The following is a 243,793-nucleotide window of genomic DNA, read 5'->3' as shown; positions in this document are numbered from 1 at the left end:
AGCTTTTGCCAAAAGATAAGGTGTTGCAACCTCACCAGAACTTACAGTGTATACATTTTTCCCTGCTTATCTTTCATGAAAGAGTCAGTGTGGCATTGTCATTAAAATAACCAGCACCACCTAAAATAACCCTACTGCCACAAAAATCTGTCATTTATTAATTATTAATCAGCAAACTAAAAACAAATGCATAAAATAATTTATTTTTCTCCTCTGCTAATTTTAAATCAAATATTCTTATTCCTGTTGAAAACAGGCAGTGATAGTAATTATAGTAACCTTTTTTACTGCTTATGTAAAGGAGTGCCTCTGCTAGTGCCTCTGGGATTTGTTAAGGTACTGTTATGCTGCTTCAGATTTGGATGAGAGGATAACAACTTCCTCTGAAATCTGAGATTTTTTGCTGTTTTTTTACATGTATTTCAAGATGAGAACTATTAAAAATACCCAATATATCTTTGATAATATGTGTAATTACACTGTCCTCAAAGATTGGTATGAAGAGTTGAAGTAAAATGTCCTTTGTCCCAGGCTTGCAAACAAAAGTACACATTTTCTAGTTACTGGGGACGTACTACAATAGGAAGTGGTTTATTTTCTGTAACTTATCTGATAATAAAACCATTATTGAGTAATGACAGAACTGCAAGTTGCTATTAACCCAATATTTTAAATACCCAAATTATAAATACATAATTTATCATAGTTGTATAATAGTTTGTCTCCATTTACTTCTGCTAAACATCTAACCACAAAAGATAATCGTTTTGCTGAACACCTGACCTGAAATTATACTTGTTTTTCTTATTCTTTTCAGTTGAAGTTGTCTTAGCTGTGGACAGATTTCTTTTAGTGGAATATTTTTACGGAAAAAGCATCCATCCTCTTTGTTCCAGTCCCACCCTTGTTTTACAAAGTCTTTGGGAGAGGCACATTCCCAGTGTAGACAGTGATGCCTTTTTCAGAATCAGGCTCTGCTCCAGGCCTGGTATTGCATCACAGCAGTAACTGAAACTGGCATGAGGGCCCCTGTGAGGTTGTGCCTGTCCTCAAGCAGTTTGCAAATCGTGCTGCAGGGGTGTGAAGTGATACTGGGTGACACACGGCCCTGTGTATGTGGGCTGGAGCCATGTGTATGTGATAATTCGTGTTTTTGTTTTGACTCAGGAAATAAATGCCAGGTGTGCCTAATGACCAACTGTTTGTGTACGCCACTGGGTAGGAGCCTCGGGAAAGCTCCACACACCTCAGTCCCTTCCAGACCCATTCCACATAGGGAGGGAAGGTAATTTACTGGCTGCACTGAGCTGCAGCTCTGTCCGGTCGTCTCTGGGGAGCTCCTTCCCCCAGCGGATGCTTGTGGCTCATTTTCTGGAATGATGAGATCATGCTAAGATGTAGATGAGTGCAGGTGTCTAATACTTCATAGGCTGCTTTGTCCTTGTGATATGGGCTTCAGTGACACAGCAGGCTGTTCCTCGGTTGTAAAAAGGGGAGTTTAATCTGAAAATGTTGTAGTGGCATTAAAGAGTCACAGTCACTATCTCACTACTTCCTTTTTCAGAAGAAGCCTTTGGAATAACAATAAACCCTCAATATTTGATGTAAAGCTTTCCCTCTGTTAGAATGCTCCCAGAGAAAACACGTATTTAACAGTACAGCGAGGCGGCAAATACTGGTTTATCCCCTTCAAACCTTAGGAGGCGCAGGCCCAGAGTCCGCTGTAGCTCCCTAAAACGCCGGTGAGAGAGCTGAGGTGAGCGCGCCGCAGCCCAGCACGGGCGAGACCCGGACCGCCCCCGAGCGCCTTTTGAAAGTAACGAAACTTTCCAAACCTTCCAGCAGGCTAGTTCTAGCGGCGCTGATTGGCGGAGCACCCCGCAGCACGTGACCGGCAGCCAATGGGGTGGCTGCGTCGGTCAGTCTGTGGAGAGCGGCGGCTGCTGGTGCGGGGTGCTTTACTGTGGTGAGTTTGGGGGGAGAGCGGAGGTTCTGCTCGCTGCCCGGTACGGTGATGGGGAGGTGGGAGGCAGCTTCCTGGCGGAGCTCTTGTGCCGCGGGTAGAGGAGGGAAGGGCGGTTTTGGTGCGGCGCAGCCCCTCCTAGTATTCTTCGTTCTGCTGTGGTGGTCGGGGAGGCAAGGGGTAATGGAGCCGGGACCTGCCTCTCTGCGGCCCCTGCTCCTTCCTGCACCCTTCCCTGCGAGCGTGAATCTCCTTTTGGAGTTGTGCTTTCGGCTGCTGGCGGGGAGGGGAGGGGAGGAGAGGAGGAGAAGGGAGCGTGGGAGCCGTGGCCGATGGCTCAGATCCTTCTCCGCCTTCGTGCTTCGAATGGGAATGGGCTGACCTCGGCTGGCTGCTGGAAGCATCAAGGTTAGGCGATTCAGGAGAAAAAACGTTACAGAGGTTCCTGGGGAATCACTGGAAACTCGAAGTACTGGATCTGGCTTGATATCTGAAAAGATGAGGGCTTTGCCGAATTATGCCTTTCCGTAGAGAAGACCCTGAGAAGTTGGTAACTCTTTTCAGTGCTAGCTGTGGGATTCTGCAGTAATCCTGGCACTCCGGTGACCTCTTCCTTTTTTTTTTTCCTCACTTGCTGTGATTTTCTTTTGTATTGCTTAAACAAAAGAAAATAGGTCCTTATTGTTACAGGAAGACCTTTGCAACGGGACTATTGTAAGAAAATATTGTTTTTATAGGATGGGAAGGCTACTTTTCAGGAGCAAAAAGGGGGTGTGTTTTGGTTTACAGGTAGGAAAAAATGGGTAATAGGATCTTCATCATCTCTGTCATGGATAATTCAGTAGCATGTACAGAACTGTTTTTTTTTTTTCCTGTTATAATATGTATTTTTTTGATTCAGACCATGTGGCATTGCTACAGAAACAGGCAAACATTGTTCACCAAGCTAAAGTGTTCGTTTGTTAAAAAAACCGTTTAGGATGTAGGGTTGTCTTGAGTCCTTGAACCTGCTATGACTGAAACAGACTTTTAAGTTGCGATCCTCATAAATTTGGTGAACTCAAGGTCTAATTCCCCAAATTGAATTAGGAGTAATTTTGTGTATGGTTTTCTTGATGTTTTGGGTTTTTTTTTTTTTTTTCTTCTTAAGAATTTTGCAGTTCTATTCTCACTTGTATGGAATTGCTTCCTGCAGCATTTATGATGAGGTGTTTTTCTCCTTGTAAAAATTCATTCCCCACCCATAAACACTTCCACTTCCTGTATGATGTAGAGGTTTTGTAATCTCTGTGACCGGCACTTGTGCTGTTTGCATTCAGGAAGCCTGACCAGTTGTCTCTTCTGGCTTTGTGTGCTTGAAAACAAGTAAGGTGCAACCAGTGTATGCCTCTTTACAAGCTGTGACTTTCCTTGGTTTTCCTAAATTTGCCAGTGTTTAACAAAACAACGCTACAACCTCTTTCATCCCCCTTGCCCTCCCTCCTTTTATAGTGAACCTCCACAGTAGTTGCTAAGTGGTTTAATTACTCTCCAGGTATTTTGCATGCTGTCCCCAAGCTGTTAAAAATTAAGGGGAGAAGGCAGCAGGGGGAAAAACAAAGTCAAAAAAGCTCTACCCTTTCTATAGGCAGTTTAGAAAGATTTGAGTGGTGGTTTGGGATTTTTGAAACAAATTCAGGAATAGAAAAAAAAAGTTTTAATACTGTGCCTAAAATGTGTCATTTTTCTTTTCAATTTAAGTTTGTATCCTGTACCTTTGGTTAGTTTGAAAATCCCTGTGTTCTAAGATGTAGTGCAGGTGTACAGGGAACCTACCAATCTTCCTTATGCGTTACAGATAAAAAATGTGTGCCTGTGGCATTGTACAGTAGTGAAATCATCTCTGCCATGTTGTGTCTTCTATGTACAATAAGTATAGGTCCACAAATACTTCCATGTCTGCAGTTTAACTATTTTAAATCGTAAGTGCTATTTAGTAATGGTAACCATTAAACAGATTAGTCTTAATGGCAAACATTCTCAGTAGGTCCATAATCTCATGTTTACAAAGACAGAAATGGAAGGGCACAGCATCTTTGTGCTTCTGTGAAAGTTATCAAGGCTCTGTAGAACTCTTACAAATCTTGCAGCTCGTTTGGGGAAAGTTGTTTTTCATGTGACTGTGTTTAAAAAAATGTAAATTAATACATTCTTTTAGTCATTCCAAAGTGCAGTGTAAAAACACAAGTGAGAGCCAGACAGAAACATGTTCAAGATCTTGAGGCCAGCAGGAGCTGTGCCTTTTCACTCTAAAGGGTTGTTGGAAAGCTTGCAAGAGCAAGATGTCTTGCAGTGTTTTGTCTGACTTTTTTTGTGACTGTCAGAACATGGATCTGGGATTTATTCTAATACTTGTGTCGGAATAATTCCTCATTGGACACTGCTGAAATATATTGTAAATTATGTTACAAAGCTAGGCATCCTCTGTGTGGAATTTCTGTTCTTGAAGAAATATAGAAACTTCCCATTGTGTGAGTGGTGAGAAAAGGAAGCTCTGCCTTGCTGTTCTCTGGAATTGTTTACTACAGGAATGGATGCTGATCCTTGGTTTCTCATTGCATCACTGCATCACTTTGTGTCTGACCCTTTGTCCCTATCCCTAATCTGTAAAAGAGAATTATTTTTTTTAATTCATGAGTGTGCTACAAGGATTTTATGTGTGTACACAGTGTCCTGAGCATAAGGACATGCTCATTAACATCAAAGACACTTTCAGTTCTCTTAAAAATAATAGAATAGAAGTGTTGTAAACTGTCTTAGGTCAAGAATGTTAATTATGCTTGGTCATGATTTTTTTGTTAATGGGCAAGGATATTATTTGGAAAAATTACTTCTCCTTACTTGCACTCCTTTTCCTCTTTTTTTTTTTTTTTTGCCAGTGGATACTGTAGTATGTAAACACATACAAAGAGCAGCAGCCTTGGGACTTCTTGCTGGAAGTGTATGAATACGTAACATGTGGGGGGTATTTGTTAAGAGGGAGACATGTGGCTTTGTCTAATTAACAATTTGTGTCAAGAAGTTGAACTATAAAAACTAAAGTTTAGTAACTGTTTCCCTCACCAGTTCCCCTACTAAATAATAGTGTAATTTCTGTGAGAGTGTAGTTGATACTGAGCATTGAGCTGTGTGGACACAGCCCACTTAGCTGTAACAGCTGCTTACTCTTGGCTCAGTAGACTTACGAAAATCACCTAGGCTATGAAAAGGACTCATGCTTTGCAGCATTGCTTGGTGTGTAAGAGCTGGGCTTTAGATTGCCAGACCACTTTGAGTACTTGATCCTGTTGTCAGTTGTAGAGGTAGGAAGTACTTACGTTTATCTCGATAGAGTTGTTAGGTAGATGGTTGTTAATTGTGCTTAAACCAGGTGATTCCCTGGAGAGAAAACCCTCAAGGCAGGTTGTGATTAATTTTTTCAATCAAGTTCAGAGTGCAGTAGATGCACATTCTCTTTACCTTTGACATGCTGCTCAGAAGGTCTACTCCAGCATCTCCCGAGTATCATGAGCAGAAGGTGGGACTGTCATCTATATGGTCTTCAAAGACTTTGGCTATTTTTCTGCCCTCTTTATTCCATGAGGGTTACCTCTAGGAAATGTTTTGCTCGGTAGTTCTGGAGATGAAACTTGGTAGAACAGCTCTGTTTCCTCAGTCACTAGATTTCAGCTATACAATTTTCTGACAGCTGCTCTGGTCACAAATTGCTTGATTCCACCTTTATTTACTCTTGATCTAGCTGAGTTTCTATTAAATTGGTAATATTTATATGGAATCTTTGCCTCAGCCTGGGTTGGACATGGGCAGGTTATCCAGAGCATTATGTTTGATGTTTCTCCATTGTAAAAACAAACTCATAAAATGATGCTTGCTAATGACCTGTTTATTCAAGTGCATCCTGTACATCAGAGAGAATTTGCTTCATTCCGGTGTCTAGATACTTGAGACTTCAAGCACAAGTGACCAACTTAAGGTTCTTGACTCCCCTGTCGCTCTTTAATTTTTTGTTCGCATTTGGGACTATGTCCCATGACTGGGTTTATGCTGGCACAGGGACAGCTGGATGGTCTGGATTGCTTGCTAGGTTGCTGATATCTATCTGCATACCTACTCCATCCAGGTGGTATCCTGCTAAAACCTCTGTAGAGCTTCTACTCTCATTTCCCTGTGAATTTCCAAAGCTACCTTCTCCCATGGCTCTCTGAGGTATCACAGTATATGGTGTCTCTCTGACATATATACATTGTGATATTTCAGGCTTTTAAGTTGGGTAGGTTTCCTGTGTTGACCTAGGGTGAAGTTTTCCATGTGTCCAGCAGTTATGTCCATAAAAAGTTTAGATGTTCCTAGAAACGCTAACACAGGAAATTAGTATCTTGAGCACCTTATCTGTGTCTGAAGTTTCTTTTTGATTTCGTAAGTGTCTTTAGGGTTGCTGAAATCGACCTTAGTTGCACCGTCTTTGGAGCTGAAGTTTTGCCTGAGGTGTCTTCTGTTTCACTTGCGTTCTGTGTGTGTGGGTGCGACTGTGCCGAAGTTTGACGTTTGGTGCTCAATACTATGTAGTCAGAGGGTGGGGAAGGTGCTCATTGCTGGGGATGTGATGTAAGCATGCAGCAGCCTTGTGAGAACCAGGGAAAATGACCTGATTACTCAGAAATAAAATATTCTTTAACATTTATGGTGTATCTGACAGAGCCCTGTAAAGGCTGGTCTTTAGCTTGGTCTCCCCAGGTGTGCAGTGACCTCCTGGGAGGAGGGGTGCGCTGCTCTGCAGCAGAAAATACTGAGGTAACTCAGTGCATTAGTTCTTACACTTGTTCCTTTAATTTTCCAGGGGCTGAAAAATGAAACAGGAGTTTTAAACTTTGAGGACTCATAATGGAAGTCTCAGAAGGACATAACTTCAACTCAGTGGAAGAGGAAACCAGATACTGGAAAGAGTTGGCTATGAAATACAAGCAGTGGTAAGGCAGTGGCTTCATTCCTCTAAGGTGTCTGATAGGGTGCTTAACTCAGCATGCAAAGACAGAGATAGCACCTCATAGGGGAATATATTCAAGGTGGATCAGCTGTCTTGACTGGTAGCAGTAGCAATGCTTCTGCATAAACATCAACAGCCCAGAGTCCTTTATGCTTATTTGAGCAGTGACTCTGTGCTGTATGGCACTACTGGTTTTGATCCCTGCTCTGGTTTAAGTTAGGACTGTGTACTGAAATTGTGCCTCTGACTGCAGTCTCTGGGCAGCTGGGGTGAATGTAACTCACTGCAGAGGCTCATTGGGAGTGGGTGATCTGGGCCATTGCAGAAGGAGAGATGCTTGATTGACCTCTGTGTGGATCAAGAATGGTTTGACAGCATGTAAATGGAGGAGGATCCCTGGCTGAGACTGGGCATATTTTGCTGTTCCCTTTAGCTCATATTGCTCTAAATGCAGTAAAGGGTGAAAAAGATACAAACTTTTTAGGTACTGATCTTGGGTCCTTTCTTAGACCAGGTGTTCAGACCTTTCAGTGCTGCTGGTTTGGCTTGCTGGAGGATTATTTCAATAGAACATAAGAACATCTTTCCATCCTTCTCTTTTCTCACTTTTTATTGCTAATAAAAAATGGCTTTGTTCATATTCTCAAATAAATAATTGAATAACATATTAAATACACAGACAACAGTGGATAATGTACATGCTAAAGAGACTTCAAATGTCTTCAGCACCTACAGTGTTTAAACAGACTTTGGGATTTTTCAATTTTTGGGGTTTTTTTGTTTGTTGTGGTTTTGTTTTGTGGTTTTTTTTTTTATTTACCAGTTCACTGTGGGGTGGCTTTCCATGCTTGATGGGAAAACATTTGCCTATGCTCTTCTCTTCCTTTGAATATGTGTTCGAGAAGGGCATAGAGCCTTCTATGTTAAAGGCCATTTTTTTTTTTTTTTTCACCTTGAGTGTACAAGAGACTTTTTCCTGCTCATTATGATGAGTTCTCTTGCTGGAATTGCTCTCTAGTGCTGAGAATACACAGGAGGAATTGCGTGAATTCCAAGAAGGGAGTCGAGAGTATGAAGCTGAACTGGAGACCCAGCTGCAGCAAACAGAATCCAGAAATAGAGACCTTCTGTCAGAAAACAATCGTCTGCGAATGGAACTGGAGTCAGTTAAGGTAAGAGTGGATGATTCATACACTATCTGTACACCCAAAGTGCAAAGGTGAATTAGACAGGCATGTGCAGATTCAGCTTGCCTTATCTGTTGTCTGCTTTAAGGATCCTGGATATCTCTGTAATGTTCCTGAATTGTTGTTGTCAGGTTGTGGTTATTTGTCAGGATATATTTTAGACGGGAGAAAGTTGTTTGAAGTAGAGTGGAGAGCAAGCATGAGCATATCTGAGCTGCTGTTCTATTCCTTCTTCCATTTACTTAGTGATTTTTGTTCATAGCTTTCTTGCTGTTTGCATTGTGCAGACACAGGTAATATTGCAGAACAATCAAGATACAAACATTGCAGCTGTGTTCTTGCATTACGTAAGACAAGTGATTTGTTTTAAACCCTTTTGACATAGATGTGTATTTATTAATTGGCATTCCAGATAAGCTGGGAAGCAGCAGCTGGTGTGTAATGCATAGGACTGAGAGGTATAAAATAGTTTCAGTTCTGGTTTTATTACTGTGTCTGTTTATACTTGGGGAAGAATAATGTATCCTTTTTACACTTGGTTAGCCTTCTGGAGAACTAAGAACCAGCTGAAAAGCATTAACTTCCATAATTATAAAAGCATAAGGGATATGAACTTACTGAGATGAAGCTTCTTAACTGAGTGACTTAGGCGATCATGAAGCTATCTAGAGTATGAAGAGTGATGAGTCTGCCTCACTTTGGTCTCATTAAAGATGCTGCTAGTCCCTTGTGCTGGTTGGCAGTTTTAGGAAATACTGGTAATTTCAAGAAAACTTGAAAATGAGTTGGCACTGAAATTGGTGTGTGCCCTTTTTAAAGTTTGATCTTGTTGGTCTTTTACTTAAGGGTGTGGTATAGTCTCCCAGGAAACACTATGCTGTATTTTGTAGGGCTAGGTCAATATATGTGGAAGCAGAGATTAATGTAATTGTAGTTCTACTCAACTGGATGCAATAATGAGCTAATGGGAGTGAAGGTATTTGTAGAAGTGATTAATCACTTCAATGATTCATCACTGGATTAATCCAGGTTTGCAATGCCTTCTGTCTAAATTGCTGTCCAAATTACTGTCTTAAGAAAATAACATTCGTTCCCAGCAGATGTCTTGTCCCTCTGGCACCAGTGTAGTGATTCCTGCCCTCTGCTCTTTGATAGCAAAAGCTCCAAGGCTTGTTTCATCGTGTATGTGTTGCACTGATCTTTATTGGTCTTGAATTAGCTTGTTAGTGGTATTAAATGCTCTGCATGTTGTATGGAGTATTGGAGTATTGTATGGAGTACTTACTGTTCCATGTAGCCACATAAATCCATGTAAGATGGTGGGTTTGGGGTTGAAGGCATAGGTTTGATAAAAAATAAAATCCACAGTGCATTTGAGGAGGGTGTGGACTGTTTTCTTGCTCCAGAGGAGTTAGGATGAGGGGAAGGGATAATGAAGCAGCTGAAGCAGTTAAGAATGAAAATAGTAGGAAACATCATTAACCTTCAAAAAGTGCAGGGTAAATATATATTAGAAATTCTTAAAATATCCTTCAGAGTAGATTACTTTAAAACATTCTGCTTGAAAGGAACTTCTTTAACAATTGGCCATTCATGCAGCCTGAAAACTGCAGTAACAGCCTGCAGTGAAGGAACAGAGACACCATTGATGGCCAGATCAGCTGATAATTTACAATTGGCTAAAAACAAAGACTCAAAACTTGCAGTTCTGGTCTTTTATCTGAATCAATTTGAGAGCAAAGAATTAAACTCGTAAAGCTATTGAGCAGCTGTGTTAACTGAGCCCATCAAGGGTTGGTGTCTGCATCTAGGTCAATGTTAGTGAACTTTGCCAGGCCCACACAGCTTGTGGCTTTGAGCTTCCAGCCTAGTGTGTGTACCTGCTTCCTCCTTGGAAACCGGAGTTCACACCTAAAAATAAATGGAAATAATGCTTTGGAGGGTTTGTTTAGAGAGTCCTGAAAACCTACTGAAAGTTATCTGCCTCTTAGAGCTTGGAGGTTCTTCTGCATGTAACTATGCTTCAGAGGTCTGGAATTATAGTGATGTCACCATGCTGTAATCAAATTAGAGTGTCTTAATTTGAAATTAAGAATTCCTGCCTCTTCTCTGTTGATGTATTTTAGTGTGCTAAAATACATAGTGTTTTCAAATTGTCAGTCATGCTGGACTACATGCCATGGTTTTCAAATTCCAGTGCATGGATTTGTTTTAAATGTCTTCAGCTGTTTTGTACTTAAATTCTGGATGGTGAAACTGCCTCTGTAATGCTTGGAGTTTAAAAAAATGTCTGGCTTGTTGAAGGGTTCTTACAGCAAGGTGGTGGAATGTAAAATGTTGCAGTAGACTGCGTGCTGTGAAGCTTTCCTTCTCATGTGATGTGGAGCTAATTCCATATACAGCAGCAGTATCAGGAGAGAGATATTTAATGGAGAAGCTTAAGCATTCCTCCCTGCCTTTGTCTGTTGTAAATGTGCTCTTGTGTAGATGCTGTAAAGGAAGACAGTTTGATTTTAGGGTTACATCCAAAGCATGTTGCATAACTGTACTTGAAATGTTTTGTGCCCTAGAACACCATAGGCTAATAAAACCAGAGGGGCAGTGGAGAGTCCTGCTGGTTCAGAGCAGTATGTAACAGTGTTACACTTGGTTTTGTTTGTTTTTTTTTTTTTCTTAGGCTCTGAAGTACAGCTTGATTTTACTAGAATTGAAAAGGAGGGGCTTCTCTTGCATCCTGCTTTGTGTGTTGCTAAAGCTTGTGGGGCTCAGAAATTATGCTGAGTCTTGTTGTCTGGGAGTGCAAAGAACAGTCCTGTATTGTGGAGGTCAGGAACTGCTCCCCAGTACCGTTGTTAAGAGGCGACGGGAAGAGCACTTGTCTACTGACAGCCCAGAACTATGTAAACAATTGGTTTTGTTGGCATTTTGCCATATATAAGATGATGCTTCACAAAAAAAAGCAGCATCAGCTTCTGCCTTTAAAGGGGCTCAGGCAGTGCTACAGAACGAGCACGTGCATTGCTAATCCTCTTTGATTTGCCTTTGATTAGGAAAAGATTGAAATTCAGCATTCAGAAGGATACAGGCAAATCTCTGCACTGCAAGATGACTTGGCACAGACAAAAGCTATTAAAGATCAACTTCAGAAATACATTCGAGAACTTGAGCAAGCAAATGATGACTTGGAAAGAGCAAAAAGGTGACTTGACTTCTGTGTTTTCTTTTCCCACGTTTGTTCTGTCCTGTGATAATGGTGACACTGAGCTGTTTGTAATGCCGTGCTCTGCCATTCTGAGCTCATCACTTAAGTGATGATTGTGGTAAAGAGGATTGTGTCAGATGGCACTCCCTTCACTGCACACTTTTATATCTTACAAGCTAAAATAAAAATAATATTAAAAGCAAAAAAACTAAAATGCCATGTTATCCCCTTTGTTGAGAGAGGAAGTTCTTCTGTGTGTTAGAAGGATCTGGTAGTGACATCTTACACATTCTTTTTTCAGAGCCACTATAATGTCTCTAGAGGATTTTGAACAGCGTTTAAACCAGGCTATTGAAAGAAACGCTTTTCTGGAGAGTGAGCTGGATGAGAAGGAAAACCTCCTAGAGTCCGTCCAGCGCCTGAAAGATGAAGCTAGAGGTCAGACAGAAATTGCTTGTGTGCCTTTCTCCCCTCCTGGCTTGTATACCAGTCCTTAAGTTCTCTTTCTGTGTCTTAGAGCTTGGCTTTTAAGGTTGCATCTTGTAAAGCTACTTCAAACGTAGAAACAAATGAGAGCTTCAAGACTGCCCCCCCCCCTTCCCTCCTTCAGCTTCTGTGACCTTGTTTCAGAGCAGCTCACAGAAGCAAAAGTCTGTTCCAGCCTTCTCCTAATCTGTGGTGATGCTTCAGGGCTGTGGGGGGGTTAAGAAGAGCCAGTACATCTGGGGCATGTGCTAGTCTGGCTTCCTGTAACCTATGAAGGTCAGCTTTAATAACCATTAACCTCATTGTTTCCTGGCCTGTGAAAAGTGGAATTAATGAAACACTAATGGGGCAGTAAAACAGGAGGGCTGTGACTGACTTCTAGTTACCTCTGAATAACCCCATATCCTAGCTGCCTGATGCTGATGACTAAGGCTGGCTGAGAAGAGAGACCATGGAGCTGGAAAACCATTTTCTGGTTTCAGATCTTTTCGGATTCTGTGCCCTTGAGTGGCTTCTGTAAACTATGGCCAGGCTTAGGGACAGAAGCAATAATGGTGTGGTTTCCATCTGCCTTCAGCTCAGATTTCCTTCATGCGGAAACCAGGGTAGAAGAGAAAAGGACACAATAGGTAGGATCTCAACCTGGCAGGGAGCTGGAATGTAGCCAAGGTGTGCCAGGTTGTCTAGCCTTGGTCTTGGTGTGCCTTTGCTTACCACCCTGTAATGTTTGGAAAGGAGTTAATTCCCTGCCTCAGAGGGATACTACAAAAACATCTTGAGTCACAATCTGAGAAAATCCTTTAGTGATCATCTGGGTTTTGAACATATGCCTAGAGTAATCTTTACAGGGAAAAGTGATTTCACTTCCACAAGGGGGATAATCTTTTGAGCAAAACATTCTTACCTATTTTTATCTTGGTTGATACATACTCCAAAAGCTTGCTTTGTATTGCTTCCTTGTTAGATCTACGTCAAGAGCTTGCAGTGCAGCAGAAACAGGAGAAACCCAAAACACCGATGCAAACTACCCTGGAAACAGAAAGAACAGACACTGCAGTTCAAGCGTCCTTATCTGTGCCTTCAACTCCTTCAGTGCACCGGGCACCCAGCATCAACATACCCACCCCTATGACATATAGGAGAGGTGACTGACAGGGAATCAGCACACAATTACTATTTGCTTCTCTTGTTTTTACTATAGTTTCTGGCTAAAGGAGGAATGAGAAGAAGGAGGAATGAGCAGAGTTGAGTGTTTCAGTAAAATACACCTCAGTGCTGTCACCACAGTCTTATTTTCATAGACTGTGATTTTTTGGGGGTTATTCATAAGCTGTTCGTTTCCACTTGACTTCAACTGTCTAGTAGTAATAATTGTGAAGGACAGCAGGACCTGTTGGGAGTTAACTATTAGTTCCCAACTGTTCCAGAGATGCTGGGCCAAAGATTTAAAAGATTTAAAAAACTTGAGTGTGATCTTCAGCATCATGTTCATGTTACTTGAACTGGCTTCTCTGTGAGAGCAGATGCTGTCTTGGGAAAGGGTTTTTGGTTTTTTTTACTCTGGACCAGCAGGACACTGACAAGTCATCCTAGTTGTCTGTACTCTGGTTTCATGTCACTATCAGTTGCTTATTTTTTTGTAAGCACTGATTGTTTCAGTGTTTCAAAGCTGTAACACTAACTCTCCCATCTTTTTACATAAGCAGCTGGAAATTTGTGTAACACTGTTCATGTCTATAGGGGGTTGCACTGTTGCATTCTGATGGTCTGATGATACAGCTTTGAGCACTAACAAAGGTTAATTGTGGGCTTCAGTATGCTTGACCTAAAATTGTGGTTTGTGTGGAGGAGTTAATGCTTCTGTAAAAGTGAGAGGATTTGGATATTTGTAGTAACATGAGAGATGATGTTCCTCTCTGAGGACACATTTCTCTGGTCCCACTGCAGCAGCAGAGGTGCAGAGTAGGCTGGTAGAACAGATCTCTAGAAACCTAAGCCACAGCATGTCTAGAGACTTTAGCTTAGGACAGTGTAACTTGAGCTGTCTCAGAGGGACAGTGCTTCATATTCTTAATGGATATGAAATATCTAGAGGTGAGATACAAAAGGAGAAGATAATTGTTTTCTCTGCTGTGTATGACAGGTGTCTTCTGACTTCCAGTGTCAAAGGTTTGGGGTTTTTGTTTTGTTTTGGGTTGGGTTTTTTTTTTTTCATTTTTTTATTCTTGTTTTTCTTTTGTTTTTGTGTGTGTGTGTTTGTTTGTTTTAATCCTCCTCTAACCTACCCTGCAGGTCTTGAGGACAGTTTTGGTGCAACCCCTCTCACACCTGCTGCAAGAATATCTGCACTTAACATTGTGGGGGACTTGCTACGAAAAGTGGGGGTGAGTGTTTGCCTGCTAACCAGTGCTCTTGGAAAGGAAGAGCTGTCTGAAACTGTAGCCAGTACTATCTGTGCTGCTGCTCAGGGGAGACTGGAAAGAGTATCTTGTCCCAAGGTTAGCTAAGCCTGGCCTTGAAATTTGGCTTGGACTTGGTATGCTTCTGAACAATCCCCAAACAAAGGTGGACCCTGCTCTGTTTTTCTGAAGTCTTATCCCCATGTGGGTAAGATCTTCCTGTACAGATTTCTGAAAGCTCATGTGCTGAAAGAATAAAATGGCATGAACAAGTAAGTAGAAGGGATTCCTTCCCATAAAAAGTAGAAAAGAAAGTAGGAGGGTGCCTGCTGTCCAGAGGGCTTCTGATGTTTTCCTTAAAAGTCTAGTAGCCTTTTGAGCAAGGCCTAATGTCTTGTTAAGCTGTTGTTTGACATTTAAGCTAGTGCTGATGCTGGAGAAAATATCCTTTGCCTTCCTTGTGTTTGATCCCTTATGCCCCAGTGCTATCTTGGCACAAGCATTTGTATGACTTTTTGATGGGCTAAGATGCACAACTGGTACATCTGAAGAGTAACTCAGCAACAAGGCTGGAGTTTTCTAGGGTGGGAGCATGTCATGCAGAATAGCTTATCTGTGGCTCAGTTCCCTCTGGTGTACCACCTATTATGTACAGCCTAATGTATCTAGGAAAGGAGATAGCTCAAACATTTAGTAATTTCAAAGTGATGCCTCTAAGAAAGATGTCAAAATCTCCCTGAGGAAGCTGAATACTTTGTGTTCCTGCTGGTGAGTAGCATCAACTCCTTAACCTCCCCTACAGAAAGATTCAGATTTAGAGAGATGACTGGTTTCATCTCTTCAAAAATTCAGCCCTCATGTAGCACTGGAGTCTAGTAAGTTCCTCTACTAGACGACTCATTCTAAAAGAAACAAATGAAACCAAACCCACAGAAACCCCAAACACTCTTAATGTGATTTTTTTCTGTGCCACGATGTCATGGGAAAGAGAACGTGATATCCGACGCTTGACTCAGCTGTGTTTACACTAGGCTTTGGAGTCCAAACTTGCATCTTGCCGAAACTTTGTGTATGACCAGTCTCCAAACAGAACCACAGTGTCCATGTACATGAACAGAGATGTCCTTGAAACACGCTTGAGTCCTCATCAGCCTCAGTGTGATACAGGGTGAGTGCTGTTTTCTGCTGTTGTGTCTTACTGAGAAGTGTTGCTGTTAAAACTTAGTGACTGGTACTATTTTAATTTGCATTGAATCTTTGTTATGGTAGGGACAGATTTGTTTTCAACATACATGAAACTTAGTTATTCAGGATTATGATCTGAGTGTTTCAGATCAGCATTGAATTTGGAATCACTAGCTGCTGAAATTTGAAGACTAGTTGGAATCAAGTTTTGGAAACAAAATTCCAAAACCAAAAAATTTGGCAACCAAAAATGTATCAGAGCAAATGTGATACATGTATTTTATTATAAACCCATTAATAAGTGGAATGAATTACAATGGAGGAGCTCTTGCTTATTGGCTTAATTTGTTTTATGCTTTATATTCTTGTACAAGTGATAGTGTAGGAACATCATGGCATGTAGGGACTTCCCTTATCACAGTTAGGATTCTCATTTATGGGAGAACTGGTAAACAAGGCAAATAATGGATTCATTCAGTCAGAATACTTTACTGTTGCTAAGATGCGTTTCAAGGAGCACCTGACAGGAACTTATCTGACTCAACTTTCATATTTGTGTGAACACTTGAACTGGTTGGGTTGTTATGTGCTTGTGGTTGGGGTTTTTTTTTTGCCCCCCCCCCCCTTTTTTTTAAAACCCATTGAAGAAGCATCAGCAAAGGTATTGCAAGTTGCAGTTCAGTGCCTGCTTAAACCCTGCTAGTCCTGTAGCTCACATTCCTTACATTCTCTGTAAATTAAGTGTTTATACTACAGGTTGTTCCAGACTTAACTATTCAGCTAAGACCCTTGCACTGGGAATACTGGTTTGTCCTGTCACCAGTACCCAAAGTTGCTGTATGGAAGGGGTGTTTCACATTGTGCTTGCTATCCCAGCCTGGGGACAAACCTCATGAAATCTCTTATAAGAAAGCCTCAAGTGTTGTACTTTACGTGTTCTTGCAGCTGATTATACACCTACCACTGTAATGCTAGAACTGAAGTTCCAACACCTGTAAAAGATAACTTCTCACTACTTGGAGGGAACTGGAGCCTTCTGTTAGAGAGGAAACTCAGCGTAGTTAAGTAATGAGCCCAGTCCTCAGAGTGGTATTAGTTCATCTGTTCATTTCTCAAGCTGAGTAGGTTACTCTGGAAGTGACCAGAGTACCTTCAGATGGTGACACTGAGCAAGAAATGCACTGGCTTCTCTTTTCTATTTGCAGGTTAGTGAAACGCCTGGAGTTTGGAACACGGCCTCTGAATATGCCAGGAACAATGAGCCATCCTTCACCAAGTGTTGTCAAGATGCTTCTGTGAAAAGGCTGTCTGACTGTGGAAAAGGATTAAAAATAATACATATTTTAAACTTTACTTTTAAAAGAGAATATCAATGAGCAACTGTGCAGCAGTTTTGGTGTAGAGGAGAACTGAAGAAGAAGCTGCAATTGGCAGTGGCTTCCTGTGGCCTTGCCCAGTCTGACCTTGGCTGAGCTCTGTGGGTGTTGTGATAAAGCAATGATACTTAGCAGTGCAGGACTTAGAATTGCTTCCTACATAAGTCGCTGTAAATAGCTCCATGAAAACTTCTTCTTTTGACGCTACCAGTCAAAGCCATTGTCACTCTACCTAAAACAGGGACAGTATTCCCTGTGCAGCTCTTCAGGCTTTGGATTTTGGTGTTAATACAGCACCATGGGGTTCTGGTTTGAATTCTGATTATGCTGGCTTTCTATCATGCTTGTTGTGTGCTGCAGTCACCCTAATTAGAAGAGTGTGTTTCTGTGGAGGAAGGTGTATTTCTGTGGGGAAACTGCTCAGTTTTTTGTGGGATGTTTGCTGGTCAGAATCTTGTTACACAAAAACCTACCTCTATAGTGGTTAAGATGGCTTTGTAAGCAATGATTTGCCATTGAGAACAGACCATGGTTAAAGGTGAAGGATGCCTAGTGCTTAGTAGTACTTGGGAGATACCAGAGCTAACAGCAAGGTAGGAGACTTTGAACTGGCCTAGCATATAGACACTTTTTTGCCATATTGTGGCCCATAAAGCCTGACTCTGTAGGAAGCAAGAGGCCTGATTATGTTGCTAGATCTAACATTTTAATAGGTGGGTTTTACTGCTTTCTAAAACTCTCTTTATTAGTGTGCCTTGGGTATTAGTGATTTTTTTTCTTGTTTTATTTTTTCTATGAGAATGTATGCTTTCAGCTGTTATAATTAGAAATGTTGTTTGGTTTTTCTTTTAACCTGAGGAGTCCTTCATGTTAGACAAATGTATATGAGTAGAAAACTATTTTAATTCCCGCCCCCCCCCCCGAATATTATTGAATTTCCATTTGTTTTTTAAATGGAGTAGGTTCACTCACAGTATTAATGTACCTTAGGGCCTTTTGCCTGTACTTGCAAAGCTAATTACGATTAAACAGTTCTTACAGGTTTTTGCTGGGGGGGTTTGGGTGGAAAGAGCTTATTTGACAAAAGAATGCATAAATGGGTTGGGGTTGGTTTAATTTGTTTTGTAGTTTTGTTTGGTTTTTTTTTTTTTGTGGGTTTTCTTTGGTTTGCATTTTTGGTTGGGTTTTTTTTTTGTGGTGTGGGTTTGTTTTTTTGGAGGGGGTGGTTTTCTGGTGGGTTTTTTGTTTTTGGTTTTTTTTTTTATAATTTTTTTATAAAATGCTGTGAAAACTGTCACTGATGCATCTGTTTCTCTGGAAGAGGAAATAAACACAGATGATTCCCATTATTCAGACCATATACAGAGTTGGCTTAACTTGGGTGCTGTTGCGGATGGAGGAGTGATGTACTTAGAAGTAGCAGAATGTTTACTGATATAAACCATTAACTTAAAGGTTTTTAGTAAATGCAACAAGGATTTAACAAGATTTGAGGTGATGTGCACTTGATTATTTGCTGCATAGAGGACAGGGTCAAGCAAAACTGTCAGACAGACCCTTCTGTTGAGTCGTGAGGTTCAGAAAGGACCCCCTTGTTTTCTGAACTCCTTCCAGAGTTTAGAAAGGTTAGATTCAGACTTAGTCTCAGACTTGTTCAGCAGTTTATACCTAAAGGATTATATATGTGCAATCAGTCTTTTATATCATGTAGCTGGGACTGCAGAGGTTAGCATACTATTAATCACTTACTGAGGATGTGTTGCAGCAAGGAATCTCTCAGCCTTGAGGAGTATTGTTGAGAGGTGGCCCTACACGGGGGATATCCTGGTTTGCAGGCTGCTGCTGTGCAGGAGAGTTCAATGGGCTCTGGGCAGTCCAGTATTTATGGAGTAACACAATTGAGTCATGGTTGTGTTTGCATATCTGCTACAGAAACTTGAGTTGGACCTTGACCAGGATATATTTGGGGGTGGGAGGGGTTCACATTGTTCAGATTAGGCCTTTGGCTATTGTATTGCTACCCATCTCCCAAGAATTAAGTCAGATGCCTTTATCATTACCCAGACTCATCCATTACCACCACCACTGGTGATTATCACTTGAGCAGAGTTGGGAAATAAAGGTCAGATTGGGGAAGGGGGGAGAAGCACAGCACCACGCTCCACTCTGTGACTATAGTCAATTTATCTTGCCCTCACGGAATGGTGATACAGTTGCCTCTTGCCTCTGCCATAAATAGTGTATTGATAATTTGGGCACTTACAGATTCATGGTAAGTATACAGTGAAGCACTACTATTTGTTATGTGTTAATTTGTATGTTTGGGGTGCTTAAAGTTGGATTATTTGTTTAATCTTATGCCAAACCTTTATATGCAATATAAATAATAGACACATTAGAGTTAATAAAATAACAACTGGGTGAAGTATGAAATTAAAAATTTCTGATGCTGTCAGTGGCCATCCATGGGGAGTTTCTCACCACTGCTGTTCTCTATCCTTCACTCTTTCCGAAATACAGATACCTATTCTGTATCACAATGAATGGTGATTAGAGTTTTGTGTCCCTTGTTTCAGATGCACTCAGGCAGCTGACACAAGTCATTGTGTTGTAATAGTTTCTTCACCAATATAAGATTCATTCCCATGGAGGTAGGCAATAAATAATGACTCATTGTATAATTAGATTGTAACAATTGATAAGGCATAACAGGAACTAAATAATTAAAAGTAGCATCCATAATTTTAATAAAGTTCTGACCCCCCCCACCGTTGCCACAGGCAGCAACACTTTCCACCAGACCAGGTTGCTCAAACCCCCATCTAATGTGGCCTTGAAGGCTTCTAGGAATGGGGCAATCACAGCTGCTCTGGGCAATGTGTTCCAGTGTCTCTCCACCATCAATTTCTTTCTAAGAGGGAGGAAGGGAGACAGAAGTTGAAATGCTCTCCTTTTCCCTGTTACCTTGTTCCTCAGAATGCTTCAGTTAGACTCAAGATAGTGCTAGTAGACTGAATCACAACTCCAGGAATGTCTAAGGCTAACACACTCCTGCATATTTCATTCCTTCACACGAGATTCTGTTCATGGGTTTTTAAACTTGTTTAGTTTTAATGTAGTTTACGTCCCCTGTTTCATGGATCTTACTTTGTGATCGTCTCCCTGGGGCCTCAGGTTTTGTTTTTCAGCTGGTGTATCATCCCAGCCTGTTTCATGACTGCAGTTATCGATGCTATGCATTAATTCTCTTCATGTAGAGAGTGCCTTAGGAATGCTATTGACCTGGTCTTTATTATATTCAGTGTCTCTTAATTTCACCTCATTTTGCAGTTGGAGTTTAAGAATTGCTGGAACTCCTCTAATCGATAGTTTTAACATTGCAAAATCTACTGTAGCAGTTAGTGGGACGTTATGGGGTCCTTGCCTTGTGCATGGCTCATATGCAAATGGCTTTTGTGACAGAGAGCTTGCTTAGAGAGTTAATGGGGATTAGAGAGAGTTCACCTCGCTCCATAACATCTATTCCTCCATCCCAAGAAGCTACTGGGCTGGTGATAGGATGGGGTGTATTTTTTTGGGTTGGATCCTAACTTCAAGAAAACTGGACCCCAAATAGTGTTTGTTTCATCCTCGCTCAACAATGTGTGGTTGCTGACACTTAGCCATACTTGCCACAAGACTTCAGTTCGTTTTAGCTGAATTTCTGCTATATTTCTCTTGTAAATTTGGCAGTTGCAAGGGATCCTGGGGTTGGTTCATGTAGTATATTGCAGATGACCACTCCAAGATCCCATAGTTCTTTTTAATTTAACAATTGGCATGGCTTCATATTCAGGAGGGCTTGTGGGGGGGTACACCAAAGGGTAGTCCTCCTCTGGTTCACTTATCATTGAGATCACCCTAGATATCACCATCTCCATCTTCAGGGGATACTATTAATTTCCTAATATGTACCATATTGGTGGGGGTGTGGGGCCCGTAGGAGCATTTTCAACTCTTTCTCCCAAATTCTGTTTTTTATTATTCTTGTTACTGTTCTTGCAGCTGCTCCATTTTTTAAGATGGCATTAATTCAGCCACCAACTCTACAGTTTCCTTCTCTAGGTCTTCTACTGTCTATTTGCCCTTTCTTGGCATAGTTTCTAAACAAGTACCCAGCATCCTGCGGGCAACACCTTTTCATTCTCCATTTTCTGTGTGGCTCCTAATGACCTCTTCCTGCTTTTCAGTAACTTCTTAATTATGCCAGTTGTCATGAGCCCATTCCTCTGAGAATTTGGATTCACTCAGTTTCACTCCATGCCTCAACAAATAATGGGTGACACTACCTGCCATCCTTTTGGCTATGCCGGGAGCAGAATAAAGCTTGTTTTGAATACTAGCTGTTGATGTGTGTTGAGGGGTTTTTTTGCAAGTTTTGCAAGTTCTTGCTGTGGTTTATGTCCAGGTTTTTGCTACCAGTTTCTCATCTGTTTCTGATCAGTGAAGCTGAAAGAGACATTGTTTTGTTGAACCATATGCAAAGATTCTTCTACGTTTCTCTTCTTGAAGTTTCCTACCCTAAAGAATGTAAATATTGAAATAGCTGAAGATGCCTCTGGGATTTGCAGTGCTTAGTGTTGGCATTGTGCTCTCTTAAAATCTTGAACCCTGGCTATTTTAATGTGATTTTTGCCCTATCCTCACACAGGGAGTTGACACTTTTCTTACACATGAGGACAGTTGTGCTGACGTACAGACTACAGCTCAGTGAACTGTGTAGCCTGGAGGGATCAGTCAAGACAAGTTTCATTTTTCTTGCCAACATTTGCCTGCTCAGTGAGTAAGTTGGCTTGCACTCAGATTGAGACACAACATTGAGGTAAGGTAGAAAGTTGGAAAAGTGTGGCTGTGTATTACGCAGTATAGTATTACATATTTTACAGGTATATTATTAATGTGACTACAGATATAATCAGACTAGGGGTGGATACACTTTTGAGAATTGTTAAGATAATTTAGTCCAGAAAAATCACCTCTCTGATGTTACAGAGAGGACTTTTTTTGGGGGAGAAGGGAAGAACTTTTGTTTGGCCACTTGCAGAAGGGTGCTTTCTGTGGTGTTACTGAAGAAACCAACTACCTTTGTCCCAAGCTTTGCAGAGAATAAGGATCAGTTCGTTGGTTCTGATCCTAGCACTGGTGCTTAAATAAATACATGAAGTCTGTCTTTCTTGTTTTCCTTGTTCCCACACATGCAGGCTCATAAGCTGTGTGTTTAAAAGCCAGCTCTTGAGCATGTTTGCAGAGCTGGGCTGCATGGCTGATCAAGCAATGGGAAGGTCTTATCTGCTAGCTCCTATCCCCCTTCCTCTGCAGCTTGTCATCTAATCGATTTAAAGGGATTCTTATTTATGCTCTTCCTTTACTTTTTCATGAGCAGAGAGAATTCTTTAGGTTCTTGCTCTGCTGGATAAATGGTACCTAGTCTGAATCTCCAGTTCATGATCTCTGTGCCTTCTGGAACAATGCTTAGTTTAGAAGACGATTGCATTATTTGTCAAGGTGGATTTTTTTTTTTTGCATGACTTGCTCTCCCTGTAGTCCCAGTGCTTAAGGTTTACTCGCTGTACAATCCACGGCACTGAGTACGCGCTCTGCGCTCGATTTAGAGCAATTCTAGCCCAGGCTTTGCCGGTTTGCTGTGCGTGGCTCTCTACTGCCCCAGTGTGATCACAGAGTTCACTGCTACCTGGAAGTACTGGAACTGCCTTATTTGTGGTAGGTCTGAGGAGTGGGCTGCGGTCCTGTTGGAGTGCTCCAAAAATGAAATGTAACTGCCTGCCGATCCTTAACGCAGAATAACTTGGCTTGGATCACTGCTTTCAGTGTGGGTTGCTGTTTCTAACTATTTTCTGCCTGCTGTAGAGGTTTCGTTTGGAAATAACACTACATGTAGACTTCAAGGATGGGTTCTGTTGCCTAAAGATGCACACTTAGTGTCCTGCCTGCTTCCCCATTGCTGCACCACAACGTTGCAAGTCTCCTCCGTGTCCTCAGATGTGTTACATCTGTCAGCTCTTGGCAACATCCTAGGGTAGCTCAGTAAGCATCATGTGTCCATGAGGTAATCAAACCTGTCCGAGATACTTCATGTCAGTTTACGTTCAGCTCAGTGTATATGAGTGTATAGGTGCTTGGTTTCTGTTTGAGTTTTTTTTTAATCCTCCCCGTTTTTTTGTTTGTTTGTTTTTGTTTCTGTTTGTTTGTTTTGTTTGTTTGTTTTTTTTATTTTTTCAAAAGCAGTAGTTTAAGAGAAAATCAGTTTTCTGTTCTAATATTACAGATGACCTCTTCTTAAAAGCATTTGAGTTGTAAATAAATTCTTCTGCATCCCCCATTCTCTTTGGACATGGTGTATTGAACCCAAGTGACAGCTGTACACAAGAATATCAGTAGTTTTTATAGCTTTTTATTAGTGTGTAAGCACATCCATGGTGCATATAAAACTGTAACAGTTGACTTAGTTTGAACAAATGATATTTTATTTTTCTGTAAGTGATTAAAAAGGCACTTCCACCTTGTGAATGGTGCATCAGGGGTGTAGTAACCAGGAAGAAAACCCTATATTAATTAAATACTTGAGACAAAATGAAAGTTTAAGAAAAGATTAACTGACTGATGCCCTTCTTTTTTTTTTTCCTTGCAACAGTTTCACAAATCCTGTGTAAACTAGTTCACTGGGACTTAAGTCATCTGAGCTACTCAAACTTACTTTCTGGAAGATTCTCAAAGTTAATTACTCTGTTAAGAAAACCCAACCTCAAATACAGTTAATGGTAAAATAAGTTTTGGAGTACTTTTAACATCAATCTATACATTGGAGACAAGGCAGTTGTGCTTTTTATCATTGTCAGAGGAGTGGGTGTATGTGATCTTGACACTAAGAACAGACTTACACAGTGCTAAATATTGTCCTCCCTCCCCTTGCTGCAGTGCAATTTTAAAGCGTGTTTATTCACTGGATTTTGTTCCATTGAAATCTCCATCTCTTGCATCCATTTCGTCATCAGCTCCATCTGTTGCATTCTCAATTACTCTCCTGCCTCCGGATCTACGTGGCGGGGCAAAAGATGCTGGCTCATTTCCCCTCCTGCAGTAAAAGGGAAAAAATATCAAGTGTTAAGTCATTTGCAGTCCTCACAAATAAGCAAAGTATAATGGTACTTGTGGGGCTCATGTTTTTAAATGCGGAGCAGCCAAGAGCTGTGGGCCTCTGATTCAATTTCCTGTTCTGTACCATGGAAGAGTAATTTGTGGACAGTTTGAGATGCCCAGTTCTTTGGAACTGGGATGGGATTCCCAGTCTTGTGCTTAAAGTTCTCTAGATAGTGTCATCTGCCCCAACTCCCTCATACTCTTCATTTCACTTTTTGCCTACAGTAGCAGTAGCTCCCTCCCCTCGCACTTTTTACCTACAGTAGCAGTGGAAAAGCAAGGAGAGAGAGTTTGTTCTGAATTTCTGACATGCAGTGTGGCTAAGGCCACAGTTACTGAAAGCCCACATGATCTGGGACCGGAGCAGTGCTGCTGATGTCAGGAGGCATTTTTGAGCCTGTAGGCCCTCTCTTCAAAGGCTACATTGATCAGAGCACCCCAGGTGCTTTGTCACATATGGTAACTCCAGTCTCTCCCAGTTGAGAGAGGAAACCAGTGCTTCTTTGGAACTGAGTTGTAACTAAAAGCTGACACTTAACAGACAAGTATCTTGCAGAAGAGCTTACAGAAAATGCTTTCCCCCCACCCCTTTTCCTCTCCCATCTCCCTCCCCTCGCATACATTTCACAGCCACATCCCAAGGCATGGACACTTTGGTCCTCAAGGTTAATTTTTTGGGGAGGTGTGAGCAAGTGAGACAGAAGATGGGATTGTCTCTTCTTGGCCTCCATTGCTACTGTGCTACAAAACACTCAAGTTTTGTAACATGGCCTCTCACTTGCCCCTTGTTAAGCAAACCTTTGTAAAGGCTTGAGACCACAGACATAAGCAATAAAATAATTTCACAATTACTGAACGTTGTGCCAGAATTACTGATTTGGTGTTAAATAGAAGTGACTCTGTACTTTTAGGCACAGCAGTTATGCATAAATATTTAAAGGCTTGTCTTGTCCTTGCAAAAGACTAAGCCATTGTCCTTTCTGAAGCAGCTATTTAAGTTCAACCTTCCATACAAGGAAGCAGGTAGAAACATTGGCTGGACTAACTTATTTTAAAGGCACAAATCTTTATTTCCGAGGTGGAAAAATGAGATGTAGTCTGTTTTCCACAATTCTGCCCTTCAGCTTAAGTGTGAGTAAGCAATTAGTTGGATAATAAAGTTTCTTTTAAGATCTGTGGTTAGGTAACCACAGTTGTTCGGGTGCTGACAGCATATATTGAACACAAGGGTATGTTATTTCTACCCTGACATGTGCTTGACAGAGTCTAGACACTATTAGTAGACCCTATTAAGCAGTGTCTGCTATTTTATGATAGGAAATATTTATTATTACTGTTTACCAAGAAAGTTCTAGTTGGTCAGTAAATCTATTGATTCTTGTTAATAAAGGAAGAGCATTTTATCTGGATTCAATTACTCATGAGTCATTTGTAAGATAACTCTCTTTATGTTGCAGTAAATCACTGAAATGCTATAAGAGAACATGGGAATGATGGAGAGTAACAGCAAGAATCTAACCAAATTGTACAGTACGGTTTTGGCTACAAAGAATTGGACTCCCTCTCACACACTAACCACTTATTAACATAAGCTGTTGCAGTATGCACAAACTTAATACTTCTTTAAAGTGGTATGGGCCTTGTGAATAAATATTTTGGTTTATATCTGTTCTTAAATAGGTTTATAGATTTGATGTATTCATGTGGTCACTCTCATTAGTACCTTTACAATAATGGGTATAGTTGAGGCAAGCCTTAAGCATTAGTGTTTACTTAGCATCTCTGTGTTTAATCTACCTTTGAACAGGTGCTACTGGAGTAGTGCTTGAATACCAGTCTGACTGGAAATATTAGGCTGCCTAAAAGGCACATGCAAGGACAAGACATCATCTTTAAATATTTGTGTATTCACAGCAAAATCCAGCATATGTAAAATAGAAGATATACAAATATTACAAGGCAGTAGCTCTTTAGTTTTTGCAAACAGCAGGTATTATTTCAATCTCCAGAGAACATGTTAATGTATAATATAATGCTGTGCTAGGTTACAGTGTCAGTGTTAATTTCTGTGTCTGTGCTTTGTTTTAATAACAATAGACAAACAATGCCTGCAAAATAGCTATAAAAGCTTAAGTAATAGCTGTAAGCAATACAGCCACAGTATTAACAGTACTGTGTAATGAAAGGCAAGACTTTTGTCTTTTGTCTGTGATTGTGTGATGTAAATGTGATAAATCACATGCAAGCAAGATCTTCCCAAATTTCAGGTGAGTTAGATGGAATCTTACCTTAATCCGCATTGCAATGTGTGAGAAATACCGTGAAATTCTAATGACATGCTGTGAAACTTCATGTTCATTAGTCCTTTTAATCAATTTTGCTAATCTATGGTGTATTTTATAGGAAAAGCTTTAATCTTTGTGGCTCTGCACAAAGATGTGGTGCAAAAAAGAAAACTTTCATGCAGAAAAACACTTCATTAGGTACTCTGTTGGTAGAGCCTGTGAGAATGCAACATGGTAAGTGTGTATCAGTACACAACCTATTTGTAAGAAGGAGGTATCACTTAGTTGATGGTAGCTAGATTATTGTAATATTTGTCTCTTTTGAAAAAACAGATTAATGCCAAGATATCCAAGCCTTCACAGTTTGCAGGAACCTCACATCATTTTTACTTGGGCCAAAGAAAATGGAAATTTGTGCAACACAAGCTAGCTGCAAAGTTGAAGGCATGGTACCTGCTTTAGTCATGCGAAGGTTCCTGTGTCCCTCTGAAACAGAGATAAAGAGTCCTGGGCAGTTATACTAAGCACACGGTCATGATCAGAGGTAGGTAGATTAATTTTAAATAATTAAACAAAGTACATTGCAGCCAATTACATTACATTTAGATAAAACAAAAAATGAGCCTTATGCTATTCAATGTAAAATGGACTGGACACAGCTGCTCCTTTATAAAGCAGCGAGAAGCATGCACCACCTAAGATGGTGCTAATGGAAAAGGCTACCACAGCCCTTAACTCTTTACTTTGAAGTAAACCCAAATCTGAAGGTTCATGCATGTTACTGGTAAACTGCTTCAAGAACACAAGTAGGCAGGTGCTTTATTTTAATCTGAAATATTGCTGATTTTAGGTAAAAAGCGAAGTTTTCTGTTGTGATGATTCAGATAGAGCAATTCTAATTCAAGTCGATCTATTTCACTGGGTTAGTGTTTTCAAACCCAGTGAGTGCAGAACTCCAGTATGTAGTTGACTGATCACAGCTCTATCTTTTTCCCAGTCGGTTTTAACTACAAAAAGCAAAGGGACATACTGAACTTTTCCTCAGTCTGATGACACTGAATCCCTTTGTGGTGAAGTCCAAAGAGGCTTTTGGATAAGAATTGTATAATGTTCTCCGCTTTTTGCCACCTGTGATGTTGTCTAAGCCTATTTACTGTCACTGTGTGAGAGTTGTACATGTGTGAAAAGCACAAGCATTTCTACCCTTCTGTGAAAGCTTCTGCCCAAATAGATGCAGCACATAAGGAGTGTTTTCAAAAGCAACCAAGGCTTATTCTGTTCCTATTTAAGGCAACAGGACTTTTGATTAGAAAAAGAGTAAGGCCTGTGCCATTTTATCATGGCTGTTCACCACAGCTGAAATGCTGAGACTGCTGCACCCTATGAAATGCACTTCACCTTCTGACTTTGGCCTGTTGTATCTGCCAAGCTAATAAAAGGAGTAACTTTGCAGCATTAGCAGTGTCTGTTCTTGAACAGATTTTTTTCCTACTTCTCCAGTTCTGCATTTCAAGGCTGTCAGAGGCTGGGAATGGCTATCCCAAACAAGGGCACTTTACCTGAGCTTGCTCTTCAGTGCTGCAACCTCACGTCCCAGGGCGTCATTACTCTCGGTAGCTTCATCCAGCTCTCTCTGCAGCTTCCTGCGGTTTGCGTTGATACGCTGAGACTCTTCCTCGGCCTCCTCCAGCTGCCTTTTCAGTTGCTTGAGCCGTGTGTTGCCCTTCTCAGCCTAAAGGGGAATTTTAGAGTAATGCTTTACTTCAATACAGATCTAACAGCTTTACATTCCCCATTTTAATTTTATATTTCTCTTGAGGGTTTTACTGAAACATGGCCTGAATCAAAGGTAAAAGCTTAAGATCTAAAAACTGTGTAGTCAGACTGTTGCAGTTGGCTGATTGACAAGGACTAGTGCTTTGGCACATGCTTCTGCATGGGAGGAGAGCTATATTGTCCCATCTTTTCACAAAGGGCTCTATAGCTCCCCCACGATCGAATCCAAGCAGACAGTCTGCTTTCTAGAGGGATAATTTTGATGCAAAACATGGAATTTTCCTTTCTTAGGGTAAAACCTGAAAATCTCTGTGCCCCAGACTGAGACCTTCATGACACATTTTGATACCTGATCTTTGTATTGCTCTGCTTGCTTTCTCTCATCCTCCACCTGCAGCAATGCATCCTTCAGTTTCTTGTCCTTCTGGCGTAATGTCTTGGCTGCAGCCTGCTTCTCTCTGCAAATGACAGTGCAACATTTGGTGATGTGAAAGGTCTGTAGTCTTCACCTGCCTCAGGCACGTTGCTCTTGAAACTGGCAGCAAGGACCCATATGTTAAGGGACTGACTGAATTTAACAGATGAATTCTAAGGAAAATGTATAGGTCACGTTCTTCTGATCGAAGCAAGTATATGTCTTTGCTATATGCTAGAGCTGCTCCAGGAGATATGTTCCAAAACACAAGGTGATTTCCTCAGGAAATAATCCTACAAATGGCACAACGTGTTATGCCCATTAACTTGGCAGGGTCATAGAGTAGTTACCATGAAGTGTAGGGGAGCAGGTCCATGCCTTGATAACAGTGGAACTTTTCAGCAATAAAATGCTTCTTAATCAGAACCTGTAACAACTCCAGTTACTGGTCATATGTCTAAGAAATGTTATATGAAGGAGAGACTTAACCAAGCCTTAATGGCACTGAGACCCTGATGATACAAGTCCTATACACCTTTGTTTAGTTTCTCTCATTAACCGGAATAGTAAAGGGACAGCTGTGCCCTCTGGGAGACCAGTACCTGGCTTCCTGTTCCAATTGTTCTTCAAGAGAAGCAATTTTGGCCTCCAGAGCAGCAATTGTAGCTTTGAATTTGGACTTCACAGCTCCCTCCATCTCCTGCAGCTTACTCTTTAGCTCTTTGTTCTGCCTCTCCAGTTGCTGCCGAGCATTTTCATTCTTCTGTGCAGCTGCACGCTCTGTTGCTAGCTCATTGTTCAGCTGTTCTGCCTGCAAGGGTGAGAACAGATGCTGTCGGAAGTGTTGTGTGCTTTCAGAGAAATGACACATGGCAAATTCGGGTGGCAACTCTCAAAATATATGCTCAGAATCACAAATGTTTTTTGCTGGAATATGAACAGAAAGTGATATGTACTGAAATGAGCCTACCTGCTGTACTGCTTTCCTCATACGATCACCCATTGCCTCTATGTTGCTTTGTTCCTCTTCTAGCTCTTCCTCCAGTTGGGCGATTCTTGCCTCCAGGCGCCGTTTCTCATCCTGAAGGCTTGTCCTGTAAGTTTATATTTAACATGTGTAGTTACGGCTCTACCAGTAGTATTTGTCTGAAGCTATTATGAGCTACCAATAATTAATAAAGAAAAGAGAACAAAACATTTCAATGAAACTAGTCATATGTGTGCATGTTGTGTTGCCAAGACCACCTGGCTGTTGGGAGAAGGAACATAACCTGAAGAGTTCTGCTTTTCATAAGTGGATGCATTCTCACCATATTTTTTTTAGTCTTAGACTATTTCAAACTTGGGATATTGTTGGTAGGAATATAATGGAAGGGAATTCAAGGTTTTCATGACTGGTGTTACTTACATGCAGGTTTTTAGAATCAGATTTAGAATGAATTGCAACTGTGATGTACTGTGTTTGATAACAGTAATATAATCAATCTTCATTGTTACTTTATAACATCTGAGACATGATAGGGGTTATCTGTTCATATGGAACTCATTTAACTAAAGTGCATAGTGCAATCATGTTTGTGTGAACTCTTGTAGTAGTATGTGAGAACCACACATATTTTATAGATTTTTGACAATGAGGGTGATAAAATACTGGAACAGGATTCCCAGAGGTGGTGGATGCACCATCCCTGGAGACATTCAAGGCCAGGCTGGATGTGGTTCTGGGCAACCTGCTCCAGTTTAAGATGTCCCTGCTCATATGCAGGGGGGCTGGACTAGATGACCTTTGAAGGTTCCTTCCAAGCCAAACCATTCCATGAATCTGTGATTCTCTTGGCAGCCATGGACTCTTCAGTAGCATGTTTACAGCCTTGTGAGTAATCCAGTTCAGTCTTACCTTGCGGATGCAGCACTTGCAAGTTCCTCTGCCATCTCTTCTTTCTCCAGATCTGCTTGTTTGCGAGCTCTCTCTGCAGCAGCCAGTTCCTAGGAGAAAAGGAAAAGGCACCATAGTAAAGGAATGAGCAAGTAAATGTTCAGACAAACAGTTATATCATGATACACAGGACTGTAAACTTTCTAAAACTGGAAAAAGACGGGTTGTCTTGTTATGGGGATAAATTCTTGTCATATCATAAATCCAGGGGAAATACAATGAAATACTCTTTATCCAGCCTGTCAGCTGGTTTCTATTTTCTTGGTTTCAGTCACAAGATTGCCATTTAATACATGCAGGAATAATAGCACTAACAAGACTTCAGGAATTTATGGCTATTCAAAACAGTTTGTGTTGGATCATACCATTCATTTCCCTTTAGGACTGGTGAACTGTGCCTTTTGTGATTTTTGATTTTTTTTTTTTTCAGCTTAATCTGTCTATGCTCAGAAGTAGTTCCAGCAACTTTAGTGGAGTGTATGGAGCATGTGGAACTTGTCACAAGTGCAGCTTATAACCTTCTATCCTCGAAAGCTATTATGTTATTCAATTTCTGGTTTGGTCCTGAAGGTCATGTGTGTAGTCTGCTTCATACTGTTCTACGTTTCCCATCTTACCTCTTGAAGCTGGATGAGTTCTGCTTCCAGACCCTTTGCTTTTTTCTCATTTTCTCTGGCTGTAGCAAATATTTCTTCTCTGGCAGCCCGTGCATCATCCAGCTCTCGTTGGTAATCCTTCATCTGGGCCTTATTGAAAAGAATATCAGAGATTTCTTTTTGTGTGTCTTCATTACAATTTCAATAGAAGGAAGTTTGGACAGAATAGAACACATACGCATTTACATAGGCATAATGCCTGCTTAAATTGTATATTCTGGAGAGATCAGCTAGCACATGTTGGGGAGCTCTGAAACGCACTCTGTGGCTTTTGTAATGCCTATTGTCCATATTTTGTCTGAATATTTGAGTACATTTGCAGTCTTAATCTTTGATGTATCCCTTTTTGTTGTTTAGCTGTCAGGGTATGATGTAACAGTTGATATGGAGACTTACAGTATAAACAGGAAAATGCTAATTTGGAGAAAACATGGTTTCTGAACAGTCTTTAATGATTTTGAGCCAAGTGTTAGAACCAGGATTGAAGCTCTGTAATAGGTTTTTATCCTGTAGCACTTTCTCTACATGTGAATCTGTTTTCCTTCATGTGATTAACTCAATAGCAGATGAGTGTTGGCCAGAGAATTCTGGAAGCAATCTGCAATGATGAAATTTAAGATTTTCATAATTTGCCATGTGAAGTTTTCCATTGTCATTCAAACTAAGCATTTCAGTAGAGATGCTTGAATCTGGGAGTCCAGTTAAAACTCCCCATTCAGCAACCATCTGTAATAGGCCAGGTTCACAGATGTCACCTATCATATTATGACTGTACAAAAGTCAGCAGTGAGAAAAACTATATTTGTGGGACTACATACCTGTAATTTGCGGAGTTGTTTGATGGCTTCTTCCCGGCCTTTATTAGCAGAATCAGCTTGGCTTTCTAGATCTTTAACATCAATCTCCAGCTTCTTTTTGGCTGCAGCTGCCAGGGCACGTTGCTTCCGTTCATCTTCCAGTTCTGTTTCATATTCATGGAGCTGATCATTAAAGAAAACAAGTTTAGGGAAGTCCTGGAGCACTCTTAAACACTGTTTATGTCTGAATAATGTGTACAGCCTCTTACATCTCTATTAATTGTGATTTGCCTGGCAGTTAAAATAAATTTCCATTTTGTCCAAAAATCAAAGATCCTTGCAAGGAGTCAGCAATTCATGGAAATATGTGTATTGCAAGAAGATAACTACAGCAGTTGTTCTTGCAGTCACAATACTTCTATACAGATAGGCTGTGCTCCCAATGTTTTAATTTCCAGTGCCTTTGTATCCATGCAACGTACATTGGGAAGATATATTAGAAGCTGTGGGTTGTTTTTTTTTTTCACTTGCACTGAGAATATAGGTAAGGAAGGTTCTTTTGACTATGTCAGAAATAACAATTCATACTATTTATGCTATATTGGTTGTAATATTAAATTGCTACTTCTGTTGGCAATTGTGTATCTGCTACTGAAACAGGAATAAAATCCTCATGCAGTTTTGTGCCTTTTTCAGTACAATAACCTGCTTTTTTATTATTTGCCAAGGGCAAGGCAATATAATGTTTTCTTCTGATAATAGTGAGGTACATTTAATAATGGCATGAGCTTAGGCACCTTCAACTGGCTTGATTAAATATTTACAAAGGCAATAATAGGGAATGAAATGGTACCTGTTTAAGGAGTTGTCTTCTCTTTTCCTCATTCTGTTCATCTCTGGCTTGTAAATCTCTTTCAAACTGGGCTTTCAGGGCCTGCATATTAACCTCCAACCTGAGTTTGGCATCTTCAGCAGCCTGTAGCTCATCCTCTAGCTCTTCTAATTGTGTCTTCATCTCTTCTACTTGCTGTTCAAGGGTCCGTTTAGACTTCTCCAATTCATGGACCTTTCAAGCAATGAGAATTTAATAGACTTGTTATAAGAAATAAAAAAAAATCTAGTTTAATGCAATGTACCTGCAGTATAGGCCACATTTGAAATGATCAGCTGTGGACAATGAATGAACTAATTACCATTATTTTGTACACTTTCAAATCTGTCTTACAGTAACCTGAGACTCTCTTTATTCCAAACTGTCATTTTGTAATCTAGACAAGTATCATAATTGGACTTGTTTAGTACTAGAAATAATATTGTCATATCACTGTAATAAAAGAAGTGGCAGCACATCAGTGGAAATCTGTTGCAGCTATACAAGTTAGGCTGATGGCAAGTCCAATATAACTAATAAATTAACTCAGATTTCTGGAGTTTATGACTTCAAGGATGCTTAATAAACTAATAAATTATTTAGAAGCTTTTTTTCCTTTTTTCAGTCTTAGAAATCGGTGATGTTGAAGTCATGTTAAAAATGAAGATGGCTTACAGTTACTTTGCCAGTCTCCTCGAAGTTTGGACACAAATAGAATAACCTTTGAATTTTGGATGAAATATCATTTCCTGCTGAATGGATTTGTGTGCTACAGAGTTTCCCACACAGAAAACAGTGATCTGTTTGTAGCTGCTATTTTAAGCTATTGTAGTGGAAATTGTTCTAAGCCCAAAACTTACATTCTTGCCAACATCATCTTTGGAGCTAACAAGATCTTCCATTTCAGCTTTCAACAGTTTGTTCGTTCTCTCCAGTTCTTCTTTGGCTTCCAAAGCCTCTTCAAGTGCTCGGGCCAATGACAAAGCCTTTGTTTCTTTTTCTCTAGCTTCGGCTTCGGCTCTGTCCCTTTCATCTGCATATTTTGAAGAGATGTTTTTCTCTTCAGCCAGCATCTGTAAAAAGGTAGTGTTAATGCACGGAGTCGTTAGTAACAGGGTTTTTCTAGTCCAATTGTCTTGCCAGTTATTAATGACAGAGAAGAGTCTCTGCTTTTTTGATAAAATTATATAAATACAAAATTAGCCAGTGTATGTATAATTACATTTTCATTTATTTTTTGTCCCTTCTTTTATCTTTCACTAAACTAGTGGAGTCTCTGTGTATTCCACAGAAGTTAGGTGATAACACAGCAAGGGAGAGTCTTAAATCCATACCTGATCAAACTTCTTCTGTTTCTTCTCCAGGTTGGAGACCAGCTGACGCTGGTTGTCTAAGTCCACCACCAGGTCATCCAGCTCTTGCTGGAGTCTGTTCTTAGTTTTTTCCAGTTTGTCATAAGAAGCAGCCTTTTCCTCAAACTGTTGAGTGAGACTTTCAATTTCCTTCTGAAGTTTCTTTTTGCCTTCTTCCATGGTTTCTACTGTGCTGGCATATTCCTGAAGCTTCTTCTTAGAGTCAGAGAGCTGAAATTTGAATTCAGAGGACAAATCTTTGTAGCAATGACAACAAAGCTTGACAAAGATGGCCAGGAGATAACCAAGACCCAGAAATCTTGCCTGATTTGACTCATATGAAGCTAGTGACCACTTACCCATCACCCAGGCTTCATGAAATGAGGAAGATTACAGAGCTGGTATATACAGGCCTAGTGTGCAAGACTAACTTGGGAGCTACTTTGTGTTTGTATCTGCCCTAAGATCATACTTCAATGAAGAGGGAGACAGCTTACTCCATTACAGAGCTTCACTGATGCTACCTGGGCTAACAGCACTAGTTCTCTGAAAGTCTGTGTGCTGTGCCAGGATAGTTTTACAGATCTGAAACCTCTGGAATTACTGATAGAACTTTGAGTGATGGAGCTAAATTTGAGTAGATTTAGCTATGGCACTGATACCTGTATTGTCAGTGTTGAAATATGTCTCTCCAGATTTTGTTTTGCTTCTACTTCTTCATCCAACTGCTCTTGCAAGCTGTTCTTCTCATCCTCCAACTGACGAAGCTTGGTAGACACATTTAGCTTCTGCCGCGTTTCTTCCTGAAGCAGCTCCTGCAGTCACCACATGCATCAGCAATACAGTCATTAGTTTGGGTCTTTTTATAGTGCATTTTATAAGTACTGTAGGTGAGCTGTTACTCATCTACATTAATGGATGCAAGTTTACCTGTGCGTCTTGTAGCTGAGATCCTAAGGTTGCAACATCTTTGGTCAATTTGATTGTCTTGCTTTCTGCTTCATTGAGCAAACCAGTAACATTTTCAACCTCAACCTGTGAGATATCACAGTGAATAAACTCAGTTATTTTGAACAAGTTAAATCTTCCTCTAAAGTTTAGTCTGCTCTAGATTGAAATCTTAACTTTGAACATGATCCGAATCTGATCTTATGCCTCTGGGTCCCCTCTAGCATCAACAGTGTTTCTAGCTTAACTGGAACTCACAATTCTGCCATCATTTTTCTGGAAAACATATTGGATTTAAGTTCTGTGGAACCAAATCCTACATGCAAACTCTGTATTGTCTGCACATGTCATCTTTGTAACCTGTGTATTAAGACTCCCAAGATCTAATGCCATTTTTGACTAGTTTATCTTAGTATTCTGTTACTATATATCAAAACTTAGTCCTATTCATAAGCATGTTCCTCTCAATGAATTGCAAAGAGGAATGGGAATTTTTGTGGATTTTTCTCTCTCTTCACAAGTTTGACAGAAATTGATGCATTTTGATATATTTCAATATTTATCTACTAACTTAAAATAATAAAGCTTACTGCTGCTATGAACAAAGTTGTCACAATAAACTTGATTAGTACTGCTGGATATTGAAGACCTACTGAAGAACCATTTTAAATTATCTTTAGTTATTTCTTTTTAGACACTAAATTATAGGTAAGTGAGCATTCTCCTTTCATTGTAATTTTTTATTAAACACATCTTCTGTGTTTAATCGCTGTCTAATCCATTTATAGAAGCCACATTCCTATCAATGTTCCCCTCTTCCCAAAAATGTATAAAGAGAAACTCTGTAAAACAGGCAGCACAGCCACTGAACTACTGGTGGTATTACAGACTGCAATGTGTACAGAGGCATAGTGAGACTAAAAGCTCTTATTTCCATGAGATAGAGTGGCTGTAGTTGTTTAATTATGGGATAATGTAAGGTAGGATTTCAAGGTAGGAACCCTACAGATGACAAAAAAATGATTATTTCAGCTCAAGATGACAGGGCTAGGATTCCTCTAGATATACCCTCACAGAACAATATAAACCAGTCTTCTCAAGCCCAGTGTGTCACAGCAGAAAGTCAAACTCCTTCCTACCTGTAATTTATGAACTTTTTCATTGAGTTCTGTCCGAACACGCTCTCCGTCAGTGTATTTGGACTGTAACTCCTGCAGCTGTACTTCCAGCTTCTTCTTTTTGTGCTCCACATCTTGTTTGGCCTGATTCAGGCTCCTGACTTCATTAGCCAGATCTGCATTGTCTTTCTCCAGTGTCTGTTTGGTCTTATCCAAGTTTGCTTTAGCCTAAAGGATGAAGTGAAGAAAGATGATCTATAAAAGGAAGCCATGTTATCTAGTGGATAGTTTTCAATAAAATGGATTTCTATTTACCCGTTTAAATTGTTCCAGCTGCTCTGTTAGCTCCTCCACAGCTTGAGTGTGCTTTTGTCTCATCTCCTGAACCTGAGCTTCATGAGTGCGAGTTTCCTCTTCTAGAGCTCTCTTCAGAACTGTGACCTCCTGTTCACGCTTTGCTCTGGAAGGTAACACACGTACATGGAGTAGCAGCAGATAAGAGTGTTCCAGTCACTGGGAAAATGGCACCACTGCACAGTTACTAAACAGTACTGAGCTTGGTGACATTTATTTTCAGCCCATGTGCTACATCTCTGTACCTGAGCTCTTGCTGGGTGGCTGTGGTATCCAAAGTATCCTCAAGCTCTGTCTTAAGAGCCTCCAGCTCTTCACCTAGGTCTCTCTTCTGTTTTTCTGCTTTGTTTCTTGCAGCTCTCTCAGACTCTAGGTCTTCCTGGAGATCAGAGATGTGAGATTCCAATTCACGGATCTTCTTGAGGGCATTGTTCTTCTGACTAGTTTCATCTTCAAGCCTGAAAAGAGAGTATTTAATTTTACGTATGTATGTAAAGAATCATTTCACTTTGAGAAATCAGTATGCAGAGAGTAAAGGTTTATAGATTCTGTGCAAGAAAGTATGAAAGAGAGGGGGGACTGATGCAAAAAAGATCTGGCAGTTGTACTTTATCATGATACAATGCTTGGAGATGCTGATCAGCTGATTCAGCAAAAGTTTTGGTTAAGTGTTGTCGCTCTTAAATTTAAACAGAAAATCCACTGAGACTTGGGAATGGTCCGACTGTTAAGTAATTTCTGCCTTTTTCCCTTTTGTAAAGTGTATTGTTACATTTAATTTTCTACTCAACAGCACTGCCAATGCTATTGGGAAGAGGGGTTTTCATTCATATCTGGAGGTAATCCTGTGAGTCTGTGGGCAAACAATAGTATAATTTGCAAGAGGAAATTTGGAAAATAAGGAAAGCACAGAGGAAGGGTGTAACTGAGAGATGAGATTCATGAGTGCAGCATCTCAGTGGCTGGGAAGGGGAGAGACATATGTTCCAGCCTGGGTTTTATAACCTGTATACAGATTCGGAAGTGAATACCTGGCTAAAGCAGCCTGCAGCTCTTCCTCCTTCTTGGCTAGTTGTGCCTTCAGCTCAGCAATTTGTGCCTGGAGCTCTGCGATTTGCTCATGTAGATCACCTGATTCCCCTTCTAACTTTCTCTTAGCTTTCTCCAGTTCTTGTCTGCTCTTCTCTTCTTTCTTCAGTCGCACTGAAAAAGTAAGGAAAAAGGTAATGGGACTCCATTAGTACAAGGAGTTCTTAATCCTATCTTGACCTTAGGCAAAAAATATTCTGGCCTCCAGTGAGGCCATATATTTAACTACAAGTCACTGCATTTCTGAAGCAACAGTCAATACCTTCCTGTCATAACCTATTTCTGGCCACCCCAAAGAATCATTTATTTATTTTTATCTAGAAGCAGCATTGCTTTTTTTCTCAATTTACTCTTTTGTATATTAAGAAAAAAAAAGGTATCTATAGCCTATGCACACTGGTGATTTGGTGATTCTCATGCACAAAATAGCTTTAGCATAAGAAATCTGGAAAACACCCTACAAATTTTTTAGCTCTCTCCAGATTCTGTTTGGGTTTTTTTAATGTGTGCCAAGGCAAAAAAAACCCACCCCGATATAAAATAATTTTGGTTATGTTACCTTCGAGTTCTGAAATCATGGATTCATGTTTGGTTTTGAGCTTTGTGAGATTTTTGGCTTTTTCTTCTTCTTCTGCAAGATTTGTTGTTAGATCACTTATTCTTTCTTCAAGGAGTTTTCTTTCCTGAAGAAAAATAAAATACTTGTGTTAAAAAAAGCATCTGTTTGGTTGTGAAGTAACTCTATGCCAAGTAAAAATTTCCAGGATGCTTTCTTTTTATGCTGTGTTTCTTGAGATTGTAGCGATACATTTAGATTTGTCAATTACAGAGGAACTGAAGAGTGGTGTCTATGAGTTCCATGTTCTCTAATCTGCTGCTATTAGAATCTTGTACCCTAATGGCTGTAAATACAGGGCCCAATTCAGAGGAGCATCCCTTTTCAAGAAGTGCTGGGATACATGCTGACTTCCAATTTTCATAATGAAGTTTTATTGAAATTAGTTGAAAACCAAGAGGATTATTTACTCTGCTCGGGGCCAAGGAGGCTTGACTTCCATTGATTGTGCTTGACTGCTGTGAGTATTTTGCTTAAAGATATTGTTACTGCAACAGGCCTCAAAACCAGTAGGTTTAAACAATTATGAATTGTTTAAATGAGCATGGAGAAACTGAGGAACTTGTTTGATAGATGCTGGACTGATAGTCTGGTGAATCTATACACCCATGAGGTTATGTAGTCAAGAGTATTCCTGTTCCAGCAGAAGGGAAAATTTTCTGTCATCTTGCACTATTTTCACAAGGTAAGAAAGTGGATCCACAATGCTTACCTTCGTTAGCTTGTTATTCTGGTCTTCCATTATGAGAATATCGTCTTCCATTTTCTTTATCTTGCCATCTGCTGTTACTTTTTCAAGTTGCAGTTTCTGCCTTGCAGCTTCTTCTTCTTCCAGCTGTTCCTCAAGGTCCTTTGAGGGGAAACAAGAGTCCACAAGACATGAATTTTAGAAACAAAATACCACTCAGATTATTGGAAATGCTTAATGTTTGTCACTGCATGTGGGGTATGTTGGTTTTATGAAGAACTAGACAATCTGTAATGCTTGGTGATTCAGAAGGAAAGATTTGGCAAAATAATTATTTTTAGGGAAAAGATTATTTAAAATAGAGATGGGGAAGAAGAGAACTATGGAGGAGAGAACATCAATTGATTGCTCTTACTTCAGTGTCACAAAAACATATTCTACAGAGGGCAGTAAAGCAAGCACTTTCATAGGATCTAAGGTTTACCAGTCTCTGTTTTTCTCTGTGAGATACAAGTTATTGTCTGTGTTTGTCACTTAAGCCTCCTTACCAGCATTTGTTGTTGCATCTTTTTCTTTTCTGCTTGCAGCTGCTGGCTGCGCTCCTCCTCTTCCTCAATTCTGGCTTCCATTTCATGCAGAATCTCTTCCAGCTCTTGTTTCTTAGCAGCTAAACGTACTCTCATCTCTTCAGCTTCAGCATACAGTTCAGTTTCTGCCTGAAGCTGTTCTTGAAGGAGGTTCTTCTCTTCACAAAGCTACACAAATAAAATGAGAAGGAAGCAATAGGATAGGAAGTTAAGCCTTTGATTGAGAATTGCCCCACAGTGTCTTTTTACTAGATAGTTGTAGTGTATAGGCAGGCAGCTCTACCACAGGTTCTTGTGTGGTTGTAAGGAAGGCCTATACTGATGTTTGCACCGAACTTTTGTTCTGATCCATCGCTGTGAATGCAAACGTGAGTACAAAATAAAAATACACCTTTATTTTAGTATCTTCTAGAAATGGTGAAAGACTGGCTAGAGTTTCCAAAGGCTCAGAGCTGTAAATCACCTGTGTGTGTTTCAGTTCCAGCTCCTTCAATTCACTCTCTGCTTTTTGTTGTCTTTCCTTAGTTTTTTGTAGCTCTTCATCCTTGGCCTGCATCTCTTCCTCTTGGCGGGTGACTTGCAGCAGTGGTTTCACCTGAAAATAAAGAGTTTAAGAATGTTTCCTGACAGTATTTATGTGCTGAGCATGGTCCTTAAAGGTGGCAGGCTGACTGGCACTAATGGTAGCACTGTCTGTTGATATTCGAATGGCAGACAAATGGTGTCCGCGCAAACTTGATGTAGGCATCTTTGAATCAACAAGCCTCAGAAGTATTGCTTTTGGCCATCTCTGTGTTAATTCTTGGAACCTTGTGAGCACCTCTGCCTTCAGTGTTGTCACTTTTGAATGGCTTCAAGCCTGTTTTCACCCATTGATGATGTACAAAAAGCTGCATCTTCTGCATGGAAAGGCAATGTGCACGTGCAGGTTTGTTACTACCCATTTCTGGTTGCACAGGAGGTTGCTATCAGCGCAAGCAGGAAGAATTTTCTGAATCCAAACTGAAGCCTGTTCTTTTAGAAAAAACAAACCAAAAACCCCAAACAGGCCTCTTCAGTAGGAAAACAGACCTAATTTGCTTGAGTGCCTAGCGGGAAGATGTTTAGTGTCCCAGTTAGGGAACTCTTGAGCTATGGATTTCCCCATAGGTATATAACTCTGCATGTTCACAAAATTAAGTTTTACTCCGTCTTCTCATTACCCACACCTATGAAATTATTTCATTTTGGGCAATTAAAAGAAGTCCCCAAACAGGCAAAATCTTTCATGAATCTCTGTTTAAGTAGTTAGTTCTAGCTTGACAAGAAAATAAACTTCATGATAGTTAGTTCTAGCTTGACAAGAAAATAAACTTCATGATAATAGCATTGTATAACTATCCAGAGTATCTCTAACCTAAAATTTTGTGAAGCTAATGTGTTTCTTGCCATCAACTCCAGTGGACTTTGGGACAAGGAGTGTGCCTGACATGATATATCTCAGTTATCTTGTGCATTTCATTTCCTTTGGAAAGCTGAGGGAGGTTCACTGATTGCAGTCACTCACTTTAGTGAACAGTCTCCACCACTGCCAGTTCCTCAGCTTCAGGTAAGCAGCACAATTTCTTTGGATAACCTTCATTGCAGTCAGCTGTTGTTGTCTCTTGGCAAAGGCTCTGTGATTAAAAGCATGAAGCAAATAGATTCAGTCTGAAAATATGAGGTATCTGCAAGATATGCACATTAAGTAAAACTGTTGCCTGAGAGTCTGCTGATGAGCCACATGGTTTGAGAAGTCTGGCACAAATTCTTTTGTTGCTTAAACAGTGCCTGTGCTTTCTTGAGGAAAGGTGATAATTCTGATTAGCTTCCTGGTATTTTACTTAGTCTTCTGGGTTTTGGCTGGGTTTTATATTTGTTTGTTTAGTTTTTGTCTGTTTGTACTCCATAGGTAGGCACAGACCACAAAGTATATATCTAGTTCTGGGTGTAAACACCTTTCCATAGTACATGGGCACTCAGAACTTGCATTCTTCATTATTCTTCAAACCTATTATATTTGAATTTGTTTGCTCACCAATTTGAAAGCCTTGGTAGTGTGGAGGAAACGGGCATTATTGTTAATAGGTTTGTGATGTACATTAACTGAAATCATGCTAGATGTTTCATGCCCAAGCTGTGGAAGAAATTATTTCATGTTTTGCAAATGCCAGTGGTGCTGCTACTTGTAATAGTGTATACGATTCTAGTCATACATTAGGATGCTCCTTCTCCTTGTACAAACATGTTTAAATGATGAGTCATTGCATCTGAGCTTTTACTATACAGAGAGTGTAAGTAGCCTCACAATGTAATCACTTCCCTGCAATTATACTAATAAGCCTCTTCTGGGCAGGAAGCAAGACCTTCATTGGACCCAAGGTGAGTTCTAATGCAATACAAATAATAAATAGTAATAAAGTGTCTTAACATCTTCAGTTTGCTATACAGAGAACTAAAGGCTGCTGTAGATACTCTGCTGCAGAAGACATTATTTTTGTTAGTACATATTCTTACTTTCTTGCTAGGTAGCCTCGGCACTGAGCCTGGAAAGTGATGATAACATCTGTGATCTTCAGGTCTCTCTCTTCTTCCAGGTGAGCCAGAACGCCAGTTCTGAAGAAGATTTTACTTTGTCCAATTCTGTACAAGTTGGGATCAAGTTCTAATGCTTTGATCTAGAGTGAAAAGAGGAATATTTGTTAACTCCAGTGCTGATAGGCTGAGAAAGTTGGGGCTGTTCAGCCTGGAGAACAGAAGGCTGCATGGAGACCTCATAGCAGTCTTCCAGTATCTGAAGGGGGCCTATAGGGATGCTGGGGAGGGACTCTTCATTAGGGACTGTAGTGGTAGGACAAGGGGTAATGGGTTAAAACTTAAACATGGGAAGTTTAGATTGGATAGAAGGAGGAAATTCTTTCCTGTTAGGGTGGTGAGGCACTGGAATAGGTTGCCCAGGGAAGCTGTGAATGCTCCATCCCTGGCAGTGTTCAAGGCCAGGTTGCACGATGCCTTGGGTGATATGGTTTAGAGCAAGGTGTCCCTGCCCATGGCAGGGGGGTTGGAACTTGATGATCTTAAGGTCCTTTCCAACCCTTACTATTCTATGATTCTATGATGTTTAAGATATTAAAATATCACTTCTCATTCCTTATTAGCAGCTTTTATATAAGAAGTGTAGACCTGATAATTAATGTAAAAAATAGTTCCCTCACCATCAGTATGCAAGCCTGCTTTCCATCCATGAATCCTTTAGGAATAGCATTTGCAGCAAGAATTTCGTATCTGCCAAAAGACATTGATGTTAGGGAGGTTGAAACACATCAGATTATTTTGCACAGCTAAACACATATAACACCACTATTAAACCCAGAGCTAGCCCTGAGTGAGGGATTCCTACCGCTGACGGAACTCCTGGAATACAATCCTGTTGGGAAATCCCTGTCGGCAGATCCGAATACCTTCCAAGACACCATTGCAGCGCAACTGCTCCAGCACTAAATGGGCATCAAGTTTGCCAGCCTGAAAAGGGAACAGAAAGTATATTTAGCACTGTAAAAAATTACATAAATGTTATCAGCTGCATCTATGTTTGAAGACATCATTCAGCTCTGAGATGTGCTGGTACAGTGAGCAGCTCAACATGAGTAATGTGCCAGGAGTCTGAAAACAGCATTTGAAATTTACCCTTTTTTCATGATTTGGAATGATACAGCGGACAAAGTTGGGATTGGTATTCCTCAAGGTGGTCATCAGTTTAGTCAGCTGCTCCTTATAGAGTTGTCCAACAGTACGGAACATGCCTTTCTTGGTTTTTGAAGCACTAGGGAGTGAGCTTTCAGTCATCTTGGCCATCTGGTCCAGCCCAACTATACGATCCACTAAAATATAAAAGAAAGTATGAATGGAACTGCTTAGACTGTCCTCATCTCACATTACACCTGTCACTGGCATTGTTAAACTGCAGCTTCCCAAAGAGGACCAGTGTATTTTAATGCAGTAGAAGGCTACTAATGAAAGTATTAGAAGAGCCTTTTGTGTAAATAGTTTATTTCTGTCAAACATGAAAATGAGGATCTTTGTTAACTAGTGACAGAATGGGGCAACTGAATACACATAACATATTTCATGCTTGCTCTGAAAAGGACATTTCTTCTGCAAAATACCCACTTAGTAGGTTGGTGTCAGAACCAGGAACAAGATCTCTTGACTTTCATCTCTTACCCAATGATTCTCAAAGTCTAGCTAATCATCTCCCTCAGTTATTTGATAATACAGAGCCACTTGCTGGTGCTTACATGCACATTTATGTCCATGTATTAAATATTTATCCTGCAGTATATGTGTTAAAGATCCATATACAGTTTTTAAAAGCGAAGTGTTTTAGATGCATACAAACATTCCTCTGCTCTCACGAGACCTCACTTGAAGTATTGTGTGCAGTTCTGGTGTCCTCAACATAAAAAGGACATGGGACTCTTGGAACAAGTCCAGAGGAGGACCATGAAGATGATCAGGGGACTGGAGCGCACCTCCTGTATGAAAATAGGCTGAGAAAGTTGGGGCTGTTCAGCCTGGAGAAGAGGAGGCTGTGTGGAGACCTCATAGCAGCCTTCCAGTATCTGAAGGGGGCCTATAGGGATGCTGGGGATGGACTCTTCATTAGGGACTGTAGTGATAGGACAAGGGGTAATGGGTTAAAACTTAAACAGGGGAAGTTTAGATTGGATATAAGGAGGAAATTCTTTCCTGTTAGGGTGGTGAGGCACTGGAATGGGTTGCCCAGGGAAGTTGTGAATGCTCCATCCCTGGCAGTGTTCAATGCCAGGCTGGACAGAGCCTTGGGTGATATGGTTTAGAGCGAGGTGTCCCTGCCCCATGGCAGGGGGGTTGGAACTTGATGATCTTAAGGTCCTTTCCAACCTTAACTATTCTATGATTCTATGATAGAATTTAGTTGAGATTATATATTGCTGGGGAAAACTGTGCAGGACTTCTGAGAGAGCAGTGTGTAAGGTAAGTCATTCATAAAATCCAACCATAACTTGTACTAGTGAAGTACACAATATCACATATTCAGCAACATTATAACAATGTAATGAATAATTTTTAGTCTGTTGCTGTATAATATTAAGTAAGAAATTCTTTGATAGCATCATTAGACAGTTTTAAGCACTTTCCATAAGTATGTCTTTAGAACACATTATTATTTTTTCTTAGTTCAGTCTCTTCTATGCTTATAATTTTCACATATATCTTCTGCCAGCAAGGGATGGCTGTCCAAAAGTTCTGATATAATTTTCTCCCTTTAAACCACATTATGAGTTAGAGTTGTGATTCATACCATCTTTCCAAAGGTCTGCTACAAATTTGTCTGAAGACTGGTTCAGCAGAGAAGTCACATTGTCATTTAGCGGATCCATGTTCTTTGTTAGCCAGGCAGTTGCGTTGTAGGTAACCTGCAGGAAATAATGCTACATCAAAAAGCAGTTCTTTATAAAGAAAACTGGAGTATGCAAGAACACAGGGCACTGTTTTAACACAAAATCATACAAATAATAATAGTGTGAAAAGCTTTATAGGGTTGAGAGCCAAGTTGAGTAGTTCTTTTTACTTGTATTAGCATTTGAAAAGCTTTATGCATTTGCCCTGTCTTTAAAAATCTGCTTGCTAGAAAGTTATCTGAAATACTCAGATTTTCAATAACCCCAGTCCTGGCTATTTTTGCTTTCATGTGAGCTTCAAAACCATGAACATTTTTCGAATCTTATTTCATATTATTAAACAGTATATACATTACATAACTAAAGCCATCCCTTATCAATGCAGGTACCAGACTGTTTCTTTTTCATCATTTGGGCATCAAAGAATCAAAGATTCCTAAGTCAAAATAGCTCAATCTGTCCAGTACCTTTCCTGCGTAGTGCATTATACAGAACTCTGTTTTATCCTTGAGTTGCTTGGGCTTTTGGAATTTGGGATGGTTGCCTTGTTCTTGACATAATTTCTCCACAAAGGATGTGTCAGTAGCTTTGGGGAACCAGCACTCTTCATCCAGCAGAGCCAGGACACCTGGAGGGTTGGTCTGCAATGTGAGCAATATAAGATCAGTATCATCATAGGCAGAGAGAAAGAAAGAGCACCACCTTCTTTATTCCTTATGGTAGGAATCCTGCTAGCAAAGGATCCTTAAATGGCTCTCTGGTTGTACTGGTATACAACTGACCCTGATGCAGCCTACACACCATCCCATCTATGGAGACATATGCTTACTGGTCTTTCAATCAGCTCAATGCAAGGTTGCAGGTCAAGGCCAAAGTCAATGAAATTCCATTCAATGCCCTCTCGTTGGTATTCCTCTTGCTCCAATATAAACATTGTGTGGTTGAAAAGCTGCTGAAGTTTCTCATTAGTGTAATTGATGCACAGCTGCTCAAAGGAATTGATCTGAGGAAAAAAAGGGAGGAAAAATGTGAATTTCAAATGCTAGAAAGATGCATTCAAGAGGGAACTTAACGGACAAGATGAAATTTGTGATCTTCTTTTTACATATCACAATAATTCAAATATAAGGATCTATATTTTCCTAATATAAGGTCTTAAAAAATTACAGAAATTTCTAAAGAGGTAAATCTTTGTCCTGGGGCCTGATCAATAAATGATAAAGCCCAGCCCCCAGCTTTAAACCCTGAACCCTGCAGAAGCCCAGCTGGAGCATGCTGCCAGCCCCAAGGGAAGGGCAAGGAGCCAGGTGTAGTAGACCTCTGGGTCGTGTTGGGCCCAGCCTTAGCCAGCTTGGAAGAACCTAATTTTTTTGTGGCTCTGATCTTGGATTTTTGTCATCTTATATCCAAACCACTACATGATAATAGGGAGTTTACCCAGCTTGTGCCCCACAGTAGATACCTCAAAAATCTCAAATCCAGCAATGTCAAGGATCCCCAAGAAGGAAGCCCCTTGTCTTTTTGTTTTATCAAGAGCTTTGTTTACACGAGCTAGAATCCAACGGAAAAGACGTTCAAATTTTGCCTTAGCCAAAGCCTCTATGGCAAAGTCCGCCTGAAATAGAGAAGAAAGAATTGTAAGTGAAGGAAGAAACCCAATTAGCTGTTAATTTCTGTAGGGATAATGAGACAAAAATCTGATGTTTCCCTTTAGATAAGATGTAAGAAAAGAAAAGAAGAGAATAGTTTCAGGAGAGCTGAGCAGACTGCAAGTAGATACCTGCTCTTTGGTCTGAGCTTTCTGAACGACATCTCGTCCTACTTTGATCCTTGGGGTTAGAATAGATCTTGTGAAATCTGTCACGTTAATACCCATCAGGTGACACACTTTTTGTGCAGCTAGAATAAAAGAGTGAGATTTTATTGCAGAATGAATTTTCTCTTAGCAGGTCAGTAAGTGTGAATATGAGCAGCTCAGCAAGTATGGGAAGTTATCTGTCTTCCTTAAAAGCTCCTCTATTGTACGTACAAGAGATGCCAGTTGCCATAAAAGTACTAGTTATTATCCAAGCAGCAAATTCACTGTTCATCTATTTATGGATTCAAAATTACTAGAAAAGGTAATAATAATAATTGAGCTGATTTTAAGTATGGTATATCTTTTAAAGCCCATTAAGTATATACATAATAACAATTAAATAAAAATGTACTGATAAAGAATGCTTATTCAGCTGCTATTTTATTGATTTCTTAATGTTAACAGTATTTTTAAAGTGGCAAATCATACCAGTATTGTCTGGCATAGATGCTTGATCAGTGTTTCTCTCCTTCTTGAAGACGATATTACCCAGCTGTAGGACAGATGAAACAACCCTCAGTATAGCTGGAAGAGAAACAGGTAATATAAATGAGGAACAGATGCAAACATTTGGAAAGCTGTATTCTCTGCAATAACAAAGATTCATTCTCTTGCCTGTGGTAGTCTGTACTTCTGTGGAAAGAACTAGGTTTGCTTTAAAAGACTGTGCTATAAACTGCAAGAGTTTGAAAGCTGATTGAACAACAGTCTGCACAGTGGAGTAAGCATCCAGCCTAGGAGCACCAGCACCTCCAAGCTAAGGTGTGCTGGCTCCCCAGGGCAGACTTCAAGTCTCAGGAATTCATCTCCCACTCACAGTGGCCTGTAGCATCTTCTCAGTCATTAGATAATGTGCATCTCTGTCTTTAAGATAAAATGGGAAAAAAAATCCCAAACAAAAAAACCCACCCCCAGCTTATCAGCAGCTTCAAAAATGTGTGGCAGTTCTGAGTCTTTGGTCATGCAGGAACATGTGGATATTTAGTTGTGCAACTAAAATAATGCATACGTATCTTTGAAGGATCAAAGTATAGGAAGGTAATTTAATTTTTAATTAGTATAATATATATAAAAGTGCTGTTGCCTGACTTCAGGTAGTAAAATCTACTGGTATGTTACATATGAGATTGTGTGAATCTAGGGAGTTCTATTTGTTTACTTGGTAAACTTACACAGGAGAAGAATACTATGCTCAAGGGGTTATGCTTTAGAGCAGGAAATCAAAGGGGTTCAGATAGAAATATAATGACTCCTATAGTTGTAATGGAGAATACTGCTGTTGACACCAATACACATGCCTCAGCAGGGGAATGCACCAGTCTTCATCAGTATCGTTATCTGAATTTGCCAAGGCTGGGATTTGTACTGCTGTCCTGCAAGGTAAGACCTTTTTTGTTAGCATCCCTCAGTCACTGATGGAAGGATGGGATGCGGCCGAGTTCTGCTCCCGATTCCTACAGCTGATCTAAGGTTCGAGTGATGGGGTGATGCTCTTTTTGCCACCAGGTGTCACTTGGGGCATGGCAATTTGCATCCATGGGCAGCGCACTCTGCTATGCACCGGCTGAAGCCCTGCGCACTTCCAGGAACAGTGAGAAGTAAAAGCAACGCAGACGTGTCCCTGGCAGGCCCCCATTTTCATGGTAGTTTAGTCGTCTCGTGCTCTTTTGCTTTTATTCTCTTTTCTCTGAATCAGTGAATGCAAATATTTGAGCCTGTTCCACTTCTTTCAAAATTAAATCAGAACGTTTTGCAACTTCTTCATGCTATTTATTGTAAAGTTCTGAAAAAAAACCCGGTTTTAAATAGTCAGTGTTGCTAGAGTTTGCTTGAATTCAGTAGTTTGTTCTGGATATGTATGGAGTTCTTCCACACATCCTTCCATCTTCCCTTCATAAACAAAAATTACCTTTCAAAACAGCATGTATTATAGTACTTTTGGATGCTAAAACCTACACTGATGTGTGGAATTCAAATGGATCGGGAGGACTTCATGTTCCTTCCACAAGCAGGAATCCACAAGTTATAAGACTTACAAGACTTGCAATTCTTCATCCAGATGGACAGCAAAATATTGTGGCAATTATTTTATTTGATCTGTGTTTCAGTTACTGTATTGAGCTGCCCTGTGCATCACTGGTTGTTCTGTTCTTCACAGAGATAATTTATCTTTGATGATATATACTCTATTTTCAATATAGGTGGTGAGTCTTCAATATTTCTTTCACTGTGTTTCCACCAAGTGCTGCCAGTTTAACCCTTTGAAGGAGGTGGTTTGCAAAGTTTTCATTATTGGCTTCAGCTGCTCCCACTGGTACCCACTGCAGCAACGGGAAAAGGCCACTGTAGTAATTTTTTAAGTAGAATTTTTCTAGCAACTACCTACAAGCAGTAGATCATAATTAGTTCTCCTTGCAAGGCAAGAACAGTGGCTCTAATACCCACAACACTTCCTGAAGTGTCACCCTGTTTAATACAAAAGTGTCAGTGATTCCAAAAAGGCTGGTAGTATTTCCTGTCATGGATCTCTGACAGCAGTTTCTCAGGTCCTGCTGTCCTTCTCCCAGATTCCTGCTGCTGGTTTCTGTTGTTTACAGGCACTTTACTCCACCAGTTCAATCGCTTGTTGTCACTGGCTCTGACCATGCTGCTGGTGTTACGTGATCTTGATCCTGTGTTTAGATCCCTTGATTGTGGTTGCAGAGAACTGAGATCCCATATTGTTCTTAACATAAGGTAGAAATAAATCTGCTTGAAAAGTTTCACCTTATGAGAGAAACTTTGTTCTCTTTTCATGAACATCCATAGCTTAGTTAATCTAGTGCCTATTGAGAGGGAGGGAAATCTGTGGGCACTCATTCATAGTGCACTTAGAAACAATAGCTAGGTAACGGTGGGTAATAATTTTACACAGAGGAAATAAGACGCAAAGAGGTTAAATACCATTGGTACATTTAGAATCCTCCAGTTGGTGGTTCATGCAAGACCACGTATGATTTTCCAGAGAAACACGGACATAAAATCCAAATAATCTTAATTTTCTTATATAAATGTAGAATCTTACTTCATATGCTTATTTTGCAAAGTGGTTATTCTGGACAGAATAAAGCTCTGTGCATTTGTATCTCTGTCTTTCTACTTGTATACCTTCTACACAATCTTGCTAACAATTCTCACCTATCTGTTCTTCCTCAGTAAAGCCCATAATTTTCATGGCTTCCAAGGTCTCCTGGAACATCTCATCATCTTGTTGAGAAGGAATAGGCACGTGACCATTAGATAGGAAAGTGTAATTGCCAAAGCCTTCCAGCAACAGATCATCTAAAAAGCAAAGAAGAAAAGCTTTACTGAAGTGCATCGAATTAATCCTCTTAGGTCTTGAGTTCTCCCAATGAACAATAGGAAAAAACCCAGTGTTATCACCAAAGGAAGACTCTACTTGCATAAGGAGTTTAGGATTTTACTGTGCACAAGGATTTTCAGAATAACTCTTCATTTAGCAAGCTTGATTGTGTTCATTTCCAGTTTTCATTAGTAACTGGGGAACGTTTCTGCCCCTTGGTGGAATTTTGCACTCTATGTGTTCAAATATGATCCATTCTTCCTAAAAATCTTTCATTTAATGCCCTGTATATCCTACTCAGAATTACATTTCTCCCAATGGGGGTTCATATTAGGTTATAATAAGAATGGAACCAGGTATCAATCATAGTGGGCTGGACCAAAAGCCTCTTTGGCCCTATACTGGGGACACCAGCAGATTCTTAGGTAAGGAGCATAAAACCCAGGGAAAATATAGATTTAACCATTACTTTATATGTTCTTTGACAACCAGAAATTTTGGGAAAGATGTCGTATTTGAACCATGATGTTCCCATACATATTATGTCTGATCCATTTTTTTTTAATCCACTTACCCTTTTCACCTTCTCAATATCCTGAAGCTATGGTTTCCCCAGTGTAATAATGTGCTGTAGGAGAGACATTCTCCTAATTTATTTTAAAAGCACAAGCCAATATTTTTATTGTGAACCCCAGATTCTTTTGTGTAAAAAATTTATGAATAACTCTTCCCTATTCATCACCTCAATGTCATTCAAGATGGGATCTGAATGGGTTTACATCTTTAAATTGAAACATCCCGTAAAATGCAAACAACCTGGCTCAAACAGGTGGACCTCAATTCAAGTTTTCTTATAATTCACTTAAAAGAATTATTTTTTATAGCTAAAGAGAAAAGGATGAAATTACAGATAATTAAAGAAGTTAAGAAAAATGACTTGAGTAAGCCATTGCTCAGGCTGTTCAATGAGATCTAAGAATCATTAGCAAGTAACTTACTTCTCATTTGTTCAGAAGCTCCAGCAATCAAATAGTAGAAGATGTGAAATGTTCTCTCATCTTTCGCCTGGCGAATAGCTCGGGATTTTTCAAGCAAATCTGTTGTCAAGTATGTTAAAAAAAATATCAGTAACACATTCCAGTGCTTCCTTAATTGTGTCATCAGCCCCAGAACCATCAGTAGCACTGCAGAAATATTTGCCACAGGTTTGCCTAACACGGACAGGTGTCTGATCTGTGGCAGGTCTGGTATCAGTATCGTTCTCAGCACAATATATAGATCAATTTTCTACCTCCTATTGAATAGTGAATGCTGGTAATCATGGTAATAAGCATGACAATAGACATAAATGCTTCTCAAATCAGACATATAAAAATAGGATTCACAATATAATTCACACCACTTTAAAAATGAAGTGCCAATATGATTCTTTCAGCATAAGGTTGGGCTGCTGGAATGAATGCTCTTGAGGCCAGCACTGTAGGCATAAAAGCAATAAAAGCAAGTTTTATTTATGGTCCATTTTTGTGAATATAAACTAGTAAAAATGAAGTTGGCAGTAGTGTATTTCAACATGTCAGTTACTCACTCTCTGAAAGCTATAGTGCTGTAGGTAAAATATCAGTTAATACCAAAACAATTAAACACTTTTTTCTTTTTTTCTAAAGATCACTTGTCAAAATAAGAGCAGAAAGATAAACTGCTGTTTGATGCTATATCCAAGAACTGAACTCCTTCTTCATAGCTACACCTTTCTTTCTCATTTATTGGAATAAGCATCTCCTCTTCTATGCAAAGCTCAGGACCCTTCCCTGACAGAAGCTGGGGTGTATAGGGCTGAGGGTGATATCGTACTGAGCACCTGGACTTCATCCTAACCTCAGGACCAGGACAAAGTAGCAAATCTGGACTTGGAACTGGGAAGCACTCTCCAAATTCCTGGGTAAATTGTAGTAATGATACCAGTAATTCAGCATTATTTTCAAAGTGCCTGTCACAGCACCACTAAGAAACAGTAAAGTTTCAAGACATCTTATGGATCTGGGAATGTAGACCACAGGGAATCAGCATGCCCAGTGCAGGATCACACTGATATGAGAGAAAACGACGGTATATTTCACAAGATCACATGCAGTCTGAACCACAAAACAATCTTTTCCCACTATTGTATTACTGGGACTCTGCTTTTAAAGTCCCTGCCGTTGCTTTAGGTATGGTGCTTCCATTTCTGAAGCTATATATGGTGAATAGCATGCTTTCCTATAGTTGAGAAAACAGACCTGAAAATGTAAACATGAGTATAAGGCAAACTGAGAAGCTGGTATCAGCATAAATGGAGCCACTTCCCTCCATCTTTGTTTATACCAGTCCCAGCAATATTTGCCTTTCTTAGACATGCAGTGGAGCTTGTTTATCTTACTTCCTTCTGCTGACCCTAGTTAGCTTCCCATGCAGCTCACTGAAAAGGATACAAGTCTCTATGTTTGCTCCGACAATGTAGCCTGTCACATCAAAGTTGATGCGGATGAATTTGCCCTGTGAATGAAAAGAAGATTTAGATTGGGCTGTTCTTTCAGGTTATGCCAGGTCTTCCAATATTAGTATTTAGCCTGTTTAATAAGACATGTACATCATCCTCTTAAGAATAACATGCTTGATTCCCTCCTGCAGAGACAACCCATGGAAAAGCCTGAAAGGAAGTTAATTTCTCTGATATTCCTGCTAGGGACTTGCCCCCACATTCCATTCAGGTACTTAGAGGGATAACAGTCCTCCCTGCTGTGCCAGGCTTTGGAGGCTGGGGATGTGACCACATCCATTTTCTACTTTGATTTCCACAAGGGAATACCATTGGATCTGCATAACTCCCTCTGCTAAGATTTGTCTGCATGGATCCCTCAGCTTTGCAGGGAGAGAACAGAGGTAGGAGAGGAGGGTCTGCAGAGAAAACAAGACCTGCCAGCACTCCCAGAAAAAAGCGTCATCCACTAGTGACAGCCCTCAGCTCACATCAGACTTGTACCTGTATGGCTGTTTTTTCTTTCTCCTGTAATTTTTAATTTAATATATTAACCACTCTTGCTAAGTTACAGTCACACTCATAAAATACATGCTCAACTGTGGCGCAAAGAGAAAGAAAGCACAGATTTTGTTTGCAAATATTCTGAACGTGGCTATGTCCTGGAGGCTGAATGTGGCTCTGGAAGGCCACACACAGACTGCTAACTTGTGAGAGGACAGCGGTCCTGTCATGTTTGAGCTTGATCTTTAATCTTCCATAAGGCCAAATTTGTGTTTCAGAGAGGAATCCTGATTTTTTTTTAAGGTATTAAAGGCGCTCTTTAAAAGAGAAGCAGTGATGGAGGACCACTGTCTTCACACGGTGTTTTAAGAGATGTTACCCCCCTCTCCCCCCATACACCCAACTGGATTTCTCCTACTTACAAATCTGGAGGAGTTGTCATTCTTCACTGTTTTGGCATTTCCAAAAGCTTCAAGAATAGGGTTTGCCTGTAGAAGCTGTTTTTCCAGCTCACCCTAAAATTCATTCAGAAGCAGTTAACCCTTAACTTCATATTTGCTCGATTAAAACCAACACATGTACACTGGAGAAAATGTGAAAAATAATTTAAACCTCTTGTTTTTTGTTTTTTGTTTTTTTTCTGGTTGAGCACTGCACTTCATGTGGCTTTGTTTTCATTCTCCGTTATTCTTTGTGTTTATGTATTTGTGCAGTTGACTGCTGTCCTGTATATGTGACCCTTTTCCAGCCCTGCTGCCCATGACAGATCAAAGTCTATTAATCTGTTTAGCATCATGACTGGCCTTTCTTAAAAAGAAAAGGGTCACTCAATGTGAAATATATTTTTTCCAGTTTAATATCATTTTTAGAAGGGATATTCTTAAAGGAACCTCTAGCATGTCTTTTTTGAGTTAGTTTATTGAGATCCTTTGCTAGCAAATGACAATGTAATTAGAATAACTTGCCGAGAATCATTTTAATGTAATGCAGCACAAAGCTACAAAGCAGATTTCATCAAGTCTATTAATAATGATCCATGCAAGGCTATTTAGGTTAAATATGGAAATGCATTGATTTATTTCAAACCAAGGTAATGAATTCTCATGCAAACACACAAATTTCTTATTATATTGTTAATTGTGATTGGTAATTGCTAATGACACAAATCATGCAATGAAACAAGCATGCATTTAATACTTCTATTTCTAAACAAATCAATGAAGTTGAAAAAATCCTTTGCTTTGAATACAGCTTTTCTGAACCTTTAATTCGGTTCTGTCCTATGAGGTCACTCACTTTCACATTTGCTTCTCATCACCTTATTATTTGAGTACTAATCTGCAGTAACATGATTGTTTTAAATAACTCACTCCGAAAAGGAAAAAATCCTTGATAGATAATATGATATCATTAAAAAAAAATTAATTAGAAAATAAGTCAATATTTAAGTTGAATCTAGGGGAAACAATTTAGGAGATGAAAGTGCTTCACAATTAGTGTGCAAAACTGGTAACCTGTTTCTAAATGCCATTCTGAATGTCTTGTAACCTATATGATGACAGCTGCCTCAAAAATATCATTCAAAAGCAACAGTTAACAAATGGCTAAACTTATCTGCATGATCATGAGACAGGAGAAGGAGCACCTTCCTGAGAACATAGATCTAATACCTAAGAGCTGGAGGAAGAGGGCAGGAAGATTTCCAAACAAGCTAATACACGAGTCCAAGAATAAGTAACGAATTCCTAAAAGTCCCTGAAATTTCTCTGGACTGAGCAACTATCTCCAGTTATACGCTATAGACTTCAAAAGTCCACTATAAGCATGGGGTGTTGCTACAATCAGATGGTGACAGCAAGAACAGAGCCTTGTCTGCTAAACTGAGACAGATACCACCTTATTCTAGTGAGAACTAAACTATGCCATAAACCTGGAGTATAAAACTGTGACTCCAAATTGACAGCATTGTATGCAGCTGGAAGTCCACTGAACTCCCGAGTTGCTTGTGCCAGCAATAAATTAGGTTTTTTGCTGAGCACTTGTTAAATGAAGTGCTAAATTAACTAAGGGGAAACACACTGCCTTTTGTCATAGCCGAAGTCTGAAAGGCAGCAGTCAGAATGGAGAAAAAAAAGACCCTATTAAAAAAAAAAATAAAGATCCCATTTGCCTGGAACAGAAATATAAAGAATGTGGTAGCAAACTGGCAAATTGGTATGCTGATATGGCACACCACAATGCAGGAGGGCCCACAGGGCCTCTGAGAAACTGCTGTAATACACCTGCAGACACACGCTGCAGTGGGAATTGCTCTGTTACACATCATAGCAGCCAGAACATGCTAACTTTTGTGGATGCAAACAGTTCTCAACAGTTACATGAAAATGTAAAATTGACAGCAATATCAAATGGCAAGCATGCAGCCAAACAAACCCATCAAACACTGTGAGGTTTAGGAATTATTTCACAACAGTCCTAAAAAGTTCAACCTGAAGCACAGAAAGCATTTGGATATTTTCATTGAGAAATCACATTGCTCATGTCAGGCTGAGTGGCTCTTTCAGGATCGTGGGAAATTTCAGTCAAACTATGGCAATTTGAACACACAGATATAGAAGAGAGTGATACTTGAGAGATGGCCCTGCCTGTGTCAGACCTCATTCTTTACCATGGAGCCTGACACAGTTAGGGTTGATTTGTGAGAGAGAGCATTTGGAGCTATTGTTGCTTTTTATCATATCATACAACATATTTCAACATAATCTCTCTGAAATTTTCAAGGTGCAACAATAGCATGCAGATCTACACTCAGTGCCTTAAACACACATCAAACAGTCTAAGTTACTCACGTAAGAAAAAGATGGACCTTGCTGTATTGAATAACATGGTATAAAACGTGTCAGTATCATTTCCATTACACAGATATATTTATTGTTTTTCCTGTATTAAAATAACCAATACACAGTTTCCATGCAAATAAACCAGGAATACAAATACAAACAATTGATTGCAGACATAGCAAGAGTACAAATACAATTAACATATATAAAGCATTTTAACTGAAGAAAAAAAAAGAGCAACCCTGAAGCAAAGGGATGGGATTTGGATCCAGTCCCGGGTTACTCTCCCAGGACCAGAAAAGGACAGATATTTTAACAGTAAATCTCCAGTTCTTCTCTAGTGCGACTGAGGCATTGTGCTATCTATTATTTTTTAATGTCTGGAATTGCAGTATCAGTAGTCACAGTCCCTGAATTATTGTTTGTCAGCATGTTATAGAACAGCTTAGACTTTCCCTCAGCTCCTATCTGGTGGGTATTTCCCTGAAGGTCCATCTCAGGGCCAACATGATCCTGAGACTTGCATAATTCCTGAGAGGAGCCAGCAGCAACTGTAGTTACATGCCTGCTAGGGATGGCCTTGAAACCACAAGTTTATTTCGCCCAGCCACTGAGCAGGGAGCCATTAGAAAGAAATCATTTTTTTACATAAACATTCAACAAAGGAAAATGATGCCTTTGGCCTTGGACTGTTTCCACTAAATTTAATCACTAATTTCTAGAAAATAGTACCCAGAGGGACATCTGCTCCCTCCTCTGCCCCCAGGCAGAATATGCTGTATATAAACAATGATTATTTATGGTGAAAGAGGCCAGGCTGCACACCATGTGCTCTGGAGTCTTCTGCTGCTGTACAGGGTATGCAAGAGCAGCTGCAAGGACCAGCAGAGGTGTGCTCAGGAGATTTTTACTTCACCCCCCACTACCCTGCTATTGGCTTAGTTTGGACCCAGTCTTTCATCTGGAGCACACTGAAATGTGTTCCTTAATTAAGCCTGTTTTGTCATAAAAGTGAATTGCTGCATGTTTTTTGCAGAAGTTTGAGTAACATTAAAAAGGCTGGAAATGACATAGGACCTGGAGTTGTGTCATTGAGAACAGCAAAGACAGTTGAAGCCTCAGCCAAACTGAGTTCTCCGGGAGCTGGGCAGGTATAAACTCATATTATGTGTTTGAGCGTGAAAATCAGCTTTAGTCACTAAGGCAAAACTGTTACAAATATTGAAGGCAGAAAATACTTTTTTTAAAAGTGTGTATTTCAAAATTATTCTTTCTGACAGAGGAGTAAAATGTCAAGTTTTATAGGAAGACTCTTTGGTAGGAAGAAAACTCACTAATAAAGCCAGTCAAAACTGGAAGTTTAAATGCTGGTAGACATTTTTGTGATGCCGTTGGATAATGTGTTAGTTAAAGGCTTTCCCAAACTTCTTAGTTGCTAGGGGCTAAGGGTAAAATAAGGACCTGAGCCCTTGCAGACTTCAAGGCCTTCATACTAGGCTATAAATAGGTGCTATACATATGGAAAGCTATGAATATTTCTCTTCTAGCGAAGTACATTTCGATTTGATGCCTAAGGGGTGTCAAACAAAAGTTTTTCCATAAACATAGAGCTGTGACGTAACTATGGACTCTTAATATGTTGACTGTTTGGCAAGCCACAGTGGTTGGCTTGCTGTTAGTACAGTCAGCTAGCTCGGTACAGTCCTAACAGGCATCAAGAGCAGTTGAATATGGAAGAGCTCACTTACAGTGATGGTGGTGTCCTTTTTGCCCTTATGTGATGAAGCAACAACAGCCAGGTACTGAATAACCTTTTTGGTATTTTCTGTCTTGCCAGCACCAGATTCACCTCTGAGGGGAAAGAAAATAACACAAAAGAAGGTAGGTAACTAGTGGATTCCTTCTGCCATGTGGTGTACTTAGTGTATAAAAACAGGACTGGAAACTGCCCAGCTCAGTATTTACCCCAGAACACCATCTCCCCAAATCCACCCGACTTCATCATGCAAAGAACGCATTATCAGAGCTATATCTCTGCCCCATCAGTATTTTGACTGGACATTGGGCCATTTAAGGCAATTCTAAAACGTGATGCATTTTTGAAGGACAGTTCATCTTGCTTTGGCAGGATCCAAACATTTATGAGAAGTGGAGCTGGCAGGGAGTCTGCTTGTATTTTAAGACCAAAAAATACAACATTGACTATGATGTGGTACAGCAGTAAGAAAAAGCATCAGCAGTAATACAACAGTTTTCTCGTTGGAAACTTCAGCATTAAAGTAGACTAACAGCTTGTATTGGTGGTAGAGAATAAGTGAACGAAGCCACCCCATCTGAACTACTTGTTCAAATGCTCCTTGAATTAAGTGTGACCAGAGCTGGGACTGCCTGAGGTGTCCCTGCTAACCAGGTAGTAAGGGACATCTCGTGTGGGGAGATGTCTGACCAGCAAAAAAACAACCCGGCTGTTTTCTGCAGTGTCCCTTGGGAAGCAGGAAGGCAGTGGTAACTTTTCACCTCCCAGTGGACTTCCAGGGTTTATTTACAACTCTTAAGCCCTCTCTTAAAGTAAAATAGTGGTTTTCAAGCTACAAGGGCCAGATTTACAGAGTCTTTTCTCAGAAGAACATTTCCAGTCTACTTTTCCCTCTCACATTTCATCATTGCTGTGAAGAGGGCAACAGTCTAAATATAAGTTGGACCTCTTTTTCTTTGGATTTAAAATGGGTTTGAAAAAAAAAGGAACAATACATTCAAAGATCCCATAGATACTTGTCAACTTTTTTGAAGCTGAAACTATTTAGCTGGACCCATTGCAGTTCTGCTTCTTTTCCTAATTAGGAAATACAGGAGTTAATTTTCCCTACCAAGGGACCTGTGATAAATAGACACAAAAAATATGGGTAAGTGCTGGGCAGAACTTCCAAGGTGGAATGACATTGATGTAAACCTTAGGAAACCAGAAACAATTCCTTCCTAAGGTACGACACAATGAGAAGTGTTTCTTCTGGCTTTTAGAGTTTTAACCAGAAATAATTGAGATGAATATGTTCCTTTTCACAAGACCTTGGTCAATTTGCACCGTTTAGAGATTGGATTCATTTTTGCCTGGCCTTCAGTGCTAAAACATTTCCATGTTTTACTGATAAAAATTAAGTGTCCTGGGAACAATTCCAAGCCAAGCACACCAATTTGGAAACATATGCATAAAAAGTTTTCAAATAAATCTACCTTACAACTTTGTTTCTTTGGAAAAAAAAAAAAAGAAAAAAAAATCCCAACAACTTTCTTCAAACAAACCCCAGGCTTTGAACTATTCCATTTTATTAAAGGTTATTTGTAGTTCATCACTACATGAATTGCATTTCCTTTCTCCTAGGGCAACAGTGCCCATCATTTGGCTTTCCCCTGAATCCCTGCGAGTATTACCATATATGGCATCATTTTACTTGTAATTATGCTACCACACTGTAATGCTCAAGTTACTTAACATTTTGTTCTGTCCTTTCATCCTTAACTCTTTGCTCCTGCACAGGCTGAAGGTTTTCCTATTTTCAGCAGATAGACTTTGAGGCTTTTATTTCCTTTTGAAGTGGACAACAGAAAGTTCTTCAGTGTGAAATGGAAATGCTTCCACACAAAACAGAGAACAGACAGGATCAGACTGTGAGCTGGTATGAGGAGTCCCATGTTTTTAAAAATCTACATGCTCTCTCAAGCTCAGTGACTGAATTTTTGAAGATAGGTGTTTTCCTTGCAAGTATCTATCAGTGGTTTTGGCACGGATCATACACAATGTGTTTAGTCTAAGGAGAAATCTGCTCCTCACTTCTGAGTGCCCATTTTCATTTGTATTTGCCCCTAAATTATGTTCCAAAGTGGGTATTCACCATATAAATGCTGTTACCACTGTACTAATCACAGTCTTCTGGGAGTAGATAGATCATTTGTTTTATTGAATCAGCTCAAATCATTCTTGTGGCCTGCCATACATAGAGACAGCACATTTAATACCAGTGCTGTTCTTTGCACCCAGCTCAGATGGGCAACACAAAAAAACCCAGATCAAAAGCAGGTCCCATTGCACAGTTCTCATCGCCCAACAACAATACTTTACATACATGTTTTTGTCCTAAGAAACTCCTTGGCTTTCCCAGAGCAAAAGCATCCATTAGGCATATAGGCTTGCTCTGTCAAAAACACCACTCTCACACTGTGTGGCATAGTTTAAATTTATTGTTCACCCATTTCTTGCCAGGCATTGTTTTAGGAACTCAGTACAGGATTTAAAGCACATAAGCTCACATACATAGCGCTCAGTTATAACAGAGTTTTTGTTCCACATAAACTACTAAATCCTCCATGACTTGGCAGTCCTGGGGTAAAGGTTGGACTTGATCATCTTAAAGGTCTTTTCTAACCTAGCTGATTCTATGATTCTATGGTTACCTTCGCCTTAAATGAAAATTATCCCAGTAAGAAGAGGTTTCCAAATCATGACAAGGTGAGTCTAGCAAGTTTGGCCCCACTGTTGTAGGATGAGCCTGTGGTGTAGCTATAACTCTTGTACATTTGGGTATAACTGGGAAAAATAAATTTTTAAAATATTCATTTTTTGTTTTTGTTTTTGTTTGTTTCCAAAATATGAGAGCTTTCTATATTATTAGTATAAGACTTAGCTTAATTCCACTTTTGGAAGCATCTAAAAAGTAGCAGAAGAATTTATTTTCACCATTTGTTTCATTAAGCAATGAACCACAAAAATTGCCCATTCATACGTCTCCTAATCTGGGTATCCTGGCTATGCGAGAAGCCTCTGTGCACAGGACACTCAATGAGGTGCTCTAAATCACATCAGGGCTTGGCAGGCTTCATCCTGCAGTATGAGATGTGCAAAGATAATGAACGTCTTCATCCTAGGCCAGCTGTACCCTACTAGAGACCTGTCTCAGAAGCCAGTCTACTGATCAGTCTACTGATCCTACTAGTTCACTTATAAAAAAACTCCAAAAAGAGACCAAGCTGGTTCAACACCAAGCTCCACCCTGGGTCTAAAGCTACACAAGATATCTGTATGGGAGAAGGGCCAGGCAGAAAGGCTTGACAGCTCCAGCCTTTGAGATTTAGTGAGCTGGAAAAGAAAAGAGTTTAGCTCTTGTGTGGAGGAGTCTTTTGACTAATGGGGCTCTGCAGATTGGAGGATGATCTGGATGTCTCTGCTTCCTGACACGTGTCAGGGGAGACAGTGGGCTGAAGTCTCATGGCTGGGTGAGGCTCTGGAGAGTTTGCTGAGAAAGAGAGAAAGGAGGAAGGGGAAAAGGGCAGCATGGTCACTGCCTCACCCAACATTTTGTCTGCTACCATATGCTTTTATAGAAGCTATTCAAACTACATGCATGTATTAAAAAAGTAAAAGGTAATGAAAAAGTATTTGATTATCAGTACAAATCAGGTGTTTAACAAGCACTTGTTTCTACAGGCTTCACATTATGCCAAACACTCAGAATTATGATCAGGTTTTTTTCTCATTAGAGGTGGTTTTTTTGCATAACTGAAACTCATGCACAGTCCTTTAGCCACGTCTGCTTTCTCAAAAATATTATACCCACTGTTTTCAGGAAGTGGCTAAAATCTGATAACCTCGAGATCAGACAGGTTTAAGGAGGAGATCATTAAAACACTGACATGCTTAGCTATGCAAATTGGCACTTGTGGTCTTTCTAGTAAAAAACCTTTTGGAAACTCCAGGAGAATCCGCTTGCATCTTTAGAACTCACAGCTCAAAGGCCAGAAGTCTCTTTTAAGGACTGGTGCCTCTACTTATATTGGTAGAAACTTGAAAAGTCACAAGCTTGTTCACTGGCCATCGCTTAGTCCAATTCATGCTTAACGGCTGATGCACTGAGGTTGCTCATTTCTCTGAGCAACTGGATGGATTTCTTGGGATTTTTCCCTCAGCAACATTTAATGTGCTGGTCAACACAGACCAGCATGGTCTGCAACAGTGAATACAGAATATTTCACAGCCAACTCAAATGTCAAACAAGAGAGACTGCACTGGGGGAGGCCTAAGCACAGGCAGGAGTTTCAGGGAATCCCAATAGCCAGGCAGAGCAGTGAAAGCTGCCCAGAGCAGTACAAGGAGCAAAACATGACGATGGAAGAGTCTTAGCTGCCTTAGTTTTCAGACATGTAAAATAATGTCTCATGCCCTCAGTGCAGTGTTACATATTGTGTATTATATATGTCATGTCATGTTATGCTGTAATAATGCAACTGCAGATACATCGGTTATTAAGCACAGCCATGACATAAGGTTTCTCATGTTCCGGAGAGGCAGCTTGTAAATGTGCATGACAGGATGTGGTTTTAATGCTGACTGTGAAGTGTCAGAGAGCAATTGGCAGGGAATGAGATGAGAGGATGTTCAGTGATGCTGCCCATGAAAATGAGCTAACAGCAGAAAGGATGTGTGCACAGAGGACAGCAGATCAAAGGCAGTATGTGTGTAGTTATTATTAAAATGTAGATGAAGTAATGGGATCTAGGAAAGACAAGGAATTCTGAGGAAGCATTAGAACCCATGAGCATTAAAGACAGATGGAGCATTTTAAACATACCACAGTTAATCACACAGAGGGTAAGGATTGAAAAAGAATGCAAACAATATTTAACCACATGAGGGTAGGTTCAATGAGCTCAGGGCGAAGACCTGAGAATGCGTATATTTATACTGAGAAATATGGAACCATGCCTGTTTCTCAGATCTATGCCCCTGCCTGTGCCCCAGCAGCATTTCAGGTAAGTCCCAGGCACTCAGCATCACACCAGGCCTTTGGTTCCCAGGTGAGCTCCTTTAACAATGGAATAACCTTGCAGAAGTAGTACAAAGCACACAGCGCAAAGTACTTAAAAATGAAGTGCACAATCCCTGCTTGCATTTTCATACCAGTATTATTTCATAGCCCTGCTGAATTCCCATAAGGTTAAAACGTTATTTGTGGGAGATGGGTAGCAATATGTGAAAGAATGCAAGAGTCTACACTGCAGCATCACTAAACATTAAGTGAGGTATTGGCAGCATCCACAACTACTTATATATGAATCCTTACAGCTACATTTGTTACAGTTTAGGTACTGGGCTTGGAAACTTTCAGTCTGTAGCTATTTAAAGAGAATATCCCAGCTGATCAATGCCATGAAGTCCCCAGTTATTGTTACATATTTTAGGCAAAAAGACAATTGATTGGACTTTTTAACAATTATACAAAATAACGCAAATTGCTTCCACTTGACAGCTGCCCAGCTGAAAGCCAAGTAAACTTTCTGCTTTCTGTACAGCCAAATAAGGCCAACAAGGATGATAAACCAGTAGTGGTGTAAGTTATGTACATTGGTTTTAGCTTGGCTAATCTTTTTCATTTAAAAGATGTGTGAGAACTGTTTTAAGCTATGGCTTATGATGTCCATCCAACATACAGCAGTTATTCTAAATATCTCAATGAATCACTTACTGCAGCTGTTTTCAAAATGGGAAAGACATTTCATTCTGTTTCATGTATTACTGGTGTGGAACAACTTAGGTTTCCAGCTTAGCTGGCCAGGTAAAAAAAGGTATTTTCAGTATAAGGTAGCTGTCAGAAGTGGATCTTTTAGTGGATTTTCATGAACAAAAGGCATAGATTCGCAAAAGAAAATCCCCCTCTTAAAAATCACAATATTTAAAGAAAAGTTGAAAAAAGAAGAAAGTTAAAAAAAGATCTGAATGTTTACTAGTGGAAAAATAAACTAAAGTACAAAAATAGAAGGAGGAAATGCATATTGTAAATTAGTCTACATTACCATGACATGTTTTATCCTGGGAAGAACATGATGGTCAATTTTTATTTCATCATTGCAGCAATTTTATATTTTGTTTTAGTATTAACGCATTTTTGGACAGATGTGTGATCGCTATAGTTACATATTACACAGAGGTTAGAGCTATGCTTGCCCTTGTGGTACCAGATACAGTATGGAATTTTTTACTTTTCCTTAGGTGATAATTTTTTCCAGTCAGCATTGGCACTCCCAAGTAACTGTATGGCTGGTGATCAGTAGCATTGCTTTTTAAAAACTGTAGTGTAAATATATATATAGTCAGTCAGTAGTCACATTTTCACCTGAAATCAGTTCAGTCTGTGACAATGTATGATTACAATATTTGACAGACTACAATGCCTTGTTCTGCAAACAATAATTAATATTTATACAGATTCAAATCCTACCTCTGATCAGGAAAACTGAAAGATGCCTAATACAACAAACACAAAATAGTGTCAAAGGCATCCTTGATGTCATTCAAATAAATAAAACCAACTAAATAGCAACAGAGCAATGGTCAAAAGTGAAGGTCAAATAGGAGATACCTAACCAGTTCAAGAGTCTGAGTCTTTTGCAAAATAGGTAGGGATGTTAAACCAATGGGATTTTGAGGAGCAGTAAGTTGTACAAAGTAAAGCTTATTGCAATAAAATCACTGCCTAACACATGATACTGAACCCCATGCTGGCTCTTTCTAAGCACTGGCAGGTCAAAACTCAAAGAGTAGGCCTTCAGCAAGCCCAGACATGATAAAATCAGAGTTCAAAACAGGGCTGGCTTAGCTGGTATTTCACTGTTGCCCAAACCAACAACATACAGACTGCAGAGATGTCCAGCCTGTGCCATGCTGCTGAGCCCTCCTAGCCAGCACAGCCCTGCCTTGTGCACAGCTCAGGGGTGGCCCCTGCCAGCAGGGAGGTACCAAGCCTTTCCCCTTCTAGCTATAGTACATGCAAACAGCACAAAACAACAGCATGAACTAGAATGATCACACTTTTTTGGCAATGACACCTGAATTAAGAACTTGTGGTGAGCCACCAACAGCTAAAAATGAAAAACAATATGGTAACTATCTGGGATGCTCTGTGTTCCTCAGTTTTCTCAGTTCCTCAGCTTCCTCTAGGAACCTTTTAAAACCCCTTGTTCTCTCTACACACAGTTTTACAACCACACTTTCCAGCTGTTGATTCTAAACTCTTAAATCTCTAAATTCAGGAAGTCAATTTAAATAAATAACTTTATGTCTTAAAGACTTGCTACGACACCAATATCTGCATTTTATTGTATCAACAGTTATATCTGCTGGAGCAGGTTTAGGATTGGAGCTCAAGCTTACTGAAGGTGAGGAGACTACATCTGTTCCATCAGAATTTGAATCAATTTTGAATAAAGACAGACACTGTAATGTTGAGATATACTTAAAATAGTTTACTTACGTGCACAGGATAGACTGGTCTTCTCGATCTGTGAATAAAAATAATTAAATCCATTAATTAGGGAAAATGGTTGTCCTGACAGAAGCACTTACATTTAAAGGATTTACACTGAATAGCCTACAGCTTCCAAAATCTGGCCACACATGATTAGTTAAAAGTACTGGGTTCATACCTTATATAATTTGCCCTCGCATTTAAATAACCATTTCCAATGGAAATATTTTGTGCCAAAAATGAATAAAAGGTTAGGAGTTCAAAACTAGTTTTTGTAAATTCCATTGGAGATGAACTGTAATAAGGATAGCAGAAAGATCAGGCTCTCTATAAGAAGATTATAACTGAAAATTTCCAACCTGAAACTCTTAGGTTTTTATTATGCTTCTGAAGTATGGCCAGCAGCCCACTTGAGACAAAGTCTGGACAGATAAAGCATCAAAACCTAAATTGTTTGAAGCTGATCATGCAAAGCTTTCAATTCTGAAAGCAGAGCAGTTCAAACACCTGAATAATGTACTCTGTTTCATTTCAGACTGAGACAACTTTTAGCAAGAGGACATTAATTTCTTTGAGATGTTCTTCAAAGAACAAGATAAAACAAGATAGTTCACATATTTTTCAACAACATGTCAGCAAGTACCTAAGTAATCTTCATGCTTTTAACTGTGAACAGGACCATCAAACACATTCTGGGTCAATATTTATAAAAAGGTGGGCCAAAATCTCCATTTCTACTGTGTGAGGCATGTGAGCGGTTTCTGAACAGCAGAGTCCAGTGAGCTTCAGTGCTGCAGGAAGGTTTAGTTTTACATCCATAACCTGCTCCTGCAGTGTTCCTCCCTGCTTATGCTTTTGGAGTCAGAGTTTCTCTTTACCTTCAGAACCCTTACACAGAATTTTCTATCAAAAAGCTGATCTCAGGCTCAGATCTCTAGGCTGTGATGGACAATAAACACCCACTCAGGCTTCATAATGAGCTCAACAATGTTAAACTATTTTGTAAAGCTACATTGAAGCAAGACTTACAGAAAAGCCTGTGGTAATGAGGCTCTACAATTTGCCATCTATGTAAAGATGCATGACCAGTGTGTTTGCTGTGACAGTTCTGAAGTAGAACAAGATGATCCTTAAGGTCCCTTCCAACCCAAACAATTCTATGATTCTTTTGATATTTTTTTCACCATGGGAATGATCAAACACTGGGACAGGTAGCCCAGAGAGATGTGGTATCCACCCTTGGAGCTCTTTGGAGGTAGACTTGAACAACTCTTGAGCAACCTGCCCTGGCACTGAAGTTGGCATTCTTTGAGTGAGACTGTCACAGACTACCTTGTACAGACTGTAGAAAAATTTTCTGACTTCGGAACAGAAATTCCCAGGTAGCTCAAATACATCTTTGAAGAGTGTGCATAGTTTACAAATGTGAGACCAGAGGCAGACCATTAAGGCAGAAGCAAGTGCTTCTATATGGTTCATTTATCAAATAGAGCACCAGCATTGGCCCATGGAGCCTCTGCTCAGAGGTCAAGACTTGAGCTCCTTCTTTTATTCAGTGTGTAGGGTGACTTGCATGGCTACCTATCAGACTGCTTGCCTCTATTGCTGGCCCTGTGTGTAATGAATATTATGAGGTAAAGAAGCTTTCTGTACCGTGTAAAGACAATGGAGATAAATTCGACCTATTAAGCTTGCCAGTTGTAATTGCTGTGTGGGCCACAGCCAGTCTAAGAAAAGCAGTGGAGGATTCTGCTATGGCTGTGATTGGTATTGAACAATTGTTTTGCTCCCAGTTCTGTGACAGCTATAGCATTAACTGCTTTATTGACCACTTACACGCAAACGATGCTACTGAACTGCTTTATTCAGTAAATTGGTGCAAAATGACTCATTATGTTTCTATTGGAGATATTTGTCTGCAATCAGCACAGCAGGACTCTTCCACATAAAAATCTGGGAGTAGAGGAGCTGTAGCCATGTTTATTTTTCACTGCAGGATACGAGCTTGGCTTTCTTTTAAATTAAAAAACATGATAACACAGTAAAACTCCTGCTAAAAATACCCATAAATACCATAAGGAAAATAAAAGTGACTCGTTGATATGGAGTTGCCAGTGGAACTTCTGAGCTCAGGGAACATCAGAAAAAGTTGGTCTTTTCCAAGCCAAGTGTTTTCTCACTACTCTTGGCTGCCCATTACTGCCCTTCTTTTGCTCCCCAGAAAGCAAAAAGCCCCTCCTGAAGGTATATCATAAACTGGCCCACCACAGGGGTTCGCATGAGTGCATGTGTATGGGCAGCTTTGCTGAAATGTAAGAGAAGAAGAAGGATTAGGAAGGTCAGAAGGTGTACCCACTGCCCCTGGATAGGGAACAGACTGTGCAAGCCAAGCCAGAGTTACTGAGTTTCTCTGGACTCGATCGGCCCAGATCCTCATGCCAGTACAGGGAACAAATCCTGCAGAAACAGGAATAAGAAGGGAATGGAAGGCATGATGAATCTGGTCCTAGAAGGAACTGAAAGCAGGGACTGTTAGGTGGTTGCTGGCTCTCAAAGGATGCCTTCTGGTGAAAGCTCTTTGAGACTGACTGACAGGAACTTGCTTGAGGGCTGTTGGGTGTTCTTGGAGGGAGAATAAAAGTTACTTATTTGCTTTCAGCTTTCTCTTGCATTGTGAAAGGCTGCTGGGACTGAACCAGTGCAACCTGCCTGTTCTCTGCAGGTGAACATCCTCATGGTATTCTCTCAAGCTTCTCTTTTGGTTGCTGGACTTCCTCTCTTCTAACTTCCCTTGTGCTTGGCGACCATATGAAGTCTCAAAGCTTTCAGCCCTGCAACCTAAACTGTGCAGCCTGTACTGTGAAACCTGCTGACAAATTGTCCTGTGCACTCTCATGAAGTGAGAATTCCAGATGTGACTATTTCCTTCATCAGTTTTAACAAATTGCAGTGCTAAGGATGAAATGTACCAAGAGATATAATCCTACTCTGTTATGACTTTGAGCTGCAGATACTGACCTCATTTATTTTCAAGGGGTGTCCCATTCAATTACTCTTATTTCTGTTCTGGAATGTTTTATTCTACATAGAAAATACTGTGCACTATTTTGGGAATATGCAGCTTTATGTGGGTTGGTCTATCAGAAGAGAATGACTTGCATGAATAAAACTCTTTTAACGTAATTCCTAGGGCTTAAAAAGTAACAAAATTTATCTTCTAGATTCCAGTATCTTTTTGATTAATGTCTTTTCAAAAATTTGACACTACTTAGAAGACTGTTATAGCCACCCCTGTGTTACCATATTAGATGTTTTGGACATTTTTATGCTTCTCCTCACTTTTCAATAGCATAGAGATCTACATTTACGTTCTAAACTCCAGCAGCTTTCCTTAACATGCAGTTGACCTTTTCTTTTCCCCCTTGTATCCTTTTAGCTTTTTCACCAAACACCTCCAGACTGCTCGTAAGGATCAGATGCCCTTCTGTTCTTGATAGACCAGCTAGCTCTGCTTAATCACAAACAAAATCAGATTGTTTATCACAATGAAGCAGCAAGTTGGCAGCTTTACCATAAAAGGAAAAAACCAGACTGAAACCATGTTCCAACACTCGCTTACTGCTTCTTTACATTTGTTAATAACTGTGCTGCCTGAAGGGGACATTTCCATACAGTCCTGCTAGGGACACTTAAATAAATAGACGGCTTTTCACAGCAGCCTCCTTTTCTAAGATCTTGGGAACTCTGTTTTCCTCCCATACCTTCCCATAACTACCAGGTTGTTTGTTTTTCCATCTTTAACCCAAGCTTGTATAAAAATGGCTTTGCAGAAAATAGATAACCTTCCTGATTCTGCAGAAAGCTATAACTTCTCCATACGGATTTATTGCCAGAAAGCATTGAAAAAAAACCCTAATCGTCCATATAAAAACTTTATAGCTATTATTACTAATATATAACTGGACTATTATTACTGATATATAACTGGACTTTCCACACTTATTTGCTGTTTGCTGCACGCATGGAAGATGGCAGAAGGCACCAGAATTACTCATCTTTACTGGATGGCAGCTTTGCCACCAGGAAGCTACTTCATCCAATACACAGGAGAGAGATGTGGGTGCAGAAGCATAGGGAGATTTTTTTATGATCACGGTCTCTAAGTGAAGCAGTAGTCAACTAGCTAGTGTGTACAGACAGTCAGTGAGACCCAAGTCAGTGTGGTAGCTCCTGGGGACAGACACACACACAAAATGCTCTAATGGAATGTTATATTCCCTTAATCTTTTAGGTTAAAGTGGAGAAAGTTTATTCTTGCTTTAGCTGTAAATGTACATCAGTGACTGTGCCTGGGCAATGATCATACTGCATTAGTGATGTGGTAATCAGTAGATTCAACAAGACATGGAGCACCCCAGTTTGAGCATGAGACAGCATGACTGTGATTTGTAAAAGGGTTTTAGGCCCTCAGAACCACTTGATACAAGTGGAAATTTTATCTCTGCCCAGCCAACATCTTTGTTAATTCCTGTGCCCTGTGAGCTGTCAGCTTTTCTGCATGTTTGGAAGAAAAGTCCAATTACCTGATTTCTGTTAACCATGGCTAAGTGATATTAATAGAAAAACTTTGATAGGACTTAAACATCATCCCTAATTAATAAAGTAACCAAGTAAATCTCTAAAGCAGAGGAGGAGCACAGTGTGCACAGCTCATGGTTTTTTTTCTGGATGTTTGTGCCAACAGGGGAGGTGAGAATGTGAAGGGCTGTGATTCCCAGACAAGCCTGCAATAAGACCAGCGATCTGCAGACACTGAGGCTTGATTTACTAAAAGACAAAGGTTCCCTGCAACATCTGAACAAGCTGATTGCTCTTGGCCAAGTGGCTCTGGTCATGAAGTACTAGAATATAATTCTTCAGTCTCATGAATCTAAGATACATTTTACTTTGGCAAGAAGAAACTATGCAAGTTTCCAAGATAAGGAGCAACACTGAAATTTCACAGAGAAAACATTGAGTGCCCTGATCCATGTTTATGAACAAGAATTTCTGTTTATATTCCATTTGTAAATACACTTACAAAAAACTATGAAGCTCTCTATGTCTGTATGTGTTGCGTGCGCACACACACAATCATACTGACACCCACTTTCACCACTCCAATATGAATACAATTTGGCTGAATAATGAGAGTTATTCTGCGGTTTGGTTTAGTTTTATACACAAAACATGAGTACATTTTTACAAACAAAAGCACAGCTTCAAAAGCAGCAGGGGCCCTCTTCGGAGATGGAGAGACTCCAACATGGCATGTGCAAGTAAAAAATAGGCAAGTAAAGTGTGGGTGTCCTGGGCCTGTGATTCAAGATCTTGTGGGACTGCTCTCTGGCTGCCTTGCCAGCTGTGCGTGGTTAGGATGGGAGGTGGTGGAACAAGCTCTTAAATCTTCCACTGATGATCTATTCCCTCCTCTTTTCTTTCTACTTGCTCTCCCCTGCCTCTCTGCTGTCAAGAAGAATTCCTTGCAAAGAGAGCCATGAATAATGGGGTGTAAAGGTCCCCCAGTAGTTGTTGGGGACAGAAAATTATTATGACCATTAAACAAGTGAATAGGGAGAAGCATGCACTCTTGGCTGCCTCCTCTCCCAGCCTGAAAGACACAGCTGAGCCCAGGCTGTCCTGGGTGCAGTTAATGACCACAGCAAAGGGCAAGCCAACTCCAGTGGCTTCATCACTGCTTGGGAGAGCATATTAGGAAGGAGAGGAAACAATGACAGAGGAAGAGAGAAAGATGTTCTTATGCTGCAGACATCAGGCTGGTCTATGCTGTTATTAGTTTCTTGTTCACTAGAAAACTCAAGTACTGTAAGGCCAAAAGAATTCTCTTGTTTCAGCACAGGCTGTAGTATTATGTTTTTTTCTCTTTCCTGCAGATATTTTTTTTTTATCCCATCCCATTTTTAGGGACAAGCAGCAGCATTCTGCACAGCTGAAAGAGAACACTGCTAATGACCTGCAGCAGCCAGGAGCTTCTTGCAGAGCTTCCCTTAGCTTCCCCCAGAGCTTAAATAAAGGATCTGAAGGAAGAAGACTGCTTTGACCTGAAGGCCTATTTGGGGCCTTGGACAGTGCTGGATGCAGAGCATAATGTTCAAGAGATGATCTGAAAGATGGATATGTGACTGTGGCCTAGTAGGATGATCTTATGCCAAGTAAGTTTCTTGTAACTGCTTGCAGCAAATGATTATGTTTACTGAATCATGTTATTTTAAAAGCATCTGCCCTATCAGTCCCTAATATATTTCATATATTAATGAATAATTCTGCTGTTATAGTATGGAGAAAGGTCTGTTTTCCAGATGTCTTTTGGTTTTGCTTTATTGATCCTCCTTCTCTGCTGCAGTGTGGCTCCGCCTTCTAAGATGCATTCAAATAAAGGAAGTAAATTAGCTTCAGAAAATAAATATTATATAAGCCATAGGAAGAAAAAAATTCATATTGTTAAGCAGATACCTAGCTCTCTGGGTTTGGAGTTGAATTACAAAAATAACAGAACTTAATTTTGGTGTTTTCAGCCAGTAGAAATCTCCCTGGGATAGGGCAATTGTAATTCTGTGGATTCGAGGGCCTGGTCCATACATATAAGATGATCTTTTTTTCATTGTGGGGAAGGACTTTATCTAGTCTAAATTGTGGTTTAGAAAATAACAGTTAGCTATGATATGCCAAACTGACCACTTGTAACTTGCAGTGAATTCATTAGGTTCATATTTCAAGTAGGACAAGTACAGGAGTACTGCAGTCCTTGTGAATACGGTGTGTTGTGCACCTGGAGAAATACAGTGTAATTTCATTTGCATAGTCAGATGAAGTGCACAGTGGTTTTGAATGGACAAGTTTCTCTAAAACAATGTTCTGGGTATGTTTGTAAATATTATGAAGAAATCAATGCCAGGTACTAAACCAGCTGTTAAGCTGAAATTTCAAGATGCTGTTAATTGTTTTCACAAGTCAGATCTAAACTCTATGAGCCTTAAATCCTTAAATTCCAAACTGGAAGGCCCTAAACTTTAGGGCCAAGGTGTGACCCTGCTGAGCCATAGTTACCAGCCAGAATTTCTGCAGGATCAGGCTCCTAATGAGGGCATTTAAATTTCAAAGTGTTTTGTAGAGTTCTAGTTTCTTGGGGCACCTGTGGTTGCTGTGAGATGGCAACCAGTTGTGTCCCTGTAGTCTATAGGCATTGCAGCCTCATACATTCATCAGTAGTAGCTTTTTTTGGCCCTAAATTATGATTATTTTCTCTCACACTGTCAGTAGTACCTGCAGAAGGGGGAGAGCACTGTGAATTTCAAAGGTGTTGTTTGCACTATTTGGGGCCTGATGGCTTTCCCATTGCTGCTTGTTGGCATTATTAGAAAACGGAGCACATCTCAACTCAGGGCTCCAAAGCATGAGACTGTAATGAAACTAGCTCCAAAATATTGTTTGAATTCAGTTTGCTAGGAAAGAGAGAGAGAGTGGAGCAATCTGACAGATACAGCAGTGCTAGCAGCTAACTTTGGAATAGTCTCCACTGGTGGAGAGTGAACATTTTCCATGCCCGTATTTGCCAAAACTATTTGCTCGACTTTGAAACCTTCCCACATGCCTCAACACAGATGGGTAAAAGGATTGTTTTTCCTTTTTGAGTCACAGTGTTTGTGGACTGCTGTTCCTGCCAAAGAATTCCTCTTCTAGAAAGCTTGTGTTGTCCTCCGCAACAGATCTGTTCTGGCTGTGCTTCTTACAGGAGCACATGTGGAGCTATAAGGTGTTTTCTCCCACGTTAGTAGGCAGTGATGTCTAATAACTGCAGAATTGAACTCTCCTACCTTGCAGCATGCTCCTGTAGGCTGTGTCTGCAATAGCATAGATGTGGGGTGGCATCTCGTGCCTCTTCTTTCCCTTATACATGTCGATAATCTTCTCTGAGTAAATGGGCAGCTGTTTGTATGGATTTATCACGACACAGAAGAGCCCTGAATAAGTCTGCAAGGAAATGCAAATAAAAACTGAATTAATATCACATGCATGTCTAGTCTGGGAAACAGGCATCGGCTGCATTGAGCCGACATGATTTTAGCTGACAACTTTCTTCTGTACTCCGGCTAGTGCAACAAATGAATGTACATGAATGGGTGGTTTCCAAATAGTTATTTCTAAAAAACTGACTGCCAGAAAGTGTGTGAGTTTTGCAATCTATAGAAGTACTATGATCTGATGCTGGGGCTTCTTGACTTCAGTTATTTTCAGTACATAGTGAATTGCCCTTATCTGTGATCATGTAGCAGCTGTTGTAATTTGTATTTATTGTGTATTTTCATACCAGAGCATGTCCTCTGCTCAGGTGTCAAATTCTTTAAACTGAAATCCAAGGTAAGAAGCTTGGATTGATGTTAGAAAAGGGTTTTTTCGAAGAAGATGATGTGAATATCATATAACAATAATGATTGATGAGAATCCTTGGAAAAAAATTCAACAAGCTTCAAATAGATGTCTTACCAATAGTGATGCCTTCACTATATGACTATATCTGTAAGAAACTTAAGGAAAAGTATGATTTGTTCACAGTTTAATGAAGGTATTAATATAAAACTATATATGCAAACAAAAACACTGGGTGCCAGCTGTACACCAGGTCTTGTTAGTTGGTTTTGGGGCTTTTTTTTGTGTTTATCTTGCAATGCTCCAGCTATTAAAATGGAGCAGATATAATAGTATATAATAATAGGCAGTGGGTGCCATTTTGTAAGTATATGATAATAGAAGGTGAGCCATATTTAACAAGCAGTTACTGAAAGTAAGCAATTTGCAAGGGTTTTTCATTCAAAAAATAAATACCCCCCACCAAATAAAAGAATATGAAGCTATAAGATTATAATTGCTGGGGTATTGTGGTATTTAAACTGGCCTATGGCTGCTGGTGCCAAAACCAAGCCAGTTTAGAAAAACCCTGAAATAATGTAATGATGCTTTTTCTGATTTAGGCATAAGTGGTTTGTGATTTTTAATTCCATTTTTCTATGGCCATGCTCTGTGAGCAAGTGCTTTGTGAAGGGCAGCCGCTGCCATGCCTTAATCTCAGGGCTGTGTCTAGAGATGGCTCAAGCTGCCTTGGTGTCCCAAGCATTGCAGCGCAACACTGTAAAATGGCATCGGGGAGCTTGGCTCTGGGCACAGGGATTTCCCTTTCCTGACCATAATAGGAAATGGCACAAATCTGTCTCTGTGCAGCCTGAGCACTTTATATGGTATTCAGCAAACACGGTGAGAGCACCCATTAGCCTCCAGCAGCAAGGAGCAGGTTGGGTGCTCCATGGGGGACAGGAGAATGTCTGGGGTGCTCTGGGTGGTGATGAGGACCTCTCCTACTCTTTCAGGTTGTGACTGCATTGCCATAGTCTAAAGCCAGATAACAAGAAAATCAAGCTCCAGATCTTCACCAGTTCTCAATATCCCCAAGTGAAATCCCTTGATGTGGAAGGTAGACAATTACTGTGCTGGATTTTCATTGATGCTGGAGTTTGGAATGAAACTCTGTGCTAATTGAGTCAAAATAAGCTTTAATGTTGCCAGAACAACACACTTGAAAAGATCACCAAGGCCCTTAAGGAAAAGGTAGCAAGGCCTTTCCTTCAGTAGAAATGGATTTACTGTATAAACTAATCATTCCCAACCAGGTGAAATAATAGGAGAGTAAATTTTGGATTCAGGAAATTGTTTAGGCCTCCCTTCCCTAAGAGTTCTAAGCATTTGCCTGACTAGCCACATGCAGGGCTGTTTGCACAGCCAGGCATACAGTAGCATACCTTTGAAGAGCTAACTTTGAAGAGGCACAAGAAGCAAGTTATTAAAGCAGGGCAAAAGTCATTGAAAGTGTATGTGGGGTAAGTTTCTGTGCCTTATATCACCTCCTTAGGGCACAGTCTATCCAGACAGGGGGATCCCCAGCTGCATCTCTTCCTAGAGGGTTTGCAAGTCCTCTGGAGAACATGATTTGAGGATTACTTCATGGATTATTTCTCTCTCTGTGTGTGTGTGTGTGTGTGTGTGTGTGTGTGTGTGTGTGTGTAATTTTCACTTTCTACAGGAAAAGAAAACTAATTTCCAAAAGTAGATAATGCAATTAGAAATCAAATTGCTCTACTAAGGAGAGTGTCCATAGGAGTGCCGAGCTTGTACATCCCTTGGACAGCCACCACTGATGGGTATTTAAGAGAGGCTGGCACAAATGCACACATCTACGTGGCAAATGCCTAGGTTTGGGCAGAAGAATCCCACCTCTGGTTCCAACATGAACATATAGCTTTCTATATTTAAGAAAGCATTTTGCACTGTTAGGTGAAAACTGATTTAGTGGCCTGTGAGTACAGGCACAAGAAACTTGATTCTACTCTCAGATCCACTGAAGTTGTGTTGCTATTTTATTGATGTTTATGTAGTCATTTTTGGTCTGATTTGTGTGTGGACAAGGAAGACTCTGTTCTGAGTAATGTGAAACATGAGTTAGAAGAACAAGAAGCATATTGCCATTTAACTATGCGGTGATGGAAAAGGCAAGTGTGTTTCTCTAGGGTACAGTCATTCTGAATTTCTGTGCTGACTCTTTTTATGTGATAATATTTAATATAAATGCAAGGGGAAGATGATTTGATTTTTCTTTTTTTCTCTAATCTGGCTGGCTTTTTCTTTACCAGAATTTGGAATCCCCATTTGTGTCAGTGCTGCCCTAAAGGGAAAAATGTAAAGGTCACTTTTTCTTTGTATGTGTGGGGCTCTGAAGGAGGCAATGAAGGCATTGCATGGCAAAGTCAGGAGATGGTTGCTTTTACGGCTAGTTTTGCAAGGGGATGAGACTCAAATTCTGTTTAGATGCCACCTATTTTTTTTCCTCAAAAGGTCTAAGAGTCTCTGAGCAGCGCAGCACTGTGTAGGGCTGGAGAGTTTTAATGGGTTGTAGTTCCTGAAAATGCTAATATTTTGTTTCAATACAAGTAAAACTAATTTCATTGTAACTGTTAATTTACCACCATCTTAAAATCTAGTCTCAAGAGACAAAAAACTTAATTTCAGTTACCCTCTCATTTTTTGTCTCCATGAAGAGCAATTTGATTTCTAGTTGTGTTATCCACTTTGGGAAATGAATTTCCTCTTCCCGTAGAAAGTGAAAATTCCACCAAAAAAATCTACGAAGTAAACACATTGGAAATCCCAGAACTTCTGTGCATACCGTTGCGGAGAACAGCAACAAAGAAGTGAGTCCTATACTTTTTATCCCACTATTTTTCCTCTTCCAGATTTGCAACAATGCAGAACATTTTTGAAAAAATCTATTTTAATAATTAATGCTGCATGTTCTAACGGCACATAGATCTGTATGCTCACCTGCAATAAACTCAAATACTGAAAAGATAGACAGAAAATCTATCTTCTTTCAGGAATCTTGATGATGTGTGTGTTAGTACATTCCTGAAGGAAAAATCTTGAGCTTAGCTCTTTGAAGTTATGCATAACAATGAAATAGTTCCTTTGTTGTACTATATATAACTCTTATTTTCTGCTTTGTTTCCTACTTTCCAGTTGAGCATTCCTCATGTTAATAATGAGAGCTCTACTGCTTCTAAAACCTTATTATTTAAACTCTGTAGTCTTATTCATTCATCAGTGGGTCTGCCACACAAGTAAAATTTTTGTAGATTGAAGCTGTAAGTTACTTTTCTACAGCAGAGCATAGGGGTCCTCCTGGTACAAAGATAACAGCTAAGTTCTATGGAAACTTTCTGGGCTTTTTTACTCTGCAGTTTGCTAACTGTTGGTGCAGATAGATTACAGGGTTATTAATGTCAAAATATGCTTGTATTAATATACTTGTGAGGACTAGAAGATGGAATAATCTTGTCCCTAGTTTACATGAATGTAGAGATTATACTTTGTCCAGGCCTGCCTAATCTGTAAATTGTTCAACAGTAGTTGGGTGAAAAATGTTAGTGGATGCATGACTTCGATTCAGTAACACACTGGTGCTTATGACTGCTCTCACTTGAATTCCAGTGGCTTGATTAATTTCTTCAAACATAAGGTTTTACTAGAGCACCCAGCTGCCTTTGAGTGGGAGTTTTGCCCGAGACTTCACCATTTGGCTTTTCCATACGTTCTTGTTTGCAGGTTACTGGAAACTTGTTCAGGTTTATGTTGAAGTCATTCAAATGTCCCTACTGCTTGGGGTTTTGTATTTTTTTCATTTCAAACAGCAGGACTGAGGTGTTATTCAACTATCAAAGAGTACTTTCCAAACCAATAATATCCTTTCAGAAATAGCAAGTTTGGCAGAAGAAGCCTTCATGTGTTTTAATTTAGTAAAGAAATGGGAGAGTCATGGGGAATAAAGTGGATTAAATACATTTTTAGTTGAGGATACCATTACTGAAGGGTTAGTACATGCATAGCAGTGTTATACCCAAGGACTTTATGACTGACAGTGGTGGGATCCACCTTGCTTGTGATGGGGCATGGTAACATGCAATAGGAAATGCCATGTGTGTGTTTGATTCTACTTACATAAATTAAACCTGAGAAGTATCTCTCCCTTAGATTGTGCAGCACTGAAGCTTCATTGAGGCAAGTCAGCTCTGCCATGTCCTCCACTTTGGAGAACTTTGGAGGGTTCATCTTCTGGATGTCATCCTTGCTCAGTGTCACTTTCTTTCCATTTTCTGCCAGTTCAACTGTCACCTCATCCCCTTTCTCTTCCTTGATACTTGCTGCTTCAAATCCATGTTTCTCTGATGGAATCCAAACCAGTTTCTTTGCTGACCAGTCAGCCTGGGCAAGTGGGTTGTTAGTGAAGTTTTTGTCCACAAAGAGGAATTTCTCATCGTCGCTGAGAGCTTTTTGAGCCATTTTGATTCAGTAGACACCTGTTGAGGAAACAAAATATTCTGCTGTAAAAAGAGGCAAATGTGGAGATGTCCCAGACAAAACACATATGTCAAATCTCTCATGAGCTAGATCCAAAGCACCACAGGTACAGATGCTTTTGTATGCCAGCTTAGATACCTTAGAGTATTTGTGTTCCTATTCCCATTCCTTTGTTATTGTGTCTGAAATTGCAAACTTCATGATGCTAAATCAAATGAGGACACCTGGGCTTATATGTTGTATTGAAGATCAGAGAGAAAAGTAAGGCCTAGCTAATGTCCGGGGAATGAGACTCAGAACTGCACCAAGACTATCAGCTGAACAGCTTTGTCCATCCTCCTGTCTTGCCAATCACAAAGTTAAATGAATTCAGATGCACGCTAAATTTCTGATCACCCAAATACTATTCAATGTCTAGTGAAATACTAATGTAATAATGAAATACTTGGTGGAAGAGCAGTGGCCAGGCTATGTTCCAGAAAAGACAGAAATAAGCTGTTCTTGCAAAGGACTATTTCCAATCACTTTAATAGCATTTAATTTGGAGAAAAATAAGATTAAGAAAAGGTCGAAAGAAAAAACAGGGGAAAAGTTATTGGTACTGCTGGTGAAGGAGGATTAATTTAGTTATCCTCTTTCCATGGTTCAGATAGTGGAAGCTGATCATTTCTGAAGAGTGAACATCTACCACATGAGAGAGAGAAGACATGACTGGAAATTGCATCAGCTGTTAGATACTCTGAACCATGTTGCTCGATTTGGAAGGGTGATGCATCTGCATCATGCAGTTGCACATGCATAAAACAGCATCTTGCAGTCACACTTGGATAAAGTAGCCTGACATATCTGCTCTGGGAAAGTTCTGTTTGTTTTGCACCATGTTTGAGAGGGAAGAAGCAGCTTCTCTCCTGCTCTGGCCACTGGCAGTTAGGATGTAGCTGCAAGATGTGTGCTGGTAATGCTAGGACTTTTGTAAGTGTTCTGCTCTGCCCTATGGGGGTGACAGCTGCAAGGGAGCAAAGGAATAAAAAGAGGACTACTTGTGGTTTGCTACAGGGCAGAAGAGTGGTGCTGATCAGAAAACCTGCCATGCAGTGGGGTAACGAAGGGAGCTGGGCAGGAGCTGCAGTGGGGAGCAAGGAAGTGTGCATGCCCAAGAAAAACATCCCTAGGAGACAGAGCCTGTTTCATTTCCTTATTGAGAATGAAATTAGTATTTGCAGCATTCGAACATGAATCTTGAGGGAGCTCAGAGAGCTGACTGCTAAAGATGTCAGCAATCAACCCATAAGCAGAAGGGTATTTGTGAAGACCAAGCTATGTGGTATGCAGCCAAATGGACACCCTGTTCTTGGGGAGTATCAGAGATTGGTTTCCAAATGTTTGTCCCTGAAGCCTTCCCACAGATTAATGTTTTTTAGCAAGGTCAGACTGTGTGAGGTGTCTGGTAGAGAAGCACGGATTGTGCAGAAGGTGACGTAAAGCTTAAAAACAAAACTAGGATTTTAGAGGTACCTAAGAGTTAGACAATATCCCACCAGAACTCAGTGGAAATTAGATGCCCCAGCTCCTCGAACTCCCTTGGCAATTCTCCCAGATGAAGAAATAATGTCTCTCCTCTAAATGTGCTTGTTCTAGAGCCACCAGCCTTGCCTGGAAACCCCCAGCAGGAGGATTTACCCAAATCATCTGTGCATATGCAGTGTGTTTGGTGGTATGGGTGAACAAACATAAGGAAGACCCTGACAGCTTGGATCTGTGATTGCTGCTGGCCTGTGCACAGTGTTCCCCACCATAGGGTCCCTGTGAGGGAGCTCTGTAGGTTGTGGCCCTTCACTTGCTCCCAGAGGATTCTTGAAAGAGAGCTGCAAGAGGAAACTATTTGACCTCTGTGTGGATTAAGGCAGAAAATGTTCCCTCGTTGCCAAGAGGGCTGGTAGAGCTGCACAGTTCCAATAATGGAGATGGTATTCTCTCCAGCTGAGCTTTCCAGCTGGCGGCTGCAGGGTGAAGCCGGCCGGACAGGGGAATGAAGGGAGCACTGCCCCACCACTAGGCCTGTGGCTCCAGGAGCGTGGTGCTCAGAGAACAGCAAGTGGGAGTCTGCTGTATCCTCTCTCCTCCCACTGTGGTGGCAATGGGCAAGGCATGTTGTCCACCCTGCTGCACCAGCAGTGTGGGAGGAACAGCTGCAGCAATGGAGCAGGAGGATTTCAGTCCATCCTAGGCCCAGAAGAGAGCTATCTGGTCATCCTGAAGCATCAGGAAGGTTGGCTCATGCTGCTCATGGCTAAATGCCAAGTGACAGCACATTCAAATCAGTAGGAGTTTGGTACTGCTTTCAGAAACACCAAAAATTAGATTGAATGGCAGAGTTCAGTTTCACATTCAAATCCTCCTACTTTGAGGCTGCCCACAAACAATGATGGTGGAAATTGAACTGCTGAGTCATCCTCACCATCTACCTCAAAAACTCAGCTGAAGGTAAAACTGTTGTTCTGCTACAAAGCACATCACCAGTGGGACAGTTCAGAAGTTCTTATCTGTTTTGCTGCCCAAAGAGCAAGGGAAAGTTCCTTTCCTTGTTACATGTTAAGTCAAAAACATCTTCCAGAGATTACAGTGTGAAATGAAGAGCTGGTCTGTTTGTATTCTGCTATGCTCTCCTACTTCCTGCATGAAAAACTTTCTGCACCTTATTGTTTAAATTCAGTCTTTCAGAGAGTGAGATGAGGCTGGAAGGTACAACAGGTGGCATGAACTGCAGAGCTTGGAAATACAGGCTTTTATCTCCTAGATCTAAGCACTATGTTTGACTAGTTTAAACATGGTAAGAATAGAACCCCTTCAAGGAGTAGGGAATAGACAGTCTGAGCTGGATCTCGTAACTCCTCTGAAACACAGTGAGGAGAAAGCATGGATTTGTGTAAAAGGAACTTGTCATGACTGATTTTCTGGAATCGGAGGATAAAGTTTGAGCAGCAGCTGAGTACCACTGTAGCAAAAAAGGAAATGCACTGTAGCAAAAAATGAAGTGTGGATTAATGAATATTATTAGTTTAACAGATTAATGAAAAATAATGCTTGTTAATAATAAAGGAAGGTTTCTGAACTCAGTAAGGTTTGTCTTAGTGGGATGCTGTGCACTGAACTAGTGAGCTGCTGAAGCTTTCTAACTAAAATTTGGAAATAAACCTTTAGATCCATCTGTGATCAAGACTGAACTGCACTGGTTCAGCATATGACTGATATTGAGGAGACGGGCAAAGGGGAAAGATTCATTATTGCTTATTGAGAACATTCCCTGAGATGGCAAAATTTACCCCTTAGCCAGTTCCTGGGTTTTACCTATAGAGCTGGTGAAGAGAAACAGAGATCAATATTATCTGTGCAAGAGGTGGTAAGAGGTTCTCATCCATTCAGCTCTGGGGCCTCCAACACAAGAGGGATGTGGAGCTTCTCAAGTGAGTCCAGAGGAGGCCATGAAGGTGTTCAGGGGGATGGAGCACCTCTCCTATGCAGACAGGCTGAGAGAGCTGGGCTTGTTCAGCCTGGAGAAGAGAAGGCTCAGGGGAGAACTTACAGCAGTCTTCAAATACCTAAATGGGGCCTGCAAGAAATCTGGAGAGGGACTTCTTGTGAGGGCCTGTAGTGACAGAACAAAGGGGAATGGCTTTAAACTCACAGAGGGAAGATTATCTCGTTAGGAAAAAATTCTTCCCTGTGAGGGTGCTGAGGCACCAGCACAGGTTGCTCAGAGGAGCTGTGGCTGCCCCATCCCTGGGAACATTTAAGGCGAGGTTGGATGGGGCTTGCAGCAACCTGGTCTAGTGGAAGGTGTCCCTGCTTGTGGCAGGGAGGCTGGAACTGGATGAACTTTAAGGTCCCTTCCAACCCAAAACATTCTGTGATTCTTCTAGATAGATGATAGCCCAAATCATGTACCAGGGTAAATACTTTTATACTCAGAGGTGAGCTATCCTGAGGAGGGGAGGAGGAAAAAGGAAAAAAAGTGATCACAAAAATACTACTGATACGAAGTTTCTTGCCTTAGAAACTTGCCAAATTACACCAAACTGGATCCATCTGTCACACTCCAAATGTGCACATATACATGGGCATACATACTTCCACAGCTTATTTTCTATTCCTACTTCTGCTACTTCTGCTGTCCCACTGCAGATACATCGGGCTGACCATCATTTTCTTTTCTGTTATGTTGGTAACAGAAGTTGAATGCTGTCTTTACAATCAGTTTATCCTGAGTATATTATTTCAAGGGCAAAGTATAAATATCTCCAGGAAGTGCACTTTAATTAAAAGGTTATTGGCCAAGCAGAATTGCCTCCTAGGTTAGAGCTTAGAGGGACTGCTTATCTTCAAAGCAGACGATAAAGGATACTTCTGCCTTCCTGTGCAGGATGGAGAGGATGTGCAATATCAAAGTTTATCACAGCCCTACAGGGAATAATTCTCAGAACAGAGGACCATATAATCAAGTATGTGAATTAAGTTCAGAAACCAAGTCCTGCTCCTCTAAGTGGCTTCTGATGGAAGCATGTAGCAGCAACCTGCTGCTTGACTCAAACTGCACTTCTTGACTATGTCCTTTCTAGGCTGCTCATCTTTTACTTTCCCAGTACTTAACCAAATTACCAAACTGAGCATTGCTTGAAAAGGAAGAAAATCTAGAGGTGAACCCTAAGCTTGTGATCTTTTGGAAACTGGTTCCGAGCACAGTTAGCTTTGTTATGAGCACTGTTATCAGTCCCTTCTGGCTTTTCACCTCTCCCTCTGGTCACCAGGACCACCCCTCAAATGCTTACTTTCATCATGGACATGTTTGTCTGACTGTGGAGGTATCAACAGGACTAGTTTATGGTTGTTCAACCATGGAAGAGGGCAAGCCTGTATTTTAAGAAAGAACATTTTCAGTAATTTCACAGGGCTGGGTTTTTTTTTCTGTTTGGTTGCTTTTTCTTGATGCATTTTCCACGTACTTAAATTGTCTGCAAGTGCCTCAGTCTCCTATGAGGTCTCTGTTAATGCAGGTTACTACATAACTCTGATTGAACTCTTGATAGCTCTTTTAATACTCCAAAGAGATTGGCCAGGGTTATTACCTGTGTTATTAACTGCAAAAATTAGAAAAGAAGGAAAAAAAGACTTGAATTGCATCACATGGAGATAAAAGGGATCTATCTGGAAAATGACAGCTATTTCAAATACCCCCAAATGTTACTCTGTTAACTAAATCAGATTCTGCATGTTCATTAGACTTCATAAATATTCCATATTTTGAGTGGACTTTGCACAAGTTTGAAAGTTATCTCTGGCTCTTGGCTTCTTCTAAAATTAACTTACTTAAAAGAAAAGCCCACTGATTTGCAATTAATAAGTCCCAGTGAATTATAAAGAGCCGGGATCCTCAGCATACATCCATGCATGCTACCATATATGGTGATGTTCTTCTCAATACTTGCTGTTCCGCAAAAATGTAATGATAACACATTCAAAACAAATACCTTTTAGGGACTGGTGTGTCAATGGCAAATGAGATAATAAAAATCATTGTTTACATCTGAGCAAATACAGCTGGAGCAGTACCATGGGCTGCAGTGACAATCAAGTGCTTTGCTCTCTGGGGTTCATCGTTTCAGCCTCTGAGTGGGTGACTTGAGGGACCCATGAACTTTAGGAGTTCAGTGCATTGGTCCATCCAGACAGTCTTGTTGCAAGCTGCCTGGCAGGGCAAAGCTTTGAGTGAAAGAGAAGGTAGGCTTGTTTTTAAGTTAGTGTACTTTAGAAAAGGTTTTACTGAGAGGTATGTGTTAGATAATAATGACAACCCTTCTGATTTCCCTTGTATTTAAAATTTCTCGGGTTGCTTCTTACTTTTGCATACACATGCCTCTCCCATACGTATCAGCATTTACATAGGTGTGCATGCACACATACACACACAGACACGTATTCATGTGTGCGAAAGAAGCAACTGAAGTTCTGGGATGATACTGAAGCTGCTTTCTATACTGCCATCTACTGTCCTCTTAACTTACGGTATTTTGTTAAAGTGAAAAGTTTGTTGCCTTATTTTCCCTTTAAAAACAACAGGCATGTCACATTTGAAATAACTCGAACTAGTCTAGTTCCATGAATTAACAGATCAGCTTTGCTTAAGCTTTATTCCCAGAATATTAAAAACATACATATGTAATCCTAAGGCATTTTTGTAAAAATGTCTCCATTTTTTCTCTTCATTTTTAAGCATTTTTCCCTCTTTAAAGAACAAGTAATGGACCAACAAATTATTTCATTATATTTTCTTTAAACAGCAAGAGAAGTACACTAAGTTCCCTCCTAAGGACAAATGTAGAAATACTAAAGATCAGCAGCTCAGGCTACCAGGTTTATTCATGCACGTGTGATGATTAATTGCAGAGGATACGTGCTCCATCCAGCAGTGCACAGCACCTTGCAGGCTGTGCTGCTACTGCCTTGGAGCACAGTTTGTGCTCTTGCAGCCAGTGTCTTTAAGGCTCGATTCAGCAATAGCAGTGTTAGAAGTAACAGGCTAGGGCATCTCTATGCTTTCAAACATGCATGATCCCCAATGCATTTTAAACAGAACCCAACAGAAATACATGTCAGGATAAACCATTTGAGCATGCCTAATAGGTCTGTTCCCATCTTAAATTTCTATGCTATTTGCACATGAATTCACTGAATCTGTTTTCAAAGTAGTATAATAATCAGCTTGCTAAAGTGTGCATTAAGCCCCCAGCCCCATCCGCAGCAGGGATTTCTGGCCCCTGCAGTACTTACAGGCTTCCAATTAGGGGAGCAGAGAGTGAATTGGAGAGTCGGGAACCTGTACAGCCACCAGCCGGGACAGTCCAAGTCCTCACTGCCTTTGCAGCCTCCCTATATAGAGGAGGAGAATCTTGTCAATGGGGAGGGGCCCTGGAAACCACGTCCTGCTGGAAAATCCTCTTGGTACCTGGGTTAAAAAAGGCAGCCTGAGCCAAGTACCTCATTCCCAGCAGGGCCTAACCCTGGGCTGCTGCCCCTGCCCCAAGCTACTCTTTAGGGAAGCAGGCTGGTTCTGGCTTTCAGGAAGGCATGAAAGGGGTGCCCCTAACTCACACGTTTAGAGGTTTTGCTTTTTCTTAGGGTGAAGCTGTCCAGCTGAGCCAATGGGCCTTTAACTCCTTCCTGCCTTGGCAGCATCCTCACCCTGGTGGCCCCCTGCCTAAGAAGGACAAAGGGTGGGTCATGATCCTGCATACTGCAGGTTTCCCACCCATGACAATGCACTTTCTTGGAGCTAAGAGTAATCCCTGAGTTCAGGGGATGCTTGGGAGAGGAGGGTTATTCCCAATGTAGCAGGGATGTGTGGGTGGAAGTTGCCCTGGGTCTCTGTGTGTTTATGTGACATCTGGAGCCAAGGGCTGGTTTAAGCCTCCTTTGCCTCTGGGGAACAAGAGGGTTGTTTCCCACCTCCCCAGGAGGATTTTCCATTTTATTTCACAATCCAGCGCAGAGCTCAGCTCTTGAGAAAGGACTGTAAATACTTTATCATATATAAGAAATACCTCCCTCTGTCCATAAAAGGAAGAAGAGAAGTGATAAATAGCTGAGGGGAATAGTCCCCAGGGTACAGTGGAAAGAACAGGCAGCAGGCACCGTGAGCTGAGGGGGAGAGGAGGACAGGGTGCTGGGAGCCAGCCCTGCAAGGGTTAGGGAGTGATCTGGTCCTTGTCAAACCTTCCTCACACCCCCAAACCTTCAGTCCCTAGCTGTCCCCCCTCCTTCCCGTGCTAGTAGCCAACAGCCTTGTGCAGTAGGACCTGTGGATGGAGACATCCCAAAAAGGGAAAGCTAGGATCCTCTAGGAACTCCCATCAACGTGCCAAATACAAAATACCGAAACAACCCTCTCTCTGCAACAGACTAAATATGGTGTATACCCAAAGGATCAGAGCACAGTCCTGGGTGAAATAATTTCTCTTGACATCAATAGCCATGTCTTCCCTGGAAAATAAACCCTCCTGAGGAAGATGGATAAGGATCATAGAATAGATAGGATTGGAAAGGACCTTAAGATAATGTATTTCCATCCCCTGTAGACCATGTCACCCAAGGCTCTGTCCAGCCTGGCCTTGAACACTCATATTGGTCTCTGTCCTTAAAAAAAAACTCTGAGGGGAGGCTGGGCTGAAAACCTCTGCTGTGACTTTGTCAAAGTACCAGCACTTTTGGGTGTGATGGACCTGCAGCCCCTTCCTCCAGCTTTGGCCAGTGGTAAACAAATTTGGGCAAAGAGGAGAGAGGGGAAGAGCATCAGGGTTTTTCCCTACATCATTTCAGAAATGTCAGGCACAGAGTCATGTTCAGGTCTTAGCTGGAGAAGACCAGATTTGCCAACACAGGCACACGGTCCCAGCAGTTGCAGTCTGTCCTTCCAAATGGAGGGTCAGTGTGCGCTGAGGTGTGGACACTGCAAAGCCCTCCCAGGGTCTGAAAGGCAGCAGTGTCATATCAGACTTGTGCACGTGTGACTGTGCTGGAGCAAAGCCAAGGGAAATGATCACCAGGATGTAAACCCAAGAAACTCGCCCTTGTTAGCAGGAAACTCCTCACAGGGTTGTCCACCCTACTTTTATTTTTATTTCAGTTTCTCAGTTGCAAACTTAGCTTTTAAATAAGAATGTAAGTAATATGAAATAATGAAACGCAATGGGATCCTCTGTAAATTACAATCATTTTAACATTCATCAAAGTTATCCTAAGAAGTTCCTTTTAAACCCATGCAATGGTTTTGCAAAACCAGACACATTTTAATAGCAGCTTAAAAAGGAGTGGAAATTATCCCAGCTGGTCTGCAGGGCGCTGCATGTGCACGTGCAGGCTTGCTGCCTGAGGAGTGTGTTTAACAGAGGCAGCAGTGGAGGGTGATATATGATGTGACATTAAACGGAGCTGGAGAGCCTAAGAAATGTTACTGCTGGGACTGAAATGGTTGCACTCTGGAGCCATGTGGGGCAGGAACTGATCAAGTGTAAGAGTGGTCTCCAAACTTCACTTAGAAGTTGATGTAAGAATCTACTAATATAGTAGCCCAGCTGGAGTTCCCTAATTGTGGTTTGGGTTTTCTTTAAAATAAAGTTTTTTCAGAGTGAAAGCTGTGGATTCCCAGTCGAGAATGCCTTTGTGGCAGAAAATTCACTTTATTTAAACCCCCTGCTTTTTCTTTATTTATTATAATCCCTTTTCTAGAAAAAATACTGAGCAGCTGGTACATATCTCCTTGCTGAATTTGCACCACAAATACTGTACTTGGGGAAAAACCCAGAGGAATCGATCAGGAAAGAAATGAACTTTCAGCTGCACTACTACAGTGTAACCTGAATACAATGGAAGGAAAAAAGCAAAGCACGGATGGAGATGTTAATTTGTTAAACGATGTGTGTCAGGTAAGAATTTTTTTAATGTTTTTACCTAAGTTTACCAACCACGTTTCTCTAAGCTGACAAATGTAACTGGAACTGACAAGCACACCAGTGGGTTACCTCCTGTGTTAAGCTGCTCTCTTGCAACAGGAGGGGTAGTCTGTGTCCAAACTAGAATAATTCATCATGAGAGTACTCTAATGAGGTAAAATACCATCATTTAATGTTCAGCTTTGTGGTTAATGCTGGCTGCAGATTAAGTGAAGTATGTGAAGCACAGAGGTCAGTTCTGAATCAACTGGACACCAGCTGCTACTGAAAGGGTATTTTTGCAAGTGTGAGCTAATATTTTTTTTTTCCCCTAATCACCCAATGATAATCACTCCTCCGGAAAACTGATCAACTGACGCCAAGATTCAGCTTGATACAAAGGGTGCTCAGGAAGGAAAACGTAACTGAGTCCCTGGAGCGTGTTGATAAAGTTTAGACAAAAATTTCCCTTGTGCATGACAGAAACTAATACCTCTGGAGTCCGTAGACAGTTTCCTCTGGTTCTAGGGGAGAGCAGAAATTTGGTTTTAAAGAATTTGTTTTTAATCTTGTAAATTCTTCCAAAGTGCTTTCCAGCTCTGATACCCACACCAAACTTCACTGGCTCCTTGTCACCTTCGCTTGTGACACCATGCTTGGACAATGAACAGCCTTTAACATAGTTCCCTCTGTAACAGTCTGAGCTAGTGTTCTATCTCAAAAAGTTTATCTCAGTCTATCTCAGAAATGCATTTTGCTCATCAAAGTCCCCAAACTTCTACATGCTTATATACATTTTCTTTTCTCCTTTCACTTTCTGATGTTAGTAGGACCAAGGGCAGTTAATGCAAGACATCACAGTCTGTAATGAAGCTAGATGGAGTTTTTTTAATTACTGGAGAAAACAATTTTTGTGCATGCTCACCTACGTGGCAATTTTGTCTAAAACTTGAACCTGTGACTCTAGGATTGTGAATTATTTTCATCTAAATGCTGATCTCACTTACCTTAAACTTTTAAGAAATTATTTTTTGGGAAGTGCAGATGTCGCAAAGGCCCTGGAATTCATCTGTTAGCAAGTAAGGCAGGCTGACATTAATAGGATGTGCTACATGTCTGCATCTTGAAAGATGCTCTCACACTTCATGTACTGTGAGGATAAATGCTAGACCATTAATAATGTGATTAGACCAATATATTTTCATAGACGTATTTCAAAGCTTTGTTGTACAAATAAGTATTAGGGAAATACACTTAGTTTAATTTCCTTGTACAATGGCTGTACTTTAAAACAAGAGATTGCCCCAAATGCTCAAATCTGGGCTCTGAGGGTATTAGAGGACTAGATGAAGCAAGTTGCACCAAGAGCAAACAGGCCAGCTTCCACCTACCATCCCAATGCAGGATCCTCACAAGGAGCTGAAGCAACCATCCCCTAAGAAAACAGTCCTGAAATTCCCTTAAACAGAATTCTCCTCTGATTACAGCTATTCCTTCCCCTCAAAGCTCAGTAAGGACACTCTTATAACAGCCTCTGCTGTCATGGCTGTGGAGACCACGAGCCTGTAAGTCTGCTGAGCTCTGTGCTTGGGAAAGGGCACTTTGCCTTCTTCAGCCAGAACAAAAATTGTATTTAACTTCCACCATGAAAAATGCATTTCCCAGGGAGCTCCACGACACCTGGTCAGCTCCTGTATGATCTTCGGTGGGAAGACAGAAAGCAGATGCAATAGCTTCGGTTACACTGGAAGATTTGCATCCTTCTAGTGGATAAATGCAGCGTTTCCTTTCGACATATAGCTCTTGTCTGCAAGTTTCACATCAGAGCAGAGGCTAGGCTGCTTAACAAATAAAAAAAACACCTGTAACACCAACTGGGTCTGATCAAGATAAAAGCAAAACTCTGTGGTGTGTACAACCTGGGGTCCTTTCACTTACAGTCACAAACTGCACGTCCTCTTACTCTATTTCCCACTTACTGTACCATTTGTCTAACAGTTAAGATTTTTAAGAATGCAACCCTAAAATATATTTATACAAAACTCCTCTCAGTATCATCTGACACATTAAAATCTATACATTTTGTTAAAATAAGTAGCTAACCTGTTATTTCTGACACACCCCTATAAGTCTGGCTTTTAAAATAAATTCCCATTTCAAAACATGTAAATACCTCAGCTAAAAAGAGTTCTGGGAATCAGTAATCTGTTATCAACTTTATTTTTAGCTTTGCCTGAGTTTCATGTCTTTTGGGGAAAAACCAAATTTCTCCCCTTCCTTGTGTAAGTGTTACACAGCTTATAGCAACTCCAGATGGAAAAGACTTACCCTCATGTTGGCATGAAGATAAATATAGTGTGCATTTCTGGAGAACTAAAACCACCTATTCCTCTAAAGCACTTTAATTTTCTGTTCAACTTTTTCTTCCCATACTTACCTGAAAGTAGCAGTTTCCACTTTTAAAAGAGTGATTCAGATATTTAGGTTGAACACTTTAAAAGTTCCACACTGAATAGAACAGAAAAAATTTATTCAGAAACACAAACACACAAGCAAAGTGCAGAAGTGGCAAGTTGTCTCATACATTTTTATAAGGCAAACCTATTTTTATAAAGTATATTGTAAGACCAAATTCTAGAGACAGGCATCACTAATCTAACTCCTTATACAGTTTTGCTTCTATCAGCACTGGAGAAAGAGACTTTGCTAGCCTTTTTTTTAATGGACAGTATGTATGACAAAGTCATCCTGTCTCATTGGTAGATCTAACAAGCTGAAGTGGTCCCACTGGACAGACTGGTGAAATGTATGCGAAGAGGAATTTCCTAAATTAACTCTTACAGGACGTTACATGAGAAATTAGCATACAAAAGATATCACTTGCTCATACTTTGTGTAACAAGGGGCTCTTCGATGCTTGTGCCAGCTGTCCTTCCTGGCTCTGGAATTCTGTCTGAAAATGAAACACACATACACTCATGCAGCTGGACACCTAAAGGTGTGTTATTTTCTATTATTATCAACTTTGATACAGAATATCATAATGGGAAACTGGTGACTTTACAAAAAAAATGTTTCCATGCAACTATATGAGGTAAGAGCTTTGCATCACTAAAGGTCAGATTCCAGACAACTGCCAACCTGGCTACAGTGAATGAAGTAACAGAAACACCAGAGTCCACATGTTTTATCAGGATTCCTGGTCTGTTGGAATATTCATTCGACTACATAGGCAAAACAACTTCTAGTATATAAAGCAAGTTGGTGTTATATATGAGACTTGGTGGGTTAAGTTTATGAATGGACACATTACCTGAATATGCAGCCTAATTAAAATATATAGATATTTAGTATTTTAAACCCACTGCCTTTAGGTCTCTGCTGATGTATTCCACAAACACAAGCAGAAAGGAGTTTTCAGACTATAGTTACTTAAAGGTTAAAAGCCTTAAAGCTGCTGTTTAGTTCAAAAAGCAATATGCTGTCATATCTTACGATTAATCCTGAGTTTTGTAACTAACTCTGAACTAAATCCCCACATGAAATTATATTGGAGTCAACAGGGGAAGGTGACCCTGCACAGAGTCAATTTCAGAACTGAGGTACAAAGGTATACTTTAGAAACAGTTCTTCTATACACTGAGTTTAAAAACCAAAATAATTTAGAAATTTCTGATACAAATAATTATTTCTAACAAAGAGACAATTTGTAACAGCTCTGGTATTGAAATTTCCTTTCTTCAGCCCCCCTTCTGGCAGGAGGGAAACAACATTGTTTCAATTAAGTGTTAAGAAAAGGTGTTTAGCTTTTTAGATGTCAGCAATACCTCAGGCCTCGTACTTTTCAAATTTTTGCATACAAAATAAATAGTTGATAGTACTAAGACAACAGCACTAAATTCTCACATTAAAAAGTGACAGGCCAAGTCAACTCTTTGAAGGAAAAATCTGGACCAATGATCCCTTTCATTCTGTAGCTTAGACATTACTAACTGTAACCAACCAAAATGCAGACCAGAAAAGGAAAATTAAGATTTAGCAGTGCTCTGCCATACAGCAATGAACTTGGAGCTTAAGCTTCTGCCATCAAAGGGATGTGAATTATGTCCTCAGCAAAGGTTTATGCTCATATACAGAACTGACAGCTGAAGTTTAAGAACTTCCTACAGAAATCAGTTAATTTAGAGCAGATAAAAAACAAAGAGATACACCCACTGTTTAATGTATTTTGCTGAGAATTAAGATTAAATGCTAGTATTAAATCCCCAGTGTAGTAAGTCTCTAGCTGACCCACTCCAGATATGTAATACTGTAAGGGAGTACAATTTGGCCAGTTTAACTTTTAGGGAAATGACAAAGCAATCTGGTGGATGACCTTTCTGATCCTGAGAACTGGAATATTTTCTGGTCTTTACCAGCAATGGCAGAGCAGTAAACCTTGTTTGTAACAGCATACAGGTTATGACAGATATTTTACCATCTAAAAATCAAAACAGCACTGCTGTTTGGTTTAAATGAGCTCTCTAACAGTCCAAAAGTCTTAACAGAATAAAGCTAAACAATTCGGGGTTTTTTTAACCCTTCCCATTAGTATCTAACAAGTAGGTAGCTCAAGTACCACAAGGTAACAAGAGTGTCACAAGCAAAAAATTATATAAACTTGGCTGTCTGCAGTATTTTAAAATGTCTGTTTTATAAATAAAATACATTCCCATGTATGAGAAAGTTCTACCACTGATACATTTGAAGGCCAGTCAAGCACTTCCAAGGCCAGCCAGCATACCATTAGCATACCAGCAGAGAGCTGGTGTAAGCTGGTCACTTATTTGAACAAAGGCACATATAAAGGGTCTTTCTTGAGCTGGATATAGTAGGGTTTTTCTTAAATGAATACATGAGCAACAGCTATGGTCAGGTCACACAGCTTAATGCTATTTTTGAAGTATAAACATCATTCTGCTGAAGAATTTTTAACAGATGTCACTGCAAACCATTCCTTGCACAGAAGAGGAGGTACAGTGTGTTCATCTGCATGTTTATGCTGTTATAAGCACAGGTACCGTACAGAAAATCTGGTCACAAATAAAACTAGCAAAAATGACAGAACACCTACCTTTTTAATTTCTCTCAGAAGGTGGTTTGCTGAAGTTCTGCTTTGGATAGTTCAGCAAAGTCATTCTTGCAGGGTTATTCTGGTTACTTTCTTCTTTACCATCACGTAAGAGTTGAGAGAGAATTCCATACAAGAGAGGTCTGCTTAAAAGAGAAAAGACAAAATGAGTCTATGAAATAATGAGCATTAAAAATACACCCTTTCCTCAGACTTCTTAAGACCTTAAAATGTTTACTTCTAGAATATGTATGGATGTCTTTACATATGTATATATATGTGTACCTATATATGTAATTATGCTAAGTGTCATTATATAAATCAGCACAGACCTAAGCCCCTCCCCCCCCCGAAAATCAGGACGCTCTTAGAAAGCTTGCCTTGAGAGACACTCTCAGCTGAACTCCAGATCTCCTGTAGGTGAAAAACCAGAGCCTGCCTAGCACAAAAACACAGATCCACATTCTCACTTGGGTAGTATGAAGGATCAGACTTTGTCAGGCACAGTCCACCGCTGCACAAAAAGAACTTGATTCTTCCTTAGCACCTGACAGATTCTGACAGCACAAGCTAGAGAGAACACTGAGTGTGTTTAAAGCTGCTTCAGTACCCTAGTTCATTAATGAAGTTGTACTGACGCACTATAAATTTGTATCTAATCTAAGACTACAATAATCTTTTTATTGCTCTACAAAGCAATCCACTGATTTGCAAAGAGTGTATCTGTTTTCTACTTCTGACTGTAGGGAAAACTGTACTGATAAGAGACTTGTGTTTAGGCATGCAAGTACACTATCTGGAGAAGGCTATAGAGTTAGCAGAATTAAATGTTAGTCTGGAGCATGTTTGAAAATGGCCCTGTGTTTGACATTGTGAATTTTAACCCAGCATGTTAAAGCAGGCATACGATCTAGTAACATCTGAATTGGTGAGATCAGTTATATGTGATTTATAATAACCATAAAGAGAAAAATATATGCAAACCAGAATATACTCTGCATTCCAAAATCACTCCTTACACTGATTTTCCACTTGTGCCTTCAACTATATTCAGCTCTTTGACAAGAAACTGTCTATCCAAGGACACTTCAGGCTGGCCAGACTCTGGAAAAATTATTAAGACTGGTAAGAAAAACATCATCAATTAACAGATTCCAAAAGAGAATGAGAACACACACCTCCCTTTTAGACTATTAATATCTAATTGTATACCATAATTCCAGGGAACTCACTTAAACATTAGTGCTTCATACATAATTCACATGACATATTAAGATTTTTATCTTCACTCTAAAGAAATCTAAGAAAATTATTAAAGAAGGCTTACACTATAATCAAACAACTTTCTAACACGGCTTCTGATACATTCTTTATGCATGAATTGCCAGAATTGCTAAAATTCAGACTCTCACCTACTTTATGTATATTTTACTTTTTTTCCTCAAATAAATTTTGTTCATTTGTAGGCTGTTGTTTTGGCTTGGTTTTTTTTTTTACCAAAATGCCCACGAGATAAGAATGTGATATATGATTCAAAAATAGTTAGCAATTTTCCAAGACAAATGCAGACATTTCAAGAAAGGCATTTTGATTTCAGAGGCTGCTAGGAGGTTTTCTTGTTCTTGCATCAACTGCTCTCCCATCAACTACTTTTGTCAAAGTATTTACCCCAAGGAAAAGGGGCAAAGAGTGTTCTTGAAAACAAATGGTATAACTTTGCTTAATGCTGTGAGTAAAACTGGGGAGAGAGTATTTTTATCTTATTTTGAAGAGAAGACGAGACTCGGCAGCTTGGTCCTGCCTATGAATTTCATAGCGCCAGTGGACTTACTCAGCCAAACAGCAAATGTCTGTTAATACAGTGATTACAGCAAAAATTCAGACACAATACCTGCAGTTAAAACATGTGCTGCATTATTATACTTGTTATATTTCAGGTATTCACGAATTAGTTCGTTGATTAAAAAGTTTTCACGAGTCAGCGGTGGACGTGGCTCATTTTGGTCATCCAGTGCCTTAAAAACTTCAGTTCTGATCTTTGCTTTTATTTGTCCAAGCGCACCTTTTCTTTCCAGTGTTTCCTTTAAAGCTATTACCATAAAAAGATCGTTAATATAAAACCAAACGTATTCAAGCAGCATTCTTATCACCTACAGTAATCATAATTTCGGCATATACACAGTGAAAGATATCTGCATCTGTTCATATGCCAGTAGGTAACAACAGTAGGAACGTTATAGATAACTACTGAGCCTTAAAAGAAGCCACAATTATATCTTTTTTTAGCCGTAACCACACGTTTGATAAATTTCAAAAGTGGGATGTAACTAGATCAAGATATTTGCAACGAGTGAAAACCAAACTAAGATCAACGCTAAGAGCAGAGTATTTGAGTGAAGGCTCAGGGGCGCTTCTTCTGCGGCTCCACAGCGGGCGCTGTGAGGAGACGACGGCATCCATTAGCGCCGGGGGCGCCTACGCTACGCACCCGGGTGTACAATGCCGACCCGCCGCCCACCCCTTCGTTGTCCCGAGGTGCTTCTGTCACAGCCAAGTCTCCCCACGTCTCCAACACCCCAACCTCACTACCTGCTTTGAGCTGCGCTACCGACGCCATTGCTCAACGGCCGCACCCGGGACCCAGACGAAACAGCTCGCAGTCGACACGCTGCCACTGCGCAGGCGCGGTGCTGGGAGATGGGGGTGGGCGCGCTTAGCCTGAAGGGCCGGTGGCCCGGAAGGGTTCCCCTCTGTCTGGGGCTGCCCGTGTGAGGGAGCGCCCCTCTGCTGCCGGGATGTCCGCTGGGCAGGGTCAACCCGGGATAGAATAATGAGTGCTTGTGCGCTGTGGATGGAGTTACCGTTCGGTATCCTGCCTCTGCCTGCCTGCGGTTCAGTCCTGTCAGCCGCGGAGGGGGGAGACGGGAGCGGGCAGTGTTTTGAGGGTTGTAGTACTTTTTCCTCTCTATAATTACAAACGTCAATGTGCTTCATTTGGAGGAGAAAAAAAACACCACCAACAACCCCCCCCCCAAAAAAAAAAAAACCCAACAAAAAAACCCCACCCTAAAATGGAGTAAGAAAGGACAAAAGTGAAATCTGGAGAATGAGTGAGAGTTTCTCCCTGATGTATAGCAGAAGAGTTTTGCATCGGGTCCCTGAAAGATGAACTTTTAATTAAAAGGAATCACCAAAGAGGAGCTTTTAATTAAAAAGACCTGCCAAAATGTAACCGAATATCGGTGTTTCGCAAGTGTGTGAGAATCCCTGGTGTGACTGGAGACATGCATGTGTGCTTCACGTTGCTGGGGTGAGACGACAGTGTTTATTTTGTGAAAGTATGAAGAGTTTCCCAAAGGAAATGCAGCCAATGTGGATGAACAAATGGGATTTGTCATGGTCTTGTTGGAGCAGCCTCCTTGGGCTTGAAGGAAAAAGTGAGTCTTAAGCAGTAAACCACTTACAGCCTTGAACTGTGGGGTGGGGTTTGTTTGTTGGGATTTATTTTTATTTGGTTGGGGTTTTTTACATTTCCTCTCAAAGCAAATATTTATGTTATGAGCTTCCAATGGGGGGCAATAAATAAAATTAATGAAAAAAGCCTTTAGAAGGAATGGTGAAGTTAATCTGTTCTTTAACACAGCACGAACCTGCAGTGAGTCAGCAGCAGTACGTGCCTCTGCCTTTCCCAAGTCTGCTGCCCAGCTCCCCAGTGCAACTGGTGATGAAGGACTGCTTACCTGACATGCAACAAGTTTTCAGAGTCAAAGCATTCTTCTCTGTATCCTTCCGAAGTTCTCCATGTTGTATGTCACCGTTCTAGTACACCTAACTTCTAGTTGTTGTTGCTGTTTTCCACCCTGTATTGATTTTTCTGCTGTATCATTTCAGCAGTAAGTTTATATTCTGTTGTTGCACACAGAGTATGTGTAAAAGTGTAAAGCTCTTAGAGGCTGCATTTTTTTTCTGGCTTACTGTGTATTCATAATGTTATTAAAAAGGAAAAGCTCTTCATACAGGGCTACTAAATAATACAAGTAACTGTGGAGTAGCTTGTATTATTTGTCATTTACTATTATTCATATGTGATGCAGAGTAGCCAGGATAAAAAAGTATTCCTTACAGCTGAGGGGCAGTAGGGTAACATGTGTGGGAGGCTGCGATGTAACTTTTACAACAGGTGTGATAGCACTGAGACATCAAAAAGCAACCCACCAAGCTATTTACTATGATTTAAAGATCATAGTACAAACCAGGACCAATATTCTTAATAAAGGTAAGGGGAATCAGATGTCAACATTTAGCTGTTCTCTTACAGTACTATAAAGATTTTAATGCTGTATGAACTAAGGTATGGGTTAAACTGATACGAACTTTTGCACTTCTGACACCAAATTTGGTTTGATCTTTCTGTAATAATTCTGCTCAGCTCATCAAGGCATACAGGGCCTTGGTGGAGGCTGAAGATTGCTGCTGCTCCTCGACCTGACACCCTGGAAATGAGAGATCCAGGAGCACAGATCAGTAATACTGCAGTTGAATGAACAGCATGGCCACAGCCAGCCACCAGCACAGCTCCAAAACTACAGTGAAGACATGCAGGCCAGTAAAGCAGCAACTTGTGATACTATCTTTGTATATGATTCTTGCATTTTACTTACACATACAAACAAGACCTGTCTCTGTTCTGACAGCTTTGTCTCTTCTCACAGGTTTGTCCGTTACCATAATTGCTCTGGATGCAAAAGAACATTTTAAATTGAGATTCTTTATGTAGCTCATATAATTAAAGGTTTCAGATGTTTTTCTGTAAGGTAGCATGTAATCACCCTCCTCTTTCTGCAGGGTATGACGCCATTCTGGCGTATGTGCCATACATGCTCCAGCTGGTATTTTCTGGTGTGTCAGATAGCCGAGCATGGATGCCGTCTGTGGGCTTAACCGATGCATTTTAAATTGGATGTGAAGAGTGCACCGTGAGACAGAGCCAAACACAGCCTTAGGGGCTGTGCAGTTATTTGAACCAGTATATAGTTTGGTGCAAAGTTGGTTGTGGATGAAGCCGTTTAGGTTCAGTTCATGCTAGTCAACTCGAAGTAGTTCAGGGCTTTGAAACCAGTTTAAATGCTTCACGTTGAGACATAAAGTATTTGAAGGTGAGTGAGCGCTTTCACTGTCCTTCCCCAAGGAAGGCTCTGGCTTCATGTGTGGGGTCCCTGTATCTGGTGCCCGGAGAAGGGCGCGCAGTGGTGCCTGCGGGCAGCCGGTGCGGATGGGAGGTGCACGATCCGGAAGGCTGCAGGAGGGAGGCGAGGCAGGAGTGCAACGAGGGGGGCAATGCTTCCGCCCCGGCGAGGCTGGCTGCGGCGCGGGGTGTCTTGAGCCGAGCACGTGTTACGGTCCGGCTGAGCTCCCAGCCTCGGGACTCGTCCTCGCCTCGGGCTGGGGCACGGGCCACCGCGTGTGCGAAAGAGGTGCGCGCCCCGCGGAACGCCGCCGCCGGGCTGGGCTGGGGTGCACAGCTCCGAGCCGCCTGCCCCCGCCGAGGCGGGGCTGCGCAGCGCGGGCGGTGGCGGCGCCGGGGCTCTGCATCCCCGTGACCGCGGAGCCAATCAGGGCGCCGTGCTGGCGGTGCCGGTCGTCTCCGCCCGGGCGCGGAGAGGTGCGGAGGGGGAAGCGCAGCGCTGCCGCGGGAGTCCGCTGTCGCTTCTCCGCGCCCCATGGGGATCGAGAGCTTCTGCAGTGTGGACCCCTACGAGCCCTTCTGGGTGAGCGGCGGAATGGGGTTGAGGGGTCTCGGCTCGGCGGCGGCAGCTGCTGCCAGTGCCGGCACTGAGGGATGGTGGGGAGCCGGGTGGGACAAGGATGGTCGCTGGCCCCGGGTAGAGCCCGAAGAGGCTGCCTCCGGCGGGGGGAGAGCCGGAACCTCCCTTGCCGGCGCTCACCGTAGGCAGAGCGCGGGGGTCTGCTGCGCGCCCCGGCCGTGCGCCAGCCCCTTTAGCCCCGGCAGTGCGTGCGTGATACGCCGGCGTGAAGCGGCCTCGGGCTTACGTGGAGGAGGAGGGCCGTGTCTGGGGGCTCCCGGGTCTCCGGCTGTGTTCGGTGTTCCCGCTCCCGAGTCGCAGAGTGAGACCCGGTGTGCTTCGTGTGCGCGGTTTCCGGCAGGGAAATAAAATGCTTGTAGGGAGGGACGGATTAGCGAGCGCTTGCCTGGGAGACACGGAACGAGTTCCTGAGTGATCCGCGTTTGGCTGTTCGTCTGCATTATTCAGGGCTGTGCGAGTAATAACGGTGACTGACTGCTGCCATCATACTGAAGTGGCTGTCCTGGGAAGGAGGCCAAAGATACGCTTTCTGCGGGTTAGCAGCTATATCGCGTGTTTGCATAGTGATATTTTTGCTCTTCCTTAATGTTGAGTGGTGAGTGCAGCCTGTTGTGGGTGAACTGAAAACCAGCTGTGGAAAGGAGGGTGATGTGGAAACGTTGCAGAGTGGGTCTTGCTCGGCTGAGACAAGGTGTTCTTTGCAGAAGCACACAGGTGCTAGCAGCAGTGAGGCCTCTGGGAGGGCAGGAAGGCAGTGACAATCCTTGTGAGGAGAAAACGGGTTGTATGGAAAAAGAAGTTTTGTGGAGGAAAGGAGGACGGAGAGCTGGAAACTGGGGGGGGGGAAATGGGGTGCGAGCTACTGAGGACAATGTAGGCCTAAGAGGGAGATGTAGACTTTTGTAGACTGTTCAAGAAACTCATGTATTCATCGGCTGTTTGCCAAAACCAGCATTGAGCTAATGAACAGCCTTATGAGTAAAATAAAATTGTATGTCTCAGCACATGTTGTTGTACTGTTTGTCTCAAGAGCTGTTATTACTCAGTAAATATTTTAAAAATCATTAAGACTTCAAGATACTTATCTTTTCCAGCTGTTCCAAAGTGACTCTCACCTCCTATTACGTTGCTTGTGTTCATGAATCCTTTAAGCTAATTTTCATGTTTCTCAGAGTGAGTTAAATTACAGATTGTCATCAAATGTTTCCCTTTCCTAGAATGAGACATTTTATTTTTGAAGAGCTTTAGGGAATACGTGTGTTAGAACTCAGTTTATGGGAAAGCTTCTGGAAAAGAGATGCCAGTTCTTTGACTTGTGGGATTGAAACATCAAGTAGGAACAAGATCCACACTTAAGATGTTGGAAGCAGCTAGTTTATATAGGATTTCTGATGCCAGATTCTTTTATTGTGAAAACACTATTCTTGTATAGCCATTTCTGTCGGGTCATAACTACACCACACATTTTTTTCACTAGATGCATTGGTTCCCAAGAGCATAGATGACTTTGTGATTTGTCATCCTTCTCCAAGTCACGTGGAGTCTGCCTTTGTTTCCTCCAGCTAAAGATCCTCTGGGTGTGGTTATTTGAGTTTTGGGTTCTTCTAATCCTGAAAAAGAATAATTGTGTATTCCAGTTGGCGTAAGGTGTCTGGAAAACTCTTCTTCCTTGGCGAACTTGTCCTCATGAGCAGCACTCTGTATCCGCTTTGTTGCATTGTTCCTAATAGTGGGAGAGTACTAATGCTAGTCTTGGTCCTTATGGATGCTCTGGCTACTTTGTTTTCTGGTGTTTCCATCGTGGCTGCTACTTGAAGCTGAAGTTGTAATGGAGTTTCAGGAAATGCCTATGTACATGCAGTGTTTCACTGGACTTCTAGATACCACCTGTGTGGTACTTACTGTGTGCTAGTGCCTTCCTGTCTTGCGGACTGCACTCTTCCGCTTCTCAGAGCTGGGTGATGGCTAGATATGTGGTGGCATATGTTGTTGCGTTCTTCTGGTGAGCTTTATGGCTGCATCAGCTGTTTTGGTTGGTGCTTGCTAGTGGAGCAGTGGGATTTCCTAGCACTGGCAAACTACTTCAGGGAAGAGATGTGTTTTCTGTTAAGGGTGGTGCTGAGTTTGAGGCAGCTCAGTTTTAAATTGTGGGGGGAGACTGCATGTTGAAAGGACCTAATGGACCCTTAAAGGCTGTATGCTAATCTTCTTAAGCCTTGCTGCCCAGGATTTTGATCTTTTGCACACCCAAGGAATGTTAATGTTGAAAGTTCTTGTCTGAGAATTAAACAGATTGGTTTTATTTAATACCTAATCGGAAAGGTCAACAGCACAAGCAAGCTTGCTGTCACCTGCACACCTTCCTCCCCCCATTTAATCTATCTCTGTGCCCCCTCTCAGCATATTAACTTCACTGCAGTCAGATTTGCTTACAGAATTAAACTGTTTCTTACTTCCTTTGAACCAGACCCCCTTTTTGGAAGGGTACTGTTTCTTCCTTGCTCTCTTGAGCATCACTGAGTATCTTAGAATGAGTATCCCATCCATAACACAAAGGTACAGCTGCATAAGATAAAGTTACTATTTACTAATAGCTGTTGATGACAGTAAAAGTTCTAAAAAATCCTAGTGGGTTACGGGTAACATTTGCACTGCTCTCCTTTCAGTGCAGTGACTTTTAAGGGCCTGTTTAAACTTGAAAACTCTTGTGACCTGACATGCTGAGGTACATTTGCCTGGGATGTCGCTAGTGCATGAGTGCAGACTCCCTGGCTTCAGTACCAGCAGGCAAAAAAAGTGAAGTGGCGTTAGGAGCTCAGTCATTCTAGGTGAGCAGGATAAGCACCAAGGCAGATGTAGAGCATGCTGTACACTTTGGCCTGCTGACCTAGCTGTCCGGATATATGCATGTTCACACAATGATTTCCAGTAGAGTTTAATTTTGAAATAGCATGTTGATGTTCCTTTCTTTTGAGTAAAATGTTGGGTAGTTACAGTTTTTCAGAGCTTGTAAACTATGTAGTGTCATGTTTATAGAAGTCTTATGTTTGAACTTGCTAAAGGAAGAGGATAAGAGTTTTTGTGATATTTAGAGTTTTCAAGGCTATCCTCCAATATGACTTTTATGAGAAAGAAGTAGTAGATATGAATGAAAAAGTGAGTTTACACTCACACGAGCAGCTCCTGACAGTCCCTCCCCCAGTGCTCTGCCAGGAGTTACAGGAAGCCTTAGTTGTGTGTCCATTAGAAGATGCTGGTAAGTCAAATAGAATCAGAAATTCTGAGGTTTTTGCTTATACTTACAGGAATATGAGAGAAATAGCTGATATGTGTGTAAGCTCCTATCGTGTCCTTCACAGGCAAAGATGTGCTTTTTAAAATTAATTTTGATAGATGTTAATTCTTCTTTATCTCAGTGGGAAGTTAGTGACGATTCCCCCTCCCTCCCCCCACCCCCTCCTTTTTTTAGTTGCACTTTTGGTTGTTGAGGAAGGATTGAAAGCAAGTAATTCCATTTACTTCTAGGAGAAAATTAAGTTTTAATCTCCTTTGTTTTTTTTGAAAGCTACAGAGTCTTTTAATGATCCAGGCTGTGTCTGCCTGCGTAAACCCAGGACTCTTTCGTTCCTGTTGGTACAGAAAGCATTTGTGGAGCCTCTTCTCTGTTAGTAAAGAAATTGTATCCATGTACTGTTCTAAGTATAGTGCTTCTTCATATGGAACCAAACTACAGGACATAAACGGAATGGATGAGAAAAGCCGAGGCAAAGCCTCACACACAAAATCCAGGGATCAACTTGGTGGGATTGGGCTCTGCTTCTCTTGCTGTTGTGTGGAGTTGTAAGGCTTTCAGAAATGTTTTGCCTGCTTCAGTAAATGTATTTTCTTGAGTGTTTGTCCCAGTATATTATGATTCGTATTCAGTTTGACATTGTATATAGGGGAGATCTACCAGTGTCTCTCAGCTGTTTGCAGACATGTTAGGATCTTCTAAGGGTATAATGTGGCTTGATAGGATGTTATTAAGGAGAAAATCCATTAATATTCTTTAATAAATGAATGAAGTGTAGTTAATTATAATAATGATTAGCTGACAGTTGTGAAGTGCTATTGTCTGTTATAAACACCTGCTGTGGATATACTGCTTATGAGAGCACTGGGACACTGACAGTTTTCCTGAAATTGACTTCTGAAGGAAAAACAGACTTTTTATGTAAGAAGTAATTTCGTGTTCTGAAGGTTCATGGCTTATGCTTTCATGCATCAGACAAGCAGTAAATTAGCATGTATCTTGGAATCCTGCAGCCTTTTGCACTGTAAAATAGTGCTTTTTCAGTGTGTTTGTGGCAGAGCTAGGAAGGGACTGAGGTGCTGAGAGTGGTGCTGAGTGAGCTTGATAAAAATGATGAATTTAGACTCTTCCTTCAGTTGTAAAAGTACTAAGTTCATGAATGCATTTGTGATCAGAATTTAAGAGTGTGCAGATCAGAAAACCACCTATACACCTGCTGCCACAGGAAGGTAATATGTGGACAGCATTTGGAATAGAGAAGGAGCAGCAGCAGAAAACAGTTAAACAGAAAAACCTTTACACAAGATTGTAATAAACATTGTAATAAACAGCTGATTGCATGATTCTCCTGGCTTGGTGATTGTTGGCATTTTTAGTAATGAAAGCCAGAAGCTTATCTGTCAGCTTTCTCTTCTTTAAACCTGTAAAGCATTTCTGTTGGTCTGAATTTGCATAAAAATTAAACTTCTGTTAGAAATAAAGCTTATCTCTCTTGGTCCAGAATAGATGAATTTAGGGGAAATACAGGAAAATTAAGCCTGACATTCTATTGCAGATGAGGATTTTCTTAACAGATGAGCTGGCATTCTACAGCTGTCAGTTCAAGGTTGCTCAGAAAAGTTAAATGAGGAAAAATCCTCATCAGAACACCTGGATAACTTGTGCTGTTCCATGCAGTTATGTTGCAGTTTGCATTGAGACACTGTGCTATACTGGGACTTAAGTGAAGGTTAACCTGGGTTGCACTGAAGTCATTCTGGGTCACATCTCTAAAAAGCCTGCTGCCTGGTACTGACCTTTTGCTTACTTTTAATAGAGTCAGAATTCCATGCATTACTGTTTTCTCACTCTTTGCGTCTGTGGTAGCTTTGGATACGGTTTATGCCAATGTAAGCTGTTGTCTTAGGCCCTTTGTAAGGTTATTACCCAGGTGTATTCAAAATTCTCACAGTGATTTGAACTAGATATACAGGCTGCTGCATTAAGCAAAAGTTCTGGGTTTGGTGCAAAAAGGAGATGAGAGCAGGAATCTTTTTCATGTATTTTTGTAAGTAAGAGTATTTCAATGAAAAATTTTACAGATGGGTAAAACCTATCCTTTTGATTCTGAAACTGAATGGTAAATATTTTATTGTCATGTGGCCAAATGTGTCATGGTACTTGCAGGGTCTGGAAATACCATGTCTGTAGAAAAAGGCCAACCGTTTTACTTTTGTGAATGCTGATGTAATCTGTCATATGTTTCCCTGACATAAATAGCCATAATTCAGTGGCTTTTGGGTTCTTGGATTACAAAGATCAGCTCTTGTAAATTCCACAGCTGCAGGTGGAGTTTACCCTTCTCTGATAACTTGTCAGCACCAGCTTCTTATTTTAAGCTAAAGGAAAACAAAAGCAAAAGGTTTTTTGTGTTGTTTTTTTGTGTTGTTTTGTTTTGTTTGTGTTTTTTTTTCTCCTTTTTGTCATTTTATACACAGTTCCAGCTGATGCCGTGCTGTCTATAACCAGGGATTTCATCTCTCTGTGAATATTAGGAAATAATGATGTTTGGGTTTTGGGCAAGGAGGTGCAGAGGCCTGATTTAAGTTCAGGAACAGGTATTGAAAGGTAGAACATTTTTCTTGGCTGCCTTAACTAGTCAAATCTGCATTTTGTAAGTCATTACTGTTGAGAACTTCATCTTGCTAAAACTGTTTCTCATAGAAGGCATTATGAGAAATAAATGGTGTTTACCTGTCACAGGAAACACTGAGATTTCCCACACAGTCTTTATAGAAATGATTTTAAAATTTTAGGACTCCTGTTTATTATGTGATTTTTTTTTTTTTTAATTATTTTGTTTAATGCTCCCTCTCTTGCTCTAACAATGTTGTCTTGTGACAGTGTTGTTTTTTGTGTGGGTGAATGCGATCTCCATTGGAGTCAGAGATGTGAATCTAATTCTTGCATCCTAGTGTGGCAATTAATTACCATTAGTATTTCTCATTTGGCCTCCATGGCCGTAGAAGAGCAAAACTTCACAAACTTACTTATCTAATTGGGCTCTTACTTGCCTTAATGTCTGATAACTTTGTGGAGATATGAGCACCCATCCTCAGATGTGAACATGAAGGAAAGTCCTGAAGTCTCTTCCCAAATCAGCAGTCTGGCATGCTTCATTTCTTCCACTGCTTGTGGTAAGTGGTAGCATTCTGTGCAGGAGCATGATTTTGTCAGTTCTCCTTGCAGAAGTAGTTTTTAGAGCATGTGGCAGCCTGGGAATAAGATCAAAAATTTGGTTGTGTGGCTTTTACTTTTCAGTAGAGTCTTGGTTTTGTGAGTTCTAAAAATAAAAAATGCCTTCTAGCTGCTTTTCATTAGCGTAGAAAGTAGCTGTTGGAAAGATATTATTGTAAAATCTGTTCAAGTGTTTTAGATTTTTTCTGCTGCTTCCTATTTGCACAGTACAATAAACCGGTAAACCGTTAATTTAATGTAGTTAGTACAGGTCTTCAAAGGAATTGGTAGTGTATTGAAAGCTTTATTTAAATGCAGCATGAGCTCACATTGTGTACATCACAGCAAAGGTACCGTTTTACTTGCACACTGCGCTAAATTCAGTTGCAAGAACAGCAACTACACTGTGTCACAGGAGAGATCTGTGCATTTTGGGAAACTCACTGTTTATTAAGAAAAAAAGCTAGAGGAAATAAATGTCAGCTAAGGTATGTTTGCATGTGTATATTATGCTGCTTCATCTGAATTGATACTGGAACTGTTGGATCCTTTAATGCAAGTAGTACTTTTTCCAAAATAATTTCAATATAAGCTGCATAGTATTTTTAAGTGAATGATAAACATGTCAGTAGGAAGGTTTTTTTTTTGTAATGTCATATACATCAGCACCTTGTTTGACCCTGTCAGGGACGTTATTGTCTGTTCTTGTTCCTGTGAGTATTGCTGAGCAGACAGGAGAGCTGCAGGTGTGGGTGTTTCTGATGGAGTTTTGGGGAGTTCTGGAGGATTTTTCTTGTGTGAATATCTGTTGTTTGTTTTACCAACCTGTCACCTCCTGTGATTTAGTGTGAACAGCAGGTGCAGCAGGGCAAATACTACACTGGTGAAGATGGTATATGGTTGTGCTTGTCATAAGCTCTATTCTGAATATGCTCTTAGAGAAATGGTGAGATCCAGTACATATTTCATGACCTGCAATGTGAATGATAGAATCAAGACACTATATTTACAGTGTTTTGAGAACATTATTTCAGCCTGTCTTCAAAATTTCTAAAGCTAAATTGAATAAAACTCACTTGACAAACTGAATAACTTGGAGAGCTTTTTAAAATTCATTACTTGAAAACAGACCTTCTTCTATCCTACTGCAAAATTTGGATCACTTTGTTATCCATTGCTTTCCTTAATTCTCAGTGTGGTCAACAGTGTCACTGTTTTTACTATTAGTTTTGGCGAAGAATGGTGGTATAGGGGACCTTTTAAATAATGTCAGGGTTCCTTTAAAGCAGCCCTAAAGAGATAAGTCCTTTTCTGCACCCTCATCCCCTGTTGTCCACTCATGCTACTAGCTTTTCTGGGGCTGTAGGCTCAGCCACATCAGGCTAATCTCTGATCTGGGGATAGGCAGGCAGGAAATTTGCTGTTCTAGATAGTGTAGGCTAAAGGCTGATGGCCTTGTGGCATCTGAGGGAGAATCATTGAAACAGTTCCTGGGTTTATAGGTGCTGTGCTGGGGATTTTTCTAATATACCTAGAGGTGCCAGATTGCGAGACTTCCTATGGCTATGAGAAAGTAACAGTACTCTTATAATGAAAGTCGTGAGCTTCAGTTTCAGTGTTAGTGCTTGAGAGAGCTAATTACTTGTGTTCTGCTAAGTGTAACCATTTCATTAAACACAAAATGGTTTTTACTATTAGGAAAATAAGATTGAGAAACCATATGAGGCCAGGTTGGATGAGGCTTTGAGGAAAATGGCCTGGTGGAAGGCGTCACTGTCCATGGCAGCGGGGCTGGACCTGGGTGATTGTTAGGGTCCCTTTTGACCCAAACCATTCTATGGTATCTTGGTACTACAGAGGAGGTGCTTCTTCTGTGGGAGATACTGAAGTAGTACACCAGTGTCAATGTAAAACTCCATTTGAAGGAGTGTCAACCATGGTATTAAGATTCCAATGTAGTTTCGTGATTTCATTTTTCACGTAGGTGTGTGGTAAATATTTAAATCACTTTTTAGTCACAGCTGGTTTATGCAGGTGGTTTTAACAATGGGGTTGGCAGCCTGTATCTGTAGCACACTTGTGCACAGCAGGCAGGAAACTGAGTGGCTTTGGTGTTTCCTATTCTGGCAGTGAGAATTTTAAAATGTGCTGTGGGTCAGATAGGATTATTGATGCGAGACCAGGAGGCTGCTGGCTGCTCACTTAACAGCCTTTCCTGGCTGCCAGAGGAGGGGCAGCTAGCCACCAGGTCCTGTCCAGGGTCAAATACTGTTGTTACTCCTCAGATGGGGCACACTGGAGGCATAGTTTCTCTGTAGTCTTCCTTCTCCGAGCAGAGGCAGAATAAGTGATCTTCTGTGTTGTGACTTTTGTCTTGTACCCCTGCCAATATTTTTATCTTGCCTGTTCCTGAAATTTTAGACAGAAATTTAATATAGTTCTTTATTTTCCTTGGGTTTATGCACTGTTAAGTAAGTGGTTTACATGTGAATTGATCCCCATGATTCTGGGGAACGCCAAGCATTTTTTGCACTCTTGGAGATAGAAGGTTTCACTTCAAGTATGATAGAAAGGGTTTATTGCCATAAAAGAAAACGTGCTGTTGGGCACAAAAACTGTGGACTGGTATATTTCTCAGTTGCAGTGCTGGTGATGGAAATGAAAACTGAGAAATAGGTCAGATAAATTTAAAAATATCCATTTGCTATTCTGGGAAACTTTAAAATTTTCCATAGATCTTAAAAGGAAAAAAAAACCCAACCTGAAACTGTGTAACATCTGTTGAGATGTGGTTCTTTTGAACAAGTATAAAATGAAGCCAGCAGCAGATCTTCTCCCAGCATCTACCAAGAAAGGAAAAAGGGGTCACACAAGGATTCTTCTCCTGCGGGTTCCTGCAGTCATTGTTTAAATTAAAGGCTGCTTCTAGATTATACAGCCTTAATAGCTATAAACCTAACCCTTTTTTTCCTCCTCCCTCATGGCAGGAGACTGTTAGTTTGTGTAGGCTTTCAGTGGACACATGGATTTCTTGTCAGTTGATGTGCTCTTGCAAAGTAGAAGGGTTAGCCGATCAGTCAGAGTGAAAATTGCTATTTAAGATGTGAAAATGGGGCAACTTAGTGCTTTCATAAAACTTCTGAAACAGTGTTTCTAAAACTCAAGTTAGAAAAAAGTCATTAAATTGCTAATGAATGTCTGTTAAATACAAGGGTCTGCTTTAGTGACTGATTCTGTGTTGGTCCGTAAAGAATACTGGTTTGTGCTGGGAAAAAAAAAAATAAACTCTGATATTGGATTTTTATAAAGCAAAGGAGAAGCATGTACTTTAAACTAGAAGAATTAGCCTATACTTGTTCGACTCAACATTGTGATTTGAATAGAAGTACATGTTAGTTTCATGCTGAGTGACATGCTTTCCAGCCATGATTGAACCTCATAAAGCTATGATATCCTCCATATAGGACTTAGAGCTATGATATCCTCCATATAGGACTTAGGATGTGCCCTTCTTTTGTAATGGATTGATGTCCTCTTGACTTTGTGCACTGAGGGCATTAACATCTCAGACTGGTAGCCTGCTTCTTATGTGACCTCCTGACAGTCCCCTGCCCTGCTTGTTGGTTCACTCAAGAGTGGCCTGAGTGCCTTTTGGACAGGCATTAACTGGGAAGCGTGCTCCCAGAGGCTGATGGACAGGCTGGTCAGCCTGCAGGAGAGGCTGCAACTCCTATTGTCTGAACCTGGGTGAAAGGCATCCTGTAAGGGCATCAGGTGCCCAGCAGGAAGTATTTGGTCTACAGCTCTGTTCCTGCCTGTGCTGCCTTGTATGGACATAGCCTAAGAGAACTGCACCTAGGGAATTGGCAGGAAAAAATGCCACCATGTCTGTCTTCTTATGCATGTTTTGCTCATCTTTTGTCATCGGAAATGAATATGAAATGGAAGGGGCTTCTGCACCTCGCCTGTGTGTAGCCATTTCTGGTGTACAGAGAATAATAGTGTATTTAAGCCTAAGCAAGTTCCTATTTGATATCAGCAGCTTCTGGATCAAATCCTGGAAAAATGTGAAAGAAGATACACTCATCTTGCTGTAGCTGTTAAATTCTAGCAGTAATCTTACCTCAAACCACCCTGTTGTCCCAACTTTTTGTCCTTAACCCTAAAATACCATTGCATTGTACCCTCTTGCGTTTCATGCAGAAACATGCAAATATAAAAGTGAAATGAAAGACTGCACATGTTTTTAGAATATCCTCCAGCCAATATGCATAGCGGTCATGCATATAGCACTTCTTTCTTTTATTTAGCCACGTGGCAGTGACATGTGCATTACCCGCTTTGTCCTTCCTGGTAATTGCCTGATTCATTTTACAGCAAGCATTTAAAAACACTGAAAAAGGAGATAGAAACTTTCCCAAGCAGTGTTTAGATCTTAAAAAAAAAACAAAACCCCAAAATCAACCAGCCAAACAACAACAACAAAAAAACAACCCCAAAAAGCCCTCAGTGAAATGTCAGCGTTCTTCTTTGTTTGGTGTAAAGCTGATTACGGCCTCTCAATTTCCTTGTATAATCATATGAACTATCTTAATTTGTGAATTGTAAACTGTTCTGCAGAGTCATGAGACTTTTTCTTGACTGTTGTGCTGGAGCGGAGCAGCTGGGACTTAGAAAGCCAAAAACATTCGTGCAGTAGCTAAATGTAAGGATGACTCAGCTGAAATTTCTGATGATGTTCTGCAGTCAGGGAACTCGGTAAGCATGTGGATTGCCCACAGTACCTCGCAGCTTCTGCCTCGTTGCAAACAATTTACTTGACCCGTATGCAGACACAGTAAAACGTGATCAGGCATTCTTATGCTCTACCAGTGTTAATTTCCTTGAATTGGCTGTGTTCAGAGATTTAAAAAAAAAATATTTCTTTTTTAACTGGCAAATTAAAAATGGCATCAAGTGAAGAATTTTTAGAATGCTGTGGAAATAGAGGAGAAAAGTAATAGCTGTGTGTCCTGTGCATATTGTGTGTTGTTTCTAACAGAAAATGTCCTAGATTCTGACAGAAATTGAGAGGGCAGCAGGGAAAGATGATACATTTGTTAATATGTTTTCAAAAGAAGGTGTTGTTTTTTTTTTTTTCTTCTTTCTTTTTCTTCTTTTCCTTTTCAAACAAGACGTCTTCATATGGAACAGTGAAATTCAAGGGGAAACCTGCTCTGTGCTAAAATAATGACTGGTTACCCTCAAATTGACATTTTTACAAGTTGTATTTTCTGCTCTCTTTAGATCTGTTTTATTGTGACTGTTTAATTGAAACTGTTTAATCAGTGGAAGATGGGGACAAATAAGGATCAAAGTATGGCAGTGGGATCTATTTGCAGCTTTGATAGAATAAAGGGGGCAGACACTAGAGCTCCTTTTGCTTCTATTTCTTCATCTATAAAATGTGGATAATGGCACTTATTTCTATGACTAGCTCAGGCATTTATAGAGGAAAAGGATTACTGACTACCATTATGTGCCAGTAGCGGTACTGGTATTCTGTGTGGTTGTAGGCTGTGCAACTGGCTGAAAAAATGCTTTGCAACTGAAAATGACACTGAGCCTTTGGGCATGACACTGCTACTCTTGGCTGTGTAGCTTTTAAACAGAAGCCTGTCAGCTCTGCTTTGGCTGTCGGTTATTGCAGTCTGTCTGCAGCAGTGATAACTCTCTGTTGCATCATTTTTTTTGAGAACTAGAAATCTACAGCAGTTGAGAGGAAGTGCCCCAACAGCAAAGTCAGTAATTATAATGTAGAATTTCCTGCAGGAGATTTCCCTAGCTCAAACCAATCATAAATATGGTATGAAAGTTCATTTACTCAACAGTCTGTCATTGTAAATAGTCCTTGTACCAGTAATGGAAATTGTGATTGTGTTTTTATTACTGTAAATTTTGGGTTGATGTGTGGTGATTTGTTTTTGAAAATTGTGTTAAGAGAAATAGGAAAACATTGAATTACATTGATTTACATTTTCCTTTTGAGTAAGAAACATGCTGCAAGGGCAAACTTTCTACTTCCTTTTATGCCCTGTAGTTCTGAATTACCAGGAAGTCTCCACTGGGTTTGCTGCAGACAGCCTAGGAGCTATGAGACAATGTTAAAATAGTGAACTGATGTTGCCTTGTGCTGTTCACTTTTACTGTGCGCCAGATAATGTTTCCACACTGAAGTTTGGCAATGTGGTTTATCTGAGTATTTATACATACTTGCACCATGGTTATAATGGGAGGTAACTAGCATTGTCATGTTATTTTTCTGCAATGTTAATATGAAAGTCCTTGATTAATACTGTTAAAGATCCTGATCAGTACTGTTAAAGATCCCAGTATTACATTTATGTGTTATGGTAGCTGTGTATAGACAATGTCATCTTGTAAAGGTTTAAAGCTTCTAAACTATAAAAAGTGCAATAAAATTAGAAACACCACAGAATTAAGCCAGTTTAATACAAGTATAAACAAATATAGAGGAGGGATACAGAATAAGACAGGTAATAGCTATTTTTTATTATTATTTTTTTTTAATACTGAAGTTCTGTGTTTGCTTTTTCTTTAACTTGATTGATTTTTCTCTCCCCAGGATTGGAATCTGACATGGCACACAGAAAATCCAGACTTCACCCAGTGCTTTCAGAACACAGTCCTGATCTGGATTCCTTGTATTTATCTGTGGGTCTGCTTCCCAGTGTACTTCCTATACCTTCGTTATCATGACAGGGGATACATACAAATGTCAAACCTCAACAAAGCCAAAACGGTATGTGACTTCTTAAAAGCAGAATTTATTATGCTTATCTGGAAGTTTAAATCTATTCTCAGCTGTGTTTTAGCACACTATTTTTGTTGCACATTAATCTTGGCCTGTGTGCACGCTTAAGCTGTGACTTACTTGTTCTACTTGTGTTTGATTTTCAAGCCTTATGTGTTTGTTGCCCTTTTATCAATAGGCTTTCTAAAATGTATTGTGGCAGAGCAAAAAAGTGTGCAAATGCTTTGTAAGACCAGATAGAAAAAAAAACAACCCAAACTATTTTAAAGCAACTCAATCTCAAGGCCTTTATTTCAGTAATGAAAAGATTTTGTTATCCTGTCAGCTTCTTAAATCGCACAACATAGATTACTAGAGCTGCTGCAGGTATTCTGTTCCACTTCTGTTGTGAAATAGGTACTTAATCATTTCTTACTCTTTTTTTTGCCTCCTGTAGAATAAGAGAAAAGTTTTAAGGACTGTAATACATGGGGTACTGGAGAGGTTTTGCCTCTGCAATCTGTTATTTAGGAATGAGAGTCACCAGCTTTCTGCTTCATGATACACTGAATTACACGGTACTAAAGATTAGTAAACACTTTTCTTCTAGTGGGGACTCAGTAGGTAAAGCCAGATTACTCTTCTTTTGAGCATGTTGTAGAATTGCCCAAAAGAGATGATCTAATTTTTGACTCTTCTACTAGCACATAACATCTAGTGTTCATGTATATATTGTGCTGCCTAATCTGTGTGAACTGATGTATGAAATACACTTTTTGTATTGCAGGCTTTGGGCTTAATACTGTGGATAGTCTGCTGGGCAGACCTTTTCTACTCTTTCTGGGAAAGAAGTCAAAGTACTTTTCGAGCTCCATTTTTTCTTGTTGGGCCAACACTATTGGGTATAACAATGGTAAGTTCTTCTATTATGGCTTTTGTTCATGCAAAGCCTGAAACAATAACATACATCTTAGTGTTATTCAGTGTTGTAATTCTTTCAACTACAGTCTTTACATAAAGACTTACTCTGCAGCTGAACTGGGAAATACTTACTCTGAGATGTCCACTTTCTTTTAATAAAAAATCTTAGGACACCCTCTTCCCCTTTCCCCAAGCCAGCTGTGCTCAGTGTGTTGCGTGTTAGCACACAAGCCAGTGCTAGTTGTCTTGCCGTATTTTGGCAGGCTTGAGCTACTGTTCATTTAATACCTTGACTCAAGCACGGGCTTGAGAAATCAAGGTGGGAGAACTGATTAAACCTAGATAATACAAATCACACTGAACTTAGTAAAAGACTGTCAAAGGCATTGCATTGTTAAGTATCTTACTACAAACTCTTGCATATAACATTCGTAAGTGCATGTTTTCATTTGATGGCATGGTGGAAAGCCTTAAATGCCAGGGGGCACATAGGTATCCTTATCTAACTCTTTTCTACCTAGATGCACAAGTATTGTCTATTTTCCCACCGGTAGTCTCCATTTCAAGGAAAATGCAAAAATGCCTTGCTGTTGATTTCTTGTCAGTTGCCTTATATTTATCACAGTCTTGAAAGGGTAGTGATTAAACATGATACTGAAGGGGGGGACAGGACAGGACAGAACACAACCCCAACAGCAGCAGCAACAATAACAATAAAAGCCAAAGAAAAAAAAACAGTTGCCCTTAAGCATGCTGACAGATGCAAGAACTGTGAAATGATTTGTGGTCATTTAATAGTGCAATTGCCAAGCCGTTGTTGGGGTGATTGAAAATGCATGTTGCAGCAGCCAAGTGAGATTACTAAATTGTACCAGCTTCCTAAATGACTCTGAAAACACACAAAATACAGAAATAGAGTAATATTTGATCAGTGTTGTTTGGTGTTGTGACTTGTATGGAAAGAAACATTTTTATTTTAAAAAGAACTAGTCTTGGAAAGGATATAGTGTTGCTATAATTGCATGTTGACTTGTGATGTAGAACCGGAAATTAAAGTAGTAAAGCCTGGCAGCTTTTGACAGTGCAAAACACATTTTGTGTGTAATACATATTTCTTTTCACTTTTTTGTCCACTTTTTATTTTTACTGCTCTAGAGCATTTAATGCTTAAAGGTATTTTTGAATTACACTTAAAATCTCTGGGTGTTCCTGGGAGCTACTGGATTTGGGATATTAAATAAGCACACTTTGACACAGTACCTTGTATATGTGTATAATGTTGTAAAACTTAGTGTGTAAATATATTTTTATCTTACTTGTCCACAGTTGCTTGCCACATTTTTGATACAGTATGAGAGACTAAAAGGAGTCCAGTCTTCAGGTGTCATGATGATTTTCTGGCTCATCTCATTGACATGTGCCGCAGTGGTTTTTAGATCCAAAATAAAACATGCCTTAAATATGGTAAGTGATTGCTAGCCTCATTCCTTGAAAATAATCCTAAGTACTGCAGTGATAGAGTAATTGCTTTTCTAATTGTGCCAGTCAAGTCAGTGAACGATTCATTCAGTGTACCTTTGTTCCTTAAAGAATAAAAGCAAAATAAGAAAGTCATAATGGCTCTTGCTTAGAGGTGCTAGTGAAATCCATAGTGACCTTAAGTGCAGCAACAGTTGCCAAGAAAATTCTCCTAGCTGTTCCAGAAAGGGGATGTGCCTGCTTGAGTACAATGAAAATGTATTATCTTTGATATGAAAACTGTTTGGGGAGTTTACTTGGTCTTCCTGTTGATTGTACGGTGGATTTAGAAAAACACGTGGTTTGATGGTTCTGTGGTCTCATCTGCTGAGGCAAAATGAAAGTGTACAAGTGAAACATTTTTATGTCAGTCTGTTTTATAGTAAGGCCACCTCAAATATCAGGTTAATTGTGGAGCTGCCTGAAAATGGCATCACTTTGATTTCTTTAAGCTGTAGTGTGAATTTTGAGAACTTTCAGCCAACTTTTGTCTTTAGCTGTTGGGAGTGGGATTTTACTGGTGAGTGTGGGAGTGTGTGTCCGTCTGTCCTGTGCTTTGACTTTGGAGGTTTATGCTTTATGTATCAGTCCTGATCTAAGAAATGGAAGCAGCTCTGGAATTTGAATGGAGCACAACAAATTGTAATCTAAATTCTGCTCCTTTAATTTTTATGTGCATAGTAATTAATAAATTTGCCTTAAAAACTTCTTGCCACCCAGTGCATAACTGCCTTACTCCTGTAAAGAATACATTGACTTCAAATTGGGGCATGCTGTGTTAGTACAAACAGTGTCTTAAAGAGAATTTCTCTACAGAAGAAGTTCATATTTTGTGTGTTTATTTCAGTGGTTGTTTAAAAATAAATGATATTTTTCATCTCCTCCACCCGTTCTTTACCTTCCCTTAACCAAAATAGGCACCAACTGTAATTTCCATGGGGTTGGATAGTGTAATATTTGTAGACTTTACAACTGGTTTATGTTAAATAGTAATATATTGTTTTAAAAAAATTCCTCAATCCTGCTAATTGGAATATCGCTTTCCTTTGTAGGGTGCTGAAGTGGATTCATTTCGTTATGCCACCTTCTGCATCTACTTTATCTTGTTACTTGTACAGCTCATCCTGTGTTGTTTTCCGGAACGACCGCCTTTGTTTTCTGAAACAGTAAATGATCCTGTAAGTGTTCAGTCTATACTATCCTATGTGCAATATTCTGTACAATGAGTTACAGAGCCATAATTTCCCAGATGCCAAGTAATTAAAATCTGATTGACTTGTTTGCAGTAGAGTGTTATTTCTGCTCTTTCATTGGTGATGCAGAAGATGAATCCCATAACATGCAAAACAAGGTGGACTGTATTTAAGAGAAAGAGGAAAATATACCGTTTCAGTCATTTCTGAATAGCATTCCTGGAGATTAAGACATATGTATTTTATTCAGTAGTGCTTTTGGAAATCAGTGGGAAATACTGATTTTAAATGCTGTCCTTCTAGTCAGCCAATACTATTCAGTAGGCAATAACTCATAAGGATGTGCATTCCCTTTCTATTGAAGGTGGGGAAGAATCTACACCTGGAAAACTTAAGAACCTCGGTAGATGCATTAGATTTCCATATTTACCTTTCTTGTGTCAAGCAGAAATGTTACCAGCTCGATTGCAAAAGCAGCTAGCATTAGAGGGTGGTCTGCAGGTAGGAATTTAATTTTGTCTAGGTGTATACGTTCTTAATTGTGTTAGCTATATGGCATGGATCTAAAGGGGCCCAAGAGATGCAGGGTCCTTACAGTGCTTGCTTATCCCCAGGCTAGACCTCCTGAGTCACAGTGGGGTGACACCTGTTGGTTCCAGGAGTTTGGATGTGTCAGTATCAAGTTTAGAAACCTCAGTTCTTGTGTTTGGTGGCTTTATTTAGTTAGTTATTAAAAATAAGGTGTAATTCTGGTTTGATGGCTGTTAGGCATCTGTTAAGCACTGACTTATAAAGAGAGGTGTGAAATGTGTGAATGTGTGAAGGGGGAAGTAAGTGTTGCCTTTAACTGTGGAAAAGGTCCGTAACCAGTTGCACTTACCGAATTAGTTACCTCTCTGTTGGTATCCAGTGTTCCAGTGGTGCTCTGCATTACCACTGGCAGTTCATCTATGTGTATATACCTGTAGGAAAGAGTATACTGCTCAGTCTCTGGATCCTCTTCATCTTTGGGTTCATTTCATCTCGTGCAGATATGAAATGTATATGGCAGGATGCTGTGGATATATGGAAATGTATTTATGGATATATGAATATACATGGATATAGTTCTGCTTTGATCATAGTTAAAATAATTACAGGGTGCTTTGATACAACAGTGGTTTAGTTTTGTGTTCTGAGTATTTCTAGGACTGTCTGTAGGAAATAGGGCACACTTAAATTTTCAACCTTCTTTTCATGAGTGGTGTATTTGTTGAACCTTACCATGGGGAAAAGAACAAAGCAGGTCATATTAGTTAGTCTAAAATTCTGCTTTATTCCCTTCTGCCAAGCACTTCCCAACCAGAAATTTTGAGTAAAATCTTATTATATGTTTACTTAAGCAAAAAAACTACAGTGAAATTTCTAAGACGTAGGTGCTGATGTATAAAGTCAGTGTGTTTTGTCTCGTTTTCTCTTTGTTTGCATTGCTGAAGGGCAGACTTGTTACAACTTGTCTTCATTCTATCTGCATGAATGTCAGTAGGATTAACAGGGCTTTGTGTAACAACTCATTTTATCAAAACCAGTACTGTTTTAACAGTAATCCAGTATGTTTTAGTGTTTTAAACTTTTGCTTTATGCAGATGCAGTCCAGTTTTTGGTGGTATAAGATCTAGTGGATCTTTGAATTTAAGAGTTTCCACCTGCAATTAGATTGAAAAAAAAGAAAGTATAAAGGAAAAAGCATTTTATATAAAATTCAGAATATTTTGTAATATTGTTGAAGTTAAAAGTATTCCCTGTATTTGCTGAAATAGTAGTATGTCTGTCAGGAATGCTGGCAGGGCTGAAGGCTGAAATTGCCGAGCTCACTTCCCCCCTTTTTTTTAATGTCTCTGTCCCTTATTTATTAAGGGATCGTGTATGATTTGCTTGCAATCATTTTGTTGCAAGTGTTTAAATACTTTGGAAATGTGGAACTCTTATCCCCGATCACAAAAAGCGTCCATCTCATACATATTCTCATTGTTCCTTGCGAAGTTGCACAGAACCTTGTGTGCAGAAAAGGAAATGCAGGAGCCTGTTTCTTGTAGCTTGTTTACAACACACTTTAATTATAGCTTAGTGGAGAAGGCAGGTTACACAAACATGAGCTGAAAAATGCAAATCTTGGCACTCTTAGCTCTGTCTTTTTTAATTGCAGTACTTTAATGATGTTTGGTGACTTCTGTAGATGGAAATAAATACCTGAGCTGCTCCAATTATAGTTGATAAAAACCTAGTGGTTTGTGCGCTGAAGGAGTGGCTAGTTTTAGCATTCTTTATGTGCTGTTGAGAGCAGTGAAAGAGGGAAGAGAGAAATCTGCACTGGAATTCTGCAAATGAATCACCTTCAGTGCCTTTGAAATTCCTCCAGCCTTCCTCTCTGCTGTTTTAATCCAGTCAGGTTAGGGGAGGATGTTGACCTGAAGAACAGTTAAAACAGCAATTGGGCTAGATGTAGAACATGAGCTAGCTGTGTACCTTTATGGCTACTGAAGTTTCTTGTGCTTATTGATGAATGAAATGCAAGGGTTTAGGGGCTGTTTTGGGTTGCTGTTACTGAGTTTATGATTTTTTTTCTTTCATTTGTACATCTGTCCTGATGTAGTCACAGCACTTAACTGCGAGAACAGTACAACTGAACTATTAGTTTGTGACTCACTGCCCAATTAACATTTACGCTGTTGTATGGTAGTGCACCTTGCATTGTTACTGGTAGGCACTGGTCATGACGTCTTGAGAGGTTGTCTGGCCTGTACATGACGTCTTGAGAGGTTGTCTGGCCTGTACTTTCTTAAAAAATTCCCTCAACTACTTGTTGCGTTGTTGATACGGGATGCTGCTCTTCCTGTGCCCCAGTGGCCAACTCTGCTTACAGCCTTGAAGCTGTGCTTGTGTTTCCTGAGCAAGCTGTCACTGGCATAAATGACAAGATTAGTGATGTGAAAGTAAATACTATAAACAAAAGGAATTTCAAAACCATATTTTCTGTTAGGTTTGTTTCTTTTGGCACTGGATCACTCACTTTGTGTGTGGATTGATTTCTTTTTTTCTCCTTCAGAATCCATGTCCAGAGTTCAGTGCTTCTTTCCTCTCCAGAATCACTTTCTGGTGGATCACTGGGTAAGATCAAGATGATGCATAAAGCACCAGTTAAAGTTAGATGCCTTTGTAGGATCATGCTTTCAGAATCAAATTAGGAGTAATCATGCAATAATAATTTTGGTTGTTTTGTAGATATATTTTTTTTTAATTTTATTATTTTTTTTACTTCCTTTGTGGAGTCTTTGTAATTTAAGTTTTGCCAGTATATACTTAGAATGTTTGCTGAAAAAATATAATGAAAATTCTTTGGGAACTGTAGGAAGATAGAAGTTATCTGCTCTATTTAGAAACTAGGGCATTCAAAACTGTTAGCTCCAATAGGTGTGGGTTCTGTTTATTTTTCATTAGCTTAGTTTAGGTTATGCTGTATAATTTGATCACAACACATGCTCTTGTGAGTTAAAACACAGAAACATGTAAAATAATAGTGGTGTATATTTGTGGTTGGTACTTGGCCAGAGTTCTAACAGAAAGCTAGATGAAAGGCATTGCTTTGTAAAATTAAAGGCTAATAAAGATTTTGAAACTTTGTAGGCATGGGAATATTAATTGCCTGGCTGATTTTCAAATGAGATCACTGCATGCTTTCTTTTATTTTCCCTGAAATTTGAATCCAGTGGCATATCCTGGATCCTTAGATGTTTTAGTATCTTGATTCTCACAGTAAAGATGGTAGGTTGTATGTTTTAGCATCTGGACCTGTATTGCTACAGGTGCTCTTGCATACATTTTTGTAAGTACTGTTTCTGTTTTGGGGCTAGATGTAAGGGCCACTGTCTTATGGCATATATATATGCCATAAGACATATACACACACACAAACACATAGACACATGTATCTAGTGTTCTTAAATATATAATGCTGATTCTTTCTAACACAGGTTGATGGTTCAGGGTTATCGGAGACCTTTGGAAGCCAAGGATTTGTGGTCATTAAACAAAGAGGACAAGTCAGAGGAGATTGTGCCAGGTTTGGCTAGAAACTGGGCAAAAGAGTGGGCAAAGACCAAGAGGTAAGTTCAGTTATCCTGGCTGGTGTATCTTTCAAGATGTGGAGGTTCAAAAGCTTAAGTTACTCAGCCTCTGCTTAGAGCTGTTTTGTCATCCATTATCAAGCCTGTTTTTGTAAGGCCCAAGTGGCAGCTCTGTATTTGTCCTTAAGTGCATACTGAACAGGAATTAAGTAGGGTGTTGTGTGTCTTCTTTATGAAAAGCTGCATCGAGTTTCCCTTAGTCTTCTGTGATCTAAAGCTGATTATTGTTTCTCCTGATGTGTGGGTGGTTTTTTTTTTTCCCTAGGGAGGGAATGTTTTTGCACAAACTTCAGTCATAATTTAGGAGCTTGGGCTCCCTCTATAGTTAGTGAAGCCACAGGAGGGCAATTCAGCATATAAAAGTGAGCTGCTTATTTCTTTCCTTTGACTATATAGGGAGCCTGGGCATCTAAGCCAGATGACTAAAATTAGAAAGACTGCATGCCTGCAGTTTCCATTCTACTTTCATCACCCTTTACTGTAGGAAATAGAAGTACCTTTTCATTGAAGGAAATTTGCGTGCTTGCTTACACAGTGTCATTTTTACATACCGCTTGTCCTCAGAAGTTTGTAAGTATGTAGTCTGGCATAAGCCAGATGTGTGTAATTAATGTGTTCAGTCCATTGGGGATGACTTGGAATAAATCTGACTGCAATTTTTTAACTCTGGTGTACAGCGAGGCCTTGATTTTGAAGAAAGTTTAGCATACTGGGTTCTGGAATAGATAATGGCCTATGCTCTTTAACATGTTACAGCTGTTATTCCCTCTGGCAGACCTATAGAAAAGATTCAGCAGGAATCTTATTTATCCGTACAAAGACGACTTATTTGTGAATAGCCAGTTCATTTAGCTATGGTTGTATGATTAAAAAGGTGTTTGATTGGTAGTAAACCCCAGTTAAACTGTTAAGAAGAGGAGTAAACAGTTTATAAAAAGCTCATTTGTATACTGTGCGTTTTCCCAGTTGGCTTTATGCTTGAATAAAGGCTACATTATATACCTCCTCTTATTTCAGGCAACCATTAAACATGGTATACTCACCCAAAAAGCAACAAAAACCAAGCGACTCAAATGGTGACGTGACAGAAGAGGCCGAGGCTTTGATCATAAAACCATCTCAGAAGAGCTCTGAAGCATCTTTATTCAAGGTGTTATATAAGACCTTTGGACCATATTTTCTCATGAGCTTCCTGTTTAAAGCTGCACATGATCTCTTGATGTTTGCAGGCCCAGAAATTCTGAAGTAAGACATATATACTTTATTATTGTATTAAAAGTATGTGAACAGAATTTCAAATACACTGGTATTTGACTCACCAAGCTGCTTTGCCTCCAGCTGGTTCAGTGGGGAAGAGTTTCATGCAAGTTAGAGACCAGGCATGTGAGCCATTTTGGTCCACTGATTTTCAGTTTATAACATGATGTATGAAACATTTGACTTTTTATGTTCCTTTCCAGCACTAGGAAGGCCAGGCAGGAACTTAGTCAACAACAGCAAGAGAGTTTATTTAATTCTAACCTGTAATGATTGTGGGATTACAAGTTGCAATGCGTGAAGCAACAGGGAGCTAAGGGGGTAGGAGGAGTTGTACTGCTTGAAGGTGAGAGATGTAGAACAACTGTAAGCAGTTGTAAGTAAGCTGTAAGTATTTTTAATGGAGGGAATTTGTGACTTTTTAGTGTAGCTCCAAGAGAATGCGGCACATGTAAGGTATGTGATACTTTGGTTTGAAGTAGTACGTCGTTAGGAGAAGAGTGATGTGTGCTAGTATAAAATGTTTCTAAGAAGTTTGCTGAAGTGTTTTATCTAAGGTTTGGTATTTTGGGTGCTTGCATGGCACATGTAATATTTGGCATAATCTGAGGTTGTAACCCTGACTTTTCATTTTCATGCATTAAGAGAACTAATTCCTCTCTCCACAGATTGCTGATCCACTTTGTAAACAACAAGACAGCCCCAAACTGGCAAGGCTACTTTTACACAGGGCTGCTGTTTGTTTGTGCCTGTCTTCAGACACTGATTCTTCACCAGTATTTTCATATTTGCTTTGTAACTGGAATGAGGCTCAAAACAGCTATTGTTGGTGTAATTTATCGAAAGGTAGGTGTTTCCTTAAATACACATCAATACCTCTTGGTGACTGTGTGAATGCATCACTTAAGTCTGAATAATGTAATTAGTTAGGAGACTGTTAGGCTGATTCCTGACTCTTAATAGAAATAAGAGAGTATTTCATTTATAAATAAAAGCCTTTAAGGTAGAACAGCTTTCTAATTTACTAGTTCAGCCACCTTCTTCTTGCTGCCAAACAAGAAACCTTGGCTTGGTTAGAGTAGGGGTATGGTTCTTACGCTAAAAAAACAAGCCAAGCAAAGAGTCTGTTGTCCCCCCCCAAGCAATAAAATCACCAATCAGCCAACCCTAGCCTCAAAGACTGCTTGTTGCCTTTAATTCTCTATTATTTTTAAACCCAGCAGCTTGGTTCAACCTATACAGCTTGCATTTTGTAAGATGTACAGGTTAAACAGAATATGAAGCAGGAAAAGGATTGCTTGTACTTTTAAAGATGGAGCTCTGTAAAGCAGTTGAGGTCTGTGAAGAAAATGCAAACGAGTAAAGTCTTCCTTCATGTTGCCTTGTTTTTTATTTTTAATCTGCACCTAGGCACTTGTTATTACAAATTCTGCTAGGAAGACTTCTACTGTGGGTGAGATTGTGAATCTAATGTCTGTGGATGCCCAGAGATTCATGGACTTGGCTACCTATATAAACATGATTTGGTCTGCACCTTTCCAAGTGATATTAGCACTGTACTTACTGTGGCAGGTGAGTATTGTCTATTGTTTATTGTTTTGACTTTTGGCAAAGTATTGCTGCCTCTGGTCATGACTATAGACAGCTCTTGTTCAGACCACTGGATGGTTTACAGCAGTGTACAAAAATACTGTTTGTTTAGAAGCCATTCAGTGCTGCTTTTGACACTGCTCAAGAAAGAAGGCGGCAGGTTCTTAATTTGTGTGCCGAGTGCATGTGGAGAGTTCGCAGGTGCAAGCTACTATCTTTTGAGGGACTGCAGCATCTATCTCACTTTCCACTTGATTTAAAGAAAGGTGGTCTTGGTTCTGCAGTCTGAGACTCGCCATATGAAGTGTTTGCTATTTCTAGTCCAGACAGTCATCAGGCTGACTTCCTAATCCTGTCAGTTGGAAAGGTAATGAAATTCCCCAAGAAGCTGGCCACTCCCTGCATGGATCTCTATTTTAGAAGAGACAAACCAGTGAAAATTGGAAAACATTAAATGATCTCTGGACTGTGTATAGAGCTATATATAAATGGATAGATAGACCTGTATCTCGATACACCTCTCTATTTGAGGGCGGTATTTGTGTTTATTGCAAAAATCGAAGCACATAAGCATCAACTAAGGCCCTTACTTGATCCTCCTTCCCCCATGCTGCTTTTGAAAGGTGGAGAAGAGGTTGAAAAGCTGTTTTCAGAATGCTTTTCTGTAGCATGTATAGTGGTTTGATTTAAGATTTTTAAAGTGGGTCTGAATAAATGTTTACAATTAAGTGCTTTTCAGAATTTAGGTCCTTCAGTGCTGGCGGGTGTGGCTGTCATGATTCTTCTGGTTCCTATAAACGCTGTGATGGCAATGAAGACAAAAACCTATCAGGTCAGAACCTTTATACATGTGACAGTGCTTTTAAGAAACATGTTCTGTTCTTTGGCTTGTTCTTGTGGTTTGTCCTTTTATTTTTTTTCCTTCCCTCTATTTATCCCTTAAAGAAAGGAAAGGGAAAGAAAGGCCAGAGGTGTTGTGTATGCAGAAAAAACAAACACATGTATTTTCAGCCTTACAGCCTATCTGTACATAATGGTCTAAAAAATCTTCCGGTAGTTAAGACCAGGGTAGCAGGCTAGCCAGCTTCATGAAATGCCTGATAACTGGGTTGGAATTAGTTTAGTATTATCTCGTTGCCTAAGAACTAAAGGTGCAAATGTAAACTACTCTCTGCCTAATGAACTTTAATGAGTGAAATATTCACATTGGCAGGTTGGTGGTTGCAGTGTTGGGGTGTGTGTGGTTTGTTCATGTCTGTCTTCTAGGAGAAGTCTTAGTTGTTGGAAGAGACTTACTTAGCTCTGGATGTTCATCGAAATACACCACAGCATTTAGTTGCCACATGGAAGAAGTATGGATATCAGTTCTGTCACAGGCACACTTCCAGTAGTAACAGCTGTCTGGGATAGCTGTACCAGTGCAGTCTACTGACTGCCTAGTGCTGAGTCAAAGCATCATTTCAGCTTTACGTTGCTCTTATTAAAATACTTCATGAAGACACAAGTTTCTTCTTACAGCTCAATAGAAAGCACACCATAAGAAAGCCATCAATAATGCTGAAAATGAAGCAGAAACAAATGTGGTCTAAGGTTAGATACAAAGTGCACATTGCTGAAATTTGATTATATTGGCTTATTTTTTTATCTGCATTGTACCTAGGAGGAACCTGAACCCCAGGGCTCTCTGATGCAGGGTTAAACTCATTTGAACCAGTGACACAATTGTTTTGATCTTGGTTTGGATTTTCAGTTGCATAAAGCATTCTTTTAATTTGTTTAAAACATCTTGTTAATTCTGCATGTTTGTTTGTTCAGATAGCATCTCAGATTTCCTGCTTGGGAAGCTAGTAAGCTTTTGATGATAATGAGGTAAATTTTGCCATTGCAAAATACAAAGCTCAGAATTTTGTGGCTCTGCCAAGTACTGTGCTCTGCTAATTATTTTTTTGCAATGTTGTTTTTAGGTGGCTCAAATGAAGAGCAAAGACAACAGAATTAAGCTGATGAATGAAATTCTCAATGGGATTAAAGTTCTGAAACTTTATGCTTGGGAATTAGCCTTCAGAGAGAAGGTATTAGAGATCAGACAGAAAGAACTCAAAGTCCTAAAAAAATCTGCTTACCTTGCTGCAATGGCAACCTTCACTTGGGTTTGTGCTCCTTTTCTGGTAAGTGAAACAAATCTAGAAGTCTGCTGTCTTTTTTGGCATCGTACTTTCCAAGGCAACACTTGAGAACTTTTTTTGTTTTGGATTTAATGAGTGGAACAGTTAAAAAGCTCTCTGCAACAGTGGGAAGTTGAACACTTGTGTTTCCACTTCTCCATGAGAAGACAGTACTGTTTTGTTTGAAACTTAGCAACATTCCAGTTGGAATTACTCTGGAAGTTAATGGCTCAGGTATTTAAAAAATAAAAACCTCCTCTGCATCTCTCTCTAGTTTTGGTGGTTCACTTGAGAACATTACATGTACTGTCAGATATAGAAGAGGTAACTAATGGGCACAGTACCCTCCAGGTGGTAGGCATAAAACTTCCCTTATTTCATCATCTTTGAGAGCAGCAGGTCCTTAGGTAAGACTCCTTGATCAAGCGGGACATTATGCACCAGGTATACCTCTGGCCTGGGTTCTCCCAGCATCTGTTTAAGAACATTGTGGAAAGGTAAAGGCATTGAATACCCTGAGATAGCTTCAGATTCTCATATAAAAAAAAGATATTCTTGGTATGTGAAGCATCCCCATTGTGTTTGTGGTTAGCTTGCATTTATGCTAATAAAAGGGAGAGAAGGGTGGGATCACATCATATGTCTTAAGATCCTATTGGAACAATGGGCCATTGCTCTTGTCTGCAGAAGCAAATAAAATACATGACTACATTAGGATAAAATATGTGCCATTCCAGAAGGTGTTTAGGTGTACTTTCCAGTCTCAGATTCCTTCCCAACAAGCATTTTTAGTGTTTACATTATCTTTGGGCATGATGAAAGGCAGAAGAAGCAGTGCCCTGGATAGGAAACATCAGCTGCATTCTTAAGTGAATGCTTTTCTAAAAGAAGATTGAGATAGGTTTAATATTAAATACATTATTACATGAAGTTTCTAAATAAAACTCTGGAGGTGAACTCCTTAATGCTGTTCTGTGGAGCCTGAGAAGTCAAATTTGCCTAATGAATAGCTCTGTTTCAGTGCGCATTGTGAATGTGTGGCAGTGGTCCTACACCTTTGGGGATGTGCTGCTGGGGTAGAATCGGTACAGCCCCAAGTGCAAGGTTGCTGTTCAACATGACATTTCTTGGGTTTTTTTGTTCTGTTTTATGTGTTCTTCTGAACTTCTGATTAAGGAATTATTGTGGATGCCTACTTGAAATTATTTTTGACATGCAAAACTCTTTTTTCCTCTGCTCCTGTTTCCTATGGCCAGGGCTCTGTAAAACATTTCTTAATAATGGTGTCAGGAAACTTCATTCTGCAGTGCTTCCCCTACTGCTATGTGTGCTGGCAAGAGTGTATTTTAGACTTAACTGCTAGTAACACAAGTGTGCAGACATGCTGCTTGTGAGGTTATTCTTTGGACCCTGCCTTGTTTTTGATCTCTGTGGGAGGGCTTTCTCCCTGGAACATAGTTGTCCAAACTAAGGATTGTACAAACAAGCTACTGTACCAGGCACAGTTTAGTCAGCCGCTGTGTGAATAACAATACATGTCTTCACAGCAGTCAGATTTTTAACAGAAATACTAATGTCTTCAGGGATGCTGGGCTTAGATGAGACTGTTCCTTAGGCATTTGAGCTAATTGTTTCAAGTCTTGTGGGAGGGGGAATGCTAAAAGTCTAGCCTACCCTAATTTCTTGTTTTAAGTGGCAGCCTGTGGGAAAGAGTTGCTGGATCGTGTGATACACTGAGATATGGGTGTTGTTACCATGGAATAAAACACTGTGAGGGGAATAGATCTGAAAGTGAACATCTGGTTTTACTTCATTTAGTTTTGCTATCATCTAACACATTTTAGAAAAAATAAAGAAGTATACAGTTTTTAAAAAAATTATTTTTATACCTTATACCTGATGTTAACAGTGTTTCAATGTAATTTTCTTCTTCCGCATGGATCATGGTTTTTTCTGTTGTGAACTGTTGAGGTACTGTAAGGCTTCATCTTTGTAATGCAGTAGTGTTTCAAGTTTCTTGGAAAACAAACTGTCCATTATAAAGTGAGCTGTATTTGAGAGTCTAGGTTTGTAGTAGACTACAAAATATAAAATGGGGTATTTCTAACTTCTTTGTCTATATATGTTGCTGATCCGCTATTTGGTACCATGGGGAGTGCCTTAAAACTGAAAGAGAGCAGCGAGGAAGACTAGTGATCCTGCCTCTCCTTCCCTTCTCCTGCAGTGTAACCACAAATATCGTGGGGCATTTGTGGTTTCATACTTGCTGTGTGAAGACAGTGAGCCCTTGATACCTTTCCAAGAGGAGCCATCGACTTCTTTTTACAACAGTAAATTTAAATCAAATGTTTGTTCTGCAGGAAGTGTTACCAGGAACAAGGAAGTTACCAGAACATTACTCTTTGATTCCAGTTGTCTGTGTCTGTGTGGACTCCTGAGTTAGTGGCTTTAAAGTTACAGTAACTGTATCCGTTAAACTTTCTTTCAGGTTGCTTTGTCCACGTTTGCTGTGTATGTCACAATAGACAAGAACAACATCTTGGATGCTCAGAAGGCATTTGTCTCCCTAGCCTTATTCAACATCCTCAGATTTCCATTGAACATGCTTCCTATGGTTATCAGCAGCATAGTAGAAGTAAGACTTCAGTCATTAATGGGTGTTTCTGTGCAGAAATAGCTGCTGGGTGGAAAGATTACATTCCTGTGCTTAAAAGAATGTCCACTGGTGAAATTCAGCCACCTCAGAAAGGGAGCTTTGTATTTCCTTTGTATTTCCTGTGCGTTAAGTGCTCTGCAAGCAAAATTATCAATCCCAGTTACGGTGGATGGGTATTCCTGAGATCAACCATTATTTCTTGTGGTTTGGGAAGTGCGAGTTTGGTCAATGTTCAAGAAACTATACAAGTGGATTCAAGGAGGGATTAGGAGTGCATAATAGTGATGTAATACATATCTGGTGCAAAATAACAAGCTCTTAAATATAATGAGCAGAGTGTAAGATAGTTTTGTACCCCTTTCCCATGCAGGCCAGTGTCTCCTTGAAGCGCCTTAGGGTGTTCCTGTCTCATGAAGAGTTAGATCCAGACAGCATAATCAGGAGTCCCATCACAGCAGGTGAGTTTCTTTTCCTGTTGAAAATCAATGTATGCAGGTTTTGTGTGGCTTTGCAGTGTTTCTTCTGCTTTCTGTAACATTTACTGCATTTTGATGTATTTCACTGATAAATTTTAGCCAGAAAGCAGAGAAGGGAGTTTGTAAAATGAAAATACATAAAAAATTTCTAATGCATTCTCAGGCGTTAGATGAATGGTTACATTCAGACACAGTCACTTTACCTGTTACCTGCTAGACTGTTTTCAGTGTAGCCATTTGAAATGTGTAGGCAGTCAACAGAATGATTAATGCTGTGCCAAACCCCAGCGTTTTGAAGAACAGTCATGTAATGCTTCAATGCTTTTGAAAGAGAAAAGATTAAGTCCCTGTTAGGGCAAAATGCCTCAACTTTTGGTTCTGTGTGGAATGTCGCTACCAGTGTCACTTCCACTGTATCTAGTGTTGCTGGTCCAGTTACACAGAGCAATTTAGGAGACAGATAAGCATCAAGGCAGATTTATTGAAAAAACTTGTGCCCTTGCAAAACAAAATGTAAGTCAGTAATTTTTAAATGATTTTCCTTACATCATTTTTACAAAGATAGTGAAATCACACTCGCTGCCTCTCATGTGATTAGCTGAACTCTGTATCATTTGGAACTAGATGATCTTTAGGGTCCCTCCCAACCCAAATCATTCTATGATTTAAGTCACTTTGCTTTATGGTAAGCAGCTTCCTTTTGGGAATATCCCTTGCCCCTTTCTCAGCTGATAACTGTGAATATATTGCTTACAACCAGGGATGGTTGCAGTGCTCTGCTATGGAAACAGGACTGGTCATCCCCTAACCATGTAGCTAGCAGGGTACATGCATATCACCTGCTTGGCATTCTGCTGGGCTGATCTTCTGCAGAAGACAGGGGTATGTGCTTTAGTGTATCTTTAGTGTATGAGTTGTTTTTTTCTGTCCATAATGGGTTGCACTTATATGCTAATGTACATATTTGCCTAGGCTAAGTATTCATTGCATATTGGTTGAATTAGGGGTGGTATATTCTTAGTTGTTGCTGTAAAAATCTGCTGATGCCAGCGCCATGCAGCATGTCACTGAACAGGATTTTTGGTTATTTTATTTGGGAGTTTGAAATTTCTATTTATTCCCCCGCCCCATCATTCTTGTATTAACTTGGCTTCCCCTTGGAACTAGCAGTTTAGCTGATGCTTCCACTGAGACACAAGTCAGATGGAGGCCTCTAGTTTCCTGAGCCGAATATGCATGTTGCAGTGGAATTGCTGGATAAAGGAGTGTGCAGATGAGTAAGTCAGGATCTTTGTGTAGCTGACATTCAGGCACCTCCTGGTTACTGAATGAAGTGTAACCTCAGAATCTCTGCTGTCTTGATAAATTCGGTGAAAGCAGAATGCAAGCTTTTGGTAAGCAGTGGGTTGTTGTTCTGCTGGAAAAGTAGCTTTATACCTCTTTGTGTGCTTAGATTATCTTCTGTGGCACATTCCACAGCATACAATTCAGCTGCTTCCAATGGCACTTTAATAAATATGAATTTTGTTTTTCTCAGGTGAAGGATGCATTGTTGTAAAGAATGCAACATTTAGCTGGTCCAAAAATGATCCTCCTTTACTGAACAGGTAGGAATTAGTAATCTTTATTCCATTCCATAATATTGCTGAATCATAAAGGATCTGTATTTGAATTATTAAATCTTCATGCAGAACAGTTTGTTGTCGTAAAGAAACAGGAGAACAAATAACATCTGTTCCATATATATATTTTTTTTTAAAAAAACATGGCTTTCATGAGCTAGAGGAATTGACAAAGTATGTTACATGTATGGAATGCATAAAGGGGAGTAGCAATGGATGTAATGGGAGGTGAGAAAGCATCAGAGACTGCAAGTCTTGGTGTGTGCTGCAGATGGGATGAGCTCCATCTAGAGGAAGCAGCCAGATTAGCACCTCGTGATTATTCCTAGTCTGTCCTGGTTGTGCTGTCTTCAGTCTTCATTTTAAAACCCTGTTCTCGCTGAGCTGTAGCCATTCTTAGTACCCGTGCTGGAGGAAACCAGTGTTCAACCTTGCACGTGGTATGACTAATAAAGTAACTGGCGTGATGCAGTTACAAGCTGTGTCTTCCTGTGCCCTGTCCCCTTCCTTAATTTTGGCTGCTCTTTATTAGGCCTTAAATATTCTTTGGTACAAGGATACTGTGTGGGAAGCATCTATTGGTATTTACATTTGTGTTAACAGTATTTGAGAGACATATTGGACAGGTGGTGTTCAGTGTTGTTTTTTCTACACCCCACCCCCCCAATTACATATTAAGGTCCCATGTCCTAAGAAGAGGACCCCTTGGTACTTTCTGAATGAGAGGTTTATGTTTTCATACAGTTAAAGTTTCTATGCTGTGCCAGCATTTGCACTGGATGTTCACATTGCTCCTGGGTTTATATGGTCTGTTCAATGAACTGTTTAACTACTGGGATGTGCCAGTACGCGAGGCTGAATTATGTGCACTTTATTTCAGCATTAATTTCACTGTTCCCGAAGGCTCCTTGGTAGCTGTTGTCGGTCAAGTTGGCTGTGGAAAGTCTTCACTGCTGTCTGCATTACTGGGGGAGATGGACAAAAAGGAAGGCTACGTGGTTGTCAAGGTTTGATGTGTCTGAAGAACTGTTCAGCTATTTGTGGGTATAGCCAGAGGGATTCTAGATTTCCAAGAGATCTGGAGAGGGGAAGGGACAGCCTTTCAAATTAATGTGGTTTTAGCCTGATTTGTTGGCAGTCCATGTATATGCCTTAGCCTGCACTCTGTGTGATTGCCTGTTAAGCCTTGACCCAAGGACTTCTAAATATGTTGGTTTCAGATTTAGCCAAATAGACAGAATAAAGGAAGTCTCAAAGATAAGTATTCTGGTCTGGTGAGTCTTGTTGGCAGACAGGTGGAGATACCCTCTTATATATAGTCCAGACTAAGGAGGAACAGTATTGGTTCATACCTTGTTAGACACCTGAGAATTACATGGAGAGAGGGTATACCCAGTTACCCAAACATGGGAAAAGCTGCTGTTGTAATTTGTACTTTCTTAGACACTGGAGTTGCACAGAGTTCACAGATGAAAAATGACCTGTAAGTAAATAAGTAAAAAATTGTTGGTTTAGATTTTGCTGCTGCTGTAATGTATGGAAAGGGAATTATTTTTGGAACAAACCAAGTATGTTGCATTTAATAGAATGCACATGTGCTTACCTCTGAAATCCTTCTGGGGAAAATAAAAACAGGTGAAATCTGAATCACCAATTATTTGTTCAGGAAGAGCAGGCAGAACTAATACTCAAAACAGAATACATTGCAGTACCTCAGTCTCCTCCTCTGAAGTGACTTACACGAAAGCTACTTCCCCTTCTTTGCAGAAATCTCTTGGCAGGGATACATTTGCTAAACACTTGCATTTCAGATTAACTTGCTTTATGCAGAACATAATTTGTAACTTTCTGAAAGAATTAATGACTATTCACACTCAGTAACTGTGCAGACAGTCTCTAAACAAATGTTTCCTTCAGATTTACATTAGAGAATCATATTTGTTTGAAGTTCTTTTTGCCAACATACTTTCTGTGTTTTTTACTTTCTACAGTTTTCTACCAACATATCTTGTTACATTCATTTATATAGAGGTTTATAAAAATAGCATTTTGGAGGAGAGGATAGCGCAGCAACTACTTGGTGAAGCTTTGAAATGACCATAGGCAGTTCGTGAGGTGGTTAGCGCTGCCTGCCTCACAAAGCCCTCCTGCACTTGGACTTTGTGTGCAGACTTTTAGTCTAAGGTACTAAATAAGGAACTTATTTTTCTTGCAGGGCTCAGTAGCCTATGTTCCTCAGCAAGCCTGGGTCCAAAATGCAACTCTGCAAGATAACATTATCTTTGGAAGGGAGATGAATGAGAGCAGGTACAAGCGTGTGATTGAGGCCTGTGCACTGCTGCCTGATATAGAGATTCTTCCTGCAGGAGACAAAACAGAAATAGGAGAAAAGGTATTTAAATACCCACTCTACCATATCAGTGCTATTGCTTGTACTTATGGCTGTATAACTTCTACTTTATCTTAAAGTTGAATTGAATTTAAAACGTTCACAGTCAAAATCCTCTAGAAAAAGAGGCAAATTTGAGTAGTACGTTTTTCTTGTCTTTAAGAGACAAAGGGAAGGAAACCTCCCCAACCCCCCTAATTACAAATGCTAAAGCATCTTGCAATGGCAATTTTTTATCATAAGAGCAGAAAAACGTATGGAAAAAAAGGAAGAGGAGAATCTTCTGAATGCTGCAGCTTCATTTAACACAAACACCACCCCCCCCCCCCCCCCCCCCCCAAACCAGCTACCACACAAAACTGGCCCTTAGTTGCAAAATTGTGTGGTGTGGAATTTAGAAACTTTCATGGATGGTTGCAGTGCTCTGCTATGGAAACAGGACTGGTCATTCCCTAACCATGTAGCTAGCAGGTTACATGCATATAACCTACTTGGCATTCTGCTGGGCTGATGTTCTGCAGAAGAAAAGGTATGTGCTTTACCTGCTGACTAGTTATAGGAGGGGGGTATAGCTGACAACTGACAGCCCCAGATTCAGCAAAGGGTGCAGCTTTATCTTCCTTATTGGTCAGCAGGCCATCCAAATTGTAGAGTGTTAACAGAGTTTGTTAAATCAGAAGCAGCGCTGCAGAAATACAGCTAAGAAGTGGCCTCTGAATGTACAGAGTAGGCAGGTTGGTGTGGATTAATTGCTTTATAAGACTAGCAAACACTTGACTAGCCCCTTACTGACAGTGAGAACCTAATAGATGTGCTTCTTTCCAAGAGGATTTTGACTGTGAATTGCTTATGCTGTTGTGGTAGTGAAATTATGTGTGATGGAGATCTGCTTCATACAATGCTGAAATTTTGCTGATTTGCATAAAGCACCTTTGACTTTATGCACAAACTGGCAAGACATCTCTTTCCTGCTGTAAATAAAGGGATCCTATTTTCTTGTTTCCCCAGGGTGTGAATATGTCTGGAGGACAGAAGCAGCGAGTCAGTCTTGCTCGGGCAGTTTACTGTAATGCAGATGTTTTTTTATTTGATGATCCTTTATCAGCTGTTGACGCTCATGTTGGGAAACATATTTTTGAAAATGTTATTGGACCGAAGGGAATCCTGAAAAATAAAGTATGTCATAATGAGCTACTTGTCTCTAGAGAATGATTTGAGTTTAAAAGATTCCAAGTTTGTCAGGTTGTACATTCAGACTTGTTTCAAATGTCTGAAAAATGAAAGCATTCTTCTGAGATTTTTAGAGGACTGTTAGAGAACACTTGAGTTTTTATAATTAAATGTGCTCAGATTTCTGTAACTCACATTTTTCTGATGGAAAAATCAAGGATAGTATTTTTCCTTTAAAATGCTAAATGCCTGTCCACAGTTCTTATTGTATCATACCCAGAATTCAAGCAGCATGAGCAGTAGTTCAACCATTGTATTTAACTAATCTCAGATGTTAGAAAAACTTGTGTTTTTCGTTTTCTTTTGCTATTTAGACCCGGGTTTTGGTAACCCATGCGATTAATTACCTGCCTCAAATGGATACAATTCTGGTAATGTCTGATGGAGAAATCTCTGAGATGGGCTCCTATCAGGAGCTGCTGAAGCAAGATGGGGCTTTTGCTGAGTTTCTTCGTACATATGCTAATACTGAACAAAGCATGGAGAACAGTGGTAAGCTTACTAATAAATTCTCTTGGGATAAGCTGATGTGTGGCATGTTAAGGGAGTCGTGTTAATGGAAAAATAGTAGCAGTGGAAGTAAGGTTAAAAGAAATTACTATTTCTTGTGATATACATAAAAGTGCTTATTTCTTGAGGGCGTTGAAAGTTGAGATTAAGTGCACATTCTTTCTTAAAAGTTAGCAAAGTGTGAAGTATATCTATAGTAGAATTCACTTGAAGCATGGTTCAGGTACTTGTGAGATCAAGTAAAGGCCAGCAGGGGTTTATACACCCTTCCTATGCTTATTAGGACATGTCTTCTCTATGCAGATAGTTCATTTGGGGACGGGGAGGAGGAAGCAGCAGCTCATTTTTCTAGCAGATACTCTTGACTTTTTCTTCTGCTTTACAAACCAGCTGTAGAGCTGCACTGATACAGGAATGTACTTCAGATATTTTACCTGTAGATGGTCACAGTGTTGAATTTTAATAACGGAACTTAGCCTCTTGCCTCCATCCTGTTTTCTTCAGTGGTTTGCTTGTGGTGATTTCCTGATACTCCCTCATATGCTCATGCTGAAAAGTATGAGGGGTGCTTGCTCTGTGCTGACCGGCTAAGTTGTTGCCATGTGCTTGAGGCTGCTTTGTTAGCAAGTGCTTGTTGTTGACTGCTGGAGAGCAGGCTCTCCAGAACAAGAAAGGGATTGAGATCACTAAATATTATTAAAAATCACAGGTTCTTGGGTAAACACAGAGTAGTCTCTGATGGAAGTCAGCCTGAGCTAGTTGGAAAGGATCTGTGCATCCAGTTTGAAAGGGAGGCTTCCTTATGTCTGAAGCCTTAAGATGGAGCAAAACAGAAAGCTCAGTGCTTTCTCACTGGAATACACTCTGCTTCTTAAAGGGTGGTAAAGCCTCTACTTCTGCTCAGCCTCTGAGGTTTGGCTCAAAGTCTGCTCCCCATTGCCTCCCAGGCCTTCTGTCCCATTTGAATTCTTGAGGGTTACTTGCTGTCAGTGTGCTGTACTGCTTCCTTTCCCATCCTCAGCTTTATGGAGTTTCTTCCGAGTGTGGAAAAATGCCCCACTCGAAAGCTGCCCCCATGTGAGTGCAGGATGGCTCAGAGGGAATGTGTGAGCTTTCCCTTCTTAAGCATCCTACTTGAAGCACAAGGCAGTGACAAGGGTGGCAGCAGTAGCTGCTCAGCCACAGGGAGTGCAATGTGCAGTGCAGTTGCTTTCAGTTGTGGGTACATGAAATGGATGTCCTACTGCATCTGTGGCATGTAATCTCCAAAGTAACTGGAACTACTTGTAATCTACCAGGTTGCATAGAAAGCATCCAAATTAATTTTGCTTTTAGTGGTTGCTCCATTCTCTGACATTTAGTATGGCTGACCTGCAGATGCCAGTACTGCTACTGCCTGTGCAGATTGGTCTGGAGTCATGGATGTGCCCCTGACTCCTGTGAGTGCATGTCTTTTTTGATGTCATCCTATGTCCCCATCTGGATGTGTTCTGTGTTCCTCTTCTCCCTCTCCCCTGGAGCTGTTCCTGCAATACCTCTTGGTCTAGAGGTAGCAAATAGTTACTTTAAGATTACCTTTCTTGTGACTGTTTTCCCTTGTCTCCCATACAAACTAATGCAGCAGATTTCGTTTTTGGTTTAATGTATGGGGGAGTTGAGGTTTTGCTGTTTTTTTTTTCCATATGCTTTCAGCATTAACTTTGGTTTGTCCTTTGAAAGCCTAGAGCTATATTTAGTGTTTGTGGGGAGCAGGAGTGGCTCCAGAGAATTGAAACTGCATCTTAAGGTTGAAATATTTTTTAACTGTCTGTTTCATCTTCAGTCTTGACTGCAGCGTCTGATAGAAATGTACAGCACAATTAGTAACTCAAAATCTGATTTGCGTTGTGTGGGCTGTGCTTCAAGTGTTTGGCTCCCCAGTATTTTACTCCATGACTTTGCACTCAAAAAAAGAACTGCAAGACCTTTTAATGGCAATTCAGTTCATTTTTATTTCTTTTTTAATATGAGAAATGCCAGGCTGCCTCCGTTTTGGCTTGGAGGGAAAGTGGGGTAAAAGTACTCTGAGAACTGCTAAGGCTCTGGACTGTACAGTTGAGTTCAACAATCTACATATCTTGAACTGTCTCGATGTGTCACTCGTAGCTACCCAGTTTGAAGGTCTTTGGGGTTTTTTTTTCTTAGGTTTTGTGGACTTAACTCCCTAAATACCAGCTCTTGTCCATGTAAAGTAGAAATGTGCTGTCTGGAAAAGGTAGTATGGTACATGAGTAAAATTGGCAGGGTCTTGTTTGGCCTCTATGAATTGCTTCCCAATTGCAGCATAGAAGGGAAAGAAAAATAATTTATTTATTTTCAAGTGCTGAGTTTGACAGGAAGACAGCTTCCTGGCTTTGTATTATACGCTAGGTACTAGTGTGTATTTCGTTATAAAAATGAATTCTGTGTTATGAGCTGGGATTTCATATCTGTAAGGAAAAGTACTGTGCCTTCACGATCAACACTGTCTCCCAGTATAGCCTATCGTGCCTCTGTTTTGTGGCTGTGCTTCTTTCTAACAGCATGAGGGTGAAATAAGCTTAATAGCAATGTTGGATAGTGATAGCTTGAATGATGCCTGTAGGGATGGTTGAGTGCTTCTCTCCTTTCTGACTCCTTGGAAGGCAAGAGTTAGGGATGTGCTGGCTCTTTTTCAGATGTTGTTGTGATAATTCAGGAAATGTGTCTCTGTTAGGAAATGATCTGACTTTCTCTTAAATTCTTTTTACTTCTAGCAAAACTTGACTCTTTCCTTTCTCTCTCGTAAAATAAAAGCAATCTGCAGCCTCTGCCCCAAATGGTAGAAGCAAATACTCACTTAGGGTGAGGACTGTTAGGGTATCAAGACGCTTGGAAGAGTGAAGTATCTCACTATTTTATACTGAACTGTCTATGCAGGATGATGACTGGGGGCTACAGAGTAGATAGGATTAAGTAAACCTGTACTACTACAGTTCTTCTCTCAGAATAGCAGAGCTGTGGGAGGAGATATGCAGCCATGTGGACAAAAGTTGCCATGCTGATAGGTATATCACATGATGCTTTGCATCTTCAGTGTTAAGGTCAGGGACTTGAATGAAGTCTTTTCCTCACCACTGGGGAAGATGTATATGGTAGTTCCCTGTGCACAGTGACGTTTTTCTGTCACTGTGTACCGGAAGCACAGTGTTTTGTGATTGTTAATATGAGGTCACTTTAGCATCACTTTTTTGGTTCTTTCTTCATTAGTGCGTGTACTGAAAAAAAAGGCAGTTTCTTGATCATTCACTGGGGGCTATCCAATTTGGATTTTTCTTTTTCCTCAAGGTTGCCTTTTCTTGGCTGTGTATAAGGCTTGGGATTAAAAAGAAATCCATTTCAGCAAATTTGATCCTGCCTTTGGCATTTGTGGCTTTATGGTTTAGGTTGTGCTATTTGGGTGCATTTGTGTTTGTAAAGATTGAAAATGGTTGAGTGTGTTCTGGAAAAAGTTAATTACATATACTTTTAGATTCAGATCCTTCATTAGAAGGAGCAATTCAACCTCTGGAAACAGGTAACTGCTTTTCTGCCATGTGACTTTGTTAGTGTTTGCATTGGAGTAATACGAGTAGCTGCAGTTCATTTACAAGTGATTGAGTTGTTACTAGAAGCTTTTTGTCTGCACAGTAGAAGGTAACTGCTTGGTTTGCATGGTACTTGTTTGTGTGATGCTACAACAGTTGGTTTGTCAGCTTGTAATTCCATCAGAAGGAATTCTTTATCTCAGACACTTCCATGAGGAAGTTTTAGGTAAATGTTAAAACTGCATGTTGGACTTAAGACTGCAGTGAGTGTACCCAGGGAGGCATCATTCAGGAATGAGCCTCAAAGGCCTTTTTTTCTTCTCATATGTGTGTTCTGTACTTTGCAGCTGTTCCCTTTTTTAGAATTTCTGGACACATGTTTCAGCAGCCCTCATTTAATGAGCTTGTTCCCCATGTGCACGTGCCAGATCTACGATGGCATTTTTCATTTTTCAAGAGTTAAATGCAGTAGAAGCAGGATATCTTTGTAGCCTACAAAATGAAATCAGATTTAAGAGCTGTTAGGGGAGGGTGGTTTATCTGTGGTATTGCTTTTGTCATGTGGGTTTAGAACTTCAGTAATTCTCTCAAGCAATATGAGACTGGAATGCTTGCTGGTTTTTAGAAGGGAGCCTTTAAAAATAAATGCAGTCCAGTGCTTAAAATAACCAGTAATCCCATATTGGCTTCCTCCTACCCATGTAAATAGGAACTGAGTCATTCAACTTTTCACTACTTCAGATTTTTTGCCTTTTTTCTGGTTCCAGATCACACTGAGGCGTTTTAACTTTGGGTGTTTAGAATAATGAACCAATATTCAGTTTGCAGACACAGGAGGGAACAGCTTTATGTCCAAGCAGTCCACACTTAATGTACTGATGAAGTGGGGTTTTTTTATGTGTGTGTGTGTATATATTTTGCTTTAGCATAAAAACATGAAAACTTCAGACTCCAGACGGACACAAACGTTCCTGCGTATCTTCTGAATAGATGCGGGTGGGGTTTTCTGTTTGCATTAATTATGCACAGACCCTTTAAAATGCACAATTCTTTTTGCTGCAAATTCTGAATTAACTTCATACCTGAAAATAGAGTTCTGTTCACCTGACAGCTTATTCTTTAGGAGTCAGTCATTTGTCTTGTATTAGGAAAACTGTAGCGTAAGTTGAACATCAAAGTTTTACTCCTGGCACTGTATTAAACTGAATTATGTTGCTCAGAGGAAGCTGAATATTTCAAGCTGACTGGCTCTGTGAAATGTTTTAGAGAATTGTCTCGTGTGTGCTGCATCTTGTTACAAGTGGGATGGTGTGGGATAACAAAACTAAAATTAATAGCACATGCCTGCTGTTATTACAGCTTTCTCACTTACTAGAACATCTTCTCATTGAGCTCTAAGATGAAAATAATTTATAGCTAACTGTGTAAAAGATATGGTTTGAAGGGGAATGGCTAGAGTGGGTGTCCCCATCAGCCCCTTTCCCCTGAATGAATCATAATGTGACTTGGTATTGTATGCTTTAACATAAGTTCTCACAATTACATTACTTTATTATTACTGACCTACATTTGATAGAAAAATAAATGTTCCCTAACAACAACTAATGGTGTTGGAGATGGAACTAAACTGATTTGTTCATCTGGTCAGTTATCTGTTAGTATCTAAATATTTGTGTTCCCTTGTTTGTTGGCACATTGAGACTGCACCTAGCATTTAAGATTGAAATGAAACCTTTGTATTTCACTGTCTCACCATTTTCTTGTTTGCATTTTCACCCCTCCAGATACAAACAGTCCATCTGGAAAGGAAGGAAAGCCTGTAGAAAATGGAATACTTGTAAATGAAGCCTCTGGAAAGTTGATGCACAGGTATGTAGTCTGTCTGTCTGTTTCTCTTCCCTTGTCCCTTTTTCATCCTGTTAGTCAGCTGTGGGTAAACAGTAATTTGGTGTTTATGGTATTTGTTAGAGAAAAGTGTATCATGCTAGATCCAGCAGCCTGAGAGAGTCAAGGCTGCTGCTGCTCCATAGCTCCAGGTCCAACAGGAGGAAGGATAAGATGTACTCCCACCAGTGCTCATCAGTATAGTATACATGGAGTATACTGTACACATGGCCAGCCACACAGATCATGTACGCTTAACAGCACCGCACAAATCCAGCACCAAATGGCTGCATCCTGTTCCCATCTCTGGCTGAGCAGGATGGAGTTTCACTAGTGGGAATGTATTATATATGTACACATTAGATCTCTCCATTAGATGGGCTTAGATGCTCAGTCTGCCCAGGAACTACCCTAGATCCCTTCCCTGTTGCTCGTACCTGGGTATATGAACTTCTGAGGCTGGAGCCATGCTCCATTTGCTGGTACAGATTATTGTGCATTTGTGTCTGCGCACATGGAACTCTCATGCTGTTCCTTCCATGTGAAGAAACTATTGCATTATAACAAACTGTGGGTTTGGCGTGCATTAAAGGGAGAGTATCGCATTGGCTAGTCCAGCTTTCATATGCTTTCCTGAGGCTTCTGCATTTGACTGCTGTCAGATGGGATCAGGTGCCAACTGAACCTTTAGTCTGACCTAATATAGCTGCTGTTATGCTTGAGAGAGGCTAAAGGCAATCACTATGATTATACCTTCCTGAAATCATTTCATAGTCTATGCCTTAATGGTGCTCTAGAGATCCTGTATTTCTGGAAGCTAACGAGTGCCTGGGGGTAAAATTGCCCGTTTTGATGCCAGTGCAGGTACCCTTTTTGCACTTCAGCATCTGCAGCGTATATGTGATTGTAGGCTATGTAAAAGCTGATGTTGGTGACCACCAGGCATTTCTCTTTCTGAAGTTTGATTATACAACCAAGACTTCTTTGACTGAGTAGTGTGTTACTCATATCTGAAGATGGGTACTTGGGAGCTGAATGCTGTCAGGGAGGATTTAGGAGTGTACTGTGAGGGGAGGAGGGAAGCATTAGTAACCATTGGCCTGATGAGGGCTGCTTAGGAGGTTGGTTATGACCATTGTAATGTAAGACAGAGTTGGAGCCATGGACTGTTCAAATCTATTTATGAAGTAAACAAATACCTGTCATGTATGATGCCACGACTGAAAAAATATGTCTTCAAACAGGCAACTCAGTAACTCTTCAACATACAGCCGGGACACTGGGAAGTTACAGCAGCACAGCAGCACAGCAGAGCTGCAGAAGCCACAGGCTGAAAAGAATTCCTGGAAACTGACGGAGGCTGACACAGCGAAGACAGGGAGGGTAAGGTCTCCTGTTCCCACTTCATGCACCCTTTTTCAGTGTCAGAAAAATCCACAGGGTTCAGGAAGAAATAGCTTCTGAAGCCCATGTAACTGGCGTAAAAAAGGGCTGAGTGGATTCTTGGACTTGTTGCCTGATTTGTAGTACTTCATAAAAGTGTTGCTGTGCCCTCTGTTCCCAAAGATGAGCCTCAGGTTTGCCTGCAGAAAGAGTTCTGACACCAAATCTTTTGTTTAAGAAGGTGGCCCTGACCACATCAAAGTTTAAAAGGAGGACTGAAAACCTTGCAGCTATTTCTTGGAGAGAGGTTATGACAAATGAGGTGACCTAATGAAATGTGCTCTTCAGCGTAAGGAGCTGGAATTGAATCAGATGAATTTAAGCCAAGTTTCCACTGTAGACACAAGTATCTAATCCCAGGGTACCCAGGACTCTCTGAGAAACGTAAGAGTGAGGTTCCTGGGAAAATGGCAGTTACACCTCCTAGCAGTGTTGCTTGAATCCTCTGGTTAAACATAGATCATAGGATACAAGCCATGTGAGCAAGGGTCTAATTAAAGGCCATATAATCTTGTGGTAAAAAGAGAGAGCCAAAACCTGGAACTCCTTAGTGAAGTTTCTGGCTCTCCCACTGATGCCCTGTGTTATTTCAGGCAGCACTCTCCCTACTCTTTCCTTTCCCTTGGAAGACAAGGGAAAGATGATGTGTGCCTGCCCTGAAGGGATGCTGGTTTTGGCACATCTCCATAGAATGCTTTGTATCTTGTGTTCCTGTTGTGGTTTAAGCCCAGCCGGTAGCTCAAGAACTGTGCAACCACTCGTTCGCTGCTCTCCATTCTTTCTCCCCCCTCTCCGGGAGGAATAGGGAGGAGAATTGAAAGAATGGAACTCTCACAGGTTGAGATAAGAACAACCCAGTAACTAAGGTATAACACAAATCACTGTTGCTACCACCAATAATAATAATGATAAGGGAAATAACAAGGGAAGAGAATACAACCGCTCACCACCCACTGACTGATACCCAGCCCGACCCGAGCAGCGATCTAGCACTTCTGGGTAACTCCTCCAGTTTATATACTGGGCATGATGTGCTGGGGTATGGAATACCTCTTTAGCTAGTTTGGGTCAGGTGTCCTGTCTCTGCTTCCTCCTGGCTTCCCCTCCTCCCTGGCAGAACATGAGACTCACAAAGTCCCTGGTCAGACTAAACATTACTGAGCAGTAACTGAAAACACCGGTGTTATCAGTGCTGTTCCCAGGCTGGAAGTCAAAAGTACAGCACTGCACCAGCTACTAAGAAGGAGAAAAATGACTGCTACTGCTGAATCCAGTACCATTTCCAAACAGTGGCTCTCTAGAGTGCAGCTGTTGTGTTTTAATGGCCTGATGCAGGGATACTGACTTTAAATAGGTGTTGAAGAAGGGCGAATTGCTGATTTTGAAACCTGATCTGCAAAATGAGTATTTCTTTTTTTCCTTCTATCTTCAGGTAAAGGCAACAGTGTACTGGGACTACATGAAAGCAATTGGACTCTTTATCTCTTTCTTGAGCATTTTTCTCTTCATGTGTAATCATATAGCATCCCTGGCTTCCAACTACTGGCTAAGTTTATGGACAGATGATCCTGTTATCAATGGGACACAGCAGTACACAAATGTCAGACTGGGAGTGTATGGAGCACTGGGAATTTCTCAAGGTTTGCTTGTTCTTACCTATTTAAGTAAACATTGTTCAGAATGTTTCTAATACTGTTGGTGAACTTGTATCTTGAGAACTGCAGCAGCAGTTTGCTTGCTAAGGATTTGAGTGTGGGTTTTCATAGAAATCTGAAAAACTTGCAAATAAAACAAAGGGAAACAAACCAATCTGTAAAATTATTCAGTTAGTGAATATGGTTTTCTATCATTTGTACAAAAGGGGAACAAAAGTGGTTTGCAGGGGACGATGAGCCAGCAGTTGGTGACAAAATGTCTGACCGGAGAAATGGCTCATTGGCCCGTCAACAAGGTGTGTTAGCCTGGTTTGCAGAGAGTTTATCACAGGAGGCCATGGCTATGTTGCCTCTTTGCAGGTGCAACCTGGCTAAGCTGCTCAGGCTGGTGTTTCCTCTAACTGCTTGTGGGTCTATCCATGGCACCGTGGGAAATCAAGCTCAGCAGCTTTTTGTTATGTGTCCTCTTTGTGGTAAAAGGTTGTTTGCCATTAAACCTAATCCTCCAGCTGTGCCACTTCAGAACTGCTATAAAAATCCTGCAATAAAAACTAAATGCTACATGAAAATTCAGTGGGTTTACTCCAGAAAAGCACTCAAATGTTACACAGAATTTTTTAATGAGAGAAATGTGATGTTTTCAGTGTTATTTTTTTGGCATACTATACATGTGCTAACGGTAAATGATGACAAAATGAGGAAAATGTTTTATGTGAGAAGTTGAAGCAGTTAAAAAAAAGTCTTCTTTTCTAGGTATCGCTGTGTTTGGCTACTCCATGGTTGTGTCAATAGGGGGAATATTTGCTTCACGACACCTGCACCTTAACCTGCTGCACAGCGTCCTCAGGTCTCCAATGAGTTTCTTTGAACGTACACCCAGTGGAAATCTGGTGAACCGTTTCTCTAAGGAGATAGATACCATTGACTCCACCATTCCACCAATCATCAAGATGTTCATGGGCTCAACATTTAATGTAATTGGGGCTTGTATCATCATTCTGCTGGCCACACCTATAGCTGCTGTCATTATTCCACCTCTGGGACTTGTCTACTTGTTTGTGCAGGTAAGGAGTCCCTAGGGGCACTAGGACCAACAGTCGCTCACCCTCTGTTATTTGAGACAGTTCTTACTCTGCACCAGTGTTTAACTTGAATCATGCTTGGCTGACTGTGCTTTGCATGGTTTACTGACTCGCTGATGTTAGCAGAACATTTCCTTCCATTGTCAAGTGTAGAATGACTTCTATGCAGAAGGTTATCCTTTAATACCTAAGCAAACTTTATAAAAATGCCATTAGATTTTGAGGCAAATTTTGCACAGCTTGTTGCTCAGAGCCCAAATGTAGAAAACCTATGAGCTTTTCTAAAACTTCCTTCCAAACAATAGGGTAAGCTTTAGAGGGGTATGTATGCATTGCTGGTGTGCCTGTTTTGTCAGAATATTGTTTACAGAGCAAGATAAATGTGGCAGCCTTTCACTGCTGTCCTGTGTAGGCAGGGTGTGCTTGCTTCACTCTTGCTTTACTCTTAGAAATCTAGTAGAGCCAGATAGGAGAGAAGCAGCTGGATTTTTACTTTGGCTCATGAATTAGTGAATCTATTAGGCTCCATTAGTAAACCATAAAGGTAGTGATACGTGTTTTATAATGTTGAACTAAGCTTGCAGGGAAGAGAAAGAGGAGAAAATGGCCACTCATGAGATAGGCAGTTGTTTAAAGACCACAGCATGTATGTAATGGTCTTTTAGGCCCGAAAGCATTGGAGGAGGCATGTATTCCAATGTGAAAGTTGAATCTCTGTAAAAACCAGCCCAAAGAGCAGGGGACTCTCTTATGATTCCCTTTGTGTTTTCAGATGCAGTCTGGATGTAACCATAATTCTCATACTCTTGATTTGCAGAGATTTTATGTGGCCACCTCTCGCCAGCTCAAACGTCTTGAGTCCGTCAGTCGTTCTCCTGTGTATTCTCACTTCAATGAGACCCTCCTGGGAGTCAGTGTCATTCGAGCCTTTGAGGAGCAGAAACGTTTTATAAAGCAGAATGACATGAAAGTGGATGAAAATCAGAAAGCTTATTATCCAAGCATTGTTGCAAACAGGTAACAGTGGGGTTAAAATGCTGAAAGGCAGTTATATAGGGAGGACATCAATCACAGCTTTCAACATACTTGTCCAGGGTAGGGAGCCTGTGTTGATATAGCTGTTTGACAGATGTTTTGTTTAAACTCCTGTGATGAAATTAAGATCTTAAGAATTTCTTTTCTTTGTTGAGAATTCCTGCCTTACTTCTAGATAATTATTGTTTAAACATTTTGATTCATTGATCCCAATGTTAACTGCAACTGCTTTCTGAGCTAAGCCAGGAATTTATGCATCTGAAAGGTTTATTATTTTTGGATGCCTCTAGATTTGCATGCTGCTGGAGCAGAACCTCAAATATCTCTCAGTTCCTGTGTTACTGGTGGTATGCAGATGCCATATTATTAATCTTTTCAAAACCAAGCTGTGATAGAACACTGGCTGACCATGTTTCTAATTAATCTCTCAGTGAATTACCAAACAGATGCCTTACAGTTTTCTGTCTTGCAGGTGGCTGGCTGTCCGTCTGGAGTGTGTGGGGAACTGTATTGTCCTCTTTGCAGCATTGTTTGCCGTGATGGCACGCAACAAACTCAGTGCAGGACTGGTTGGCCTCTCGGTGTCTTACTCACTGCAGGTAATTTTACCTTAATTTTAAAAAAGGCTCTGAATTGTAAGACTGCATCATAAAGTCAGAACCTTGCTATGGCTTTGGAGGGAACATATAATAACTACAACTAGTATGTAGAAAGATGTTGGAAAGTTCCTTCTGTGCCTTGCCTATGCGAGGGGATGTGGCTAAGACAACTCATCCCCTGCATGTTAAAGGCATCTGGACTTTCCTGCTGTCCAGCACTGATTAGCCAAGATTTTTTCTGTGTTTATGCATTCCATGAACTTGCAGTGTTTTGGCTGTTTTGAGTTCATTTATTGCAGGGAGCTTACTTAGTGTAAACTGCTTCTAGACTTCTTTTCTTCTTGCAGATTACAGCGTACTTGAACTGGTTAGTTCGCATGTCATCTGAGCTGGAAACCAACATTGTAGCTGTTGAAAGGGTCAAAGAATATGCTGAAATGGAGAAGGAGGTACATTGAGTTGTCCATCACATCTGTAGGAGTCAGTGCTCTGTTCTTTCTTGCCCACAGCCTGGCTGAATGGGGTTAGAGCTGGGCATATCCTCTGAACTAAGGGAAGAGTAGAGCTTAGTGCTGCCAGTGCCCTTCCTCTAGGAACAAGCTGGATCTTTGGGGGTAATTCCTGTGACTGCTTTTGAGGTGTATCCAATGACATTCACACAGTGTTATTTAGCAAATTTGTTCTGCCTTGGGCTAAGCAGTACAGCTGTAGAAAAGTTTTGGTTGCCTATGTCCTTAAACATTGGTTTTTAATTTGTTTTTCTTTTTGCTCTCAGTGTGGTGAGTAAAAAGGCTTTACTTTTTTTGTTGTGATTCAGATCATGTAACAACTCATTTTATCTGCAATTGGCTGCAGAACAGAGTTCCCCATGGCTTCTATTTGCCTTGCCTTCACTTGAACCTGAACTTGCAGTCAAACATTATGAGGCTCCTTCCTAAGTTTTTTGTTTTTCGGGTTCGCTATTTATACAGTTAAAAGCCTTTTGGCACTGGTAGTAAATTCAGTAGGGTAGGTTCTCTCCTCTTCCACCTCTGTGGGAGGCTGAGGCAGCAGCTGTTTATTTTACCAGGTTGTTAATCTTCTGGTGCTTATGTCTCAGATAAACTACTTCTAGTTGCTTGTCTGGCTTCCCCAGTGGTTTCCTTACTGTGATGGGGGTGTACAGTTGGGTTATTTGAATATGTGCTGCCTGTATGATTCTGCCTTTTATAAGAGGAAAATTTAATCAGCAAGTGTGACTTGTGATAGCAAAGCCTTTGGCTCCATATGCCACTTCATCTGCCTTGAGGCAGCTCTTCCCTTCTCTTCCCATCATCATCACGGTTCCTTTTGTAAATTATACACTAACACTGTGTCCGTGTTTGGTTGAAGGAGGAACTGATCAAATGTGTTTGTGTGGTTCTTTCAGGCTGAATGGAGTATTGAGCAAACTGCCCCAGCAAGTACCTGGCCTGAGGAAGGGAAGATTGAGTTTCGAGGCTTTGGTTTACGTTACCGGGAAGACTTGGATTTGGTTCTGAAAAGCATAAATGTTACCATAAATGGGGGTGAGAAGGTAATGAACCTGAATTTATAGTAGAGTGTTACTGTTCATAAGCCTGCATGCATAAGCCAAAGAGAGGTCCAACCCTGTTCTGTAGTGTGTCTTTAAGGCAGAAGAGCTTCTGTAGAATCAGTCTTAACATGACTGGCATATACAGTGGGTTCTTATCCTTTTCAAGGTGTGTCTTGCATCATGGGATAAAGATACACTATTATGTGGGCTTGTGAAGTATCTTTTGATCTGGTTTCATAAGGAAATGAGGTTTATGCTGTCTCCTCTCCTCTTCCAAGGAAATTTTGCTTATTTGTTTGCTGTAACCAAAGAGGAGTACCGGTTGCAGTGAGGTGAAGTTAATTACAGTCTTAAGAAAATGAGGTACTAAGTAGAAGGGGGAAGCCCTGAATCTAGTGTGGCAGAAGTTGCAAGGTGAGGCTCTGCAGGAAAATTGGGACTTCAGAATAGATTTTCTGAATCTAGCCAAAACAGTGATGATACGTGTGTGTGTCTTGTGCTGCTGCTTTGCCCACACACTCACATGCATTCTTCCTCAGTCCTGTATGGGTTCTGTGATGTCTAACAGTAATGTGTTCTTGCATGGCAGCATAAAAGGTAGCTGCAAGGTCTACTGCCTGGCTTCCTTGTTTGTGGTATCCAACTAGGCATTTGGTTTTTTCCCAGAGTGCCCACTTTCTACCTGTATGGGCAGGACACTACCTCAGAAGTAGTGAGAAAGGGCATATGGCAAGAGAGACATCAACTGACCAAAGTAGCAATCTTGTATTCTTATTTAAAAAAGAATTGGTGAAGGCTTCAGTCTAACTGGGAAGCAAAGCATACAGTATGAAACCGAGTGCTTTTGGTGTGTGTTTGCTATAAATTCAAATGAGATAAATGTCAAGTCAGCAAGTATGACTGAAGGGTGCATCAAACAAAGGATTAGGGAACCTTGGCTGGCTCTACTCAGTTCCATCTGCTTTTCTAGAAAAATTGAAAACTTAAGTGATTGGATTGCAAATTTTGAGACTGCTTTTTGTTCTTGCTTTTTTGTTTTTCGTATCCAATGTCTCTTCTTCCCCTTTCATCAGCCTCAATTTGTTGCTGTTTTGGAGTTTTGATAGCCCAGCAAATATGACAACCCTCTGAAAATGTGTCCGTTTCAGGTGGGTGCTTGGGAATGCTTTAACTCTTCTGTGGAATAAGTTGTTCCTGTATTTCTTCCCAACAGATTGGAATAGTTGGAAGAACGGGAGCTGGAAAATCCTCACTTACTTTAGGTTTGTTTCGGATTAATGAAGCAGCTGAAGGAGAAATTATTATTGATGGAGTTAATATTGCAAAGATAGGGCTCCATGACTTGCGGTTCAAGATCACCATCATCCCTCAGGTAGGTGTGAAATCCTGCCATTGCCAGAACTCATTCTGTCACAGTGCTGTTGCTGTAATGTACTGGGGACAATCTTCCTTTTCTGATTTATAGCTATGAAATTGAGTCATTTCAGCATGCTCTTTTCATGAACTTGAAACCAAGCTCTTTTCCTAGACTGGCTTCCATTTGCTTGTGCTTGTAGTAAGTAGGATCTTGGCTGTGGCTGAGTTGAGATGTGGAAGCAACACCTCGGCCTTTGGACTCATGGGCTTTGTCAGAATCCCACACTAATCAGTTGAGTACTACAGACAGCTTTTATTGACTGGGAAGGTCTGATCCCAGCTGAACACCTGATGGCTGTCACTTGGTTAACTGAGACCATTGCTTTTTTTGTCCAGGAGAGGGGAAGTCCAAGTATTTTCAGCTGGGGAGAGCCCTCAGGGGAGTTCTTTTAGAGATCAGTTTCCACTTTTATTTTAGGTAGTTCCATTCTTTTTAGAAACAGAATGAAGGTACAGCATAGTCTAATTTGTGAGGGATGGGGATTATGCATTGAGGTTTCAGGCTTGATATGCGCTCTTTGGGCCTTTGTACAAAGAATTCTGACTTTGGAAGGATCTTGTGAGTGAGTTGTGCAGTACTGTTCACTCACAGAAACTTGTACATAACCATTCCAATCTAGCCCAGCAGATGTGGGTTTGATAGTCCAAAACATTTGGAAATAGAGTTTTACAAGTATGGGGCTTAGTCTTAAGTCTTCTTGTTCTTTCTGTGTGGCCTTTATTGCCTGCCTGTTCTGATTCACAGTAAGATTATAAAATGTTGTTACGTAAATCACCATTGCAGCACGCTGGCAAAAACAAGTGAGCACACTGCAGAAGGTTTTCTGCACCGCTTCTTTTGGAAATCTGTGGAGAACAACTCTTTCTCCTTTTGATCAGTTTGCATCAGTCTGACACTACTAAGTCAAAAGTATTTCCAAAGTAGTACTTCTCCATGTCCAGGAAAAAACTGTATTCATTCCATTAATACTGCAGCTGAAGCTTTCTGAAATATCTATAAATGGTGTAATTCACTAAGAAGTGGAAAGCTGACCTAGGAGTCCCTGCTGATAGAAGGCTGAGGAGGGAGTAGCTGTTCTTCAGATAAGCAGCCCAGTAAAATGAAAATCGGCTGTTTTGTTTTCTGTGGGTTTTTTTTGTTTGTTTGTTTGTGTTCTTTGATTGGTTGGTAGGTTTTTTCCCTGCCCAGATTCATGAGTTACTCACTCATGGAAAGGTCTGGAGCGCCAGTATGCAGAGGGGCAGAGGTAATGCCCCAAAGAGGCATGAGGAGTAAGGGTGGGGGAGAACTTGCTGTTATTGGAAAAAGTGAGGGCTTACTCCTAAATCCAGTAGGGAAGCTTGCTTGCAACTGCATTCGGACATGTTATTTTCCTTTCATTATGAAATACTTTCAGAGCACTTGCCATGTTCTGTGTATGTTGTTAATTATCTTTTTCTGTAACTAGGATCCAGTATTGTTTTCTGGCTCTCTGCGTATGAATCTTGATCCTTTCGACCAACACTCTGATGAGGACATTTGGAGGTCTTTGGAATTGGCTCACCTGAAAAACTTTGTATCATCCCTTCCTGCTAAACTTAATCATGATTGTGCTGAAGGCGGCGAGAACCTCAGGTATGTCAAAGTACTATGCTTGTGAAATGCCCTTAAGAACTAAATGGTAACTGAGACACGTGTGTGTGTGCGCCCTTCATCTGCAACTAGGCTCTCCATTTCCAGAAACTACAGCTCACTTGGGACAGCATGTTGGTAACTAGCAGTAGGAATGCAGTGTGGGCTTCCCTGTGTAAGATTCGTGGAGGGAACAGTGGAATTCCTAATACATGACTAGGCAGTCAACTAACTAGGTTCTATTCACTGTATTTTAAACTCAAGTTTGGGAATTTAAAGGAATTTAACATGTATTCAGAATGCTGCAAGGTTTGACAGCTTGGGCAGGCTTGGAACGGATTTTAGTAGCCTGCTGTTTTAGAGTGAATGTTCTGAAGTTACGATGGCTTTTGTCCAACAGATACAAGTTTTCTAAGCTGTTATTTTGCTTTTTGTGCAGTAACAGGGATGTACGTTCAGTCAGGAGAAACCATATGAAGTCCAGTCCTCACTGTGCAACAATTCAGTGAATCAGCCTGATGCAGTTATGATAGAACCATTTGTAATGTATTCTTTTATTACATTGCCAGAACTTCATTTTGAGGGGGCCATAGTTTCAGATGCTCTTAGATATTCCACAGTGAAGCAGTAAGACAACCTTATCTATTATGCTGGATTCTTGGCACCTGTATTTAAGAATAAGGAATTGTTAGGTTTCAAAATGAGTACTGCAGACTTGTTCTGACTTTCTCCTATCCTCCCATTCTATGTGCGTAGTGTGGGACAGCGCCAGCTGGTGTGTCTGGCACGAGCTCTGCTCAGGAAGTCCAAAATCCTGGTTCTAGATGAAGCCACAGCAGCTGTTGATCTTGAAACAGATAAGCTTATACAGTCAACAATAAAGTCTCAATTTGAAGAATGTACTGTATTGACTATAGCACATCGTCTGAACACAATCATGGACTACACAAGGTAAAGTAATACCACTTTTATCTTGGAGAATGGTATGTGTGAACTGCACTGTGCTCTACTTAAATGAGCATCTTTGTGTTTGCTAAATGTTTGCCAGTGCATTTTTAGCCACCTCTCCAGAGAGCTCCTGGAATCCCTGTTTTGATGGGTGTGGTGTGCATGTTCTGGCTTGTGGTGGCTGTGCTTGGGCTAGGGAGCTCCTCTGAGCCCCTTGTTGCACTGCTGTTTTCCATTCCTGTCCAGGCAAACTAGGAAGGAGAGGGAAGCGACAGCAGGAGTCTATTCCTGGGTCTTGCCCTAATTTAGGCACAGCTGGAAGAGGCATCAGAACTTTTGGGAGCTCAGACAGCATAAGCCGTCAAAGGAACAGGCCCTGAGCTTCTCTGAAGTTCATTCCATGTTTCTGTTTCCATCACTGTTGGTTATAGTTCATATATCCTCCCTTATCCTCAGCTGCCTTGTTAAGGTGTGGTTGAGGGCAGAGTTGTTGTCTCATAATTTCAGTTTAAGTGCTCTTACCCTTCTTATCACAGCATGGCAGAGAGCAAAGTGGCCAGTGATAAAATTTTTAGTGTATTTTTATAGACCAATCTTTGTGCTGTCAATAGTGAAAGATAAGAGACAGGAACATTGCCTGTTCCAGGCACAGCACCAGCAGTACTGTCACCAGTGAACACCCAGTTCAGTGACAGTAACACCATACAGTAGCACCAGCTCAGGACTTAGCAAGTGTCCCTGCAGTGCCTGGCCAATTAGTGGAGGTAGCTGAAGGCAGTGTTTTAACTGAGAGCTGATTTACTGAGTGTGATAACTTGTTTTTTATGCTTCCCATTTCCAGTTGCATGTTCGTTTAGCACAACCTGTGTCTGTGTTTGTATCTTGTCAGCAGAAGCTGTGTAACAGCAGTTGATGTGGTGCAGCATTATGGGAAGGTTATCCCAGGCCTTGCAAGGTCTTGAGGACACTAACTCGCCTTGACAAGAAGTGCTGTGAGATAATTTCTGGCAGGCTCAGAGCACAGTCAAAAGTCTCATGGCTGCCTGAAAATGGCTGGGTAAACATTTGCTACATATAAAATAGAGCAGGCAGGATCAGCATTGAAGCCAGGAAGGATGCAGTGAAGAACCTCTGCCCACTCATACAGTCTGGAGTGTCTTTGCCTGCATAGAATGGCTGCTCTACAGTCAGTTTCTCCCTGTACACGTACACCTGTGTTCGCTGGCCTTGTTGATCTTCTTGTGACCATTTTTGTTTCTTCTTGTTTTGCAGAGTTTTAGTCCTGGACAGAGGAGAAGTGGTGGAGTGTGGTAGCCCAGAACATCTCCTTCAGCAAAAAGGCATTTTCTATAGCATGGCCAAAGATTCAGGATTGGTGTAGCATTTGGACTTGGTTAGTTCCTGTGAGGAAGAGGGAGGTGATACATTCAGAACACAGTAACTTCCCCTGAGCTGGTGTGAACCACACAGAGCAGTTTCAGACCTAGTGAAGTCAGCCACGGCATGGTGATGGAAGTCATAGGAAAATGCAATTTTTTTCTTTTCTGTTTTTGTTTCCTTCTCCTTAGTACTGAGTTTGAGCCGGCTTTAGGAGGTGCACGTGCACTGTGCAAAACACTTTAGAGACTTTTCATTTTTGCCTGAAATCTGTCAGTGTACGCTGAAATGTCAGGTGGAGTGATTCATCAGAGAAGTGCAGAAAGCTTTTTCTTTTCATCTGCTCTTACACTCTGAAGTTCCCCTCCCTTTTTAAGAACCCCAACCCAACAAACCACACCAGTTGTGGAAACGCTAGTGATTTGCTTGTTTGCTGATTCCTCATCTGAGGAGCCATCTCTTGTGGGATGCACTTGGAACATTTTGTGGCATAGAGTACAATAGTCCAAAGATTGTTTTTTGGTTTTTTTTTTCTTCTTGTGAAATAACGTGTGCCAGACTTTCTCATTATGGCATTTACTGTACATGGTTAATGCTTTTATGCATTGTCCTAAAGGTTTCATGTGTTTACAGTGTATAGCAGCAAGTTCACTATAAAATGTCAGTAGTGCTGATGTGAAAAAGCACAGTCAACTTCAGAGCAGTATTCAAGCACGTGTAGAATGACAATCACTCCAAAACCAAATTCATACAGCAGTTGCTGTGTTGCAGGATGCAATACCTGATCTTGCACACACTTTACTCAGGAATTCTGGCTTGGGTGGCGAATCCTGATAATGCCTGTGGGGACTAGGCTGAGAAGTGAGGATTTGCCTGAGCAGAGGTTGCGGGCTTGGAGTCACATTGATTGTAACACCCTTGGCTTTGGCAGCGCTGTGCTTTAATAGAAGCTCTGCCACATCAAGGACCATTAGCCTTATAGCGAAGAAACCTGCCCTTCATGCTGCTGCTGTTGACTCTTCAGTTTTGTGAGAAGCTGTTCTGTTACAGTTGTTTAAAAAACAAAAAAGCTTTCTGTTCTCAGTTGTGTGTCAGAGGGGTCTGACAGTTCAGTTGCAGAGTCTGGGTTTCAAGATCTGTATTGAATGTTTCCTTTTCTGTGGGAGGAAAAAGTTAATTTTCTTATGTTCTGATTAGTCTTATTTTAAGAGGAAAATGCTGGAAGAAGGCAAATTTAAGCCAGATGGACTCAAATACTCAGCACTCTGAGAACGTGGACTTCTGTGAATGATATTGCTGACCTTAATACTAGAAAATTGTCTTCTTTAAAGATATTTATTTTTTTGTAAATTAAGACTCTGAAATTGAGTAGACTGAAATTTTCTTTGGTATTTTTTGTAATGACAATACAAATATTTGCAAAGAAGGTGCAGTAAAAAATTGTTTGGAAGATAACACGATGTGTCATCTCTTGCTTTGTGTTTGACAAAGAGTTAGCTTCTCTAGTTCAGGTAGTTACTGGTACTGCTTAGACCAGCCAAGCTGCTAGGCCTGATGTCTGGGGGCTGTTAGGGTGGGTAAGAAACCTGGAGTGCAAGTGACAGTGTGCTGAGGTGGGGCTGGATCACATCTCAGGGATTGTCTTGTAATTTCAGTACTGCAGTTTGTTAGTCAGACCACCAGGTAATAACAGTGCATCAGTAGAGCAGAATTCAGTGGTGCTGCAGACCTTTTGTCATACCCATGGTGTCCATGGCCTGTGCCTTGGCACATTTCTGGGGCAGCTTCTTGTCAGTTTCCCCCATGAAAATGAAATGAGCAAGGGGGTGGTGGGGGAATTTGGGGCTGAGCAGTGGGTTTTGCACTTTCAAATTGCCCAACACTTATGCAGGATTGTGATGGACAGAAAGGTGGAAAGATTTGAGCAAACGATGAAGGGGTTACAGAGCAGAGAAATGAGCTTGTCAAATACGGTGTGTGGCTGGTGTTGTTTTACTCAGCTGCATTAAAATGGAGACAGATGTATCTGCAGAGGAGACCCAGATGAGGAACTGTGATACCACCATGAGACCTTTCTTGCTTGGAGTCAGTCATCCCCTAGGAACACTGAATCTTCGGCTTCCACCCCCTCCTAGGAGAGCTCTGGGAAGGAACAGGGAGAGGGTCCGCTGGCATTGGTCACCAAGACAACAAAGCTCCCTGTGCTCTCTCTTTGCCTGTCCAAACTAGTTACCACCACCACCACCACCACCACCACCTTCTAGGCAGGGCTGCGGAGAATGTCCAGTGAAGAAATTCAGACAGGATTCAAATACCTTTGGAAAGCCTTGTGGGTTTAGTTTAGCTCATTGCTGAGCTGGGGACTCTACAAGTACTCTGCAGGTTTGGCGTTGAATTCAAAGAAAGTTGTGTTGCTGGAGTTATTCTGTGGAAATCCATTCCAAATTCAAGGTAATTACGCTTTCCATTGCACGCAGATGAACAGAGATTTATAGGCATTAACATATGCATGTGAGTAAACCCTTGGAAAACAATGTAACTGCACTTAGAAGCATGGCTTGAAATAGCTTGCAGAATGATGCTTCTGCTGTGTAAAGTGTTTGCAGTGGAGTTGTCTGTATAGGAATGACTTAAACTGCATTTGCAGTCTCAAACTGGGTACACTAGAAAGTGTCACTGGATGTTTTCTGTCCTACCCGTGGGCTGTTTGCCATAATTTGGGGAACTGCAAATTTTTGTGTCCAAAATGCTGTATTTTGCAGGATAACCTAAATATTGCAGCAAGGGATCGTATGTCTGCTCTTGATGCGTGCCTCAGTCTTATTCTTGTTTAATGATGTGGTTGTTAATATGCATCACTGTGTTCTCCCAGTTTTACGTATTTACACATTTGCTAGCACGAGCTGTTCTGCCCCAGCTCTGGAGTAGGTACTCTTTTCTGTTTGCTCTAAATACCTGTCATTGCTTTGTATTATTGCTGCACTGATTTATGATTGTGGTTCCAAATGTCTGTCCTCATAAAAATGATTAATACCTTGGCTGGATGTAACATGAACAAAATTGTGTTAATGTGTGACCAGGATAGTCTGAACTAACCTTAATTTTACATTTGCTGAACAAATGCAGCTTTCTTCCACAGAACCTCTGTGTATGAGCAGTATCATATAAGTACTTCAGGTACCTTGAGTAGGAGTGGTACAGTTGTGAGGTCCTGTTTCAGGTAGGAAAGAGAGGACCATACACTGATCCCTGCATGCAGGGTTACTGGAACCAACTGCAGAAAATGATACAACTTGCTGCAAGGTAAAGTATTAGAATCTGGCATTAAAGCCAGCTTGGGACACTTTTACCCTTTCCGAGAATGTAAATGCAGCCTGATGGTATGTGACCTCCAGTACTGGAGAACCTGGTGCCCTCCAGCAGGGATCAGTGATATCTCAGCTCAGGGATGAGCCTTCCCTCATCAGGAGGTGGGGAGCACTAGTAAATTTGGGAGTGTGACACTGAATTCCAGCAGGTGGTCTCGGAGTCACGTAGCAGACACTTTCTTCAAATGCCTTGATGCTGGAAAGCTAATGCCAGCTCTGAAGGACAGCATGTGGGAGACGAGTGGGAACCATCCTGAGTGTGTGTATTGCAGCTGGAAGGTGAGCTGGGTACCTTCATCCACCTGCTGCAGAGCAGAGTTTCCCTGAAATGTATTGCCATGGCATAGTCTAAGTTCATCCTGTTCTGGTACTCCAGGTCCTCACCTGGTGGAGAGGTAATTGTCTACCCACCAGGAGGATCTTTGTAGCTGGTAGTCTTGTGCTCCTGGAGGTGGCTAGGTTCTCAGGTCCATGGTTTTTCTCCCCCCAGCCTGACTTTTCTCATAAAGATAGCACAATTAATTTCATTTAGATCAGCAGGAAAATAGGAAACCTTATTTAACTGCATTGGCTATCTATGTGTGTGTTATGAAAAATTTGCCAAATACCTGTCAGGACTGAAATTAAGTGGCCTCTTGCTCTTACCTGGAGCAAAGCTGTGCCTCTTTCCAGTTCATTCTGTACTCTTTGCTCTTTGGACTATTTCTTCCAGTCTTTGAGAAGATGCTTCTCTTTTAAGGCAAAGTTGTTGCCTTTCTCTTAGAACCGTTTTGTTCCGATCTCTTCATTAAAATATTAAGGATCTGTGAAACCATTTCGGATCCTGCTGTTTGGTATCTTCTCTTTCAGCAGTAATGTCTGCACCACTGCAGCCCACGTGAGGCTAGTGGTATTGTTAGTAATGAACAACATTAACATATTTATTATACACATGTTAATATTTATAAAAGAGCAAGAGAAAACTGTTGACTTTCCTGTATCAGATTCAGTGCATGTTAATGTATCCTGGCTGACATTATTTGCTGCAACATGGAAGATACCTCATGTCTGGAAAAGCTGATTCTGCTGTAAACCAGCTCAGGATTTTCAGGAGGCCTGTACGTAATACCATAGTTAGTCATGTGTGTGATTACAGCTGCTCCTATAAAACTGTCCCCAGTGTGGAGACATCTGTGAAGATATCCTGTAGTGGTTCAACCAGAGTAGCACAGAAACGCTTGTGCCCTGGGTCACTGATGCCTTTAACATTTGGGCATTCCTGTGCATCTTGTGACCATCTATGGAACCAGGAGTGCAAATTACAAACTACATTTGGCATGAACTTCATGTAAATCAATGCGTGACACTTTCATTCTTAGTTTCTAGCTTCAGCAATTTCAGTATTACATTAAACTTGGAATCTTGGGGCAAGTATTTTACGGTCATGTTTCTTTCCTACATAAGGCTGTGCTTTCGCTTTGCCTGAGATAGCCTTAAATGAGGAGGAAAAAGGAAAGGAAAAAATGAAGTAAATTGGAATTGAAAGCCCTAACTCTTGATGTCCAGATTGGACAGACAACTGGAACAGTGCTAGTACTAATTAAGCCCTTGACCTCATGGCTCTGAAGAGAAAAACAGAGTGGGGAAGCCACTGAGATGTTAATAAACCCTCTTTACATTAGTGGGTTTTATTTGGGCTGAGCTAAACACAGCTGCTCTGTGTATGTTGCACTTGTGCTGCATAATAGCTATTAAAAATGAATGCTACAAATGTGTAGATGGGGCAAGTCCAGGTTCTCCTCTTGAGCTCCTCTTGATATTCAGATGGCTGGAGATGTTGGGCAGGCTTTAATTTCTTAATATTAAAATTTATTCAGTGCAACTTATGAAACAGGTTCTTGGCATAGTTCTGAGCCTGCTGTAGTTACCTCCTGTGCTAGTTGCAAATTTCAATCAAATAGTCTAATCTAAGAAGTACATTTGGAAAGACCAAACAGGCCTGTCCTTTTAAACAGTGCTTTCTGTTCCTTGAACTAGATTTTCAAGAGAGGATGGTATCTCCAAGCATTAACTCCTTTATATATTTTGCTTTAACCAGTCCCAGATAACTTCCTTCTGACGACTATTACTTTTCTTGTGAGACTGAACTCCCAGTTTGCCACTTACTTACAGTATCACTTGGACATAAAGTTGAGGACTCTGGCTAATCTGAAACATGGGGTTTTTTTGTCACATGTAATTTTGGGAATCATAGAATAGTTAGGGTTGGAAAGGACCCTAAGATCATCTAGTTCCCTTTTGCCTTTTCAACACAGCTTGACGTGTGAAAGCTGATGGTATTTTTGCTGCTCTTACTTTGTGAAAGCCAACAGCAAAACTGTGCCCTTTCTAAGATTACCAGTGTGAAAGAATGTTTTGATTATTTTCCCCTTCTGTTGCCTTCTCTCTTCATTACCAACTTAGGAACGGAAAACAAGCATTCGGAAGATGTTTATATCAGAGATTATGGTATGCTAAAAGATGTCTGTCTCAGAATTACCCAGCAACATGGTCATGTCTGTTTCTCCTTGACCTCAGTTAAAAAGAAAAAATACCTAACTTATCTTTATCTCACTACTTCTAGATGCTCCTGGTTTTGAGACAACCTTTTTGAGTGCTCATAACTTGCATTTGTTGTTTGAATTTTTCTTCTGTCTCTGCCCTTGAGTAAGGTTTGGAGAAAGTAGAGGGGGAAAAAAATGCCTCTTTCCTGGTGTTTGAGCAGCAGGCATTGGACTTGGATATCTTAGGCATTTGTTCAGCAGAAACTGATAACTGCTATTAACGTGGGTGAACAGCCTACAAAACAGCTCTTGGGTAAGAAACTGCTAGGTTTTGTTGGTCTGGGCTGACTCTTGCCAGTTTGAACTTTCCCATGCCCTCCCCCATTACTCCTTTTTATACTCTATTTACTTTAGCTTACTGAAGAGACCCATTTCAATACTTGATTCTGGTTTTATTTCAGCTTTCTAGAAAATTAAGTGCTTTAACAAAAGTCACAGTAAACAGCAGTATTTCAGTGTGATTGTCACGTCATCTTGTGATTCCTGAGGAGAGACTTGGGGACAGCTCTGACTGCAGCTCCTTGGCACTGCGGGCAGCCCAGGAAGGCTTTGTTTTCAGCTGCTGCTTTGGTTTGTTAAAGCAACATCTGGAAGATGTCCATGCCAGAGGCACATGCAGGAGGTAAACTTGCATGCAACAAGAAAAACCAGGAATGAACCACCAGGCTGACAGGAGAGTGAGTCCCTGATGCTTTCCCCATCTGCCGGACTGCCACGCTGCAGAGACTGGAGGAGGCTGCTTCCCACCACACAAATATTCCTTGTGGCCAAATTCAATCTGGACATGGTGTTGGCATTTGCATATGCACCGCTGTGACCAACTGGCATTTGGCAGCAGAGCTTCTCCAAGCCTTCAAGCAGAAGCAGTGACACACTGTTCCCCACTCCCAGCCAAGTTACTCTATCCTGCACCAGAGAGCCAACCCTAAGCTGGCTCTCTTCCTCCAGCAGTCTGTTAGCCCTCTGCACAGCATGATTAACTCAGGGCCCCTCTAAAGCTGATACAGAAAGAGATGGGGCTCACAGGCAGCCGTTCTCTCTCATGCTTGGTGGCATCCCTCTTTCTCTTCCTTACTATCCCCATGCTTGTGCGCTTTGGTTGACTAGATCTAGCTGTTGCCTTGGAGTCCACATCTGTGGAAGGACAGCATTCATGCGTGCGGTCATTAGGACATTGTCAAAAGACTAAATTTGTTCTGCCTGAAACTCAGGACAAGCTGTAAACAGTTACGTTTCCTTGCTACCAGCTAAATCCTTGCTTGCTGTCTGTAAAACCTTGTTGGCTTTCAAAAAGAATCTGCATTTTTTAAGTATGGCAGTATATTTGGACTCCATTTATAGTGTAAATGGACATGCTGTGGTCTTTTGGCTTGTTTGCTTTCATACCATAAAAGCAACAAGGTGTTTTAAGTTCATATTGGCTCACTTGCAACACAGGAGTAAAGTTTTGGTATCTGGAAACATAATGAAAATGGAATTGCTAAGCTTCCTATGGAAATAACCTCCATCCCAAGTCATCCCTTTTCATCTACTTACTGCAGTTGCAGCTCAAACAACATTTGGTTGTGCAATTCATTTTAGAGTGAAACCAAGATAACAACTCAATTATGAGATGAATTATTGCTGATGTTGGTGGCATTGTGGCATACTCCATGAGTGAGTCATGCAAAGCCTGATTCTTCCATCAGTTTGTAGAACAGTCCCTTCTGAGCTATTAAGTGTTCCAGAGTATCAAATTCAGCTATCCGACCATTTTCCAAGACTAAAATCCTGTGAACATTAAAACAGAGGTGTAAGCCTGGGGAAGTACCAGCAGCTATAATAAACTTCAGTTATTTCCATTGATTTCTAAAATAAATTGCTGTACTTGCTTGTTATTCACCAAGCTTTTCAGCAGCTTTTCAGCTGGGAAACAGCTGTGGGACAGAAATAGGTTTCTGATGAGTGACTGTTAAAGAACAGAGTTTGTGGGGAGAGAGTTGTTTGGCACTTGAGACTGGAGTAAGATTTGTGAACATGTATTTTAGTTTCACCATTTTAAGATGACATGAGGCTGTAGTCATACTGTCAGTGAGGGGCAAAAAGGGGTATGACACAGGATGAAATGCATCATGTGGGAATAAATGATCTTTGATTAACCTGCTGGTGCCTAGCTGATTTAAAGTAACTCCTACAGTCTCTAAAGCAAAGCTTTAAAGAAAAAAAAAAGAGGTTTAAAGAAAAGGACAGAAATTAAATTGTTGTTATGAACACTGTGTAGTTTGTCTCGTTCACACAGGTTGCCTGTGTCTATCTTTCATCCTCCTTAGGTAAGTGGATGAAGGTATTACCTGTCGCAGTCCATGATGGTGTTTATCCGGTGAGCTATTGTTAACACTGTGCTGTCTTTGAACTGAGTCCTCAGGGTGGACTGAATCTGAAGATCAGTTTCTAAGTCTACTGCTGCTGTAGCCTCATCCAGAATGAGGATTTTGGCTTTCCGAAGAAGTGCTCTGGCCAGACAAACCAGCTGTTTCTGACCAGTGCTGTAAGTAAGAAGAGGGATGGTAAACTGAGTGTTTTCTCTGGGTCAGAATATGTGATTAATTTGAAAATAGTAATGAAAGGGTGATTGTTCCCTTTCCCTGAAAGGGTGATTGAGGCTGATGGCACTGCAGGTAACAGCATGAAACAGCCTATGGAAATGAAGGGAGTGTATTACTAACAGCCCCAGGAGATCTGCACTTGGAACAGGATTCCAGTGCTCTAAGTACTTCACTAACACAAGTCACCACAATGATTAAGTATCAGAGCTCTTCCAGTTGATGTCTGATGACTTGATTTCTTGCTGCTAAACAGGACAGTAGTGCAGCAATTTGCTGTCTGCATAACATTTTCTTTTTTCATGACTTGGACTCCTTGTCCCACTAGCTCCATGTTCTCCTAGACTATGGGCTAGCGCTGCCCTGCCACTGTCTTTCTGCAGATAAGGTACCTTAGGTTTTCCCCTTGGTCAGTGCACTTATGTTCCAACTGATCTGGCAAATCTGCAACAAAGTTCTTGAGCTGAGTCAGTTCCAAAGCTGTCCAGATGTCTGCGTCAGTGTACTGGTTTAATGGGTCGAGATTCATTCTTAGAGAGCCCGAAAACAAGACTGGATCCTGAACACAGAGACAGTACAAACAACTCCTGAAATAAGTTACAAAAATGAGCTCTCCAGTTTTCCCTGCTGGGTGCAAATCTGTGGCTAATGTTACACTGCACAGGAGACTAGCATGGCATAGAGGTTATTTCCAACTTTGAAATTTCCAGATGTCCCTCCCCTCAGAGAATCTTTATAAACTTTTCTTAGGTGTTAAGACCTACAACACTGCTGAAGCATTTTGGAAATCAGTTTCATACCTGGGGAATGACAGTTATCTTGGATCTAAGGTCATGGAGACCTAGTTGAGCAATATCTAGTCCATCAATTAGGATCACTCCTTCCGCAGCTTCCACTAATCGCAGCAATCCCACAGCAAGAGTAGACTTCCCAGCTCCTGTTCTTCCAGTTATGCCAATCTATAAAGAGCAACAGAAACCTTTTAGTTTTGATATTGAGAGTTTTCCAAAGTTGGACAGACCTATCATGTAGTTCCTCTTGGCCTTTTGAAGAGAGAGAGCTTTGCATGGATGAGATCTTCAGGGCTGTTCAAGATTCACATAGTCTAGTTGTTTTGTATGAAAAGGAATCTTGAAAGATTTTGATGGGAAGAGTAACTACAAGACTTAGCAGCTAGAACAGGGCCTTGATTTAAAAAGTGAAATTCCTTTGCTGTGTAACTACTAACCTTCTGAGAAATGAATCTTCACTTGGAAGAATGTTGCATGTATATATGCAACAGTCTTGGAAACACTACTTCATACTAGGAGAGGTGTGCAGTGCAGTAGATGGGCTCATACTTTACCGTACCTTGGTGCACGGCAGGGGCCCTATCTACCCGAATCTTATCACTGCAAAGCACTGCTCATACTCTGCAGCTCTTCTGAACCAAGTGGCTTTGCTTACCTTCTCTTGCCCTTTGATGATGAGGTTGACATGCTTCAGTGCTAACTCCAAATTTGGCCTGTATCGCAAACTATAGTTTCTAAATTCAATTCTTCCTTCAGTGAGCCAAACCTGACCTTCAAGTTTGTCATTCAGAGTCCAGGGTGCCTAAATAGATGAAAACAAACAGCAATGTATAAAGCTGATTTAAATCACCAAATCGAGTAGCCATACTGAAACAAGCAGCTTATGAAGACATCTGTGCCAAATTCCCCCAATCTGTTTACTGTTTTCACCAGAAAAAAGGCCTGTAACTTTCATATTGCATATGTTGACTTTATACAAAGATGTCAATTGTCTTAAGTGAAAATGGGGATAAACGTGTTTGCATGTCATAGTTCTGACATTTTGAGTGGTTCAATAAGAAAAGATTTATATGGCCCTGTGAACAGGACCATGAAAGTCTCCTTTAATAGGGTCTCAGAGCAGCATATGGAGAAATAATTTTAATGATTAAAGAATAGAAATGATTGCACTGAAGACCTCCAGTGGCTAAAAGGCTATCTAGCAACCATCGGTTATCAGAAGGTTGCATCTGAACTCGCACAATAAATAGTCCAAATATAGGCAGAAAATACAGCTCATTCCATGAGTGTTACCAAGTGAAGCTATTTTAATGGCAATCTAATGTTTAACTCTTAAGGAAATAATAATGATCAGAGGTTATAAAACAAATCTAGTCAGCTAGATAAAAATCAAATGCCTTTTTTTTTTTTATCCCTTTCTTGAAGGGAAACATAACTGGCCTTTTAGAGGGGGAAAACTAGAGTGTGTGTCCAGGTGGAACAGGGAAGTTACTTGTACAGTCTGCACCTATTTGGACCTCTGCTAGTAAGGACAGTAGTTGATTAGCTACCTCCTTAGGAGTCCTCAAGTATTCTCTCACTCTCTCCACAGAAACAATGTTGTTCTCTATTTCTGTCCAGGAGCGCACCATCCAGTTCAGAACACCAGTTATCTAGCAGAAATAAACAGAAGCAGTAGGGCAGATAAAATAAGTCTTGGCCTGTGTTTCCAAGGTACCTGGTACTTTGTCTTAGTGTTTATTTATGAAGACCTCCTTATCAGCTAATTACTTCAGAAATCATCCCTTAAAAGGCTAAAAAATAGCCATGGATCCCTGTGAAAGTTTGTAAAGCTGTGCTTAAAGAACTTAGCCAGTTCCCCCCATAGCTTCTTCTCAGACAGTCTCTAGAGAAGGATATGCTACTACTTGGATGCTAAAAGAAAGTGTAGCTATTTTTTAGGCTATTGTGTACCTAGTCTACAAGCAAGACAGACAGGCAAGCTTAAGTCCTTGCATCAGTTGCTCAGAGCATGCTGAGACTTCCATGTGAGTTCAGGTACAGGAGGAAAAAGATGGCTGGTGCAAGTGTTCATGAAGTTCATTCTCTAAGGGGCCATGTGCAACAGATGCTCTGGGTTTCAGCAATGACAGCACGCTTTGGTAGGAGAAGGCATCTAGCAAGCCACAGAAATAATTAATGATTTCTTAGAAATTAAATGGTAGCAGAAATTAAAATGCAAGCTGCTTTTGCTAAAAGGCAAGCATGGCATTATTTTAACATTGAGTTACCTGAAGAGCATATGAAATGGAGAAGCCAGCAGTTCCTGGGCTAAGATATGTCCTGCCCATTGCTGCAAACAGTGCTGCAAACAACACGATGCCATTGCCTAGAAGCTCCAGGTTTGTAGCAAGCCACCTGCAAGAGAAGGAGAGTAGAAGGCTGTTGCTGGATGCCCTCCTCCCTTCTCCCAACAGAGTCTGTGATTACCTTGCAAAACACTTGTGGAGCTGCTGGGGTACGGGATGTTCAACAAAGCTTGTCATGCCCTGGTTGCTCTTATCCAGCTATCTTGGAGCTCTAGAATGGCTGCAATCTGCCTAAACTGATTCGCTTGTGGTCTTATTAGGATTTTCTCCGAGGTCTTTCGGATCAGAGCAGCCAGCACACAGTTTCTTGGATGAGTTGGTTTAACATCTCTTACTCTTGGTGGTACTCTTGTTTTGTGACCAACTGCTTATAGCTTTGTCTGCTGGGTTCTGCATATACCAGAGACCTCATATCTCCACTCACCAAGGCCATTAGAGTAATACATACATATATGTTTTTTTCACACTACAGATTTGTACCTGTCAGCAACTGCTCCAGGGAAGCATATTCGCTGATTCTCATCCACTAGGAAATTGCTCTTCAAAATAAACCTCTCCTTGTCCTTGTAAGCACGGATCACACTGCTCCCTTGGAAGGTTTCTGAAATGTGGGAGTAGATGGGTGACCTGCTGGCTGCTTCCATGCGTCTCAGCTGGCAGGAGGTGACGACGTAAAAGTGCTGGTACACAGGGAAGTGGAAGGGAAAGCGATTAGAAGGCTTATGACTTCCATGGAGGTGCCCCACAGAAAATTTGGGAAGGCTTCAGCAAGTGCACAGTACACACTATACTAGTGTTGTAAAACCTAATGTGCAGGTAAGAGATGCCCTTAAAAGGTGAGGTAGTGATTCTGCCTGTGTTATGTCCTATCTTTATTAAGAATTACCCTGTGGTTAGTTAATGCAGAGAAGCCAGGGTACTCTGAACTCGCAAAGCCTTTACACTCACACTTTCTCCTGCAGACCAGCTCTTTGCTTGATGGAGAACAGAGGCATACTTGCACCCTTACTTGCCCTTCTGTCAGTCTTAGCTGGTAAAGCATTTCAGAGCCCAATGGGGGAACTGCATGGCATACATGGATATATTAAAAAGCAGTGTAGGAATTCTTGAGGAGAGACAAAATGCTTTTGGTCTTCATATGACTGCATTTTCACTAATGGAGACAAGGAATATAACTCTAGGTAGGGTCTGATCTGGGTACTGGAAAAGCACAAGCCTCTTTGTGAGGCCTCTGGGATGCTTTGGAAGGCTGAGGTGATGTGGGAAGAGCCATGGACACTGCTCTTCTTCAGATGCAATTTGAGATGATGAAACCAGTTTCTGTATGTCTCCACTCCTAAGAAATAAAAGGAGGCATTTTGCAGGGACATGGCTATGCTGCTTCAGCTTCTCCTGTCTGTGTATTTCTATGAGCTCTTCCTACCTGGAATGCAGCATAAAGAAGAGTCAAGGGCACTATGGCCATTGCTGCCCATGGTGTAGCCACTATAATCACAAGGTAGATCTCCAGCAAGTTGAACAAGAATCCCAGCAAGGACTTCAGCTTGTCAGGAATGACAGAATCGATAGCATCCATTTCTCTGGAGAAGCGGTTCAGCAAGTTTCCAATGGGTGTTTGTTCAAAGAAGACCATTGGAGATCTAGCAACGCTCCTCAGCAACTGCAGAAACAGCTTCTGTGATGCTAACACGCCACCTAGAAGGACTGCTGCTGTGGAGGCAAATCTGCCAAGGGCTGCAATATCAAAAGTAATCTTTATTGCTAGGTGTCCCGGTTTTGTCTGGGATAGAATTAAACCACAGAACAAACTCACCTTGGAGCTCTCCTTTGCAATATCGCACTTTTCATTTAGTACTGTGAATACTGTCCTAGTGAAAGGAGCTGACTTTCTCATTGATAGTAATTAAGCCAAGCCTCACATCTGCAGCATAAACTACCCTTTCCATAGGGTGGTTACAGTGGGGCAGAAGACCTGAGTAAGCTTGATAGGGGCCATGGATTCAGCAACTTAAACATGCAGGATAAATTCTGTATTCTTCACAAAATGAGCTTGGCTGGAATTACAGTGAATTACTCAGAATCTCAGATTTCCTGCCTATGGATTCAGTTACACAAAAAGGTACCAAACCCTTCCCACTTGTTTCAACTTGTTCAAAAATTTTTCAATCTTTTGTCACTCGGGCTGAGATTTTTCCAGATTTGATTTCTGTCCTGAAACAAGTGATTTTTTTTAATTTCTTTTTTAAGAGTAACCAAAAGAATTGTGGTCATATTAAAAGAGAAAGACTTAAAGAAATGTAGAATTCCACAAGTTCCTCTTTTCCCCTCTCTTTTACACTCAAAATACCTAAGCCGAGATTTAGTCCAGCATGGAAAAGAGCCACCATGCTTGCACTTTGGTATGATTAATTTATATTGGAAGAATGGAGACAGTAAGAGGAAGAAAGACATCCAGATGTTGGATACAAGGGGGCAGGAAAGAAAAATAAGGATGCTGTAGTTCTTCCATTGATGAATGTTTTTTAAGGGCTCAGGTCATTTAGTTTCAGCAGGAAATATAGAGGAAGACACTATTGATCATGATCTGCTGAAAGGCACAGGAGAACACTTCTGGCATACCACAAAGTAGAATTTCAGGCAGTAACACTGGAAATATTGTTCAGATCTCTTAGAAATCCTCTCTGTGCGTCAGAGCCTGTAGTTCTAGGTCCCGTGCCAAACCTTTAGGGCTGGTGCCAAAAGCCTGGGAGGCTAAAAGCCCATGGGTATGAATTTGTTTATGCTCTGAGAAAACATCCTGGATATGGGAAAGGGAGATGGAAACACAGAGAGCTAGGTGAGCAAGTTAAACGAACCTTGAACGACTCCTAGTGCACCGAAGACTCCAACTCTCAGCTCTGTGTGCTGTTGTGTCCCGTTGTGAATAGGGTCATCTGTCCACATGCTGAGCCAGTAACCACGAAAAAATGACACCACTTGCTGACATGTGAACAACAGAATGATGTACACGCACAGTGGTAAGCCTGTCGCCTTCAGGTAGGCTGCATAAATCGAAGTATGAACCTAGAGTGAAACATTTCCCTCTCATTTCCATAATGTGCCTTATTTCTGTTTCGGTACTGCTGCTTGGATCAGGGCTTCCAGAGGAGATACAGTTTGCAGAGAAGTTGCTATGTAAAATAATGCTGAAATGACTGCATCTCAGTTATAGAGCAAACTTGTATAGCTCAGCTGACTTCTCTGGAGTTTAACTTAGGCAGTGAGCTGACCTGCCTGCTGTGAGCGGTCAGTAATGAACCCATGGTATGTGTCTTTGCCTTTATAGGAAGGTGCTTTGCTTACCCTGCCATGCTGAGTTTTTTCATCCTTGGTTAATCTTCCTTTGGTGGCTGCAGCAGTGGTAGAGTCTTGATTTCCAGGAGTGGTTTCTCTTCCCATAGCAGAAGATTTGACTGAATTGTCACTTAACAAAGAAAACAAAAATCCTTTCAATTTTTAGCCAAAGCAATGAGTATTTTAAAGCTGGATCTCCTTACCCACCCACCCATGTATCTGTGCCTATTCTGAGGGCTGCAGTTTTCAGGGTCCTCCAGAGTGACCCCAACCATTGTCCACACTTGTCACAGGGACTGGGCTCTGCCAAGCTATTAACAAGCAGAGGCTTAAACCATTCAGTAGGCATGGCTAGTTTTAAGATGAGTCAGACCTTACAGCCTCTCTGGGAAGGGAAGAGCAAGCAAATGTATCAACTTGCCTTTTATGTGAGCTCTGAAACAAGCTCTGGCTCCTTGTGAAATATGGAGAAAATGTTAGTCAACCTCCACATTCAAGAGCAGTTTCTTGTCTATTCTTGACCTTTGCTAGTTTGCTCTTATTATTAATTTACAGATCAATCCCAAACTTGTATTATATCAGTAAGAGCCTCCACATAGGCTTGTAGGAACTTTTGGAGCAAGTTTTTCGGTATCTGAGACTATTTCAAGCTTACCTAAAGAGCTTCTCCTGCGATGAACCATTTCTAGAGGTGACGGTGCTTCCTACACCTGTGAAATAAATACTTTAAAAAAAAAAGCTTTAGAGCCCTGTTTTGCACTGCATAGCCTTTGAAAGAGTGGTAATACACAGATTCATTATAAAGAATTGTTTCTAAAGGTAGAAATACCAAGGTGAAGCTTGAAGAATAGCACATGAAGTGGGTAATTCTGCTTACTCCATGGCTGTTGTCTACTAAGATGGAACTGCTTATTCAAGAACCAGTTTTAAGGTGATGAGTCAGGCTAACTTGACAAGCATACTTTTCCCCACTCAAAGTGACAGCTTACTGTGATGGGATCTTGGCTTTAAATGTCCATAAAACCCCCCAAATTTAAGAATGTCTTTTCCAGCTTTATTATCTTTTTCCTCTTCCCAGCTGTGAACAGCAGCAGATGCCTCTTCTCCCCCCGTATATTGCTAAGGAAACAGTTGAATGATAGATCTAGGAAGAATGATAGCAACTCATTCGGGTTACCTGGAAAACCAGTGCCTGCCTTCTCTTCTGTAGTAACATGTGAATGAATGAATTCTGCAAAGGCCCCATTTCTCTGTAGAAGTTCTTGGTAGGAACCAATTTCTGAGATTGTTCCATCCACCAGGAAAACAATGGTATCCACTTGAGGCAAAATGTTGATTGTGTGAGTCACCAGCACACGAGTCTGAATAAAGAGGGAACAGTTACAATTGTTCTGGTGTTCCCCTGATCAATTGAGCTGTGTCAGTCAGCTGCCTTCTGAAGAAAGACATGTATTCATTGTGATTTTTGCTAACTTGGAGATACTTCTGTTATTCCTAGTACTCCTGATTGTCTCTTTGATGAAACTTATCTTTGCAACATGGCTTTGAGCCCATTTTGAAAGTACAGAACTTGTGATTGGAGGGGTGAATCAACTTGCTTTGTGTCATGCACAGTGAAGAGTGAGGACAGGAGCTGAAACCTGAAGTCCCAGGCTAGCCCTCTGAGTACTAAGTCTGCTACCTTTTTTTTTTTTTTGCCAGTCTTTCTGTTTCAATACAATAATTACATTCTGATACTTGTGAACGATCCACATGAAGAGAAAGGTATTTGTGACCAGACATACCTGCTTTAATTGGACTTTCTATGAAAGAAATTACCTATTTTCCTTTTACAATGTGAAACTGAATCAAGTATTTGTAGGTAATTTATACCATGAAGCAAACAGAGCTGCTTTTGCCTCCTTTTTCATATAACCACATTTATTATCCAGATTGCTTGACAGCAGAGAAATACCAAAGAACAACAAAATCCAACTAATGCAAAAAAGAATGGAAGTGCTTAAGATGGATTTTAATACTGAAGTTTAAGTGATGAGTATCTGGGTGATGAGAACTGTAACAGTGCCACTGAGCTATTCAGAAGTGATTGGATTAGACACCACGGTAAGATACAATAAGCTGGAAGAGATCAGTCAGCTCTTCCTAACTATACTAGAAATAAACCTCAAAAAGGGAATAGGATAATGTCAGTGGAGGACCAAAGAACTATAAACTTGCTCTAGAAGTAAGGCTGGAACTAGGCATGTGGTTTGCATAAGGATAAAGAGTCTTTCAGGAGAACCGAACTTTTCAGTCTTCCTCCTCCTAGGTGAGATTCACTGCGGGACTTCCATGTGCTGTAAGGACTGCAGGGGTTATTCATTTCACTGTTGCTAACAGCAGTACCTGCTGCCTGTGCAAAAAAGTGAGTAACCCAATTTACTGGAAACGTTCTGAGGCCTTCTTAATTAGATACATTGTACCACCTTTTAAAGTTCAAGATTTATAACATACCTTGTTTTTCAGTAAGCCATTGGGTCCAAGAACATGTTCAAAAATGTGCTGTCCAACATGGGCGTCAACAGCTGAGAGGGGATCATCGAGCAGGTAAATCGAAGCCTTCTGGTACACAGCACGAGCAAGATTCACTCTTTGTTTCTGCCCTCCAGATATATTTATTCCCTGTAAAAATGTATTGAGAGTGTTTATTCCAAAGCTACAGCATATTTGCCAATTGTTGGCTCCCTTTGTGGTTTTATGACTTCCTTATCTTTATATCAGTGCACCTCCCTCCCTTCCTTGCTCCTTCTATCCAAATAGTGCTTTTGAGATGCAGAGATGGATTTTCTTGAGCAACTCCACTCTCCTGCAAAAGATGATCCAAGAATGACCTGGATTTGCTGGTTTTTGTCTTAAGCATCTCTTGTATCTCTGTCAGGAGGTGGGCTTCAGACCCCATTAAGTCATGGCCTGACTTCTCAGAAATTACTGAGAAGCTGTCTCCTTTAAGTTTAGTGCTTTTGTAGGTGTTCTGCAGGACACACAAAGTTGTAGCGACTCATGGAAAAGCTGGCCAAAATATCAACCTAAGCCAGTACCTTTTCTCCTATTTCACTCTTCCGCCCTGCAGGGAAGCTCTTCAAATCAGGTTGCAGTGCACAAGCACCTATCACTGTATTGAACCATGTTTCATCCATCTCTTTCCCAAAGAGAATATTGTCTTCCACTGAAGCATTTTGTATCCACGCTTGCTGGGGGACATAAGCTACAGTGTCCTATAAAAATGGAAGTGGAACAATGTTAAACAATCTGTTTCATAAGCTCAGCTTGACAGTGTGGGAACCTGTCTTTGAAGAAAAACTCTCCCAGTTAGATTTATAGAAATCTGGAATTGGAGGGCTTTACAAAACATGAGTCTGCACTCTTATTATCTTACAGAGGAAGAAACGGAGGTGGAAGTACATGACGTGGTTTACCAGGATGTCACTTCAGCTCACTGTTATAGTGGGAAGTGGAATTTGATTCCCATTCTTAAGTGCCAGGCTAATCTGAGAAGTCTTAAGCACCTTCAGATAATAATAAAATTTAGACTGCTACATACTGCCTCTGTTAAAATTCAGCAGTAAATGGCCTTTCATTAAGTATCTGATGCCTTGGTTAATACCTCACTGTTCCTGCAGACAGCCTAGTTAGAAGCAAACACTTAGGGGAAAATTTACCTTCATGCTCACACAGCCGTCCACTGTCTCCAGTTCACCAAGTAAGGCTGACAGTAAGGAGGACTTTCCAGCACCCACCTGGCCAACCACAGCAAGCAAGGAGCCTTGGGGCATGGTAAGATCTATCCTATTGATAAAAGATTTTCTCTTATCACCTTTTAGATATATTTCTGACAAGAAAATCACCAAAATTCTTGCTATTGTCTTGGAGCAATTAAAATGTACCAACTAAACCCCCCAATTTCATACTTGAGGCCTCACTTGCACAGGGTTAGTCTTCCATCATGTTGAGATTTTGCATCAGGAGTCATCCCTTCAAAGATGTCTCCAATCAGAAAGTCTTCATCTGCATCCCCATGTGAGTTTAAAACCCAGATCACCACTATGGAGATCTGCAAGCCCAAAGCATTGGATGTGAAACACTCCGGATCAGAACTGTTTCTTCTCTAAAATGGCAATGCCTTTTGAAATAAGCATGTAGTGTTGTCATATATAAAATCTGCATCCTGCTTTTGTGACTTAAATTGTTGTAATTTCATATTTGGACAAGACAATTGTGTAAAGAAAGCAGTCTGTATATTAAGGCAGTATCCAGGTACAGGAACCTTCCTATTTATGTGCTTTCAAGCATAAAAGTAAGACTACATTCTGTCTGACTTCACAATTTTCAGAATTCAATGTTAAATACGAAGCAAACTCAATTCTTTAGATATTTCACACTGAGGCCCCGAGGAATTAGTTCATTCAGCATCCACCCTGACCTACAGAATTGAGATGACTAAAGGAAGGTCTGTACCTTCTAAGACAAGGAGAAATGTCTTTGCTCCAGCAAAAAGTCCCATTTCTTACAGTGATACTTGCCTCTGCTGAAATATGAGGAGAAATAGAAAGAAGACTTGTAAATGCAAAGGTAGATACAGATAAATCCCTATTTATGTGACTATGTTTCAGTGTGTATTTATATTACGTAAAATGAACCTTAAGTATGAAAAGGAATTAATTACCAAATTAGATTTCATCACTAGAAATAATTGAGCCTAAGAGATAAAGTGACAGTAAGGGGCAAACATTTTTCTCTTATGACTATGGTAGGCACCCTAAGAATGGAAGCTGGTCAGTGGAAGCTATTCCTCTCATAAGACAAAAACTCACCACAGTCAGAAGTATTTCTGCTTGAGCTTTCAGGACTCAGTTCTTCCAGATTCAGAAAAGCTGCTAAGCGGCTTAAAGAAACTTTGGCCTGAAATGAAGAAGTGTACAAAAGAGTAAGGTTTAGAATGGAAAGGCAGCTAAAACCCAAACTGAAGACTCAACTTGAAGATCCGCTTAGAATGCTGATTAAGTGCTATGTTGCAGATGCTGTAGGCTTAGGTGGACAAATGCAGCTTGCTCTGTCAACTGGCATTATTTCCACTTGGCTTAGCAAAACCCCATATTCTTCTCTGCATCTTCCCTTATGTTCACACAGTGAAAATTGGTGCTTTTTTCTCCAATTCATCCTGCAATCTTTGCAGTGATTGCTCCTGTATGTGAAGAGTTATGACAGTCTTCTTGGGGTGCAAGAGGGATATGAATTTCCTAATTTCTTACTGGACAATGACTTGCTTTTCTCTTTGAGCTGTGCTAGCAGGGTTTCCACTGATCTACCATAGATTTTGCTCATCTATTCTCATTTCTATGATTAAAAACAGAACTAGAAGCACTTCTGAGATCTAATGGTGCTTATGATTGGCTCCAAAAGACTTAAGAGCTATTCCTGCTGACTATTTTGCTAATATATGAAGCCTTTCTGAAAAGCCATTATTACAAAGTACCTTTAGCTGTGAGTCCTTGCCCTTCACTGTTTCATAATAGCAATTACATAGCTGACGTTCAGAGCCCTAAGAAATCCCAGCATTTACCTGTTAATGGTGATATGTAAGAAACCCACTTATGGCCAAAGGAAAAAGAACATAGCCTGCAGTTAACCTGAACAGCAGCATTTATGGAGAATGGCAGGAAGGAGTGCGCAGTGTTGAGAATGTTGATCAGTGTTATAGACACAAAGGCTTTCTGAGCATCCAGGACATGTGTGTTATCCACCAGGGTGTACACAGCAAACATGACAAATGCAATCTGAAAGGAAGCAAAGGAAAAGTAAACCATTTGCTTCAGACATGGAAGAGAAAGTTCAAGGGTGACATGCCCCTTCCTAAAGACTTTGGAACCCATTTAGTTAAATCCAGGCTATCACACATATACATGGTACCTGTCCTGCAAGTATCACGGGCAAAGGTCTTGCATGTTGGTGACAAAACCAAGATTGATCATTTGGCATTTAAGGAATTTTTGCTGCTGCAACCAGAGCAAGGTAAAAGCACAGCCATTTCCCATTGAAAACACACACAGCTGAGCTGCAACAGCAAGTGCAAAAGTGGCCTGTGTAGCTACTGACTGTGCCATGAGGTCTTCAGGTGGCTCTTGCACAGCAGGCTCAGTCTGCCTGGAACACACTGCCAGACCAGATGATTTGTCCATGGAACCGTTATGACAGTGCAAATGTCTGTGTGGCTGATTCCACAGGGACTCAGCAATTCCCGTGACACCACCAATGCTCCAGGCAGATACTATCTTTAATTGTCCAACGTGAAAAATCTGTGCAGGCAGGACTGCAAAGAGAAATGGAAGTAACAGTGCATATTTCATATGGGAAAGTGAACCACTCACCAGGAAAGTTGATGAATGGAAAGAAGCTAGAGATGCTGAGAAAAGAATCTGAGATCTTTTTAGGGCCTGAAGTTCTTGCTTCCGAATACCAAGCACTTTCTCCATGAAGGTTTTCTCCCAGCCATACAGTTTGATTACTTTAATGTCACTGAGAAAGGCACTAGTGAGTTTGGCTCGCTCATCTTTATGTTTCATCTGGGTCTCCTGTAATAAATATTTGAGTTTTATCATTTAATAGGTTCAACGTTTAACAATGCAATTATTCTGAAAAAAGCACTTTGTTCCTGCCTATGAATCCTGAATAAATTTCCCTGCAGTTGAGCTGTGTATACTGTTTTTATTCATAATCTTCCAGGCTGGGAAATACTTTGCTTTTCTTCTTCAGAGCTTTATTTTTCTGGCAATTCATATAAACCACAGAAAAGGTGGCAAACCAGGTAAAAGACTGAACATGCAAGAGCTTACTGTAAACTTTAAGAACCTCTGCAAGCTTCAAATCCATGATAAGCATGAATAATAAGTATTAAGCCATCACATAATTCAAGTCAGTAAATCACTTCATTTTTATCAAGCAAAATGTACCTGAAACTGACTCCTCTTCTTTGTGATCACAAAATTCAGAGGCAAAAGAAAAAGGAATACCACAATTGAAGTCAAGGCAGATGGCCCAAGAAGCTGCCAGGAGAGAAAATGGAAGAGGAAGAACTTCCAGTGATTACCAGAAATTACTGTCTTACATTCTTCCCCTTGCTTACTGTCTGCCTTACTTGAACTTATGCCTAACATCACTCATGGCTAAGGCTTTACTCTAATCTTGCTTTTGCCTTTCCTGGGAATTGTGCTCTCTAAGCACTCTGGATTGTTAACCCTCCAGCCAGGGTAACTCGTATCACCATGCTCCGCTGAACGTATTTGTTACCCTTTTAGGAACTAGAGGAGAGTTGAGAGAGATCCAGAAGCACAGCTGGCAATTCAAGTAATTTCTTCTTCCAATCTGTTCTTGGATGTTTTAAGGAGGACATCTTGTGGCTGGCCTGAGTAAGTGACCCGAAACAAACCCCAGCCTTCGCTCAAAAAACAAACCCACAATACACTATTCTTACAGCACAAACAACCCAGCCTGTTGAAATTTACATCACCTAGTGAGGTGAAATGGTAGAATTATCCTGTGCCATGTACTACTGGGACAGGTCTCGGATACCAGGGCTCATAATGACTTACATATCAAAAATGGTTTAGTTGCATCAAATGGCTTATGTTTGCTGGAGAGGTGAGTGCTGGTATACCTAGAGAGATAAAAGTATTCTCTACACAAATGGTCTGTGAATACTAGAAAATAGCGTTAATTATGCTCCAGCTACATGCAACCACATTCAACTTGTCAACAATACTAGAAAAGGGATGATCCTTTTTCAACAGCCTATACCATGGCTACTAATTTTCCAGCATCACAGTGTCCTGCCAGACATGAGGCACAGTCCACCCTGGGTAGCAGAGGAAGGTCTCAATGGCTTCTGCAAACTTCCTGATAATCATCTGTCTCTATAGTGCTCATGCTTCCATTTGGTGAACTGCCAAAACCAGCTTCTAAGTAATAGGGCTTTATGTTGCTGAGAAAATTCTGCTCTAAGCAGAATTTTGAAAACTCATTTTTCCTTTGATACCTAGAATAGAAAGGGATTGATAAGTACTGTCATAATATTTTACCTGCCACAAGAAGACAAAGCAGATGATGATCCGAACAGGAGCAAGCCAAGTCCCATTAAAATAGATAATCAGATCCATTAGCTTTTGGACATCAACAGACACCAGATTAACTATTTCACCTACTGTTGCTGCTTTCCTTGATGCATTTGACATAACTAGGATCTAGACAGGGTAAAGAAGAAACCAAAGGCATCATCGAACAGTAGCTTTGGTCCAAATATAAAACAACTTTCTTTTCCTTATAAATAAAGAAGGAATAAAACAAAAGCAAGGGGGAAAAATGCCAAATCCTAGGTACTGAAAACATGCTGCTGCTTGGGCTATGACTTCACTTTAAGAGGAAGAATTTACTCCTTTCCCCAACCATAATCTACACCATAAGGAAGTTTATGTTGTTTTTTCCTCTTTCCTTCTTTTGGCTTTTTCTTAAGGTAAGATCTGAAAAATAAATAATAAAATTTATCCCACATAGTGTTCAGAAATGAATATAGCACAGAGTTGCATCCCAAAAGCAGTTTCTAACATCTCCCCTGATACTGTTAAGAGCAATGTACCAACAATGTAACAACACAGAGCTAGGAAAGAATGAAGATGAAAAGTAGCTACAGATCACCTTCCTGTACACAAGCCCTGTTACTGCAGTTCTCAGTCTCAACCCCAGAACAAGGCACATGTACATGTATCGTTGTTCGAACAGAGTCTGGAGACAAGCCAAAAGGAACATGCTGAATGCATAGAAGTAGCCATGCCAGGTAGGTGCTTCTTGATCCTCAATGAACTCCAGGAAAAGGCTGCAAGACAGGAGCAAAATGTTGATGAATCCATGTAGAACTGATGGAACACCAGACAAACAAAAACGCAGAAATGCCAGGGGTTTTTGTGTATTCTTTCTGGATGATATTTATCAGTAAAATAGGAGAAAAACTGGAAAAAAAAACAACCCACTGAGTATCCTGTATTATCTAATATCCTGATTTTTGACAGAGCCATTCTTGGTTTGGAAGCAATTTCTGATCTCAACATCCTCTCAGGGGAGACCTCATTTTCAGTATCAAGGATGGCTCCTGAATTTTATGAATTTGTCAGTAATATGCAAATTGAAAGCCATAATCTAAGGAAGTCATTGATATCTCCAGAACTTCTGTTAATGACTTAAACATGCTTTTGCCCTTGAAAATATCCTGTAACTCACACTGGTGTTGTACCAACACAATCCACAAAGCTGTCAACTGAGTAAAGGAACTATTTAAGATGTGTAGGATGCACAGCTGTGCTCTTTAGAATTAGTCAGGGTACATGAAGCCTTAAGACTACAGCCTCTGGCTGACAGCCTGTGCAAATGATGTGACATGAACCATCAAATAACTCACTCCTGATCAAGTAAAGCTGTCAAAAAGCTTGGTGCAGCCTGTTCTTTCCACTGCTGGAACACAGACATCTCTGTCTGAGCTTATGCACATAGCAATCTTGCACATCACACAAACACATTATAAATATGTGCATACCTTAGTAACTTTGGGATGGAGAACAAGAAGACATCACAAATAACTAAGCAGACAGTGCCAAGAAGGAAATAGGTTCCAAACATGCTCCAAAACACTTTCATTAAGGGCCAGCTCTGACTTTGCTCTGACTGCAGTAGAACTTCTGTCTCTTCAGCTTCTGCTATGCCAGTTTCACACTTCTGACCCTTTTTAAATGTAGCAGACTCAATTTTTCTAAAGAAAGAAGCAATAAGAAAACTAATCACAACTGGAGAAAGCTTGGGAATCCTGTGCTTTCAAAATGATTAAATATCTCACACTGGGTTTCTGCCATGTCCAGTAAAAACGCTCAGAAAAAAATGATCCCTCTCACAAAAAAATTCCATTCTGTGCTTCCAGGAGTGGAAGGTTGTTCTCCAGCAGATTTCAACACTTAAAATCAGATTTTGCACAAAGGAACTCACTGAGCACTCACCTACTGAAGACTTAAGATCCCCAGGTTTTCATAGAGTGTTACTTGGACCATTTTATATATGCTATCCTTTTCTGCTTCCTGTTTAACGCACAAATAATTTAGTGGGATTGATTCTTTCAACTACTGTATTGTCCAGATAGGAAGCACCTAGCGGAGCTTACGTTCAGAGCCTAAATTTATGCTGAAGCAGTCTGTCTAGCACTCTGTGGGGAATAGAGGGGCTTAGAGTATATTCTGAGATGGCACACCAGCACCAGTGAGCATATTTGCTTGTATTATCTAGAGGCAAGAGAGAAACTGTCCAGCCGAGTCCATGGCACATTCTCTAGATCAAGTACTCACTGCTGGGTTCTGCTACAACACTTCTTCCACTCTCTTTCAGCCCAGGAAACAATTTCTTCAGATGATTCCTCTTTCCTCACTGGCCACAAGTCATCCACCCCCAAGGACTGCTGACAGCCTTTCCAGAGGAGCCTGGAGAACACACAGACTGCTGTAAGGCAAGCACAGAAGGGTTTGTGGTACTTGTAACATTTTGAAAACAGATAGGCTTTAAGTTAGTCCATTACAGTGAGCATATAGGGACCTACATATATAAAACACTAGTCAGGGCTGTCCTTTCCCAGAATAAATATGAATGTTCAGGAACAGCAGTTTTGCCTCAAATTCCTACGCTATTTTCCATGAATACGGTGAGGATCTGCAAGTAAGTCCAGTTTCTAGTCCACACTGACAGTTGGATCTTGGGCAGTGGGGGACAAAGTTTCAGTTTAATTTGCTCTGTGTCTCAGTGAAACGCATACGAGGTCTTGTCATAGCAGACATTAGACCCAAGGTATGTAATCATTTTAATTCTGATTCCTAAGCAGAAGGCTAGACCTCACTATTTTCCCCTTGCCCAGGATTTGTTATGGGAAGGTCTGCAGGCAAGATAGGGCTGTGGTTGCTGTACAGTGATCTTCTGAGATTGCTGAGGTCTGTTTCAAGATTGGGAGGGTACTGCAAGGGTAGCTGGAAGGGGGAAGAGAATTATTTAGAATCACAAATCTGTGTTTTAAATTACTTTGAGAAAATTAAGTTAATTCTTTATAATTTGATCTTGTGAGAATACCTTAAGTCCCCAGAGAAAGAATTTAAATCCTTACTGCATAAACTAACTCAGGGGCAGAGATATTTCCTACTGGCTCTCTACCCCCTCTCCTATGCTGCTTGTTTAGTTGGGTTTGAGTTTGTTTGTTTGTTTTTTTTTTTTCTGATATTCTAGCAAAACCACATCTTTTTCTTACCCAGAGAACCACCAGTATGTGATTTTGGAAAGAAAAGAGCTGCTGGCTTCTGGACACAGATTCTGATGGGAGGAAAAATATGGGTGATATTTATATACAGAAAAGGGCTTGCATCAGATAACTGTAATTCCCTTCTGTGCTTCCCCAGACAAAGCAACCAAAGTTACACACACCCCATTCATTGACCCTGACAGTGTAAACGTATTGTGGAGGCTCAATGGGATCGGGGGATTTTGGAGAATGAGACTTTGAATAATGTCTTAGCTGGAGGAACAAAGAATATCATTCTTCATACTCCAAGACATTGATTTTCTGAATCACAGAGCTCTGCCATACTCATACCTCAAACAGAATACTGCTGCACAGGAGAGCATGGGGAAGTAATGTGAGTCCTACCTACTCATTTCTATGAAAATAAAGATGAGTATGGATAGAAGAGGGGTTTAGCTTTTCAAAACATACATTGAGAGAGAGTACTGTTATCCAAAATTCTGCTGGTTACCTTTTAAAACTGTCAACCTTTACACAGAATAATGCATCTTGTATCTCCTAGATACTAATGTTCCTGCATATCCCCATAAATTTAACTTCCTGTTTGAGCAATGAAGCAATGCATCATGAAAAGCTATGTTACACTTACAGGATTGCTGACAGCTTTAGAGAAGAAGGGAGGGTGATCAACTAAGCAGAATAGCACAAGTTCTCCTAGCACCAGGCTAGCATAAAGGTAAGTGGTAATGTGGTGGAAACGGTCTTCCAGAAAGCCCTAAGAAACAAAATACTGTTGAGAATGCGGCAAGAACCTTCACATGAAATCAGCAGAGAATGGTAACTTCTGTTCTACTAGCCATAAGCTCTGAGTTTTGGTTCAAAGCATGAGGTGCATTTTAAACTGTTAGTTATGTAGAACTACTTAAATAGATAACTCCTGAAATCGGAATATGAGAAAATGCTAAATAATGGACACATTTCTTATTTATAGTGATGGTTTTACTACGAGATTTCATAGCACTCTAACCAAGTCAGACATCCACACTACAGCATTATTCAAGGAAACCTGGGTGCTCTAATGGATAGAAGCTGTTGATACAATAAAACACTTGCCATGTTTTATTATAAACGGTGTGTCTGAGGGGCTCCATGAAGGGTGCTGTAATTAATTTTGTGAATGGGAAAGAGAAGAAAAAAACAAGGAAAAGATAGGTTTTGGAGACGTATTTTGGTAGCAGGAGTGGCAAAGTGTTGCTTCTACAAAAGACCTGCAGCCCAAGTATCATTCAACACACCAGAAACAAGCAAGGTCCCAACTGTCTTCTGTTTAGTGGCCACATATTTTTCCTCTATTACTTAAACATGCAGGTAACATAAGCTTTTGTCTGCTCCTTGTTGTGATGGAAAGGTGCAGCTGTTCACCTGAGGAAAACAGCCACTTATGATGAAGTGTCAGATGTGTAAACCCAGCCAGCACAAATAAACATTCACCACAAATACCTGAAAAATAAAAATTTATAATAGAGCATATTTATGCTCATACAAAATCTGTTGTATGGCCAGTTTTTAGTGACAGTGTTCATGTTCCTTTTGCTTTTATATATATATGAAGTCCAACAGGCTCTCAGAAAACTACACTGTCTACATTGAAAGGGATACCACGGATGGAGTTGACAAGTATCATTAATCATTGTTCTCAGCACATATTTTAAGAAAGGAGTTCTCCACCTCACACTCAATGAAGCAAAAGTGCCCTGTTTAGAGACTTCACACCCCTGCAGGTTAAAGATATGTGATTTTACTTACTCTTTCCAGGGCATGTTGGACTTTGGAACTAAACATCACAACTGCAGCCATGAACGAGAGCAGCCAGTAAATCAATAGGACGCCTGAAGACTGGATGCCAACCATTCTTTCTACTTGGGTAAGGAACATGGCAAGGATCTGCAGGAAAGTACAAATTTGTCCAAATAAATAGCTGGTCATGGAATGCCAAACATTACTATCAAATTACAAATACAATAAGGAAAAATCAGATGTAGCTGAAACATTTCAAGATATTCAGAGCTTCAGTATTGTTCCTAAAAGGCTAAAACTGAAAAGCATTATGTGCAATTTTGCACTCAAGAATGTATCTCCAGAAAGGGTATATAATAAAATTACAAGTGGGAGGATCTAGGCTATGAAGATGCAATGACAGGAGGGGAAGAGAGGCATTTAGGTTGAACAGGAATCCCATTTTATTCTAAACCAAACCACACTGCACACTGTGTCTATGCTAACCACACAATTAAGCTGGGCCGCATGCAGACAAAATAAAGGAAGAATTACCATTGTGATTCCCACCACAGCAGGGCTAATGAGGAACGCTGGAGCCCGTGGAATTCCTTGGCTTGTCTCCCACAGGATGAAGAAGACATTAGTAAAACACAGTATTACCAGGAGGAATCCAAGGACCTGGGTCAGAGGCAGCAAACACACATTAAAATGGACTGAAATGATGATGAGACAATCTACTGAGCTGAGTGCTCCAAGTAGCCTGGGCAGTGAGACTGTAGAGGTGGAAGAGCAAGTCTGGGACAGACAGCATTATGGGAAGCAGCAGGAACCAAATGCAAGTACAGGGGAGAAGCTCTGATGACAGTTCATCCAAAAATTTTACTTGATTTATACTGACTGGATTTCATCTGAGTCAGTAAATGTCAAAGCAAACACAGAGATGGATCATCAGAAAAGAGTTGATCATATAGAAACATTAAGTTCTGCAACAGTGTTATAATGTTAGGATCAAACTCATCCTCCATCCTTACCATTTTGGCTTTGAAGATGTGGGACATCCTGATATAGCCTTTGGTTTTGTGCCGAAGATACAAGTAGTAGAAAGGAAAACAGATCCAAAGATAAGCACAAGGGATCCAAGCAATGACTGTACTCTCAAAGCACCAGGTAAATCTTGGGGTATTTGTGTACCACGTCTGGTTCCAGTCCTTTCACAGGATCAACACAGAAGTGAAACAGTAAAGCCAACGTATGCAGAATTTCACGAGCTAACGCAAGTTTCTAATACTACAACTGAGATCTACTATAATGTTAGAGGAATTTGATTTAGCATTTCAAATTAAAAGTCCTTTGGACTCAGCAGTAGCTTCTGGAACAAATGGAAGTAGAAAGGGGAGGAGGTTGGAAAAGTGAAAGATGCCAAAGAAAGGGTATCATGTATCACAATTAGGAAAAAAAAAAAAAGGAAATTTAAGTTATTAAATGTGAATTGAGAAAAAGTAATTTGGGAGCAAAAATATTATCAGCATTTGGGAACCATCAGGGGGAATGACTGCTGAAATGGAGATTAGGAATAAAGAAGTGTCCTAGTGCATAAAGTGCATCACAACTGCATTTCCTCGGCTGTATTTGTAATTCTTTAGTAATTTTTTGACTGAATAGCTAGATCTCATCTGCAAACATAATAATGTTGCAGATGAACAGGCAAGGGTGTTTTTTTCTTCAGCATCTTGTAGAGATGGTTCAAGCCCTTTACGTGAAGGCGATGATTCAAATCAAGACTAGGGCAATCACTTGATGGAAAGAGGAAGCAGGTAACAGCTCACAAATTCTTATAGGAGTTTATCAACCTTTGAGGATGGCAATCCATGTGAGTCCGTACTGATAACCCATTCGAGCCCTTGCAAAGGTATTTCTGTAATGGGTCACTGAGGAAGGGGCTGATTTCAGTACCCTTCCACCAGTGCAGCCGGACTGGCTCCCACGTAACTCCCATCAGATTTGCTGTAACTGACAGAGACCCAGGGATTTGGGTGAGCCCCAGGGAGGCAAAGTCCACACCAGCAACCTCTGATGGAAACACACTTCGCTGCTCACACTGTACCTGTGCCTTACTCGATACCCTCTCAATCCCTGCCCCCGGGGGTGCTGCCCGCGGAGCCGCCCCGCTCAGGCGGAACCCGCGCACCCCGGGGTCGGGCCGGGTCTGGCCGCCGCTCGCTCCCTTCGCGGGCTGGTGGGGCCGGACCAGGCTCTGTCAGGCCTCTGGAGGGGCTCTGGCGCCGGCGGGACGGCGCCGCGGCACCCGCCCGCCCGCTCACTCACCCAGAACCCAGCGGAGCCGCACAGCGCACCGCCGGCAGCCATCCCGCCCGCTGAGGTGGCGGGCGAGCCCTCCTCTCGGTGCCGCGGGGCGCCCCATTCCATCCCGTCTGCTGCCGCCAGGACGGGAGCTCTCGCCAGCAGGGGAGCTCCGGGGAGCTGGTGGCGGGACAGACAGCCGGGCCGGCAGGGGGCAGCACCCGGCCCAGCCTAGCCCGGCTCTTCCGGCAGCGCGGCGGGCGGTGCTGAGTCAGGGAGCCGGTGGCGGTGGAGGCGGCAGCTGTGGGGATGCGGGTCCCGGCGGCCGCGGGGCTGGCGCTGGGGCTGGTCTGCGCGCTGTGCTGCGTCCTGGCGCGGGGCTCCGAGGACATCGTCGTGGGCTGCGGCGGCTTCGTCAAGTCCGACGTTGAGATCAACTACTCCCTGATCGAGGTGGGCGCCGCCGCCCGTCCCTTCAGCCTGCCGGGCCGGGCGGAGCAGGGCGCCTGGCAGCCCTGGCTCCTTGTGCTCTTCCTGCCTGCCTGCCGAGCCTCAGCCTGGGTGCCCGGCTGCGCGGCGTGACCGCAGCCCGTGTGCCATGGCCGCTGGCTGTGGTTGCGGCCTGGTTTCAGTTGAAGTAGGTTCTTCTTCAGGCATTTTCTTCGGAGTCCGGGGCGGAATTTACCCGGCTTCGCCTGGCAGATTGCCGTCTTCTTGCAATAAACCTTTCCCTGTTATCCCCCTGGGACACGCGGGAGCTGTTGTGTAAAAGCACTTGGTTAGAGAATGCCTGGTTCAGGCGTTGCTCACGTTTTCTTAAAGTATCTTTTTGTTTGTTTCTTTTAGATTAAATTATACACAAAACATGGTACCTTGAAATACCAGACAGATTGCGCTCCAAACAATGGGTATTTCATGATTCCCCTGTATGATAAGGTAAGAAACTGAAACACCAGTGCTGTCTGCCCTGTGATGTAGGCAGGAACTGTCTCCACGTTCAGATCTGCCAGTAGAACATCCCCTACACATGAAACATTTGAATCAGGACATCATTTGTTTTGGTTTTGACTAAAATTTGAACTGTTTCTTTGGGTAATGCTAGTATTTTATTTCTTTGTTAAGTGTTATGAGAAAGTCCAGGTAACTTTAGCTGCTGTATTGCGTTTGTGCTGCTTACCTGAATGACTGCAGCATGGGGAGACTTGAGTTACTGGCAACAGCCATGTGCTAGCAGCATAGAAATACTGCACAGAAAGTGCATCTACCTACATAGTACAGATAAAGCTTTTGGTTACCTGCCTATAGAAATGCAAATAAATTTGTATTAGAATGTGTTTTGATATGACTGGATTGAAAATAACTTGAATGACTAATGGCAGATGTTAAAAATATCTTAAGGAAATAATACCGGAAAAACTCGGAATGTATCAAAAGTTTGATGTCTGTTTAAACTGAAAAGAAATCTACATTTACATTAAATACAAGCTGCCCTCAGATGGTCTTAAGTGTTTTGCTCCTTAAAAGAGATAGTTAACTTGGGGATCAGAAATAGAATCATAAAATAATAGAATGGTTTGGGTTGGAAGGGACCTTTAAAGGTCACTTAGTCCAACCACAAAATAAACCCTTCCCTTCCCAGTCTAAGAATGTGAGATGCCTTCTGAGCTCTGTGATTTCATTCTTAGGCCTTTCCATGAATGAATTTCAGAACATACGTGGCAGAACATAATGTGGTGCCCACTGCTTTAAAGAGGATCCCTGTGTAGATTAATACTCTTTTGGTGCAGAGCTTTTAATAGGATTGAAACTTTTTTATCCCCTGTTTGGGCAGAATGATTGAGCAGGACCTCCTAGTGGAAATACTAAAGGCTGATTTAGAGCACATCTGTTGGGGCAGGTAGAGATACAGTTGAACACTTTCTAACTGAGCTGTTTGAACATGAGCCAGGTTTGGTCTGGATGGAGTATAAACATGGTGATACTTAATTTTGGTCTTAGCTGGCTGGATGTGAGCCCAGCATCCCAGCCTGTCTGGGTAGATATTGCTGCTTCTTTGAATGGAATGTCTTAGGTATGAGGAAGGGAGAAGACTGACACTTGAATCTTGTGTTACTCTGCAGCTTGATGCTTATGTTCTGACTTTTTTTTTTTTTTCCCATTCTTAATTGTATTTTGATAAGTGAAGACAGTTGTTGCTTTCTTATTTCATTTTTAGGGGGATTTCATTCTTAAAATTGAGCCTCCCCTAGGGTGGAGTTTCGGTAAGTGCTCGTAAGTCTTCTTACAACAGGGTAGTGTATCTGCAATGTGAGACTTAAATATCTCTGACTTGCAGTTGGCAGGGAAAATCAAGTGCTTTTCTAAAGAGATAAGTTTTACTGTATGGTTTTGATAACTAAAGTGTTCTTACTGTACCAGAAGATAATAAGCTATAAGGTAGACACTGACAAAGTAACCCATGAACTGAATCAAAGGAATGTGAGTTCTTGACAAAAATGGCTGCCGTGGGAAGCAGAAAGAGGATTTTCAACATCAGGGTTTGTGGGTGCTTTAACTTTGATGAGGCAGGGCTTCCACAGCAACCCTTGTGTGATTGAGCTAATGCATTTCTGTGAGAGTTCTGTAAAGCTAGAGTTGCTTCATGTTTGCTCTCTCACTAACTAGCATGCTGTTTCATTGTGCTTCCCCTCCAGAGCCAACCAGTGTAGACATCCATGTGGATGGCATTAATGACATTTGCACAAAGGGAGGTGATATTAACTTTGTGTTCACAGGGTTTTCTGTGAATGGAAAGGTTAGTCTCCTTTATTTATTCCATTTTATGCTAATTCTGCCTTCATAAAAACATTGTACTTCAGCTCTGCAAGTTATTTTTATCCATTTATACTCTGGTTTCTGTTCATTTTGACAGGTTCTCAGCAAAGGTCAGACATTAGGTCCTGCTGGAGTCCAGGTTGTACTGAGAAATGCTGGCAGTGACATAAACATACAAGCAACTGTTACACAACCTGGAGGAAAGTGAGTATGGGTGTTGCATAATTAATTCATCTGCTCGTTTACACAAGCTTATTTTAATTTTGCCATATCAACTGGGATGATAGCAGTTCTGAAATATTTTTTCTAACGTGCATAGAGTCTGAGTTGTTTTTGTATAAACAGATGTTTGTGACTGTTGCTGAAGAGATGTAACCTTTTTCTCATCTTACAGGTTTGCTTTCTTTAAAGTGCTTCCTGGTGAATACGAAATCTTTGCATCTCATCCTACCTGGATGTTGAAAGAGGTTAGAGCCTACAGAAGTTCTGTTTCACCTGTTTAGTGAGGGCGGATCTGCTAGACTGTGTATTGATTAGCTAGTGTGAGGAAGGGTTTTTGTGAGTGGACAACATTAGTGGGGTTTTCAAGCATTTAATTTAGGTTGTCAAGAAACTGCCTCATGCAGGCCCAGTTTAGAGACAGTAGAGTCAATCAGGGCAGAACTGGCAAATGAGCTCTTGCTTTCTGTCTCCTAATCTTACACATTTTTCAAGAGCTTAAATATTGTAGCAGATGCTCTAATCCCTCCCTCTCAGACTGCTTGCTTTCTGAGAAGCTATAGGATCCCGACGTGAGATCCCGACCAATTCCTAAATCAGTAAAACAGAAAGAATACTGTTTTGAAAAGTATCTTTGCTTTAGTGTCTTTGTGTTTTGAATAGCCTCTTTGAGCACTGCTTCTCTGGCCTCTGTTTCTGTTGTTGTGTACAACTTCTGATTGTTACTTAGGTGCTGTAAATGAAGTGCTTGCTTTTGATGGAGATGTATGTGTTTCTGTATTTCAGTCAAACACAGTGGTACGGGTGACCAGTTCTAATGCTTATGCCGCTAGCCCTCTGGTTGTTGCAGGCTACAATGTTTCTGGGTCAGTACGGAGTGATGGAGAACCAATGAAAGGAGTCATGTTTCTCCTTTTCTCTTCTTCGGTCGCTAAAGAGGTAATGGTGTGTCAATACCTTTTCAATATGAGTATGGACATAAACAGAAAACAGCTAAATAGCTTCCAGATTCATATTGCCCTGATACTCATCTCTGTCCTTCATTGAGCTAGGGTTATAGGAAACATAAGCTGTACAACCCCTCAAGCTGTACTTTTTGTTTGCTCTTTGCTTCTCCCCCCCCACACCTCCGCCCCTTCTCCAACAATACTCTTTAATACAATATTTGCGTACATTCTGAGTTTTCACATGACCTCCATGGAATTACTCAGACGTGTAACCCAATAGCCATCTCTTTCAGTGTTGCAAAATTGGGGCTTAATGTCTACATATTTTTTGGACACAAGAAATTATTTTAATTTCAACTCTTTTAAACTCTTAATTATTATAGAAACATAGAATAGTTAGGGTTGGAAAGGACCTTAAGATCATCAAGTTCCAATCCCCCTGGCATGGGCAGGGACACCTCCCACTAAACCGTGTCGCCCAAGGCTCTGTCCAGCCTGGCCTTGAACACTGCCAGGGACAGAGCATTCACCATTTCTCTGGGCAACCCATTCCATTGCCTCACCACCCGAACAGTAAAGAATTTCCTCCTTATATCCAATTTAAACTTCCCCTGTTTAAGTTTTAACCTGTCACCCCTTGTCCTATCACTACAGTCCCTAATGAAGAGTCCCTCCCCATCATCCTTATTATTGTCTTCAAACAGCCAGGTTCCCCAACAATCAGGCTGCTCAGGGCATAGAAAACTAATATCTGAACTGAAGCAGGGAACATGTGCAAAATACAATACAGTTCACATCATGTTATTGATCTGTGTATTCCGTGTGGGTCAGCAGAGTTGAGGGCTATAGTTTAAGGACTGTTTTTCCAGTTACACGTTTTAGCATGTTAAATGTTGGTTAGTAAACGTGTTCCCTCAAGAGGGTGATGCTTCTCCATGGTGGAAGACCAGCTTCTGGCAGAAGATGTTGCCAGATAAATCCAGAAATTCACTATATGGGAGCTCTCATTTTTCTTCAGCATATGGTTTTAATTGTTTTTTGACCTCTTGATGTGAAGACAAAGTTCAACAGCTTCTCTTGCCATCTTAAAAATGTGTTATGAAAAGAATGTGAAACATTTGGACATGTGCTGTGTTTTGTAGAACTCTGTTCTGTAATACTAACCTTGTTCACAGAACTGAAGTCAGTTAATGCTAAGACATGCATTGCAGTTCTGGGGTACTGGGGGATGCTGAATTTCCATATTTTCTGGCCTAATTACTATTAAGTTGATTATTGGCTGGTTTTTCTACCTTTTACCTACACATGAATATTAAGCTGTGCTGTCAAACCTTGCCTCTAAAATGGTTTTGTACTTCCTATTCTTCATTCACAGTATAGGGTTTTGAACCCTCCTACATCCCCCCCTGTAATTCTCCTGTGAGAAAAAAGTTGTATTGTATTTATTGCCACAGGATGTTGTGGGCTGCAGTATTTCTCCTGTGGATGGATTCCAGTCAAGAGATGAGTCTCTTTCCTATTTGTGCAATGTTGTATCAAAAGAAGATGGTTCTTTCAGCTTTCTTTCTCTCCCGAGTGGGAAATACACTGTGGTAAGTATCTAGGAATTTCATTGTTTGTCTGTCTGTTGATTATTTTTTTTTCACTTTCATTTTCTAAATGCATAACTTTGTAGCTATTAAAACATAAATAGTTGAAATATTTTGAATTTGATGAAATAATCGGAATAGGAACCTCCAACGTAAAGTATATAACTCTGAAATAAGTTGCTGTAATAGGGCTCTGTCATGTGGTTTCTGGACTAATTGCAAATCAGGCTCTGGGTTACCGGAATGCACTGGCCAGTTACAGAACAGCACCTAGAGGCTGCTGGGAGACTGGAAGTTTCAGTTAGCTACAGCCTCATGTGCTTTGAGTTCTCTTGTTTTCTTTTTGCCCATTCTCTGTGGTAGTGTAGGATCATGGTTGTCTGTGCAACACTAGAGGGATGGTCTTGCATTCTCAGTCTGTATGCTTTAGAAGTGGGATTAAAACTTTTCTTATTCCTTTAACCCTTCTAGCGATGATACAATGTCCTACCTGTAAGCCTTTGCGCATGCAAGTACCTTTCCTGTATTCTGAGTAGAGGGTTCCTTTTATGCCTGTTCAGATAATCTCATATGGTTTCCATCAAACACTCTTGAAATACTGCCCTTATTCTTGTCTCCATCCCTCTGAATTATTTTTTCCAGGAAGTTTGCAGCCCATTTGATGTTTCATAGAGGTGTGTGATGGTGATAAGGACATGGAAAACGGTAAAGGAAAATAATTCTGTCATCATTGCTTCTTAGGAGTCAAAGTGATTTGTCTTCTTTCAGATACCTTTCTACAGGGGAGAGAGAATTACCTTTGATGTTGCGCCATCCAGGTTGGACTTCCTTGTAGAGCATGACAGTTTACAAATTGAGGTAAGGCATTCAGAGGAAATAATATTTTTGTGCCATTCATTCCTGTAAAAGTGTAACTGATCTTAGCAGAAAGCAGATGTATTATTAAAAAAAATTCTTTGTAAGAAGTTTGAAGACATTGCTGTGCATATCCTCTCGTACAGCAGGTAGAAGACAACATTTAGCATCATGCTGTATTTCTGTGCTCAGTCCCTTTTACTAGGAAGAAACAAAATAGGAAAAAGTGGTCTACTGTGCTCACATGTCCATGTTGCAAACAGGGCAGTAATCTTTCAGGTTGCTTAAATTTTCTCATTCAGATTGTCAGATGTCTGGAGAAGGGCCTGTAGGCTTTTATGGTTTGCAGAGTGCCTTGTGTAATGGCATTATGATCTGGGGTTTGGGTCTTCTGAACTGTCCTGATGAAGATAAATTGAGAATCAGTTCCTGTACATAGGGGAATGATATGCCTGGAGATTGATATGTACTTTCACTATGATTATCTTGCTGCATTTTTTTTTCTTAAAGCTGGAAATAAATTTTCTTTATATGTATTATGTGTGTGTGGGGAAACAATGTTGATTGCTATAGGTGTGTTTGCTTTCACTAAACAAAGATTGATGTTAACTTTCTTTTCCTGCTTCAGCCTGTTTTCCATGTGATGGGTTTCTCTGTCACAGGCAGAGTGTTGAATGGTCCTGAAGGAGAAGGAGTTGCTGATGCCACTGTGACTCTGAACAATCAGATTAAAGGTATCCAGTGGTCTTGGTCTTTGTTGCTACAGGGAAGCCTTTATTAAGCTGAAGTACAGTAGTAGTGTATGAGATGGAATTAACCCTTCAGGATAATACACTACCTTTGTTGCCATTTATTTGAAAAAGTAAAGTGGTTTTCATGCAGTTGATTAATTCTGCATTGTCTGGCTTAGGTGAAAAAATTTAGGTGTTTGTTTATTTTGCTGCTGAAAATTTCTTAGTTTCTTTCACCCCTGTGCCAAATTGTGCTTTGAAATACAGAAATGAATGTTGGTCTAGTATGAAAGCTTAATACTGTTTCTTTGTTGTGCAGTATAAATTAAAAATAGCATAAAGCAGTGCATGCCCTTTATCTCTTTTGGCACATAAGGACAGACAGTCAACACATGCTCTTTTTTTTAAACTCTTCTTGTTATTTGTTACAGTAAAAACAAAAGCTGATGGCTCTTTCCGCCTTGAGAACATAACAACAGGTACATACACAATTCATGCCAGGAAAGAGCATCTGTTCTTTGATACTATTACTGTGAAGATTGCACCAAACACACCTCAGCTAGCAAACATCATTGCAACAGGGTAAGTACTGGTGATGTGATAAAAATGTCATTTGTTATGTGGACAAGGTCCTTTCCCATGTCATGCCCAGACTTGTGTACTGTTGTCAGGAGCTAAATAATTACTTGAGAAATTCAAGGTAGATAGGACAGCGTGAGTGCTAATACAATAATACTTTGCTCAATACTAGTTAAAGCTTAAAGTATGCACTTAACCTCTTCCTTGCAAATGAAGATGCCAAGATATGGGTATATTGAGCAGTTTTAGAACGTTACGTGAACCAAGTGGCTTTGTGCCACTGATACTGCACCTCAGATAGTCTCCTTATGTGCAGGAGTGGAGTTACATAGCTGTCTGGTGCTGTGGTATACCAAACATCTACATTTTATTGCTCACTCTCAAGGTCATAGTTGTCTTATGTGAATAATTCTTTTCTTGTTTGTGATTCTTTGCTGGGCATCAGCCAGTGTAATGAGAGTGAGGAAGGCAAGTGGGGCATGATTCAGGGTCCAGGAGTTTACCCTGGCGAGGAAATAGTGGCAACCTGTCATAGAAGTGAAAACTAGGACCTTCCTGAGGCAAATGGCAGCTAGGTCATACAGAGTTAGGTAGTTAAAAATAAAAAATCCCTGTGTGATATTAATTGATCAGTTACAGGGGTTGTTTTCAGTCACTAAATATGTGCTGTTGAAAGTGAAAAGTAAAACTTAGCAGCTTCTAATTTGGCACCTTGTCTTGTTTTTTCACAAGTGTAGGTGTACCAGGGTTGTGTTCCAGTGAATTACCTATCTTTCACACAAATCATTTCAAACTATTTAAAACCTGAAGGATGGCAATCCTGAGTCAATTGCCACCTGGGGAAAAAGAAAAGAAAAACAGGAAAAACGGCTTGAAGTGATTGGGTTAGTGATGGGGAAGAGTGAAACAAGTTGCTTGCAGATAAAAATGTAGCACAACATCATGGTAACCTTATAAAATAAAAGATCTCATTAATCGTATGAGTTTGTATGTGCTCCACTGTGTTTGCTTACAGTATCTCTTTTGTATGAATACTCTTTCAGGAGAAATCCATATCAATTCATGTGTTAGGACCTCAACACAGCGTGGCTTACTTTTTAAGGAAGGTGTTTTAAAACAAAGTTTTCTTTTATGAACTTTGTCAAATCAAGATACTTATATTGATGGCTGGCTTTTATGTAACAGATTCAGTGTGTGTGGCCGGATCTCAGTAACTCGTTTCCCTGACACAGTCAAACAGATTAGTAAATACAAGGTAACCATGATGCCTCAAGATAAGGACAAAGCATCACTAGTTACAACAGAAACTGATCCACAGGGAGCATTTTGTTTTAAGGCAAAATCGGGGACATACAATGTTCAGGTAAGAAGAATCTTCCATTTCTTCATTGTAGGACTGCTGGGAGGTTTTGGAGATTTTGAACATTTAGTTTCAAAAATTTGTGAAGTAAAATTTAGATTTTTCCTGGTCTTTTTCTCCTGTTTGCGCTATTTAAACAATCACAGTAATTTCCTTTTTTTTCCATTAATAACCTGAGATTCCCATGCTCCTTGTTTTTTACACTTATAAAGAGAGATCAGGCCATTTGGGTTGAAAGCTCTTATTTCTCTCCCCTTTCAGTTGTGATATCCCTTAGACTCCTTCTTAACTTAATATATTATCCTATAAGACATGTAATGTTTACTTTTCTCAGCTGCCTAAATGGTTCCTGAGAACCTGTAGCAGAATCACCACGAATTTTCATTGTGGAAGGTATTGCAGGCTGGAAGACAAGGAAGTGCATGGTTATAATCATAGAATCATAGAACAGTTGGAGTTGGAAAGGACCTTAAGATCATCTAGTTCCAACCACCCTGCCATGGGCAGGAACACCTCCCACTAAACCCTGTCACCCAAGGCTCTGCCCAACTTGGCCTTGAACACTGCCAAGGATGGAGCATTCACAACTTCCCTGGGCAACCTATTCCAGTGCCTCACCACCCTTACAGTAAAGAACTTCTTCCTTATATCCAATCTAAACTTCCCCCTGTTTAAGTTTCAACTTTCCTCTAACTGTCCTCATAGATAACGAAATAGGCTAATGCAGAAGCATCATGAAGTTCAGTCAGACTTTTTAGACTGAGCTGTTTGGAGGATATTTAGCTCAGTTTTACTGTCATTCTTCGGAGGATTCTTATTACAGAATTTTGGAAAGCATATTTGGGAGACTAGTTTTGCTTTGCTGGGATTTACAGTAAATTTCCATTTCCTAATTTCTGGTAAGAGGATCGAACTCAGCAGAGTGGTGTATTTCGACTAGTATCTAAAGCTGGTGATGTCTTGATGTCATATACTTTACAGGTGATTATTCCAGAAGCTGAGACCAGAGCAGGATTGGCTTTGAAACCCAAAATGTTCCCTGTTACTGTTACAGACAGACCAATAATGGATGTGACCTTCTCTCAGTTTTTGGCTTCCGTCTCAGGGAAGATCTCTTGTTTAGGTGAGCCAGTTCTGAAAGTGAAGTAGAGATGGGAACAGAGAACTTTAGCACTGCATGTGTGAATGAGTACTGTTTAAATCAAGACACGTCAGCTCTTTTTTTAGGAGACCTTACAGCCTAGTAATGTACCTTAATAACGTTTGAAGTAAAGTTACGTACCTAATTTTAATGCTTGCTAGGAAGAAGCAAGTATTCCTCAGGAAGGAATTCTGACCTCTTTTCCTCAGAAGATGCGTAAGTTCTAGAAAGAAATGCTCCTGGCTGACACTATGTGTACTGTACATCAATCAAAGGAGTATTGGAGGTGAAAAGACATCAAGAAATAAAAAGGCAGGGCATGTAAAAACCTGTAGGCTAGAGGCTCTAGCTCTCAACAGAAGCCTGCGATCTCTGTTCTTTTTCATGAGCTTTTACTCTTTTGTTTTAGTATAAGGTTTCTTTCTGCTGCTATTTTTCTTGATTACCCACTGATTTCAGCAGATGATGATTGGAGCTTGACTTTTTTCTCTCTGAATCCTCTCTGTGCTTCATGTTTTGTCTCTCAGGTGTTTACTGGGCCCTGTAGTCTGCAGAGCAAAGTGGACACAGGGGTTTAACGTTGGCCTCTGGTTGTTGCTTGCCATTAAATAAAAGAATATGATTAAAAGTCTCAAACTTCCTGAAGAATTCAAAAAAGCACTGGTAAACATGTGCTTAGGATATAAGAGTTTTAATTGGAAAGATTCTCTACTGGAGGAGAGTTGCCATTTTAACCTTAGTACACACAAAGCTTGCTTGGAGTGGGGGTTTTGGAGGCCAAGCTGGCAAGCCAGAATGCAGTCACATTTTCTCTGTCTTTTCTGCACAGATGCTTGCGGTGATCTGGTGGTGACCTTACAGTCTGTGAGCCGCCAGGGTGAAAAACGCAACCTGCAGCTCTCTGGAAACATGGACTCAGTGGCCTTCACATTTGAAAATGTGCTACCTGGCAAATACAAAGGTTGGATTATGGGGAACTACTTGAAGTCTTACCTTAGTATCTAAATTCGTGACGTAATCTGTATACCTCTGTTACAGATACTGTTTGCAGTATGCCCACCATGCAACTAGTTTAGAAACTTGAGAGGATCAGGAAAAATAACAAGAGTTGTTGTGGTTTAAACCCAGCTGGTAACTCAGAGCCATGCAGCTTAATAATGAACTGACTTATCCCAAGCCTAAGATTAGGGGCAGACCCTGCTTCCAGAATACTTCTCCTAAGAGCAGCGTGTGTTTTGGCCACCTGCCTTGGCCTCCTACAAGAATAAATTGTTTTCCAGGGAAAGATGTGGAAGTAATATATACAGATTGCTCTTTTTATACATGAGTCAGAGCATCTTTCCTCCTGATGAAATTGGAGGTTAGATTCTGATGTCCTGTAGGCTTCTTTGTTACAGTTGTAATGCACATTGCAGAACTTCCCAGGGTGACCAGACTTCATTAATCCTTTTTATAATAGTTTTTCTGTTATGAGACATGCTGGATTCTTGGTGATGCTGCAGTGAGACAGTTCTATTCCAGCAGTCATTGTCTGGCTTTGAAGTTTATTGTCAGGGAAGTTAAAGTGGTATGAGCTTTTTGTACCACAAAACCTGCTCTTATTCGCACAGTTTTACATTACTAAAATGCTTTGTGTGATGTATATTCTAGTAAGCATTGTACATGAAGACTGGTGCTGGAAGAATAAATCTTTGGAGCTGGAAGTCATGGAGGAAGATGTTTCAGGAGTAGAATTCAGGCAGACTGGATATATGCTGAGGTGTTCTCTTTCTCATGCAATTACACTGGTACGTAGATAACAGACATCTGTGTATTTTTTTTTAGTAAATTTGTGAAGGTAGGTTGGGATATGCTTGGAATGAAGGCTTTCTTATGTCTCTATGCAGTCATAAAGCACAGCAATATTCATGTTTAGAAGGCTTTGAGATTAGTCTCTCAGATTTAGTGAAATGGTCTTATGTTGTTAACTGCTATGAAAGAGAAGCATTAATGTATATTTAGGCAAATACTGTTTTTAATTTTGTTGTTTGGAAATTAGTAACAGCGAATTGTGTTGTGGCTTCACAGGAATTTTATCAGGATGGAAATGGACCAGAGAATGTTGGTGTTTATAACTTGTCCAAAGGAGTTAATAGATTCTGTCTCTCAAAGCCAGGTAACAGCTCTAAAATGTTAGTGTAAAAACCAAAAAGGAACCAGTCAAGTAATATTGCTGGGAATTAAAAAGAAATCTCTTGTGGTTTCTGAGAGGCATTATTTCATTTATACATATGTGTATATATATGTGTGTATAGATGCTCTGTTCTAAGTTTTTGGAATTCTCATATTATTTAGTCCTTTACTTAAATACAGATTCCAGAAGTAAAATAATTATTTTCTTTTACTTGGTGAAGGGCTTTGATCTCCAATGAATGAAGAGCATGTTCAAATAACCTTGATCATATGGGTTCCATTTGTCAGTCACATTAAAATGTGACTGACAACTGGAAGTTTAATTTCAATACAGGATTCTTGAGGTATAACTGGTAAAAGTACCGCAAGGTTATCTATAACAGGAAAAAATCATGGTTTTAAATTAGATTTTTTTTTTTTTTCCTCTTAACATCTTAGAGCTAATTCTCTGTTAGGCCACCTTAGGAAAACAGTTAACAAATTTATTTGGTATTGATCCAATTTTCAGCTTTGAACATTTAATCCTTAGAGCCATTGGTTTCATTCACAATACAATAACACAATGGTACTATAATTAATCAAAGGGTATTAGCTATGGGACCCTAATAGGTTACATCTGAGCTTGTTTGGTTTGTTCCATTTGTAATTATGTTTATCTGTGGTGATGCCTAATTGTGTTTTATGTCAGTAAACGTGAGAAATTGCACAGCTTCCAATAGTGGTCTGTGACTGAACAGAGGCAAATTAATTGACAAGCGTTTGTGTGAAAGGGAGGTGCTTAGTCAGATTTTATAATTGCTTCTGTACCATGAGAGTGCAGTCAACACACTAACCTTGAATTTTTCCCATGGATCTTTCTCTGACTTAATATTTACAGGTGTATATGAAGTGACACCACGTTCCTGCCACCAGTTTGAACATGAGTATTACACTTACGACACGTAAGAGCCTATCAATATGCTTCCATAAAGCTTTCTTCTGCTGCAGCAACTTCAGGATGTGTTTCAGCACTTCAGGATGTGTTGCTATGACTGTGTCTGACCAATAGAGGGGAGCTTTAGGAAAATGTATCAGATGTTTGGTTGCCTTTTTGAGTCTTAAGAAATTGCTAACGATAGGCTTAAAGGTGCTTTTGGTAATTTAACTGGATATTTTTGTTAGCCTTTTGTCTGGTTTCTTTGTTTTGTAACAAAGGAGAGATATTACACCTGAGAGAGTTGAAATGCAAGATGGGATAGTGAGTTTACTCAGAGGCGTGTACTTACTGTTGTACATCCCTAGAGCCATGACTCTCTGGTGATTTGATTCCTCTCTGTCCAGTTTTTGCAAGCTGAATAAATATTCACCCTAATGACAAGTAAGCAGTGCTGATCTTCCTAGGATAGCCATGTTTTGCTAGTTATTTATAGGTTGTGGTCTGGCAATGTGCTTAATGGCTCTTTGCTTCCAAAAAGAGTATTTCTGTTCCCAGACTACTTCTATTCATGAACATGGCAGAAAATGAATTCAGCATTAAGATCTTTTTCTTTTCTGCTGCGTTAGTGAATCAAAAGTGATGAGCTCAACAGGAGAGCCAGCACAGCGTGAGTGAATAGATAGAAGCAGAAACCCTCTTTCAACAGCAAAGCACCGTTAGGCTCTTGGCATCTTGGTGAACTATGTCTAATATGACAAGCTTTTGAGTGTCCTTCTGTTGTGTGTAAAGTGCATATGAAATCAATCAAGTCAGCTTTAGTTTGAGAAGAAGCAGGAGGAACAAAGGAAGGACTTGGTTTGGCCTGTTGTCATGCCATAGTTTGGGGTTCAGAGCTGGAAAATGCTCCCTTTCTGATATGCTAATATCTCAGCACTACAACTTTGCTGTGTAATCTGTATGTTGTCTTTTATAAGGCACTTCTAACTTAGAGATGAAAGCATAAACTTTGCTAAATAAGATTTGGTTGTTTTCTTTAGGAGGGGAACCTTGAATTCATCTCTTGTCACTTTGATTTACAGGTCCTCTCCTAGCATACTGACGCTCACTGCGATTCGACACCATGTCCTTGGCACGATTGTAACAGATAAACTCATGGATGTGACTATTACTATTAAGTAAGAACAAAGAAATCTTGGTGCTATAAAAACTGGAAGAAAGACATCTCTCTCATAAAGCTTTACTCTGGTTTTAATACCACAGTGGCTGCTTTCTAAAGGGATGGCATCCAGCTCTAGACTGCAAGAGGTTTTTATGCTGAGATGTGCTTTGAGTTCTTTGTAGATAGGTAAATACGTCCTAGCCGTTGTTTTGAATGTTGTCATTTCATTTCAATATAGTCCCTTTCTACTTGTGTGTCATGATAAATAGGGATTATTATTTGAGTTTTTACACACTTTAATGAACTGAAATTTCAGAATTCAGGGGTATTGTTTTAGCTTTGATCTGAGCTCTTTAGCACTAGCATGTATTTTTTTTCCTTTTTTTTTTTTTGTTACCTCAGAATGAGAATCTGCTGCTTTAGAGCATTGTTGCTGCTGTGAAGAGGGTTATAAAAGGAAAACCATGCAGAGTGATCACACACTAATGAGCCAGTTTATGTTTAGGTGAGCAGACAGCTCACTACAGAGCATTGATTTCAGAACAGCTTTAACTGTATGAGGTGCCAGATCTGCCTGGAAGTGTCTGATAATGATGAGCACTTTATTAATGCTCTGCTGATGTCTCCTTGTTCTAGACTATGGGTTCTCAAACTTTCTGGAGTGTAGAAATATGTTTTCAGAGAACAAATTACCTGCAGAGCATTCCCTTGAATTCCCTGAGTTTGTTCAACCTGTAACTGCAACTACTGGGCAACCACAGCAGTTGGAAAAGGCACATTGAGACTGCAGAATGCCATTAGGATTTTAAAAACAACTCAGTGAGGAGATGAATATTGTACTCGCCTTCTAGGCTGGTTGTTTCTTTTGTGACAAGTGCTTTGAAGGCAGCTCAGTTGCCACAGCATGTCTGTGTTCAAGCCTACCTGAAGCTTTTCAGCCAAAGTCCAATTTGTGAAGTGGCATCAAAGTAAAAGGAACAGCTCTGGATTTAAAAGCAAGCCAGTTGTTTTAAACAAGTTTGTTAAAAGCAGATCCGTGGCAGGGATCTGTTAACTTTCAGTTAACCAAAAAAACCTGAACAACCCCAACTAAAAATAAAGCTGATTCTTAACAGTTTTTGATGATGGCTTGTTATGCTTGGAAATAACACTGTAGTAATTTACTGTGGATATCATGAGACCGTATGTGTGTTTATAGGTTTTAAGACAATTTTTTTATATATGTTTCTGTATTGTCTCTGGACTGCAGAGAAATAATTTATTGCCTTGCTGAAACTTAGTGTGATAGAGTAATAGAATCTGTTTCTCTTAAAAAAAGACAGAATATAGGTGAAGACTGAAGCAGGAGACGGAACTATCCTGATAATCTAAAGTGGTTGCAGGGAAAGTAATCATGATCATTGCAGTTCACTCCTCATAGAGAATTTTGCAATGTTCTCTGACAGTATTTCAGACTACTGCAAAAGGGACAGAAGATAAAAAGGATGGTTGGAGACTAGAATAAACTGCTAGAAAAGAGAGGGTGTAAGATCTGGTAAAGGGAAACAAGATGCATTGTTCTGAGCTGATAGAAAGAATGCAGTTAAACTTACCTAGCAATCTCTTCAGTGGACAGGGACAGGATAGCTGGATGGTTCAAATCTATAGGGCAGATAGGTTAGAACTCAGAGCTCTTCCTGGGAGTTGCCAACTATTGGAAGTATTTATTTGTGATAGAAGTTGTTTTCTCCTAGTAGACTCCTGAGAGGTTCCGAGGGAAAGGTCCTAGTACGATTAAAAATAGGGAGCTGACCTGCCTTTTTGTTTATTTTGTGTAACTCATCCTTTCCGTATTAAGCTTGTCAGGTTTGGAATTCCAGCTTTTCTTTCTCAGTTTAGGGCTTTGTTAAAAGTACTCTTGCAGACTCAAAAAATGTACCACTCCTGCTGTTGTCAGTGCTGCTGTGGAAAGTTACTGACCCCACAGCAGAGCTGGTGTATGGTCCTTGGTACAAAATCAAGACTGCTTACCATAAGCTTGGCTAAGATGCTGAACAATGCAAAGTGGTTGATGTGTAGGCATGTGACACTGGCTCTACAGTAGGATGCTGAGGCACACAGAGAGGAGAAGGAGGCAACAGGGATGTAGCTTCTTGAATGGTTATTGCATGATGAGGTAGAATTTGTGAGAGTTTCAGATAGGTCCTTTCCTGCTAGGGCAGGTAGGTCACCTGTAGTCCCTATGAATGTGCCTTTCTTGTAGTAATTGATTGATATGGAGGTTAAAAGTTTTAGCTGTGCTTGGAATAAATTGCAGGAATTGATTTTAAAAAAGAAAATAAATCCTAGCACTTGTCTGCTGTGATATAAAGGCAGTAATTAACAGATAAAACAAGCTTTTATCTCTCCATGTGGAAGGAGCTGATTTTGTTTTCTCCCCCATGCTTTCAGATCATCCATTGACAGTGAGCCTGCCTTAGTTTTGGGGCCCTTGAAATCTGTACAGGAGTTACGTAGGGAGCAACAGCTGGCAGAAATCGAGACCCGCCGACAGGAGAGAGAAAAGAAGGGTCAAGAGGAGGAAGGAACAAAGCCACCAGTGCAAGAAATGGTGGAGGAACTCCAAGGACCATTCTTATATGAATTTTCATACTGGGCAAGGTAATACCAAGCTCCAATGGACACAGTGTAATCTTTGTTCTATTGTTTGGTGTTGCCACCAGACAGAATAGTGATATATTCTATGCAGGAAGGGTGCTGAATGGGTACCCATGCATGTTCTTTTATTGACTGTCAGCTAAATGGAAACTAGTACCATATAGGACGAATTTTGCTTAGGTTATTGTTGGCACTTTTTCCTTGGGGTATTTAGATGGATTCTTGGGTCAATATGCAGTTGATACTCTGAATAGAATAAAATATTCTATTCTACATGGGAGCTGCTAATTCTGTTTTCTTCTAATCTTATTTGTGTTTTACAGGTCTGGAGAGAAAATTACTGTAACCCCATCATCAAAAGAACTGCTTTTTTACCCACCTTATGTGGAAACAGTTGTTAGTGGAGGTAAATATAAATAAAATCTACCTTCAAAGGAGTAGATTTTTAAGGCAGAAGGGTATCCATATAGATGAATGTATGACTAGCTCTTCAGAGGTAATACTAGGAACGTTTCAGTTGCAGCTATTTTGGCCAATTTCACTTTGAAATTTGGAAGCGTTGGTTTTTGGTGGAGGGTGCAAATACAGTTTGTATCAGCAGAATGTGCTTCCAAATGCTGAAAGACCACCTGGCAAAAGAGGAAGAGCTAGATTTCTGGGTTAGATGCTCAGAATTCTTCATATTACTGTCTATTTAGACAAATAGTTGTGCAAAGCAATGTATGTCTTTTGAGTTTGTTCCCAAATTCAAGTTTCTGTTAAGTTTGTTGGTTGTCTTTTGGTTTTTTTTGGTAGTAAATTACAATAATAAAAATAGTCACAAAAAAAGTAAACTTCAGAATTGTCAGGATTATCATCAGTCAGTGTTACTTGTAAGTCAGTGTCCATCTTGCCCTCAGATTGCTCAGATGGTGTAAGTGAACAGACTTTGAAATCACTAGATAATGTTAAGTATCCCTTTTTATGTGCCTCTTTGTTGTACACGTTCTAAATATATTGGAGAGGAGGCAAATAAAATGTTACTTATGTCATTAAACATGACATATGCTGGCCTGAATTTGAACTCAAAAGAATTTTGTCCAAGTTCTATATAGTATCAGCTAGAACGGCACGTTGTTGGATGTTCTCCAGTGCATGGCTGCAGTACATGTAACTTAGTGAATCCTTGAAGCACTCTAGCAAATCCAGAATGTTTGTTTTGGAGATGCGCTTTTTAGCTTTGGAACTCAGATACTGATTTTGGGAATGTTCAGGTGTTTTGAGATGTGCTGAGAGGCCATGCAATTGTCTTGGTTGATCTCTTATTCTGAGGTTAAAGAACATCAACTGGTCACTTTGGAAGTAGTTAAACTCTTGGAGTAAGACAGAGTGGTGAGTGTATTTTGACTTTCTTGTTTGTCTTAAATCCCCTTTGCAATGACCAAGAGAGTTGTCCTGGAAAGCTAATAGAGATTCATGGAAAAGCAGGCTTATTTCTGGAAGGGCGAATTCATCCTGAATTAGAAGGTGTTGAGATTATCATTGGTGAAAAAGGAGCAACTTCGCCGCTCATCACAGTTTTCACTGATGACAAAGGTGCTTACAGGTAATTAACAGATTAGTTTTGACCTTTTGGATTCTGTAGTTAAAATGCAGTGGTGACTTGACAATGTGTATGTGCTATCCAGGTGCTATTTTTAAAAGAGTTCTTTCCTTTTATTTGAAGTGTTGGGCCACTCCACAGTGACTTGGAATATACAGTCACTGCTCAGAAAGAAGGGTTTGTTTTGACTGCAGTAGAAGGAACAGTTGGGGACTTCAAAGCTTTCGCTCTTGCTGGGGTGACGTTTGAGGTAATGTTATAAACACTTTGGGTTCTGAATGAATAGTGTTTGCAGTTAGAGATAGACAGGCAAAAAAGTTAGTTCACATCTGCCAGCCAAACACAAATGGGTGTGGGATTTGGGGATAATGTTGTCATGGGGTAACAAGTTTCAGTGGATGACCTTAGTTGCAGGCCATGAGTTGCCATGCAGAAGCTATTTTGCAAGGTTTATAGAGGGAAGGAGCCTGCAGACCAAAAGACTGGGTTTATTTGCATATGTAGAGTTGAACCACATTCTCTTAATGATTTTTATCCCACAAGGTTATCTTTTCATGTGCAATCTGCTTCTAGTCTTTGGGATACTTTGTTCTAGCCACCAGATGTCCTGTGAATTGATAGAGAATGACTGCTCTGGTGGCACATGCTATGCATGGCTGGGACTCCCCAGGTGGTGACAGCAGAAGCTTCTGTAGCTCTGCAGTCTCACAGAAAGGGATGGGCTGCAGATGTGGCTACTTTTCTTGTGAGTGCAGCCGAGCGCTCAGAGCCAGCCCATCCATCTGCAAAGGGCTTCTGAACTGAACCCTTCTTCATAAAGCAACCCTCACACTTAAAATTACTGCTTTTCCAAAAATAGATCAAGTCAGAGGATGACCAGGCTCTTGCTGGAGTTCTTCTGTCTCTCAGTGGAGGGGTGTTTCGATCCAACCTCCTTACGCAAGATAATGGCATGCTGACTTTTTCCAATCTGGTAAGTTGAAATGAATTCTTCCTATTGTGGCTGCATGTGCAATGCTGTGTTACTTGCCCTCCAAAACAAGGATACTATTGGCTCCCTTCAGTGGCAGGGGATGTAGGCCTCCTTTGAAATTGGAAACCACGATGGGCAATGTAGGTCCCTCAGAGCGGACAACGCTTAAAATCTTACCAAGTAAAAGATGCAAAATCTAACCTGACGGGATTCTTCACAACAGGTAGTAGATGATGTTGATGGATCTCAGTTACTAATTTGCAGTCTGTAAGCGTGAAACAAGCCAATTTGTTGACGATCATTTGAGAGTCTTTAGAGGAAAGAAATCTAATTAGATTATTGATCTGTGTATGTGCATAAACATGCCTGAATAGTTTCCTTGCAGACATCCTTCTCTCCTGGTCACTTTGTTGTCCTTGAGGCTTTGTGGTAAGGTTTTAGGGCCATAGTTTCCTTTCACTCTTCAGGCTTTATCACCTAATGGAGTTTCATGGGTTTATTGCCCAATGTGCTAACTGTTTTTCAGTGTTCACACCTTTTGACCAGTTTAACCTACAGCTGGGATAGAGAACTTGAGCTCTTTAGGGAGCTCTTGCAGAAATACAGTTGTTTGTTGGTGGTGAATTTTTGTGCTGCTATCAGTAAACAGCTTGGTTTATGTCTCTCTGCAGAGCCCAGGGCAGTATTACTTTAAACCCATGATGAAAGAGTTTCGCTTTGAACCATCATCACAAATGATTGAAGTGCAGGAAGGACAGAATCTCAAAATTCGGATAACTGGATACAGAACAGCTTACAGGTCAGTGAAGCTGAAATGTCATGCAGAATGCTACCTACTCTATCAGGAGGCATTGTGCAAAATGTATGTCTTCTCCTGATACACCTCTGTTTTGAAGGTTTGGAAGGTACTTCTGAAGGCACAATTTAATTTTGTTATGCCCTGTGTAAGTACTTTTTTTAGCCTTATCTCATGCATGTTGATATATAGCTAAACCCTGCTGGCAGGTCTGTAGGAGAAGTATTGCTATAAAAGCGCTATGTTGGTGGCACTCCAAGTGGCTTGTGCTGCATCCAGTGGAAGAGGACTACTCTAGGGATAGCAGACCAATTCAGATACCTGTCTTCAAGATCCTTCCTTTTCTTGCCCTCAGGGGTAAGTGCTGCTGTTCATGGTGGTCAGAGAACTTGGATGCCTGAAGTTGTGCTCTGAACTGCAACCAATTCTGTACATTACAAATTCACTTTCTCCATGCTATGCTAAATATATTAAGTAATTTTTCATCATTTATGCCAATAGAATATATTAAAAATGTACATCAATTTGCAGTACATCTGTAGCAGTTGATTCTTTTTATACTTCTAGCTGTTACGGTACAGTTTCTTCTTTAAATGGAGAGCCTGAGCAGGGAATCTCAGTAGAAGCTGTGGGGCAGAAGGATTGTAGCATCTATGGAGAAGACACAGTAACTGATGAAGAGGGCAAATTCAGGCTACGTGGCCTTTTGGTAAGGATGAGAATGCTCTCTCTCATTTACTTGTATGTTAATGTGATAATGGAGCAATAAAATGTTCTATTAATTAGCTTCCAATTTCTGTTTCCCCATCACATTTGCTAGCTTAGATTCCCTTGAGTCTGTCTGTGTTAGGAAACACTGTTGTGTAGTAAATGTTGATTTTAGTAAAGTGGGATAAATGTATAAGTAGTAGAACAGACTTTTAGTACAGAACTCTGTAGAACCTGTGCTAGTGCACTGTGATGGCCTCCCACAGACACTGAACAGTTCTCATGACATGACCTGAGCCCCCAGTCAAGGTACTGAATATGTCTAGCAGTTGTTCATCAGTGTTCCAGTGTTAGAGCAGATAATTCCCTTAGGCAAAAGAATTTGGGGAAGCATTTAGTTTGTGTTGTGAAAATACTGGGCCAGGATATTTGGTGTATGTCTGATGTTGATTGTTCAGCATGTATTCAAAGTAAGCTGATCTGCAGGAAATGTGGAAGCTGAATTTATTGGATATTTATTTATTTATTTGTTGGCTTGGATAATATGCGTAGTAAGCAATTTGCTGAAGTAGAAAGTATTTGATCAGGTTTTACTCCTGTTTAATGTTTTCTTTCTAGCTAAAACACTTCACAGCAGATGATTTAATGCTGTAATGTGATAAAACTTGTGAAATTTCTGTGATAGCCCTTTCGTATTTGCTGGCAGTAAACACCGTTTATAGTGTTCTTGAGTTAAATATTCTACTTGGGAAAAGGAAGACTTTAACTGGGTGAAGTCAGGTCTGTTTGGGTGGTGTATCCTAAATGCCATGTTAGAAAATGCTCTTAATGTTTTCTAAGATTTAAGTGTGTATTATTCGGTGTTGGGATTTATCATCTGAATGTTGCTTTTAGCCTGGTTGTGTGTATCATGTGCAACTCAAAGCTGAAGGTAATGATCACATTGAAAGAGCTTTACCACAGCATCGGGCAATTGAGGTAATTTTTTCTTTTTCTGTATTATAACTTAATTATGAAATGCATCTGTCAGCACATTATGTCTGTTCTGTCAGCAGCAATGTACTTGAATGCATTCTGTTTAGACAAGTGGCTTTCAGCAAGTTAGTTCCCTAAATACAGGCCCCATATTGTGTGATTCAGCACCATAGCTTAAAACTGAAGTAAGATAAGCCCAAACAGTGAACAAGTGGAAAGGATTCTTTCACAGTCACAAAGACTTTACACCAAGAATCAAGAAAGTATATGTATAGAATACCTTTCAGCATTTCTTTATGCTGTGGAACAAAGCAGTAGTGACTTGAGGATGTTACAAATTGTCATATTTTCCTATTTATGTATTTAGTTATTGATTGATAGGTAGATCTCTTTATGCTTTATTTGATCCAAATCCTGCAGTCTTGATGTAGGTGAAATTTGTCATTCAGGCTAGCAAATCTTTATAAAATGTCATAATAAATTTGAATTGAAAACTGATGAAATGTTGCTAAATATTCTTTCATGCTTACAGATGCATATTAGCTGCCTCGCATTTCTCTCTTGACATCCAGTAAAGGTTAATTAGTCTTCGTTAGTTGTACAGAACTTTTCAGTGGGAGATGGTCATTATTTGAGCTCAGACACTCGCCTGACCAGAGTGCCCTCCTTTGCAGCAAAACAGAAAGGCAGAAACTTTCAGGTGCTTAGTGTCTTCTTGTTAAGAGTGCTTGCTGGTTGGGAAGGGGAAGAGCAAGCCAAATTCCAGAAAATCATCTGAAGGTTATGTATTGCAAATGACAGGTGTATGCAGTAGCTTGTACTAGCCTGCCATTTTCTCCAGGAGAGAAAGGATTTGAAAGATATCTGCACAGCCTTAGTGGCAACAGACTGTTGATACAGCCCCTGGCCTAACCATAACCTGTCTGTTGCCATAGTTCTTATTTTATTAAATGTCTTTTCTTACTCTGATCAGAGTTCACATGTAGGAACACAAATGTTTCATGTTTTAAACAATTTTGAAGAATATAAAGTTACGTATTTGCAAAGTAGGTTATATTATGTGAGCGCATTCCTCGTTAATTAACTGCATAAGCATCCTAGCATAGTAATATGTATCTCTCAGCACAGATGCAAAATAGGGAGACCAGTGTTCAGATACCAGGCCTTCCTTTGTATACTTTGTATACTTCGTGTAACTCAGCCTCTTACAAAATAATGCATGCTTCTGATACTTCTTCCATTTTTAGTTTAACTTAATGCCATCAGTTTTATACTGATAATGTGCAAGTCTTTAATCACAAGATGTTCACTCTGGAGGAAAAGTATTTGCACTTGGAAAGCCTTCAAGTTTCCATGTGGTTAGTATAGAACAAAATATACTTTTTGTTTAAACAGTTGAGCAGTATTTGTGTTGTGCTGGCTGTCCTGTTAACTGCTCCTCTGTTGGTAAAAACATGGCTGTGTTTTATGTTGCAGGTTGGGAACAGTGACATTGGTGATGTAAATATTATAGCGTTCCGGCAAATTAATCAGTTTGATTTAAGTGGAAATGTAATTACATCTTCTGAGTATCTCTCCACATTATGTGTAAGTTCAAGCCTTTCATCTTTGTTAAGTGTGTTTGCCATTGGTTTCATAACATTTTTGGCAAGGTCACTGGAAATTGTTCAGTGGCCAGAGCACACATTTAATTCAGATTATGACTAATACTTTAATGAAGGTGAATTTGAATTCCGGGTAGAATTAAGATTCCAGTGTTCCTGACTGCTTGCTTCAGTGTGTCCATGGTTTTTTTTTCATGGGAGTATGTTTAAGAAATCCTTTGTTCCAGTTGGCCTGTACATTTCTGGGTCTTCTTCCCTGGCCTTAGGGAGAGCAAGACAACAGGGGTGAAATGAGTCCTCTGTACCAGAGAACAGCATTAATTCCTGAAATACCTGGAAGTTTTGACATGCATGTCTGCTAGCAAGAAGATACCATGTGAATGCGATGATGCCATAGGACACATGGATTTAAAATACAGTTATAAGAGAGACAAATAGTAAAGCTGAAATTTTTAAAATTCAAAAGACTGCACTACGAGCTGAGAAAAACAACACCGTGATGCTTTTGGCTTAGCATGAAAATGCTGGAAGTGTCTACATGAGGCATTAATGTGGTAGGAGTTACAGTACCATTTCTCAAGTTTGAAAGCTACCTACATTTGCATATAAATGTAATGCCTGGATTTATTTCAAACCTAGTGTGTTACGCGTCTCACCTGCCAAGTTCTCATGCTAAGCTGTTGGGTTTCTGGGAGACATCCAAAGGATCCAACATTCAGAGAAGGTGTGAAAGGAAAATGTATCACCTTACTGAAGAACACCTGAGCAAGCTTCCTATTCTTCTGGGGAGATCTATACCCTTGCAGTTCAGCCTAAGCAAATAGGAATGGATGTCAAAATTTGATTATAAGGAAGTTAGAGGCCAGTACGTGGTTCATATTAGGATGGGTCTTGCGTTGCATTTAATGCACATGTGCTGTTGATGGGTGCGTATCATCACCTTTGCTTTCAAGGCAGAAGTTTTTGTCTTTAAAAGATGTTCTGAGATTTGATACAGACACAAGCGGGTGGTTTTGTGACCTCAGTCTGGTCCCTTTTGGTGATGTGGCTTGATGAAACAACAGGAAATGCTCTGCTGAGCTGTGTTTTGAGCTGCAACCACAGTAGCACTGAGCAGAAGTAATGAGAATTTAGTTGGGCTCTGTCTGCAAGGAGAGACAAGTCTTGGCAGATACCTGATCCAGAGGTTTACAAACAGTGGTACAGGTGCTGCTTCAGAGTGGTCCACAAAGCCCATCACTTTGCTTACTGTGTCCTCTGGAGGAGGCACAGTGGCTGATAAAAATCAGTGTGTTCAGGCAGCCTCGTGTAAGGAGGTGCTGCTGCCTCTACCAGCCTTATTTGGCTATGATACAATCCTCTTTTAGTTATGCTGGTTTCTGAGCAGACTGTACTTGCTGCCCACGTCAGGCCTGTTCTATAGCTTGAGAATGTCTAGCTTGTTAAATTTCAGTGTACAGAAATTGGAATCAAGCAAAATGAGCCTGCTGGAGAAACAGAAACAACCCCCAGCTGCAAATTCCTATGAAGCTGCTGGGATTATTTAGCAGAATTAATTGGTTCTGGTTGATGCACAGCACAGGCTACTTTTAGTACACTAGATTGGTGAATATATCAGACATCAGTGACTCTGAATTATTTCAAGTTCTGTGAGAAGACTGTTTCTGTGACTTTTCGCATCCCAGATTAGAACAGTTCAGGTGTTTTTATTTGGCAACTTTCTGTTTACAAAACACATGATGAATTTTGAAGTGCTTTTATCCCTTAAAATGTGGGATGTCTGAAATATCTATTTTGGTGCTTAAAAGTACCTGGCTTGTGCTTTCTTCTTTCCTTCTTAGGTGAAGCTCTACAAAAGTGAAAATCTTGACAACCCAATTCATACAGTCAACTTAGGCCTATCCCTATTTTTCCATTTCCCACCACTTCTCCGAGATGGTGAGGTAAGGATATTGATAAATAATGAGCTTAGGTCATTTAATCTTTTTCTCTAAAGATATGGAAGTTTATTTCTGGTATATTCGTGCTGAAGCGACCAGTGTCTCAGAAGATTTGAAGCCTATTAAACTGCCTTTAAATCTGATTTTGTCTCAGGCTGCTACTGATGCTGTATACTGAGTGTATTTTTTACCCACAGAATTATGTGGTGCTCCTGGATTCTACGCTGTCTAAATCACAGTATGATTACACCCTGCCTCAAGTTTCATTCACTGCTATTGGATATCATAAACACATTACACTGATCTTCAGTCCCACTGTAAGTACAAAATACTTAAATGTTCAAGTGTTCACCTTGAGAGCAATGGCTGGTAGCGTAGCCTGTATGTATTTTGTGGTCTTGGCCAAACTTTCTATTAATGTAAATATAAAGAGGTTTATGAGAGGCATTAAAGTGACATTGAATTTGGCTTTGGCCACGTTTAAGGCATCACCTGGTATGTTATGGGAGGCAGGTAAGAACATCAGGAAGATGTTGAGTGTTTTTGCACTTCCAAACACAGTGCAGTCAAATTTAGTGAAGTGTTCTGTAATACTTAAATGATCTTCTGCATCACTGCATGCTTAGATGCCAGCAGAACATGAGGGAAACTTCGCAGTTATAAATGAAAGATGAAGGTGGACCTGAAAGATTTTTGTGCTAGCATGGTTGCTGTAGTATGATCACAGAGGTGTGGAAGGTAAATCTAAGCACACCAGCAAACTGTAAAGTGGAGACTGACTGTTAGTGCATTAGCTTTAATGAACAGCAAACCCCAGGAAGAAGGTAAAAGATGAATGAATCTGACCAAGGGGACTGCTTTGAAGTTGAACCTAAAATAAATTGCTGAAGGCAGCACTTAGAAGGACGTCAGATGGGAAGGGCTGGACATGCCACATGATCCTACTGCTGATGTTTTTTAAAGCTGAGGGATTTCATAGTCAAAATGACTTAAAAAAAAAAAAAAACCCCAAAAAAAAACCCCAAACCAAACACCCATGGTCCCCACTGTTTTCAGAGAAAGCTGCCTGAGCAAGATATTGCCCAAGGATCCTACATCGCATTACCACTGACTCTGCTTCTGTTGCTGGCTGGTTACAACCATGATAAGGTAGGTCATGGGTGTTTTTGTCTTCTCCAAATACTGTTGCCTTATCAATGAATACTTTGTACTGTGTTAAGTGAGGGTTTGTTGAAGTTGTTACCCAGACAGAGATGCAGTCAGCAGTCCTCTTATGTGACATACTTTAAGAAAAGCCACAGCGTAGCCCTGTTATTGGACAGTTACCTTCCTTAAAAAAAAACTTAGTGTGATGGTGGGTTCCTGTGCCACTTCTGAACTTTTATCTTCTCATTTGATGGCTCTGAGAAAAAAACCACAATGTAACAGCATTCAAATTCAGATAATCAGACTTAGTGACAATAGAAATGAAAATAATTATTTAACTTACTTCAGGAACAGTCAGACTGGAAAGAATCTTTCAAGTCATTGAGTCTGGTCTCTTTAGCTTTATACTGTCCCTAGTGAAAAAGCTCTCAAGAGAAATATAACTACCTACTATATAACCCCTCTGGCTTTGTTAACAAGCCTTGATCTCCTAGTCTTCACAGATATGTCTGGGTTTCTGTTTTGCTGATAAGAGAAGTTTGTGCTGTTTGATTTCCTCTCATAGGTAAGACAGCTCAGAATATGGGATTCTCTGGGATATTCTTTGCTGTCACTGAAAACAGTGGCGGTTTTCTGGACTCAGGACTCAAACTGCTGTTCTTGGCTGGATTACTGCAGGGGAAAAAAAGTTACTGACAAGCATTTTAGTTTTCTATTTTCAGAAATTTCAAGAAGTTTGGTCTGATTCCTTCCCAGCACTTGCTGCCATTTTCTGGTGTCTTTGTAGATGTGCCATTTTTGCAATAAATTCTGTTTATCTGGGGATGTACAGATCTGAAGAAGGTTTTCATTCGCACCTTACATACCATTGTAATCACAACCTGCTTCCCCTTCTTTTCTTTGCCTAGCTTATTCCCTTACTGCTACAGCTGACAACCCGGCTGCAAGGAGTACGTGCTCTCGGACAGACTGGTTCTGACACGGGTGGCTCAGAGGATGCAAAAAGGCAAACAAAGAAACAGAAGACAAGACGGACGTGAGATGAAGGGACTGATTTCATGCAGTGGTGCTCTGTCAAACTGGAGCCTGAGGAAGCAAAGCCACTAAAATACGCTTTTGTTGAACTTGTGGACTTTACATTGTCATTGCTATATGAGCACCGTTTGTCACGCTAGCTCCATTTTGGTTGTAAATTTTCTGTGGAGTCTATAGATTTCCTTGTTGTAAAGTAATGAAATGAATGCCTCTATTGTCACTGTGAGTGCATCTCCCATACTTGAAGACTATGAATGATCTATTTTTTCTCTGCAGTGGAACAGGTCATGCTGTCTTTGTTAATCATTTGTACAAGCGGTGGTAATAGACTGCTTGACTTCACTTTCAGTCTCTGTATTTTGAGATCTTTTTTCCTTGACACCAACTTTACAGAAGCAGCACGTAGGGATTTTACTAAATCAGTGGTGCTTGAAACAAAGTTTTGGGGGACATACGTGAACTGGTGAATTACGTCTTTTTCACTTCCCGTTCAGCAGCTTGATTGAAGAGTCTGTCATCTGCACAGCTGTGATTTCAGTTCTTATCTAATGATTATGTTATCTTTGATTAAAATCAGGTTTTTGCCCGATGAAGACAGATTGTTGATGTCAGGTAAGTTCCAGTGATCCTGCTGCTAAAGCAGTGTTTAAATTTCAGTTTTGTAGACAGTGTGATCTCTTCACACCTTTAGTATTCGTGAAGTGGCACCAGCTCATTGTACCATTCTTTCCAAAGCTGTTTGATGTTGGTGATACCCATTCACTCCTGTGGCTGTCACTTCTGCTTGGCCATGAGCAGCCTGTTTGCCAGTTGATTTTTTTTCTTTTTTACTTTTTTTAACTTTGTTTTTTCTTTACTTTAAGAAATGTGAGCTTTTCAAACTGTCCAATGCGTACAGGCCAAATAATGTAGTCTGTAATAAAACAGGCTATCTTTTGATTCCTGTTTGAAATAGGCACTTGGACATACACAGTTTAAATGTTAATGGGGCTTTTTATTGACAAATACCATAAAGGTTAATAGGGCTTTTGAAAGATGGACATAAATGCTTACAAACATTGCAGAGACATTGGTACTGCCAGTAAGTGGCAATGTTTCTCTTTTACAGTACTTGAAATAAAGTCCTTTTACATTTAAATATTGAAGCTTACAAACCCTACCATTGTTAGAAATTTGGATGCGACAGGTTTCATGCTATTTTTGTTGGCATTTTGTACTAGTTTGGGCCTAAATAATGAAGATTTCATTTAGTGATTATTCTAATCTCTCTGAGGGAAATTTTATCCAGACCATAATAAAAATGAAGACAAAGCATGAATATATGGAGTTTGAGATGAAGCTGTAATAAACCGTCATGCTCACTGCTTAAAAAAATGACCTTGAATTTTATATTGCTGTGATGAAATATATGAGGAAAAAACAGTGTTGTGATTACATTGTACATTTTCAGTGCATCTTTATTTTTAAGCTGGTGAATGTTAAGAAAGGTATTGCTACTTTGGGTGAATGTATGAGGAAGAATTGCACATATTCACGTGCCCTGAGGGAGTACCAGGTATCCTGACCTCTGAACTGTGGGACTTGCTGATGATTGACCTTAAACATTGTAAGTACTGTTAATAAAAGGAAAGAAGTGCTAATGTTTGCTAATTCAATGGTTGCTTCTAAACCCAGGATTTGCCCACTATCTCATCTCAATGTTTTTTTTTCTTTGCCTTCTGCAGCACCCTGGTGCTCTCCTTGCTTCCAACCCTGTGTTTTGAGGTTTATTCTGCTTTTTAAGTGTTTATTCCTAACAGAAACTATAGCTTGCAGTTTCTTGGCAGAGAAGTCATGGTGTTCTCTGAGAACATAGAGAAAACTAACATATAATTTCCTAAAGCAGAACTAAATGCCAAGAAATCAGTATCTCCAATTATATTTAGAAACCAATTAGTCAGATACACAGACCCAAACAGAAAAATCAGTGTGGTCTCCCAAACCCCCAGAGCCAGGGGGGACAGGCAGAGCTCTGTGCACGTTGGCCGTGAGCAGGCTGACTGGGGCACTGGGAGGGAGTATTTGTGTGGAAATGGTGGTCTGCATGGGCAAACAACTCCTGCCTTCAGCTGCCCACTCCAGGTAGCACTTGGTTCCTCTGCTGTCTTTATAGCCCTTTACCCATAGACCTGGGGTGGTGATAACTCTGCCTTGATTATACATCCTATAGGGGCCTATAGGGGTGCTGGGGATGGACTCTTCATTAGGGACTGTAGTGATAGGACAAGGGGTAATAAGTTAAAACTTAAACAGGGGAAGTTTAGATTGGATATAAGGAGGAAATTCTTTCCTGTTAGGGTGGTGAGGCACTGAAATAGGTTGCCCAAGGAGGCTGTGAATGCTTCATCCCTGGCAGTGTTCAAGGCCAGGTTGGACGAGGCCTTGGGTGATATGGTTTAGAGCGAGGTGTTGCTGCCCTTGGCAGGGGGGTTGGAACTTGATGATCTTAAGGTCCTTTCCAACCCTAACTATTCTATGATTCTATGATCCTCTAGAGCATGTAGGTCTAGAGGATCTTCATACAATGTGATAGTGTTACAGTGCTTTTTGGTGCAGAAATGATGGGTTCAGTTTTAGATTACCTTCTGTATTCTTCTGTTGAATATTTAGGTATCACTTGCTCTGCATATTTGTGGTTTGATGTTGATTTTGTGCTCTTAAAACCAAGACTTCTGTACCAGTTGGACTGGTCTTTAAGGTATTTCCTATTGAAATGTCTTTTAAAGCTGCTTGTTGCATCTTTAATGAATTGATGTTAATACAAAGAACAAATGCAGAATGGGGCTAACATTTAGATATTGACTTCTGCTAGAAAAATGTCAAGGCTAAGTGTTTACTGTTCCTTTTTGCAGGCACAATAGTGAAAGAATGATTAATTCCTTTTCTTGGGGAGTTAAATATGGGCAAATGGCTGAATTCTGTTGGGAATGAGAGTAAGGCCTTCCACATAAAGATGGCATGATTTTTCTACTAAAAGCAACAATGAGTATTACATAGATTTAGTTGGCTGATCAGTGATGCACAGAATTCTATTGTTTAAGAATGAAATGGATCATTATTTCTTCATAGATGGTTCAGCTTAGGTTCTAAAGCATCATCTTCATTAGATAGCTGTCAGATTCCCAAAACAGGTGTTTTTGATGCATAAGCAATGTTATTAAAGACACAGCAATTTAAAAAATAAATGAGCTTAAAAGCAAGAAAAATACTTAAAACAGAGAAATAAGCATTCTCAGCCAGGGTGGAGAAGCACAGGTTTATTCATAGTTAATAGTCTTTGTTGTGCTTATTTTTAAAATCTAAATCTCAGTATTTGTTGAGTTGCATTACTGAATGTAAGATACACAGTTGTATGAATCTTCATTGTGTGAATTTTGTTCTTTTGATACTGAAAGAGCAATAGACTTATCCCTTTCATAGTGCTGAGTACTATTCTCAGCCCTGGGTGGAGGAAACGTACTAAACACTGAGGCTTCTAGAGTCAAGATGGTGTTGAAAATACTACTAGACATCTGAGTAACTGAACTGTCCAGAAAAGCTGAGGCTGAATGTGGAATTGAACCCTGAAACTGGTGTCTTATTTTCCTCCTGTTCAGTATTCCCTGTTTGTATGGTTTCTGTATGTCTAGTTTTTCCAGTCTGAAAGTAATTTAAATTGTGTTTCTTGGAAAGGTAGAAGCAATGAAATGAGTGGTATAGGAAAGAACTCAAAGGGAGCAAATCTTCTAAGCTGAGCACAACAGCACTGGCTCACATCTCACCCAGTGATGGGGTCATGTTACCTGTGGTAACTCATGTTTTCCTTGCAGATGGTTTGGTGGCTTTAGAAAATCTCTGGAAGTCTCTGAAAATCCAGTAAATGTATTTCTGGCACATTACTGACTGATGGCAGAACTGTAGGGAGTTTTCACTTTTAAAAGAACACCAATGAGTTTAGTCTCTGCCATTCAGTCATTTATTCAAACCTGGCTGAATCCATACTTGTACAAATGAAGAGCAGCTCTATGCTAATTAGCATTCCCTAAACCTTCACTGATTATTATTAGCAAGTGCAACTTTTTCCCCTTGAATGTTTTACAGAGCTTTTGTGAGCTTTTTACATGAGTTAGCTTGTCCTTTTAATTTTCTATTATACCTTTTGTAATTGCTTTCTGTCTGTGTTTGATATGTTGTTGCTTTACTCCAGTAACTTCCATTATCATTTTTAACTGTTAGCTGTTACTGGGATCAACATCATTGCATTATTTACTCTGTTTGCTTTATCACTTTTTCCTTGTTCTCCCCCTTCCTCTCCCACCAGCTTTCTGGGAATATTGGAGTTTAGCAGCATGATGCTGTCTGAAGTCTTGTTACCTTCATAGCCCAAGACCATGATTACTTCAAGCCCAGTGATATATTATTGTAAAGCACTAAACACCTATCAGACCATTATTGAATTTATCACGTCTATGAACTCAATAAACAGTGAAAGATAAACCTGTTTTTTACTGCCTGTGGAAGCCAGCAGGTTGATCCCTCCTTTAATTCTCATTTTTGTCAATACTAGAATAATTAAATCCCCATCACAAAGGCTCTGAATTTTTTCACAGGTCTCTCATCACCCTGAGTCTAGCTTAATTTTATTTTTCTTAAAGCATAGGGTTGTGGTAAACCATCAACAAACCCTCACTCCAAACCTTCCTGCTCTCAGGCACAAAAGAAACTAATACGGGCTTAAGTGAAGGAGGATGGAAGGAACGATTTTGTTTCTGTGGTCTCTCGTGTTTGCTGCATTGAAGTGTTTTCAACAGCAGTCATCAGAAAGATGATGGATTGGTGTGCTTCATTCCGTACCATAGGGCTTGCTCCTTCTGCAAGGAGAGGATAGGATGCCACCCTCTCCCTTTTCCTCAGTACATGGAATGTGTGACAGTCATGGATAATTTCACTTTGCAGATGAACTCGAGTTCATTAAGTGCACATCTGCAGGCTGGGGCCTGGGTTTTTTGTTTTTGCTGCGCATACAGGCCTGACAAAGTTTAGCCAGCACCTGCGACTCAGCCCCTGTGAAACAGCCTGCTCTGTCACTGGAGGAGCAGAGCTCTTTTATGTGCAGAGAGAAAAAGTATTTTAATAAACATGGAAATTGGATGCAAATTTGCTTATGCATTTAAAATCAGGAACGGTGTTTCCCTTTCATTCTGTGCTCCAGCTGTGTATGTACTATCATCCTTGGGGAGGCTTGGTGCAGTTGCAGGGTACACGTACAAGGGACTCTCCCATTCTTTCTGGCATAAGGGAAGGAAAGACCAACTTTAGTAAGTGTCAGCTCTGAAACAAGCTCATAAAGTTTTATAAGCTTGTTTTAATGAGGATTCATGTAGCTCTGTGTGTTCATACAAAGCTTAATCCAGCAGTGATATCTCAAGTCATGGTGAGCAGATGTGGAATTGGTGATACACAATAAAGTTAGAACTTCACAAAGTAAACAAGTTTCTAAAAATGTATTCACACCATGGGTTTCATGTTTGTAGCTGTGTAAATCTCTGTGATTATGTTTATATTTTTACTTTTCAGTAAATTTTTTACTGCCTTTCTGGTGCAGATGTGAGAATGGACCTTATAAGTGATGCTGTGGTGGTTCTGAGCACAGCACTGACTGAAGGATGGGAAATAAAACCATGAATTTCACTTTATGTAGTATAGATGGACAATTTTGCTTTCAAAGCTTTTGATTTCTGGTGAGCACCAGCGTAGAAGATCTCCAAAAGAGGCTTTGGTGCTTTGGGAATTAACTTTTACTGGTCTGTGTGTAAATTCCAGCTCTAAGAGCTGGCACTTTGGTTCACGGAGATTCAGATCCTGGGCTGACACCCATGTGTCTGGAGCACCCCAGGCATTGTGGACAAGACAAAACCTCTCTTTTTCCACATGGTACCTTACAGAACTGATGCACTGCAGAAGGGAGAAAGCAAGAAACAGACACAGTACTGCTAGTCACTATGGAAAATGACAACAGATATCCATAGGTCTTTGGGGAAGATGGGGTGATTAATATCAGTATTGAATGCAATTTGCATGTACATCACAAAACCCTCACTAAAAACAAGAGATGCACAATGTTGTTCATGAAACATGACTATTCAATGAATTTTATAACTTGCAGGCATTTGTCCTATCTGGTAGTTGAATTAGACACCTGGCTTGTCCTTATTTGCTCACTTTTTCTTTTTTTATTCTCATTGTAAGAAAGTGGCTTCTTGGACATAATTAGCCTAGTGGTGTTCATCCTTAGCTGGATGTTCTGCTGTCCCACACAGACATTTTCCTAATCTTCCTTAAAATACAGGCAGCCTGCTACATTTCTCTGCTTCTGGTCCTTCAAACCTGGTACCAGCTCTCCCTGCTGTGTCTTAAATAGATATAATAGATGACTATTTCATAAATGAGCTGTTGTTTTTCCTGCCTCCATTACCACAAGGGCACTGGGTGGTCAAACACCTATTACCAGGCTGCAAGCATGATCTCTCCAGAATACTGAGGCTATGCCCCAGCCAAGTATTTGTTGTGTAGCTCCAGGCTCAGATGTGGGCCTGTGTGTAAATATAGCTTCAGTATTTAGGCATGTTTATCTTGCACCTTAGCTATTTATACAGATCTTCTACATTAAAAATGCAAAACACTGAAAAAGCTCAGTTTATTAATAAAGAATAGATGGCCTACACAATTAGAAGGCTTCCTCTTTGTTATAGGTTTCAGTCATTTAAATACAAGCTGAAAAAATATGTAACAGAACTGGCAGAGAAGATAAAAGATGAGGGCACAAACATATAACATATTTGGCTATTTAGCTTTTATTCCTCATTATGCTGCGCAATGTTTCTTTTCTCCATCAAACTAATTAGTGAAAAACTCCACTCTGCTCCTGCCTGAGCTTATTGCTAGGTCAATGAGCCTGTGTTCTTTCTGGTAGTGAATGCTGTCTGTGATTATTGCATTCATTAATTCTTATATAGGAAATAATATCTCTGCCTTGATCTATATAAACAAATAGATTTTTGTTCCAAATCAAACTTCCTCTGTACCGTGGGCTATTGCTGGGAGGGAAGCAGAGAGCTCGTACAGTGTCAAGTTAAAGAATGCAATTTCATATAAATAGCCAGTGCTAGTCAAGTGTTCATTATATTATGCAAGATAAACTGGGGCAGACAAGTTGCATTGATTACATGTTGGGTGATTTGTAGCTCTTGAAACAAAACATTCAGTATGTCCTGACTACGGACACAGACGTGCTCTTAGACAGCTGAGCTCTCTTCTTTATGCTTAGGACACAGCATCAGATACAGCTGGACATGCATGGTGTGACAGTGTTGTTCAGGTTGCTGTAGATCCTACCCATAGCGATGATGATGCTTGTTGGTGACACAGACATTGGGGTTGGGTGCACCCTCAGCAAGGTTGCTTATGCCATCAAGCATTTGACATGCTGGAGGAAAGGGATGCTATCCAGAGGGACCTTAACAGGCTTGAGAGGTGGCCTGTGCAAACCTCATGAATTTCAACAGGGCCAAGTGAAAGGTCCAGCGTCTGTGTTGGGGCAATCCCAAGCACAAATACAGGCTGGGCAGAGAATGGACTGAGAGCTGCCCTTAGAAGATGGACCATGAGCTGGCACCTCATGAAGAAGAGAATGCTCCAGGAAGACCTTAGAGCAACCCTTTAGTACCTAAAAGCAGCCAACAGGAAAGCTGGAGAGGAACTTTTTACAAGGCCCTGTACTGACAGGACAAAGGGGAATGGCTTTAAACTGATAGAGGGTAGATTAAGCTAGATATTAGGAAGAAATTCTTTACTGTGAGGGTGGTGAGAGAATGGATCAGGTTGTCCAGAGAAGCTGTGGGTGCTCCATTCCTGGAAGTTTTCAAGGCCAGGCTAAACAGGGCTTTGAGCAACCTGGTCTAATGGAAGGTGCCTCTTCACATGGCATAGTCTCCATTGATTGCCACCAAGATCAAAATAAATGAAAACCCATCACGGTCACTGACCATTGCAGTGCCCCATCTCCAGGTAGCTGCTCCCTGCTAAATGATCCACATCAGTGGACAAAGCCTTTGGATGTACCTTCAAGAAGACAACATGGTGCTTACGGGATCTGGAAAAAAAGGACAGAAAGAAAGCATGTATTGCCACTGAAATCCTTAGTTTTGCATCTTCTCCCAAAGGCAGGAGCTTGAATTTCAGTGATTTAAGATAGATCAGAGCGTGGTCTTTTTAAAAAACATGATGTTACAGGTCTCCTGAGCGGTTGGCAATTTACTGCATTTCCTTTCTCCTTACATGACCCCTTTTTAGGTGTATTGTATCAGTTTCGTTCTGTCTTACAAGAGGAGAAGCGCAACAGCTGTACTTCTCCATTTTCTTCAGGGTCGTGCAAATCTTGCCTGGGGATATTTGTTAGTTTCTGCTTTTTTCTAATTTCCTTCTGTTTAAAAGAGTAAGATATAATAGGGTGAAGCCATCTGCATATTCATACTTCTCAGATGAGGATTAATTCATTTGCAAAGAGCTTAATGGAATTCTGAAGAATCAGATTTGTTTATCATTTTAGGGAATGGGATGACATTTCTGCTTAAAAAATAATTACTAGAACATGGCACATTTGTGAGACCTTGCCCAGATTGAGAAAAAGCAAACCCATTCTCAAGAGAGCTATTGGTCCTTTTGCCATTTATAAAGCCGACTTTAAAATGATGGCTTTAGTGATTAAAGACTGAAAGAAAGAGGTCTCAGAATAACCAATGGATTATCCAGCGTATGTTAATATATTCTGTTTGCAAAGGTTACTTCCATTTATATTCCAGATGAAAATACTTTGTGACTTTACAGCGTGTCATCACATTTTTTTCTACAGAAGCCAAATACTCTGGTTAATAGCAGGAATAAGAACCTAAAAAAATTGTGATGGCCTAAATTAATGAGGAAGTGTTGATTTCAATAGAAGATTGGAAATAAAGAAACATACTGGTAAAATTTTTGTCTTTTCTCTTTTTTTATCTTTTACAGAAAATTTCATACTATAATGATAAAATAAAAAATGGAGCAAGAATTTTTAATTTAATAGAACCAGGTTTGTATTTGCCTAAAAAAAAATATGGAATTTTCATTTTACTGGAAGATTATTTTTTTTTCCCCATATTGAAATTGCCAAGTCTTTCTCCTGGAAAGGAAACTTGCATACTCAAATGGCTCCAGCCAGAGCACTCGGAATGCTCTGCAGTGAGCCAAGCCTTTTCTTGAAGGCTCACATTTGCACAGGACAGCTGTCTACTCTGAGAAATGCAGGTGGGTATGTGATACACCTGGCATTCCTGGCAGGCACTGGAGTCTTTCATCTATGTCATCGCTGTTGTGAGAAACAAGCTTCCCTCCCTGCAGAAATTTGCTGCTTCATCCTTCACCCTCCTCAGGGGAAATCTATCAGGAAGGTAAATGAGGTCTGAGCAGGAAAGAATTTTCCAGATCCCTAAAGTGGTTTGGAGCTTCAAATTTTTTTTCCTTCCTTTTCCGGGCTAGGACATAAATAAGTCCTTCCTTGGTTTTTCCCTGAAATATTTCCCATTTCTCTACATCCAGTCCCACCTTTGCCATTTTAAGCAATCATTTAGAGCATAGAAAATCATTTAGATTCCAGTCACTCCTCCCTGCTAGACTGGGTGAAGATCTCAGCATCTCAGGTGTTTTAAACATACAGCCAGGAGACAAAGATCTGGGCTGTGGATCAGCTGCTGCAGTGTTGAACTCAGCACAGGAAAACCTGAATAAATAAATCAGGGATGGTAGCTTCACAGCACCCTAGTTAAAAGGCTACTGGCACTGAAGGGAACTAGTTTTAGAGAGCTTAAATGTGTCTGCAATACACTGCAGTTCGGTGGCTGTGAGCATCCCCTCACCTAACAACAATTACATGTTCTGCAGCTGTAGATAACAATAATCCCAGGCAGTATTGGAGTTGAGGGTACAATTAGCAAAATCCAAATCTCTGAATAGTCCAACCTGTTGTAACCTTGAGGATGTTTTAACCAGGGAAAAACATAAATAGCCAGATAGACTTACTGCAGCTCATAATATATAAAGTATTAGACAAGCTATTACTTAGGGCATGGATGCTAGTAGCCTCCTGAGAAATCGTGACATGGTCATAGTTACAGGACAAGGCATAATGGTTTTAAACTGAAATAGGGTAGATTTAGATTAGACGTTAGGAAAAAATTCTATACTATGAGGGTGGTGAGGCACTGGCACAGGTTGCCCAGAGAAGCTGTGGCTGCCCCATCGCTGGCAGCATTCAAGGCCAGGTCAGACAGGGCTTTGAGCAACTTGCTTTAGTGGAAGGTGTCCCTGACCATGGCAGGGGGGTGGAACTGGATGAGCTTTAAGGTCCCTTCTAACCCAAACCATTCTGTGGTTCTGTGTGTGTGGTGTACGCGGTGTTAGCAGGACTATTGAACTGCTGGTGTCAGTCTTGCAAAGGGGGGGATGGCCTCAGCCTCTTCAGCAGTTATTTCTTTTGCATCATCACTAGGCTCATGTAAACCCCTGAGAGCAGAAAGATCTTCTACATGATGTGCTCCTTCCCCTCTGTAGAGTAAATATGAGCCCCAATTCATATGCTCATCCGGGGGTGGTCAGCAGCACACACGCAAAGAAGAACAACACACCTGCCCTGCTTCAGAAAAGTTTCCCTGATTACTATCTCAGAGGATCATCACTTGTACCCTTCTTTTTTTCCACTTTTTAAATAACCTGGCTACATAGATCTACTGCTTATGTTTATGCTGGCAGCAGCAAGTTTACTGGACTGTTCACCTTTCAGAGCAAGGGGCTCAAGGGTAAAGCCCTACTCATTAGCAAGATGAATTGCAGCTGTGGGGTGGTATAAAAAGCTCTGCCCACACAGAGGTGAAGCCTAGGTTTAGGGTCAGCTTGTGAGAGAGGAGGCTTGTAGGGGGAAGGGCTGACGTCATTTGAGAGCTGCAAGCATGGCTGGGGCCTGCAGCATTGGAGGGACCTGGCTGTGGCTGAAATCCCTGCAGAAACAGGACCTGAGGATTTTCCCCTGCCATGGGAGAAGGCCATGTTTAAGCCCTCCCAAACCCTCAGCAAACCCACCTTACAGCTAAAAGGCTTAAATCATGTGAGATAAGGGGCTTACCATCATGGTCTTCTGAAGAAAGCCTCTTCTGGAAGGCTGCAATGTAAGCTGAGTTTGCAGACAAAGAGACAACAAAGAGACAGCAAAGAGACAAGCTCTTCTCATGCACAGCGAGGGAAGTTCTCCCACTAGCTACTTATCACTTCTGGGGACACATTGTGTCTCAGCACTTCTATATGTGGGAGCAGATGTAGCTGTCATCAGTGGGCCAATAACGAAGAGTTGACTTCCAGTTCCTCCAGTTACTGAGATGTTGTTCACTGGTATTGGACACTTTCTTTTATGGACAGAGAATTATGTTCTCCCCGGAAGATTGGGGCTTAGCACTTTTTGCAGAAGCTTAACAGTGGTTTGTGTGTCCTGCTTGACCTGTTCCAAGACCCCGCTGTGTCTGGGAGGTGAGTTGGAAAGCAAGGAAGTCTAGCAAAATCCTGGACTCTGTAAGACTGAAAAAGCCTGCTTATTGCAAATGGTGTTCTGAGGCTTCATTTTCTCAGCTCTGAATAACCTGGTCAGTCTGAGCTCTTCAGGTGCTATTTCACACTGTGCTGCAGTTGCTGCAAATGAGTACTACTCTGTTGAATACTGCTTCTTTTGACTGGGGATCTAATTATTACTAAAATGAAAATATACTTTGCAAGCCAAGTGCTTCAGCTTGCAGACTGTTTTGGAATTAACTTTGAAAAATCCCTTTTCTTCTCCAGTATCTTTTGTTTTAATATTCTTCTTGTTCCTTTTCACATCTTGCTGTTATTGGGAGGAGTGAGGAGACCGGTTGTATTATCATTATTTTAGAATGGGGGGCAGGAGATCATAACAATCCTATTTCACAGTTTGCCGACTTGCCATGTGGTAATGACATATGCCCTCCAGCAGAAAGTACTACCAAGTGGTTCTCATTTTGTGCTGAGCCATATTGCCATTCTTAAAACGCTGTATGTTTTCTGCAGTATGAATAACCTGGTACTCCTTAGACCTTTGTAAATAACTGGTATTCACAATTCCAATGCAGTAATGACATCTCTCAGAAGTCCTGCCATCTACTTCCTGCCTGTTCTCTTGGTCTAAAAACAGAAGAATTGTTTAATGGATAAAGCATGCCCCAAAGCAGAAAGAAAACTAGGGCTGCTTGATAGTATAGTGGAATTTTAGTAAGATATAATTATGGATGAACCCAGACAGCATACAAAACTTAAAATATAACTTCTAGAAGGGGAAAGTTAGTGTTTCATCTTGACCTACTGTGATCTAAAAGAACGATCATCTCCTGGATACTACTTGTGATCTAGAGCAACTGTTGTCTCTGTCGTTGCTTTTCATAATCCTTAGTGTGCATATGTTCTCTCTCAGGATTGCAATATGAGATGATGTGGCTATGAGCCAAGCAGTATCTTTAGTGTTGAGTGCTTTCAAGAAAGAAGAGTAAGGTCTTGCTGACACAATGAGAACTGAAGTATCAAAACACATCTGATCTTTCTTGAAGTGGTAGGAAGAGCTGTACAAAATTTGAGTGTGACCATGATGGAACACAGATTGATGCTGTACAGACTTTTGATGAGTAGGTGTTAATCTGTGCAGAACAGGAAGTTGAAGAGCAGTAGGTAAGTGAAGTGAGCTACAGTAAAGAGCCAAAAAATGGAAGAATTTAGAGGTGAAACAAAAGTTGCATCTTGGCTTTGTTGTTTAAAGTATCAGCTGCAGCAATAATATAGTATCTCTGCAAATAGTATTGAAGAAGTGTGATGTACAAATGTGATTTCATGGTATGTCACACATAAAATGGTCATCACAGGATGACTCAGTGTGTGTACTGGGAATGAGACAGAGATTTTTCTTTTTCATTTTTAGCTAGCAGAAAAGATATAAATAAATCAAACCTGGGAAGAGTAATTTCTACTCTACTTCCACAGGCTGCTCGTCAGAGCTGAGTACAGTAAACATTAAATGCCATTTCGGAATAAAGTCAATTAGCTGTGTGTAGCAAATTAAAATTTGACACATTCTTTAGTCTGGAAATTCAACTTAATGGGGAATGCAATTTGCTTCCTATTGAAGAGTAGTGCGTCTCTCTTGGGTATAGCATCAGTGTGCATCTGTTCAGCAGAAGCATTGACTTGACAGGCATGGGAAGCCATTGACTCTCCCCTCCCTCACTCTGCTGGAGAGCTTTTATGGGACTGAGATAGCAAGATTTCATTATTCAGAATGTTGATCAGTGTTCTGAGCCTTTAAATGATGATTAACCCGGGTGTTTAGTTTTGTTTTTTGAAGAACAGTAAGAATTTCTCCTACTTGTGCACTTTGAGATTCAGGCAAATAGTGTAACCAAAAATAATGCAGAATAACTGGAGTGCATGTTTTATAACAGTGGAACTAAACAGTAGAATTCAGAAGTGGAGGTGGGGGATCAAAACCAAATGAAGTTGCATCTCCTGGAGATGTGTTCCAAAACATACACTAGTTCAATTCTGAAAATTCATCAAAAAAGTGTTTTCCACCTCTTCTAGAATTGGAGGAAGGGTGGTGGTGAAGGCTTAAAAGAAAGGGAGGCAGGTTCATTGAGAGTTTAGGATAGCGACACAGATTTTGAAAAGATACTTGCTTTTACTTCTGCTTTCCCATACAAACTGAACTGGAGCCTTTGCTTGTCTGCTGCTTGACCTTCCCTGAGCTTAGTCTCACTATGTTGGTTACTATTCCTTTTGCTTGACTGGGGGCTTTTTTTAGGAATCTGAGGTACTCTAATGTTGTAGTCATTAGTCTTCCAATAGCACAAAGCAAAATGCTTTCAGTTTATTAAACAAACAAACAACAAAAAAGTAAATTATTAATTGTAAGAAAAGTTGAGAAACCCCAAAATTTTAATGTCCTCTCTTCACTCCTACTTATCATGATCTTCATACTCAACTGGAAAATAACGTGTGAACCATTGGAGGATGGGCTGAACTTCCACCTGCTGTGTGGCTCAGGTTTTTCTAAGACATATTATCTACTGGCTTACAGATATATAGCTTGTATTTTTAACAGCTTTGACAGAGTTTTCAGAAGTTGTTGCAATATCCAACTCTAATGTTGTGGATGTAAAGGAAAAAATTCTGAATCTGTAATGCAGTAGATAATGCTTATTAAATTAATTGCTGATATTGTGCCAATTTCTTTTTATAACCTGTTGAGCTACTGGTCTTGAGAATGTCTGTAGAAAGTAATCAGAAAGAGCCTTGGTAGCACCTGATGTGCCCTTTAATTCTGCAGTGACTTTCTATATTTGGTAGTCTGAGAAAGAGAGGAAATGTTATCGGGGCAAACATAAAAAAAATTATAATCCAGAATTCAACTAGTAGACAAAACATCCTCTATTATCTTTTAAAAGACTGAAAGGTTTGTAGTAGAGGGTACAGGAGTAGGTTTACTCTCTGTACTTGCTGCGCTGGATTGAGTACCACACAGCTGTATGAACCCACCCTACATACATAGGGTATAGTCATTCACTAATGGCAGCTCATGTGAATATATTGAAGCTGACTCTAACCTAAGTGCAGTAGTCCAGTTCTCAGCCTGCTTGTAGAACAGGCTGATACTTACCCATCCAGTGAGATGCAACTGCCCAAGAAGTTTCTGTAGGGTCCCTGGGGAAGCTTGCTGTGGGTCTCTGCATAAGCCTGCTTCTCATGCAGATGCTTTCCTTGTGGCTTTCCTGCTCCACATCTGCCCCTCATCTGGGGCATTTCCTGCCCCACATCGACCTTAATGATAGGGACTTGTATGCTTACAGCAATGAGTGGCATCAAGCTTCAGCTCTAGGGGTTTTTCTGGGACTATCATCCTCTTCATAATCTCACTAACTCAGAGGAAATTTGGTGTTTCCAGTCAAGTACTTTAGGGTCCAGTTGTTCAGCAGACACTTAAATTTCTCATGTTCTTGTGTGCTTTGGATGAGAGTGATCTACAAGTAAACAAGAAAGGAATTTAAGTGCTTAAATGGAACTGTGTAGTTATTTGCCAGATTTCTGTCTGCGGATTTATCTTCTTGAATATAATTCTTCCCCCATCTTGCTTTTAAGTAAGGTTCATGTGTATTTTCATAGTTCTCATCCTGTCCTTTGGAGTAGTGCAGGGTCTGATCTCACAAGCCATGTCACTCCTCATGTGGGTCTGTTTTCCCTGCCACTGCCTGGGCAGCAGTACTTCTGTATGCCTGACCCATCCCTTATCCTGGAAATTGGATTGGGGGTGAGGGAGAGAAGCCAAACTGTCTTGCAGGAGAGATCTGGAATTAATGGAGTTAATGTGTGAAAATACTGTATTTGTTCACTGATGGATTTGCTTCCGCAAAATGACTAACTGGAAACAAAACACTCAATTTGTTTAATGGGAATATAGGAAGAAGATAAATCTTGAAAAGGGATCTTAATGACTGCAGTAATTAATGATTTAATCTAAAGCACTTACAGGATGCATTATGAAAAGCCCAGTATCATGCAGCTGGGTATAGAAACAGGCACAGAGCCGGTGCTGGAGGAGAGTTGCAGCAGGGCAAGATGGCTGGCTGCCCCTGCAGGCAGCACAGCCTCCAGCGAGGGCTGATCTTGCTGAACTTGCTGCCAGCCAGCACAAACCTCAGATCACTGATCTGTGTACGGAGAAAAGACGAATACAGTGGCTGAAGAAACATCTCCCCTCTCTAGTCTTGACTTTCTGCATCTTTGCTGTGGGTACCAAAATGCCTCCCCCAAGGCAATCAGAGGTTGGGGTGGAGCTGTGTGCTTGTGACTCTCGTTAACCTGCTCTTTGTGGCTCCCTTTTGCCCCTTCATGACAAGTGGCTGCCTGCAGACCTCCTCCTCAGTGCCCTGCTGTAAGGCTTTGTGCTGCGGTGGGTTCAGCCCCTGTGCCTCTCAGGGCTATGGAGCTGGCTGGAACTGGTTGTGGCTGGGCAGGGTGAGGTGCCAGGTGCCGTGCCAGGGGTGGACTGGCTTTCATTCTCCAGGGCTCTGGAGACCCAGTGCTCTGTATGGGTACGAGCTGCTCCTCCTAAGGCTCATAACGGCACCGGGAGCTGTTAACAACAGCCAACATCCCTGAAAATGGGTGTTCAATGTTCGTCTCTCGACATGGCTCCGACGCAAGATAGCGCTGGTGTTACTTCAGAGCTGGAGCACATTGTGTGAGATGGGATAGCAGAGCAGAGGTTACTAGTGATTGCTGTGGGTCAGTGTTTAGTGTGCCTGTCTGTGAACAGGGGAACACGTGTGAGGAAAATCACGGTGACAGAATGATAACCTGATCTGATTTCCTTTATGCCCAAGATCCAGCCCACGGAATAGCAGAGCAAGGTTCGTAGGGACATGCTAGACCAACAGTTGCAGCTGGAAGAACCAGCAAGCTTTAGGGTATATGAGTGTTTTCCTCATTTTTTCCACTCTCTCCACAGAGTGGAGACTGCTGCTCCCCACAAGATGGCCAGGAGGTGCCTGCTGCTGTCCTTAGGGAGACAAGGCTTCCAACACGTGCCAGCTGGAGCATTTGGTGACCCTTCAAACTCTGCAAAGGTGAGTAAGAAACAATTGCAAGGATGTGTTTTTCTAGATAAGGGCCTTATCTCATGGGTTTTGTCGAAGATTAGACTGTCCTGCTTGTGGCAAGTCTGTTGTTTTGGGGTTTTTTGTTGTTGTTGTTGTTTTTTTTTCCTCTTAAAAATACTGACAGAGGGCTAACACCTGTACTTGCAAAGAGCCCTGGCCATGGCTTCTCAGGGGTGCTACACAAAATGTGCTTTGTGTACTCTTGCCTTGAATTTCAAGTGAAATCTAATCAAAGTCTCAGAGGAGAACTCACATGCAACCAGGCAGGGAGGGATTTGGAAAAGATGGCGTTTCATATTGTATCATCTTCCTGTTGCCTGAGAAGGTAGTAGAAAAGGACAGTGGGAAAAGTCTGCCTGGTATAATCTAAAAGCCTGGTGTATGTGTTATACAAAAGCCCGGCTGTGGTTTATGCTGGCCCTTCTGCAGGGTGAGGTGTATCAGTGCAGTCTAGTCCATTCCAAGTTTTCTCTCCTTGCTCCACCAAACCTATTCATTATTGAGCAAAACCCTGTAAAAAATGTTTGATTTTCTTCTCTGCTGTAGGGAGAAAGTTCCTTTAGTCAGCTGAATCTAGGAAGCTTGTGTCTCTTGTGTCTGAAAGATTTCCTATGCTGTTAGTTCAGAGAGTGCTTCAACGAGGCCATGTCTCCTCTGGAACTATTTTAGGAGGAAGACTGCTATTTAAAACTAAAATACTTTATTTAAGTAAATCTATTTTATTACATTAAGGAAGCAGTTAACCTTAAGTTGTCCTTGTACTTGAAGAATTGCTGTTAATTTTTTTTTTGTGGGCTTTTACAAGTTTTAATCATGTATTTACAAAATTTTTTCTTGAGAGGAATCAAAGCAACCTGCCAGTCATTATTGGTTGACAGGGACCTGTTGCTAAATGGCACTTTCTCCTTGAGGAGAGGGGGAGCAGACATCTAGTAAAACCTTTCTTCTCTTTGAAGCAGTCCTGCCAGTCAGCAATGACTGTGCGCCAACAGTGGAAGACTTTGGCAGGCAGCACAGTGGGCTGTGGTTATTGAAAACCAGGCTGAAGTAACAGCACCTGGCAGCTTGATGAATTTCTGACAGTGTGATGATAACCTGTCTAGTACTGTCATACTCGCAGCTCAGCAGGACCCAAAAAAATCCTCATGACCTAGGGAGGGTATGGAGAAGTTCTGGTTTTCTTCTACTTTACCAAGGAATGACTATTTTCTTGCAGCATGAAGGGTTGTTTTAGCATTTGCAGAAATAAAGCTAGAGCATCTTGACTGGCCACTAAGGAAAACCTGACCTAAGTATTACAGTTTAATTATCAGGGTAAAAAATGAAATAATTAGCTTGAGTACCATGTTTTCTTTAGAAAGATTATTGCTACATGAAATACCTATCCCTTGAAGGGGAAGAGTTTTGGAGTTACCCCTCTTGTTTAATGTGTGAATTTGGCAGTACATTGACAGTTCCTTTCAGTCTGGTAAAGCAAGTAGATGATAAGCAGTGTAGCTGAGAAAAGATCAGTTGAAATCTGAGATGGGCACTGGATAATTCCCGAGTACAGAAGCAAGCAATGTTCCCAAGTGGTGTGGGGCTCTGGAGCTGTGAAGATACAAGGTCAGCAGGGACAACTATTCCCATCTGTCAGGTCAGATAATTCTGCAGCCACCATAAGCACTACTGCAGTGTACCTCATTGCTATTTAAATGAATATCTGAACTTCCCAGTTGTGAAGCAGCCAGTGTTTTAGTTTGGGTTGAAGGCCTTTTAGCCTGTCTTTGAAAGTGTTTGGCTGGCATTTTGGAAAGTAGCATTATTGACTCTCCAAATGAATTACTTCATGCAGCCAGACTGAAGTAGGCCCCAGCTGTCCCTTCTAGAAACAACATGTGCCAAAATGAGGGCTGCTATGGTGGTCACTGAGAGGTGAAGATGCCAAGCAAACTTCTTTTAGCATTTGGTCTGCAGATAAGACACAAACTTGTATTTAGATCTTGAAAAATGAATTAAGCCTGTCTTTCTTCTCCTGAGTGGAAGAGGTGCACCAAAGAGATTTATATATGCATACACAGAAAACTGGTATGCTTCTGGGGCTGATCCTAAGTACAGGGTATGGTCCTGCAAATAGGTGAAGATGGATGTGTATGGCAGAGCTCTTTCATCTAGGGGAGCTTGCTCATCGGCACTATGTACGAGTCTAAATCAAAGTGTTGGAGTGAAAGTTCTCATCTCAGGAATTATGGGCAATTTTAAAATTCTGGAACTAAGCCTTGTATTTCAGCGTAGTCCAATGCTTTGCTCAGACAACCATTATTTCTCATTAGCAGCTACCTAAAAATGTTCTGGAAGCTGTTTTATGTGAATATAATAGAGTAAAATACAGTCTGAGTATTTATACAGTGCCAAGTATTAATTAACGTGAAAGATACCAGCAATTGACTGAACCTTCTGCAAGTAATTTTATTAATATGTTTAATCCTTGTTAATGACACAATTATTTGGGTGCATGTTTTCTTGGCACATTGAACACTTTCTGGTTTATTCCTAGGGTTTAGTTTATCCTTATTTTAAAGGAAACAATGGAACCTGAGCTCTAGAATTCCAAACTCTAGCTAAGCCTCCAAGCACTTCATTTAGAAGAAGCTGCTGTAGAGGGATGGCAGCGTGGAGGCCATCACCAGGAATCTTTTGAGTGCAGATATGCATTTGAAGCTAGGGAGTGAGGCCAGTGTTTGTCAGAACTGAATCCTATTTGACGGTGCACATCTGACTTGTTGGGGCTTTTGAAAATCTCATTGGAGGTATCTGCTTCAAACTGTTTTTAGCCAGATTTGGTGTTCCAGTGACATGCTTGATTACAATTTGCATGATGGAATTAATGAGTTCTTAGCTACCTGCTGAAAACCATGATTGTATCTAAGGCTGTAGTCATGGTACAGTACACGTCTGAGCTAAAAGTTTAAGATACTGTGGCATACAAGGCAGTTTTCAAATGGCATAATACCTTTTCCTCCTCCTGCTCCCCCCCACCCAGTCATTAGATGGATGGATGGAAGGCTTCACTGAGCACTTTATCGGCAAACTGGCATTTTCTGAATGGTGGCTGATAATAGCCTGATGACCTTCCAGTGATAACAGAGTTGCAAAGGAGGTAATTAACACTTGCAAGGACAAGGACAAAATATACAAATCATATTAGAGATAAATAAATCATCAGGCTTATGATGACAGTGTTTGTTGTATGTGATGTTATCACAAGATGCTGTAGCTAGTTTATCGTGCAGTCTAATACACAGACTAGACATGCCTGTTTAAAAAAAAAAATTCCAAATCAAAAGAACTTGTGGGAATTAATTTCGCCACGTGCTTTGTGTTTTTCTTGACTGAAAATAGTAGTAAGGGCTAAGACATTGAGTAGTGAACACACTGTAGTCTATTGGCAATTGGCGCCTTCCTTGTCTTTGTGTTTTTCTTGAGTGAAAATAGTAGTGAGGGCTAATACATTGAGTAGTGAACACACTGTAGTCTATTGGCAACTGGTGCCTTCCTTGTCTTGTGTTGTTTTTTTTTCTTATACTTTCCTTTTGTTGATGCACAAGCAGCATTAGATCCGAGGACAAAGTAAAGGCTCACTGCTATGGAGCTCGAATCTTGGCTGACATGAACTGAAACTGGTGGGACACCAACATTCTACACATGCTCACAGTTTTGCACATACATTAGTCTGTGTCATGTTAAATCAGTTTTTTATTCCTGTTGATTTTTGTAGTGGCTTTAAATTACCGTACCCTTGACAGAGTAACATTTTATTCATCAGATCTTCTCTAAGTGATTTTGGTAGTATGCTGCTGGCTTGGATGTGCACTGAAAGTAAACCACAAGGCTCAGATATGTTTGTTCCAGATTTCAAACACAAGCAATAAATGATGCCTTTGAATGTGTGCAGCTTTTCAAATCCATGTGTAGTCATTGCAATAAATGTTAAGTGTTACACAATATTAGGAGAATAATGCTTTAATTCTGAAATAGCATCTTATTAATCTAAGGAGTGAATAGGAGTGGAGAAATAAATGAGAAAATGAGTTTGGTTCTTGAAGCAATGTTTCATTAATTGGAAAAAAGAAAACTAAACCCTGCATAGCTACAAAGTTTGTCAGTGCAGGCAAGTAATTAATTTTCATCGTATCAACCATGTTTTGATTTCCAGTAATTATAGGGAAAACAAAAATGCTTCTTCTAGGAATTGTATTTTCCCATTACTATATTAGTTGAGAATATTTACTAATGGCTGAATATAATGAATATTACTTTTCACTATCTCAAATTTTCTTTAAATGGTGCTTGCCAAAAGCACTTCAAATCCATCCCAGTTACTGTATCAGACAGTCATTGTAAAAACTTGTAATTAGAAATGATGCGTTTCTTAGTCTGCACTAAAAATCTTGCTTTGTTAATATTGTGTGATTTCCCCAGTCACCTTTTAGTGCAAATGTTTATTACCACAAATACTGTACAGTGTGTGGCAGAAAAGTTATGAGTTGAATTCTGTTGTGCAGGGGACCGATAGCAAAGCATTGATTGAATAGACTAGTTGGCTGATACACAAACTGATGATCTTTTATACCAGCAATGATGAAAACCAAGCACTGTGCTGAGGATTTAGTTATACCAACTATGTGTCAATCATGGTAGTAAGGCTGGAACAAAGTGTGGCATGTTTCCTTGCAGTGGTGTGGCTCTTGAGGGCTCATCTCTGTCCCCTTCTTGAGTAGTATGGTTACTGCTCAATGCAACCTCCCTGCAGCTTTCCTGGGTTGATGGAGTCTAAGCTCCCACTGCTACCTGAAGTAGTCGATGGCGCTAAGTCACAATGGAGATGTGGGGTATCTCTTGAACTACCATGTCTGGGTGTGAACAGGGCAGTGAGTGTTCTGATTGTGGTTGCAATGTGAGACCTGCTGGGACCCCGAGGTGTCACTAAAGAATGAGAAGTTGATCACTTTCAGGGAGCAGAGACAGCTATATTGCATGGAGCTTGAGAAAATGCCACTTCAAGCTTGCCTGTGCAAACATAAAGCCTCCTGAATTAAAGTTTGCATTTTATCTTACGAATGACAAAACTGATTGGAAAATTAAGGCTGCAGAAGATTTGTCTCTTCTGAATGCAGTTGCTTGATTGAGGAGGTAGTGTGAACTTCAGTGTTATTTGTGGATTGCAAGATGAAGTCATGAATAGCTGTAAGAATGACAAAGTTGGGAAGAAACCACTACTAAGGTTACTTGATATCCAAAGTACGAGAGTTTCTGGAACATTAGGAAATTACTCCTCTCTGGAGGGCTATGCGCACCTCTGGTATTGGCCAGCCTCCCTCTGCTGAATGTGCGTGTACCAAGGTCTGGCCTGTGCTCAGCCCCGCTCTTGTTGGAGAGTGGCTGAGCAGCAGGCACCACAGGAGGCAGAGTGCGCTAATGTGAGCTGCGTGCTCTTCCTGACAACTTGGTCTCGACCCAAATGAAATAGGTAATAAAAAGTGTCTTCATATCACTGAGTATTATTAGGGATGTGCTATATTGGAACAGCTGTGGAGAATTAGTAATGGTAAAATTATAGGTAAATTGAAAGTGAATTTACTGCTTCAGCAAAGTTGACTTTAGGGTAAAATACAACCCCAGAGGCATATAAATGAAAAATATGAAGGGTGTCAGGCAGAGGATAGTAATTTAAATAAAATTAGCCTAACAACCTAAAATAGTTAGAATAATAAACATCTGTAGCCACAAGAGGCTCATTTTACTAAATTCAGAAATGTTAAACTCAGTATAATTGTACTTGAACACATGATGAAGAATGCATATGGAGATGGGAATATTACGTTTGCTAAGTCTGCAGAATTAGTCTGAAGTGTACATCAATACCTAGTATCTACTTTTTCTCATTTAAACACTGCAGCCTTTTGCTGTTTTCAGATGGGAATTATATTGACCACAAAGTGGGGTAAGACACTTGATTATGTTTGTGAATAATAAAAGCAAAAGATGTAATACCACAGAGATGTGGGTTATGATAAGAAATACGACAGACCCATTCCTTACTCTTCAGCCATAAGCCTTAGTCTGGCTGTTGGTGACCAAATACCACCTGCTGCCCTATAGCACGGTATAAAAGGAAACTAAACAGAATGTATCAGTTACTTCTGGACATAGGATTATGTGAAGAGAAAAGAAAGCTTTGCTGATGGCTTGTAATTCTGTTTAGTTGTCTTTTACATTGCTTATTGTTGTGTGTCAGATGTTTCACATGGGTAGCTTTCTGTACATGGTAGGCCAATTTTCCTGAAAAATGTTGGTAATTATGTGGCAATGTCCAAGTTGTTTCTGTGTACAAGTTTGATACAGAAAGGATGTCCTTCCTATTAAATAAATAGCCCAGGTTAGCATAATCCTCAGATTACCAATTCTTTCTTTATTGTAAAAGCTAGAACAGTAATTTTGCACTTGTAAAATAAGCATTAATATCCTCTTTTCTCATCTTCAGTACATTTAGATGACAAACTCTTTTCTTAGGATATAAATGGTCTTTTTATGGCATTGTATCCTAATTTTGATGGGTGACTTTAAGAAGTATTGATTAACTATTTACCATTCCCATTTGACTCTGTTATGAGATTTACAGGACAATCATGAGTAACTATCCAGTGTGTAAAGCCAAAGAAGAAGATCTTCCTGATTAATTGATGATTATGGTGTCAGTTTCAACAGGTGGGATTATCTAGTGAGAGAGGGGCATGATTTCTTTTTCAGGTACCCATTGGTAAAGGTGGGAAACCCCTCCTGCCTGCTTAAAACAAACATGACATTATTTCCTGACAATAACTGCACAGGTATAAGGTGATTATAGCTTCTGTAGATTCCTGGGGCCAGTCTTTTTACTTAGACAATAGTTGTCCCAGAAATCTGACTCCTGTGTAATTTTCATACAGTTTTGGCTACTGTGCTGATGACATGGTGGAGATTTAAAGAAAAGCCATGAGAGGCAATGAATGACTGGTTATGTTAGCGTTTCCCTTCAAAACTGCATAATTGTCCTGAATTGAATCTTCCAGTCATTCATGTATCCATCAAAAAGCACGTTCTTTTCTGGGGAATAACTTTAGTGCATGTGATAGTTAAATAAATCAAGATCATTCACTGTAGGTGCATTTCACCTGCTGATGCAGGTGGTCTTTGAAGATGTTTGCAGGACATCTTCAAAACATGCATGGTGAAAACATGCAACATGTATGTCTAAGTCTAGTACAAAGTGAAAAAAAGCCCTCAATTTTACAAGGTGTCAATGCAGATGCCTTAGCACCAATTGCTTTCATTACTGATTGCCTACTGCAGCCCTGAATTACTAGGTGATATAAACAGTCTGACCCTATTCTTGTCACCCAGTTACCGTTATGGGTGGAAGTTTTAGTTGCTCTATATCCTGAAATTCCTGATTGTGTTGGATATGTGGAAGCTTGAGTGAAAGAAAAGAGCAGTTTGGTTATTACAGTAGGAAAAAGTATCCATGACATGTAGATCATAACTTTTATATTAACTTTTTTTTTTTCTATTTATCCTGGTTTGGCAGTACATGGTGTTGTAGCAGTTAGGCCTGAATTGAAATCTGACTGCCCACGAAAACCCTGGGTTCTTGTCACACCAGTCTAAACTTCCTCCCACCAGGAAGCACAAGAGCAATGTTAAGGGCTCTGAAAACAGCTGGATTCTACAAATTCACATGAAAGGTTACTTTAACTCTAAAGGATACATAAACCCGGGCTGCATTGAAATCAGCTGCAACACTTTATTCACTGAAGTGGGGCTAGGTCTTTTCTCACTGCTAGTAAGTAGTTACAATGTGAAATGTGTTGTTGCTGTACTAGCTATGATGCAACCAAGTCTGAACATCTTACTGAGGAGCAAGTTTCAGACCATTATGTGGGCATGGACTATTAACAAGTTTAACTGGAAACATAACAAATAATTAATTGCTTCTTAAATAGCATCCATTTACTGCCTGGCAGCAATGAGTTGATCCTTCAGTAAATAATAAACCAATCAATTTGAAATAGTTTGTGTTAATCTGGCTCAAACAGGGGTTACCTTACCAGAAGTTTATGCAATGACTTAAAATGGAAACTGTGAATGGAGGAGGACTTTTAAGAAAAGCAATTAATGTTATTGAAAACAGAATTAGTTCCCGTGAGGTGGGAGTGCTGATTGAACACATGAACTCCACTTACATTTTGTTGTGCAATAGATTATTATTATTATTTTTTTTATAACACTGCAAGCGAATTGTGATGGAAAAGAGAATCACTGGAGTTGAGATTTTTTTTTTTTTTGAATGTTTTATTTATAGCAGCTTAGGAAGGATGCAGAGTGATTCTATGTGAAGTAGCTGTTCTGCACTACTCTTACAAAGACATGAAAGAAAAAACCTCTAAGCTGATATTGAAATTAAATAATGTCTGCTTGATGTTAGTAATTTCAAAAAGGTCACATTTTAAATTTAGACTAACAGCTTTGCTTTGACATCTGAACTTTATTATTAAATTTGCTCTTTTCCAGCTGACAATAGAATTTTTTACATTAAAACATGTTTAAGAAAAATATGTTTCTAATTCTTAAGTATCCTTTGGAGCCCTAAAATGTATGGATGTACTTTGTGATTAATATGTGTACGTGAACACTAAAATGTGTGTTCTAGATGCTTGTGTTTATACACAAACTACTGCAGCTTTGAGTTGTTCATAAGTGCTTAATTGCAATCTGGTTAATCTTCACATGTTTTCCAAAGCCAGTTTTTATTGTGGAGGTGGTGGTGGAGGAACAATGGCACAATAATCTTCTTTCTTTCCCAAACATTACGTGTATATATGTGTAAGTAAGAACTGTCCAACTCTTCAGTTTCACAGTAGATTGGTAAAACTGTCCAAAAGTGTTCTCCAGCTTTTCAATATCAGGAAAGAGTTATTACCAAGGCTATGTGACTGGGGATCTTTCAGGCCATCGTAAAGTTAAGATGCTCACATAAGGGCAAAAATTGTAACACACAAACAGACAAACAGGATGTGCAGAGTGGTTGGGTCTGCTGAAACTTCATGAAAGGAAGATGTTTGCTCCACTCTTTTATTAACAAGGAAATTTTGGTCAGCTGAAACTAAACTTACTAGTTAGGGTCAGGGAGGAAAGTTAAAAGCATAATATTTAGATAATTCACTTGCAAAGACTTCATTTCAAAATGCTCTACCTTTATTTAAATAGGGGTAAAGTAACACTGGTTGTTCTGAGTCAAAAACTTTTTTTTTCCTTTTTCTTTTCCCCCCATCAGTGAACCCAAAAATCAGTTTGCTTATACAGCTTTGCTGTAGAGTAGTGTGCCTTTTGTTACCATTGTTTTCTTGACTGTAAATGCATTTTAATTCTATTTCACTTTAACATTCTTCAATCTCTCCGGGTTTTTCCTCCCAGCAGTTTTATGCACAGTATTTGAATTACATGGGCAAGATAAGGATGATGCTCATTGAAAAGTGTGACAGGTCAGCATTAACCTGTCCAGAATTCTGTCTGGTAGAGCAGATACTGTTTAGATGAATTATATACCCAATCTCTAAAAGCTTTTAAACAGTAAACTAAAGCCCTTTTCTTCAACAATTCAGTATGAGATCAGATCCCTTGTGTGCTTTCAGTAATCATGGTCAACACTGAGGCATTAATAGTGTTACACAAGACTTTTTGAAGGCTGGAACAAGCTGTTCTTGTTGCTTGAATTCCGATTCCTAGGTTGGTGTTGTATTAATGTGGTATTTTCCTTGTGGGATATTGAAAAACCATCAACACATAAGCAATTCCTGACATTGGCAGGGTTCTAATTCTCTGCATCTGTGTGAAGCAGCAACATTCTGCTATGTGAAACAGCAACTTTCTGTGGCCAGCAGTTATGTTCCTCTCCCTTGCTACCTACACCTTTCTTTAGACCGGCATTCGGTTGTGGAGCAGCTGGTGCTATTGATGGTTCAGCACTTACCTGGCAGTATGAGGAAATCTGTGTGAAGGAGGCTGTTCTTTCTGGCAAACCAAAGAATATGATCGGTGGAACCCTAAATAAGGCTTTTGCATTATCCCTTTACACCACCCTTGGCAGATGGTCATGCTCTGACCCTAGCTTCAGTTCAGGACCATCTCTGCTTTAAGTAACTTATCCTTTTAGCAGTGTGTATGGATTCCAGGATGCATGAAGGAGAGTGCTAAGAGAAGGCTAAATTCATTTGGAGATGGAAAGCAGTGCTGGTGTGATTTGCAGCAAATGTTGCCACTAGTACGTATTTGCTGTTGCTGCGGACTTTTATTTTCACTTAGACTGCACTAGATGGCAGTGGAGGTGAACCCGATTGCCCGAGATGCTTGCCAGCTTCTCTATCTAAACCTAACTGGCTGTAGACAGAACTGCCCAGGCCTGGCTGTGGAATAGCAGATCACCCTTCTTGTGCTTTCTGAACCCCATAAAACCCAGCTATTAAGCTATATTGGTCAGGCAGAGGACTATCAGCTGGTGCTGGGTGGAGGGGGTGAGCCTGGGACAAAACTAGGTGCCCAGCCAGAGACCTTGCCGGAGTGGGCAGCCCTCAGTGAGGGGGTGTGAGGCTCAGCTGCAGGAGCACAGGTCATGCTCATAAAAGGGGCAGAATGGTGTTGAAAAGAGCTGGTAACAGGTTTTTTGTTTCTTTGGTATTTTCTAGATGTTGGTTCAGGAATCAGCTGTGATTTTTAATGTGTTTGTATGGAATGATCCTTAGCACAGCCCTGCTAGTGATTGCTACTTTATGACTGTTGAACTGCATCCTCTGAGTCTTTTGAAAGCTATTTGTTTTCATATCTCTGGCATAGTGTTGTTGCTGTTCCCCATGGAAGCCTGCATGTCATCTGTAATTAAGCTTTTTCTTTGGCCTTCTGCCATCTGGCCTTGGCAAGAGCTCTAACCTACCTTCACCTGATCAGTCTTTAAGTCCTAGTGGTAGGTACTGGTGTTCAAAGCTAACCTTCAGGATTTAGCAGAAGATATGTCCGGCTGATATACCTGAGTCTTTGGGCTGCAGGGTAGAGTACAGCTATCAGCGCTGTGGGAGCCAGCTTGTTTCTCCTGAGGGTCTGGGAAAATCAGGTTTGTGATTAAACTTATTCTCTTAATTGTTCATATCTGCCAAATCAAAGATCCTTGTCCTGCTCTTGGAGCTTGTCAATAAATTGGACCCCTGAAAATGCTTCATGTGCTGTGAAGTGTGGGTGGCTGAGGTTTTGACCAGGGTGGTGTTTTCAGTATCCAAATTGAATGGGTTTGTATACATAACATGTTTGTGGATCAGCACAAGTGTGTGAAACTCTAAGTAATAAGAGATACAGTGTTAGTCTACAAGGAAGGGGGGTGTGTGTATGTGGTGAATCACAGGAGAAAAACTTGTCTATCTTATTTGGGAAAAGGCTGAGAATGATGAACTGAAACAGAGATGGCCAGTCTAAAGTGGAACTGTCGTAATTTCTTTGCTGTCTTCTGCATATCACTAAGGGTGGGATTTTCCCTGTTGCAGACAGCGGGAAAAAAGAATCCATGCTCTTGTGTTGAACCAGGCACAGCACGAACTCCAGGAAGCCAGTTGTTACTTCAGGAATGAATTTGGCCCAGTGAATGTCACATTAGCACATTTGGAGCACAAAATGCCCTTTCTGAAAATTTCTATTGATTTTTATGACAAACAAAATACCACAGAGTATGAGCACAAATACATTACTCCCTTCTGCAGTGAAATTACAAATAATACTAGTGGGACAGCTGCTGCAAGGGGATTCATCAAGGCATTTAAACATGGAGGGGGCTTATGGTAAATCTCACACAAGGGAGTTAAGAGAAGACATGAGAATTAAAATCTTGCTGTCTGATTCACCTGGGTTGAGATTGCCTGTCAAATAATTTTTCTGCTTTTCCAGGCTTTTTATGATTGAGGCACAGTTAATATTGAGTGATTTTGGTGTGTGTAATTCAGAGGATCAAGTTATGTGGCATTTGCCTTTAATGTTTTCCAAGAGTTCTGCCCTGTGTAATTTCATACTAATAATGAGGCACTTATAGAATCATAGAATAGTTAGGGTTGGAAAGGACCTTAAGATCATAAAGTTCCAACCCCCCTGCCATGGGCAGGAACACCTCCCACTAAACCATGTCACCCAAGGCTCTGTCCAACCTGGCCTTGAACACTGCCAAGGATGGAGCATTCACAGCTTCCCTGGGCAACCTATTTCAGTGCCTCACCAGCCTAACAATAAAGAATTTCTTCCTTATATCCAATCTCAACTTCCCCTGTCTAAGTTTTAACCCATTACCCCTTGTCCTATCACTACAGTCCCTAATGAATAGTCCATCCCCAGCATCCTATAGCCCCCCTTCAGGTACTGGAAGGTTGCTATGAGGTCTGTGTAAGAGACCTCTATATAAGGTCACTTCTATAATAACAAAATATTGCCAGGCATTCTAATCAGTGTGGACAGGATTTTTGTAACCTATACTGCTGCATGATGTGTACCATGCACATACACTGACTGTACATGTACTTGACATTGAGGCCTGCTCTCCCTCCTTCTCATATCATGCCTTCCTGTTGTGCAGCCGCTGAGGGTGCTAGGTCTGAATGAAATTATTGCTGTTGCTGCAGCAGGTCTACAACCTGAAGTCACTGTTGCAGGCAAACATGATGTAGCAGAACCTGACTGGTGTCATTCTTCTTCCTCTTAAAGAAACTGAATTTCTTTTACCTCCTGTGTTTCACCTGCACAATGTATGAGTCTGGCAGTGGCTGAAAGACATAGCAGATGTGTCTGGCTCAGAGATTTGATGGAGGGGAAGTGAACTGGGAGGGAATATGCAAGACACAACTGAATAGTTGGGCCTGGAATGTGAGACATTCAGAGACTGACAGCTTTCTGTCCCTGGCACACATTGCTGTGTTGCAGGTGGACCCAGTGCATTCCCATTTGGAAGCTTAATGTGGTTCATGTGGTTCTGTATAAAGGTTGTCTTTGCAGCAAAGGATGGGTGTGCCCTCAGCACCAGTGAGTCCTTTAAGCTCGTGTGAACAAGGTCTGTAAGAGGAAAGACGCATGAAAAAGAGAAGACAGTGATTATTGAACAGTCCCTTTTCTAGTTGCATGTTCCTTCTATTATGGGCTTAAAAAAAAAAAGTAATTTCTGCTTTCTAGAGCTGTTTTGTCCTTCTCTCTGGATATGAGTGTCTGCTTTTGGTCTCTTGGGTAAAGACTGGAGCCAGCTCCTTACCAGGTTAGTGTTTTACATTGATAAGGATTGTTTTTTTGGTTTGTTTTGGTTTTTTTGTTAATTTTTTGTTTTGGGTTTTTTATTTGTTTAGGGTTTTTGTTTGTTTGTTTCTTTTTATGTTGTTTTGGTTTGTTGTTGTTTTTTTTTCTTTTTTTTTTCCCCCACTACTAAAAGGAAGCTGTGGTGTAGGAAGGAGCCTTACCTTCAGAGTATGGTAACTGATTATGCACCAGGTCTACAGGGATATGGTAAATGAGCCACCACCAGTGTGGTTCTACTAGGAGAATCCAACCTTGCTTTCCATATCATGGGTATGGAAGGCATGGTTTGTTTTGAATTGGATCCCATAAGGAGCTGTAACCTCTTGTATTCCTGGTATATGACCTTGGAATCTGACCAAATGTTAAAAATCTGTTTTTCTGGCAGCATGGAAAGAATTTTCACATATTTCCTGATTGTTTTAAGGATTGGAAGGACAAGAAGAGGCACCTTCCTGATTATGTCACTAAACCATTACACTTCTTTTTCTTGTCATGGCTGACATACTCTGTTTACCTACTTTTGTATTCACTTTGTTCTTACCCCACATCTATACTTCCATATGTGTAAGCAAGGTATTTAATTTTGAAGTTCTTCATTGCAAATGTTTCCCTTCAACTTCCTTCCCTCTTCCCAAGGTAATGCAAATCTATACATATTCTCCACAAGAACTTTTGTTCTTGTAGGATGAGTTATACTTTAGCTTGGAACATATAATTGTTGTCTTTTTAATTTGAAGCCTAGCAGCAGAATTTTCCTCAAGACTTCAGTCTGAGTATTTTATTTTCCTGAAGTGCTGCAAGAGAAAGTTCTGGTAATCAATCTTGGATATAAGCAGAGGATTTAAAGTTTAGCTAGCAGAGAAAATGAAAAATAGGCAGATCCTGCAGTATTTTATGTTTTAATATGGTAATAGATGAGAAGTTGACTACAAGTTAAGTGGATGTAACTGCAAGCATATGCTTGGGCTTATACATGTGCATGCACATGTATAGGTTAGCTGAGGCTGCCAGTCATTATAGGTGAGATGTGAGGATGATTAAGCATGGTTTGTAAGACTTGCCTTAAAAAGAGGTATTGCCAGAGTCCTACTCTGTGACTGCGTCCTGTCACCCTTCTTTGTGACCTTTCATCTTCTGTCCAGTATGTGTCAGTCACAGCTCTGTTGTTGCAAGGTGGTCTGGGGACAAACCCTACCAAGTGCTGCAGTGTTAGAGCTAAAGAAAGTAGGTCACTTTTAGGAGTTATTAAAGACATCTTTCCCTGCTGTACAACCGGCTGCTGTATCCTGAGGTGCGAGACCAGGCCTTGCTAATATCATTCATAGGATAATATTCCTAATATCCTCCAAGGAGTCCATGGGTACAGTGGCTGCATTTGAAAACACTGCTTTCAGACCTTCTCTTCTGTACCTGATTTTTTTTTTCATGAGTCCTGATGTGGGAGCATCTGCGTTCTTCCTACATAAAAATAACTCATTTATAATGTTGTGTTGTCCCTGCCTTCTCTACATTATGTGAGGTTTCTTTTGGGGGCTTGTCCCTTTAAATGGGAATACAGAAACTATACAGGTTTTATTGTTAGACATGTATTTAAGGGTTGGGATTGAAACTTATGTTGAATGTTTTGGCGGAGAGGCTTACTGTATGAGTAAGTTTAGAAATCAGATTCCAAAAGCAGCACTGTGAGGTTTGATCTCATGGTGTGCTATGACAGGCATACAGACAGCAACGTCTGTATCCATAGATGATGTTTAGGAGTTTTGTCACAGGAATTGATGGGTCTGGATTCACACACCCCATGAACTATGGGCTTCCAACACTTGAACAAGTGTTCACATATCTAGGTAATGCCATGAGGGAAGAGTGAAATCCTGGGGGATATGTTTCTCTGAGTGGACTTGAGTTATTAGTGGTTTAAAAATTGCTGCCCTGGAACAAAGTTAGGTTGCTTGGTGCAAACAGGGGAGACATGGCTGGTTTCTCATGGGTTTTGTGCATTCTAATATTCTTCCTTTGGCACACTGTCTTCCAGAAAATATTGTTCTTGACTTTCTGTTGGTCTGAGCCTCTACAGCTAGTTTCCAAGCATGGTGTGTGGACTGCTATATACTCTGGCAGAGCCAGGTCACCAGCTGAGTGATTTGTTTGAAACCATCTCCTTGCTAAGAAGGAGCTGTTGGTGACCTGAGTCTTTGTCTCTTTAATGGACAAGTGTTATTAACTACATGAGTGTAGTTTCTGAAAGGATATGTTCAGCATGGCAGGCATTCAAGATGGAGAGATACTCAAGACAGACCTCGAATGCCTTCTTGCGAGTTCTTCCTGTACGCTAAAAGTTCTAAGTGATTATATCACTACACAAAAAACAGTGCATCTCTGAGAACAGAATGCTGCTTGCTTAAAGCTTAAATACTTCTGGGAAATGCATTAAAGCAGTAGCATGTTCCAAGAAATGACAGCAAGCCTGTTGTTAATCAACTGTGTATGGCCAGGTATTCTTCCTGCACATCTTGAGACAATTTCCAAGATTTATTGTGAAAAAGATGTTAAACTTTATGCTTTTTAGTTTTCTGGTGTATTTCTTGACCCTTTTCTGAATAATGGAGGGTTTTGCCATTTTCCTGTTCTGTTTATATAGGAATCAAAAGGCATATCAGAAAACTCTAGTACTGGAAGTTCAACAGCTGTCATAACAGTGGAAAGCAATTATTTTGAAAAGGGTATGTTGCAGTGACAGTCCTCTGAATATTCAAATGTACTTCATGTGCCTTGTTATTCATCTTCTCTGATATTCAAGGAACAATCAGATTAATTACTATATACAGTCTTAATTTTTCAGAAGCTGCTTTGTAATACTTGCATAGTCTACCACAGTTTATTGCTGTTGCTTACAGACAACACAGGAAAAGTTCTTCTGGCTGGGCTGTAGCCTATGCTTCTCCAAGTTGGCGATAAGGCAAGAAGCAGGGAAGACATAATTATAAGCAAAAAGTAGAAAGTTGTTAAATTAATAGGCCTTGGTTTGAACTTTCATTGTGGTATGATTGCTACGTGGGAGTTCTGTGGGTTATTGCATGCTTTCTCTCAGATGTCAAGTAATGCAAATACTTATTGCAAGCCTTTAATAGATGGAGCAGTCCATTTGTAAGTCTGTCTTGTTCACTTTCACCTGGAACTCCTGTTGGGTGATGTGTGCAGCTCAGCCTCTTGCCCATGCCCTCCCAAGGGACACAGCAAATGACAAGGATTCACTGATTGGCCCTCAGCAAACCTGTTCTGTGGCTAGCACTATTGATTGAGCTGCTAACAGGGAACAGACCATTTAGTTAAACATCTTTTTAGTCCTAATCTCTTGGAGTTTGTCCTTAAAAATCCCAATTTGCCTCTTGAAGTGGTTCATAGACT

General features: G+C 40.6%; 6 protein-coding genes across 17 annotated transcripts; 3 read left to right on the top strand and 3 right to left on the bottom strand.

Annotated features, from left to right (window-relative positions):
- Window positions 1-6,551: 6,551 nt before the first annotated feature.
- On the top strand, window positions 6,552-17,076 carry NDE1 (nudE neurodevelopment protein 1). 2 transcript variants are annotated; one of them, XM_061379388.1, is made up of 8 exons: window positions 6,552-6,969; window positions 8,005-8,158; window positions 11,224-11,372; window positions 11,677-11,813; window positions 12,826-13,005; window positions 14,154-14,359; window positions 15,292-15,428; window positions 16,651-17,076. In XM_061379388.1, exons 1-8 carry the CDS (start codon window positions 6,884-6,886, stop codon window positions 16,742-16,744), a joined length of 1,143 nt encoding a protein of 380 aa, XP_061235372.1. In that variant the 5' UTR covers window positions 6,552-6,883; the 3' UTR covers window positions 16,745-17,076. The 2 variants fall into 2 exon arrangements, with proteins under 2 accessions (XP_061235372.1, XP_061235373.1); XM_061379389.1 differs by having other exon boundaries at window positions 6,560-6,969; window positions 14,154-14,245.
- Window positions 17,077-23,256: 6,180 nt separating this feature from the next.
- MYH11 (myosin heavy chain 11) lies at window positions 23,257-85,295 on the bottom strand. 3 transcript variants are annotated; one of them, XM_061379412.1, is made up of 43 exons: window positions 85,110-85,295; window positions 77,925-78,283; window positions 73,199-73,355; window positions 65,331-65,358; window positions 57,780-57,882; window positions 56,041-56,061; window positions 53,614-53,706; window positions 52,641-52,704; window positions 51,168-51,266; window positions 50,004-50,147; window positions 47,256-47,351; window positions 46,749-46,867; window positions 46,431-46,583; window positions 45,798-45,971; window positions 45,436-45,609; window positions 44,869-44,983; window positions 43,212-43,405; window positions 42,925-43,046; window positions 42,740-42,809; window positions 42,042-42,202; window positions 41,053-41,161; window positions 39,970-40,101; window positions 39,468-39,674; window positions 38,944-39,081; window positions 38,175-38,298; window positions 37,558-37,729; window positions 36,772-36,984; window positions 36,488-36,632; window positions 36,194-36,400; window positions 35,037-35,141; window positions 34,769-34,921; window positions 34,089-34,337; window positions 33,615-33,827; window positions 32,737-32,949; window positions 31,905-32,066; window positions 31,048-31,176; window positions 30,392-30,480; window positions 29,465-29,588; window positions 29,097-29,305; window positions 28,429-28,537; window positions 27,863-28,035; window positions 26,762-26,789; window positions 23,817-23,957 (listed from the first exon to the last, which is right to left on the bottom strand). In XM_061379412.1, the coding sequence occupies exons 2-42, from the start codon at window positions 78,264-78,266 to the stop codon at window positions 26,762-26,764; spliced, it is 5,832 nt and encodes a 1,943-aa protein (XP_061235396.1). In that variant the 5' UTR covers window positions 78,267-78,283; window positions 85,110-85,295; the 3' UTR covers window positions 23,817-23,957. The 3 variants fall into 3 exon arrangements, with proteins under 3 accessions (XP_061235394.1, XP_061235395.1, XP_061235396.1); XM_061379410.1 differs by lacking the exon at window positions 26,762-26,789 and having other exon boundaries at window positions 23,257-23,953; window positions 85,110-85,293; XM_061379411.1 differs by lacking the exons at window positions 26,762-26,789; window positions 56,041-56,061 and having other exon boundaries at window positions 23,257-23,953; window positions 85,110-85,293.
- Window positions 85,296-90,275: 4,980 nt separating this feature from the next.
- CEP20 (centrosomal protein 20) lies at window positions 90,276-95,580 on the bottom strand. The gene is made up of 5 exons (XM_061379405.1): window positions 95,466-95,580; window positions 94,768-94,965; window positions 93,896-93,980; window positions 92,880-93,019; window positions 90,276-90,719 (listed from the first exon to the last, which is right to left on the bottom strand). Exons 1-4 carry the CDS (start codon window positions 95,491-95,493, stop codon window positions 92,884-92,886), a joined length of 447 nt encoding a protein of 148 aa, XP_061235389.1. The 5' UTR covers window positions 95,494-95,580; the 3' UTR covers window positions 90,276-90,719; window positions 92,880-92,883.
- A 370-nt stretch (window positions 95,581-95,950) lies between these two features.
- On the top strand, window positions 95,951-153,337 carry LOC133226184 (multidrug resistance-associated protein 1). 9 transcript variants are annotated; one of them, XM_061379394.1, is made up of 33 exons: window positions 95,951-96,186; window positions 97,306-97,511; window positions 97,722-98,032; window positions 111,835-112,011; window positions 112,790-112,915; window positions 114,250-114,387; window positions 115,494-115,619; window positions 118,720-118,781; window positions 119,645-119,776; window positions 120,815-121,042; window positions 121,723-121,900; window positions 122,465-122,626; window positions 123,384-123,476; window positions 124,609-124,812; window positions 127,298-127,444; window positions 127,836-127,923; window positions 129,479-129,548; window positions 130,444-130,570; window positions 131,779-131,955; window positions 132,961-133,128; window positions 133,497-133,674; window positions 139,061-139,145; window positions 140,405-140,543; window positions 142,036-142,243; window positions 143,012-143,322; window positions 144,158-144,357; window positions 144,848-144,974; window positions 145,322-145,423; window positions 146,383-146,529; window positions 147,743-147,901; window positions 149,394-149,560; window positions 150,314-150,508; window positions 151,778-153,337. In XM_061379394.1, exons 4-33 carry the CDS (start codon window positions 111,985-111,987, stop codon window positions 151,884-151,886), a joined length of 4,380 nt encoding a protein of 1,459 aa, XP_061235378.1. In that variant the 5' UTR covers window positions 95,951-96,186; window positions 97,306-97,511; window positions 97,722-98,032; window positions 111,835-111,984; the 3' UTR covers window positions 151,887-153,337. The 9 variants fall into 9 exon arrangements, with proteins under 9 accessions (XP_061235378.1, XP_061235379.1, XP_061235380.1 ...); XM_061379395.1 differs by lacking the exon at window positions 95,951-96,186 and having other exon boundaries at window positions 97,117-97,511; XM_061379396.1 differs by lacking the exon at window positions 95,951-96,186 and having other exon boundaries at window positions 97,306-98,032.
- Window positions 153,338-158,203: 4,866 nt separating this feature from the next.
- On the bottom strand, window positions 158,204-182,453 carry LOC133226192 (ATP-binding cassette sub-family C member 6-like). The gene is made up of 31 exons (XM_061379406.1): window positions 182,338-182,453; window positions 181,044-181,220; window positions 180,565-180,690; window positions 180,040-180,177; window positions 178,883-179,008; window positions 178,243-178,304; window positions 177,299-177,430; window positions 176,503-176,715; window positions 175,611-175,788; window positions 174,998-175,159; window positions 173,873-173,965; window positions 173,291-173,494; window positions 172,553-172,699; window positions 171,737-171,824; window positions 171,381-171,450; window positions 170,585-170,711; window positions 169,964-170,140; window positions 169,380-169,547; window positions 168,064-168,247; window positions 167,542-167,596; window positions 166,896-167,016; window positions 166,409-166,616; window positions 164,977-165,287; window positions 164,034-164,233; window positions 163,476-163,602; window positions 162,756-162,857; window positions 161,861-162,007; window positions 161,215-161,373; window positions 160,807-160,973; window positions 160,163-160,357; window positions 158,204-159,602 (listed from the first exon to the last, which is right to left on the bottom strand). Exons 1-31 carry the CDS (start codon window positions 182,437-182,439, stop codon window positions 159,494-159,496), a joined length of 4,575 nt encoding a protein of 1,524 aa, XP_061235390.1. The 5' UTR covers window positions 182,440-182,453; the 3' UTR covers window positions 158,204-159,493.
- Window positions 182,454-182,586: 133 nt separating this feature from the next.
- LOC133226190 (BOS complex subunit NOMO1) lies at window positions 182,587-211,831 on the top strand. The gene is made up of 31 exons (XM_061379404.1): window positions 182,587-182,766; window positions 183,160-183,249; window positions 184,529-184,574; window positions 185,007-185,107; window positions 185,225-185,331; window positions 185,522-185,594; window positions 186,133-186,285; window positions 187,748-187,885; window positions 188,651-188,740; window positions 189,366-189,471; window positions 189,900-190,050; window positions 191,233-191,410; window positions 192,389-192,530; window positions 193,378-193,509; window positions 194,199-194,335; window positions 194,616-194,703; window positions 195,598-195,661; window positions 196,716-196,811; window positions 199,226-199,435; window positions 199,756-199,838; window positions 200,858-201,017; window positions 201,138-201,264; window positions 201,874-201,987; window positions 202,659-202,786; window positions 203,351-203,492; window positions 204,386-204,469; window positions 205,943-206,053; window positions 207,912-208,013; window positions 208,208-208,327; window positions 209,067-209,159; window positions 210,065-211,831. The coding sequence occupies exons 1-31, from the start codon at window positions 182,623-182,625 to the stop codon at window positions 210,194-210,196; spliced, it is 3,642 nt and encodes a 1,213-aa protein (XP_061235388.1). The 5' UTR covers window positions 182,587-182,622; the 3' UTR covers window positions 210,197-211,831.
- Window positions 211,832-243,793: the final 31,962 nt, after the last annotated feature.

The sequence above is a fragment of the Neopsephotus bourkii genome, unplaced genomic scaffold (assembly GCF_033783945.1).
Source record: "Neopsephotus bourkii isolate Nb327-2 ecotype Australia unplaced genomic scaffold, CSIRO-AGI_Nbou_v1 NB_1770, whole genome shotgun sequence".
Lineage (NCBI taxonomy): Eukaryota > Metazoa > Chordata > Aves > Psittaciformes > Psittacidae > Neopsephotus > Neopsephotus bourkii.
Note: the sequence above shows the minus strand (reverse complement) of the source record. Positions and strands in the feature narration are given on the sequence as shown.

Coding starts and splice junctions, on each gene's coding strand:
- MYH11 (XM_061379410.1), bottom strand. CDS start 78,266: ATGGCTCAAAAAGCTCTCAGCGACGATGAGAAATTCCTCTTTGTGGAC. Junction 52,705..53,613: donor ATGACAACTCCTCCAGATTT/GTAAGTAGGAGA, acceptor TTTCATTCACAG/GGCAAATTCATCCGCATCAA. Junction 32,067..32,736: donor GAAGACAACTCCTTAAACAG/GTACCATTTCAT, acceptor TTTAATGATCAG/CTCCATGAATATGAAACAGA.
- CEP20 (XM_061379405.1), bottom strand. CDS start 95,493: ATGGCGTCGGTAGCGCAGCTCAAAGCAG. Junction 94,966..95,465: donor GGTAGCGCAGCTCAAAGCAG/GTAGTGAGGTTG, acceptor TTATGGTAATAG/CTTTAAAGGAAACACTGGAA. Junction 93,981..94,767: donor AGCACATGTTTTAACTGCAG/GTATTGTGTCTG, acceptor TAATTTTTCCAG/AGTCTGGCCAGCCTGAAGTG.
- LOC133226190 (XM_061379404.1), top strand. CDS start 182,623: ATGCGGGTCCCGGCGGCCGCGGGGCTGGCGCTGGGGCTGGTCTGCGCG. Junction 185,595..186,132: donor CTACCTGGATGTTGAAAGAG/GTTAGAGCCTAC, acceptor TCTGTATTTCAG/TCAAACACAGTGGTACGGGT. Junction 201,018..201,137: donor GATGACAAAGGTGCTTACAG/GTAATTAACAGA, acceptor TTTTATTTGAAG/TGTTGGGCCACTCCACAGTG.
- LOC133226184 (XM_061379392.1), top strand. CDS start 98,597: ATGGGGATCGAGAGCTTCTGCAGTGTGGACCCCTACGAGCCCTTCTGG. Junction 121,901..122,464: donor TTGGTGTAATTTATCGAAAG/GTAGGTGTTTCC, acceptor ATCTGCACCTAG/GCACTTGTTATTACAAATTC. Junction 142,244..143,011: donor AGCACTGGGAATTTCTCAAG/GTTTGCTTGTTC, acceptor CTTCTTTTCTAG/GTATCGCTGTGTTTGGCTAC.
- LOC133226192 (XM_061379406.1), bottom strand. CDS start 182,439: ATGGAATGGGGCGCCCCGCGGCACCGAGAGGAGGGCTCGCCCGCCACC. Junction 181,221..182,337: donor GCGGCTCCGCTGGGTTCTGG/GTGAGTGAGCGG, acceptor ATCCTGTGAAAG/GACTGGAACCAGACGTGGTA. Junction 163,603..164,033: donor CCTGGAGCAGTTGCTGACAG/GTACAAATCTGT, acceptor CTTCTCTTGCAG/GTGGCTTGCTACAAACCTGG.
- NDE1 (XM_061379388.1), top strand. CDS start 6,884: ATGGAAGTCTCAGAAGGACATAACTTCAACTCAGTGGAAGAGGAAACC. Junction 6,970..8,004: donor GCTATGAAATACAAGCAGTG/GTAAGGCAGTGG, acceptor ATTGCTCTCTAG/TGCTGAGAATACACAGGAGG. Junction 14,360..15,291: donor AAAGAGTATCTTGTCCCAAG/GTTAGCTAAGCC, acceptor TGTTTACACTAG/GCTTTGGAGTCCAAACTTGC.